Below are 236,955 nucleotides of genomic sequence, written 5' to 3' on the forward strand. Positions count from 1 at the left end.
CATTTTATTTTATTTTTAATGAAAAAACATTATTTAATTCTTAATTAATGGAAATTTCAGTTTTACTTTATTATTTTACCTTTACAATTATATAATACTTTGCTTTTTAAAGGCATTATTTTAGATTCAGAGGGTACATGTGCAGGTTTATTACATAGATATATTGCCTGATGCTGAGATTTGGGCTTCTAATGATCCCATCGCCCAAGTGCTGAACATAGTGCCAAACAGGTAATTTTTCAACCTTGCCACCTCCTTCCCTCCGCTATCTTGGAATCCCGTGTTTGTTGCTCTTATCTTTGTTTCCCGTGTACCCGGTGTTTAGCTCCCACTTACAAATGAGAACATCCTGTATTTAGTTTTCTGTTTCTGTGTTAATTGGCTTTGGATAATAGCCTCCATCTAAATCTGTGTTGGACATGATTTTGCTCTTTTGTATGGCTACATCTTCATTTTATAAGATGAAGAAAGGAAGACCTAGAAAATTTGTGTGACTTGCTCAATGATACACAAATGGTTTATGGTAGAGCCTCTGTTAGGTCCCATTCTCTTGACTTCCAGAACACTGCTGGCTGTATGAAAGACCCCAAGAAAGCTTTAATGCATAAAACATATTTTTGCCTTTCTTGGTTCCTAAAAACTTTTTTTCTAGGCGTTTGGATTCTGAGAACTTGATTTCTTTTCCTCTTGTTCTTTTTCTATTTGCATAGCAGCTAACTCTAATTTAAACTCTTTCAGCCCCAAAGTTATAGATAATGTATTATGTATCCACTGAGCCAGTTCAATTCTCAGACAATTCTCAGTGTCTGGAATGGATTCCGGAGTCTCCCAGCATTTGGCTATTTATAATAAGGAAGGGGAGGCCAGTCACAGTGGCTCACGCCTGTAATCCCAGCACTTTGGGAGGCCAAGGCAGGTGGCTCACGAGGTTAAGAGATTGAGACCATCCTGGCTAACATGGTGAAACCCCATCTCTACTAAAAATGCAAAATTTGGCCAGGTGTGGTGGCATGCACCTGTAGTGCCAGCTACTCGGGAGGCTGAGGCAGGAGAATCACTTGAACCTGGGAAGCAGAGGTTGCAGTGAGCCAAGACCGTGCCACTGCACTCCAGCCTGGGTGACAGAGCTAGACTCCTTCTCAAAAAAAAAAAAAAAAAGGAAGGAGAGTGGTATTATAGGCAATCCAAATTAATACATAATTTTTGAGTAATTTCAAACAAATTTAATTGTGGAAACTAATGGCCCTGTTAACACACAAATGGAATCATCCATCTTGGGCAAGGCATATATGCCAGAATGTACAGGACTTGCTTTCTATTGATGAAAAGACTCAAACTCTGTAAAATACCTGAAGAGATTTATTCTGAGCCAAATATGAGTGACCAGGGTCTGTGACAGCCTTCAGGAGACCCTGAGAACATGTGCCCCAGGTGGTCAGGGTGTAGCTTGGTTTTATATATTTTAGGAAGACATGAGACATACTTAAGACATATATTGGTTCAGTCCAGAAAGGCAGGGCAACTCAAAGAAGGGCAGAGGGCTTCCAGGTCATAGGTAGGTTAAAAATTTTCCTGACTGGCAATTGATTGAAAGAGTTATTATCAATAGAAAGGAGTGTTGCAGTTAGGATAAGAAGTTGTGGAGTCTAAAGTTTTGCCATGCAGATAAGCCTCCAGATAGCAGGCTTCAGAGAAAATAGATTGTAAATTTCTTAACAGACTTAAGATCTGTGTTGGTGTCAAATGCTGGTCGGCTTTTTCTGAATTTCAAAAGGAAAGAGGACATAATAAGGCATTTCCAAGCACCTTTTTCCTTCATGGCCAGAACCAGTCTTTCAGGTGCCATGGACAAGGAGGGAGTCCATTCAGATGGCCGGTGGGGGGGCCTTTGAATTTTATTTTTATTTTACATCTCAAAGGGAGATAACTTACATAGTTCCATCTACCATCATCTCTACAGCTTATAAGAGCAATGCTGATAAGAGTTGCAGAAGTTCTGGAGTATACTTCAGATAGGAATGGTCTAAGCAATAATGGAATATTCAGTACTGGAGGGAAGTACATGGTAGAATCAATAGACCTGCAATGAAAATGTTTCTAGAATGGACTTCATTGAGAAATGCCAAACAGTTGAGGCAGGAACCTAAAGGAATGAGCACTTGTAATCAGTTCTAAGAATATTATTAACAGGACTCTTCCTGTTAACATGGCTTATCACTACTCTCCATTATTTTTACACACACACACACACACACGCACACTTAGTTTATTTTCAACTCCATTTGATCTATATGTATCTTCTCTCTTCATTTTAGTAGCCTTCTGATCCTCACTGTTTTCAAAGAGATGAGGTAATTTACTGTTTTTATTTTAAATGTTCTACAACAATTTGGAAATTCTGCAAATTTGTTTGATTACAAAAGACTAAGCATTTACCTAATGCTTCAGTTTCAGTGTCTTCCTAGTTATTGTAATATCACTACAGAAAGCATTCTCAGCCTTTACTGAAGATGTTTTCTAAGATTATGTCAGTGTGTGGGAAATGAAAAGATATCGCAAAAGATATGGTACTCTTGTCTCAGCTGTTTTGAGAATCAATGTGGATCCATGCAGACTTGGATTGAGCTGTGGTAGATTACAGAAGTTCTCGAATGATTGTTTTCCTTACTTCTGAATGGGAAGAATATACATGGAAGAAGTTCTTCTTCCTTCCCTGTAGATCAGAAGTCCCCAACCCCAGGCAGTGGACCAGTGCCTGGCAGTGGCCTGTTAGGAACCCAACCGCATAGCAGGAGGTGAGGAGCCAGCAATTGAGCATTATTGGCTGAGCACCGTCTCACATCAGATCACTGGCTACATTAGAGTCTCATAGGAACAGGAGCCCTACTGTGAACTGTGCATGCAAGGGATATAGGTTGCGTGCTCCTTATGAGAATCTAATGCCCTAATGCCTGATGATCTGAGGTGGAACAGTTTTATCCCAAAACCAACCCCTTTCCCCAATCCACCTCTCCATCCATGGAGAGGTTGGGGATGGCTACTGTAGATGGCATATTTCCAGATTCTTTAGAGTCTTTGGCTTTTTAAGGATCATTTTAACCCTTAAATATTGTTTCCTTCGAATTGTTTTTTCTTAAAAAAGAGATCACAGAACTAGACACCTCTATGGATAAGTTTCATGCTAAAAAGCAGTTTTTCCTTATCTACAATCTTTTCTCCTTCAGACCATTGCCACTTCCTCTTCCTTGACTATCCCATTTCCCAGTTTTTCACCACTAGGTGTCGTAAGTATTCACACAAATGCCTCAAAGGTGTAAAAATAAGCTTTAAGATGTGCCCCTGAATATCTTGACTTTCCGTATAAAATCTTGTATTGCTCATGTTATTAGATCACATTGCCATGTGATTCCAACTCAGAATAGAGAGTGTAGAAAAAGTCATAAAATCAAGGAAAAACAAAATGAAAATCTTTGTGGTAAATCTGTAGCTTTGAACTCGCAGATTTTGTTCTTGTGAGATCATCTGCCCCCCAAAGCGTCTTTAGCCTTACTCCATGAGATTAATGGGCAGCTTTCTTTTTAGTAATGGGCTGCACAAGAGTGCCTTGAAGAATCCCTTTGGAATCATTGTATTGCTTTGTAACAGGGAAACATGTGAGACATCAGAACCCAGCGTTATTCTACTTATTTGTATTTCAGCTGAAAGGGCTGACACGTTAAAAACGTTATTTTCAAATCATGGATTTTTAGAGCTAGAGTTAGAAAGATCCTTAAAATGATCAATTCTAACCTTTCCATTTTTGTGAAGGAAATAATGCCTGGAGTGGTTTCTTCCTTGCCTAAGGTTGGTAGCAAAACTAGACCTTGGACACATATCTCCCTACTTCTAGGCATCTTGCATCTTCTCTGCACATGTTTCTATTGAGATAGACTCCTGTATTTACTTTGGAATAGATTCATGTATCTACTGTAGAATTTTAAGGAAAGTGTAGATCATAATATTCCCTAGACTATGCTTAATATTATAAGCAAAATCTTAGCTCAGTAAGCCTCCTCAGTGGTGAGCTAATGTTAAAAATATTAGGCTATTAGTTATTGGGACAATGATAAGAAACAATTTTTAACAGATTTTGCAGATTGCGTTTTAATTCAGATCGATGGGATAACTTCCTGTTTGCTTTTCTTTGTATTGAAAGTCAGTCAGATCCACACACATTTTCATTGAATTTTTTTTTTAAAGGAGTTGACCGTATTTGATGAAAAGATACAGTCAATTGATATTCTAAGTTAAAAAAATTATTATTATTATTGTTCTCACCATGATGTAAAGGAAGTTAGCTTACTCAGTTAGATGTGAAAGCAGTGCAAATATTGTATTTTTAAAGTAGCTATGTCATAAAATAATTAATTTTGTTTGTGTATACCCTTTATTTGTTGGGAGCAGCAACTGTCAAAAGGCCTGGGAGTCCCTGACCTCTGGTGCTCATCCAATTCCCAAAGGGAGGGTGGGATCATGCAGACCCTGTAAGGTCCTAATAAGGCTCTTTTCTTCATTTTGACTGAAGTTTCCTCAATAAATCCAGATGCAGAGAATGCCTTTTGAGTAAGAATTTTACCTAATTATAATCCTGGATAATTCCTTTGGTGAAATTTTCTTTCCCTTTAACATCCAAATCAGGCAATTTTCTTCACTCTGACTGAACTTTCCTTGATAAATCCAGGTGCAGAGAATGTCTTGTGTGTAAGAATTTTCTCCTAATTATAATACTGTAGAATTCCTTTGGCGAAGTTTTCTCTCCCTTTTGTTTTTTAAAGACAATTTAAAACATTTTTATTGCATTTTTTTCCTAGTTTTATTGAGGCATGATTGACAAAGGCTAAATTTTCTTATACAAATTTGAAACACTGAATTAAAAACTAACTCTTTGTTCATAACTATACCGTATGGAAATTATGTAAACTGGTGATTTCGAATGGTGTTTGAAATGTTACACCAAAAAAAGGCAAAGTTAAATAAGTTAGAGACATAAGGTTGTATGCTTAACACCTTTTCTTAGACATTCATAATACTGCTTAGCATATCATAGGCTGAAAAATCCTGAAATTAAGAAACTTAATCAACTGTGTTTAAACTAACATGTTCTGAGTATAGTTGATCAGAAACTTTTGTTGTAAAATACCAAGTAACATCTTGTGAAAAACAGGTTGAGAAATCGTGATTGCCAAAGTGACATAAGATACTTGCTGGATAAATCAACTACTGCATATCTTGCAATATGCAACCCTTCTATTTGATTTTTATTTTACTTATTGGCAGTATCTTAACAACATTCCTTTTGCCTCTATGACTACTTTCTGGACAACAGAAAGCTTCATAGTTGTAATATTAAAGATGCAAACTCTGCCAAGTTTATCCACAGAATGTTACAATTATCAATGTCCTGTCAACAGAGGAACTATTTAAAAATATTACCTTCAAGTGTGTTATAAAACAATCTTTTTACTTGATTTCCTCTAACTCACTTATTTTCTTTTACTTATTATAAAATTGTTCAATGTCATAGAGTCCAAGGCTATTTACTAAGCATCAAATATGCCTGGACTAAAAATACAGTGGTCATAGTTGCTGGAAGTTGATAGTATGGTTTGTTACCTGGTGGTAGCTGTAGCTAGTACATTCAAGATAAAATACTGACCCTTTACTATGCCATAAGAGGTTGAGTGTGTTTGTTTCTAAGGTTGCATGAAAGTGGTACATCTAGATTACCACTGGTAATGGAAAATCAAGATAAAACAAGGTAACCTGGGTAACTACTGGGTAAACAAGGTAACTACTGTCTCATAGTATTGTTACAAATTTGCCTTACGTCCTGGTACTTCAATAATTAGGAATTCTATAAATCTCATGGAGAATTATAATAATATTTTAATACTACTTTGGATCTAGCTACAGCTTCAGCAATTTGTTTCCCTGTGAGTACTTTCTATTTATATATCCCAAGAGAGATGATTCATTTTGACTACTTTGTCACCATCCCATTCAAAGAACTCTTAGTAGGCAGAGTTTTACACGAAGTGACTACAAAGGCCTAGACCACCTTCCAGTTCAGGTTAATTTGGAAGCTAGTGACTTTGAATCAACCCAATCCCTAACTCCATCAATTATGTGGAAGAGATACATATGTTATAAATACTAGCTAATATTCAAGAAAAATTACTTGTACTTTCTGTCCTAAAGATGATATAATGAATGTGGTAATGGGAACCTGGATTTTCATAGATGTTTTTTGGTCCAAGGCTTGTCAAGATCTGATTGCCACCTGCTCCTTCAACTGATTTCTGATTACCCTTCTCCTTCATTATTTAAAATATAGAAATGAAAATAAAGAAATTGGTATTCTCTAAATGTTTCATGCTTTTGTTTCCTTACATAATTTGTGCTTGCTCTTCTTTTCTACTAGACTGCCATCCTCTTCCTTTATCACCCAATTAAATTCTTCTCATATTTCTGGGTTTGATTCATGAAGTACCTTTCCTAGGTACTTTTATATCCATTCCTAGGCTCAAAGAAAATTTTAATGCCATGAAAAAAATTAAGGATGGATAGATTAAGAAGGCAGATAGAAGGCAGGACTAGCTTGCAATTCTCGCTCAGATGGACAGAGCAGCATGTGGTGACTCACATTGTGAACTTTTGCTCCAAGAACTACCACAGGAACGTACCAGGAAAGCTGAGAGAATCCACAGTTTCTTTGAAGGAACTGGATCACTGCTGCAGGCTCCCTGAGATGCTGAAAAACTGTGAGTCTGCTTGCTTTCTCAACAGGAAGGCTCATGGTCTGGCTGAAGTTCTCAGCCCTGGTTACTGGATGCCTGGAAATAGACTAGGTGCTGCTGTGGGGCATAGTGGGAGTGAGACCAGCCTTTAGGACAGTGGACTGTGTGGGAATGTGGTGAGTCCTGTGACTGCTGACTTTGTCCCACTTCCCTCATGACCTGTATGACTTAGCAAAGGCAGCCATAATCCCTCTAAGACTATCCCTCCATTGGCCTGGGAACCACACCCCTATCCCCCACAGCAGCTACAGCAAGACCCACCCAAGGAGATGCTGAGTTCAGACACGCCTATCCCTGCTCCCACTTCGTGGTCTTTCTTTACCTCCCTGGTAGCCAAAGACAAAAGTCATAATGTCTTGAGGGCTCTATGGCCCTGCCCACCATCTGAGAAACCTGAATACTTAACCAGGTGTCCCTAGGGCAAGTTTGCATCCTCCCTATAGGACCACAGCTGATGTGCTCGTGAAAGCACCACCTCCTGACGGGAGTCTAGTCAACACAAAACCAGCACACTAAACAAAAACACAACCAAGGACCCTCACAGAGTCCACTTCATTCTCCTGCTACCTCCACCAGAGCAGGTGTTGGTATGGATGGCTAAAAGACTTGAAGATGGATCACATGACAGGACTCTTCGCAGACACTCCCCAGTACCAGCCCAGAGCCTGGTAGCTCCACTGAGTGGCTAGACACAGAAGGGCAAAAGCAATCACTACAGTCTGGCTACCAGGAAGCCCCATTCCCAGGAGAAGGGGGAGAACACCACTTCAAGGGAGCAATCTGTGGGACAAAAGAATCTAAACAGCAGCCCCTGAATCCCAAATCTTCCCTCTGGCATAGTCTATCCAAATGAGAAGGAACCAGAAAGAATCCTGGAAATATGAAAAAACAACATTCCTTAAAACTCCCAAAAGATCATACCAACTCACTAGCAACAGATCCAAACGAAGATGAAATCTTTGAATTGCCAGATAAATGTTAGAAATAAATTTTTGGTGCTGAAAAAGAAATAGCACTTGAACATAAATTTTCTCTGCAAGTCAACTTACATCTATAGAACAGTGTGTCTTGCAGATGGAGCAATGGTGAGAGCATACCTGAACAATGGAGGGGAAGGGGGTCTTATCCCTGATGTAGGTAGCCCCTACTGCTATGTCATTCCCCTATTGGCTAGGGTTAGACCACACAGCCTAAGCTAGTTCTGATTGACTATTTTAAAGAGAGCAGGGGTATGAGCCAGAGTGGTGGGGTGAGGAGTTTTGGTGTGAAAGATGGTTATGAAACAGGTGACTAAAGGTGACTCAGGTCAGAGCAGGTGACCAGGATGAGTCAGGACTCTAAATATGTGGGTTAGGAGGAGATGTGCAAGGGGACCTGCAGTTTCGGGGAAAGGAATAAGTGCAGGTAACCAAGGGAACAGATGTGAACAACTGGTAGAACTGACAGGAAGCTTGTTTACTGAAACTAGGGGCAAAGAGATGAGGAGGACTAGGAAGTTAAAGTTTAAAATGGATAACAAAGAATAAGGGAGCTGAACATACTGACATACCGATTCTTTGAAGAGAAACTTGGATTAACATAAAGAATTAACACTGTATTAACATAACCAAAACAGCATGGTACTGGTATAAAAATAGGCACATATACCAACGGAACAGAATAGAGAACCCAGAAATAAAGCCAAATACTTAACAGTCAACTGATTTTAAACAAAGCAAACAAAAACATAATGTGGGGAAAGGACACCCTGTTCCACCAACGGTGTTGACACAATTAGAAAGCCACATGTAGGCCAGGTGCGGTGGCTCACCCCTGTAATCCCAGCACTTTGGGAGGCCGAGGTGGGCGGATCACAAGGTCAGGAGATCAAGACCATCCTGGCCAACGTGGTGAAACCTCATCGCTACTAAAAATACCAAAAAATTAGCTGGGCGTGGTGGTGCTCGCCTGTAGTCCCAGCCACTTGGGAAGCTGAGGCAGGAGGATTGCTTGAATCCAGAAGGCAGAGATTGCAGTGATCCAAGATTGCACCACTGCACTACTGCCTGGGCAACAGGCAAGACTCTGCCTCAAAAAAAAAAAAAGAAAGCTACATATAGAAAAGTGAAACTGGGTCCTCATCTCTTACCTTGTATAAAAATCAACTTATCAAAGATGTAAAAATCTAAGACCTGAAACCATAAAGATTCTAGAACATCAGAAAAGCCTTTTTAGACATTGGCTTAGGCAAAGACTTCATGACCAAGAACTCAAAAGCAAATACAACAACAGCAAAAATAGATGGGACTTAATGAAACTAAAAAGCTGTGCAGTAAAAGAGATAATCAGCAGAATTAACAGACAACCCACAGATCAGGAGAAAATCTTAACAGTCTATACATCCGACAAAGAACTAATTCCAGAATCTACGAAGAACTCAAACAAATCAGCAAAAAAAAAAAAAAAAAAAAAAAAAAAAAAAAAATTCCATCAAAATTAGGTCAAGGACATGAATATACAATTCTCAAAAGAAGATAAACAAAAGACCAACATGCATATGGAAAAATACTCATCATCACTGATTATTGGGGAAATGTAAATCGAAAGCATAATTAGATACCACCGCACTCCTGCAAGAATAGTCATAACCAAAAAAGAAAAACAGATATTGGCATGGATGCAGTGAAAAGGGAACACTTTTACACTGTTTGTGGGAATGTAAACTAGTACAACCACTATGGAAGACAGTGTGGTGATCCCTTAGAGAACTAAAAGTACATTCTACCATTTGATTCAGCAATCCCACTACTAGGTATCTACCCAGAGGAAAATAAATCATTATGAGAAAAATATGCTTGCATATAGATGTTTATAGCAGCACAACTTGCAGCTGCAAAAATATGGAACCAGCCCAAATGCTCATCAATCAACAAGTGGATAAAGAAAATGTATATATGTATATGCCATGGAATACTAAAAGGAATGAAATAATGGCATTTGCAGCAACCTCAATGGAATTGGAGAATACTATTTTAAATGAAATAACTCAGGAATGGAAAAAAAAACATTGTTTGTTCTCATTCATATGTGGGAGCTAAGCTGTGAGAATGCAAAGGCTTAAGAATGATGCACTGAACTTTGGGGATGTGGCGGAAAGGGTGGGGTGTGGCAAGGGATAAAAGACTACACATTGGTCACAGTGCACGGTGCTTGGGTGATGCATGCACCAAAATCTCAGAAATCACCACTAAATAATAATCACTACTATGCCATATATATACCATATATATGATAGATATGTGATATAGTGTATCTGTGCTGCTATAGTGTGTGTGTGTGTGTATATATGGTACACACTTTAGCAGCACAACTTGCAGCTGTAAAAATATGGAACCAGCCCAAATGCTCATCAATTTGCTGTTTAATTTTAAGTATAAAATATTTGAATGTTTGCATTTAAATCAGAAACAGAGAATCAGATATTGTATATGATATATATATATGATATAGTATATATAGTGTATATATAGAATATATAGTATATGGTGTATATAGTATATATTACATATAATATACTAATATAAAATATATATTATATATATATGCAACTAACATAAATCATTTTAAATCCACAGTTAAGCAAAGAAGAAAGTATGCATCATCTTCAAAATGCAAAAATGAAGCAGGGGCACAAATCCAGAGTTGAGCCTTTGCTGATACACACTGCTTGACTATATTCTAGTCTTTCTTATAAACTAACTATATTCCCTCCTTTGAGTAACATGAGAGGACGTTCAGATATTCTATAGGTTTTGAATGAGCATCTATTGCATACCAGGTGCTATTTTGTGTTATTTTATGTGTTCCTGTCACAATAACCCTAGGGAACAAAGTGCGGTGCCCAGGCAGGGGGAACAGGTGGATTGTAGATCTCTGAATCAAATTCATACACCACAAATGGCAATTCCTCAGTAGAACTGTGGACAGGAATAAAATATGTCCTAAAAATAAACTTTTTTTCCTTGGTTTCAGATAAAGAAAAAGATTGTGGAACTGAAAGCAAGTCTTTTTGCACAAAATCATGTTACTCTTCCTGTTGATGTCTTGAAAAAGAGCCTAATTTTTATTTCACAGAGAAAATAGTTAAACACAGTGGCTGGAGTTTGATCTGATGGATCACAGATTTCCTGGGGGACAGGAGTTCACAACCCCAGATGCCTTTATTTAATATCACTTCTTCCCCAGCATAATATAAGTAGGATAATGCCTGGGAAATTCTTCAGGGACCCAGGCTGTCCAAAATTTCATAGGTAACTGCAAATTTTGAAAATCTCAATGAAAATTGCTGTTTAATTTTAAGTATAAACTATTTGAATGTTTGCATTTAAATCAGAAATAGAAAATCAGATATTGCACTAGACCGCTAGCAGACCAAATTCCCAACAAGCCTGGAGGTTGCACACTGTCTAGCCATACATTTGGAGCCCTGGGCAGTGGGGCAATGTTTCTGGGTCACACAACTCCCACTTGGACCCTTGTGCCATCTGCTTTTCCTGGGCTGCTTCCCAGTAAGTGCCTCAACAGAAACATCGTCTGTGTCCTACAACCACTATTGGTTCCTTTTCCTTTCTTGACAGGTGTGAGAATGTCTCTATCCCTTCCAGAGTCCCATGGAGTCTTAGCTTTTTCTGCTCTTATAACAGAATACCACACACTGGGTAGTATTTTATAAATAAAAGAGATTTGTTTGGTTCATGGTTCTGGAGGTTGGAAAGTCGAAGATTGAGGGGCCACATATGGTGAGTGCCTTCTTGCTGTGTTATAACATGGCAGAAAGCATCACATGGTGACGAGAGAGTGCATGAGAGGGTGAGAGCGTGCAAGACAGAGAGAAAATGAGGCTGAACTTAGCTTTTTACCAGGATCCGATTCCCTTGATAACTAAGCAACTCCCACAATAACGGCATTAATTTATTTTGGAGGTTAAGAGCCTTCATGACCTAATCACCTCTTAAATAGCCCACCTATTAACACCATCACAATAGCAAGGAAGTTTGAACATGAGTTTTGGAGGGATATTCAAACCATAGCACATGGCTTCTGAGACCCATCTAGGACTTTTGAATAAAGAGGAAGTTGTCAGGATTATTTTACAAAGGAAGAAAAAAATGCAGATGTTGAGTTACATTCTGCTTGGTTCTAAATGAGCCCAGTAGCCTTTTCTGGGAGTTTTAAGTCAGTGATATTTAATACCTTGTATTATAAAAACAAAGGAATTATCTGAAAGAGTAGCAGGGAAAAGACAGAAGAAATGGGGGTGGGTGGCAAAGCACCTGCTGCAATACAAGAAATGGGCTTGGCATATCTGGGACCTAAGAAAGTGTCTTGGCTTCCTTGGCACCTCACTCAGGGTTGCTCTTCTAGAACTTCTCCCTCCTCAACAGGTCAGAGTCTGGAAATTCTGTCACTTCATTTGTCCCTCACGTGACTGATTCTCACTTACTTTTCCTTAATCTGGGGAAAAAATGGAAATTCTAAGAACCGGAATAAGGACTCGGGAGAAGGGCACTGACACACAGATTTTTTTGTTGTTCTATTTTTTTGTCCCACACAAGAGTCATGTTAGACAGTTTCTTCCTTGTCACTCTTTCCTCATAAGATGTTTTAATATCACAGGTATTCCATACATCTGTTTAAGTTCAATGGCCCAATAAACCACTGTAATATCTACATTTTTTATCACCCCCTTAGATATAATTTTTTTTCCCATGAGGGCATATTGCCCTACAAAGATTGCATGAATTAAGTGACTATCTCTGCTTTCAGTATGCCATTATTAACATGCAATAGTAAAGAGAACCCTCAATTTATAGTCACTCAATTGATAGAACACCCAATTTACAATCCTGTGGAGGATTAGAGAACCAACTTTATCCTGAACTCTGTTATTTTAGAGACATTATTCAATTTCCTTGAATGTCAATTTTCTTACATATAAAATAGGGTTAACCAACAAACAGAACAGAAGATATCTTATTTGCCTCCATCACAGAGTTGTCCTTGAGAGTGACTTGTCCTGAGATAAGTCACCTTATGAAGTCCCAGCTCACCACAAACGCCTCTAAACTCTTTCTTCACAAAACGAGAGTCTTTGTATTATTAACATAGAAATAACCTCAAGTGTTTGCACACTAGAAATAAGAATGTGGCAATGAGCTCTGCTGTTTCAGTTAAACAAACAACCCGATAAGATTCTTTAGTGGAGAGTTTGTCTAAGCATAAAGGAGAACTCACCCTTTATGGAGGAAAAGGTCACAAAGGAAAATCTTGGAATATCTTCTCCTGAGAAACTCTAAAAACAACATCAAGCATTGCTTGACCTCAGTGAATTATTTGCCGTCAAGACTGGATGATGTGATGGCAAATCATTTCTCTAACATTTAATTCATTGCTTTTCTATAAAGAACCTAATTATTAATAGATTATCCAAGACTTCCATGTAAACTTTGTCAACCTAAAGTAGGAAATTGACACAAAATTAATATAGAGAGTTTATTTGGGCCAGAGTTGAGAACTGCAGCCCAGGAAACTCAAGGAAGTGCTCTGGAGAAAAAAAGAGAGGCTTGAGTTTTTAAAGAAAAAAAGGATGAATCCAGAGGGGAGCAATTACAAAAGCTGTCTGCCAGAAATTCTCATTACTTTACAGAAATAACATTGACTAGTGATTGGCTATTCATTATTGAGCTATAAGGCGTCAATTATGGTTTCCAGCATGGGGCATTGTTAGGTTAATGTACAGCTGTGGATGGTGACACTGTGTTAAGAGTCCACATAGGAGGCAGCTTTGAAATGATTACTTAGCTCAAAAAGGGGCAGGACATGATCACATTTCAATGCCTCTCTGGACTTGATAATTTAAAGGAGCCACATTTTTCTCAGTTAATTTTCTTTTCTTTCTCAATTTTAATTTCTAATCCTAGCTTGTTAAGTCCAACATCTATATATTGGTTTTATAATTAAATTAAATACATTTATTTTTCAACCCTTCACAACTTCTAAAATACACAGTTAGTTGAAAAATAATAATACATCTAACATTTATTGAGCACATGGTATATGCCAGGACCTGGACTAGTGTTACAGTCATGGTTTTCCAGTCCCTATGGCAACCAGTAGCGTTAATATTATACACCCTGTCAGTCACCCATTGAACAACAATCATTTTATTTCCTCTCAGTTCTGTGGGTCAGCATTTGGTCTGAGCTTAGCTGGGCAGTTCTGCTGCTGCTCTGGGTTGGGGTTGCTCATGTGACCTCTGTTCATGATTGGGTTGGCTAAGGGCTGGTTGATCTGTTTTCTGCTCCACGTGGTCTCTCTTTCTCCAGGGCATCAGCCTGGGCTGGTTCTCTCAGCTGCAGCATTTCAAGAGGTCAAGCATAGAGGTGGCATTGTAACCAAATTCAGGTCCTGGCCACTTGTTGCCTGAAAACCAAAATCTTAAGGGACAAGCTTTGGTGAAAGGAAAGTTAGCTTTATTCGAGAAGCCTGCAACTCAGGGGAGGCAGTGAGCTAGCAGCGTTCAAAGACCAGCTCTCCAACTTGGGGAGATCGGGAGTTTTTAAGGAAAATTGGGGTTTTAAGGAAAATCCCTCTCGATCAGGGGTTTTTAAGGAAAACTGGGAGAATGATCATGAAAACATTCTTGCGAAATGTGCGCAGTCTCAGGTGAGCAGTTAATCACTATGTTCTTGGTCAATTTTTGTGGCCTTCTGAAGACGCTGTCAGACTGTTCTTATTTGGCCAGTCAGCCCAGTACCAGAGTTGCTGGTTTGCATATTTTCTTTTATCTCTGTTGAAGATTTTATTTTCCTGAGGTAGTTTTTAGTGAAATATTCAACAAGCTCAAGTAAAGCAATAATTATAATCAAGTAAGCAAGCTTGTATCTAACATGAAGCCAGTACTGTTATACAGCACAGCTTCCTGAGACCTAGACTCAGAAATCAGCATCACTTCCACAACATTCTACTGGTCAACACACATGGTGAGGCCAGCCCAGATTCAGGGAGTGTGGAAATAGATTCCACCTCTTCGTAGGAGGACCTGCCAAGAATTTGTGGCCATTTTAAAACTACTACCTACACTATCACAGATGAACAACCTGGGACTCAGGGATGATGTAAAATGTCCAAGATCTTGCAGCCAGCAAAGAAGTAGCAGGGTTGAGCTGTGACCTGAAGATATTTTTGATTCCGAAGTCTACACTGTTTTAACTGCATAGCATTGTGTTTGATTATACTCATCTGAATTTCTCAAAGCCCTTGTTAGGGGCTGAATTGTGTTCCAACTGTGCTTCCCCTTCCCCAGCCAAACTCATGTGTTGGAATCCGAACCCTCAGTACTTCAGAATGTGACTGTCTCTGGAGATAGGGCCTTTAAAGAGGTGATTAAGTGAAAACGAACCCATCAGGATGGGCTTTAATCCAGTTTGACCAGCATCCTTATAAGAAGAGGGAACTGGGACGCAGACAACGTGCAGAGGCAAGACCATGTGAAGACAGAGGGAGAAGATGGCCATCTACAAGCCAAGGAGGGAGGCTTCAGAAGAAACCAATCCTGCGGACACCTTGATCTTGGATTCCTAGGCTCCGCAATTATGAGAAAATAAATTTCAGTTGTTGCAGTCACCCAGTCTGGTCCTTTGTTTTGGTGAACACACACCAACCTGATTTTTCTTTTTTTTTTCATTAGAAGTGTCAAGACTGTGCTATTTATTATTTATTTTGAGAAATCTCCTAGTAATTTTGTTTTACATTCAATGTCTTCAACTTAGCACAATGAAGGGATAGAGTAAGGAAATAAAACTTGTACCAATTTTATACATGCAGTAACCCAAACAGAAGAAAAAATGCTTATTGCTGAAATTTAAATGAGCTCTTAGTTTTAGAGGTAAGTCAGACAATTATATTTGGGGTGTCAACGTGTCTTCCAAGTGTTGCTTGTATTGGATTATTTTACTATGGAGCAGTAAATCAGGCTAGCTCCAAAGGGAAGTGAAACTTTAGGCAATGCTTGGTTCTCTGACTTGACTCTGAGTTGAGGCTGGGTGGTGAGCCCATTCACAAATGGAAACTGCTGGGGGCAGGGCTGTCATAGGGCCTGAAGATTTGGTACAGTCATCTCACCTCTTGCAAGCTGTAAAGAGATGCACTATCTGCAAATTTGAACAGTAGGATGGGGAGTAGTTTCTAAAAAGAGCTTGATGCTATGGGATTTTTTACTTTGTAGAAGAAGTAATTGAACACAGTGAACATTAGAGTTGCACAGACCTGCTATGCTCTCTGTTCTATCACTTTAAAAGTTTTCTACCTTTGAAATTTTGGGCAAATTAATCCCTCTAGTTCTCGGTTGCCTCATCTTCAATAAGGAAAACATAATTCATAGAGGATTGTTGTGAGCATGAAATAATTTACCATGTATAGTCCACGACGTTAAGTAGATGCTTATCACACAGTAATTATGAGTAGAAGTAAATTCAGTACATTTTTACTTTCCATGGATAGCTTATGTTGCCATATGGAGCCAACCGTGATGTTATTGGTTCATTCATTTATTCAACAAATATTTGTGGTGCCACATCTGGTTGCTTTCTGCTATGCTACGTGCTGGGAATATGGGAATATAACAGACAGGGTGTGTGGTTTCAGCAAGTGTGAAGTCTAATTTCCTAACTGCTGGTCCTCAAGGTATACTCTGAGGACCAGGAGCATTGACATCACCAAAGAGCTTGTTAAAAAGGCAGAATCTCAGGTTCCGCCCCAGACCTACTGAATTTGATCTGCATTTTAGCAAGTTCCTCCAGGTGATTTGTGAGCACATTGATGTTTGAGAAGTGTTGCTCTACTGAACCTGAAATCGGTGACATTTTACTTGATTTGGCACCTAAAGGTTTCTTGAAATTAGCCAGGCATCATGGCGTGCACCTGTAGTCCCAGCTACTTGGGAGGCTGAGGCAGGAGAATTGCTTGAACCTGGGAAGCAGAGGTTGCAGTTTGCTGAGATCATGCCACTGCGTTCCAGCCTGGTGACAGAGAGAGACTCTGTCTAAAAAAAAAAAAAAAAAATAGTCTTGCCTTATAGAGAGTTTCAAATCTGAAACATAGAACTGAAAATGTAGAGATAATAAGTTAGAAAGAGTTTGGTTTTAAGCACCTCAATCTAGCAGAAGGAAATCAAGGAAGACCTATAGGCTAAAGAATTAAAGAGAAAAATTTAGAAAGGGCGTGCCTAGTCTCTCCTGTCCCCAGTTTGCTCAGTTGTGGAGGATACAGTGCAAACTTTGACATTACCAATCCTGTTTTATTCCCACCATTGCCAGACTTACTATATTTGTAGGATTATTGCTGAATGAAATATATAGTTAGAATACTTTTCATGCTGGACATAGGAGGAACGTTTGCTTATTGAATGTGCCCACCCTTAGGTCCTCTTAAAAGATTTTTTTCAATATGTGAATTAAGTCACAAGAAGAAGGCTCTCATATTTACCAAGAACACAAATCTGAGAGGGTGTGGCAGAGACAACTAGTTGTCCCCTAGTACCTGTTTTTGACCTCTTAATAATGAAATTATTCTTTTTAGCTGTACACATAGCTGCCTAGAATAGAGATTGCAATTTTCAGCTTCCTTTGTTTCTGGGTGTGGCCATGTAGCTAAGCTCTAACTCATAGTCTTGAGGAAGGTCACCTTCAATGGACTGCAGATGGCCTTGTTGGCTTTTTATGGCATCCTGTTGGCTGGAAAACGAAAGTGATAGCTGGAGCTCTGGCCTTCATCTTGGACTATGCGGTAGAAGAGGTGTTTAGGATGATGGAGCCTGGTCAAAGTGACCAGGGTAGCTGATGATAACAGTCGTCACTCTAGTCCTGAAGTGCCTTCCTGTGGTCTTTGTCCACATATGATAGAAATACATTTCTATTTTGTTTAAGTCATGGTATTTAAGTGTTGTATCAACCCTAATCCTAGCTAATCCATGCTTGCTTATACATTAAGTAATGAAATAAAGATTTAAAATTCTTGATGGGCTGAGATAACAGTCCAAACATTTGTGAAATAAAGTGAACCAAAATGTGGATATCAACATTTTTGTCAAAAATATTACCAAGTAGGCCGGGCATGGTGGCTCACGCCGCTAATCCTAGCACTTTGGGAGACTGAGGTGGGAGCCTGAGGTCAGGAGTTCAAGACCAGCCTGACCAACATAGTGAAACCCTGTCTCTATTAAAAATACAAAAAATTAGCTGGGCATGGTGGTGGGTGCCTGTAATCCCAGCTACTCTGGAGGTTGAGGGAGGAGAATCATTTGAACCCAGGAGGTGGAGGTGGCAGTGAGCTGAGATAGCACCACTGCACTCCAGCCTGGGCGACAGAGCAAGACTCCATCTCAAAAACAAAAACCAACAAAAGAAAAAAAAAGAAAAAGAAAAAAAAATTATCAAATGTGGAAATAAGGGAAACTGGCTAAATAGTATTTTATACATAGAAGATGTACGTGTTGGCGGGGGGTGGTGTCGGGAGGAAAGAGTTGGCAGACAACTTTCATATGGGTAAACAGTGTAATGAGGCTGTTTAAAACAAATACCATGTAAGCCTGAGTTAAATTTCATGAGAGAAGTGAAGACTTTCAGTTCTCTGCATTGGCACAGCACATCTGGAATAGTATGTTCCTTTCTGAGTTCCAGATTGTTCAGAAGGATAGTGACAAAATAGAGTGTCTGGAAAGCAAGCAAGATAGCTAAGGGTGTCATATCGTTTGGATATTTGTCCCCCTAAATCGCATATTGAAATTGAAATCCCCAGTATTGGAGGTGGGGTCTGCTGGGAGGGGTTTGGGTCATTCTCTCATGAATGGCTTGCTGCTATCCTCACAACAATGAGTGAGTTTTTGCAGGATCTGGCTGTTTAAAGTGTGTGGCACCTCCCTTGCCCTCTTGCTCCCACTCTTACCGTATGAGACGCCTGCTCTCCTTTTGCCTTTTGCCATGATGAAAAGCTCCCCGAGGCCCCCTAAAAGCTGAGCAGATGCCAATGCCATACTTCCCGTGCAGCCTGCAGAACTGTGAGCCAATTAAACCTCTTTTCTTTATAAATTACCCAGTCTCAGGTATTCCCTTAGAGCAATGCAAGAATGGCCTACTACAGGGTCTATAAAGCGTATCACAGTCAATGGAAGGTACTTTAAAGTCTTAACCTGGAGAGGGGATGATACATTGGAGACATAGTAGCTACCTTCAAATATTCAAAGTGTTGTCACAGGGAAGATGTAGTAATTGTTTTTTTTTGCCTTTCAGATGGCATACTGACGACCAAAGGTCCTAGAGACAAAATTCTGCTCTACGTAAGAAATAATTGTTCAATGTCTAAAGCTGTCTCAAATGAGAATGTGTGGCTTTGTTAAGTTTGATCATCCTCAAGTCATCACAAGTGCTCACCTGTATTTGGTGCATTCTATGGGGCAGCTGCTTTGATGTGTTACCTCATTTAATACTCAGAAACCATGAGGTAGACTGTTTTTATCTCTGTTTTACAAATTTGGAAGTTGAGGCTTGGAAGCATTGAGTAACCTTCTCAGCACCATCTGGCTGATGAAAGCCAGAGCCAGGCTTTGATTCTGCTTTGCTTCCCCATGTGGCCCACCCGTGACCATGGTTTGGTGCAGGCTGGATACAAGGGTTGGGGGGTCAGCTGGTGGGGCTATAAAACAGATTCCTCAATTAAGCCACATACAGTAAAGTCTTCATTTCTTTATTTTGAAAGCATTTCCTTAACTCTAGTAATAGTAATGAGACTGTGTGGAAAAGCAAGAAAAAACCCACCTGGCTTGTCTAGGACCTTGGAGGTAAAAAGGGAGAAGCATGAAACAAGCAGGGAATGGGTCAGAACACCTATGCGTGCATCTTGAATCTTCTCCTTCCTAACTGTATAGTTTGGAACCAGACATGTAGTCTGAGTGAACCTCGATTTCTTCATGAATAAAATCCACATAACTATACCCAACTTGAAGATTATTGTGTTAATAAAATATAGTGATTAGGTCAGGGTCTGTTACATGGAAGATGCCCAAAACTGGCAGTTAATTATCACTAACAACTGACTAAGGGATGAGCTGAGGCAGGTATTAGTTACAGGTTTTGATTGGAAAAATTCAGATACTGGAGTTCCTCCAGCATTTAAGGGAGAGATTGAAGCTCATGCAGATTGCATGATTTTTATAATGCCTTATATCAGTACTTGCCTGGAAATTTAGAACTTCATTCTTTTAGATGAAACATATATTATAGGGACTGGGAAATGAAAACCTCTATTTCCCAGGCTTACCCCAAATTAGAGTTCTGGATGTGATTTAGATTTTTGCCTATCAGATGCACTCATGCAAGACCTGAATTAGTGATAAAAAAAAATAAGGGAGGACAGAGATATAGAGGTAGTGACACGCAAGTGTTGGGAAAATATAATTAAAAACAAAATCTCTTGCTAACCCAGAAAACCTCTCCTCAAAGGTGGTTTTTATTATTTATTTATTTTTTGAGATGGAATCTCCCTCTGTAGCCCAGGCTGGAGTGCAATGGCACAATCTCGGCTCACTGCAACGTCCGCCTCCCTGGTCCCAGTTCCAGCAATTCTCCTACCTTAGCCTCCCAAGTAGCTGGGATTACAGGCACCAGCCACCATGCCCAGCTAATTTTTATATTTTTTTAGTAGAGACGGGGCTTCACCATGTTGGCCAGTCTGATCTTGAACTCCTAACCTTGCGATCTGCCGCCTCGGCCTCCCAAAGTGCTGGGATTACAGGTGTGAACCACTGCACCCAGCAGAAAATGGTTTTATTATTGAATAAGCATAAACCAGAATGCTATGTGCATTACTGGAAAACTGCTAAAGAAATTGCAAAGACAGAAAGACATCTCATCCTTTCATATCACCAAACAGATGCAACCTATTCCAGACATGTTCTCAAGATAAACAATAACTCGTGCTCAAGTAGAAGGACTTGCCAGCAACATTTATCACACAGAGTTGATCATCAATCCACCTGGGCGTTGGAGTAGCCACCTGTGTTTGCTCGTTGCCTTTACAGGAAGGAAAAATATACATTTTTTTCACATCTTTACGACATCTCAGTTTGCAACTTGGAGCCAAATGCCAGCTGAAGATAGGCTCCTACCCTCCTACAGACTGGGAGATAAAGGCACGTCTTCCTTGATGATTACATTTCAGAGACGATTTCCGGGTCCTTGAGAATTTGTTCCTGGATTATAAAATTCACAAGAGGCTTATTTAGCTTTTAAAAAGAGTCAAATACATTTCAAAGAGGCAAAAAAATTACAAGTTTTCTAAATGCCCTGAGGGAGAAAAGGAGAAGTTACTTCCCTTGTTCTTGCTCTTCAGCTTTTCCAGTGTGTTTGTATTCACTTAATTCACTGTACTAAATCCCTGTCTTCCTAAGTACCTGGAGTGATTTCTGGGCTCTACAACTGCACTGTGTCTAATACAAAATGGAATAAAAATGATTCGCCTAATGAACCATGACTTCCTTTTAGACAAAATTTCTTTGTTAGTATACGCAGAACCTGTTTAGAACTTGCTCCTCTAAATGATTTTGCTAGTGAAATAAATATTCTAACAGGCATAGATATTTTTTAACTTCTTTTTTTTTTCTTCTTCCTTTTTTTTTTTGAGAGGGAGTCTTGCTCTGCTGCCCAGGCTGGAGTGCAGTAGTATGATCTCGGCTCATTGCAACCTCCATCTTCTGGGTTCAAGTGATTCTCCTGCCTCAGTCTCCTGAGTAGCTGAGATTACAGGCACCTGCCACCACACCTGGCTAAGTTTTCTATTTTAGTAGGATGAGGTTTCACCATGTTGGTCAGGCTGGGCTCGAACTCCTGACCTCAAATGATCTGCCTGCCTTGACCTCCCAAAGTGCTGAGATTACAAGCATGAGTCACCATGCCTGGACCATTTTTAAACTTCTGATTGTTTTATGGATCAAATGAAATAGATGAGACTTAAGTGTATTTTTAATTAGTTGGAGAAACTGAAAAAGCAGATATCCTTGGCAGATATTTCTTTTTTTATTTTTATTTTTTCACTTAATAAAAGAAATGTAATTTTTAAGTAAGCTAGTTCAAAACATAATACAATTTAAAAAGAGAAGAGATGTGGTTTATCTGAGATGATTCCATCCCCAAATGTCAAGGAAAAATACTGTTTTATAAAGTCATATTCAATTCCTGTCATCCTCATAGGCAGATGCTGGTCCTCTCATCAAGAGGTGAAAACTAATTATCTTCCCCTTGGATCTATGCTGGTTTTGTTACTTTCATTAATCAGAATGTGGCAGAAGCGACTCTGTGCCAGTTCTGGTCTAGTCTTAGGAGACCTAAAAAAAACAAAAAAGTCTATCTTGTTGAAGAGGTAGACCACTTGGAAAGAGCCCCTGGTCTACCTCTCTGCCCCTATCAAAGAGACTATGATAGGAGTCATCCCCTAGCCATTCTAGCCACCCTGTGAGGGGTATGATATTGTTAGGTATTTGCAACTGCTGGTCATTCCCTGAGAAGCTGTTTACTGTCTCTCTTCCGAGATAACTGTTACTCATCCCTCAGGCCTCACCTCAACCATGATTAATGGTAATATTTCTCAGAGAAGACAAAAGATGTGATTATTTTTGCCCAGGTCATCTAGGGATCCTAGCCTGAAAGTGGGGTGGGAGAGATGGGAGATTGAAACCATTGTCCATATTTACACAGCACTTTTGCTCCCAAGTTTGTTGGACTTGCCATCTATTTGCTCTGGTTGCTGACTCTTCTTCTCCTAGGTAACTGTACAATTCCGGTCTTTCGACGCTCCCTTGACATGCCCATTCTCCACTGCCCATAGACTCCTATGATGTTTCTGAATTCCCTTAGACCATCCAGTTCCACAGAGTTCCCACAGCCAAGCATTTTTAAATTTAAGGGATATGAGTGCAATTTTGTTACATGGCTAGATTGTACAGTGGTGAAGTCTGGGCTTTTAGTGTGTCTGTCACCTGAATAATGTACATTGTACCCATAAAGTAATTTCTTATCACCCACCCTTCTTTCACCCTCCTACCTTTCTGAGGACCCAGTGTTTTTCATTCCACACTCAATGTCCATGTGTACACATTATTTAGCTCCCACTTATAAGTGAGAACATGTGGTATTGACTTTCTAAGTTGTTTCATTTAAAGTAATGGCCTCCAGTTCCATCCATGTTGCTGAAAAAGACATGATTTCATTCTTTTTAATGGCTAAATAGTATTTCATTGTGTATATATACCACATTTTCTTTATTCAATCATCCGTTCATGAACATTTAGGTTAATTTCATATCTTTGCTATTGTGAATAGTGCTGTGATAAACATATGAGTACAGGTATTTTTTTGATATAATAATCTGTTTTCCTTTGGGTAGATACCCAATAGTGGCATTGCTGAGTCGAATGGTAGTCCCATTTTTAGTTCTTTGAGAAATTTCCACGCTGTTTTCTCTAGGGGTTGTACTAATTTACATTTCCACTAATAGTATATCGGCATTCCCTATTCTCCATATCCGTGTGAACATCTGTTGTCTTTTGACTTTTTAGTAATAGCCATTCTGATATAAGATGATATCTCATCGTGGTTTCAATTTGCATTTCTCTGATGTGATTTTGAACATTTTTTTCATATGCGTGCTAGCCATTTGTATGTCTTCCTCTGAAAAATGTCTGTTCAAATCCCTTGCCTACTTTTTAATGAAGTTATTTGTTTTTGTTGTTGTTGCTGAGTTATTTGAGTTCCTTGTAAATTCTGGATATTAGTCCCCGGTTAGTTACATACTTTGCAAATACTTTCTCCCATTCTATAGGTTGTCTATTCACTCTGTTGATTATTTCTTTTACTGTACAGAAGCTTTTTAGTTTTAATTAAGTACCATTTGCTATTTTTGTTTTTGTTGCTTGTATTTTTAAGGTTTTAGTGATGAATTATTTCCTAGAACAACATCCAGAAGAATTTCCCCTAAGTGTTCTATTAGTATTTAATAGTTTCAGGTTTTACATTCAAGTCTTTCATCCATCTTGAGTTGATTTTTGTATATCATGAGAGAGAGGAGTCCAGTTTTGTTCTTTGGCATATGGCAGTCCAATTTTCCCAGCACCATTTATTGAAAAAGATGTCCTTTCCCCAGTGTATGTTTTTCAACCTTGTCAAAGATCAGTTGGCTGTAGATATATGAGAGCCAAACTTTAATAATTCTCTTTTCATTTACCATAATCATGTTCTTCTAAGGGACCACAGTCATTCAGTGGGAGAATATAAAAACCAAGCAAAACAAAGGCCTCACTCCCTTACCTTAGGAGATATGCATTCACCAGATATTTACTGAGCACTTACCATTTGCCAGTCATTGTGTTAAGCACTGAGGTTACAGAAGTGAACAAAACAGATGCTGAACAATTAGAACAGTGATGACTATTACAATAGAAGAAATACAGAGTTGAATAAACTATGGCTAAACTTTAGCAAATACATTTTAAGGAAAGATGAACTAATACACAGAGAACATATGATTTACAACTTAATGCTTGGTTTAGTAAATATTAATAGAAACAATTAATACTAATCAGTCTACATTAACATGAAGATGAAACAATGGCAAATCTTAAACTTTTATATATTTTCATCTCTAAATAGACATAAAATCCCATTAGCGGCAACAAAAGATAGGGCAGTGAGAGTGATCTATTGTGGGTATAGGCAATCAAAGGGTGTTTTTTTCTGAGAATTTAAAAGCAATAATAGAATAGGCAAGCTGGTCTTGCTTTTGATTACCACATGCAGACAATTTAAACCATGTTAGTGATAAAATATCCTTCCCTGTGAAAAAAGTCTTTCATTGGTCTAGATTCTAAACAATTATTTTGGTTACTATTGAATTTTAAGTAATATATAAGCTTCAAATTAGCATATTTTTTATTTTTTATAATTTATCCTTTCACAAACATTAAATTACATATAGGATTTATTTGAAGAACTCCTCAGTTACACACTTAGTCTCCTATACACATGAAGATTCAAATATGTGTTTTCATTTTGAGCAGAATGCTGAAATATTTTAAGTTTCTTTTGGTGCAGTTCATCTCTTCTATATTCTTGAGTCTAAATAATGAACAATGGTATGATTTGTGTGTGTGTGTGTGTATGTGTGACTAAAATCAAGGGAATGCAAACTGCACCTATAAAGAGACAACACTAAATCTCATCAGAACAGCAAGAATGTTAAAATAACTGATAATGCCAAGGGTTGATAAGGATGTAAACCACTGTTTGTGATTCACAGTATCTTTGGGAAAACTGTTCTGCATCTATAAAATTTGAACAAGTTCATGCTCAATGACCCGGCAATTACATTCCTAGGCAAACACCCAACAGAAAATTATATGCATACTAAAAGACATTCAAGAATGTTCAGCGCAATATCATTTGTTACAGCCTCTAACTGGAAACATTTCAAACTGTAAAGAATTGAATGAATAAACAAATTGTGGTGTATTCATACAATGGACTAACACACAATGAGGAAGACACCTCTATACTCAACAATCTGGATGAATCTCAAAAACATAGTGTTGAGTCATATAAGTCATATACAGAATATTACATGGTTTCTAATTTCATTCATAAAAAATTCAAAAACCAAAAGAAGAATTCTGTGGTGTTAGAATTTAGGGCAGTTCATATTTTTTGAAGATGGAGGGGATATGGCTTGGGAGGGACATGACATTGTTTTCTGATGTTTCTTACTTTTGGGGTATTTTGTTTATTGTTTTTTGTTTTGAGACAGGGTCTTGCTCTTTCTCCAAGGTTGCACTGCAGGGGCACAATCACAAATCACTGTAGCCTTGATCGGCCAGGCCCAGACTATTCTCCTGCCTCAGCCTCCTGAATAGCTGGAAATACAGGTGTGTACTACCATGCCCAGCTAATTTATGTATATATTTTTGTAGAGATGGGGCTTTGCTATGTTGCCCAGGCTGGTCTTGAACTCCTGGGCTCAAGTGATCTGCCCACCTCCACCTCCTAAGGTGCTGGGATTATAGGCATGAGCCACCACACCCAGCCTGGTGTTTCCTAGTGATGTTTAATTTCTTCACCTAGTTGATGTTTATATGGATGTGTTTGTTCCCTTTGTGGTAATCCAATGAAATCTGCTTTTTATGATTTGTATGCTTTTCTGAGTGTATAATTCAACAAAAATGTTTATTGGAAAAACAGCTAAAAACATTAAGGTATGAACAAAAGATATTACAGACTTTGTATTTTGGGGATATTATTGTACAATCTGGTATGAGTGGGCTCACAAGTTTAGTTGTACCACATATAGATAGAATTTTCTTTAAGAAACCTGAAATGGGCCAGGCGCAGTGGCTTGCATCTGTGATCCCAGCACTTTGGGAGGCTGAGTGGGGTGGATTACGAGGTCTGGAGTTCAGACCAGCTTGACCAACATGGTGAAACCCCATGTCTACTAAAATACAAAAAGAATTAGAGAGGTATGGTGGTGCACGACTGTAGTCCCAGCTACTCGGGAGGCTGAGGCAGGGGAGTCGCTTGAACCCAGAAGGCAAAGGTTGCAGTGAGCCAAGATTGTGCCACTTCACTCCAGCCTGGTGACAGGACGAGACTCCATCTCAAAAAAAAAAAAAAAAAAGAAAAAGAAAACCTGAAATGAAGAACCACACTTACAAAACAAGTAAACCAAGAGAAGTGTTATTTTAGTACTGTTTACATTTTAAAGGAATTCTTCTATTTCTTTGTGCATTAAAATATATTTTTTTCAATTATTTTATTCCAATACTCAGGAAAAAATAAATTATGTAATTTATTTATGTATTTATTTTTGAGACAAGGTCTCACTCCCGTTGCCCAGGCTGGAGTACAGTGGTGCAGTCATGGCTCACCTGACTTCCTTGACTTCCTGGGCTCAGGTGATTCTCTCACCTCAGCCTCCTGGGTAGCTTGGATTACAGGCATATGCTGGCTGGCTAATTTTTTGTATTTTTTTTTAGTAGAGGCTGGCCTCAAACTCCTGGGGGTCAAGAGATCTTGCTCTCCTCCATTTCCCAAAGTGTTAAGATTACACGCATAAGCCAACACACCTAACTTCTATTATGTGATTTTAAAAGGGAAATTAAGTATTTCACCTTCCATTTCACCTCTGTATCTTTTCCCTGCATATTATCTTATGAATGGCTATATCATCACCATCTTTGCTATCTTCATTATCCCATTGTATTTGCATCATGCTTAACAGCAACAAAGAGTTTCTCACTGATTGCACAACAAGTCTCAGAGGTAAAGGCGGCAGATATCAGTTTCACATTCTGCCTGGGCAAACAAACTCAAAGTGGCCAAGAGATTTTCCTAATATTCCACTGCTCATAGGAGGTGAAGCTGTGCCCTAATCCAGCAATCTGTCTTCAGTAGTTCTTGAATCTTTCAGATTATTTGGTTGCAAGCTACAGAAACCAACTCTGGTCATCCTAAGACAAGTAAAGAGAGAGAGAAAGAAAGAGAAATCGAGAAAGAAATCTAGAAAGAAGGAAAGAAAGAAAGAAAAGAAAGAAAAAGAAAGAAGAGAAACAGAGAGAAAGAGGAAGAACAAGAGAGAGGAAGGGGGGAAGCAGGGAGAGAAGTCAGAATATCTTGGACGCATACCAGGGGCTCAAGTATTAACAAGAGGCTGAAGCACATGTCTTGGAAAAGTGGCAGTTGCCAGGCAGCTGTAGAGACTTGGCATCAGAAATGATGTAGAAGCCATCTGGTCCTTGTGTTGCTGCTGGGACAACTTTGAAATCCAAAAATATGTTTTCCTTGCTCAGGATTCAAATTTCCAGGAAGGAAACCTGATGGACTGGGTTTTACTTTTGTGCCACTCCCTGGCTATACTAAAAAGCCAGGTAGGATTTGTGTCCCTTCTTTCCTGGGAGGAGGCAGTCAGGATTAGAGAATGTCTCAAAAGAGACATTATAGTGAAGGACTTCCCTCAAAGGAAAATTAGGGTGCTCATTGCAGTGAGTTGTTGGATGCCAGAGAGCTGAAAAACATGGCAAAACTCTTCTGTAATACTCATCCACGCATTGGAGAAAAGGCCAGATAGGTAATCACGATAGCAGCTGGAATCATGATCAATGTGAAAGTCTGAGATTCTGAAGACATTTAGGGTTGAACCAATCCGTTAGTTCCTGGTGCCTTTGCAGCCCTTGTGGTTGCATGGAACTGTGTGAGTGCCTTTGCAGCCCTTGTGGTTGCATGGAACTGTGTTACTTTAAAACAGACCCAACACTTGGTTTCCAGACTGAGTTGATTCTCAGCCTTAACTAATAAGACTCAAAATAAGACATGCCAATCATTCTAAAGACTCAACAATGTAGAAAAAAAAAACATGGAACAACAACAGCAACAGAAAAGCTAAAGGGCATCTAAGAGGACATAAAATAGCAATCATCAACACAATAGCAAGCAGAGAAGTGGAGGCTGCTGCCCACTGCAGCAGCTGGAATAGTTATGCAAACAAGTAGAATTTTAGGGGAGTGCATTAGTTACTAGGGCTGCTGCTTAAACAGATCTTTATTGTCTTGCAATTCTGGAGGCTGGAAGTCCAAGATCAAGGTGTCAGCAGGATTGGCACCTTCTGAGTGCTCTGAGGGAGAGTCTGCTCCATGCCTCTCTCTTGGCTTCTGGTGGTTTGCTGGCAGTCTTTGGTCTTCTTTGGCCTTTAGGTGCATCACCCCAATCTCTGCCTTCATGCTCACATGATGTCCTCTCTGCGAGTGTTTCTCTCTGTGTCCAGATTTCCCTTTTGTGTAAGTACACAAGCCATACTGGATTAAGGCCCAATCCTAATGACCTCATTTTAATTTGATTACCTTTAAAGACCCTATTAGCAGGTAAAGTCACATTCTAAGGTACTGGGGATTAGGCTTTAAACATATCTATTTGGAAGGGTCAAAAGTCATACTTTTTAGTTTCCCTTTTTCTGGGGACCAACAGACATGTTCAACACTGTGTCATATGTAGGAACAACTCAGTGTGTGAGAAGGTCAGTGAGTTTACGATGCTCAAATGGCAATGCCAAGGCTGCAGATATTATCACCTGAAGTCTGACCTTATTAACTCTGCTAAGTTCCTAGTTTCATGTTTACTACAAAGTATAGTCTTTTCCTAGGAAAGCGTTGACTGTGACATATGTTGTTTACACACTTGTTTTATTTAGGGGTTTAATTTCTTTCATTTCAATCTTAATTTTCCAAAACATATTGAGAATTTTGCTTTTATTAATAATTTTTGTACCCTTTAAATATGATATCGCTGGTAAAGAGGTATTACAGGTTTAGAATTTAATGAAAACATTGAACATTTATTAAACAATTATTATGTGCCAGGAGGATAATAAGATCTTTATATAGATTGTCTCATTTAATTCTCAAATGATTCTTATTTTACTAATGAGGAAGCTGAGGCTATGGAAGGTTTCCTGAATTTCTCAAGGTATCTTACAATGAGGGGAAAATTTGGACTCAGGCTGATTCTATAGTCTGGGTGTCACCACTATACATTATTGCTTAGGAAATAGTTTCCATAATTTGAGATAATGCAAAAATTTGAATTTTGATACCTCATAAACCAGCATCTTTTTTATTCATAACTAAAAACTATCTGAAATATTTGCTGTGTGGTAACAGCAATATTGTAATCAACTGTTCTGCGGTTCTTGAGCCCTCCGTGGGAGGAAGAGTGGAGGAGGAGTCAGGGGAAGAAGGAAGGAGGAGGGGCTGTACCAGGTCACATTTGAATGTTCTCAGCACACACAGGACTGCAGGGCTGCTCTCCTTCCCAGCTCCTCCCAGAAACAGACAGGTGGGACAGAAGAAATCCTCAGTATTGGAAGCTGACTGCTAAAAGCTGGCTAGAGAGAGCCAAGGCACTCAGAACTTGGGGGAGAGTTTAAATATTATGTTGGAGAAAGACTCTGTGGGTATCCTCACTTGACTAGAAGAAGGATTACTTTTTCCTTGGACCCAGGTCAGCACTCCTCTGGGTTATGTGATGCAAGACATTCATGCTAAGAGACGAATTTGTCTCCACCTGGCATGCACTGCGTGGCATACGATTTCTATTGAGTTAAAGGGGAAGACACAGCTGCTTCAAATCACAAAATTTCATCTTCTGTAGCTGGTAATAGATGAAAGAAACCTGCATTTTTTTTTTCTTTTCAATGGAGAGAGTTGGGAGAGGGGAGGCAGGATATATTAAATTTGGCGAGCTTTAGCTTCTGAGTGCCTCAGGCCTTACCCTGGAAATACTTCACATCAAGTATGCACAGGATTACAAGAAGAAATTAATGTTGCCATCAGTAACACTTTGTATTTGGACACTCTCTATGTCAAAAAGTGCCAGCTTCCAAGAGTTTTGGCTACTTTCTTAGTTTTCTTTGCAACCCAGCAAACGTTTTCCCTCCTCTTCTAAAGGGAAGGTAATTTGCTCTTTTTCTCTCCTTTTCCCTGGATGTTTGCAAACACTATGGCCTTTAGCAGGTTTTGGATAGACTTGAGAGCTATAAAACCAAATCCTTTGCAATCTTATAATCTTATCTGTTTCCTCTAGGAGTCTGCTGAGGTGTTCATAGCTTCCTGCCGTGTCAGATAGTAAAAGTGGTGTGATGATGACCAAGTTGTATGGTTAACAGAAGATCCTCAACACCAGGTACTGCCCAGCCAACAAGGCATAGGCTTGTCTCACGGCAGCAGAAAGTTTTTCCGTAGTCCAATAGCAAGGCCGAGAAATGGCCTGAAGCAAAATAAGCCAGTCCTGACTGCACTCCAGCTCTGCCTACCAAGTCAGGGCCCAGAGGTCCCAAACACTCCCTCATTGCTGACACCACAGAGCTGAGCTTCACAAAGCGCTCCCTGTAGGCTCTGCATTTAGACCTCCCACAACTACATATAAAACAGAGGGAGATTAATATGCCTTAGAAACTAAGCAAATAACTTAAGGGATAATATTTAAACATACTCCTATATCTAGATCTTGATCTTCCTTTATTCAATTTGATGGTAATGCAAATATAACAGCTTGAGATACTTTTAGTCCTGTGCAGTGTGTATACCAAAATAGCGTCTGGCTTCTCCAGATTTCAAGGCCTGAATCTTGTTTAGCTATCAATTCAATTAGCAGGAGTTTGCCAAATAACTTACATGTGGAGAGAGTGTGGGGAAAACCCTACAGCTACACTGATTAGGGAGGGCATTATATGGTTAAGTGTTCATAAACTAAAACCGTGTTTTCTTCTACTCAGGGGTCCCTTGGTGATCTTAAGCATGTCCAAAGAGAAAAGTTTCACCACACTGACAACAAGAGATAGCATGAGACTTAATGAGTATTTCTTCCGAATTGTCAACCTTACATTTTAAATTAGAGATGCCTCTATTCTATTAGGCTAACAGAAAAGTGTTATACATTTATGTTATGATATTCAAAAAGAAGCACTTTCAAGTTAGGAGGTGTTAGATATTTAGAGAATCACCAATTTTCCAGTAGATTCTTTTATTATCTTTACATGATGACTTTATTTCAAAAAAAAAAAAAAAAGGAAAAAGACAAGACTCCAGATATGTGAGTTACTTTTATGCTTACTTCTGAACTGAAACTGTTGAAATGATTGTCTTTGCTGTGAGTGCTACTAGGTAAGAAAATTTAACTTCATTGTTTCTTCATTTTTCTTTGCAAAAATGGTATTTAGACTCTTACATGCTAACTGGTTACTTCAGATCCATTCTGGAAACCAGTTAAATAGAAATAATCTCAAAAGATTAGACATTCAGACTGGGTGCAGTGACTCATGCCTGTAATCCCAGAACTTTGGGAGGCTAAGGTGGCCAGATCACCTGAGGTTGGGAGTTTGAGACCAGCCTGGCCAACATGGCGAAACCTTGTCTCTACTAAAAATGCAAAAATTACCCAGGTGTGGTGGTACACCCCTGTAATCCCAGCTACTTGGGAGGCTGAGGCAGGAGAATTGCTTGAGCCTGGGAGGTGGAGTTTGCAGTGAGCAGAGATCGTGCCACTGTCCTCCAGCCTAAGAAACAGAGTAAGACTCTTTCAAAAAAAAAAAAAAATTACACATTCAGAAAATGACATTTGCTGAACTCTGGAAAGTGAGAGTACTTTGAACAGCTACAAGGGTGGGCTCCTTTTACTGCTCCTCTTACTGCTCCTTTTCCTCCCTACTTGGTTTATATGCAAGTTGAGGAACTGTATTGCTCCACAAAGGGTGAAAAAAAAAAACAAACGCACAAGGAACTGTTGGGAGAGAAATGCTCAACAGTGAAGTATGAGTGGGTACATGTTAGTAATGTGGGGTTTGTTCTCTCTGCCCGGTCTCCTAACCCTCCCCTAACCCTTGCTCACTGGTAGAAGGCACTCTCTTTCTCTGTTTTTTAAATGTTTCCTTCTGCCGCCCGAAAAGGCTTCTCTCTTAATAGTTTACATGTCATCTCAAAAACAACTGTTTCTAAGTTCCCAGCATTTTGATCCTTTCATTCCCTAAGCAAAAGTTCCCAATAATTTTACTAGTTTTGGGACCCACTGCGTGGAGGTGTTAACTATTGGGAAACCCCCTGTAGAGTGCATATGAGTTCTTAAAGAGAAATCTCGCAGCTATAGCCTTTGGTACACATTACTTAACACCATTTGCCCTGGGCATGTTAGAGACAGGGATATTGATGTCAGATTGGGAAATACTGCACAGATGCAATAAAGACCAATGTACTTTCTCCAGGAGTCCCCTATTTCTAGACTACAGAGGATAATTCAGTGACTAATTAAAAGGCTGAAAAGACACCAAGGAAACAAACTTGAGGGACTTTTCAGAGAACAGTTCCTTAGAAGCTCCCAGAAGGCTAGCTACTAAATTATAAGGGTGTCATCAAAAATTTTGATCTCTGGCACTATATCTTTCAGAAATGCAGCTGCCTTAGCAGAGAGCTGCTGGGCACTTGGCAGCTTTTTTTTTTTTTTTTAATGTGCTGCCAAAGGTAAGAGTTTGCCTTTGCTAGTAATTATAAATTATAAACCAGCAGCCAAATGGGAGCAATTATGAAAAGTGACCAATGAGCCACTTTTTATAAAGTCATCAAAATAAGTGAGGAAAATTATTTTTCTAATGAATAAACAAGTTTAATCTTATATGTGTGCCATTAAGAAAGTCAGTGATGGAATACATGAAGAACAAATGAGTCAGGCAGCAAACCATAAGCACTCAATCACGTACAGTATGACTCAACTCCAGTGTTTCACTTCTTGGTTTAGGGAGATCAGGTTTCTTGAAGGAATTATAAAGGCCAGTTATATCAAAGGTAATATGCAAGGTCATTTAGGGGGACAATTGTATAGGAAGGGAGGTTGATATCATTATTATTTAGCATCTACTACATATCAAGCGCTATTTCTAGCACTTTGCATCTCTGATCTCAGATGCTCAATAACTCTATGAAGATGGTATAATTGTCCTCATATTTCAGATGCTCATTGCGAAGGTGAAGTAAATGTTACAACGTCTCACAGACAGTAAGTTGACTTCAGAGAGTCCCTTCTGAAGTCTGATCCCAGTTCCAAAGCCCATGCTCCTCTCTGTTGCCTCTCACCTAGGTGACCATCAAGGGTACCCAATAAAGAGAAAATGACATCCTAGTAGGGCTGCCCAACCAATCTGTAAATGAATGGAAGGAAAATGCTGGCTACAGCAGGAGTCCTTAAATATTTTAGACACATGTGCCTGTCGAAATCAAAATAAAAATATAGAGAATAATTTCTAAATTTAACATTTTGTTTGAGATACAAGAATGGCAATGAGGGGCATACATACAGATAAGGTGATCTTCAATATGTCTGAAGAACAAAGAGAAGGTTTGGAGTTTTATGAAAAAGAAATGTATTGTTTTTCTAGAAAGTTCTTTGGCACTAGTCAAGTTTTGGGGAGCTGGCAAGCTCTCAATGGTGAGTGATGGCAGTAGGTAAAACTAGTCTTAGAGTTGCAGCAGGTTTTCAGTAGCCACAAGATAAAACTGTTTTCAGGTTACAGCAGGCAATTTCAGCATCCAGGCTTGCAGAGAATTATATTCTGAGTGCTGATATGTTCCCTGAGTGCTTCTCTCCCTGGCTTCTTGACTGTTTTAGTTCAGTGTGACAAGAATGACCCAATTCACTTCACTTATTGGATATATAATTTGCAAATGTCTTTTCCTATTGCGTAGGCTGTCTTTTCACTTTAATGAAGGGAACTCTTCATGTAGAAGGTGACATGTGGGCTAGCTCTTGAAATGAATGGCAAAAATAGAATAAAGCTAAAAACTACTAAAATAAGAATATGCGTTATAATATGGATGATAAACAGATTGTGTAATTAGGGCTGTGGCTCAACTATCTGTGCTGTGTATATTTTTGTTTGCAGATCTAAGACAACTTTCTGTGTTTCAAATGTTACTGCTTAAGCTGCTCCCTAGAGGCAGATTAAAGAAGAGCAGCAATCTTTTCTTACTTCCTATATTGATCAATTCCCCTGATGAATGGTTTGCCAATTATCCATAAATACATTGGTAGATATTTAAGGATAAGCAGAATAGAAATTGTATTTTCTAGGACTTACTGAATAACATTCAGATAAGTCAATGTAATGTGGAAAATTTACAAAACTTGCTTTCCTCTGTAAAACTTGGAATGCATAGGCATAGAGTGTCATTTTCTGTCTTAAAAGTGAAAAGAAGACCATAAAGTTCTTCACAGAAACATAGACACACACAGACACATTGGCTAACACAGCAAAGACAAACTAGAACTCCTAGTGATTTCCCTGTGATTCCTAATAATTGTGTATGGCACAACACGAACTAAGATAATATATTAATGCCAAGTTAGGCAAGTAAGTTTTTGACACTGGAAGTGGACAGTGTCATTACTGTTTAAGATAAAAATGAAAAAATGCTGTAATTAGGGACTGCAAGGCAATACATGAGATATGGTTATCTGAAAGAGGAAATAAGAAAACATCTTGCTTCACTGTATGCCAGTGAACAAAGTGTGATTTATGCAGAATACACTAAGTTAGGAAGGTGCCTTCCATGTTCAAGAAGAAAAAACTAGGGGAAGAAAGGACATCCTGAAATATTCATGGAGGCTTCTCTTTTCTGCCAACCTGAGAGATAATGATAGGGGGTTATGAGGAAGAGAGCTTTTAAATTACTGTGGACTGTTTTTATTTTCCTCAAAATCCCTTAGGTGAACAAAGGAAATCAATATAAACAATGGAAATCTCTGAGACATTTAGGAAATGGAAAACAATGTCCAACAGTAAGACTTGGACAGATCCAAACTGATAGAGAAGTGGTGGAAAATTCCATCACCTTTGACTATTTACCCCCTCTGAAAATACAGCAGAACGTCTACTGTTAACATTGTCAGTAGGACACTGAATTGGAATGATTTTATCAGTCAAATACGTTAGTCAGATTTTTACTCCCCATATCCAGGAGAAGCAGTTTCTCACCAGTGTTTTATCGATATATAGAATCACCAGGAAGAGATATTTTCTGAGGTAGCCATGGAAAAGTCTTGATTAGGTCACTTATGGATATTTTGGTAGCTCCGGGTCATTAGGCTTAGCTACTAGGCTGTTCTGTATAAGGTCCTCAGAAGTTAGTAGGAATTAAAATAGAAAGTCAGACCTATAATGATCCGGAACAAGATTATATCCCCAGTTAAGACCACAGAATTGGTTTGTGGGTGACAGAGTTGAGCTGCTGGCTCTCAACCATGCAGATTAGGAACATACTAGAACTCTTTCTAGCTATTTTCAGGGCCCAGTTTTGGATGTGTCACACATGTCTTTACATAAACTTTTTATAAAATTTCATTTATATTTTGACTTGCCAATGATATTTGTTGAGATGAGGTTTCACTACATATTACAGAGTTCTAGAATATCAATGACTTAAATAAGGTAGAATTTTATTGCTTTATTGTAAAGTCCAGAGGTGGGCAAGGCAGTGTGGAGATAAAAGGACTGATCCATGGTGGGCCCAGGGACCCAGCCTTGTCTCACACTGCCAGGCTACCTTCACACACGTGTACCCTTGTATACATGGTATAGCCATAACATCTGTGTTCCAGGCAGAAGGAAGGAGGAAGAGAAGAAGAGACAGGTGTGTCCTAGCTCATTCATAAATAATATTGAAGAAGCTGCCAGAGGAAATTTCCACATACATCTCATTGGTCAGAGCATAATCATACAGCAAGGAAGACTGGGAAATGGAGATTTGATTTATAAAATTATTTACCCAGCTAAAAAATGGAGATTCAATTATTCTGAAATAAAGGGAGAAGAAATATCGGGAGACAGACTATAGTATTCACAATACCACAATTTAGAAAAGTATTAGACTGAATTTTGTAATGAAATTCTGCCTTTTAGTTACTCACACTTACCTGTTTTGAACTTCAGCACTGCCTTGTAGTTCTAATGTAACTGGTTTGATATTGATCAAGAAGTAACTAAAAGATGACTGAGATCTCTGGCTGTGGAAATGAGAATTACATGGAGGTACACTTAATGGAGTTTAATGAGGTGGTTTCCTTTTAATGTTACACTCTTTTTTTTTTTTTTTTTTTTTTTTTTTTTTTGAGACGGAGTTTCGCTCTCGTTACCCAGGCTGGAGTGCAATGGCGCGATCTCGGCTCACCGCAACCTCCGCCTCCCGGGTTCAGGCAATTCTCCTGCCTCAGCCTCCTGAGTAGCTGGGATTACAGGCACGCGCCACCATGCCCAGCTAATTTTTGTATTTTTAGTAGAGACGGGGTTTCACCATGTTGACCAGGATGGTCTCGATCTCTTGACCTAGTGATCCACCCGCCTCGGCCTCCCAAAGTGCTGGGATTACAGGCTTGAGCCACCGCGCCCGGCCTTAATGTTACACTCTTATTACAGAATACTTGTGTTCACTCCCTTTGTACTCATCCTGTGATTATCTACTTTAGTTATTTGAATTTTAACAAATTATCAAAAGTACTTAGCAAACATTCTTTTCAGGCTGATTCTTAGACTTTTTTTGTCTGTGTTTACATGAGAGTGTCCCCATATCACTGTGAACACTGTGGAGGCCCTCTGCTGCACCTTCTGAAGCGTGAACGTTTCTGCTTTGGCAAATGTAGAATTGAGTAAATAAACCTTGTCTCAATGGAGAGAGATGCTTTGGGTCATCAAAACTCATCAATGGTCTGGCCTAATTATGGATCATCAACAGGATATATGCTTCATGGCCAAAGAGATGGAAATAGATAATGCCATTTAAAATGTGGGAATATAATGATAGGAAGAATAGATTATGAAACATCATCAATGTTTAAGAGAAATCTTGCTTCAGATGCCACTTAAAGCAGGCCAGTAGGCTAAGGAAGAATGTAAGTAAATACATATGGTCCATTTAAACCACATAAACATTAGAAAGATATTTTAGTAGCAAAGTTAATCTTGAAAATGATCCATTCAAATCTTTTTATTTTATAGAAGAGGTTACTGCAATGCAGGAAAGTGAGCTAGGAACAGTTATAAAATTAGCCATAAATCTCTTGAGAAAATGATTTCTATTGTTGTCATTACTGAATAATAGTCAAGTATAGACACAAAGGTTACAAAGATTATTACAAAAAAGATTTTGTAAGATTCTCACAAAGAGTTGTTACTGTTAATAATTTTTCTCATAATCAATTATTTATATTAAGTTAAATCTTGGAATAAATCACTAATCTCCTAAAATGAGGGGAAGGAATTATCTCCTCACATAAAAATGATGTGATTTGGAGAGTAAAATTGACATTTAAATATCATGTCTTATTCCTGCAAGCAAAAGCCAGTTGATACTTAAATATATGTGTCTAACTGCTTAAATATAAATGCAAAGAACTCCACACACCTTGAACTTGGAAACACAGAAGTAGCTATGAAGACTCTGCTGCCCACTGGTTATCTGCTGCTGCTTGTTTACCAAGAGCAAATGTGAGTTTTCGTACATTAGATGTGAGAATTCACATCAAATCAGTTGAAAAAAATTATTTATTTCCTATACTCTCAGCTTTTTGCAGCTTGGTGAGCAAGAACTAAAATTATTTCTGTGAAATCTAAAGAGGAAACCCACTGATCTGGCTATCAGGGTGGATGCCAGGGCATTTATAAACTACCAATTATATGTCATATTTAGTCCTGCATGTTTCTCCATTCGCCTCTTCTTTTTAATGTATTCTTCCAAAAGCAGGTTTTGGAGATATTTCATCTGTCTCTGTTGATTAAGGAGCATTTATTTTTCATGCTTTGATTGGATAATGAAGAAAACAGTCACTATAATCTACTTAACAAGCAAGACCGTGGAAAACATAACCACGAAGCTAACAGAATTGCTGACCTTTTGTCATTTCTGCATCTCCCACAGAATGACCTTCTGCCTGAAAAGTTCATCCACAGAGTCAATACCATTTCCTGTCATCACTTTACATCCCTGATCAGCGTGCTAAGCAAAGAGCAGCTGTGACTCAGCCTGGTGCGCTGAAGAGATAGTTCCTGGTTCTTTTAAAGGGCACCTGTGTCCATTTTTCTACTGTGGATATCCATCTTCCCTTAACATTCCTAAATTAAAATTGAAGGCTTTAGGAAGAGTTATTACTGTTATTACTATAAAGTGATATTAAGAAATAATAGCCTTTAAAATATATTAACACATTCTTGACAAACATTACTGGGATGGGAGAACAAAGCAAACAGATATGAACAGAAGGGATTCTGTAGGATTTGTAGTTGGTCATTCATTCTCTTTCTCTTTCAGACCCTTTCTTTCTCCTCTTTCTTTCTTTTTTTTCCTTCTTTCGCTACTCTTCCCTTCCCTCCCCTTTGCTCCCATCTCCTTTACTCTCCTCTCCAATACTGGTTACTGAAAATGTGTCACTTAACGATTCTGTAATGTCAGCATATGCTCTGGCAACCGCTCAAATACTTGAAAGGATTAATATGAAGGAACAGGCTGGCAACTTGCTGAATTCATTTAAAAGGTAACAAATGCTATGGAATAAACAATTTTAAAAATGAGGGTCAGCTGGGTTTTTTTTTTTTTAAGTAACATTTCTTACTTAACTGAAGACTGGTATCAAGTGAACTAATCCTTCAATGCTGAAGGGCCAACTTCATGCTGTTTTGTCCAAAGAAATGTTGAGTTACTGGTTTTTGCAATAGTGGTGTGCACAGCCTATTTCACTCTATCTTGATATCCATTTTCACAAAACCGTCACAAGAACCCAGATATAATTCAAATCCAATCTGTTCATTACACACAGATTAAAATCAGTCATAAAACCAAATCTCTGGTTTTTGAATATGGAAAACAATTTTAATTGACAAGTAAATATGATCTTTACTGATCAGATACAACACATCCTTTTGGAATATGTGTACAATGTAAAATGGCTAAATTAGGCTAATTAACATACTCATTTTTTAAGGAGTGAGAATACTTAACATTTCTTGGCAGTTTTCAAGACTATAATATATTGGTATTAGCTATAGTCACCATGTTTTACAATAGATCTATTGAACTTATTCCTCCTATCTAACTGAAACTTTGTGTCCTTTGACCAACATCTCAACGGCTTCCTCCACTCCAGCTGCCTGGTTACTACCATTTTACTTCTTACTTGTATGAGTTCAACATTTTTAGGTTCCACATATAAGTGAGAACATGCAGTATTTTCCTGTACCTGGTTTATTTCACTTAACATAATATCTCCTAGATTTATCTGTGTTGTCAGAAATGACAACATTTTCTTTTTTCAGGGTTAAATAGTACTCTATTGTGAGTATATACTGTATTCTCTTTATCCATTCCTATGCTGATGGATACTTAGTTTGAGTTCATATCTCGGCTGTTGTGAATAATGCTATAATGAACAGAGGAGTGTAGCTATCTCTTGGACCTACTGATTTCATTTCCTTTGTACGTATACCCAGAAGTAGAATGCTGGATCATATGGTGGTTCTATTTTTAATTTTTTGAGAAATCTTTATACTATTTTCCATAATTGCAGTACTAATTGACATTCCCACTAACAACGTGCAAGAATTCCCTTTTCTCCACATCCTCATCAAAATTTATCTTTTGTCTTTTTGATAATAGTTATTCTAATAGGTGTGAGGTGATATCTCATTGTGGTTTTAATTTGCTTTCCCTGATGATTAGTGATATTGGGCATTTCTTTTTCATATGCCCGTTGGCCATTTGTGTGACTTCTTTTGAGAAATGTTTATTCAGATCTGTTGCCCATTTTAAAATCAGGTTATTTGTTTTCTAACTATTGAGTTGTTTGAGTTTCCTAGATATTTCAACCCTCGTCAGATGTATGGTTTGCAAATGTTTTCTCCCATTCCACAGGTTGTCTCTTTACTGTGTTGATTGTTTCCTTGACTGTATCCACTCACACAAATTAAAATCACAGTAGTGAAACCACATCTCTATTATTTGGATTTCGCGGGGGTACATTTCATTGTAAGCATTTTGGATCCAGAACTTTTCTGGTCACTTCGGGCAAAGCCCCCTAAGCTGCAGGATGCTTCTCCTCCAGGATTCCTGGGTTTCTGATCTCTGAACTACCTATGCTCTTCAGCTACTTTTCAAACAAAAATGAATACTTTGCTGACTCACTGACTTTACATACAAAAATATAAGAAACATAACATTCTTGGCAGATGGGTTCAATTTAATGTTCTCTAAGCTTGTTTTCCACTGTGACCCTGTTCTAACAGCTGTTTTTTTATCTTTATTATTTATTAATAGGGTTATGGAGCACCATAGATTTTTGAACTTCTCTCCTCTCTGGAGATTAAGTTATTGTCTGATAGGAAGATTATCAAATCATATTGATTGTTTCGGGTCTCAGAGACAACGTTTCTCCTGAGCTAACTTTCTTCCTCTTCCATTTGTCTGTTACCCAAGGGAGAGAATATAGCCCAGAGTGTCTTAGAGGTGAATTGCATGGAGCTTGCTGGCATTGATCAACAGAGGATTCTGACCTTTTCCTTTGTGGCAGTTTCCTGCTCAGATAAAGTTTTCATTGTTGTGGTTGTAATGACTTATTTTTTTCTCTTTACAAAGTAATAAATGCACATGGAAATACTTCAAGTAGTACAAAGTACATACAGTAAGTCTCCTTCCACCCACTGAGACCCAGTCCTCCAGCTCATCTCCCAAGAGGAGCATCCCTAAAGCTTCCCATTACAGAGAGATAAATTCCATTTCTTCATCCTGTAATTCAAAGCTCTCCATGATCTTTCTTCAGCCTCTTTCTCTCTTTCCCCTCCTGCTACTGGAGTAGGCACATACTGGCACGTACTCCTTACTCCCACCATACCTGCTATCCTGCTCCTGGTTAAGTCCTGGGTTTGCTCCTGTGTGTCCCTCCTGTAGGTCTTTGCTCTGCTGGTCCCCTCTGGCAGGGTGTCCTCCATTCTCCTTCCAAAGCCTGACCAGCTTCAAAACTCTGCTCAGATCTAACCTGCCTTGCAAGGTCTTCAGAATTTCCTTAGTCTGAAAGTGACTGTGCTCTTCCTTTCCATCTGGTCATGAAAGATGATTGCCGATTTTCTTGCATTCATCTGATGTATTTGTCTCCACTACTGAGCTGTAAGATCTGAAGGGGAAGGAGTGAAGAAACTTCAACTCTAGGCTCAGCTCAGCCATTAATAACTATGCACCCTAGAGAAAGCCACTAAGCTTCTCCGAGCCCAGTTTTCTCATCAGTCACAACAGTTTTGAAAACAGATAGCCAAACCTTAAAAGACTCAAGAAGAAAGCAGGGACTTGTGCTGCCTGTATGTTCATAGAGAGACATATTCTTTCTTTCATATGTAAATGAAAATATACATTTCAAGTAAATAGATTATTATGATCTCTAAGAAATACAAGCCTCATGGAAATATAAAGAATGTATTTGTTGAAGTATATGAGGTAAATACTGAGAATTATAAATCTGAGTGATTAATGCAGAAGCCCAAATTCCATGGAATGTTTAATTATGTACCAATACTCTCCATTCAAGTAAATAACTTGCAAGTTGATTGATTCACGGACTTTCATTGGTGGTTTTTGAAATTAAATAAAAACCTTTAAGCTTTCTTAAGGTGTTGTTTATAGCAGGTGTTATGTCTTATGCACTTTCAGGGAGGGATGATCAGGAGCTTGTGACCTTATTTGAACAGTTAAAGTACTCAGTACATAATCACCAAAATGTCCTTCTAGGAAAGAATTTCATTTAAATCTGGTTAAAGTAGACTTTAATATTCATAACAGACAGAATTATTGCCTAAATAAGTCTATCATGCAGAATGTTTTGGCAAGAATTAAATAAAGCCTAGGAGCTTAACATTACAATGGAAATGTTTCTTTCTAAAATGAGAAATAAAAACAAATAGTTTAACATTTCTTGTCATGCAAATAAGCTTATAAAATTCTCAGACTACAAATATTAAGGTACATTCACACAAAAGAAGGAAATAAAAAGAATCACAAGAGTTTTTTTGGGGGGGTTTAACTACAAAAATAATTGTGAAAATCTGGATGAAAGAAATAATGTTCTAGAAAAATATGATGTACTCATCCAGATGATAGAAAGTGTAGCGGCCGGGCGCGGTGGCTCAAGCCTGTAATCCCAGCACTTTGGGAGGCCGAGGCGGGTGGATCACGAGGTCAAGAGATCGAGACCATCCTGGTCAACATGGTGAAACCCCGTCTCTACTAATACAAAAAAAAAATTAGCTGGGCATGGTGGCGCGTGCCTGTAATCCCAGCTACTCAGGAGGCTGAGGCAGGAGAATTGCCTGAACCCAGGAGGCGGAGATTGCGGTGAGCCGAGATCGCACCATTGCGCTCCAGCCTGGGTATCAAGAGCGAAACTCCGTCTCAAAAAAAAAAAAAAAAAAGAAAGTGTTGGTAGATATTCTAAAAAGGAAATAGAATAAGTAAAAACTTTGCTTTTGTTTTTTCAAATGGTTTCCCTGGAGAATCCTGTAAAACATTTAGAGAACACATAATTCCAATGTTACTTAAATTGTTTCATATCATTAAAAAAAAAAAGAAAGAAAAGTCTCTAGGTGCATTTTATGAAGGAAGGATAACATTGATAACAAAGATCATACCAAAAGAAGAATATGGAGACTAATCTCATTTATCAATAAAGTACAGAAATCTGACAATACTAGTAAATGCTCAGTAGTTCTTAAAAGAATTGTAAGTAATTACATGGTAGGGTTTATTTTAGAAATGAAAGACAATACTCGATGGATCCAAAGAGTAAAAGCAACTGATCAGCATTAACAATGCTGAAAAGAGCACTGGGACAGCATCGTATTTTATGGGAAAGCTTAAGAAGCATTCTTAAGTTTCTTTTTTTTAATAGAGTGATGAGATGAAGTAGAGATAATAGTCATGTTCATTTGAAAAATAAACATACCGCATGCATACATCAACATAAATTGCTATTAATGAGTCAATATTTTAAATGTAAAAAATCAAACAGCAAAACCATGAGTAAATTCTTGTAAAGGAAGAATATCTTTTTAGACTCAGGCCATAAGCCATTTTAGAAAAGATTGTAAAATTCAAGTACATTAAAACAAGCCAAAACAAAAACTTCTGCATGGAGGTAAAAATATGATAAGCCAATTCAAAGGACAGACAAATGACAAACTGGGAAACATTATTTGTAACTCATATCACAAAGAAAAGGCTCACCTCCCTCTTACATAAGCATCTTCTTCAAATAAATATTAGGTTGGTGCAAAAGTATTTGCACTTTTTGCCATAGTTATAATGGCAAAAACTGCAATTATATATTTTTTCCACCAACCTAATATTTAAGTTTACTTTTGCACTAGCCTAAAAAAGGCTCATGGTTTTAATCCCAGCACTTTGGTAGGCCAAGGAGGTGGGCTGATTGCTTGAGCCCAGGAGTTCAAGACCAGCCTGGGCAATATGCTGAAACCCCATCTCACAAAAAAATACAAAAATTAGCTGGGCATGGTGGTGTGCACCTGTAATCTCACCTACTCAGGAGGCTGAGGTGAGAGTATCACTTGAACCCAGGAGGCAGAGCTTGCAGTGAGCCAAGATTGCACCTCTGCATTCCAGCCTAGGTAACAGAGCCAGACCTTGTCAATAAATAAATAAATAAATAAAATGTCTGTTAAACACATAGGAAAAAATAGGCAAAGAATATAACAGACAGTACAGCACAGGCAATACAAATGGTCTTTAGCTTTATAAGAGGTTACTCATCTGCACTTGTAAAAAGGGAAATGCTGATTCAAGTAATACCATGCTTGTGGTTTCAAAACATGGCCCTAGAATTATTTGACATTCTTTCCATTAGGAGGTGAAGTCTGTGTCTCTTTCCCTTGAATCTGAGTTCTGTAGCTTTGCAACCAAAAACATAGAGCAGGGATATTACTGGGCCAATTTGTGAGCCAAGACTTTAAGAAATACAGTTTTCACTTCCTCTATGTCTCTCTCTTAAAACCTAGCCACCAGGCTTTGAGGAAGCATAAATCTCTCAGGAGGGAGGCCCATGTGGACAGGACCAACAGCCAGTACTGACTTGCCATCCTGGAGGGAGGGCATCCAGCCTTAGTTGAGCTGCCGAGCTGGCACTGGATGGAGCTGTCCTCATCAAGCTTGGTGAAACTGAAGATTTGAAACTAGTTAAGTAAATGTTTTGTTTTAAGCCACTGTAAGCTGATTAAGGTGGCCTTTTAAAATATAGTGGTAGATAACCAGAGCAACTATTTTTACTATTTTCCACTTTTAGAATGGCAAAATCCAGAAATTTGACAACTAGATTGTCAAGGCTGTATGGAAACAGTTGGTTTTGTACATTGCTAGGAGATAGGGAGATGAGATGGATTGAGGCAGCCATGGAAGCAATCATTTTCTGTAGTTTTTTTTTTTTTTTTACTCTTTAGAATTTAGAACCACGTGAGTAAAATACCTCTTTCACACAGTCTACCTTGAAAAAAAAGTTAAAGTATATACCAATTAGCTATTTAGGAAATTTATATTTAACATGTGTATTAAATTATACAGTTTATAAGGTAATTTTACAAATATTGCCTCATTTTATTAATCATAAACAACTCTGTGAAGAATAAGTAAGGCAATTATTATAATTCTAAATTACAATTGCAGAAACCAAAACCCTGGTTTACTTGATGTCATCCATCAAGCAAATAGTAAGGCCTGATACCAATTATCTCACATGAGACAGTTTCATTTAATGGAAAGCAAACTATGATAGAAATGAGGAGATCCAGGTCCTATTTCCAACTTTCTCTTTATCTCTTTAATATTACTGGATAAGATACTCAACTTCTCTTGCACTCAATTTCATCACCCAGAGACTAGACATGAAAATACGTGTTGTTCTCACTTCTGAAGAGCATTATAGGGATAAAATAAAATAACAAATGTGAAGGTGTTTTGAAAAAGGAATTGCAAAGCTTTAAAATTATGAATTATAAAGGTAAAAGAGAGCATGGCTCTGCTTAAAGATAGCAGACTGAGAATACAAATTTACAGTTAAGAAGATAGAGTTAAGAATACTCACCAACATGAGATGTAAAGAAATTTTAAGGAAATAGGAAGTAGATGGAGTATGAAAACTGATTAAGTGGGAGAGAAGCAGGACTATGCAGCATAGACTAAGAAGAAACAGAGCCAAAGAGGTTGCTGATCAGCCCCACGGATCTCTGGACTGTCTCAGGATTTGGACTTACCATGTGCATTGCTACCACTCCAGCACAAAAGTAAAGGTATCAGCGCCCCCCAGATAAAGCCAATTCCATTCAGGCATTTAGGTGTCTCCAGTGAAATGATCATTAGCCACTTTTAGAAGTGCAGATGCTTGGAACTTTTATCCTTTCCCCAGAAGTTACTTGACTATGTGCTCCGGCAAAAAGAATGAGTGAATGAAGAAAGAGGAAGATATAGTGTATGGAAGAGTAAAATTAATTTACAAAATTAGTAAAGAAAAGTACAATGATGATGACTCTACAGTTGATCTAGAGAAACTGTCTGGAGATCAGAATGAAGCCAGAGTTAAGAAGATCTGGGATGGAGATCCCAAGGAAATCAAAGGGACCTAATAGATTTGATATTATTCCTAAAATGACTTAAGGAGATGATATAAACAAATAATGCAAAGAAATAAGAAAGCATTTTTGAACTAAAAAAACACAGGAAATAAAATGTAATCATGATATTCAACTGGATAGTGAACAACATTTACATAATTATAAAAACGTAAATAAATACTTTATTGATTTTTAACTTTTAGAATCATGCCATGTGAAAGCATCCAATGGTATGTTTATAGGATGGCATGTAAATGATATTAGCTTTGAAATGTTACAGTACTAATACACATGTCAGAGGCTAGAAGGTGGGATGGAGTAGTAACGGAGCTAGCATCCTTATTTCATAAAGTGGGGAGAACAACGATAAAGGTGAGCCACAATATCTAAAATTAAAATGTAATCAACAGAGAAGTACAAATATTGACATAGCTGCACTGGAGAAAAGTGAAAGCTGTTGTTAATGTATTAAATAATTTGTTACTAGAGAAAAACATCTGTAAATAATAAGAAAACTGGGAAATCTAGAACTAGCTGCATAAGATGATCATCTAGTAATAACAGCCATTTAAAGAAGTAACTACTAGAAGAAGCAAATAAGTAAAGGGATTGTCTGTGGAGATGGGAATGGAGACAGAAGAGATTCATCAAGAACCTTTACTTTCTTTTAAGTGTGAATATTTTGATATCTGATTGGATTTCTCAGTTACCAGAAGGATCATGTCTAGGAACGATATTTGAAATTTTACATTAGGAGGCTGACAGCTGTTCCTTTCTGAGGTATGGAGGTGAGGATTATTGACATAACCCCAGTTATGGAGCACTCCTCTCTGCAGGTGTAAAGTGCTATGTGTTGTCTGAAGAACACTGCATGTACTATCTTCCTCAGTACTAATCTAGTAAGTAGCTTAAATCACCACAAAATATTCTAGCTCTTCTATCTTCCTTTCCTCATTATCCTTCTCTCCATTTTCTTATTCCTTTGTCTCCTTTATAGCTCCCATTTACAAACTGGTTGTAGTTTTTGTTAAAGAGTTTTAAGTTGTTATGGAGAAAACAGTGGAGCAATTTATATTAAACCATACTTTTGGAATCTCTGGTCCTTGTTTGGACAAGAATATGTGGGGAAATCCAGGGGCTTCTTCAGAACAGCACAGCTCTTTTGGGTAAATCCTCTCCTCTGAAAGTGCCTTTCATAAAGTGATAGACACTCTGGAATGATGGAAGTGGAATAGAGACACTGGAGACCTGCATGCCTTCGTATGCCCATGTGGCTCCGTTTTGCTGGAACAATGGATGTCAGCCAGCATCTTCTATCTTAGTCTGTTTGGGCTGCCATAATAAAAATACTGTAGACTGTGAGACTTAACCAGCAGAAATGTATTCCTCACAGTCCTGGAGGTCAGGAAGTCCAAGGTCAAGGTGCTGGCAGATCCAGTGTCTGGTAAGGACACTCATCCTTCTTTGCAGATAAATGCCTTCTTGTACTTTCACATGATGGAGAGCAGAGGAAGAGAGGAAGCTCTCTCATTCATCTTATAAGTGCACTAATTCCATTTGTGAGGGCTCCATATTCACAAGCTGCCACAGGCCCTAACTCCAAATACCATTATATTGGGGGATTAGTCTTCAACATATGAATTTTAGTGAGGGACACCAATATTTAGTCCATAGCAGCTTGATATATTCTGAATGCCATTAAGTAAGAAAAAAGGAGACATAAATTTATTTTGCAGATCGGTATAGTGATTGTAATATGACCAACCATCCTAGCATTGAAAGTCTTGTGTCCTGAGAAACCCCTCAGTCTTAGAAGAATTGGAACACTTGGTCACCATATGGTTTGGTTAGGATGACTAGTAGGAAGCCACCTGCTCTGAATAAGATCCACCACTTAATAGCTATGTGAATTTGTCAAAATTATTTCATCTCACTTTTTCTCAATTACCTTATATAAAAATGAGAATAGTGTAAGTATCTAACTGGTAAGGTTATAATAATAAATGACTTAAGACATGTAAAGAACTCAAAATGTTGCCTAGCACATGTCAAATGCTAAATAAATCTTACCTTAATAACAAAAACAATAATGTTACTATTTTTAAGTGGAAAGATGTACTAAAGTAAACATAGTTGTGTAAGTGATATTATTTTATTTTGGAGGTTGATGATGTCAAATGGGACCCATGGATGCTTTAAGATGTCAGCTGAGTCAAAATCAAATATTTTTATGGTTAATTCTATAAACCCTGCAGAAAGAGCTGTCAGGAAAAGCTATACCCCTTATTTATCAATGCTGTAGACAAAGCTTGAATAAATAGATGCTATTAACAAAATCTGGTAAACAAAGCTATTTTCATATCTGATTTTAAAATATGAAGTCATATTCATATTGATGAAATTGAAATGAGTATCAGGTATTTACCATTGACAAAATAGGTCATAAAATGTGGAATATGGAGAAGTAGAGATGGGGGTTACTGAGTTGGAATTGCTCCAGTGCTTATTACTTTTATAATATCAGGAAATTCCTAGTCTTCCTGAAATTGAGGATTGCAAAAATATACAATGGATATCTGCTTCTTTTTGTTTGTTTCTTTGCTATCCAATTGTCATCTGAACATCCTTCCTGCTTTTTAGTAATCTCCCAGCAAGTGGCATGGGTCCCACTATGGAACTGAAGTGGCCAAATACTGCTTCCTCCAGCCTCGCTGTCTGTAGTTATGACAGTAGTCATGAAACCTTAGCAGAATCAAAATCACACAGAAAGCTTTTTAAAACATAGATTGTTGAGCCCTATCCCCAGGGGGTTTGAGAATTTGCGTTTAACAAACTCCCAGGTGATCTTGATGCTGCCAACTGGGGACTGTACCATAAGAACTACTGAACTAGAATGTAGGGGCATGATTTAGATCAATTAAAGAGATGAAGCTATCTGGGATTTGACATAATGATACAAACATAAGGTTAGCTGAGAAATTACCTATGGATAGAGCAAGAATAACAGGAATTCAACTGCAGCAACACCAAGTGTTCAACGATCGATATCAAAGCAGGTAGCTTTTAGATTCTTGCTGTCTATCCTTGCTTGATTTTTGACTGTTTCCTGGATACTAACTCCCTTACCTTCTGTCAGTCTATGAGCCACGCTATGTCCTTTTAGTAAATTACCTGTCTGGGTAAGTTCACCACTGTCAGTTTCTGTTGCATGCATCTAGGAACCCTGACTACAGGAGCAGTGCTATCAATGAGCAAGCTGGGACTTAAACTGTTGTCAGTCAGGGGTGTCAATAACTCAGTTTTGACAATAACTGAGTAAGTGACAGAGGAATGCTCTCAGCACTATATGAGCACAGAGGAGAGGATTTAATCTAAGTGATTGGCAATTGAGGGGTAGGAAGTGGGGGAAGAATATGTTTTAAGAAGGTGTTAAAGGCAGATAATAGCAGGATAAAATGAGAGCTGTAAGTAGGAATGAATTCATGGAGAACCTGTGTGCCTGGCAAGGGAATTTAGATGTTTATCTGCAGGTCCACATTTCCTAGACTCCTCTAATCACAGGAATCACTCTGGAGATTCTAGGGTAGGACTCCACACTCTAAATTTTTAATTAATCTTATGATTAAGAAGTCTTGAAAATACTGCCACAGATAACAAGAAGCACTCAGGCATCTTAAGTTTGGGAGAGCATATCTTCCTAGAATACTCTCTGACAGTATGATGAGGACAGAGTTGAGGGGTGAAAGAGGGGAAGCAGGCAGACCAACTAGGATGCTGCTCTAATTACCGGGGAAGAAATGGTGTGTGCCTCAGTAAGTGTAGTCATTGGAAGGAAAATGATTCAAAATGTATTATAAATAACAGAACTTGTTCATCAGGTAGTATTCAGCAGATGATGGGATTTAGGGTGAGGAAGAAGGGGAGGAATCTATAAGGATTACTACTCCCAGGACTTGGAACTTGAGTGATGGACAGACATGTGAATGTTCCTTTTCAAAAAGGCTGGAGGGAAAACTAAGGTGCAAGACAGAGCAGTGGGGAGAAGCAGGGTCCAGGAAAGTAGTATAATTTTTTCTGACGATAGTGTAGAGAAGCTTGAAATGGCTTATAGAAGGGGAAAATACTGAGATCCACAGCGCACTCTAAATATTGTTGCATAGACTTCTGCCAGAGAAGAAGAATTGAAATTATTATTTATTATTGTTCTATTCACATGATAGTTCCTTCTCAGGCTGGGATGTTTGTCTCACACATAAAAGCAATGCTACAGCAAGAGAGTACCACATTGTGTTTGCGTGTGAGTATGTGGTATATGTGTGTGTGTTGTGTATGTTTCGTGTGTGTGGTGTGGGATACATTTTCTAATGTGAGTTCACAGCACGAACCAGAGTTTCTGTATGTATCCTTTAACACAGTCTCAGACTATGGCATAAAGGGGCTCGGAGAGTCTGTCTTTTGTTGTAGCAATGCAGTCAGGAGAAGGAAGTGAGAGATGAGGTAGCTGAGAAAAACTCAGATAAGGGGAAGGAGATGCTGTTGTATGAGGCAACACAGAACAGTGGGGCTTATGTTGCTGAAAGCCCCGTGAAGTCACTGACCTGAACATGTGATCCCACCGCAAACTGAGTTCTCCGTATGTGACTCACTGCACGACACAGTGTGGGCTATTTGATTTCTGGTTTCCTGCCCCATTCAACAGGACCAATGAAGCAGATAGAGGTTTTATTGTAGTAAATAATAAATTAACGTAAAAAATGTTGCATGCATAATAAAATATTCTTGTTAAAAGGTGAATTGACAAATTTAACATTAAAAATAGTCTCCTCGTTGCATCAGAGTTTATACAGGAATTTCAGACCTCATTTCTAAACACTGTTTTCATTCATGTAGTTTCATTCGCGGCAGTAATTTGGTGCTGCGGCATGTTAATTATTTTTTCTCGAAAGTCTTTCTAGCTCAAGAGAGTCACAGTTCTTTCTAAAATTCAAACCAGAAATGTAAATAATTAATGCTAGTTTACTTAATCTTCCTATATCTTTAAAAGTGAAGAGACACAAGCATATCTTCATGGGATCATGTCCCCTTTGATCTTCACAGTCTTTCTTAGCAGATTTTTTTCCTTTAAACACAGAATAATTGTTACCAATATAGCTGAATGTGTTAAACACTAAAATATAAACACTGTACGTAGGGTTTATATTTAAACAAAACAACAAGCAAATGCTTGTTTAATGCTCATAAATTCCCTCTGAAGTTAGTACTATGATTATTCCAATATTACAAATGAGAGCACTGTGACATGGTGAATTTAAGCAACTGGGCCAAGGCCAAACAGTGACCAAGTCTTTTTTATTCCATTTTTACAATTATTTATTTATCTTTCCAACTTTTATTTAAGTTCACGGGGGTACATATGTGAGCTATTTCATGGGTAAATTGTGTGTTGCAAGGGTTTGGTATACAGATTATTTCATCACACAGGTAATAATCACAGTACCCAATAGGTAGTTTTTCAATCTTCACTCTCCTCCTACCTCCCGCCCACCACCCTTATGCAAGCACCAGTGTCTGCTGTTTCCTTCTTTGTGTCCATGTGTACTTAATGTTTAGCTTCCCACTTCTAAGTGAGAGCATTTGGTATTTGGTTTTCTGTTCTTGTGTTAATTCGTTTAGGATAACGGCCTCCAACTGCATCCATGTAGCTGCATAGCACACGACCTCATTCTATTTTACGGATGCATAGGATTGTATAGTGTATATGAATGACACTTTCTTTATCTACTCCACCACTGATGGACATTTAGATTGATTCCATGTCTTTGCTATTGTGAATAGTGCTGCTATGAACATATGCATGCATGTGTCTTTATGGTAGAATGATTTGTATTCCTTTGGGTATATACCCATTAATAGGATTGCTAGGTTGAATGGTAATTCTGTTTTGCGTTCTTTGAGAAATCCCCAAACTACTTTCCACAGTGGCTGAACTAATTTACATTCCCACCAGCAGCAGTGCATAAGCATCCACTTTTCTCCGCAATGGCACCAGCATCTGTTATTTTTTGAAATAATAGCCATTCTGATTGGTATGAGATGGTATCCTACTGTGGTCTTTGTTTTTCTCTAATAATTAGTGATATTAAGCATTTTTTCATATACTTGTTGGCTGTGTGTATGCCTTTCTTTTGAAAAGTGTTTGTTCATGTCTTTTGACCATTTTGTTATGGAGTTTTTTTTTCTTTGAGATAGAGTCTCGCCCTGTCACCCAGGCTGAAGTACAATGGCTCTGTCTTGGCTCACTGCAACCTCTGTCTCCCGGGTTCAAGTGATTCTCCTGCCTCAGCCTCCCAAGTAGCTGAGATTACAGGTACATGCCACCACACCGAGCTACTTTTTGCATTTTTAGTAGAGACGGGGTTTCACCATGTTGGCCAGGCTGGTCTCGAACTCATGACCTCATAATTTGCCCACCTCAGCCTCCCAAAATGCTGGAATTACAGGCATGAGCCACCATTAATGAAGTTTTTTGCTTGTTTATCTAACTTTCTCATAGATTCTGGGTATGAGACCTTTGTCAGATATATAATTTGCAAATATTTTCTCTCATTCTTTGTATTGTCTGTTTACTCTGTTGATAGTTTCTTTTGCTGTGCAGAAGCTCTTTAATGAGGTCCCATTTACCAATTTTTGTTTGCGTTGCAATTGCTTTTGGTGTCTTCGTCGTGAAATCTTTGCCAGGGCCTATGTCCAGAATGGTATTTCCTAGGTTTTCTTCTACGGTTTTTAGCGTTTCAGGATTTACATAAATCTTTAGTCAATCTTGAGCTGATTTTTGTATATGGCCTAAGGAAGGCATTCAGTTTCAATGTTCTGCATATGGCTAAGCCAGTTATTCCAGCAACATTTATTGATTAGGGAGTCCTTTCCCTATTGCTTGTTTTTGTCAACTTAGCAGTGACTAAGTCTTATAACTGGCTTTCAAATTCCTATCTGATCCTTTCTCAGAGATGGAAGGAGAAACAGTAATCTGAGAAGCTTTGCTTTTGTTTCCTTTTACCAGTTTTCTCTTGCTTAGCTCACACCAGCTCCCTGCGTTTATAAGCTTGCTGTTACATCAATGCATTTAAAGTAAATTTACTCCTTTCCATCCATTCACATATTTCTGGTGGGTTTTTTACCCCCCAAGTGAGAATTTGATCATGTTACACTCCTCTTTGAAAATATCCAGCAGCAACTTATTGCTTAAAGGATAGTTTAAACTCTGAAACATGGCATGATACTGATAAACATATTAAATGAGAAACATTTACAATAATTGTTCCATACCTTAGTTTTTATTAAAACACTCCTATGAAAAACGTAGGTGTCAAATAGTCTCCCTAAATTGTAAATTGATGATACAGAGCTGAATTACTTTCCAAAGGTATCTAGAAATTAGATGATGGAGCAAAGAACAAATTATATTTCATGGTCTCCTAGTTTACGGTATAACAATTTTAAAGAATCTTTTATCTTTATATCAGCTTTGACACATATAATAGGTAGTGTGACATATACTACACATTCTCACATGCATACTAATAACTTATCCTATTGCTGGTTCTTTACAAAGTGTCTCTTTTCTATACAACTCACGATATCATATTAGAATATGCTTGTGAGTGAGGGGTAATGTAGTATCAAGGATATGATGCTTGCAATAGTCAAACTGTGGAATCAACCGGAGTCCATCAACATATGTATAAGTAAAGAAATGTGGTATATATTCAAAATGGAGTACCATTCCTCCTTAAAAAAGTAGAAAATTCTGTCATTTGTGACAACATGAATGAACCTAGAGGATGTTACACTAAATGAAATAAGACAGGCACAGAAAGACAAATACTGCATGTTCTCAACTATATGTGGAATCCAAAATGATGGAACTCAGAAGCAGAGACTAGAATGATGTAGGGGGAGGTTGGTCAGAGGGTACAAAGTTGCAGTTGGGCGAATGATAATCATTTAAGGTGATGATATGCTAATTAGCTTGCTTTAGTCATCCCACACTGTATACATACATCATAATATCACTGTATAGCCCATAATTATATACAATTAGAATTTGTCCAAAACAAAAAAGGATATTAGTGCATGTTTTAAATATATATAGCTAGGAATTTAGGTCTAGGTTCTGATACTTATATGGCTGTGAGACTCCAAGACAAATTGCTGAACCCTCACCATCACTTTTCTCTTTTTCTTTTTCTTTTTTCGAAATAAGGTCTTACTCTGTCGTCATGCTGGAGCACAGTGGTGCAATCATGGCTCACTGAAGCCTCTGCCTTCCAGACTCAAGTGATCCTTCTACTTCAGCCTCATGACTAGCCAGGACTACTGGCATGTGCCAACATACCTGGCTAATATTTTTTTAAAAAATTGTATAGATGGGATCTCACTATGTTACCCAGTCTGGTCTCAGACTCTCCTGGGCTCAGGCTTTTCTACCATGTTGACCTTCCAAAGTGCTGGCATTACAAGCAGGAGCCACCATGCTCAGCTTTTGAACCTCTTTAAGTCCCAATTTCCTTATCTGTAAAATGGGAAGAATAAAATATAGATCTTAAGAGATTTTATGAGAATGGACTAAGATGTTTGTAAAGTGCTTAGCACTTTTAATACATAAAAATTATCTAAGAAATGCCCATTTTAAAATTGCTCTGCTCTAATTTATTTAGAAATTTCTTGTTTAGGGATTTAAGCTCTATTTTATTAACAAATTCCTTGCACCACAATCTCCTAATGTGTTGAAGATACCATTTTCCAGATAATGCATCTTTAAAGTGGTTAACTAGTCAGAGGGCACTGTCAGATATCTCTCATGCAATCTGACCTCCTCCAGATTTGGGCAAGCCTGAAAAGCAGGTATAGAGGACATAAAGCAAGTGATGTAGGCTCTCTATCACAGCATCCCAAACTGTTACTAAGTAGAAAGGCAGAACAGAATATGAGGGCAAATTGCTGCAGTTAGTGGTTTATTTTCTATGAGGCTTTTGAAAAAAAACATTCTCTTGTATTAGGACACCTTTTGGGGGTTAATAAATGTTATACAAGCATTCAAAACATTTTTGCAATTGCTTATGTACTTAGTGAAATATTGCCAATTCTAGGATTAATAAGAGCAGTACTCAAAGCTGCTAAAAGCCTCATCTTTGGCATCATCTGGAACCCATTCAAGTCTCTGCTCCTTCACGTACCAGCTTTATGTTCTTGAGTAACTTACTTGGCATCTCTGAATCTCTTTACACAGCTGTACAATGGGAATAATAATGGGACCTACTTCATAGATAGGTCAGTTAAGGATTAAATGAAACAATAGACATAAATGCTTAGTACAGTACTGAGCTCATCTTAAGGACTGAAACAATATCAACACTAATTTTTCTCATGTGAAATATTTAAGAGTTTCTTATTTTATTTCATTTGAAATATTCTTATTTTAATATCTAAGTTTATTCTCCCTTCCCTCTCCATACCACACACAGTTTTTCTCATCTCTGGCATTGAAAGAAATTGTGTCTACAGCAAAGAAACCTCAGCTGGGATAAAATGGAGTTGAAAGACAGAGGCCCTAGTGTTTGGGTTTCTTGGAAGAGCCTTAACTGGGACGTTGGTCAGGAAATGTTACCAACGCTATTTGTCATGCTAAGAGGAGATGTGACCAAATAGAAGGGACAATGGGGACCATGAAAGGAGAGTAAATAGGTTCTGGCTGGTTCTGAATTCTGGGATCTCATTAACAGTCATCAGGAGCAGACAAGCTGGTCGTGTTCTGGGGCCTTCCAATCTGTGCCAGAGAAAGGTTCTCAGAGAAAAGTGCCACTTAAACCTTTCTGTCATGACTGGGAGTGTCAGAAAGTTGTTTGGTATGACTCAAAGACTGATTATAGTTTGGCTTGAATAACCACCATCTGCCTGCATGATTTATCTCAGCCTTTTTAACAGTATGATTTTAGTCATAGCACTGGGATGTTTTCAGGTGCGATAAATGGTGAGAGTAAATTACCTCTTTAGATTAAGAAACATGTTATGAAGGTTAGCATTATCAAGCAGTTTATAATGTATTTTATTCTTAAGGGAATATTTTATGGAAATTTTAATTATCAATTACAATGAATCTGAAGTACCACCAAGAGTTGCTTCACTCCCTCATCTTTCTAAATTAATGAATGCTGTCCTCATTTTCAATAGAACTGAGTGGCTGCCTTTTCTTTGGCCTGCCAAACAATGCAATGGCAGACCAAACTAGTGCCTGGAAGAATTCACGTAGCTGCTTCAAAATTCAGTAACACTGCAGGACACTGGACAGAAAACTCATGATGTCTGGGACCATCAGGAAAGCTGTCAAAAAATGTAACAGAAGAGTATGGCCTAAACAGCAGCCTGTTTTTCTTAGCATGGTGCCTCTTCAACATCTCCTAATATATTCATCTTTTCCTTTCACTTATATCCCTCCAACTGCCTCAGAGAAACACACTTATGTATACATACATGTGCTTTAATATTCATACATCTAACATATTTATCCCTTCTTCAGCCATCCCCCTTTATAGAAAAAATAATAGAACAAGCTTTAGACATCAGATGACTATAATGTTAAGTTTTTCTAATGATTATATACCCATTACTTGATAATTACGCATTCATTAGTAGTTCAGGAAACTAGCAATTTCACATATAAGAAGTTAATTTCTCAGGTTGACAAAGATTATACAAGACACAGAGAATGCAAAGAAGCTAAATAAACACTTGTTGTTTCTTTATTGTTGTTGTTGGTTATAATTTCCTCTAAGCTATAGCACTATGAAGATGGAAATTTTGTCTGTTTTTTCCACCATTATATCATCAATATTTAATGTCCAGCGTATAGCAAGTGCTCAATAAACATTTGCAAAGTCAATCAACTTATTGAACACTTACTGTATGTCATGTAGTAAGTTCAGTTCTGAATAAGATGAAGCTTCAATATTGAATGTGTTTGCATGCTACAAAGTGCTATGGGAATACAGATGAGGAGCAGTGAACTCTCCTGATGAGGTGATAATAGAAGACACAGGAAATCATATAAAGAGGAATTGAATTTCAAGCTGGGCTCTGAACAGTAAGTAGGAGTTCAGCAGATAAAATAGGAGAGTGAGGAGAATATTCTGAAGAAAGAGAATAGGATTTTGAAAAGGGATGGAGGTTTGATAACCATAATGAAAAATGTGGCCAGAGTTTAGGCTATGTGTGAAGGTGTGAGGCAAACAGGGCTTGAAATGTAGCAGAGTTGGCATTTCATCCAGTAGAGGGAGCCATTTAGGATTACAGTATTGTCATATATTGCCATAGAACAGTAACTGAACTAAAAGTGCATAAATGCATGAGAGGTGGGAACCTGGAGCCAGGGCACCCTGTTTGGTAGGTATTGTAAAGATGCATGAGGGAGCAGGGGAGGTATGAATGAGAGACAGCAGACAGGATAGGATGGATGAGATAGTGGTGGGCAACAGGGTTGGGTAGAGCTAATAGGATTTAGCTACTGAACTAATTGAATGATGAAGGATAGGAGGGAGTTAACTCCATTGCTCTCTGGAGTGATGGTTTCTCTCTGCAGTGATGTGTATACTCAGATGACATTTATCAAGACAATAAATGGGAGAGTAGGAATATCTTTTGGGAAAATGGTGAGTTTGATTTGAAAGATGTTTATCGATGCTACCAGCTTTGATAGTTTTCTGGTGATGATCAGGAAGCCATTGGAATGTGGGTTAAGAGCTCAGAAGAAATGTTAATGCTAGAGACAGAGTCAAGAATGATTTGCTTCAAAAGGGATAGTGGAAGCCTTGGATGAGATCATCAAGGTAGAGCATGCCAGATAAAAGAACATGAAGACTAAAGCCTAAATCTTGGGAAATGTCTGTATTTGAGGGGGGATGGAGAAAGGAATAAAGAGGGTGGTAACACAAACCAAGGGAGGAAAATTGCACAATAGAGGGAAAATTAAGGGTGTCAAATGCTGAAGAAGACTGGTGACTCAGTAGAATGTGTTTGATATTTAAAATCCACTGGTGTCTTTGGAAAGTGTAATTAATTAATGACTGTGGAATTCAAATGACAGGGCCAGGGAGTTAAGAAGCAACTATGAGGAGAGGAATAAAAGCAGTGAGCTAAAATTTTACCTACTCCATGAAGATGTTAATAATGAAGGGAAAGGAAGACCCATCGGGAACTTGGTGAAGTAGCCATGTCTGGCAAGGTTTTTATTAAGACAGTGAGAAAAGAGGTCTAGGAAAAATAGTCATGGGAGAAGAAAGGATTGAAAATCACAGAGAGAAAACATTCCTCATGGACCAATCCAGAAAAATGAAAGAAGAAAATGGGGTCTTTTACTTGGGCTTTAAAATGATTAAATTCATTTTCTCACTATTGTCAGATGATGGAAATTGTGAGTTCTCTAAGGTCTAGAAATAAAGCTTTTCCAGGGAATATTCATTAGCTATACTTATTAAATAATTTTAAGGTATGTTATTAAGAATATTTATTTTTATTTATTTATTCGAGATGGGGGTCTCACTCTGTCACCCAGGCTGGAGTGCAGTGATGTAATCATAGCTTATTTTAATCTTGAACTCTTTGGCTTAAGTGATCCTCCCACGTCAGCCTCCCAAGTAGCTGGGACTACAGGTGTGTGCCACCATGCACAACTAATTTCTTTATTTTTTGCAGAGACAAGGTCTCATGATGTTGCCCAGGCTAGTTCTGAAGGAATATTTGTGAAGACTCACACCATTTTGAGGATTTTCTTTTTCAGGGCTGAAACTTCAGGTTACATGGGAATACAAAGTGAGTCTGGCCTGAACTGAGAAGTGGTCAGCCAGGACTCTGCCCTGCATATCAGCAGAATGGGCACCACTGCTTTGGCTGCCTTTCCTTACCCTTCAGCATAGCTATTCCATTAATTACATTAAGGAAAGCAATTATTTGTAATACAGTCTATTTAACTTGGATCTACATGAGAAGAAAGCTCATTCCTGCTTATAATGTGGTTGTAAAAACTTTACTCATGTGCAGTGGGCAATCTGTGGGCTGAAAGATTAAGAACCCTGAACACATTTCTTCTGGTTCTGTAGGCTGTGCTTAACATGGTAACCCTGCAGCATGAAGACTGCAATTGAACAGTTAGCCACTGAACCAGTAAACCACTCATCTAGCATGCAGGCAATGTTGAATCACAGGGTATTGGCCCTTCAGTCATTCTTCCTGGAAAAAGCAAGCAAATTTAAGTGGAGGACATTTGCATTTGATGAATGTGTTTGGTTGTAGAGGACTTGTGAGCTCAAGATGCTAATGGTTTTGGCAATACAGAGATAAGGAATGTGTTTAGACAGAATTATCTGGTGAGCTATTACATGACCTTCATATTGGATTAAGCTTTGTTTTTCAGAGCAACCACTGATTTCTCATGAAGCAGAGTATATTTCATGATTGTTCTCTAAATGGGCTCTTTATAAAAAGTAATGACTTTCAGTAATTAAAATATCTGATGAATATCAAAACCTTCAGGGCAGAACTTGAAAGAGAGGAGCCTAAAAAAGTACAAGTCTTTTTTCACTTCTAAGCCAAAGGGAAAGTTACAGATTTACAGAATGGAAACTTTGGCTGTTGGAACAAATTTGGTATTGCCTAAATTGCTAAGTGAAGAATATTCTGAAGGAGAAGAGGAAAGAAATAATGGTTTGCTAAGATATTTTCAATTTATTTAAAACAAAGGTGCTCAATATTTCTGAAAATAATCCAAGGAGCAAATCAATAGGATATAAAATCAACACTATAGGGTTTACAGGTATTCTTGTGTTTTTTCAGCATATATTCTATGAGGCTGGCCTCTAATTTCTGACTTTGTTAGACATGGCTTGTTAGCTACAGCAGTACAGGGCATGCTGGGGAAGAATTTTGTCCTAAAACTAGACTCTCATCTTTGGAGATGGACAGAGCTGTTTATCAAGAACCTAAGATCTAAGCTGAAAGACAAAACAGGGTATTAAAACACTAAGTCCTAGATATCTGCAGGCTGTGTCCTCTTGATCTTTTCGTCCCCAGCATATTGCATAATTCCCAGTATATGGAATTCACTCAAAATTATTTATTGACAAAATGAAGACCAAGTAATAATGATTCTACAGAAAAATACACTGTAATAATGGGGATCTCCAGGGATAGAAGTGTTCAGACATTCAGGAAATGGGAACTAGGGAAAAGTCTGTTAGGAAACAATGGGAGACAAACTTAGGTAGGGGTTCAGGGTCAGGATCCAAGTCCCAAGAGAACAGAACTAGGGCTAATCCTTGAGGTGCTGATAATGTAGGAAAGTTGCCAAAGCATTTCCAAACCTAAAGGATAAGACAGAATCTCATTTATCAAGCCTGCATGACTAAACCATTCATTTATTCATGTATTCATTCAACAATTTATCATTGAGTGTCTTCCCTGTGCCAGGTGCGCTACTAGATGCTGGAAATAAAGCAAAAAGAGACAAAGATTCCTGTTCTCATGTGGCTGATAGTAAGAGAGACAGAAAATAAAGGAAAAAAAGGTAAATAAAATACACAGTTTACTAGATGACATTAAATACTTTAAAGAAAAATAAAGCAAGAAAAGGAGGTAGTAAGCATTGGATGTTATCACTAAGGTGACATTTGAATAAAGCCAAAAAAAAGATAATGGAGTGCTCCCCAGAGATATCTTGGGGATAAGTAGCCTAGAAAAAGGAGGCAGAGGAAACAGCAGGTGCAAAGGCCCTGGGGCTCTGAGGCTGGAGTGGATCCGAAATTTTCCAGAAAGCAGGGAGCCTTGTGTAGCTTGTAGAGGAAAGGAGAGGAGCTGAATGCAGGAAGGTCCTGTAGGATGCTGTGGGATTGGACTAGAGGTGCTGAAATCTGGCCTCTCTACAATCAGAACTGTTTTTCAAGCTCAAGTTCAGGTGAAGCATACTGGGATGGGTTCAGTAAAAAGCACTTCTTGTGAGCGGTGATGAGGTTGAGAACCACATGGGGGCTATCAGCTAATCCTCAGGAGAAAAAAGTGCTCAGGAAGCAAAATGTGTCATCCGTACCCTCAGCTTCTTCTGGGGACCTTTTCCACTTCACTGTGCCCAATCCTTAGAGGAACATACTTATGTCCTATTTCCATAGAAACCACTTTTCAGTAGAAAGCTGAAGTATTAGTGTTTCTGGCTTAATATCAACCAAAGGTTATTTAAATTATAATTCTGGCAGACTACAAAGTCCTCAATATCAAAAGTAACATAATGATGGAATGTGAAACATTGAATGGACATGCTTGGGCATGGAACTAGTTATCTTTAGCTGGTTTTCCACTGGCAACTCCTTGTATGTGCAATAGCTGATGTTTAAACACAGCTCCCATTTTTATAGTTATTCTCTCTATATGTAGATGTATGTAGTTTATTAAACACAGAGTCAACTATGTGTGTTGAAGTAAAATTCCTAGTGTAATTTAGCCTTTAAGTAATATAATAAAACAAAAATAAATTCTGAATTTAAGAAATATAAGTGAGGCCAGGCAGAGTGGCTTATGCCTGTAATTTCAGCACTTTGGGAAGCTGAGATGGGTGATCACTTGAGGTCAGGAGGTTGAGACCAGCCTGACCAACATGATGATACCCCCTCTACTAAAGATACAAAAATTAGCCGGGTATGGTGGCACACATCTATAATCCCAGTTACTCAGGAGGCTGAGGCAGGAGAATTGCTTGAATCTGGGAGGCAGAGGTTGCAATGAGCTGAGATCATGCCACTACACTCCAGTCAGGGTGACAGAACCAGACTTTGTCTAAAAAAAAAAAAGAAAGAAAAGAAAAAAAAAAAAAAGAAATACAAGTATTCTTTTACATTCTAATTCTGTGTCATCTATTCCTCTCCATTATCCATTTATTAAACCAGTTGCCCAGCAATATCTGACCCCTACATAACTGCTAGGGAAAGGACAAAGAGAATTTACAGAAATAGAGACCCAGTAGAGACATTGAGGGACTAAATTCTATTTGCGTAAAATTACTGGGTTTGTTCATTTTTAATTATTTAAAAATGCTGAGAGGATGCTATTCCAGCAGGGATGGATACCTGGTTCGTCACATACATAAGTAGCAAGAAAGTGATAAAAAGAGTGCATGTTGTTCTATCCTTGTTTTCCCTTGGAAAACAGGACCTCTTGAGTTGAGGGGACTCAGAACTCTCCAGGAATTTCGTTCTATTCTACTTCATATTCATCTTAAGCCAAACTCATGCTCCCACGAGTGTAAAATCAGTTGTTCAGCCACTGCTTAGCACAGCTAGTTTATCAAACAGGGTATTGTGGAGTCTAAATAGAAACAAAAAGCTTTTTGATTTGGACAATTCTCTTGAGAGCTCATTGAATTTATTGTGATATTTTTCTTTATACAGAAAAGAACCAGATTAGTACCTGATAACAGATCAGCACATTTGTAAATGCTGAATGCTGAGTTGTAGGCAACGTGTGATTGAATGCAGAATTAGTAATTATTTTGCCTTATTGTGTTTGCTGTAAGGACAGGGAGGGGTGATGAGGTTCTGATCTCTTCTGTAGGGGCCTAGCAGAGCTGTCAGAGAGGCAGAGATGGGAAAAACCCTGAGGTGCACTCCCTACCCAAACAAGGCTGATTTTTAGCAGTTGCTGAGAGGCTGTGCATGACATGTGTCAGAGCTAAATGTGTACATTCAGAGCAGAAGGTGGAGGATGGAGGACACAGGTGCTCTGGCAGGTTAACCTGTACTTGAGCTGACAGGTGTCCCTATCACCCCTGGAGCAAGATTATAATTCCAGGATGGAGGGGAGGTAGTGGTGAAGATGAAGCCACACTTGGGGTGGAAGGGGTTGCTGTGGTGATTATTCAGGATGTAAGCATCAAGGCAATTATTTCCCTGAATTATCAGGTTGAAAATAAGAACAACTTAAGTGATAATGAGATAAGATCTAGTTCCTCAGAGGCAAGAGGAGATTTGTTTCCTTGGAAGTGAGTTGTACCAACCAGCTGTGTAAAGTGATACTTTTTGTTTGTTTGCCATAAAGACAAAACAAAACAAGACACACACACACACACACACACACAAACTCTTTATTGATGTATGATATATACACAAAAATGTGCATATGTCATAAGCATACAGCGTGAGGAATATTTACAAACTGAGACACCTGTGTAACCGGTACTTAGACCAAGAAACAATATTATCAGCCAGACAGCCCATAGTATCCATTAGTTTTACCTGCTTTGATATTTTATGTAAACAGCCTCATGCAGTATGTAATCTTTCACGCTTGGCACCTTTCACTCAATGTTATCTTTGTAGGATTTATTCATATTGTTGCATGTTATTATTATTTCTATAAAGTATTCCATTGTTATGATCATATCACCATTTTTATATCCATTCTACTCTTTATGGATATTTGGGTGGTTTCTAATCTTTAATTACTATAGTGTTTCCATGAGCACTCTAGTGTGCTCTTTTGGTGAATATGCGCACACATTTCTGTTGAGTATAAACCCAGAAGTGGAGATGCTAGCTCGTAAGGGATATGAGCTTCAGCTTTTGTGGATACCGCCAGTTTTCCAAAGTGTGATTGTACCAATTTTTGTCTGCCCCTAATATCTATATATTTTTTTGAGATGGAATCTCACTCTGTTGCCAGGTTGGAGTGCAGTGGCACAATCTCGGCTCACTGCAACCTCCACCTCCTAGGTTCAAGCAATTCTCCTGCCTCAGCCTCCCAAGTAGCTGGGACTACAGTCGCATGCCACTATGCCCAGCTGATTTTCGTGTTTTTTGTAGAGACACGGTTTCACCACGTTGGCCAGTATGGTCTTGATCTCCTGATCTCGTTATCTTCCCGCCTTGGTCTTTAATTTTTAAAGAGAAAAATATTGGCCAAAGGAGAGTAACAGGTAAAAAATAGTAATTAAATAACACAGTTTCAACAGATTCCATAAAAATTTGGCTTGTTATCTTCAAAAATACTTTTAAGCAAGGACAGACCATAGAAGCCTAATTCAGTTCAGGGCATTGGTATATCTCACCAGTCCAAATCAGTATGACAATTCATTTTCTACTTTGTAGTAAGTAAAAGGAAGAAGAGTACTTAATTTTTGTTTAAAAAGAAACAAATGCACAACCATGAAAAGAACTTCCCCCATATTTCTTTGTGGGAAAATCAAGTAACCCTTTGCTTCTCTGTCCCTCTTGGGCATAGGAAATATGCTTTTGGTGGCACTGGGCCATTTTACTTTATTGCTTATAAGGAAGAAAACCGAGATGGAAATTTTCTCAGGAATTCCGACTGCCCTTTTTATAACTAAAACATGGTTGTGGTCTACTTCTTCTCAAATATCTGTTACATATATCAGGTAAGTTCATTGCTTTAAGAACAGATTGACAAAGTCATTCAGAAAGGCTGACAATAAGAGGAAGAGCAAAGGCAACCTATATAAATGCAAACAAAAAGAAAGTAAGAATCATCCTTTTTTAGTGTTTGATTTTATCTTTTTAAAAATTTGTACACATTTCTGGGTACATGTGAAATTTCATTACATATATATAATGCATAGTGATGAAGTCAGAGTATTCAGGGTGTCCATTACCCAAGTACAATACATTTTTGTTTAGCAATAGTTACTCTATTCTTGTCAAACAATGAATTTATTCCTTTTATCTATTTGTATGTTTGTACACCCTTTAGCCTACTACTCTTCATCCTTCCTCCCTGCTATTCACCCTTCCTAGTCTCTGTTATCTACCTTTCCACTCTCTACCTCCACATGATCAAAATTTTTTAGCTCTGACGTGTAAGTGAGAACATGTGATATGTCTTTTTGTGCCTGGCTTATTTCACTTAAGATAATGACTTTCCATTCATGTTGCTTTAAATGACATGATTTTGTTCTTTTTTATGGCTGAATAAAATATTTCATTGTTTATATATACATTTTCTTTATCCAATCATCTATTAATGGATAGTTAGGTTGATTTCACAGCTTTGCTATTGTGAATAATTCTGCAATAAACATGTGAGTGCAGGTAGCCCTTTGAAACACTGATTTTGTAGATATGAGTAGTGAGATTGTTAGATCAAATGGTAATTCTACTCTCAGTTTTTTTAGATATCTTCATAATGTTAACTACAGTGGATGACTAGGTTACATTCCCACCAACAGTGTATAAGAGTTCCCTTTTCTGTGCATTCTCACCAAGACATGTTATTTTTTCTTTTTTGGTGTTTTTAATAATAGCCATTCTTACTGGGGTAAGACAGCATCCCATTATGGTTTTGATTTGCATATTTCTGATGACAAGTAATGTTGAGTATTTTTTAATACACCTGTTGGCTAATTATATGTCTTCTTTTGAGAAACATCTATTCATTTCCTTTGCCCACTTTTTAATAGGATTATTTTGTTGTTGCTGTTGTTGTTGAGGTGTTTGCAGTCCTTGTACATTCTATTAGTCCCTTTTTGGATGAATAGTTGGCAAATATTCTATTCCATTCAACAGGTTGTCTCTTTATGCTGTTGATTATTTCTTTTGTTGTGTGGAAACTTTTTAGTTTAATTAAGTCCTATTGCCTTTGTTGTGGTTGTTGGTGCCTGTGCTTTTGAGGGCTTAGCCATAAACTGCTTGCCTAGACCAATGTCCAGGAGAATTTTCCCCAAGTTTTGTTCTAGTATTTTTATATTTTCATGTCTTGTATTTAAGTCTTCAGCTCATTTTGAGTTTATTTTTCTATATGGTAAGAGATAGGGGTCCAGTTTCATTCTTTGGAATGTGGCTATCCAATTTTCCTATCATCATTTTTTGAAAAGGTGGTCCTTTTCCCAATGTAAGTTATTGTAGGTTTTGTCAAAAAGCAGCTGGTTATAAATAAGTAGATTTATTTCTGTATTCTGTATTCTGTTCTATTGGTTCATGTGTCCATTTTTATTCTAATACCATGCTGTTTTGTTACTACAACCTTGCAATACGTTTTGAAGTCAAGTAATGTGATGTCTCCTGCTTTGTTCTTTTTGTTCAGTATTGCTTTGGCTATTCAGGCTCTTTTTTGGTTCTATATGAATCTTATGATTGTTATTCTAATTCTGGGAAGAATTATGTTGGTATTTTGACAAACATTGCATTGAATCTGTAGATTGCTTTGTGCAATATGATCATTTTAATAATATTAATTCTCCATCCATAAGCATGGGATATTTTTCCATTGGTTTGTGTTTTTCCGATCAGTATTTTTAAGTTCTCCTTGTAGAGATCTTTCACCTCCTTGGTTAAATTCATTCCTAGGTATTTTTTTTTTTTTTGTAGGTATTGTAAATAGGATTTTCTTCTTGTTTTCTTTCTCAGCTAAATCATTATTGATATAAAAAGCACTACTGATTTCTGGCAGGTTGATTTTGTATCCTGCAATTTTACTGAATTTGTTTATCAATTCTAAGAGTTTTTTGGTAGAGTCTTTAGTTTGTTCTAAGTGTAATTTTATATCATCAGCAAAGTGGAACAATTTGACTACTTCTTTTCCAATTTGAATGTCCTTTATTTCTTTCTATTGCTTGATTGCTCTGGCTAGAACTTCCAATACTATGATGACTAGGAGTGGTAAAAGTGGGCATCCTCGACTTGTTTCAGTTCTTACAGGAAATGCTTTCAATTTTTTCTCATTCAGTACAATGTTGGCTATGGGTTTTCCATATATAGCTGTTACTAATTTGAGTTATGCTCCTTCCCTGCCTAGTTTGTTGAAGGTTTTTATTTTGAAATAATGTTTAATTTTATCAAATGCTTTTTTGCATCTATTGAGGTGATCATATGGTTTACATCCTTCTTCTGTTGAAGTAATGTATCATGTTTATTAATTTGCATATGTCGAATCATCCTTGCATCCCTGGTATAAGTCCCACTTGATTGTGGTATATTATGTTTTGGATGTGCTGTTGGATTAGGTTTGCTAGTATTTTGTAGAGGATTTTTACACATCAGACATATTGGCTTGTAGTTTTCTTTTTGAATTCCCTCTTCCTTGATTTTCTGGAATAGTTTCAAGAGGATTGATATGATTAGTTCTTCACACATTTGGTAGAACCTGACTATGAATTCATCCAGTTTGGGCTTTTCTTTGTTGGGAGATATTTTATTACTGATTCAACCTTACTACTCATTATTGGTCTGTTAGGTTTTCTATCCATTCCTGATAAAATCCTGGTAGACTGTATGTTTTCAGGAATTTATCCATTTCCTCTAGATTTTCCAGTTGGTCAGTGTATAGTTGTCCATAGCAGTCTCTGATAACTTGTATTTCTATGGTATCAGTTGTATTGTCTTCTTTTTTATTTCTGACTTTTTAACTTCGCTCTCCTCTCTTCTTTTCCTGGTTAAGCTATCTAGTGGTCTATCAATTTTGTTTATCTTTCTGAAGAACCAGTTTTTTCTTTCATTGTTCCTTTGTGTTGTTTGTAGTCTTTATTTCATTTAGTTCTGCCTTGATCTTTATTATTTGCTTTCTTCAGCTAAATTGGATTTCATTTGTTCTTGCTTTTCTAGTTCTTTGAGGTGAACTGTTAGATTGTTAATTTGTAATCTTTCTACTTTTTTGACGTAGGCATTTAATACTATAAATGACCTTCTTAGTATTACTTTTGCTGTATCCCACAGATTTTGGTATGATATTTCTCTTTTCATTTGTTTCAATAAATTTATTGATTTTTCATCTTTATTTCTTCATTGACCCAATGGTCAATGTTGTTTAATTTCTGTGTATTTGTATAGTTTCTGAAGTTCTTGGTATTAATTTTTAGTTTTATTTAATTATGGTCTGAGAAGATATTTGATATTGTTAGTTTTTGTTTTTTTTTTTCAGATGGAGTTTCGTTCTGTTGCCAGGCTGGAGTATAGTGGTGTGATCTTGGCTCATTGCAACCTCTGCCTCCTGAGTTCAAGTGATTCTCCTGCCTCAATCTCCTGAGTAAGTGGGACTACAGGCATGTACCATCAGGCCCAGCTAATTTTTGTATTTTTAGTAGACATGGGGTTTCACCATGTTGGCCAGGATGGTCTGGATCTCTTGACCTCATGATCTGCCTGCCTCGGCCTCCCAAAGTTCTGGGATTGCAGGCATAAGCCACTGCACCCAGCCTGTTGGGGCTTCTTTTGCAGCCTCACATGTGGTTAAGCCAGGGAAATGTTCTATATCCTGATGAAAAGAAAGTGTATACTGCAGTTGTTGGGTAGAATTTCTGTAAATGTCTGTTATGTTCATTTGGTCTAAAGTCCAGTTTAAATCCAATGTTTCTTTGTTGATTTTCTGTCTAGATCTGTCTAATGCTGAGGGTAGGATGTTGAAGTCCCCCTCTATTAGTGGTGTATTTACGTCTATTTCTGTCTTTAGATTCAGCAACATATGCTTTATAAATCTGAGTGCTCCAATGTTGGGTGCATATATATTTAGAATGGTTATGTCTTCTTGCTGGATTGATCCCTTTATCATTATATAATGACCTTTTTTGTCTAATTGTTTTTTATTTAGTTTTTTTGATTTTATGTAAGTATAGCTATTCCTTCTTGCTTTTGGTTTCCATTGGCATAGATTATCTTTTTCCATCCCTTTACTTTCGGTCTATATATGTCTTTACTGGTAAGTACATTTTTTGTAAGCAACCTATTGTATCATTTTAAAAAAATCCACTCAGCCATTCTATATCTTTTAAGCAGAGAATTTAATTCTTTACATTTAAAGTTATAATTGATACGTGAGGCTTTGTTATTATCACATTGTTAATTATTTTCTGGTTGTTATTTATATTCTCTATTATTTTCTTTTTCTCTTATTGTTAGTCTTTGTGATTTGGTAGATTTCTGTGGTGGTATCATTTGAATCCCTTGTCTTCCTTCTTTATGTGATTGCTTTACCAGTGAGTTTTATACTATCATGTGTCTTCATGATGGCAGATGTCATCCTTTCACTTCCAGGTTTAGAACCCTCATGAGCATTTCTTGTAGGCCAGTCTAGTGGTAATAAATTCCCTCAGTATTTTATTTCCCCTTCATTTAAGAATAATAATTTTTCTAGACACAGTATTCTTAGTTGATGGAGTTCTTTTTTTTCTCAGCACTTTGGCTTTATATATATATATATATATATAAAATCCCATTCTCTTCCGGCCTGCTAGGTTTCTGCTGAGAAATCCACATTAATCTGATAAGGTTTCTTTATATGTGACTAGACACTTTTGCTACTTTTAGGATTCACTCTTTATTTTTGACTTTATACAATCTGACTATAATGTACTGTGAAGAAGACCTTTTTGTGTTATATCTTCCTATCTTCCTGGCAATTGTTGAAACTCTTGTATCTGTATAGCTAAATCTCTTGCTAGACTTGGGAGTTTTCATCTATTATTTCATTAAATAAATATTCTAAACCGTTCATTCTCTTTTTCTCAGGGATACCAATACTTTGACTATTTGGTTGGTTTATGTTGTCCCTAGGGTCACAAGTTTGGCTCATTCTTTAGAATTTTTTTTCTTTATTTTTGTCTGACTGGATTATTTCAAAATACCTGTCTTAAGTTCTAAGATTCTTTATTCTGCCTGATCTAGTCTATTGTTGAAGCTTTCAAATGTATTTTATATTTCATTAAATGAATTCTCTAGTTCCGGGATTTCTGATTAGTTCTTTTACAAAATATCTATCTCTTTGATAAATTTCTCATTAACATCCTGAGTTGTTTTTTGGATTTCTTTGTATTGCTTTCCAGAATTCTCTTGTATCTCACTAAACTTCTTTAAAATCAGTATTTTGAATTCTTCAACTGGAATTTCATGAATTTCATTTTGATTGGGGTCTCTTTCTGGAGAATTATTATGTTCCCTTGATGGAATCATATTTACTTGCTTTTTCATGTTTCTATGTTTTTACATTGACACCTGCACATCTGGTGTAACAGTTGCTTCTTTTAATTTTTTGAAATTGCTTTTTTAGTAGAAGACATTTTCCTGAAGACATATCCATATTAACATATATACATATATTAGCATAGTTGGTGGATACCGTACTTTGGTTTTGATTTTGGGTGCCTGCAGTAGTGTGATATTCAGCTGTAAACAGCTTTAGTGATATTTGTGATTTCTTCTTTGGCTTAGGGTGTGGTTATGAGTGGAGGCTGTGGTGACATATTGCCGGGGACTAGAATGCCAGATTGGCTAGTCTTTGGACCCCGGTGATGGAATTAGTGGGCAGAGCATGCCTGTTTGGGAGCCCAAGATACAGTGGCACCAGTGTTAGTGGGCCTAGAAGGACAATTTTTGGGTTCCCATGTGGTTTGCTTAGATACTGGTAGTGGCAGCAGTGGACTAAGCACGTGGGTGTGTTCTTGGGTCCCTGAGCAGTAGGGGTGATGGCAATAGTTATGGTAGAGGAACCTACTGGAACCCAAGTGATCATGCTGGTGTTGGTAGTGGCTACAACAGATTGAGCTGGCCAGTCTTCTGGCTCAGTGGTGGTACATGTGGATGAGTTCCAGCTGTGGTGGTACAGTTAGGTTGGGCCAGCCTGACCTGAGGCCCCAGTAGGAGTAATCAGGTTCCAATGATGGTAGACTAGACTAAGATGGGTGATTCCCTGAATGGCATGCTCTAGTACTGAGGGGATGGAATTGGGCTGGCAGTCTGGCTTTCAGGCCCCTTGATAGTCCATTCAGGCACTGACTGTGATAGGGAGAAGTGGGGCTGCTGGCAGAATCCTCAGATACGGGGAGTGGTGGCTGCACTGCAGTTCTGCTACCAAGGAGGACAGTGTCCCTCTCAGCTGGAGCAGTGTGGGTAGGTAGCTATGGGGAGTATGGTTCATTGATATCTCGATCCCACAGCAGCCCACAGCAGCAGCAGTGGGATTTGTCCTTAAGGTACATGGCAATACCTGACCTCTCCTCTCCCTTTTTGGCTTGGCAGCAATAGTGGTAGTGTCAGCCTTGTCCCAGGGTAGGATTCAGATCTTCAGAGCCTAGATCCTCAGAATGGCACCAAGCTGCACCTGCTCTGGGCTTGGATGTTTGTGGGACTCTATTCTTCTCTGGAACAATGATCTCCATGAAATCTCTAGGCAGTTCTCTAGGTTAGTCTAGAGGCCCACATGAATTGAGGAGTTCTCTTGTAGCCTAGATTGTAAAACATTGGCAGGAGTGTGGAGCCCTGGGAGTTTCTCTCTTACCCTTTTCTCACATCTGGGAGCTTCTTCCTGCTCTCCCAGCTGGTCCTAGTCAAGCAAGCTGCCTTGCACCCCTCTCCTTACTTGCTTTTGGTACTTTCTGTCACTCTTTCGAATCCCAGTATTCACTCTTACATGATCTATTCAAAGCGTGGATATCTGCTTCCTGTTTTTGTTCCTTTCTGTGAAGGAGGTACATACTATCTGCAGCTAGTCAGTCATGTTGAACTAGTCTCCAAGGATTGTCATCTTAATAGCAGTCATATCTGAATTTAGAGCAAATGGATTAAATAAGGCAATGGAGATAATTTTATAGTGATAAACATTTTGACCTATAATAAAGAACATATATATGCCAATTAGCATAACATCACATAAATTGCAAGGTAAAAACTACCAGAACTGCAAGGAGAAACAGATTGAAACATAATAAGCTCTTCCAGGACATGATTGATCAAGTCATGAACAAATAAATAGGATATGAAAAACTCTAAGAGTTTGGGAGGCCAATGTGGGTGGATCACCTGAGGTCGGGAGTTCAAGATCAGCCTGGCCAACATTGTGAAACCCCATCTCTACTAAAAACATGAAAATTTGCTGGATGTGGTGGTGCACTCTTATAATCCCAGCTATTTGGGAAGCTGAGGCATGAGAATCACTTGAACCTGAGAGATGGAGGTTGCAATGAGCTGAGATCATGCCACTGCACTCCAGCCTGGGTGATAGAATGAAGACTTGTATTAAAAAAACAAAAAAAAAAGCAAAGAAAACCTATGAGGTAGGGATTTATCTCCATTTACTTATTTTTCTACAGGGAGAATAAACTGTAACAGTCTATCTTTGACTCGCTGATTTTCAATGCTTACTCTGTCATAAGTCAGGTTTCCATATGTATAGCTCTGTTTCCTGGCTCTCTGTTCTAAACTATATAAACATAAAAAGATATCCAACCTCATTATCCATAAAAATGCAAATTAAAGCTATTTCATATTCACCAAGTTGGCAAAATTAAGGAAGCAGATAATATTAGATTTTTACAGAGCTATGAAGCAACAGAGATGTTCACCTATTGCTGGTGAGAATGTATACTCCTAAATATTTAGAATAGTTGGGCATTCCCTAGTAGATTTGAACTCTCTGACCCAGTAATTCAATTTCTAGGCATGTTCCTCAGAGGAACTCTTCAACATGTATACAAGGAGGCACATACAAGAATGTTCACAGTGACATTGTTTGTAAACTAAAAACCTGGAAACAAAGCAAACACCTGTCACTGATAGCCCGAATATGTAACTTATATTGTATTCATGTAATGGAAGCTACTCAATGGTGAAACTGAATTAACTTCACTTATATGTACCAACATGGAGAAATCTCCAAAATATACCATGAGTGAAGTAAGAAGTCTCTGAACAATAGATAAAGCATAAAGTATGAATAATACATGATTTTAGAGACATATACAGAAGTAATAAAACTATAAAGAAAAGCAAGGGAAAGATTAATTCAAAAATTCAAGATGACGGTTTTATCTCCAGGATGGGTTGGGGTAAGGGGGAAGTTGTTGATTTCTCTTAGGGGTTTCTAAGCTGTATAGTGGGTACATTAAAAATTATTTATTCTTTAAACTGTACCTATAAAACCATATCATCTTTCATATATGTTATATGTTTTATAATAATATTTAAAAAGAAAATTACATAATACACTATGATAAATACTACCTAATAATTATTTCTTAAAAGGTATTATGAAAGAAGATTGAAATAATTAAATAACCAGTTGTTAAGAAAGAAAATCATGGTATGCAGTGGGCATGTTAAGTCAAAAAGCAGGGCAAAGGAAGTTAAATAGCTTTGTGGTCCAGGCCAGGACACTCAGTAGCCAAGTGATAAAATCAGGACAATGGACTGGACCGTCAGAGGACAAATGATCCCCTGGTAGTACTAACAGTACACTGGGAATTTTATTACTTAGTTTCTTGTGTGTATGCTTTTCATGAGGAGGAACACTTACCCTTTGAGTGTACTAATTATTAAATATCATTCCTTCTTTATTTCAACACAATTTAAAAAGAAGTTATAAGCCCTGTGTTTTCAGAGTCATTTGCATTGGTTAATTTTTGGTTGACTGCTTTATAGGTAACTGCTTTAGACTTTTCCATAAATTTCTCTAAATTATATCATAAAAATTAGTTGTTTCTTATATTTTCTAAAAACATTTACGTAAATCAAGCTGTGAAGAATCTTGTTTAATTTCTTTGACAGAAAGTGATTTCCTCAACATGTCTAAGTTTGGCTGTCTATTTTCAACTCTCAGTTTGCAGTAAGTAATTCAGTTGTTATCTATTCCTTGAGATTGCAGTAAACTTACTTTGATCTATACCAGAAAAATATTTAATTGAAAGAGTGTCTTTTCAAGTTAAAAAAGAAAAAGGAAATAAATCTCAATTGTCTCTCTCCCTTCAAAGACAAGTTAAATTGTAGTACTGAATTAGCTTTTTGCAAATAATCTGTATGCCTTAACACTATAAATGAAGAAATGTGTTTAATGATGCTCTTACTAGTCTACCATCAGCTTCTCTGGGATTCATTAATCCAGTGTTGGGAGGATGATGATATGATATAGCAGCTCTATTCCTCCCTCCTTTACTTTCCTGGCACTAATCTAAATCATTTGCCATCAGGCTGTAAATTTTACTTCACTTGTCTTCCACTGAGTTTCTGTGAAAATAGCCCAATTGCATTGGACTAAATTTATGGGCAATAAGACTTGCAATGATGCTGGAACCACCCTGGTGGTTCAGCCCCAGGCAGTTGTTGATTTCTCAATTTCATTCAGAAACGGCAAAAATGCCACCTGTATTCACTGCCAGCTTTTTAGAGCTCTTTTTCTTAATTCACTTAGTCATAGCCACTGAACTTTCTGAGAACTTTTTTGGGATACAATGGGTAGAGTAAACAAGGAATGGAACCAAGTTCACGTTCTTATTCTGAGAAAGCCCCTCCTCTATGGCAAGAATTCAAGTATGGTGGGTGGGGTGGGGAGGAGAAAGAAAGAAGCAAATTGTTCAAGGAGCTCTCTACAGTGTTGAAGGAAATTACTTCAGATATTGGCAGAAATCAAGAAATTTTTATCACATTGGGTCCACATAGATACTTCCTTTTCAGTGTAGGATTCAAGCCATTTGTTTTAAGGTAGAACAGCTAATTTACTTACCAAACCTCCAGCATCTATACTTAGCAAACTTGCAATAATCCTGGTGATATTGGCATCATCCAAGGTCTGTAAGGGAGGTTTGAGTGAATGAAATAATAGAGACGACTCTAAAAAACGACAGCTTTTCATTATGAATTATTTCATTTGATGCTGAAAATATGAATATGTGAGTTTAATCCTTGAGCTATTCACAAATATCCTATGTGAATAGCATTTGAAAAATAATTAGTAAATTTTTAGTAGAAGTCACATGATGCTGCAGGTAGAAATTCACTCAAAAGTAATATATGTCTCTAATCGTGTATTACTAGGAAGACTATCTCATGAACTGATATCATGGGAAAATATAAACTATGTCTGAAAAATAAATTCGTTTGATTTATAGCTCCTATTTAAAAAATCTGTAGGCAGGGTACAGTGGCTCACACCTGTAATCCCAGCACTTCAGGAGGTTGAGGCGAGTGGATCTCTTGAGCTAAGGAGTTCAAGACCAGCCTGGGCAACATGGTGAAACCCTATCTCTACAAAAAAATGTAGAAAAATTAGCCAGGCATTGTGGTATGTGCGTGTAGTCCCAGCTACTCTGGGAGGCTGAGATGGGAGGAACTCTTGAGCCTGGGAGGTCAAGGTTGCAGTGAGCCCAGTGATCATGCCAATGCACTCCAACATGGGTGACAGAGCGAGATCTTGTCTTATAAAAACAGACAAATAAATAAATAATTTAAAAATCTGTAAATGTCTAAAGAAAATCAAGCCATAGATATGTTAAAAATTAATGAAATTGATCCACTTTTCAAGAAACAGACTGTCAACTTCCAGGAAGAAATATTGGTCTCAATGTCTTATTCCTTAAAACTAATTTTTAAAACCTATTGAAATAATGAAGTAAAACTGATTTTAACTTGTACTCTATTAAGTAAAAAATTTTTAAAAAGCCAAAATTGACAAATGGGATCTAATTAAACCAAAGAGCTTTTGCATAGCAAAAGAAACTATCATCAGAGTGAACAGGCAACCTACAGAATGGGAGAAAATTTTTGCAATCTATCCATCTATCTGACAAAGGGCTAATATCCAGAATCTACAAGGAACTTCAACAAATTTACAAGAAAAAAACAAACAACCCCATCAAAAAGTGGGCAAAGGATATGGACAGACACTTTTCAAAAGAAGGTATTTATGTGGCCAACAAACATATGAAAAAAAGCTAACATCACTGGTCATTAGAGAAATTCAAGTCAAAATCACAATGAGATACCATCTCACACCAGTTAGAATGGTGATCGTTAAAAAGTCAGGGAACAACCGATGCTGAAGGGGATGTGGAGAAATAGGAACACTTTTACACTGTTGGTGGAAGTGTAAATTAGTTCAACCATTGTGGAAGACAGTGTGGTGATTCCTCAAGGATCTAAAACTAGAAATACTATTTGACCCAGTAATCCCATTACTGGGTATATACCTAAAGGATTATAAATCATTCTACTGTAAAGACACATGCTCACATGTTTATTGCTGCACTATTCACAATAGCAAAGACTTGGAACCAACCCAAAATCCTATTAATGACACATTGGATGAAGAAAATGTAGCACATATACCCCATGGAATACTATGTAGCCCTAAAAAGAATGACTTCATGTCCTTTGCAGGGACATGGGTGAAGCTAGAAACCGTCATTCTCAGCAAACTAACACAGGAACAGAAAACCAAACACCACATGTTCTCACTCATGAATGGAGCTGAACAATTAGAACATATGGGCACAGGGAGGGGAACATCACACAATGGAACCTGCTGAGGGGTGGGAGGTAAGGGGAGGGATAGCATTAAGAGAAATACCTAATGTAGATGAGGGGTTGATAGGTACAGCAAACCAACATGGCACATGTATACCTATGTTACAAACCTGTATGTTCTACACATGTATTCCAGAACTTAAGTATAAATTAAAAAATTTTTAAAAAGAGCAAGAATATTAGAAAAATATAAAAATAAAAAATGAAATTATTTATCAATTTACCTTAACAAAACCAATGTCACATTTACCATCACATGCAAACATATAGAATACCTTAAAGATTCCTGTTTTAAAGTGTTCTTAATTCTTTTTAAAATTAGTTTTCTTGACAGTTTATATACAGGGGGAGTATAAGATGTGAGGCACTTAGAAAATATTTACTGAGTGGTACTTACATTCTCTTCGTTAAATAAAATTACTGAAAACAGATGCAAATTTTATGAACTGATGGTCATTTTTCAAGCTTATTTAAACACATAAAAAGACTGAGTAATTTTAGAACTCCATGGGACCTTCTGCACAATTATTTCTAGTTCCTTCCCAAACTTCCCTTCTCTCTCAATAAATTATACTGTGCACATTCTTTTTTATTTTACTATTTTTAAACAATAACAAAAACTTTGGGAATGTGTTTTGACTCTGCAGCTGCAGAGGTAGTTATTGTTCTCATCCACTTGAAGTAAGGATGGATACTGAGAGTTCAATTGTGAGGATGATGACCACTTCTGGCAAGCAGCTTTAGAGAGACCTCTCTGGTTTGCGTGACACAGGGCATGTTTTCCTGACCCAAAGGGAAACAAGTCAAAGTTTTGTTATCTGACCTTTTGAAAAAATGGCCTGTAGTGGATGCAGAGAGTGACTGGAGCTAAAGAATGATTGTATATTGAAATAACTATGGACTGTTTGCTCAAAAGTCATAGAATAAAGATAGAGTAGTCATCAGATGGAAATAGAAAAACTGACTTGTGGTATTGCTATTAAAAAATAATTTTTTTAATTCAATGACTTCCTGTTGTTAATACAGAATCAGGTGACCAAAGGGAATCTTAAAAATACTTACTAGTGCATAGGAAGTGGAGGCTTCTTTTACACTTGGGAAGGCAACATGTTATCTTTTTTCCAGAAATGCTAGGAAAAGAAGAAGTGCCCCAAATGTCCCTCATGCTTTCTAGATTTATTCTTGGAACTGGCATGGAAATGGAAAAATCCAATCAATAGCTGTAAACACTTCCCTTTTTGAATTGTGATATTCCAGATAGAGTTGGCAGGAGCAAAAAAGCTCACCTCACACGGAGGGCTACTAAATGGATTTAAAAATACCAGAAATCCCGTCTTCCCTAAATACCTCTTCTACCAAATGTAAATCCCCTCATAGTATTAACAATGAATTAGATAGGTACAATGTCTCTATATAGCAGCTTTAAACTCTCAGTTTATTACAGAATACTTTCTAGGAGAAAGCAAGAGGACATCATAACTTGTAGGCAGGTCGTGGTAAAAGGATGATCACAATACTTGCTGGGGAAGGAGTGGTTCCAGAGGAAAGTGCAAGGGACACTTGAATACTACAAAAGTTGTTTTGCATAGTTCCTGTCCTTGATAGAACATTCATTTTCAGGTGCCTTCATTACTCTTTAGTGAGTGTAAATTTTGGGAATCTATATTACTCCCATCTTAGAGGGAGAGATGTCTTACCAACACTTGCTCCTGGGAAATACAGTCTGAGTGGAATAGTAAAGATATTATACAGCATTGTTTTATCTCCTCAAAAAAATTCCTAAGTTTGATGTTCCATTCAGATAAAAATTGGGCAAAAGCCAACTTCTTGGTTCTTCACTGCTTCCTTCAGGCCATGGAAAAGTTCCAGAAATGACAACTTTCTTCCTACATGTTATCAGGTATGCACTCCACCCTGATGTTCTGTTAAAATGGTTTAGTTGTTAGAAAAAAAAAAACCACACACACGCACACACACACGAAAAAATGAAGGATTTACTTGCAATCTCAATAGGCCCTAGCTATGTATCTAAAATGGAGCCAAGGCATAAAACTTTCTCTGGTGGAGTTAAAACAGTGGAGTCAGCTGCACAGGTGAGGTCCATAAAGACACTGAAATGGTCTTGAGACTTTAATGACTATAAGAATACATATGTGTGTGACCTTTCCATGGGAAAATGTCTGTTTTTCATCAGGTTCTCAAATAGAACCATGACCCAAGAAATGTTAAGAACCATCATAGATGTAAAGCTTTGGGAGAGTGACTCTGCTCTTAGGGAAATGACTGCAGAGAATGATTGGGTTCAATCATAGTAGGTTATATCTGTCTATGACTTATTTCTTCTAGGTTCTTTGTTTTTAGGTATATTGTTGATAGTATTTTCTTACAATCTTTTGTATTTCTGTGACATTAATCATAATATCACCTCTGTCCTCCAAACTTTTCCAAACTTTGACCATTACCCAGTTCCAAAGTCACTTCCACATTTTCAAATTTTATTATAGCAATACCCCACTCCTTGATAGCAATTTTCTGTCTTAGACTGGTTTGTGTTGCTATGACAGCATACCTGAGACTGGGTTATTTATAATGAAAACAGACATAGTTCACTTTTCTACAGGCTGTGAAATTCAAAGGTATGCTGCTGACTTTTGGTGAAGGCTTTGGTGCTGCATGATAACATGGCAAAAGTTCAAAGAGGGAGCAGGCATGTGCGAAAACAGGCAAAACACAAGAAATATCCTCACTTTATAACAACTCCATTTTCACATGAACTTTCCATTTTCACATGAACTAATCTAGTCTCACGAAAGTGAGGGCTGACTCTCTACCACAAGCAGAACACTAAGTTGTCCACAAAAACAGGGCCCCCGTGATCCAAAGGCCTCCCATTAGGCCCCACCTCTGAAGGGTTCTACATCTTAACATTGTCACACTAGGAATTAAGTTTCTAACATGAGTTTTGGTGGGAACATTTGAATATTAGCAGTTTCACTCTCTTCTGGCCTACAGTTTCTGATGAGAAATCTCTGTATTCTTATGGTGATTCCCTTGCATGTGGTGAGTCACTTTTTAGCATTTCACTCTCTCCTGGCCTACAGTTTCTGCAGAGAAATTTCTGTAATCTTATGGTGATACCCTTGCATGTGATGAGCCACTTTTCTCTTACTGCTTTCAGAATTCTCTGTCTTTGACTTTTGATAATTTGGTTATAAGGTAGCTTGGTGAAGATCTCTTTATGTTTTGTCTACTTGGAGTTCTTTGGGATTCATTGATCTGGATGTTCATTTCTCTCTCAAGATTTGATAGGTTTTCTATCATTATTTCATTAAATAAGCTTTCTGCCAATTTCTCTTTCTCTGGTCTTTCTGCCACTTCAACAATGTGTATATTGGTTTACTTGTTGGTGTCCTATAAGTCCTCTATGTTTTCTTTACTGTTTTTCATTCCTTTTCCTTTTTATTCCTCTGAGTAATTTCAAATGACCTGTCTTCAAGTTCGCCAATTCTTTTTTCTGCTTAATTAAATCTGTTGTTGAAGACTTCTCTGGAATTTTTCATTTCAGTTATTATGCTCTTCAGTTCAGAATTGTTTGGTTCATTTTTTATTGTTTCCATCTTTGTTGAATTTCTCATTTCTTCATGTATTGTTTTCCTGATTTTATTTAGTTATCTACCTGTTTTCTCTTGTAGCTTACTGAGCTTCTTTAAGGTTATTAGTTTGAAATCTTTGTCGGGAAGTTTATAGATCTTCATTTCCTTAGGGTCATTTACTGATTACTTATTTTGTTCCTGTAGAGATGTCAAGTTTTCCTGATTATCATTATCTTCATAGTATTGTATTAGTGTGCACACTTGAAGAAGTAGGTACTTATTTTAGTCTTTATAGATTGACTTTGACAGGGAGAGCCCTATAGATTGACTTTGACAGGGAGAGCCCTTCTGAGTGGGCCAGCTGCCAGGACCCATAGGTGGGCTTGCTGCAAGTGACCTTAATCTGGCTAATCTTGTTCCTGGGTCAGTGGGTAGTGGGCCTGGTACCTAGGGTTGTGGGGGAAGACTTTGGGTCATGAGGGCTAGCCTGGAGCATGGGTCCACCAGGAATGGTGTGGTACTGTTGTAGGCCTGAAGCCACAGGGGGCAGCTGTTGCCCAAGGTTCACTGGTGTGGTCCTGGTGCTTGGGAGCTACAGCAAAGTCAGGCACTCACTTAATTTTTCTTTCCCATATGGAAGATATTTTTTTTCCATGCTATGCAGAGTTTGGGGAGGGGTGAAATGGATAATGTGAAACTTACTTTCTACTGTCTTCAGTGTGTATTTTCTTATTTCTGTGTTCCATCCAGGTGCAGTAATCTTTCACCTGGGTTCCTTAGCTCTTGTGAAAGAATTTTCATATGTGCATGGTTATTCAAATTGATGTTTCTATGGCAGTGAGTATTGAAAATGACTATTTTCCCCTCTTGTTGATGTTACTCCAGTCATTTCTTCTTAAAAAATTAAAAGTATCATTAATGCAGAATAAATATTTTTTGTAATAGTATTTAATAAGTATTTCTTTAATAGAAAATATAAACATAGTTTTTCCCCAGTACTCTTATCAAAAACTTTAACATAATCTGAAATGCTTTTACTTTTAATATAAAATCTAAATAGTTCTTAAAGTATTTACATAGCAGCATAGTAAAGATACAAACCATCCTTAACTGGCAAGATAAAAGCTCTTTACCAGTAATTTTTCTTTTAAAGAAAATCCATTTCAGCCTATCAAAATATAAATAAGAAGCCAGTTTGACCAATATTATTGTTGAGTTTGTCTCTTAAATTGCATCTTATGCACAGAGTGAATAATGTGGTTGGATCACATACTTAATAAGGAATACACTATTAAAGAAGGAGTATTGATTGCATAGCTAACATGACATCAAAATAAAAAAAGTTAAAGGGTAGAATAAAATATGCCTCACCTATTACAAGGCAGCAGAAATGTTCTAAAGGTCTCCTAAGCTTTGCAAGATCTGATATGACCAGAGACAAATATTCCTACAAACTTATGGCTTCAAAATATATGAACAATTACTCATTTTTATGTAGTACTTAAAAATTTTTCCAGAGTGCTTTCAAACATATTTAATCCTTACAACAATCCTAAGAACTTTTGAGGAGAGGGTCTGTATCTTGTCCATGGTTTGAATTCAATAATTTTTTAATGGATAAATGAAAGAAAAGTAAAGTAACTTAGTCAAAACCACCAGTGTGTAAAGAAACTTAATTTAAATCTTGGTCTTATGATTTCAAATTCCTTATTTGGAAATTTTTTTTTTTTTTTTTTTTTTGAGACAGAGTCTTGCTCTGTCACCAGGCTGGAGCACAGTTGCGCAGTCTCGGCTCACTGCAACCTCCGCCTCCCAGGTTCAAGAGATTCTTCCGCCTCAGCCTCCAGAGTAGCTGGGACCACAGGCGTGTGCCAAATGCCCGGCTAATTTTTGTATTTTTAGCAGAGACGGGGTTTCACCATGTTGGCCAGGATGGTCTCGATCTCTTGACCTCATGATCCACCCGCCTCAGCCTCCCAAAGTGCTGGGATTACAGGCGTGAGCCACCACACCCAGCCCTTATTTGGAATTTTATAACTGTACCTTTTATTTTGTCTGTAGAGAAATAGTCAAATCGTTGAGGCATATGGTTTCAATTTTTCCTTGATTAAAGAAAAAGTTTTCAGGATTTACACCCTCTTTTATAATTTTTAAACAGTGAAGTCAGGTAGTCTGAAATCAAATGTTGGCTTTTTTCTATAAGGGGAAGATAGTAAATATTTCCAACTTTAGGTTATGTAGCCTCTGTTGCAACTCCTCAACTCTGTTGTTTTAGTGGAAAAACAATCATCTGTAACATGCAAATGGATGGGTATGGCCATGTTCCAATAAAAATTGATGAACACTAATATGCTGATTTCATATAATTTCCTTGTGGGTCACCAAATGTTATTCTCCTTTTGATTTTTAAAAATTACTCTAAAATATAAATGTATTCTTAGCTTGTGGGCCCAATAAAAATAGGCAGTTGGTTAAATTTGGTTCAGAAGTCTTAGTTTGAGAATTCTTGGTTTAAATAATGAAAGCAATAAAAAGAATTCACCCACTCTGTACAATTAATTAAAACATTCAGCTCAATCATATTTATATAGGTAAATTCATGTATCAATGAGAATAGTATCTATTTGAATTTTCTCAGAGGTTTCTCTTTAATGCTATTTGGTGGTAGGGCATTGTTTCATTTGGAGTGACTGAGTTAGAACAAGTGACAGGGAGATCATGGGTTGAGGAGAGAAATGTCAAAGCACACTCTATTTTTACAATTTGGTGACTTGAAATCAGTTCAGGATTGTGTCAGTATTGAATCTATCCAGGACTTCAGGAAAGGGAACGCTAAGACAAACAAAAGAAAAATATTCCTGCTTGAAAACACACAAAGCACATTATTTATTTTAGGACAAAATATTTTTTGTTTGAAAACTTACGTGTTTTTCCTGTCATATTTGCAATCAGAGACAAGAACAAATCTCAAATACTTACATATGCTCTGGGGAAAACAGACATAGAAAAACGAGGAATACATTCAATGAAAAACTTCAGAAGTGCTGCTAAGAGAAAGTTGAAGAAGTAGTAGAAGGAGACATTTCCAAAGTTAGAGGCAAGAAGATGAGGGTTAACTGATTCAGAAAGAGAGGAGCTGGCTACCTCCTTGGCTGTGTATTGCATTAGTATTGTTAGAAATGCTTATTAATATACTGAAGTGCCATCAGAGCATGAATATAAAATAATCTGCCATGTTTCATGAGAAATTGCATGAAAAATGGAACTTTAGAATAAGAATGTAATCTCTGCATTCATTCATACTCTTTCTGTGGTTGGAGATGAACTGATGAGAGAGTGAGAAAGGTAATGTCAGAATTATTTCATCATTGAAATGATTTTTCATTGATGACACCATATTTTTCTGACCATTTTAAATGTGTGTTTGTTCCCATTCACTCACTGAAACTCTCAAGAAACACAAGTTTCTCTCATTGGGAACTGAGATAAACGAGGATCTAAAGATCTCTTCTGAGAACTTAGTTTTCAATAATTTTCCTGGTTCTGGTAGGGACATAAGTTTGGATTAGATAACTTGTCATTGTGCTGCTAAGTAGATAAAGAATTTCTCTACACATGGACTGATAGGACCATGTTCCAGGGAATACCTTGTGAAACATCCTCATGAAAAATATTTTGTGTGAAAAACTAGCAGACATCCCTTGGAAACATTCTTTTGACCTCAGGGAAAGACTGCCGTTATTCCAATCCATATATAAGGGTGGGCTAAGCTATATCAAACGCTCCTCATTTGACCTCAAACTTTTGTTGTGGTTTTACTCAGTAGGAGGTAAGACATGAAAACATGGAGAGACACAAATTCTTTTGAAACATCCAGCAGAGTCTGGGATACTGCTTGCCAAGTACAAAGTTTATATTCTATTTTTGAATGTTTACTTGTTTCTTGCATATAAAGTCTCTACCATTCAGTGTTGAATGGGGGAAGTCACATAAATAGCTTATATTTCTATTCTGTCATTTTTAGATGCTCACTGCTGAAGAATGAATGAGGGTATATTTCCTGTGTGCATTGTAGTAGTTTCTGTTTCATCTTCCTTCTCCTTGACTAGAATATTAGACTATGACCTCCTGTTTTTGTCTTTTTGAGCACATCCTGTATTTTCTCAGATGAGTCTTTATGGGCCATTTGTCCACAAATTTTGACACAAATACAAGGAGAAAGATCTTATTAGCAGAGTGTCCTGTTTGATGCCAAAATGGATACACACTGGTCCACAGTGACACAAACACACTGGTTTGTGTCAGCTCTGTCTTTAATAGCTTTGAAACATTGGAGATTTCACCAAATAACTTTCAACTTGTTCATTGTAAAATGAAGTGAATTAAATTACATTTCTGTCAGGATCGGGTTGGTTTTGCTCACACACCTAAAATTTCAGTTGTATTAAAGAACAAAGGTTTTCACATGTCTACCGTGGGATTGGCAGACCCTTGGTCTGTATAATCACTTAGGGATTCAGGCTCACTACCTTGTCAAATGCTAAGCAAAGCAATCAATGCATCCTACCAGTATTCAGTTTCAAACCTCTTCATAAGACCTTGCGTTCGTTAAGTATCTTATATGCTTCCAATTTATCTCAAGTAAGGATTTACTGAAGGTTTTGACAGTGAAAAGCACAGACTGCCATCCTGTGGACCCCAACAAACAGTTTCCTTGCTAGCCACTGTTTTGTCCGTAAACCAATATCATATATTTTAGTTTGGTACAGCAGCCTATTTATAGATATTATTTTCTGTATCCATCAGGCTAGTATGGATTATGTTGTCATAGCCAATAACCTCCATGTAAATTAATGACTTAAAAAAACAAAGTATTTCTCACAGAGGATACATTCAATTAAGTATTGGTTGGGTGTTTACACATTTTAGTCCTTTAAGAATCCAAACTCAACAAAGTATAGCCACCATGCCAAATTAGTTGGTTGGTCTACCAAGGAGCAAAGAGAATCATAGAAGGCCTTGCACCAGCAACTAAATACACAGCATAAGAGCATCACATGTCCCTTCTACTCAATGGCAATAAAATGTTACATATCCCCAATAATGGGACTTGCTGTGTGCCCAGAAAGGGGGCAACTTGTAAAAAATTGATAAAAAGCACTGATGACTATCACAAGCTAGATAAATATTACATTCTTTTCTTTTCCCCTTCCTTCCTTCCTCCCTTTCTTTTCTTTCTTTCTTTCTTTCTTTCTTTCTTTCTTTCTTTCTTTCTTTCTTTCAGTCTTGCTCTGTCACTCAGGCTGGAGTGTACTGGCACAATCTCGGCTCACTGCCTCATAGGTTCAAGCAATTCTCCTGCCTCAGCTTCCCAAGTAGCTGAGATTGCAGGTACATGCCACCATACCCAGCTGTTGTGTGTGTGTGTTTTAGTAGAGACAGGGTTTCACCATGTTGGCCAGGCTGATCTCGAACTCCTGGCCTCAAGTGATCAGGCTGCCTCTGCCTCCCAAAGTGCTGAGACTGCAGATGTGAGCCACCATACCTGGGCTTACATTCCTTTCTGTGATAAAATGTCACGATGGTATTATTCTAACTATGGTTGGAAGAAATCTTTGGGTGACTATGCTAGGCCACAGAAAAATAAACATTACGCATGTATGATACAGTTAAACATTTTGTTAAAAAAAGAATCCCTGGATTTGTAAAGGCTGTGCAAATTTCAGTGTCTGTAAATGACTATCTAACCATCACCACAGTGGAAAGTATGTTAACTCTGTTTGCATTCAGCTCACACTTCCCTAGCTACTCCCTTTGTTCCATGGTTTCTCTAGGACAAATGCAGTCAATTCCAGTAAAGATTGAAGTCAGGATTGGAAAAGGGCATGACACTCTCAGCTGGTTCTTAGCCAGTGTGTTGGCTAGTGTTGACAGCAGTGAATTTGTTGACAGCCAATTTTTCACTTACCTCTACTTCCCAGCAATTTTAAGGGAATTGCCGAGGCAGCAGATATGAACAGAGGCATCATTCTTTGGTGATGATGCATGGTATTTTAAACACACTAATTGATGTGCAACCTGGAAACCAATGTAGCTTGACTCTGTGAAAGTTTATAAGCCTGCTTATTGATGCAAAAGATGGCTGGTACAAAGGGTAGCCTGGAGTACTCTCCAGTTCTTTTATCTCTTTTTCCTTAGCTCACAGGAAACAATAAAAAAGAAATGTCACATTCTGTGGTCAAATGTGCAAATGATTATAGATACAGTTATCAGACTACAAGTGAAAATATAAACATTGTTCTCCAACATGTGTCCGACAGTCTGCAGGCAGAATAACACAGATAATCCCTTTCAGCAGGACAAAGTACAGCCTCAGAGTTTGGGGAAAGGAATGACTGGGCTTTGATAGGAGAGTGATGAACATCCCTGTAGCCACTATCCCTTATTCTTTCTTGGGGTCTGCTCATTAAATCTAACAAATGTTGACTTTTATAATTAAATCTTGCAGAAGTTTAGTCTTCTAGACTAGAATTTCTAGAGTCATCTTTGACAGCCTGTCTGCAACCTTTCAGCTGTAGGATCTTGGGCAATTGACCTTGCTGTGCCTCAGTTTTCTCATACTCAAACACATTGCTACATACAAAGCACTTAGACCATAGAAAGGACCTAATCCATGTTAGATTGAGGGTTCAGAATGTATCAATTTCTAAGGAATACGATTATATCCAATATTATTTCTGAATTGTGACTAAAGAAAAGATTCTCAAAGTGATGAAATACAGATGTTCCTGAAACAGATAACATGTAAGCATTTCCCCTTCTCCTCCAGAGCTTTCTGCAAAGGTTCGATTTCAACAATTCTTGCTATACTTATGTGTTCTAAAAGTCAGAAAGGCTTGTTCACAAAGACTTAAGTTCAGAATTCTCTGCATCTTGGTGTCTTCTGAGACACGGAAGTTGTGTTTTAAATACTTGTCTCAATCTATTCTTTTCAACCCTCTTGGGGAAAAAAGACTTGTCCATTACTGAAAAGTTGCCTTCAACATGAACACAACTCCTCATAATAAAGCCCAAACTGACAGACAATGTTATCTTAGGCCACTTTCCAGCACTGATAAAGTCACTCCCTTATTAGATTGAAAATAGCTCTCATTCCAATTTCTATTCAGTTATTCTATACTCTAGAAATACCCATAGAATTCCAGGGAGAAGAGAAGGCTGGAAAGAAGAATTTGAAGTTAAAATCAAGTAAATCATTTTACTCAGAGTTTTGGAAAACAATGTATGTGAAAATTATATGTGAGCGTATCATGTGGGATGCAGATTTGGTAGCTATAATAAAAGGGGCATAAATAAGATGGAAGTTTGTTTTGCTCTCATATTCAAGCCTAAGTCGCATAGCAACCTGTCTCCATGAAGCCAGGAGGGGCCCCAGGTCCTTTCATCCAACTGTTCCTCTATTTGTAGGATATTGCCCTCATCTCTATTAGAGAAACTGGCTCACCACCAAGTTCACATTCCAGACAGCAGGAAAGGGTCAAAACTAAAAGGGAAGATACCATCTTCCTTTAATGAGGCAGCCCCTTTAGGTAACCTGAACTATTTTCACTCACATCCCATCTCAAGGTGGGTAAGTAATTATATACTGTTACACAGGAGCCACAAATGTCATCTTTATTGTTGATGGCCATGTAGCCAATTAAAAATCCAGTGTCATCAGTGGGAGAGAAAAGGGAAGAACAGTCATGAGAACACATAGCCTCTTACTCAGTAGGAGACAGGATGCTAGGTGATAGCCATATACAAATCTGATACCTGTAGTACTTTATAAATGGTCCCAGGCTTGTGGATGTCTGTGTACTATGAGTTGGGTAGACAAAAGCTATTCCTGATGTCCTGTGTACTTTTCATCTGAAAAACTGCCTAATATTTCTGTGCCTGAATCTGCCCAACTGCAAAGTGGGAGCAATCACATTAACCATAGGGGAAGGCTCAGGAGTATTTGTTGGCTTGATGAATCTTAAATCAGAGTTTTTGAATCAATGAAGCATTTTTAAAAACCAACTGAGTTAGTGTTATTCTAAAAGTAGTTGATTTTTTTTGTCATTGGTTGTATTCAATAGTTAAGAAGTGAGTGTTTTATTCTCCAACAACTTTATCCCTTAGAAGTGGCTGCATCTATCCTAAAGTCAGAGTTCAGATTCAAAAGGACCATTTATTAAATTCAGAAGATGTCCGTCAGGCTAAAATGGCCACATTGTATCATAGTTTGTATGTGGTAAGTAAAGAAAATTTTGATTAAAAAGTTGGATTTGGTTTAAAAAATGATAATAGGAGAGTCAGAAAATCTTTAAAGCCTTGACATTAGGACTACATATATAAGCAGCGTTGAAATGTCCCTTCATCCATTTGAAACATATTTGCTGGAACACCTACTGTGTTCTAGACTAGACGCTGGATATATAAGAATAACAAAGACAGACAAAAAGATTCCAGTCCTCAACATTTTGCATGCTACTGGGGGAGACGGGCGATAAGCAAGTAAACTAAACAGGTAATAAAAGATTGTGCTACAAGAATCACTTGAACCTGGGAAGCAGAGGTTGCAGTGACCCAAGATTGGAGCCACTGCACTCCAGCCTGGGTGACACAGCAAGACTCTGTCTCAAAACAAAAAATAAACAAATAAAAAAATAAAGATTATGCTAAATGATGGAAAATAATAAATTGTATATTCTGATAGTGAGTGACAGAGGCTTCTTCTTTAGACGATGTGGTCAGGGAAGTCCTCTCAGGACATTTAAGCAGAGACCAGGGGAGAAGCAGCAGACATAGAAAGAGAAGGGAGAAGGGAATTTTAGAGAACACAGTTCTGGGACAGAAAATATGTTGGCCTGTTCAGCATAAATGGCAAGGCTAGGAGGAACCAGCGTATTTATTTGCAGGACAGTTTGGGAAAGTCTTGTAGCTTAGAACTATCTATTACTTATGCCTCCTCGTGTTCACTATACCTTCTGTTTTAAAACACTTGTTAAATAATAAAAATCAAAAATATAAAAATACAAAGCACTGAAGTTTGATGGCCAAGTGGGAATATATACAAGCATAAGCCCTAGAATAAAGTATTTCAGAAATGTGTAGAGCAAACTACTGAAATGTAAAGAGCAAAAAATACTAGAACGTGATTAATTTTAACCTTATTTAGGAAATCCTGGATGTTGCCAGTCTTTAACTGAGTGATTCTAAAACAGATCTCACTTTAATTTTGAGGACACATTGTCTCTCCCACATTTAGCTGGGGATATGTTTACTTTATAATTGGAAGAATTATCCATTCCTAGTTCTGCTGGACTTAAGAAGGTTTGTTTTCTCCATCTTGAGTATAGGGCTCTTTTCCAATGTGAATCCCTGAGGAGTCGTGCGGTTCTATATCTGGAAATCCCATCATGTTGAGCACATTGCTGTGGCGTCAGCCCTTCCGTGTTTTCAGTGCATCCCCCTTATAACTCAGTTGCTTAAGATATGCCTTGGAATTGTTACCACCCATTTAGTGTGCTGACCCGATCCTGAAATATTGAGGAAAGCATTTTGAAAATTATATCAAGACGTTGGGCATTCTCAAATTGACTCAGTAACTTCCCAAATTGCCAAATCACCTTTCACCCTAATATTTTCAAAGGAAAGCCTGTGGAGTTGATAATAAAATTGGGTCTTTTTTTTTTTTTTCCAAAGATGTTCTTTTGCCCTTTTATGATGACCTGCCTTAGACTTACATACAGTTTGGAATAGAATGCCTGAGCTCAGAGGCTGTAGCCCACAGGTTGGCGTTTGACATTGTCATGCACACCATGTACAGCTCCCTGCGTGGTGGAATGTGTGATGTCAGAACGTGAAGTTCTGTGGCAGGATCCTGGCAATGGCTTTGGCAAAGAAATTCTTTTTAGGAAAACTTGCCTGTCTTTTCCTAATGAGGAAATACAAAAAAGCGCTGAAAGTTTCCTGTTGTAGAAGGGTAATAAGTAAACTGCGCAGAAGATTGAACCAATGCAGAAATCCATACAAAGCAAGGGTGACCTTTTTCCTGGGAGAAAATATTGCCAGGAAACATGGTGGTCATATAATATCTGATTGGTGCAAAATATGGACTAGGTGAGAATGGGCACCAGGAGTTTCCTAGAGGACTTAGGGTGGGGCTACAGCTTGACTGCTGAGTCTCCTGGCTGGTTCCTGCTGATGTGCTTGAACGGGTCGCTCTCAGGGAGAACACTGAGGCATGCATAGCTTGTTTTCCTCTCCTCCCTTGCTCATGACTATGTTTAGAGCTCCCAAGCAGGAAGAGCCTGAATGGCTCTAAGAAAATCTAAGAGATTTGTTTGTATATCCCTGCTGTCAGAGGATGGAGTCTTAGATAAGGAGACTACAAATGACGTAATTAATTTTCCATCAACTTTTCCCAAGGACTTCCAAATTTATTTTATGTCCTAAATTTATTCACCTTCACTGCCATTCTGTTTTCAGATCGTCTGTCCAATCATGGTACAGTAGCAAAAGCGCCAAACTTGGACTAAAAAAACTAGTTTTATATGATCTGATGCATGTCATTTTTATCATTCATGATATTTTAAGGGATAAAATGGGAATCATGAAACACATGCCTATGCTGTGAGCATCAAGTGGATACGATTATGAAAGCATTTTGTACATTGTAAAGGGTTAAACATTTGTTGGTTATTTGTTTTATTTTGGCTTGGGGGAAGAAAGTTTATTCTGGATTATTTATTAAATGATAGGGGAGATATAGAAGTGAAAATACCAAAAAAGATCAATGCCCAGTTTCTCTAATTGTTGGTAGGGCAGATTATATCTTTAGAAGGCTATCCTATATACTTTTATGTGCATATATCTCACCTGGAGGATTTTCTTAAAATGCAGATTTTGATTCAGTACATTTGGTGGAGTCTGAGGTTCTGTGTTTCTAAAAGCTCCCAGGTGAAGTCCGTAGAGCTGGTCTGTAGACTCCACATTGAGTTGCAATGGATGAAAGAGAATGAGGTAAAGGGAAGGGTAACACAGGTGAAAAGAGTAATGAAGACTGAGCTTTCCTGTCTGTTGTCCCTGTATCTTGATACCATACTGGTGAAATGACTGCATATAGGGTAACAGAATTGTTAAGTAATCTTCCTGCTGATACTGTATCTGGATATAGTTTGTTGTTCTTAAGTGAGTGTCATTCTTGGGGAGTAAATCTAGAGCAAGAGATAGTAGTAATTGTGGGCTTGGAATATGCCAGCCCTGCCCATGATTTGCTGTAAAAATGGTAGGAAACTAGAGAAATTCAGTTTGTAAAAGAAGTAGTCTGTATTCTGTCAACTGGGGAGTGATCTGACAGTGATAAAATCATTAGCCTCTATGACCTTAGCTGTATTTAAAGAGTATTCTCTTGGGACACCTAGTATAACATGTCTTGATTGGACATTGTAAACTAGGATTCTTATCTTTCACATTTAGAACCAAATGACTTCCTTCTGGCATTTTTACAGTGATTTGGTAGCCTGCCATGATATTATGCATTGTTCAGAATAATTTTCCATGTTACTGAGGTTCATTTCCCTGATTTATAGCTATTTGTATAAGTTGGCTCTCAAATGTCAAGAAGAAAATAACTTTTTAATAAATGACTCCAACAAAGAGGAGATGGTGAAATTCTTTACTGCTGTAATTCTATAAAGATATAGTGTTATGACATACAGCTCTTAGTGACTCAATTCTAATGGGCAATTGTTACACTTTATAGATACAGTAGTGCCTTGGCTTTTTGTTAGCTACCAAAATAACCACCTCTGAAAAGGTGCTGCTGTGATCTGTAATAAAGCTACACAGGCATAAAGTTTGTTGAGGCACCATTCTCTAAGATTTGCTGCTTACTGAGTCACTCCTCTTGGATTGCCAGCATCTTCATCAAAATAATCAATAGGGAACAGTTAGTAAAATATCTAGTTATAATAATAACTGATGAGATCCTTTAGTTCAATATTTTGAGCTCACTTTGTTGAGTGTATCTCAGCTACACAATGAGAATTCTACCCTCGTTTTATCTTTCCTTTATTATAGAGTTTTTAAAAGCATTACTATGGAGAATATAAGAAAACAAAAATACTCAACAGTTTGGTTCTATTATTAATTTCCTGCATCCTTTAAAAGGAACTCTTGAGGCTGTTGGCTGAGTGTAGCTGAGGTCTGTGCAGTGATGCAGTCTATAATCAAGTAGTTGTTGCTGGCATCCAAATCCATTTCACATTCAACCTTAACCATTATTTCTCTGGAATGATCCTATCTATGTACTGGGAATTTTAGCAGTTTATAATGAAGTCTCAGTTTCTCAGTTTCTAATTGCTCAAAAGTCTAATACTGAATCTTTACCAAGTATATTTCTCTAGTTTTAGTTTTCTGCACTCAACTTAAAAGAGTGCCCTCTGCCTTCAAAATGCACTGCAGAGTGTCTGCCAACAGTTGTTTACTAGCTGTGAATGGCTGTTCCTTTTCAATACTTCATCTAATTCCAGGTGCCACCGACTTTGCTACCACTCTAAATACGGTAAAAAGAATAACTTTCCAATTGAATATAAGTTGAAATAGGTCTTTTTAATTTGGTTATAATATAAAAGACCCTGGATAAACCCATTAAATCTCTCCTATGACTTACATATGAAGTGCTACTTTCATTTCAAGAGGAAATTATTGATTTCAATTAGTTCTCTTTTTACTAGAAGCCATCTGGTGTTAATTAAAAAATTTTTGAGATGTATGTGAAATAAGCAAATTAGACAACAAAAAGCTATGTTTTAAAAAATAAAACAATCTTTCCGATATATACAAAATTAATATTATTTTGGGGAAAATTCAAAATATAGGAAATTATTGTTTAAGTCCCTCCAAATTCCATCACCCCGAGATAAAAATGTTAAACATAGTTAACATTTTTTTGTGAGCATTCTCTAGAGATAATGTTTTTTTCATATTCTTGGGCAATTTATTCAGTCTTTCACTGTGAAAGCATAGTTTTCCTCTTTCATGAAATGGGAGTAAAAATGATACCTGTCACCTACAGTTGGAGATTTAATGAGTTAATGTGTATAAAATGTGTAACTTAGTACCTGGCAATAGTTAATAAAGATTTACTGGCAAGGATGGTGGGTCATGCCTGTAATCCCAACATATTGGGAGGCTGAAGTGGAAGAATCACTTGAGGTCAGGAATTTGAGACAAGACTAGGCAACATAAAGAGACCCTGTCTGTACAAAACATTAAAAAAATCTAGCTGGGCATGGTGATGCACACCTGTAGTGCTACCTATTTGGGAGGCTGAGGTGGGATGAGTGACAAAGTGAGACCCTGTTCTAAAAAATATATATTAGTATTATAATCACCCCATGTACATATTTATACCTAACAGGTTATAAGATAAAACTTCTAAAAATAATGTAAAACCACACATGCTACTTTTTACTCTTTCTTCACTTAATAATATGTTGAGGTCATGTTTCCATGTCAGTAAATATGGACCTATATTATTATTTTAAATTGCTGCATAATATTCCATTATACAAATACAATCAAAATTTTTAAAATTCTGGTATTTATTTGATTTCCCTAACTGGTACATATTTGCATGTTTTCTTATACTAAGTTCTTAAAAGAGAAACACTGGTCAAACAATGTAATTATCTTTGAAAGTTAGTGTTTTTGATATAGCAGCGTACAAAGCTTATTAAGAGGAGGAAGTGGAGCAATATGACAGAATAGATGGCTTCACCAATCATCCCCTCCACAAGGACATCAATTTAATAACTATCTACACAAACACACACACACACACACACACAGACACACATACACAAACCCTTCATAAGAACCAAAAAATCAGTTGAGCACACATATTGCCTGTTTTAACTTCGTATCACTGACAGAGGCACTGAAGAGGTAGGAAAATCCCCCAGCAATGGCAGTATGTGCAGAGAGAATCCGAGTGCTTGGGAGAGATAGCACAGCAACTGTGGAACATTGCATTGAACTCAGTGCTGCCTTGTTATAGCGGAAAGCAAAATGGATGGACTCAGCTGGCACCTGTATATAGAGCATTTAGCCGAGCCCTAACCAGAGGGAAATTGCCCAACCCAGCAATTGAAACTTGAGTTCCCACAAGCATTACTATTGTAGGCTAAAAGGCTTTGGGGCTCTAAATAAACTTGAAAAGCCATCTAGGTCAGAAGGACTGCAACTCCTAGGCAAGTCCTACTGCAGAACTGGGCTCAAAGCCAAAGGATATGTGAGGATATGTGACCTATTGAGACACCAGTTGTGGTGGGTAGGGGAGTGCTGGCACCATACCTCACCTAACCCTATGCAGCACAGCTTGCAGCTCCAAAAGGGATCCCTTCCTTCTGCTTGAGGAGAGGAGAGGGAAGAGTGGGGAGAACTTTGTGTTGCAAAAACAAAGATATGTGATCTTTCAGACAGAATTCAAAATAGCTGTTTTGAGGAAACTCAATTAAATTCAAGATAACACAGAAAAGGAATTCAGATTCTATCAGGTAAATGTAACAAAGACATTAAAAATAATTTAAGATACTCAAGCAGAAATTCTGGAGCTGAAAATTCAACTGACATACTGAAGAATGCACTAGGGTCTTTTAATAGCAGAACTGATCAAGCAGAAGAAAGAATTTGTGAGTTCGAACAGGCTATTTGAAAATACACAGGAGAAGAAACAAAAGAAAAAAAAAATAAAAACAATAAAGCATGCCTACAGGATCTTGGATATCAGCTCAGCCTCAGAAAGATAGGGCACCAATTAGAGTCATGAAACTCTCCTTCCAGGCCCTAGCTCCAAAATTACATTTCTAGACACACCTTGTGCCAGAGGCAACCTGCTGCTTTCAAGGGAAGGACCTAGTCCTGGCATGCTCATTACCTGCTAAGAAGAGGCCTTGGTCTCTGAATAGTCAGCAGTGATACCTAGGTAGTATGTTGTGGGTCTTGGGTGAGACTCAGACTCTCCGTCTGGCTGCAGGTGAGACTCAGCACATTCCCAGCTATGGAGGCTATGGGGAGACTCTTTCTTCTTGGGAAAAGCGGAGGGAAAAGTAAAGGGAACTTTGTCTTACACCTTATGTACCAGCTCAGCCACAGAGGGATAAAGAACTAAGTGGGTCCTTAAAGTCCTTGATTCTAAACTTTGTCTCTTAGCATTTATGGATCTCCCCTGGGCCAGAGGGAAGCCCACCATCCTGAAGAGTGAATCCCAGGCAGCATTTATCATAAGCTGACTGAAGAGACCTTAGGCCTTAAGGGAACACTGGTGGTAGTCTGGCAGTACTCCCTGGGGTCCTATAGTGGTAGAAGCCATGGGGCAAGGCTCCCTGCCTTTGGAAATGGAAGGAAACAGTAGGAAGCACTGTGTGTTTGTGGTGCGAATGCCAGCTCAGTCACTGTGCAATAGAACACTAAGCAAACTTCTAAGGCTTTTGACTCCAGTCCCTGGCTTCATCACACCTCTGGACCTGCCCAGGGACTAGTGGAACTCATTGTCCCAAAAGGAAGGTCACAGACCTGGCTGGTTTTACCACCTGCTAATTGTAGAGACCCAGGACCTTCAGCAAACTTAGGTGGTAGCAAGGGAGTGGTTACAGCAGCTCTTGGGTGAGACTCACTGCTGTGCTAGCTTCTGGTTTGACCCAGCACAGTCCTGTGGTAGTGGCCAAAGGGGAGCTTATGTTACACCACCTCCAGCTCCATCTAATCAGAGCAAAGACAAAAACTCTTTGTTTGAGAGAAATTAAGGGAAACGAACAAGAGTCTCTGCCTGGTAATCCAGAGAATTCTTTCAGATCCTGTTTAAGATGTCAAGATGCTATCTCTAGTCTGCAAGAACTACAGTGTTACTGGGTTTGGGGTACCCCTTAATGCAGGTACAATTTAGATCATGATTCCAAGTCCTTTCAAATATCTGGAAAACCATCTCAAGAAAGACAAGTAAAACAAGCCCAGACTGCAATGGCTACAATAAATACCTAAATCTTCAATGCCCACACAGACAAACATCCACAAGTATCAAGATCATCCAGAAAAACATGATCTCACATAATGAACTTAATAAGGCATTGGGGAACAATTCTGAAGAACCAGAGATATGTGACCTTTCAGACAGAGAATTCAAAGTAGCTATTTTGAGGAAACTCAACTAAATTCAAGGTAACATAGAGAAGGTATTCAGAATTCTGTCAGTTAAATTTAACAAAGAGGTTAAAATAATTATAAAGAATCAAACAGAAATTCTGGAGCTGAAAAATGCAACTGATATACTGAAGAATGCATTAGAGTCTTTAAACAGTAGAATTACTCAAGCAGAAGAAAGAATTATTTGTGAGATTGAAGACAGGCTGTTTGAAAATACACAGTCAGAAGAAACAAAAGAAAAAAGAATAAAAAAGCAATAAAGCATGGATCTAGAAAATAGCCTCAAAAGGGGCAAATTCAAGAGTTATTGGCCTTAAAGAGGAGGTAGAGAAAGAGATGGGGCAGAAAGTTTATTTAAAGTAATACTAACAGAGAACTGCCCAAACCTAGAGAAAGATATCAATATCCAACTATAAAAGAAGGTTATAGAACAAGCAGATTTAACTCATAGAAGACTACCTCAAGGTATTTAATAATCAAACTTACAAAGGTCAAGGATAAAGAAAGGATCCTAAATGCAGCAAGAGAAAATGAATAACATACAATGTGCCTGTGATACGTCTGGCAGCAGACTTTTCAGTTTACACCCTGGAATAGTATGTCTGGTGAAAATATCCTTCAAACATGAAGGAAAAACAAAAGACAAACAAACTTCAAGGATTTCATTAACATCAGACCTGTCATACTACAAATTCTAAAGGCAGTACTTTAATCAGAAAGAAAAAAATGTCAATGAGCAATAAGAAATCATCTGAAGGTACAAAACTCACTAGTAAAAGCAAGTATGCAGCGTGTAAACTAATCTTAAGTATGATGTGTAAATTACTGTTAAGTAGAGAGACTAAACAATGAACCAACTGAAAATAATAACTACAACAGCTTTGCAAGACATGGTACAATAAGATATAAATAGGAACAACAAAAGGTTAAAAAGTAGACAGGTGAAGTTAAGGTGTGGAGTTAGTTTTCTTTTTGTTTGCTTGTTTGTTTATGCAAACAGTACCCAAAAAACCAGGAATAGCTATAGTTATACCAGAAAAAATAGACTTTAAGACAAAAACTATAAGAAGGGATAAAGGTCACTATATAACAGTGAAGGGGGTAAATTTGGTAAGAGGATATAACAATTGTAAATGTATATGCACCTAACACTGGAACACCCAGATATTTAAAGAAAATAGTATTAGAATTAGAGAGAGAGGCCCCACTACAATAATAGCTGGAGACCTCAACACCTCACTTTCAGCATTAGATAGATCATCTAAAGAGAAAATTAACAAAGAAACATCAGACTTAATCTGCACTATAAACCAAATGGAACTAATGGATATTTACAGAACATTGCATCCAGTTGCATCCAATGACTGCAGAATACACATTCTTCCTCAGCAGATGGATCATTCTCAAGGATAGACCATATGTTAGGTCACAAAATAAGTCTCAAAACATTCAAAAAATGGAATTAATATCAAGCATCTTCTCTGGTCACAATGATTGAATAAAGCTAGAAATCAATAATGAGAAAATTTGAAACCTACATAAATACATGGAAATCAAACAATATACTCCTGAATGACCAGTGGGTCAATAAAGAAATTAAGAAGAAAATTGAAAATTTTATTGAAACAAATGAAAATGGAAATACAATGTACCAAAACCTATGGGATACAGCAAAAGCACTACTAAGAGAAGGGGTTATAGCTATAAGTGTATACATCAAAAAAGAAGAAAAACTTCAAATAAACAACCTAATAATGCATCCTAAAGAACTAGAAAAGCAAGAGCAAATCAAAACCATAATTAGTAGAAGAAAAGAAATAATAAAGATCAAAGCAGAAATAAATGAATTTGAAATGACTAAAACAATACAAAATGTCAATGAAACAAAAATTTGGTTTTTTGAAAAGTTAAACAAAATTGCCAAACCTTTAGTCAGGCCAACTAAGAAAAAATGATAGAAGACCCAAATAAATAAAATCGGAGATTAAAAAAAAAAGACATTACAGCTGATACTACAGAAATTCAAAGGATTATTAATGGCTACTCTAAGTAACTATGTGCCAATAAATTGGAAAACCTAGAAGAAATGGAGAACTTCTTAGGTACATACAACCTACCAAGGCTGAACCATAAAGAAATCCAAAACCTAAACAGACCGATAATAAGTTATGAGATAGAAGCCACAATAAAAAGACTTCCAGCCAGCAAAGATAAGTCTGGGCCTCAGTGGCTTCACTGCTGAATTCTATCAAACATTAAAAACAATTAAACAAAAAAAAGCAACTAATCCTACTCAAACCATTTTGACAATTAGAGGAGGAGGAGGAAATACTTTCAAATTAATTCTAAAAGTCCAATATTACCCTGATACCAAAGCCAGAAAAAGACATATCCAAAAACAAAAATAAAAAAGGCATAGGCCAATATTGCTAATGAATATTGATGCAAAAATCCTCAACAAAATACTAGCAAACAAAATTCAACAACACATTAAAAAGATCATTCATCATAAATGAGATTTATCCCTGAGATGAAAGAATAGTTCAACATAGGCAGAACAATCAATATGACACATCAACAGAATAAAGGGCATAAACTATATGATCATTTCAATTGATGCTGCAAAACATCTGATAACATTCAACATCCCTTCATAATAAAAACCCTGAAAAAAAAAACCTGGATATAGAAAGAACATACCTCAACATAATAAAACCCATATACAACAAACTCACAACTAGTATAATACTGAATGGGGAAAACCTGAAAGCCTCTCCTGTAAGATCTGGAATATGGCAAGGATGTCCATTGACACCACGGCTATTCAAACATAGTAATGGAGGTTTCATCTAGAGCAATCAGACAAGAGAAAGAAATAAAAAGCATCCAAATTGGAAAGGAGGAAGCCAAATTATCCTTGTTTGAAGATACTATAATCTTATATTTTGAAAAACCTAAAGTTCTCACCAGAAAACTATTAGAACTGAATAAACAAACTCAGTAAAGTTTCAGGATACAAGATCAACATACAAAAATTAGTGGCATTTTTGTATGCCAACTGGGAACAATCTGGAAAAGAAATCAAGAAAGTAATTCCACTTACAATAACTAGAAATAAAATATTTAGAAATTGACAAAAAAGTGAAAGACCTCTACAATAAAAACTATAAAACACTGATGTAAGAAATTGAAGAGAATATAAAAAATGGAAGGATACTATATTTTCAGGTATTGAAAGAATAAATATTGTTAAAACGTTCATACTACCCAAAGCAAGCTATAGGTTTAATGCAATCTCTATCCAAATACCAATACCAATGATATTCTTCACAGAAATAGAAAAAAAAAATTCTGAAATTTACATGGAATGATAAAAGAATTGGAATAGCCAAAGCCATCCTAAGCAAAAAGAACCAAACTGGAGGAATTACATTACCTGACTTAAAATTATAGTACAAAGCTATAGTAACAAAACAGCATGGTACATAAAAACAAACACATAGATTAGTGGATCAGAATAGAGAACCTAGAAATAAATCCATACATCTAGAATGAACTCCTTTTTGACAAACATCCCAAAAATATACATTGGGGAAAGCACAGTCTCTTTAAGAAATTATGCTAAGAAAACTGGATATACATATGCAGCAGAATGAAAGTAGACCCCTATCCCTCACCGCATACCATAAATCCAATAAAAATTTATTAAAGACTTAAATCTAAAACCTCAAACTATGAAACTAGTAAAATAAAACTTTGGGGAAGAGCTTGAGGACACTGGAGTGGGCAAAGACTTCTTGAGCAATATCGCGCAGGCATAGGCAACCAAAGCAAAAGTGGACAAATAAAATCACATCAAATTACAAAGCTTCTGCACAGCAGAAGACAAAATCAACAAAATGAAGATACAATCCACAGAATGTGGATGTTAATTATTTTAAACAATTACTGTATAGTAGAAATAATGTGTTTTTTCCCACTATATTTATTGGGATCAAGAAAGTGGGTGGAGGGGTATGGCAGATCCACCTGATAGCAATGATTTAAGTATGCCCCAAGAATGCAGATGCACCTGATCCATATTAACTGCATGCTTTTTACAAACGAGAGTGGTTCTCCTGTCAAGCCCACTGCCGCTGGACCATCTCTATGTCTCACTCACTGGCTCTGAGTCTCTTCTGTGGCCTCCTGGACATGGTGCTATCCCTGCTGAAGTCAATAGAGATTTCTCAGGACAATTGGTGAGCCAGGCAGGAGGTGGAGAAAACCCCAAGAGTACAGAGATAATGGGATAAGGGAAGGGGTAATCTCTGGGGGAAAATAGGGCTGGCTGTTCACTTTAACATGGGGCTTGATAGCCACTATCCCTGATGGATGGGGCTCACCATGTGAGTACAGGGACACTCTGAAAATACTGGAGTCTGGAAAAACTGTGGCAGGGGACAGATCTACCTGAGTGAAGGTCAGATGCCGAGTTGACTGGCCATTCCTGACTGCACTCCAAGCTGAGGCCGAGCTCACAGTGCAGGCAAGAGTTCATCAATTATAAGTTGAGCTTTGACAAGATAGAGGTGCCAGATTGGCACTGGAGACATTACTGTCCTTCCTGAGGGAATAGGATGGCAAAATGGAGACCCTGGCTTGTTGGGTAGCCTGTTTGAAGGGTCACCAACTCCCATGCCAACAAGATAGGGCTATGATGACTTAATCGTCGTGGGACTCTAAGTCCTGGGACCCAACAGAGAGCTCTACTGGGGAGGAGAATGAGGACTGGGAGGAGCCTGTAGAGGTTCCTGTCCTCTCTGCTCATCCATGGTCACTATTGGAATGGAGACAGCCTGGCCACACCCACAGGAAGTTAGACAAGCAAAACTTGCCCCATCCTAAAAGATTATACACTGCTGTGGAGCTGGTGGAGCTAAGAAATGGGTTCAGGAAGTGGAGGAGGGAGTTGATCATGGAGTGGCTTCTCCGTCTGTGGGACATGGAGGCAGAGGGTAGTGTACGCTCCAGATTTGAGATAAGTAAAATGGCATCTATTATAGACCACTCAGCCCTGAGGCAGCATCTCTGTAGTGCTGAAAATGAGGATCGGGCCATCCCCTTCCTCAGCTGGGTAGTTGTGGGTTACAAGGCAGCCTATCCAAGTGAGGAGGATGTCCTCACATCTCCTTTGCTATGGCAGACTTTGGAGGAATTGCAGTACATCCTCTGGGAATTAGTGGAGAAGCATGCTATGCTGAGCATTGGTGACGTCCCGACAATGAGCTTTTCACTGCTGGCATGAAAGAGCCATCTTATAGTCAACACCCAACCAATAGTATGGTGCATGGGTACCCAATATGAGCCCCTTGATAGGACAGCCAGTGTCTCAAGCAGCCCCAGTGGCCTCTGACTTAGGAGAGATGGAGAAACTCTGTGGGCAAAGGGTGCTTTTGCATCTGGTTGCAATACTTCTCTGCATACCTGGCCCCAGGGAAACTGCAGAAGAATGAAGTGAGAGGAATGTGAGGATCATTCAAAGGAATGCTAGGATGGAGTGTTTGGCAAATGCACCTGACAGTGATAGCTTCGCTTAAGCATATCCCAAGAATGCAGATGCACCCGATCTGTATAAACTGCATGCTTTTTACAAATGGGGGCAGTTCCCGCCCCTTAATGTAAGTCCTCAATAAACCCTATGTCTTGTTTGCTGGCTGTGGGTCTCTTCTTCAGCCTCTTAGACCTGGAGCCATCTCTGTTGAAGTTGATAGGGGTCCAGCGTGACAGCAGCATTAGTGTTCTTGTGGCATTGAGCCATAATTTTACTTTCTGGAGTAATGCCACAAATAGTGATAGCTCTAATTTAATATTTGATGGTATTGCCTTCTTCCTACTTTCTCCAGGGAGGAAAACCTTTCATCAGGATAGATTTACATTCCTTTCTATTCACCTGGGAGTTATTTCAGTTTCTACCTGAGAGTTATTTCAAATATTTTCCCTCATTTCTCACCCACTGCCATGCTGATGACCGGATCATTTTGGTTGAAAGGAGGCAAATGTGCTTTAATTTGGACATTTGCTGACTGTAGAATAGTCTAAAAGTGATCTCACATTTCTACCAGCTGAATCTGCAAAATGGATATAAATCAACAGGAAGGCTGTGTGGATTTCTGATGAACCCTACAGGAATTCTGGGATTCAATGAGCTATAAAGACAGTTCACAAAACACAGAGAATCAAAGGAGTTTTCTTCTGTGCTTTTCTGATGATTCCCTGTGTCCTCCACACCCAAATGTTTTTACACTCACGTGAACATTTCAAAAATCTAAAACCAACATGAATTCTATGCAAGATAAATACAGAGCATGCAATTGGAAATGGTCTCAGAACTGCTGTAATCTATTTTGTTCAGGCAGAAATAAATCTTAATCATACTACTATTTCATAGACTCATTCATTCATCTGTCTTTCATGATTTTTAAATAAGAAAATCCCTGGCTTTCCTGTGGAATTATTTTAGCTGCAATCTCTGGGCTATGCATGTGACTTACCAGAGAAACAGAGAAGCAGAGAGATTTCCTGTTTATACTTTAATATTCCAGGCCTAACTATTTCAAAAGGAAAGAAGGGGAAAATTAGACATGACAGCATACTATAATGACCTTTCATTGTTCCTCTTTGTCTGTGAAATTCCAAGGAAAGGAATTTACCTTGACTAACCTTTGGGAAATTTATCCATCTGTTTGTTTTCCAATTCAGCATGGATGGGTCCTCTGTGTACAGGATACCATGGCTAGAATTGGTGAACTGGTACTCATTCATGCATTTCTCTATTCAGCAAACATTTACAAAGACTCTTCTATAAATCAAACACTGTAGGCTGAAAATTTTTTAAATTTAAAAATTTATATTTTTTTAATCAAACTCTCATTCTAATATTAGAGGTTTAAATAAATTGTTATATTGCAGTGCTAGCAAAGTGAAGAGAATTATTAAATGCACCTCCTTCCATGCAGGTCAAAGATGTCAGAAATGGAATTTTTGTCTCTTGAAGAATGATGAGGGATCTGTGGGATGGGAAACAAGGTGGGGTATGAAAGGAAAATATATAAAATGCTTATCTCTGTTCACATAGAACTTCTGGAAGTGTTGGAAAGCAGACAACTATTAAACAGAAAAGTTCGCAAACAAAATAATTTCAGCATAAAATAGCCAATTATATTAGATACAACAGTATCAAATTTCTCTCCACCAAGAACTTCTGGAAGTGTTGGAAAGTAGACAGCTGTTAAACAGAAAAGTTCACAAACAAAATAATGTTAATTCAATGTCAAATAGTCAATTATATTAGATACAACAGTATCAAATCTATAACTAACTGGGATTTTGGAGATCATCCAGATTAGCCCCTCCTTTAAAGATGGAGAAGCTGGAGCTACGCAATGATGGAATGAGCTGCGTGAGGTCACCCAGCCAGTGAGAAGGGTGAGAGGGTAATAGAACTAGGGTCCAAATCTGTGATTTCAGATGCTGAATAAAACTTAAAGCATCTTACCTAATCTGTTTCCCTTTATTAGTTGGAACAAATCAAAGCTGTGTAATGTATTTAATTTTATTTACTCTATTTTTTTTTACAACCAATTCAGTAGCCCGATAAACAGAAAAGGCTCTCGATATAGTCGTTATTTGGAGCACTCATACAAGAAAGCCACTCAAAATAAAAATTCATGCTGAACGGTGGCTCACGCCTGTAATCCCAGCACTTTGGGAGGCCGAGGCGGGTGGATCACGAGGTCAAGAGATCGAGACCATCCTGGTCAACATGGTGAAACCCCGTCTCTACTAAAAATACAAAAAATTAGCTGGGCATGGTGGCGCGTGCCTGTAATCCTAGCTCCTCAGGAGGCTGAGGCAGGAGAATTGCCTGAACCTAGGAGGCGGAGGTTGCGGTGAGCCGAGATCGCGCCATTGCACTCCAGTCTGGGTAACAAGAGCGAAACTCCGTCTCAAAAAAAAAAAAAAAAAAAAAAAAAAAAAAAATCATGCTGAATATAAAAGTTTGTATTTATGTGTGCTTAGAAATACAGGCATAATAATAACAATATTTTATGTATGGATAACACCTTACATTTTACAAAGTGCTTTCACAAGCATCATATATATATATATATATATATATATATATATATATATATTTTTTTTTTTTTTTTTTTTTTTTTTTTTTTTTGAGACGGAGTTTCGCTCGTTACCCAGGCTGGAGCGCAATGGCGCGATCTCGGCTCACCGCAATCTCCGCCTCCTGGGTTCAGGCAATTCTCCTGCCTCAGCCTCCTGAGTAGCTGGGATTACAGGCACGCGCCACCATGCCCAGCTAATTTTTTGTATTAGTAGAGACGGGGTTTCACCATGTTGACCAGGATGGTCTCGATCTCTTGACCTCGTGATCCACCCGCCTCGGCCTCCCAAAGTGCTGGGATTACAGGCTTGAGCCACCGCGCCCGGCCTTATTTTTTTTTTTTTTGAGACGGAGTTTCGCTCTTGTTACCTAGGCTGAAGTGCAATGGCGCGATCTCGGCTCACCGCAACCTCCGCCTCCTGGGTTCAGGCAATTCTGCCTCATTCTTTTTTTTTTTTTTTAAGACGAGGTTTCACCGTGTTGGCCAGGCTGGTCTTGAACTCCTGACCTCAGGTGATCTGTCCACCTTGGCCTCCAAAGTGCTTGGATTACAGGCGTGAGCCACCACACCCGTCCACATCATATGTTTTTCTTCCATATCAACCGTGTGGCCCATTGTACAAATTAGGTCCATCATGGTCCATTGTACAAATTAGGAAATTGCAAGTTAGAGTTTGTAACTTAATGCCACCCAGGTAATGAGTGGCAAAGCCAGGGTTCAAATCTTTATTTTCCCACTATACTTTCAGTATTCTTGCTTCTCTAATATGTGGAATAAGCAATAAATGCCATGCACCTTCTCATGTCAGCCTTATATTTCGTTAATACTCGCTGTGACCTAGACTTTCCTGGAAACAAAGCAGTTTAGGTAGCTGTATCCCACCTTCAACAGCATACAATCTGAGGAAGATGAGACTGAAATAAATAAAATGAGGCATAATACAAGATAGATTTCAGTAAGTATCTAAATTCATGCTGGTTTTAAGGGTAAGTGTTCCCCAGTTGCCAAATTACATTAAGAAATAAAAGACTATTGGTGATTTATTTTGAAAATCTCCAAACTGTACTATCATCAATTTACACTATACTACTTATATTTATTTAATACAATTTATATGCATTAGTGATGCACTAATTAGCTGGAAAAAATATAATTACGGAAGATCAAGACTAATAGTACTATAATGCCAAATGCCATGTTGTGCAAAAAATTTATGTCCATCTTAAATTCCAACAAAGGAATCATATTATTTAGTTTTCTTAATGTATGAAAAACAGCCTTGTCACAGATGGAGTTTTCAAAACCCTTTCCTGGTAGAAGCATCAATCCTTTGGTGCTACTGAGAAATTCACTCTGTATCACCAGGCCAATTAAAACAGTTGCACAGCAGTTAGTTACAGGGCGGATCTTATGCTCCAAAAAGAGTGCCAAAATTCCAACCCAGATAACTGGGTCCTGAAAACTTTGCATTCCATCTTTGATGTTTTTAGGTAGATAGCAAAATGTGGGAAATGCCATTTAAATGATTAGTTCCATACTCATTTGTTTAATTTGACCTTTTAAAATTCTGCTGAAAAAGGATTTATATTTTGCAAAGGTGTATCATTATATTTATAGCTCTGTTTTCCTTGATCCACACTTTGCTATTTTTAAAGCTTCACTTTTCCATATGCTTTGTCATGAGTAATTGCCAATTGTGTTGCTTCCAGTGGAAATAACAAAGACATAAACAGTTGCTTCCTTAACAAAGCACTTGATTACATCTAAATTGCTTTTAAGGTAGTATTTTTACTATCTACTATTATTTAATATCACATTGGAAACCCTTGGTACTCCTGACTTTGATAACATTTCATTCCATTTTAATAAAGAGCAACACAATAGACTATTCGATTTCTAATTATGGAAGACTTTGGGACAGCGGTGCTTAAACTGGCCACACGTAATCACCTGGGAGGTTAAGAAAAACAGTGTCAAAGAAAGTAATTAGGAGGTTATTAGGCTGAGTACTTTGGGTTCCTACCTAAGCAAACCAAACACAATTTGGTGTAAACAGTAAAATGAAACTTAAGCTTATCCAATCAGAACTGCGAACTAGCATCTAACTGGAGAATCTACCAATCAGAAACCACAAAACCACACACTAACCTCTAACTAGAAATTTTATTAATAAGAAACTGCCAGTTAATCTCCAACTAGGGATGTTCTACTTTAACCAATTAAATATTTTCTATCTTAATTCTGGAATCACCTTATAAAAGTTTTGTCTGATTCCTACCAGATTAGAGCCCACACCACTTGTTGTTTGGGGCTGCCTGATTTTTGAATCACTGTTGGCTCAAATAAATGCTTTAAAATTTTTGTGTGCCTGAGTTTATCTTTTAACAATATTGGTGCCTGGGTCTCACCCATCACCCATGATTTGTAATTCAGTGGGTCTGGGGTGCAATCTTGGTATTTGTATGTTTACAAACTTCCAGGGAATTCTAATGTGCAGATAAGCTTACAGGGTTACAACTTGGACTAAAGAAAATCATCCTAAAAGCTAAGCAGAAGTGCCATTGTTATTATTATTATTATTATTATACTTTAAGTTCTGGGGTACATGTGCCCATCATACAGGATTGTTGCCATGCTGGTTTGCTGCATCCATCCCCTCGTCATCTACATTAGGTATTTCTCCTAATGTTATCCCTCCCCAATCTCCCCACCCACTGCTATACCTTCTCTAGCCCTCCATCCCTCAAGAGACCCCAGTGTGTGATGTTCCCCTCCCTGTGTCCATGTGTTCTCATTGATCAACACCCACTTATGAGTGAAAATATGCAGTGTTTGGTTCTCTGTTTTTGTGTCAGTTTGCTGAGAATGATGGTTTCCAGATTTATCCATGTCCCTACAAAGGACATGAACTCATCCTTTTTTATGGCTGCATAGTATTCCATGGTGTATACATGCCGCATTTTCCTTGTCCAGTCTATTATCAATGGGCATTTGGGTTGGTTCCAGGTATAAGTTAACTTATATTAAACTTGTAAGTTAAACTTAAACATAATAGGATTGCTAAATCTAATGGCAGAGCTACTTTTAGTTCTTTAAGGAATCTCCACACTGTTTTCCATAGTGGTTGTACTAGTTTACATTCCCACCAACAATGTAAAAGTATTCCCTTTTCACTGCAATCATGTCAACATCTATTATTTTTTGATTTTTTTGATTATGGTCATTCTTATGGAAGATCTAGGATTCAAGGGCTGCTGTTGTTGCAGGAATGAGGTGGTCACATTGTGGTTTTGTTTTGCATTTCCCTGATCATTAGTGATATTGAACATTTTTCCATATGCTTGTTAGCCATTTGTATATCTTCTTTTTAGGATTGTCTATTTATGTCCTTAGCTCACTTTTTGATTGGATTGTTTGTTTTCTTCTTGCTGATTTGTTTGAGTTATTTGTAGCTTCTGGACATTAGTTTTTTTGTCAGTTGTATAGATTGTGAAGATTTTCTTCCACTCTGTGGGTTGTCTGTTAACTCTGCTGATTACTTCTTTTTCAGTGCAGAGACTTTTTTGTTTCATTAAGTCTCATCTATTTATCTTTGTTTTTGTTGCATTTGCTTTTGAGTTCTTGGTCATAAAGTCTTTGCCTAAGAAAATGTCTAGAAGGGTTTTTCCAGTGTTATCTTCTAGAATCTTTTTGGTTTCAGGTCTTAGATTTTTAAGTCTTTTATCCATGTTAAGTTGATTTTTACATAAGGTGAGAGATGAGGATCCAGTTTCATTCTTTTACATATGACTTTCCAATTGTCTCAGCACCATTGGTTGAATAGGGTGTCCTTTCTTCACTTCATGTTTTTTGTTCACTTTGTTGAAAATCAGTTGGCTGTATTTGTTTTTATTTCTGGGTTCTCTATTCTGCTCCATTTACTATGTGCCTATTTTTATACCAGTACCATGTTGTTTTTGTGACTATTGCCTTATAACGTAGTTTGAAGTCAGGTAATGTGATGTCTCCAGATACATTCTTTTTGCTTAGTCTTGTTTTCCCTGTGTGGGCTCTTTTTTGGTTTCATATGAATTTTATGATTTTTTTTTCTAGTTCTGTGAAGAATGATGGTGGTATTTTGATGCAAATTGCATTGAATTTGTAGATTGCTTTTGTCAGTATTGTCATTTTCACAGTATTGATTATACCCATCCATGAGTATGGGATGTGTTTCCATTTGTTTGTGTTATCTATGATTTCTTTCAGCAGTGTTTTATAGTTTTCTTTGTGGAGGTCTTTCACGTCCTTGGTTAGGTATATTCCCCAGTGTTTTATTTATTTTGCAGCTATTGTTAAAGGGGTTGAGTTCTTGATTTGATTCTCAACTTGGTTGCGGTTGGTGTACAGCAAGGCTACTGACTTTTGTACTTTAGTTTTATATCCTGAAACTTTGCTGAATTAATCTAACAGTTCTATGATCGTTTTGGATGAGTCTTCAGGGTTTTCAAAGTATACAATCACATCATCAGCAAACAGTGACAGTTTGACTTCCTCTTTCCCGATTTGGATGCCCTTTATTTCTTTCTCTTGGCTTATTGATCTAGCTAGGACTTCCAGTACTATGCTGAATAGAAGTGGTAAAAGTGAGCATCTTTACCTTATTCCAGTTCTCAGGGAGAATGCTTTCAATGTTTCCCCATTCAGTATAATGTTGACCGTGGGTTTCTCGTAGATAGCTTTTATTACCTTAAGATATGTCCTTTGCATGCCAAATTTGCTGAGGGTTTTATGATAAAAGAATGCTGGATTTTGTCAAATGCTTTTTCTGGGTCTATTAAGATAATCAGGTAATTTTTGTTTTTAATTTTATGTGAGATGTCACATTTATTGACTTACATATGTTAAACTATCCCTGCATTCTTGATATGAAACCCACTTGATCATAGTGGATTAGCTTTTTTTTTTTTTTATTGCATTTTAGGTTTTGGGGTACATGTGGTGGATTAGCTTTTTGATGTGCTGTTGGATTTGGCTCCCTAGTATTTTGTTAAGGATTTTTGCATTAATATTCATCAGGGATATTGGTCTGTGACCAGGGCTGAAAACTTGCCCCAGACCACAAGCCACGCCATTGAGAAAGCCAGCTGACTCACAGTGTTTTGGCATCTCAGGGAGCCTGCAGTGGTGATTCAGTTCCCTCAAAGGGTCTGTGGATTCTCTCAGCTTTCCTGGTATGTTCCTGTGGTAGTTTTCGAAGCAAAAGTCTATCCACTGCTCTGTCCATCGGAGGAGGAGCTGCAAGCTAGTCCTGCCTCTAACTGTGTTTTTAACCACCATGTTATATTCAAAAAGAATTAGAGAAGGAAAATTTTATTCTGGTTCTATTTTTGAATATTACAGAACTCAAGTGCTATGGTCTGAATGTTTGTGTACTCCTAAATTTATATGCTGAAATCCTAACTCCCAAGTTGATGGTATTAAGAGATAGGACCTTTAGGAAGGTGATTAGGTAATGGGAGTAGAGCCCTCATGAATGGGACTAGGGTCCTTATAAAAGAAGTCAAAGAAATCTTATTTTCCCCTTCTATCAAGTGAGTATGCAGCCAGAACATACCATCTATGGACCAGGAAACCAGCCCTCAGTAGACACTGAATCTGCCACACCTTGATCTTGGACTTCCCAGTCTCCAGAACTATGAAAAACAGATTTCTGTTGTTTATTAGCTATTCAGTTTATTTTGTTTTGCTTTAACAGCAGCCCAAATTTACTAAAACATCAAGTTTGGTTCTATTTTTTCCTCTCTTATGGTTGTTTTAAAATCTTTTCCAAATCTAACAATTATACGGTTTGCTGAAATGATTATTTTGTCTTGCTTCCTATCAGTATAGTTTGACATTTTCTGTTATAAAAATAAAAAGCACTCATAATTTTTGTATAATAGAGAAATTATATTTATTGAGGAATACATTTTATAATGTATTATTATAAATGTCCAAAAATAGCTACACAGTTTTTAAACTCTTATGGGTTGGAGCCTGAGACAAAACAGCAATAACAACAAATAACAACAATAAACAGAAAACCACGTAACACAGACATTTCTAGGCTGAAAAAGAGAAGAAGTTGCTAAGTTTAGTTTTTTTTTTTAATCATGTTTAGAAATAAATTCCAACTTACAGAAAAAGTTGCAAGAATCATATTATTTCAAAGAAAACACATATACCCTTTAATCAGGTTACTCAGTTGTTAAATTTTACTTCATTTGCTTTATCAATTGCTCTTTCTCTCTCTCTGTATGTATATCAGATTACTCTATTGTTAAATTTTGCCTCATTTGCTTTATTATTTTCTCTCTTTATGTATATATGTGTGTACTATCATACACACAAATGCACACAAATATATGTTTCTGAATTTTTGAGAGAAGATTGCATACAGTATGGCCCATACCTCAAAATACTTTGTGTATTTTCCAAGAATAGGGATATTCTTTTGCTTAATCAAAGCATAATTCTTATCTGATTGACCATATATATTCCAATTTAGCAATTGAATATATATGGTCAATTGTTCTTTGGAGCATTTATGTTACCTCTAATATAGGATTGAGTCTAGTATCACTTAACTATATTTAGTTGTCAGGTGTTTTAGTATAATTTAATCTGAAACATTTCTACAACCCTTCGTCTTCTATGACATTGCTATTTTTAAAGAATTCAGTGAAAACACCCTGTATTTTTTTTTTTTCTGACAAAACACACTTCATTTGGAGTCTGCCTAATGTTTTCTTATGATTAGATTCAGATATGGATTTCTGGTCAGAATACTCCATAAGTGATGCTGTTTCCTTCTCAGTATGTCACATTTGAAGGCACATGTTGAACATTCACCCTTTATTGGTGAGGTTAATTTTGATAACCCAGTCAAGAGGTTGTCCTTTTTTTTCCATTGCATAGTCACTATTCTTTACCCAGAAACTAACAAGCAACCTGTGAGGAGATACTTTAAGCCCAGATTAGTATCCTAATATCCTGCTTCTAATCAAAATTTTCCCCTAGCTTTAGCATTCATTGATAATTCTTGCCTGAGCCATATTTACTGTGATGGTTGAGAAATGATGGTTTTCCAATTCCAGAACTCCTTCAACTCACATTGACCAGCTGGCCCATGACATTCTATTGTAAAGGAGAAACCTTATCATCTATCTATCTATCTATCTATCTATCTATCTATCTATCTATCTATCTATCTGTCTATCTGTTATCTATCTATCATCTACCTGTCATCTATTATATCAGTATGGATTCATGGATTTCTGCTTTTTTCCCATTGGTTTATAATTTATCATTTTTTTCAATTATTTTGCTCTCAAATTGGCTCAAGTTTGGCCAATGGGAGCCCCTTTCAAGCTGGCTCTATGTTTTGGAAATATACCTCTATTTTTTTTTTGAACATTACTTTTTAGCATAACAAGATATTTCAGGCTCATCTTTTTTCTACCTTGCCCTTGCTTTGGAATCAGCCATTTCTCCAAGTAGCCCTGGTTCCTTTTAGTGGCAAATTATTTTAGACATGAAGATCTGAGTATCAAGTATATTCATTTCTGCTGGGGTGTTTTTGTGTCTAAGTCCTTTTGGCAGATAGAACTAGAAAATATATGCATGTGTATACACATTCATACACACATAAATACATGTCTATTATCAAGTGCATGTATATGCAATTATAATACATATACACGTGCATATACATGATTTAGAAATTATGAATTTATATTGCTTCTATTCCATTCCCACTTGGTTCTTTCTTGCCTTCCCTCATTCAATATTTGTATGTTCCTTTTTCCACAGTGAACATCCTGACTCCCATCAACATCAACATGTTTTCTCATTTGTTCAATCATATAATACATCTGAAATAGTTTTATTATTACTTGGGCACAGTGCAATGGCCCCCATTCTTGCCTGTCGAATATTACTGCACCTATGCCTATATGACTAGTTATTTATTCAAAATAAAGGAACTCCTAAGTTTACAAAAAGTCTTGTACAAAAATGTTTGTAGCAGCTTTATTCATAGCAGCCAAAAATTAGAAATAGCATTATCTTAATAATAGAATGGAAAAACTGTGATATATTCATACAATGGAATAATACTTGGTAATAAAGAGAAACAAACTACAGCTGCATGCAACAATATGGAGGAATCTCAAAAACATTGTGCTGAATTTTTAAAAAGCAAACAAAAAAGAATACATGATGTATAATTCCGTTTACATGAAAAGGCAAAATGAATCTATGTGATAAAAACCAAACCACTACTTGCTTTTGGTAGGGGTGGAACAGAAGAGGACACTGATTGGGAAGAAGCAGAAGGAAACGTACTAGGATTAAGAAAATATTTTGTATCTTGATTGAGATGTAAGTTATATGGGTGCTTGCATTTGTCACAGTGGATTGAACTCTACCCTTAATATATGTGCATTTAACTATCTATAAATTATCCTTTAATTTAAAAAAGTTGGCTTGGAGTAGCGGCTATCCCTTTTAGCTGGGACTACAACTCTTTACTTCAAAATAGCTCATTTTCCTAGCTTGCCTGATTTCTGATGCTCCTTCCCCATAACTCTCCTGGCCCCTGTCAGCATTTGAGCTCGCTACCCTGATCAATACTTGATTTCCTTTTCCTGACATATAATATCCTTTTAATTTTCATTTCAAGTACACAAAGTACAACATAGGTTAGAATTTTATAGTTAATTAAATGACATCATCAACTGTTTGGGTCTGGTCAATATATATGCTTTAATGTAGTAATGACATGCATGCACATTAAAAATCTTTAAATAACATTGAATTTTAGATTAATTCTCAGTTTAGGCCTTTGCCTATCTGATATATAAAGACAAAAGCACAAAAGCAAAAACAAACGTTTGCAGCGTATTCAGGTTTTGCCAATGGAAGTAATTGATTTCCATTATTAAATGATCAAAAACCACTTCAGTGAGGAAACAATTTTTCAGACCTTCTCATAGATTCTGGTGCACACCACACCCTTCATTTTACATTCCTTAAAAAAGAGAGAGGTTAATTGAATATCTCAAATTCAAACCAGAGAACCAAACATTTGTAATAAAAATAGAAATTCAAAATAAACTCATAAGATTCATTAGAAATAATATCAGTATGTCAGTCTCCAGTAATTTAGAATTATTAATATTCAGAATTAACTCAGAATTGAAATAGAAGAAACAATTTAAAAGTTGGTCTGTTACTGTAAAGGAATTTTTGTAAGTGGCGAGTTTTTATGTATAATTCATTTGTGTTTGAATCTACTAAGACAGTGCTTTTCAAAACTGTCTACATATTTGTGTTATTTGGGGAACATTTAAACATAGTGATGGCTCCTCCTCCCCCAAGAGATTTACATTCAATTATCTGTTTGGGGCCCCCCATATTAGTATTTACTCCCCATGTAAACCTGTTGTGTAGCACGGGCTAAGAACTACCGTACTAAAGAAACTTTTGAAAGTACACAAATCTATTTACATTCAATGTGTGTGTTAATTAGTGAACATAAAGCCTTAACCCTAAAAAAAAAAACATCAAAGGTCACCACATGCAACCTTTGTCATTATTCTCATCTGCCAACAGAAGTCTCCAATGAGCTCAGCTTGCTTTATTGACATGGTTTATTCTAAGTTGCTATGCAAAATGATTGGATATCTGCAAATAGTCTACAAATGAGCCTTGCAGACTATATTTTGCTTGTAAAATTTAGACTCATTTTCTTCTGAGTCTAAACTAGTAAGATTTACCTAAACTTTCTTTAATTTTACTACCATTTTTAGGTATTTTTATTTCTAAAATAACAAATGGACTTTTTTATTTCTAAAATCATGGGTCAATACTTGAAGAAGAGCCTGTAATAGTTTAAATATCACTTAAACGTTAACTCTTACTTTATTCTTAATCATTTTTATCCATCTATATTCCAAAGAACAAAGAGTACTTTGAAAATAATATAATCAAGTTATTTATATAGCATTATTTCTGTATTTAGAAGTGAAAATACTCTTACCACTACCATTTTCCCATTCACCAGCTTTCTCTTTATGGTTGTCTCTTTGCCATCCCATCTCTGCACTTGATTCAGTGATCCTCTCTCCAGGGTTATGATGCTCTGCAAAGAACAGGTCATGCAATTGACTTGCCTGAGATTTGTTGATCAAAGCAGCAGTTCATTCAGTACTGAATCATTTTCATAATAGATGTCTCAGGTGGTACACTCCTTTTCATCAGAATAGAGTCTACCCTTTTAAACACTAGCAGGAATATTCCTCTTTCTCAAGCAGCCCACTGGGCCAACTTTGAAGAGAAACATTAAAGATTACCTTGGCCTTTCTATTGTCAGCTGTGGTTTCTTCAAATTCCTGGCCTAGCTTGAAGGAGATCTCTGTATTTTTAAAGGTACTTTCAGTTCGTATAGTTATAATATCTCCTTTCTTGCTGATGATCACACTGGGTTTGGCCAAATTTCCCAGTTTTCTGGTGGCTAACCCCACACCTGAAAATTAAGATAGTGTTAGAATTATGTTGCCCAAGACAGCATACCCGAAGAGACTGTGGTGGCCACATCTATGCTGGGTGGTGCCGCAGGTGTGTTGATGGCAGGTGGTATCACTTATTACTAGGGATCTCCTCCCATGTTTCACTCCCAATGGAAATACATGCCCAGAACCCAAACATTTTAGGTTTTGTTACTACAGAAGTAATGTCTGCAGATTTTTAAAAGTAAAAATTTCCAGCTGAAATAATGCATGTCATCCATTTTTATTATATCCAATCCTATTCCCCATTGAAAATTACTAATTATAGATTTGCATAAATCATTATAGAGATTTTAGTTTGTACATTCAAATACTATAGATATTTTTTAAAATGCGACTATAGCATATATATATTGTTCCATATTTTCTCTCAATACTATATTATAGATGTGGAGAAGTATTCCCCTCATATTTTTGATAGACTCTCACTTCTGAAATTTTGTAGCTTCTTTATCTAGCTGGTAGAAAAAAACTAACCATCTACCTTTGAGATCTATATTATTACAACTGATCATAGAGAAATAAAATAATTTTAAAACAAAACTTCTATATTTCAAAAATAAAATTAAACTCTTAAGTTTATTACTATTATCACTAAGACTATAAAATATATGGAAAAGGAAAAATGTCAAATAAAAAATATATGAAAGAAAACTAGTTTCCCAGGACGTCTCAATGCTTGGACATACTTTTTCCAGTTAAAAAGATCCCAAACTTTTATATACTAAATAAGAAGTTAAGCATTATAGCCAATAAACTATACCCTATATTCTTTCTTCGAATTCTGATTAATCTTTTGTTATTTTAGGACAATGTTTTTCAAGTTAAATCATAATCTCTGGGGCAATGCCTGAGAATTTATATTTACCAAATCCCAAAATATCCTTTTGCACACTAAAATTGGAAAACAATGAAATTAGAGAATCCTTCACTGAGACTTTCTCTTATTTGGCTTCTTCCTCCGTTGTAAAGTGAATTCTTTAAATCTAACACATCTCCCAGTATAAATTTATGCCCATAAGTTCTCATAGTGTTCCAGGCAACAATGACATTACTTTGTTCATTTTACCTAAAATAGAATATTTTATACAAGCTTTCTGAACAGCTAAGTAAAGCAGTAGACACTTTGACAAGTACAGCAACCTTAGGTCACTGGCATCACTCTTTGTTATGTTTATATAGTTCTGAAGATTCCCCAAAACTCTTCATATCTATTGTGTTATATTGATGGGACATACTCTAGAAATCATATAAAATAAAATTGTTGTAACTAATAACTAGGATTTTCATCTCCATTCACTCCTCCAACTCCAGGAACATCTGACGTTCATGAAATTGAGTTTGAATTCACTGCCACACCTCCAGTTCTTTTTCTCTCGGTAACTTCCCTAGGCTATGAACATAATATTTTAGGAAGTATTTTTGTTTTTCAAACTCTCTGTATCTACATGATTGTGTAATAAATAACAACCTAAAGGTAGAGAGAAAAACCTGTTAGTTTAGCTCAAAATTAAAATTTTAAATTGAGGTTTTCTAGGATCTGCAATATATTCGATTCCTTATTTTATGAACACCTAAGTTGCTATAAACCTAGCTCTCAGAAAAGCCAGAAAATGGATTGACCATGCTTTTAAGCTTTCTTTTCTTTGGGTCTGCAACCAAAATTTTGCATGTCAAAATAGTGCATTTCTTGGTATGAAATTGCCCTTGAAATCAGTGGGAGTTCCATGAATTTGAGTAGCTCTCTCATTTAAGTTAAAGTCTATAAAAATTACCACAAATAAAATGCAAATAAATTATCTGAATGACACAACAAAAGACTAATCCTAAAAGAAGATTGTACTGCAGGCTGTGCAAACTTCCCCAGTCTCCTGTTAAAGGTGTTAGATGAAAATGTCATGTAGTTTTCTTAAAAACGGACTTTTCAGCAGAACAACAAAGAACATTTCTTACCCAGAGCTTTCATGTAATCGTCAAAGTGCTCACTAGAGACAAGTTTCCAGGTGCCCAGGAATTTGTTGCTCATCGTGATGGGTGAGAGCTCAACACAGTTCTAAGTGGGATGCAGGAGATTCAGATAAGATGCTGAGGCCTCAGAAGATTCTTTTCAAGGAAGCCCAGAGCATGTGACTCTTAGAGAGACCCAATGGGGAGAGGCAGTGTCGGGACTAAGCAATGAATGGCTTTTCAATGACCAGCTGCCCACCCAATAGGATAAAAGAAAACCCCACATAATACTTCCTTTTGTCTCCAGAAAAATTTATAAAATGAATGAGATTACTATTTGAACCTTCAAAAATTTTTTCATCGATCTTACATTTATAAGAAGGCTTAGGCCCTTCATGCTTCGGAAGAGACTGCATGAATTATTGTCGTGAATGAATGTGTGTGTGTTTAGGCATGTCGGTCACTCTCAATCCTGAGTCTGCACAATTAAGAATTCTTATTGAAAGGGAAGAAAGAGAGGAAAATATCTGTAAGTGTTATGATAACAGTCTCAAATATGTTGTGGGAGAGAAATGGAAGGGAGCAGTGTGAGGAAGTATTCATAGGTAAGAAGGCTTGGCATAGTTCACATATCCCAGGCAGGCAGAGTAGGCAGACAAAGAGGTCAGTCTATTGCAGCAGAGCACAGAAATTGTATTCATGTGATGAAACAAGAAGTAGCACTATAACATGTTCTTTGACCACAGCAAAGATTTTCATCTAAAAGTACTTAAAGTCTGAACTAAGCAGGTTTCTGGCAACTATAACCACTTTGTGTTTAAGTCATTTAAAATGAATCTACAATTTTATAAAAAGAAGATTTTTTATAGGAAGAGTACTAATGTATATTGAGAGCTCACCACGGGCCAGACACTTTGCTAAGTGCTTAGTACAGGTGATCTCACTTAATTATATCACTAACTCCAAGAGTTAGGAACTATTATTATATCCATTTTACCAAAGAGAAAAACGAGCTTGGGAGACATTAGATAAATTGCTTCCAAAATTTGAATAAGGAGAGGACAGGTTTGAACCCAGCATTGTCGCCAGTGCCCGGGTTCTGAACCATGATCTTACCCTGCTTCTATTATATATCATACATGCTACATCCACAGAGGCCCTGGCCGGAGATCACCTGATGCTGATAGCACCACGATTGTCTAGCAACACTCATGCTCATTTCAAAAATCAAGAGAGGTAAAAATCAAGAGATCCAGCCTACTATATTATATCAAAACCCCAGTCTTTGACCAAGGGGAACAAATGTAAATCCACTGAGAACATAAGTGTTGCTCTTAAGAATCTCTAATTACTGCTATATCTTTTCCTAGCAGATTTTTTTTTTTAATTAACCTTAGCATTGATTCTGACTGTGAGACAACTGATATTACCAGGTTTTCACATTTAGTAAACAGGTTGGCACTGTTTATAAGAACAAAAATATGATGAATTTGCTCATTACAGTTAGAAGCGTCGGCAACGAGGACTGAGGAAACCCAGTCCCATAGTTCTTATGATCAGTAATTTTATTCTTCTAAACTTCTTTCTCCCTTCTCCCTCCCCTGTCTTCTCTTTCTTTTCTTTTTCATACACTCTGGAGACACAGAAAGAACAGACTTGGGAGATAACTGTCACTCATTCCTTCATTTGGTCTTTCCTTTAGTCAGTGGTAAAAGCAGGCAATTGTTTCCATGTTCAGTATGACCTAATCTTATTATGATACTAGGAACATGCCTGTAAGATGATTCTAAGATTCATTGTACATTATCTCACAAGCATAAATTCAGACAGTTATTCAACATATATTTCTTGAACTGTGATAGTGCTAGAGATAATATGATGAGTGAAATAGCAACAGTTCCTGCCCTCATGAGCCTTATACTCTAGTTAGTAAGACAGACATTAAATGAACAATCAAGACACCTGATATCCGATTATTATTTTTTTATCATTTGCAGATGGATACTGTGAAAATGCCATTAAGAGCCCACTGACTATTACTATCTAGGAAGACACCTTATGAAATTTCTTAGGCACCATTATGAGACTAATGATCTGATTTATCTTCAGAAGTCAGCCTCTAGAGCAATGGGTACCTTTCCCAGACAGTTATTTAGCATAAAGTGACAATGACACTTCAGAGCTGATAACCCCTTTTCATGTTTCAAATAAGTGTTTTTCTCTAAGTTTAACAATGTCAAGATTAAAATTGCTTTCTTAATACAAACCATTTCATGCAACTTTCTTGGCTACCAGTGGATATTTGGTCTTTTGGTTACTATGGTGACAATTGCATTTACGAAGCCCCAAAGGTAGTTAATAGTTTTTCTTTTTTGTTGAATGGCAATAAAGAGAGGAAAGAAGTAGTTTGTGATTCCTCCAAACAATTCAGCTAGCAGTGTTTGTTTGTTTTCTTTTGCTAGGATCTAACACACATGGCCTCTTTTCCAAAGGCTAGTCTAAGATTTCACATCATTATTGGTAATAGAACACCTGAGGACTGGAGTTACTCATTCACTAGGGAGTAAATAAAAGACATGATTTATGCATCTGAGTTTTTTCTCTGGTCACGATAACATTTTAAGTCATTAAGCCTGTTTTGCTACTCATTTGTATTTTCTTTAGAGAAAAGGTAATGCTAACACTTTCCAGATACAGGACATCCAAGTAGATTGTACTTCTGGTATTAGCACTAAGAGGTGTAGGAGACACTATTTAGGACTCAGCCATTTGCTCCACATTGCTATGGGAGAAAGGAATCCCTTAAAAATAATTCACTTCAAAACATTGTAAAAAATGTGTGTGTATGTGCCTAGCTTAATTTTATCAGGAGAAAATACAAACTCAAAAATTCAGGTGATTTTCTAATCATGTGGTATCCGGGTAGCCTACTTTGTGTTCTGCTTTGTTTATTTGATTGTGTCTTACAATTTTTTTAAACAATTAAGATGGTATGATGGCTTGAAAATGTAATTTACATATGAACTTTTTACATATATATATTTCAAACTAAGTAAATTTAAATCAGATAATTAATTAAATTCATGTTTAAACAGTGTTTTTTTTTAAATTCATGCCAATCCATTTCTCATTTCCTCAAATAACTGAAAACTAGATTTTTTAAAGTTAAATTCCAGCTTATTACATGCTCATGACAGGAGATAAACTGTAAAAATTAAATCTCTTAAATTTCACACTTATTCAGAGCAATATTAGCTACTGTAATACACTCCAGGATTTCAGTGGCTTATCTTGGAAGTTTATTTCTTGCTTGACATCCAGTACAGTATAAGGGCTCCTGGTCTATAGGTAGCTGTTCTCCATGAGGTGAACATGAGGCCTTGGATTCATTCATCTTGTGCCTATACCATGCTCTCAGGTTTCAAAATCCTCTTCTCCAAGCAGTCAGGCACAGATTTCCTTGACCCAGAAGTGGCACGTATCATTTCTACTTGGTTTCTAATGCAAAATTGTCATAAGGCCCCATGGAGACAGGGGAGGGACTGTGCAATGCAGTGCCTGGCTGGCAGACTCTTTCTAGCAACAATGCTATACTATGGAAGCATAACCCCAGGATTCTACTGGGTAATTAACCATCTCTGTCACAGTGGCGTTCAAATTGTGGTACATTGTGTTCTGACATTATTTCTTAAGAAGACAGAACGTGATAATGAATTTGGAAGTAAGTTCTCATTTAGCTTTATCACTTACTATAATACATAGATTTCATTTGGGTTGAAGTTTTATTATCTATAAAATATTGATTGTTTTGAGGATCAAGAAAGATAACTTTTGGGAAATTGTTTTGTAACTTACATATTGAAAGGTATTATTTTTAATAAGCATCTACTCATATTCAAACTCTGTTTTACAAAGTAAACTAGAATCCATAATCCCTGCTCATTTTTCTCAATGAGTTGCTCTAAGCTTTCTTCTGCTGAGACCCTCTTGATCTCTTTTTCTGCTCACTGTTTTAATGCACATACTCAACAATTACATTGTTCCTACTCTTTGCATTCTAATTTCCTTATAACCTCAGAAGGGGATCTAGGAAAAATGAGAAGACCTGAGAGATTTTCTGTGTCAGTCCTTTTTATAAGGTTTCATTTACCCTCAACACAACCCTGAGAAGTAAGTAAGTCTCTATTTTGCAAAGGAGAAAATTTAAGTGATTAAGCAACTCATACATGGTCATGTAGCTGCCAATGGCAGAGGCAGTATTCCAGTCCAGGTCTCACTGGTCCTCCAACCTCATTCCATTTCACTGCGTGCATCTGTGGGACAACAGGTGAGTTCCATTCTATCAGTGAGGCTGGTAGTTAGATGGTTGATTCCCACCTTCCTGGAAAAAGGACACAAAAGCGTGGATACCAAACTCCAAAATGAATAGATTATATTGTTGCCCTAAATGTTCAGGATAGAAATAATAAGAGCATATGTTTTGGGACTAGATTATGTCCTGATACTTCATCCTAATGTTTCATCTACTTTTGGTTACTATCTTTGAAATAGTCTGTTGTCTTTTTATAGCCAGTGAAGGAAAGCATGTCCATTATGTTTATTGCATTTTTGTGCAAAAGGCATGAAAATTAAATACTACTAAGAATGTTTAAAACAAATTGATTTTAATTTTAATAATAAATTATAATGATTTAGAATTATTATATATATTATTAATATATATTAATAATAATAAATAACATAATATAATATATAAATAACAATATGTTTATTATATTTGTATATAATATAATTAATATAATGATTGTTTCTATAGTATATATTAGTATAATCATTTAATTAAATTTTTAATTAATTTAATTATTTCTTTTAGTTAATTAATTTTAATTATTATTCAGTGATTTATTAATAGTGTTGGATAGCAAAGAAAATCTGGTGAACTATTCATTATTCATATATTAATGATGACACCAGTATGTTTGATCTTTGGATAATTAATACTTTCTCACAAACTTCAATGTGGATTTTACATACAATGATATAAATATTCAGAATAAAATAAGTTTTATATATAAAATAAATATATAATATATGAAATAAAATAAATAAAATAAATTTTATTCTGAATATTTATATGTGAGAATAAAAACTTCTCTCACTTATTTTATTTTAAACCTGCTTAGAAAGTGAACAAATAATGGCTTTACATTGAATAACTCACTATAATGAAAAGTCCCTCTGTTATCTTTCTTCTATAATAATACTAATACAACATAACAAATATCATGTTATCATTTACTTAGAAATAGATAATTTTTGAAGACAAGTCGGATGTACCAAGGGAGTGATTATGTGAAAGTTCTTAATAAAAATCAATGATTCTAAGTATACCTTTTAATATATTTTTAAGAGAAAATTTTCACATGATTTGACTGAAATTAAAAGGATTCGGCCGGGTGTGGTGGCTCACACCTGTAATCCAAGCACTTTGGAGGCCAAGGCAGGCAGATCACCTGAGGTCGGGAGTTCAAGACCAGCCTGACCAACATGGTGAAACCCCGTCTTAAAAAAAAAAGATTCTTGTTTCAAGATGACTCTGCTACATGAAATATAAAAGGGAATTTGTGAACACCATACCTAACTCTAATGTTTTCTAGTCCCTAAGACAGCGTCATATGCACAGTGATCACAGAGGAAGAACTTGTTGGAAGAATGAATGAATGATTTCCTCAGTAGTAGTATCTTTGGCTCCAACCACTAAAATACTCAACATGGGGATTTTGTTTCTCATTCAGCCTCATTGTACTTTGAGCTGTGACATATATGAAAAGAGAAATGTCTTAAAAATTAGGAACAGCATTATTCTTTTTTTTTTTTTTTTTTTTTGAGACGGAGTTTCGCTCTTGTTACCCAGGCTGGAGTGCAATGGCACGATCTCGGCTCACTGCAACCTCCGCCTCCTGGGTTCAGGCAATTCTCCTGCCTCAGCCTCCTGAGTAGCTGGGATTACAGGCACGCGCCACCATGCCCAGCTAATTTTTTGTATTAGTAGAGATGGGGTTTCACCATATTGACCAGGATGGTCTCGATCTGTTGACCTCGTGATCCACCCGCCTTGGCCTCCCAAAGTGCTGGGATTACAGGCTTGAGCCACCGTGCCCGGCCTATTCTTTTCTTAATCACGCCTGTGTAAAGTCAAAGATTTAAGTGAGTAGGTGCTTAGTGCTTTTTAGTGTAATTTCTTCTAAATTATGGTTGTGGAAAACTCTCTGGCCCCGCTCTGAGATGTCACTAAAGCAGCTGTCATTTCCAGCTCCCTTGGAGAGGCTAATCAAGGAGGCATTGGTCCATGTTCCCCTTTGTGCAAGACATCACTTCAGGGGCTGAACATCATCTTGACTTCTGGAGCACATGCATGGTTACGTTTTGTACACACTCAAGTCCTTAGGAAGGAGGAGGACGTGTTGTGCTGGGATGACCATCATTGCCCACATCCAGCAGCTGCATAGCCAGCACCAAGCCCATCACTGCTGGCCACAGCTGAAAGCTCAGAGGTCTTCAGGGTTTAATGTGACAACCCTAGCTTCTTTCCTTGGCCAGGAATTCAGTTCATGTCCCAACTCCATGTTGTAGTTCTTTAGTTTATTACCCTTCAATATCACCTTACTAAGGTGCCAGTAACCCCTAGTTTGCCTAGAGCAGTCCCAGGTTATGCCTACTCTCCAAGTGTAGTTGTTAATAGTGCCCCTTTTCACCTTTAATTTCTCATCCAGTTTGGATGACAAGTTACATGGACGTTCTACTCTAGTGAATATTAGACATGACTCTGAGGACTTACATTTGACCAAATACTATCTATGTTTCAATTTGAGACACAAAATGATTATTTAGAAAATCCTCACTCCTGCCCCCCACCGCTTTCTTTCTCCTTTTTCCACTGCTATAGGTATAAAATATTGAGTGATTTTTTTTTTTGCTTTGTCCTTTAATTTTACCTCCGTTAGTCTGTTTTACTCTAAACCCTGAGAGCATCAGCTTCTAGCAACAGCCTTTGGTGAAACTATTAAGGGACTTTGTGTAGCTCTAACAATTGTATTCTTACTAGGCATTTAGAAATTCAGGACTGGCATTTAATAAGATGTCATTCCGTAAAAGCTAAGTTGTAAACAGTTGTGACAGATGCATCAGCCTGATTAATTTAAATGGACTTATGGAGAAATGAGACGACTGTTTTAAATGCTCTCTTATAGCAACTCATCCATAGTGTATGACATCCAGTCTCTAGTGCTATCTGTCTATATCATCATCATTTAATCTATGTATCTGCTTTAAGTGGGGCCAGACTTCTGAAAACATAAAAACTCAGCAATGTTGCTTTTTAGAATCTGTGCTGCCTAGGAGGTCACCTGAATTTCCACATGGCTTTGATAGAATGCCTTAACCTAAACGGAGTGGGTCCTTCAGTGAGAACTCAAGGACTGTGGAAGTCAGGTGGGCAGAGGACAGAGGGGACTTTGGTGCTGTTACAATCACACCACAGGCAAGTAGCTTCTTGCCTCATCAATTCAGTGGTCTGTTCATAATTCTCATTATCAAATAGCTTCAAAACTGCACTTAATTTGATGCTTTTATTGAGCAAATTTATACTGAGGCATTTTTTAAAAGTCACTGGCCCTGAAGCATATCTTCTTCAAGTACTAGTTCCCTGTCGGTGAACAAGTTTTCACTGCTGTGGACTTTCTTCCCACCTTTTCATAGATTCTGGTGCTGACAACATTATTCATTTTACATTCCTAAAGGCAAAGAGGGATCTATTAGAGTTGGTAGATAACTGACTAAACGTGCCCTGCACCTTTCTCCTCAGACCAAACCCTTCATTCAGGATGCAAAAACAACTGAGTAACTTGAAAGGCATGTACCAGATAAGAACATATAGAGACTTCAATTTAGGAACATATAGAGACTTCAAAACTTACCACTACCATTTTTTCACCCACAATTTTCTTTTGATTTTTGTCTCTTTGCCGAGCCATTTTTGGACCTGAATCATTGAGCCATTCTCTAATGTTATGGTGCTCTATAAATGCGTGAAGAAATCAGTTAGAAGTAGCAATTCACTACCTTCTAATCTACATGAAATCAGTTATCCACTTTTTAATTTCTATTTTGAAATTCTTTTTTTAAAATCCTCACTTTGGTTGTCATGATTTAGTACTATCAAACTAGAAGAGGTCTCAAGAGATTATTGTTAGTGCTCTTTCCTAGGCAAACAATACATAAGCTATTTGTGTTTAATTTTTTCTTTTTACATGCTCTTTCATATCATGACAGATTATAAAAATGAAATGAAGGCCAGGCGCGGTGGCTCACACCTGTAATCCCAGCACTTTGGGAGGCCGAGGCAGGCGGATCACGAGGTTAAGAGATCGAGACCATCCTGGCCAACATGGTGAAACCCCGTCTCTACTAAAAAATACAAAAACTGTCTGGGCATGGTGGCACACACCTGTAATCCCAGCTACTCGGGAGGCTGAGGCAGGAGAGTTGCTTGAACCCAGGAGGCGGAGATTGCAGTGAGCTGAGACTGCACCACTGCACTACAGCCTGGTGACTGGCGACAGAGCAAGAAATTGTCTCAAAAAAAAAAAAAAAATGAAAACAATTTGAATTTTTTAGCCCTGTTGTTAACCATCAAAATAATTAGCAAAAGGATTAACTTTTGAGATATGAGAACATTAACAGAACAAGCCCAGACCGACTTAGTGATAAATCAGATTAGAGTAAACCATGCCTAACCACCTTCCAGCTTTCTCCTGATTGTTGCACGCCAGGAAGAGTTAGTTCTGACCTTTACTTTCTGGTTGTCTGCTGTGGTTTCATCAAATTCTTCCCCCAGCTTGAAGGAGACCTTAGTGTTCTGGAAAGAACTTTCCGTTCTTATGGTCATCGTTTTCCCATCAATACTAATACTTACTGTCAGCTTCACTAATCCTGCTACGTTCCGGGCTGCAAAATCCACTCCTATAAGACAGAGATAACCTTGGACCTTATTAAGACATTGTTCACAATCATTTTGGAAGTCAGTTTTCAAAGAATGCTTACTTCACTTATATTGAAATTTTGGATAATGTACAGTAACTTATTTTATGTTCTCTGTGATATCTGGGTTGAGCTAGATCCTCCCAATCATAAGGTATATCATGTAATTATATGTGACATTTTAAAAAGCTAAATTCACTCTCCGAGGCTATTACATTTCACCTAAAATGTAAATTTGTACGGTGCCTTTCAACAGATCAAATGCTTGCACTTCACTTTATGGAGTGCTGCAGCAACCGTGTGGTTGCGGGAGGAGTTTGGCTTAGAGTCTGGCCCTGTTGTTCTGGTTGGGAATTTCCCATTGTCATCTTGACTCCTGCAGTTGGTGGGCAGAAGAGCTGACTCCCTCTCTGTCTGGATATCAAACTCCATTTCACGTTCAGATTGTGGAACTGATACACCTCACTGCAGAGAAGCAGTGTTAGACATTTGCATCACAAAGAAGAGTGAAATGGTTAAAACACAGGCTCTAACTTGGCAACTTGCTAGATTGGGCATATTATTTACCCCTCCTAACCTTCCGATTTCTCCATAGTAAAGTGTGGATAACTGTATACTTACCTCGCAGATGTTTTAAAAGATTAAATGAAAGGATTTGGCTTGGTACTGGCACAAAGAAACTGCTCAGCTGTTATTCCCCCTTGCATTATGCCTAACCCAGCTCCCAATCAACACCAATGCTATTCTGGCCATAAGCTCCAAGTTTTTTATTTATCCCCTCCCACACCAATTTTAATTCAAAACAAGTGACTCTAAAAATCCATGAAGAGATAGAAAAACTTGTTTCTTATGACCCTCTGAGAAACTTAATACTGACTACATAAGAGGAACAAATATTACATTTATAAGCACATTGACTTATTATGGGGATAAGGAATTGCTATTTCATTGTCTAGAATGAGTAAACATAATTAATAATTGTAAGCATCCATTGAACATTTTAAGTAAGTTTAAAACAAAGTAAAGATAAGAAAGTCATTGGCTTTATATACAAGAACATCACTTTTTCCAATAATTTTTATTATATGGGGGCTTTAGGAGAAATTTTACATTGTTTTTACTCCTGCATCACTTCACTTAAAACAAAAATTTTACTTAAAACAATCATACCAAATAAATTCTGAGCAAATAAACTTTTTAATATGATAAGTTCCAGTTTATTTTTACTACTTAAAAAATAAGTCCATCTCGTATCTATTATTTACTGCTTAGTAAGTATACATAAAAATAGCAATTTCTTTCTCTTTTTTTGGTGAAGGTTATTTATTGGAAGTGCTCATTATTTAGGAGCATATGGAAGCAGTTGACCACATTGGAAATTCACCTGTAGTGGGACTGTTCTTTTTTATTATTATTAATTTACTTTAAATTCTGGGATACATGTGCAGAATGTGAAAGTTTGTTATGTAGGTATACCTGTGCCATGGTGGTTTTCTGCACCTATCAACCCATCATCTAGGTTTTAAGCCCTGTATGCATTAGGTGTTTGTTCTGATGCTCTCCCTCCCCTTGCCCCCACTCCTGACAGGCCCCAGTGTTTGATGTTCCCCTCCCTATGTCCATGTGTGCTCATTGTTCAACTCCCACTTACGAGTGAGAACATGTGGGGTTTGGTGTTCTGTTCTTGTGTTAGTTTGCTGAGTATGGTAGCTTCCAGCTTCATCCATGTCCCTGCAAAAGGACATGAACTCATTCTTTTTTATGGCTGCATAGTATTTCATAGTATATATGTGCCACATTTTCTTTATCCAGTCTATCATTGATGGGCATTTGGATTAGTTCCAAATCTTTGATAAAAATAGCAATTTCTTTCTAAGGAGTTATGCATATCATATTCATTAACATGTAAAGGATTTTTAGGCAAATTCATTTCTTGGCAATTGATACTTTCTCTTGTTTCATGCCACCTCCTCCCCCAAACTTTATTCTATTTGGTTGGCTTTTTCTTTTGGTTACCTTTCAATTTTGAAATAATTACAAAAATATTTCCAGAACAACACAGAAAACCCTTATATATACTCTTTGCCTGGATTCCACAATTGTCAACATTCTGGCACTTTTGTCCCCACCTCCCCCCTCTTCCTCCCTCCCTTTTTCTCTTTCTACATAAGAAGCAAGCTATTTGTTGCTGAATTATTGAGAGTAAGTTGAGAAATGTTACCTCACTCCTCTCCAAACAAGTATCTCTCCTAGACTGCCACAATACACCCATCAAAAACAGGAAATCAGCACTGATGATAATACTACTATCTAATCCATAGACCCTACTCAAACCTTACCAATTGTCCCAACAGTTTTTCCTTTTTATGCCAAAAAAAAGGGGGTGAAACCCAGCCTTTTTTGACCCAGAATCCTATCCATGACCATGCATCGCTTTCGGCCATCATGTCTTTTAGTCTCCTTCAATCAGGAACAGACCTTTCGTCTTTCCTCGTCTTTTAGTACTTGAGACCCTGGGAAAAAAATCATCACTGTTCTAAGCAAGAGTCTGAGTCATCTGCTGAAAACTGACAAGTAATTTTCACATGAAAACTGAGGTGAGTAATGCTTCAGTCTTTGAAAGGAGTATTTTTAAATCAGGAACTGTAGTTCTATGATGGCTATGGTGGGAATTAGGGAAGAGGGGATGGCCAGCTCGTTACTTAACCTGATCATCTGTTTCCAAAGAGGGAGTGACTGGCTTTTTGGATTATTCATATCTGCTTCAAGATATAGATAGACTCTATGACCATACTGTGTGTTTTTGAGAGGTATCCACTTAATTCTGCCTCTCTTCCTTTCAGAGTACAGTGTCCTCTATGCCTCTATGTATATATTGATAGAAACAATGTCAAAAAGTGGAAAATTATGTGAACTCCACAGAGATCCCAGGCAAGATAAATGGGATAAATTGGAGAGCTGTTACTTGAAGATTTTTCTTGGATGTATCTATCAACTTAGTTTTATGGTGAAAATACTGGAACATGAAATGGACTTATCTATCAAATTTATATTGAACTGGATCTTCTTACTCTGTGATTCCAAACCAATTAAAAAATAATAATTAGACTTGAAGACTACATTTTCAAAACTAACTCTTAATTCGCAAATATACATACGTAAACAGACTTTGTAAAGGATTAGCACAGAGGTACCAGTAGGGATGAGGAAGGTTCGAGAAGAGGGGAGTGGGAAAAAATGAATTCTGCCCAAGAAGAAGCAGAATGTAAAGTACAAAACAAACACACCCTGAGGCAAGAAAGAAGATGTAAATTGGTATGATGGGAGCAAGAAAAGTGAAGAGAACAGAGAAATGATAAAACTAGAGAGTTAGATAAAAAAAAAAAAAAAAGGCAAAAGTCAGGCATAAGACAACTTCTGCATGCCGTGCTAATGGGATTGGACCTTCTCTGCATAAAATGAGAGCCACTAAAAGGTTTTCATCAGTGAGTGTCCCAGTCAGATTTCCATTATGTAAACATTCATAAAGTCTACAGGGCTTGGGAGAGACCAGAGGTGATAGAGAATTTAAAGAAAATTTCTCTCTTTAATTTAAAGAAAAAATTATGGTAATATTGACAGTGGGAAGAAGAAAAGCAAACATATTAAAGAAGTTTGAAGTTAATCAACATATTAAAAAATAAAATAAATGCTGTAGAGTGAGGAAGGAGGATTATTCAAGAATAATTTTTAAATTTTTGAAATGAAAAATAAGATCGAACATTCTGACATTGCTGAGATGTGGAAAAGAGAGTGAGAAACAAGTTTAAGGGAGTGGGTGGAAGGAAGCACTCATGATAAGTTTGGGTTTAGGGGCCCAGACATCCACTTGTACACTTTCAACTCTTTTTTTAAACTATCCCTTCTCCTTTGGTTATATTATCACCTTTTTTTCGGTCTGAGAGTTATTGTGGTAAAATACACAAAATATTTACTATCTTAACCATTTTAAGTGTACATTTCAGTGGTGTTAAGTACATTCACATAGTTGTACAGCCATCACCACCATCCATCTCCGGAACTCTTTTCATCTTACAAAACTGAAACTCTGTGCCTGTTAAATAGTAACTTTTCATTCCCCTTTCCCACAGACCCTGGAAACCATGGTTCTATTAATACTTTCTATCTGTGATTTTGACTACTCTAGGTACCTCGTATAAGTGAAATAATATAATATTTGTCCTTTCATCATTGGCTAATTTTACTTAGTATGATGTCCTCATGATGTTGTAGCATGTCAGAATTTCCTTCTTTTTAAGACTGAGTCGGAGTTCATTGTGTCTGCATACTACATTTTGCTTCTCTATGGATTTGTCCATGGATGCTTTAGTTGCTTCCATGTTTCAGCTATTGTGAATAACCTGCTATAAACATGGGTATACAAATATCTCTTTGAGACCCTGCTTTCAATTTTGGGGGTATACATCCAGATGTAGAATTGCTGGATCACATGGTAGTTCTATTTTTAATTTTTTGAGGAACTGGCATACTGTTTTTTACAGTGACTGTACCATTTTACATTTCTACCAACAGTATTCAAGGGTTCCAATTTCTCTACATCCTTGCTAACACTTGTTATTTTCCATTTTTTAATAGTAGTTATTCTGATGGGTGTGAGAAGGTATCTCATTGTGGTTTTGATTTGCATTTCCCTAATAATTAGCAATTATGAATGGCAAAAACACAAACTATTTTTCCTCTGCTCTCATTCTGCAATAATCAACACTGAAAATTTCTGTGATCAAATAAGTGGGGATTTGTCCCCAACAACAAGCTAGTAATAAGTTCTACAGCAGACGCCAGCTGAATGGCCTCTAATTCAATTCAATTCTGACACAATCTCCCCGAAGATAAGATCAATCCCACAAGACTGCCCCCCAGCTTTAGACACCAGTAGCAAGTCCAGGCCACTGGAACTCCTGACCAACAAGCTTCAAGTTGGGGTTTCCATGACTGCCTCTTGGGATTTGATTAATTTACCAGAGCAACTCACAGAACTCAAGGAAACACTATGTGTACTGGTTTATCATAAAGGATAGTTCAAAGAATACAGATGAAGGGATGTATAGGGTGAGGTATAGGGTAAAGGATGAAGCCTCCCCAGGCACTCCACCCTCCAGAAACCTCCTGTGTTCAGCTACTGGAAGCTCTCTATAACCCATCTCTTCAGCCTTTATGAAGATGTCATTGGATAGTCATGATTGAAACAGACAACAACGTAGAAATGTAATTGGACCAAAAAAGTATGATTATAAGGCAAAAGACTGAGTGAGGAAACCCAGCAAGGCCTGCCTGTTTCATTCTTCTTGGTTCCCCTGCATGGATTTCCTTCCTCTGGGGTATAGAGCAGAAACCATTTCTTGTAATCCATGTTCTGGAGTCTCTGTCAGGCTTTACTATCAAGAAAATGCTGACCCCATAGAATGAATTAAAAAGGGTTTCTTTCTCATCAACATTTTGGAAAAATATGAGAAGAATGATGTTGTTCTTTCAATGTTTGGTAAAATTCACCTGTGAAGCCAAGAGATCCAGAGATTTTCTTTGTTGTGAAATTTTTTTATTATGATGACCTACAATCAGACAAGGTAAGCCAGAGAATTTTTTTATGGCCAACTGCAACACAGAATGTGGGGTAAGAGTAGAGTATATTTTTAGCTTTTATGACCTGCCTTGGGGAGAAAAACTCTTCCCAGACCAAACTGAGGGTTGAGCTGCTATTTCTCGTGGCCCAATAACAAGATGCAGAAGAAATGGGGAGGAAGAGAGTTTTTATTTCTGTAACCGGTTACAAGGAGAAGGCCTGGAAATTATCAAAATTACAAAGTTTTCCAGAGTTTCTATACCTTCTAAGCTAGATGTCTATGTGTAAGTGTGCATACATCTGAAGATGTAAGTGATTAACTTCTTTTAATCTATAGCTAAGATCTGAGTCCTGAAGACCTTCTTCTGGAGCCTCAATTTACTTAATCTAAAAGGGTCTGGGTGCTGGGTGATTACCCTTTTCTTGTCTCCTGCTAAATCATAAAGATTTGGGGAGTTTCTTTAGACCCCAATAAACTTGTTTATGGAGACCTGGGGAATTTCTTCAGACCCCCAATAAAACTTGTTAAATTCCAAAAGGGTCCTATTAAGAACTCATTTGTTATCTTGTCATGCTTCAAGGCCCAGGAAAAGCCTAAGCAAAACTCTTGGTGGGCTCTTTATTACACTCTAGACTTTGTATAAGGGCACTAGCTCTATCAGTTTTTAATGTTTAACCTAGTTACTCAATCAGTGCTGGGACAATTGTAATGGAGGCCTGCATTAGTGGCCTGTCCTTGTGGCTTGCCACAAAAGGAGCAGATGAAAGGAGGGCAGGAGAAGGTCAGAAAGAGAGAGACAGAGATTCTGTTTTCTGAGGTCTGCTTCTGAGGCCAGTATTATAAGAAAAGGCTGTCCTTCATGTTTATTGCTCTGACACTCTCCTGAAGCTGCTTCAGGGATCAAAGACAGAAGGCCGAATACCTTGCTACTTATGAAGTACCAAGGTTGTGGGAGTTCTGAGCCAAGAACCATGGACAAAAATCGATTTACATATATATCATATTGTTCATATAATCACAGGGATGTTGAGCATCTTTTCATGTGCTTATTGGACATTTATATTTCTTCTTCTTTTTTTTGTGGTTTCCATGGGGATTACATTTAATGCCCTAAAGTTATAACACTCTAATTTGAATTTATACCAATTTAACTTCAGTAACATAAAAAAAATTATTCTTCTTTACACTTCCATCCTATCTCATTCAATTATTCATGTCACAAAATTACAATTTTATACATTGTGTGTCCAAGCACAAAAACCATAGTTTTAAAAATGCATTACTCTTTGTGTAAAAAACAAAATGTAAAGTCACAAAACAAAGCTAAAATCATACTAGTTTTTAGACTAAAACTCTAAACATTTTTAATTTTAGACTAAAAATGTATTCATTTTTTAAATAATGTAGAAAATAAAAAGTGGAGTTACTGTTATTACTATAATACTAAATTTTAGAATTGCTCACATATTTACCTTTATTGAGATCTCTATTTTTTCATACAGCTTTGAGTTACTATTGAATGTCCTTTCATTTCAACCTGCAGAGCTTCCTTTAGCATTTGTAGGGCATCTTGTAGGGCAGGTCTAGGAGTAACAAACTCCTTCAGCTTTTGTTTTTCTGGGAAAGTCTTCATTGCACCTTCACTTTGAAAAATGGTTTTGCCTAATATAGGATTTTTTTTCCTTTTAGCATTTTGGATATATTATCAGCCTAATGCCTTCTGACCACCAAAGTTTCCAGCGAAAAATCTGCTGATAATCTTGTTAAGAATCCCTTGAATATAGTAAATTGCTTCTCTATTGCTGCTTTCAAGATTCTCTGTCTTTGGCTTTTTAAGTTTGATTAGAATGTATCTCAGTATGGGTCTCTTCAAGTTCATTCACCTGAAATTTGTTGAGCTCTTAGATGTTTATAGTCATGACTTTCACCAAATCTGGGAAGTTTTTGGCCATTATTTCTTATTCTCTCTGCCTCTTTCTCTCTCTTCTTCTGAGACTCTCTGAATGCATATGTTGGTCTGCTTGCTCAAGTCCCACAGGTTCCTTAGGCTCTGTTCATTTTTCTTCAGTTTTTAAATGTTCCTCAAATGCAATAATTGTCATTGCCCTGTCTTCAGTTGCACTGATTCTTTTTGCTGTCTGCTCAAATATGTCTTTGAATCCCAGTAGTGGATTTTTCATTTCTATTATTTTACTTTTCAGTTCTAGATTTTCCATTGGTTTCCTTTGGTTTTCTGTTTCTTTACTGATATTTCCATTTTGCCTATTCCTCATTTTTTTGAGTTTCTCTATATCATTCTTTAATTTTTGAGTGTGTTTAAGGAAGTCATTTTAAAGTCTTTGTCTAATAGGTTACCACCTGGTCTTAGGAACAGTTTCTGTTGGTATATTAATTTATTTTTTGAATGGGCCATACTTTCCCATTTCTTTGTATGTCTTGTGATTTTATTGTTGAAAACTGAATATTTGACTCTAATATTGTGATAATTCTGGTAATCAGATTCTTCCCTACCTGAGGAATTGCTAGTTTTTTTTTGTTTGTTTGTTTTATCTAATTTTTTATTGTTATAGGCTGTTTTGTTTAATTTTTTATTGTCATAGGCTATCTTCAGAGTTAGCTTTAGGAATAAACTTAAGGTCTTCTCAGGTTCTTTCTGAGCCTGTGACTTCCCTACATAGGCATACTGACATTTTAATTTTCCTTATATATGTGGTTGCTTTGAATGTCCTAGTCTTTAATGTCTGGATTCTAAAAGGAAGAAATAAAAAATAGGATGTGGGAAGTAGGGGAGGAGCTGACTTTTTAAATACACTGAAAGCTGCTCCAGCTCAAGAAGAAATGACTTACAACAATAACAGGTGTTGTATGTGTGTGTGTGTGTGTGTGTGTGCAACAATGACTGTTGGCCCATGTGTCTGCAGTTCTGTGATCAGAAGCAGCAATCATTAATCAAAACACAGATCCATAACATTTGGAAAACATGGTTCTTATTGTCCATCCTAGTTCCCGCAAGATGACTGCAAGCTGCTTCAGAAACATGTGCACAGCTGCCTTTGTGGGCATTGTGGGTGGGTTTGAGTATCTGCAACTGGGTTAAGAGCTGAAATTGACCAAAATTAACTGCAACTTATCATCCAAGACTTCTCTGAATATTGCAAGGGTTCAATAGATTTCAGAGTTTCAAAATAGATACATTAGACAGATTCTTCCTACCTATTTGTTGTCTAGGTAGGAAGACGTATTCCTGCTCATCCTATTCTATCTTCCAGAATTTTCTCATAATTGACTTTCTCACATTTTCTGAATCAAGTTATCACTGGACATTTATGGCTTCCAGACAGAATAACTCTTTTGAATTTCAGATTATTGTATCTATTTCTTATTCAGTTTTATGATGTTAAACTGTGCCTCAATTTCTTTTTCTGTAAACAGAAATCCAAATCCTCACATCTTATTTTGATGACAAATGATTTAAAGCTTGCAAAGTGCCTGGCACCATCATTAGTGCTTAATAAATATTGGTTTACCAAGAATTGTCCTAAAAAAATGTCTATATATCTTCTCTATTTAAGTTCCTGAAACCTCTAGTGAGCCCAAAGTGAGAGTCTAACCCTATGTTTTTATTAAAAAAAAAATTCTTGTGGCCAGGGAAATAGTCCATCTCTTCTGGCCTTTCCATATCATGGTGTTACAGGATAAGTATGCAGAAAGTGAAAACCTTTGAACTTATTTTTAAAGAAAGAATCACAAACAGAATTATATCAACTGAAACATGTACTTTGGCATATTTTGTCTTACAATAAAATGTAAGCATGTAACTTGTAAATTTCAGTCTATGTATAGGAAACCTCAGTAATCTGGAAAGGTGCTTCATAGCTTCTGTAAGAGGTGGGAAAAACATACAGACCACACATACACAGACATGTACATTCACACACACAGTACCTTGGAAAACTGATTATCGCTTTTGTATGTCTTATAAACTGAGATTCCTTGGAGATTTTATTTGAATCAAAAGTTCCATTGGTGAGAAAAATAAAAATTTGGAAACCACTATAATAAAATTTGAATCTACTCATATACAAGACTATCGTCACTTTTCTGAAATGAATATGATGGAATTATTGCACTGAATTCTGGAGAGATAGTCAAAATATTTTGAGAGAGAGAGAGAGAGCAAGAGAGATCACATACACATAATTTTTATTATTTATAGTATATTGTTATAACTGTTCTGTTTTATTATTAGTTATAGTGCCTAATTTAAAAATTAAATTTTATTGTAGGTATTTATGTATAGAAAAAAACATAGTATATATAGGATTCGGTACTATCTGTGCTTTCAGACATCCACTGGGGATCTTGAAATGTATCTCCTGTGGATAAGGGGGAACTACTGTATATACTCCTCTCTTGCAATGCTGTAAGACAGAGCAGGTATAAAACATGAACACTTGGGCCAACTGGCTATGAATAACTTCACTACATTTAAAACTACCTTAGGTCTCTGAGATAAACTTACTTAACTGTAGCTACGATAAAGGATTTAATATTCAGTAATGGCATTCAGATAACAAGTATGTACTTGTTACTTCCTACCTAGGAAAATTCTAGCTATCCATTTTTACCTCAAATTATTATGAAAGATCTTATCATCTATATCAGAACAAAGCAATAATGCAAATTTTCTATTTCCTTCACTCAATTATGACTAAGAAATTATCCAGCACAATGAACACATCATTACATCACCTTCTAAATCTAAAAAAATTTTATTTAACCAACATAACCATATTGAGTAAAATCAGCTTGGGAGAAAAGTAGTTGCTTGCTAAATTGTGGAAAACAACAATATCTTTTTGAACAATATATCCAACAGAATGTTGTAGAGTTCAATGCAAACTTCAGTCCAGGTCAATGCCCCTTGGCTTATGCTCTCTCGTAAACTCTGGTGGAAGTGACACCTTTCATGATGCATTCCTAGACACATAAAACAATTGATCAATCACTGGGATTAAACCATGGATTTATTTATTGTATCTCTCAATGTTGGGAATAAAGCAGTATTCATTCAAAAGATATTCATTTCTGGACTCCTATATATGTACCCACATATTGTCATAAGATAGATACAAAGACCCGGAAAATACAAGTTTCCCCCTCCAGGAGCCTTATAATCTGTATGGTGAGTGAGAAACATAAGCAAAGATAGGTAATACAATGTGGTGGTGGCACCACTGTAGACAGCCTTAGGATGCCTGGAAGCAGGCAGAGAATGCTTCTAGAAGGCAGCATGCCTGGGCTGAACTCAAAAGCAATGAAGGGCAATTGCCAGAGTGGAAGCATAGTTCCAATAAAATCTTCTTTTTGTTTTATATACTCAAAAGGAAAATCTGTTTCCTTAAGTGGAATAGTGATCATGAGATGACCTAGCAGTAAGATCCAGAATTAAGTAGCTGGAAGATACTCACCACCACCAGTTTATCGTCCTCTCGTTTTCTCTTTATGGTGGTTGATTTTCCATCCCATTTCTGCACATGTACCAGGACACCTCCATCTAAGGTTATGGTGCTCTGTAGGCATAAGAAAATGTAATTATAATTTGCATATGGAAGCAGAAAATAAAATTTAAAACACAATACCTTTGTTCAAAGGAATATTTTGAGGTTGTTAGTAATTCTAAGTGACAAGAATATATTGCAACAAGAAAATAAAAGAGTCTCAAAAACAATGTTACCACTTATAGATACGTTATGTCCAGAGTGTTATACAAGTTACATAATTGGAAAAAATACTGTGCAGGAATATAAAAAAGAAATTTACATTGAGATGGTAGTAGTATGGGTGATTTTTCTATTCCTTTCTTCCTTTTTTTTTTTTTGAGACGGAGTCTTGGTCTGCCACCCAGGCTGGAGTGCAGTGGTGTGATCTCAGCTCACTACAACCTCTGCCTCCAGGGTTAAAGCGATTCTCCTGCCTCAGCCTCCCGAGTAGCTGGGACTACAGGTGATCATCACCACATCTGGCTAATTTTTGTATTTTTAGTAGAGACGGGGTTTCACCATATTGGCCAGGCTGGTCTCGAACTTCTGACCTTGTGATCTACCTGACTTGGCCTCCCCAAGTACTGGAATTACAGGCATCAGCCACTGTGCCCGGCCTCTTTCTTCCATTTTTATAAATATTCTCTTACATTGTTATAGTATTTTAATTCACTTGAAATACTTTATGTATTGTATGACTCAAATAAATTATGTTAATAATATTTTTTTAATATGGAGACAGGCCAGGTGTGGTGGCTCACAACTGTAATTCTAGCACTTAGGGAGGCCAAGGCAGGAGGATTGCTTGAGGCCAGGAGTTCGAGACTAGTCTGGGCAACATAGTAAGACTCTGTCTCTACAAAAAAAAATAAAAAATTAGCTGGGCATGATGGCACACAGCTGTATTCCCAGCTACTCAGGAGGTGAAAATGGAGAAAAATTCACCAACTCTATATTTAAGGAAACACAGTTTAGATGTAGGAGTTCAGGGATCTTTGGCTTACGATAGAATGGTTTTCCTCCTTTTATTATAAAATGATTTCTTGGCTGGGTGCAATGGCTTACACCTGTAATCACAGCACTTTGGGTGACTGAGGTGGGCAGATCACCTGAGGCCAGGAGTTTGAGACTAGCCTGGCCAACATGGCAAAACTCCATCTTTACCAAAAATACAAAAATTAGCCAGGCATGGTGATGGGCGCCTGTAACCCCAGATGCTAGGTAGGCTGAGGCAGGAGAAGTGCTTGAACCCAGGGGGCGGAGGTTGCAGTGAGCTGAGATCACATCACTGCACTCCAGCCTGAGCAACAGAACAAGACTTCATCTCAAAAAAAGAGATTTCTTCTAAGCAGTGGCAATTTAGAAAACAGGCGTGTACTCTGTGCCAGTTCCTTATTTCTCACCTTGACTTTCCTGTCATCTGCGGTGACTTCGTCAAATTCCTGGCCCAGTTTGAAGGAAATCTCAGTATTTTTAAAGGTGCTTTCAGACTTAATGGTAATCACATCTCCATTCACACTGATGATCATGTTAGGTTTGGCCATGCCAGCCACTTTCCTGGTGGCAAAGCCCACTCCTACAGTTAGGAAAAGAAAAGATGTCAGGTTTACATTTTCTCTTAAGTCAGAGAATGTGTGTGTGTACACAGGTGCATATGTGTAAGAGAAAAAAGACACTAGTGAGTTTCTTAAAGGCCTAATTTAAACAGCTCCTGCAGATAATAAAATCAGGCTAATACTTAAAAAAATAAGCTAAAGCACAACCTCTGAGAAACAATAGGTGTAGGCCCTATTCTTTAAACTTCCCTTTCTCTGGTCTGGATGCAACATCTCAGGAGACTCATTGTTTATTTTCAACAAAAATATGTATAAATGTTAGGTCTTTGGGAAGATATATATTTAAAATGTTAGCCACTATTATTTTTCTCTCTTAAGAAAATACTTGAGGCCACTTGACCATTATATAGATACTCTACATTTAAAAAGGGACAAATAATTTTCAACAGAATTTTGGGGGTTAATGTAGAGTTATTTAGTTAAATGTTCATCTGTTTTGAGTGTACAAAAATCACATTTCATAGCATTTGTTGCCAAGTCTACTTTTCTGTGCTTCTTTCTCAAATTACTCCACCATGAAATGTAGATTTTGATGAATTTCATGGAAACAGAAAAGCCACCCATACTACTACAAAAGGAAAAATGTTTTCTACATTTATAACATTTTAGAATGGTGATATCATTCCTAGTAATTTTTAGGGGATATTTAAAAAGGCACTAGTCATCAAATTGTGAAAACTTTAACATTTAAGAAATCACTGTTTCTTAGTTTAGAATAGGTTAGAAGCCAATACTTTGATTTCCAATCACCTAAGTTATGAACTCTTCTTTCTTAAAAAGGAGAATATATTTTCTTGTGCAAGGTATGGAATGAATAATTTACATCCTAACATAGCAGTAACTTGCTGCTACTGTGTATGTCATGCAGAATCTATGACAGTCATAGATGTTTTGAATTTTTAAACATGTGCCTGTAAATCTAAGCTCTTTCTTTGACTAAAGGCAACCAAAGGCTAGAAATTTGGGAAAAACTGGGAGAGAAATATGGTGCTAAATAAGTAATGCTGAGGCTCTGACTTAGCTGTCTGTCTGAAAAACGGCCGCAGGTTTTTCTTCAAGTCCTGGCTCTGTTACAAAATATAACATTAAATGTATGAAGTGAGCCGGCTTCATGAATGGAGGCAAAACTGAGTATGATGCTGGAATGGCTGACCTTGGGAAAAATCATAGACTCCATTTGCTTGATTTTGCTTCTATTTGAGTGATGAAGACAATACCTGCCCATTCATCCTCAATTAGAGCAGCTGATTTCATGCAGGAGGTATTTAATTGACCTTAATTATCATCAGTCGTCTATAATTTAAAAATACAGTATTATTAGAAAATATAAATATTAAAAGCATAAAAATTTTTCTAAAAATAAATAGTTAAATGGCCCCAAATCCGGGCATTTCATATCAGTGCATATTAATTAGTTTATTGAATCTCTTTAGTTTATTCTAGAAACTTAGGTCTCTCTCATGCTAAAGTCACCAATTTTCCTATCATCTAAAAACAAAAAAAATTTATGGATAAGCAAAAAATATATATATATATATATATTCAAAACACTTAACACGCCTGTACAGTACTGTTACATTCTAAATCCTAAGAAAGTGATTGCAGAAAATTCCTCCCCAGTTTGTAACCCCAGTTCTGACTTTCATGGACTATCCTGTATGGGGTTGAGGGAGAAAGGCTTTCAAAGTAGAAGCTGCCTGAGTGAGAAGTTGCCTCTTTTGCTTTACCTCCATAGTTATCTGAGAGACATTCATCCAACAACCTGCTGACAATGATATTAGCATCTAAAAAATTAAAAACCTCTACTATCAAAAAAGAGCTATGTTACATATGTAACATTCTCTTTTTAAATTACTTGATAATTCTACAGCATCCTATGTCATTTCTAGTGAAAGGAAGTATTTAAGCCCTTTAAGAAACACATTTTCTGAAATTAAGATTTTTGTCTATCATAAAACAACCACATATTTTAATGGATTGACGCTGAGACAAGAGAATAATTGGCCAACATACAGTTACTGAAAAAGAGCCTTGCATTAAGGGAAACTGAGTGCTTTCAGTTTCAAATGAAAATTATTGCATATCATTTTTTTCCAAGTTATTACGTATTTTATATGCAAAAGGGGAAGAAAGAAAAACATGCAGAGAGCTATGTAAACCAAAGATACTCTAGTTATGCAATTAAAGTCAAATCTTTTTGTTTTTAAAGACCATAAACATTCCATTTAGACACTTTTTAAATATTGGTACACCTTTAGGAAGCATTAGTTGTAGCTTTGGTTCAGAATTTCTCTAGAAACAAATGATTATCACTTGCTATGTGTGGAGCCTCTCTATAGAAAGCAGCATTTTCATTTCTGGCCAGAGCTTCCAGACACTGATGTAAACACAGCTATAAACTCTTTTCCCCAAAAGAAAATGTTATAAATCCACTCATTCCCCAATGCATTTCCTTACCTACTTCTTTCATATAATCATCAAAATTTTCACTGGAGACAAGTTTCCAGGTACCTACAAAAGCATCACACATTTTGTGAGTTTTCTAGGATTATTCTTCAAGGTGAGAAGGAAGCTGCAGTTTTCAGGAGGGTGCTGTGACCCTCTTGAGTCCAGATAACTTCCTTTTAAAGATGCTCAGAACATGTGATCTTAGGAATGACCAATTGGGAATGATACCCAATCATTTCCTTCATTACCGGCCTCTGCATTTTTTTCTCTGAGTCATGTTTTTAATAGAAATTTCTCAACTTCGGTTCTCCCTGGCAAATAGTCATTGGACTTAGAGTACAAATTATTTTTAAACCACTAACAGGATATTTTAAACATTCCTGTTTTGATAGCTTAATGCTCATTGCATGAATTTTTCCCTATTATTTCTATACATACCTACCCCAGTGTAGAGAAGGGAAATTATTTTGAGATAAACTTTGACCTTCTTTGGGTTTTTTTTTTAATTTAAATTGCAGTTGTGTGGTTCTTTTGAATTGAGAAACATAAGAACTGCCTTGGAGATTCTTACATAATTGCAAAGGCTCTTTGGGACAGTACTGTCTCAGGAATTACCTGGCAATTAAAACAAAATAAATAATGGCATTTAAAACTACTCCAGATTTCTAATTTCAAATGTTTTATATGATTTTAAAAGTGCATTCAGTTCACCTACCAGGAATCTGGACTGTAGATTTTATTGAAATGATAATTTAACCTCATTCTTCCCATCTCCTAAATGAGAGCATAGCATTGATTTCCACAGAGCCTTTGAAAAATCAGCCACATTCTAAAATATTTTCCTCATACTGAGAAAATGCATTCAATTGCTGAACAGTATTATGAGTTCCAAATTTATTCAGATCAGAAATGGTGTTGTTGCAAACTACCAAAACCAATATCCTTCTTTTATACAGTGATCAATCTGTGAAATTAGTTTCCTAGAGTAATCCTGGTTTTCAATTCCCTTCACCCCATGCAAGAATGATGGAAGATGTTCACATGTGCTGCAAATTCCCATGAACATACCCAGATTTGGTGGCAAAAAAAGAAAATAGTGTATTTCAGAGTGATGCATCACTACACTGTGTACCCCACTGAACAGGACCTGCTGAGCGTATGATTGATTCACAAGCCTGTGTAACTATCCTGAGGGCTTCCCAAAAATGTTTGTGGCAGGAGATTCTGTAAACAACAGGATTTTCTGTAGGAAAGCAAGTCGCTATGAAAGCCTGATAAAGTTTGGCTTTGCATTTGTTAATGGCACAGTAATAACGCTCATCTACTCTGGACTGTTGCATAGATACATAGGCTTTGGCGATGTACCATCCAGGTAGGCTTGCTATTAGTGATCTGCCTGTTTCCCATTGAATAAGACCTTTCAGGTGGAAAGTAAATAAAAGTGACAAATCTTAATAGAGGGATGTTTTTGATAATGTTTTAAATTAATTTGCTTCAGACAGGTTTTTAAATGATTGAATTTGAATACATACTATATGTATTGTAACACTGCAATTTGGTTTTTAAAAAAAATTTATTTCTATAGGTTTAGGGCTACATGTGCATTTTTGTTACATAGGTATATTGAAAAGTGATAAAATCTGGACTTTTAGTGTAACCATCACTCAAATAATATATATTGTACCCAATAGTTAATTTCTTTTTTTTTTTAATATGGAGTTTCACTTTTGTTGCCCAGGATGGAGTGCAGTGATGCAATCTTGGCCCACTGTAACCTCTGCCTCCCGAGTTCAAGCGATTCTCTTGCCTCAGCCTCTCTAGTAGCTGGGATTACAGGTGCCCATCACCACGCCCAGCTAATTCTTTTCTTTGTATTTTTAGTATAGATTAATTCATTGTTAGATACACGTAATTACATATTCAATAAAATGCCTGAAGGAAACCCTTCTTAGATGGGTTAGTGAGAGTCCACCAGCATGCCTGTAAAACACAACAAAAAAAAACTTGAAGAATATTTGTGGGCCAGTAGCATCATCTTCTATATCACCATATGCTGTGTCTGATCATCGCTGGAGAGATGGTGTAGTTGAGATTTTCTAGAAACAACTACTGGCTCTTTTAATGAGTTCATATAAACAAAAATAGTAGTAATCTATAGTAAAGCACCTTGGTAACTTAAACAGCAATGAGAGATTTAAGATATGAGAAGGTAGTTGAGTCCACAGGAAGACATTTCATATGATCGCTTGTTAAGAGTAACAAGGCTTGGCAGAGTTTCTTACCTGAAGAAATATTGCCCTTAAAAGCAGCTCAATGTATATCCTAAACACATGGAACATGTTGTGGAATACTAATATTCTTACTCTGCAGAGGTCCACTAAGTTATGTCTTGTGTAGGGTAGAGAACTCTTTCTGGATGATAAGCTGTCCAGACATTGAATGCAGAGAATGGGATAATGGAATGAGGTAATGGAATGAGACAATGGGATAGCAGTGAAAGAAATTAAGAAAAGCTATAAGTGCCTTTTGTACAAAACATGCTGATATCAAGAAAACTATCGAAACAAAACACTTTTAAAATGGCTTTGTACATTACTTTGGTCCCAGGCTGGTAACTAGAATGGGAACATCGATTACAAAAGAGAGACACAACTCTTTCTGGATGTTAAGCTGCCCAGATGCAAATCTGCTCACAAGGCAAGAGTTAAGAGAGATGCGGGCTGAGCACGGGTAATGGAATGAGACAACGGGATGGCAGTGAAAGAAACTGAGAAACAATATAGAAAGTATATAGAATGCTCCTTCCCTTTTGGAGGGGCCTACTAACTCAGAAACAAGGTGCATAGGAGACGATTTGCCTTTGACCATGAAAAGAATTCCCACAGAGGTGACTATACTTTTATTCACATATACCCTAATACAGCATAGACATGCACACACCAGGTCAGAGTGTTTCCTTAGGGCTGTGGGAAGGGATCTTCAGTAACCAGAGATTTGCTTTTCTTTGGGGATGTGGATGCTGGAGACATGGCCCCAGACCCTCAGTGCTTAATAGCCCTGGCTCAGGCAGTCTGCCTTGCACTTTGCTCTCCTATGGACAGCTTCCATGGAATGCGTCCCTCTGACCTTTGCCTGTGTTTATTTCTTTTGGAGGAAATGAGAGTAATTTTTCTGACAATTTTTAAGTTGAAGAGGAAACATACCCACTCTCTGGATAATGAGGAGTAGGGACAAAGCCCTGATGAGGGCGAGTGTTTTCACAGCATGTATGTAATAGGTTAAGGAAAGGTTCATGCCAAGGCTCTCCTTTTATTTGAAACAAAGTTCCTTTCTTAATGCATTATTAGTATCAGTGTTTTGGGGTTTGTTAGAGTTTTAAAATGAAACTGTAATAGGAAAATCAAGCATATTTTATTTGGTTCTCTCTCTCCATGGACTAGTGGGAACATTTAAGATGAGAATTATTTTACATTTCCTACCCTGGGTTTAAGAGGCAGAGTAAAGGTAGCTCTGTACAAGTTTGTGTGTCATATACCACACAGTGAGCGGTCACTGACTCTTAACTCTAACTTCAAAATGGTGATAGTTTTGGAAAGAGTGAGTAAGCCATAGGCTATGGATCAGTTACAGGGTAGTGGCTAATTATAGACTTCGGTTGTGCCTCGAAGCCTATTGCCCAACACTTCACTTGCCCTCTTACTAATTAAAGGAACTCTTCATACATAGTGTAGTGGGTACAGGAAGGAACTAACAAAAGAGCTAGCAAAGTACATTCTGAATATAAAGTAGCATGCCCTACTTTGCCTTTATATAATAAAGCAGTCCTCATTATGAACTGACTATAGGCCAAAGAGAACAAATCCCTAGAAAATGTCCAAGGGGACAGACACACACACACACACACACACTCACACTCTCACACCCTCTCTCTCTCTCTTCATGTTTGTTTTCTTCTTTGTATTCATACAACATTAAGTTATTCCCCTTCTAATTCCCAGGTGCGAGCTCTTTGGGGATAGGGGATATGTCTTACGCATCCCTGTATCCCCAAGGCTTATGTCTGACATGTGGTAGTTCCGTCTAGTTCATTGTTGAAATAGGAGAAAATCAGTCAGGTTAATTTAAATCGCATTGAGGTATAAATGGTAGATGTAAGTATTTGCATTTAAATCCTGACTGACCCCCTCCCCAATGTTGTTTGTGACAGAGTCAAGGGAAAAATTTCAGGTGTGGCCCTCCAAAGATGTGATAGGATGTAAACTGCTATTTGTTTTTGTAAGAATTGTTTTCAGTCCACAAGGAAGGAACATACCCTGGCTCTTCCAAACTTCTGTTCATAACCTTGTTCTTGCCAATCTCAGTCCATTTACATTTTATCTGCTTTTTAAAATAGCATACATGTACTGTAATTTAAATTACACAAATAGAGCTAAATGCAAAGAAGACATTCAGCCATGTACTCACTAAATGCCTAGCAAGTGCCAGTCACTGTGCTTGATGCTCTGGTCCAAGAATAAATAAAACAAGTGGGAAAAGGCACATGAGGACCACTATGAGGTCAAAAAATTGTAAGTTCAAAAAAAAAAAAAACCCACACACACACACAGAGGATGCTACTGGAGTGAAATAGTACCTCATGCAGCCATGATCAGGGTGGACAGGATTAGCAATGACTTCCCAAAGGCCTGACATCCAAAATAAGGCTGAAGGATGGCTCAGAGTGTACAGGGTAAAGCAGGGTTCAAGAGGTACAGTTCTACATAGGAAGAAGAGTTTATGAGGCACTTGGAGTCTGGGAAAGTGAGGGAGCTCTGCCTCATGGCAAATGGAAAAATGCTGAGTGGCAAGAGCGTGTATGGGGCAGTAGAGAATTAGACGGTGTTTAGAGCAAGGAGGGGCTCACAAGCTAGGCTGAACATTGTGGACCTAGTTAAAGAGAAGTATGGAATAACTGAGGAATTTTAATGAGTTAGTAGCATGGCCAGATTTGAGTGTTTCCAAGACTATCTTGGCTGAAGAGTAGAAAATGGATTGGGGTGGGACTAGGAAATTGGTGGAGAGATTTGAAAATAAAGTTTACTAATAAATACTTATCCAGAAGTTACCACTGAACATTTTGGTATACATTCCCCAGACTTTTTGTATATATTCATATGCTATTTTCTAAATGGCATTACAGTCCACACTGCTTTAGAATTGACTTTTTCACTTAAAGAATATTCATAAAATGTATTTAAAATCTATTATATATCAAACAGTATTCTAGGTACTGAGAATACAACTACGTACTCTGACTTTGATTCTGTGTCCATAAGTATACTGGTACTATACCATTTTTTTTTTTGAGACAGAATTTTGCTCTTGTTTGCCCAGGCTGGAGTGCAATGGTATGGTCTTGGCTCACCACACCCTCCACCCCCCGGGTTCAAGTGATTCTCCTGCCTCAGCCTCCTGAATAGCTGGGATTACAGGCATGCACCACCATGCCCAGCTAATTTTTTTGTAATTTTTAGAGATAAGGTTTCTCCATGTTTGTTAGGCTGGTCTTGAACTCCTGACATCAGGTGATCTGCCTGCCTCAGCCTCCCAAAGTGCTGAGATTACAGGCATAAACCACTGCACCTGGACCCCCTACTATTTTTAATGGCTCAAAAGTATTCACTGATGGAATGTCTACCATATTGTATACCATATATAATCAATATTCTACAATAAAACATCTTGCTTGTTTCCAGGGTTTGGTTTTTTTTTTCTGTGATAGAGAAAACTGCACCCCAGTGACCATCACTATACAAATATCAAAACATATATTTCCAGTGATATCCTGAGGATACATTTTTGGAAATGAAAATTTGGGTCAAATAAATAGATATTTTAAGCCTTTAAAAGTGTACTGCCAACTTTCTCTCCAAAATGTTCGTACCGATTGCTGGTCTTCTTTCATGTGGCTATGTGTCCTAAAAAACATTCAGACCCTTTAGAATTCAAGAAATTTCAAAATATTTTAGGTAGAAGATATCTTAGACGTGTATAGTGAAATTAGTTTTTTATACGAAAATGGGCCGAGGTTAGACAAACAATAGTGACAGAGTTGTACTAGCAACTAGGTTTTCTTCTTCTTCTTTTTTTTTTTTTTTAGACAGGGTCTCACTCCAATTGCCTGCACTGATCTCAGGTCACTGCAGCCTTGACCTCCTGGGTTCAGGTGATTCTCCCACCTCAGCCTCCCTGAATAGCTGGTACTACAGGCACGTGCCACCGCGACTGGCTAATTTTTTGTATTTTTAGTAGATACAGGGTTTCATCATGTTGTCAAAGCTGATCTTGAACTCCTGGACTCAAGGTATCCAGGTTTTCTGAGACTATTACTCTTTTTGTTAATCTGTGCTCCTCCTTCCAGAAAGCCTGGAACTCTTAAATCACTAAGCAAAGCAGTTTTTAATCACATCGTAAACTTTTTATAAGAGTGTAACATGCAAATGAATTTAAGGAACATCAGATTTTAGTTTAATTTTTCTCAAGCACCATAATTCTTCTATGATCTCATAGCACTTTGACCATCAAAACCATATGTGGTTATGTTTCTGACCTCCAGACTGTGAGCTGCTTTTCTCTTTTTCTTTTCTTTTTTAATTGAGACAGAGTCTTGCTCTGTCGCCCAGGCTGGAATGCAATGGTACAATCTCAGCTCACTGCAACCTCTGCCTCCTGGGTTCAGGTGATTCTTGTGCCTCAGCCTCCTGATTAGCTGGGATTACAGGCACACACCACCACACCCTGCCTATTTTTGTATTTTTAGTGGAGACAGGGTTTCACCATGTTGGCCAGGCTGATCTTGAACTCCTGACCCCAGGTGATCCACCCTCCTTGGCCTCCCAAAGTGCTGGGATTACAGGCATGGGCCACCGGACCTGGCCTCAGACTGTGAGCTTCTTGAAGGAGAAACTGCACATTCAGAGCGTTTCTGGCAAACAGCAAGCAGAGTTTCTGGCTCATAGTAGACACTTGGGAAATAATGTTTGAGAGAGGAAAAAAATGGGGAAGAGAGGAGGAGAAAGAGAAAAATAAGGAGAAAAAAAAGTAAAGAGGAATGAGAGAGGAAGGGGAAAAGTGAGAGATAGCATATTGGGATGAAGACACAGGTACCCTAATGTTGCAGTCAAAGCGAGAACCATGTGCTAGAATTAAAACACCAGATAGCAGCAGATGCTACAATAGGCACTAACTGTGATGAAATGCTGATAAAGAAACAGAATAGGAGCAGTTCATCCAGGAACAATTTTGACTGCAAGGGAACACTGAGTATTCTTGGTGGGAGGCACTTTTGCCGTGAGATTTCCCCTAGTGAACTCTGATCGAGTAAGAAACCAAAAACGTCAGGCATCTGTGAAATACATTTGCAATCTGGGTGTTAACTTCCCGCTTGACGAAAATCCTCTCTCACTGGGTGAAATGTGTATTCCTGTGTTTATTCTGTGGCTTGCCAAGATTCTTCATATCTAGATGTTATTCCTTCGTGATGCTGATTCTATGCTATGAAGGGACTATCATTCTTTACAACTTTGTCGTTGTATTAAAGCTTATATTCAATGGACATGAATATAACTGACATTTTCTTGGTTGCCTTATAAACTGTGTTATAGAATAAAAAGATTATGAGCTCTGGCATTAAGACATGTTGAAATTTGATTGCCACTATTTACTAGCTTGCGACCTTTGGCAAGCTAGTTCATTTCAATGACACTTAGCGTTCTCATCTCTAAAATTCAAAAACTATGTTTTATGGCAATTGTTTAAATTATGAATCTTAAATGCCAAGTATTTTACATGTTGCCTGGCATATACTTGCATATGTTCCTTAACGTATACCTTACTCAGGTGGCAGCTCATATTAATAATAGTAGTAATGATAATAATATAGTCCTAGAAGACAAAATCACAAACTTGGGGTGTGAGTCCTGGGCTGGGAAGAATTAGAAAATATTCTCTGATGCAGAATTGCCTTTCTCAGCATGATTTTGGGTCTCAAAACTCTCAAAACACTGAGCTTTCTTTAGCAAGAATTCTGGAGTGAAAGTTTAGTTTTGAGAGCCATCTCAGCTATAGAAACTCATACAATTCAAAATGAGTTTTCTTGATATTCATGATTCAGAATAAGATTTTTTTTCTCAAGAGATAATACCATGCTAACACTCTTTTTTAAATAGTGTAAAATTTTCTCCTCCAAATGAGAATATTTTTAGTGTTTTAAAGATTATACTTGATATAAAAATTCAGACTATATAGAAGAGAAAGTAATTGTTCCATTCTTCAGTGATCATAAGGTTTAACAATTCCATGAAAATACTTTTTAGTCCTTTTCAATACACATACAAACATACACATGGAATACGACTTTTATGAAAGACACTGGATAATATCGTGAATCCCGAAAGTCTGAGACAGCTCTGTTAATTTAGAAAGTCTATTTTGCCAAGGTTGAGGATGTGTGCCCGTGACACAGCCTCAGAGGTCTTGAGGACATGTGCTCAAGGTAGTCAGCGCACAGCTTGGTTTTACACATTTTAGGGAGACATGAGACATCTATCAACATGCACAAGATGATCATTGGTTTGGTCTAGAAAGGTGGGACATCTCCGACAAATGCACAGGAAAACTCTAAGCAGGGAGAGGGTTTCCAGGTCATAGGTAGAAAGAGACAAATGATTACATTCTTTTGAGTTTCTGATTAGCCTCTCCAAAGGAGGCAGTCAGATATGCGTTTATCTCAGTGAGCAGAGGGGTGACTTTGAATAGAATGACAGGCAGCTTTGCCCCAGCAGTTCCCAACTTTACTTTCTCCTTTAGCTTAGTGATTTGGGGGACCCAAGATTTGTTTTTCTTTCACAATATCAAGACTATGTATGTATGCACTCTTCCATTACCTTCATCTTCACTTAGTAATACACCATGGTTGTCTTTTCACGTCAATGGATATAGATATGTCGCATTTTCAAAAAAATTGCTGCCAAGTATTCCATTTACATATGTGCCATATTTTAACCAACACTCTGGCTTATCATTATTATTAAAATGTTTAAAAATTAAAATTATTAAAAATTGTTTTAGTAAACATTCTTGTACATATATATTGTTGTCTAGTTGTATAAATATTTTTCTATAATTCATGCTAGAGGAAGAATTGATGAACCAATGGTTATATACATTTAAATGTTGACATATATTTAAAGTTTTAAGTGCCCTCCAAAGAGATCATGTTCTTTAAACTCCCTCCAATAGATGAACTATTTCCTCTCAGAGTAACTGGCTTAAAATGGGCTTTGCTTTCAATTGGACTTATCACTTAAAATAGCCAAAATGGGCACAAGCAAGTAGATTTTAAAAACACAAACTTGAGTACTAGACCAAGAGCCAGAAGCTTGCACAGGCCCTGCTTCACAGGAGTCAGTAGTCACTCGACACATATTTGGTGACAGACTGAGTATCTAGCTATCTATCATCAAGGACCCAGCTTGGGAGAGGGAAAAGAATTGAATGAGAAAATAAGTCACGTTACATGTAAACATTAGTATTCATGGTTGTCTGCTAAAAAGTAGAAGTGTGTGAGTGAATAATTTGAAGCAACTTCTCTTGAAAAGGCTTAAAGCAAATGATAGGACATTTTCAAATTTCAATCAGAGAGAGGTGAAGTATGCAACCTTCAATTGTTGCATATTTTCATCGGCTTCTGTAATAATGAGGCATATAAATTGCTGAGACTGTGTCTGGGTCATAACTACTTTCTCAAGACCACTCAAGACCTTACAGCAGGGCATGGTGGCTCACATCTGTAATCTCAGCTACTTGGGAGTCTGATCAGGAGGATCGCTTGGGCCCAGGAGTTCAAGACCAGCCTGGCCAACATAGCAAGACCCCGTCTCAAAAAACCCAAGAAACAAAAAACAAAACAAAACAAAAAAACCAGACCTTATGAAGTATGATGGAGAATTTGCATAGCTCTCAATGCAGATGATTTTTTTCTCATAGTAAATATAGGAAACAGGTTTAAAATATTACATTTATCTCTGAGGTAAAAATACATTGTGATTTTAATTCTGTTTTTATGCTGATTCTCTTAAGTGTATTTATTAGAGAGTCTCCTATATGTACTAAAGACTATGCTGTATGAACAGGTTTATCAGTCAGGGACCTAGGTCACCTAATCAAATGAAGAGCTAATCTGCGATAAATATACAACAATTAAAGGCACATTTAAATAGTACAGTACTTCCTTAAACGTGGAAATCAACAGAGAAAACCCAGCATAAAATCTGATTTAACCTTCAGGAAATTGTTGATTGTGTTTCCTAACATTATGATTTCCATGACAAAGAGTGTACCTTTGGAACTGTGTGTCCTTTTCATAACCCTCCCATGGTTCTGTGCATCATGAAGCTGCCTCTAGTCATCAGTGTTGCAGAGAGCAAGGAATTCAACCAAGAATAACTTGGTTTGCCTAAACAAAGTATCAGTCATTCTTCAGTGGTATATCAATGAATATAAATGCTTAAAAATTTCTTTAAAAATCTCTGTTGATAATTGCTACTAGTGTTAAATAACAATGAATGAAAATTCTAGGTAGCAGCAGTTTCATCTAATGCAAATAAAGAGAACCTCTTGATTATTTCTGAGTAGATTAACACTGCATGTTTGTATAAAGAATCATGCATTACTTTGACATGAATTGATTTTTTTTCAAGGATCTCTCTTATGTCCTTTTTTTCTAGGGAAATTATTTAATGTTTTTGGCAAAAAAATTGTGGAGGTTGTAAGTTTGTTTGTACATTGAAGCCTGTGCTTTTTCATATAATCATTGAAGTTTAACTCTACGTTTTTAATATTTGTGTTCCTGCTTCAAAATATTCCTTGGAATATACTTATATTCCTTAGTATTGTCTTAATTATTTATTTCTTAAATTCCAAAAGGAAGGAGTTCTGGCTTAGGAAAAACATCTAATTGGAAATGCTTTTTTCTTTGCCCTAACATGTCTGAGTTTTAGCGACTGTGTTTCTTTTCCTTTACTGGTTTAGCCAAAGGAAAGAATCAGAATCCTTTTATAAGATTATCAGGCAAGACTATGAGCTTAAATATTCCCAGTAATTCCAAAGTGAAATTTCCCTTTATCCAGGTCCCTCTGGGGTTCTGATTTCTGATTGCCCTGGAACTTGGAAGCAGTAATTCCAGCCCTTGCTCTTTTTCCTAGTTGTCTTGCCAAACTCTGCAAATGTAATTCTTACTTTCTCACAAATCAGACCAAGGGACATTGTCCTCACTTCTTTCTGGGTGGCTTTTTTTCCTCCTTACCCTATGACATACTTCTGAGTTCCTCTAAACTCCAGAACATGGACTATTTTAAATCAAGTCAATGACACACTCTCAGTTCCCTTTTCCATGTTTTTTACCTAAGAAAATGTATTGTCTTTATTTAAAAATAACCCTTACCACAGAAATAGTAATCCAGAGTATAACATAATTATTTCATAGCTGCAGAAATATCTGGAACATAAAACTTCAGTGAACATATCCTTTTAAAACTACTTTATTTATTTTAATTGTTATATACTTGTCTAATAATATGATTTGAAAGTGCAAATGAAAAAATGTAAATATGTAGAAGAAGGCGTATGATAATTTTATGCACAGTATGTAGGCTTTACCTTCTGCTGTTTTTAAGTTAATTTTTCCAAAATGTTATTTTTCCTTCATGAAGTATAAAGTGTATTGTTGTTTATAAATGTACTACTTTTTACTGTTCCCCTAGATTCCTTCAATTACTCAAATTTTATAATGACACCAAGAAAATAATTTTTAAAATCACAGAATTATGCTGCTGTTATTGACCTCCAGTGAATTTTCTTTATTTTGTGGATGAGAAAATAGGGTTCCAATATGTTATATGGTGTGTTCAGAGTCACACAGATACTGAGTTAGCCAGTTTCAAAACAGAGTTAACTTTTTATTTTCTTTTCCATACTGAAACTTCATTTTCTTAGTGTTTTTCTATTTTTTCTAAATTATAGTCCAATGTATACTTTGTTGGCAGTTGTAATATTCACCCTCTGTACTGGATATATTTAAGCATCTACTTAATTTTTCTCATTGTTGTTTCTTGGGCCTTCATCTATTTCCTCTGCCCAGGCCTCCACAGCAACCAAAACTGTAAATCATAAATAATATTGCATTCCTAAAAGAAACGTGGATATTAGCATCATCATCATCAAAGACTTTAAGAATGAAGAGATTGTGGTCTTTACCCTCTTCCTATTCTGTTTACCTGTCTAGCCCCTGAAAAAACTAAATAGATCATGGCAGATGGTGACAAAGTACCATCAACTTAACCTGATGAACTCCCTAATCTAAGCTGATGTGCCAGATGTTGTACCTTTACTAGAGTGCCAAGCACATTCGGAGACCCAGGTGAGCAGGCACTGTTGGGTGGGCCTCTTATGCACATAGCAGGATCTCTAGGACAAGGCACATTTGGGACTTGACCAGTAGTCTGATTAACAACATGAGGCCAGACACTGGGGTGAGACAGCAATTTCACCCTGGATCTATTACCTAAAATAGGCACCAGCTCCCCAAAACAAGAAGAAATCTCAATTACGAGGACCAGGACATTAATGCCTTGGAGCCTGGGCTGTAAGATCAGAGGGCGAGATGAGGCTGTCCCTGAGCAAGGACTCAGGCAGACTTGGACTTCCCCAGGACAGGGCTTGTTCCAGAAGTGGAAGCAAGGCTTAAATGCCTGAAAGGATGGAGTGGCCTCAACCATGGGAAGGGGGACACTGAGTGACCAGGGCATAAACAGGTCAAAATACCATGCACGGTCCTGTCCTCCTTCCACTGATTTAACTGTTAAGGTCCTTTTTTTTTCTGTGTATTTCTTCACACATGAATTTTATTTCAATATCTATCTTCTAATTTTCTTTGTGAGCCTCATTGTTGACAAAGCAATTTTTAGACAGAAAAAAAACCACGTAATTCTACTCAAACAGGTCATAGACGCCTTCATATGATGAATCATGGTGTAGGTTAAGGTTAAAGTTGAAAAGTCTCCCGAACAGTCATGGAAAGCATGTTGCAGGTGGAGGCATTTGTTCATGCTATTTGAATCAGCACAGAAGACAAAGCTGGAGATACACAAGAGGCCAAATGATAATTGGCCTGAAATCCTTTGCAGAGGAGTCTAGATTTGGTAGGGAAAAATTATTGTGTATGTTTGAAGAGTGTTAAGCCCTAGAGAAACAAAAATTAATTCTAGTAACAATATAAAAGTTGGAACTGAAATCAAATCGGGAAAAAGGAGGGATGCAAGCCGGGAAGACATTGCAGGCAAGGCTGGTGAGGAGCTGTTACAGCAGATAAGAAGGGCGAGGCGTGAACATCTGCCTGGTTCTGTGCCTTTAAACAGCAAGATACTGTCCCCGCAGTTGTCTTCTCCAGCCTCATTCTCTCTCTGGCACTGGTGTGTATAGACGCAAGTAGATGTGATGTTTGGAGGACTGCTTTGCAACTGGCCTTGGAGAGACAACAGCTGAGCCTCACAAACGTGTCGTGTTCTTTCTTTCTGTGCCCACCTTTTGCCAATCCCCAAATGGAGCAGCGTTCCCTAAAGTGAGGTACAGTGGCCACCTGTTTCAAAAGCACCTTGACAGCTCGTTAAAAATGCCTGTTTCTAGACACCACCCAGCAATTAGGATCTCTTGGAGTTGAACATGAAATCTGCACTTTTTACAGTCTCTCAAGGGGAGACTGAGGTGAAGAAGCCCTCCAAGAGGCCACTAGACAAGTCTTTCTGGAACCGAACTAATCATCTAACCAGCTAGGGGAACTTTTAAAAAATAGCCTTTGAGATTCCATCCCTTTAGAGATCTGAAGGCCTAGGGTCGAGTAGGGAATCCTGACACAGCAAGAGTGCACCTGGGGTTGTACGCTCAGTCAGATTTGGGAGCCATTGCCCAATGTAGTCATTCTGATAAATTACCCTTCTGCTGCTCGAATACATGAAATAATTAGTTCACAAACCTTTCCTGTGTAACTACAAAGGGATAGCTGAGTTGTAATTTTACTGAATTGACACAGAAAGATTTGGAAAAACAAAGAGGCTAAGATGAAAGGTCTTAGTAAGCTGTGAGAAGGTCCATCTCACAATTTATTGCTATTAGGAGGTGGCCTTGAGAAGGAAGAGCTACAGATGGCCACAGCACTTATTAACGTTGTGCACTGCAAGCTGTACATTATGTGGAACACCATCTGACATGGGACAGGGAATTCCCTTTGATCTAATCATTTGCATCAGGCTCTTTTCCAGCTCCTCTCTCATTTGCCTCAGAAGTCAAGAGGAGCTCCCTTTAACCATGTTATGCTTGTGTTTCCAGTTCAGAAAGCAAGAATCATCATCTTTTCATTGCTCACTTGCTAGGGAATGTGGAGTTAATTGAGCCTAAAAAGGGTCTAATACAATCATGGACCTGCTTGGGATGTGGGGGTAGGAGTTAGGGCAGAGGAAGAATTTTGGAAGAAGCTGCTTATACAGATGAGAGTTATCAATTCCCAAACCTGGCTCCACATCAACGACTTAGAGAGCATAAAACCACAGCAACAAAATAGGTTGCTCGGTCTTGCGTACAGTATTAGAACCTAATGACTGCAATACAGATTAAAATGAGATTAAGGAGTTGGGGTGGAAAATCCTACAGAAACAGAATATTATGCCAGTGAAAGTCTGTCCGGCCCCACTATTTATTTTTTTCTGGTTTAATGACTCCTCCACGATTGTGCCATTCAAGCTTTTTGCTCAATAAGAAACTCCGTTGAATGCATTGAAGGGAGATTTTACTGGTTTGTGAACGGGGATGTTGAAAGGACAGTCTTGAAAATTCTTTCAAATGAGTAATGGTAGCAACCCAACATTTTTGCTTTAATTCACCATGATGGGACAAATATGTAGGCTTCCAGCAAGAAACCTTTCAGAACTTGCAAATAGGAAAGAGGATGACCTCCCTCCTATGGTGAAATGTGAGCCTTCCCATAATTCCTCTTGTTCATACGCATTCATGGAAAGAGAATAGCAGAATACAACTGACCGATCTGTTCTACCTCCAATGAGAACAAGAGGAGAATGAACTTTGAAGGCCAGACCTGCCAGTAATAGGGCTGCTCTCCTATTTGGCTGGGAAAGTCCAGGAGGGTCTTTAAAAGATAAATGTCACTGCAATCTAGATGCACTTAGTTCAGAATTATTAGGGAAGGGCCAACTCCATCCAGAGAGTAGAAAAGACTTCCCTGAGAAAGTGTCACTTGAGCTAAATGTAGAAGGATGAATACATACAAGCTTGCCAGGTGGAGGAGGAGAGAAAGGTCATTGTAGGGGCCAGAAGGAAAAGAAGTGTAAGGAGGCTGGCCGAGAGGCAGGGTGAGTGCATGGGCAGAAATAAGAAAAAAACAACCTAGTGCTGAAAGTGTGCAGAAGGGTGGAGGTCAGGGAGTGAGGTGTCAGTCTCTGGGGACAGGCAATCTTATAGCCGTAGGTCATGCTAAGGAGTTTGTCCCTCAGCAAGAGAGAAGTCATCAAATCTTGCCAGTGAGAAAATTTTTTTAGGAATCTGGTTGAAGTGTTTTTTGTTTGTTTGTTTGATTTTTTGGGGGGGTTGGTTTGTTTCTTTCTTTGTTTTTGAGATCAATTCTTGCTCTGTCACCCAGGCTCAATTGCAGTGGAGCAATCTCAGCTCACTGTAACCTCTATGTCCCAGGTTCAAGCAATTCTCCTGCTTCAGCCTACTGAGTAGCTGGGACTACAGGCACCTGCCACCATGCCCTGCCAATTTTTGTGTATTTCTAGAGGGGTTTCACCATGTTGGCCAGGCTGGTCTCGAACTCCTGATCTCAGGTGATCCGCTCACCTGGGCCTCCCAAAGTGCTGGGAAGTGACTTACTGCACCTGGCCTGGTTAAAGTTTTAACAAGGTGATTTCTAGTTGCAGAGTGGTTTAGTTTAAGGAGCAACTGGCAATTGTGACTAGGAGACCAAATTAGAAGGATACTAAAATAACAAAATTATTTAAAAAAAAAAAAAGATTTGTGCAGTGTGCAGAATGTAGTGAATGAGATGCAATTATTGGTAATTGAAGAAAAGAATGAAGACGGGGAATTAGGATGGGGATGAAGCAGTCACCAGAAGCTAAAGCGAGTTAACACACAGAGAGGCTTCTTGACTTGCAATCCTGTGATTTTTTTCATACTCCATTCTCTTTATTACTACATCATAATTTGCTATCATTTGCTGTTTTTAGATAATGTATGTCTTCTTATCTCCTGCACCCACATGACCACCACTTCTCCCTTCTCTGAAATACCATTGCCCTAATCACATTCTAACTTGCAACGTTTGTAAACTAGTTTGAGATAGGATTTACTTGAATCCAGCTTTGGATGTAGCTGTCTATCTCTCTGCATAGGATCAAAAAAACAAAAAAACAAACAAAAAAAACAGAACATTTAAGTAGGGTGCTCAAGCCAAAAGCATTCTTCTGGGACTCAAATTTTTGCAGAACTTTTCAAATTCCTGGGCACTGATGGCAGGCCTCCATTTTTCAGCTGTGAAAGAAGTTTTGAAAACTAGGAAAATAGATAACAAATACCAGCAATGAAATAAATCAAATATTTGTCAACTTATCAGGATTATTCTTAACGTAGGAATATGACACAGGATGTTCCCTGGCTGTCTATAATATCAAAGCACCATCTCCCAAATGAGGTTCTTACATTGGTGACCATATGAGGGTCATGAAAACTGGAAATCCCAGGCCCCAATCCACCTACTGAGTCAGACTCCCTAGGGATTTAGCTCAAAAATCTACCTGTTTAAAAATCTCTGTAGGTGATTCCTATGCAGTAAAGTTATTTTTAAAAATCACTGGACTAAAGACTTAGTGACCTAATTTAACCTCTCCAGATATTTGTCCTTAAAATATATTTTTATCTGCAAACTGAGATAATAAAACCTAACCTCCTTGAAACCAAAAGGCTAGATCTGATGATCTCTTCCTGTACCTCAAAGTTCTAAAACCTGCCATTCAATTATTTATTTTTCTCATCAGCCACTACTGGCGATTCATTTCCATTTCTTTGTGTTTACACCATCCCCTTCACCCAAATTCCCTCATAAAATCTCTTCTCTCACATAGGATTCATCCCTTCTGTGAAATTGTCCTCAAGTGTTCCCACTCTTGAGGACAATTTTCTCTCTTCTCCAAATCTTGAAACAATTTTGGTCCCAGCACTCATTTGCCCAATGCAGCAATTGCTTTGTGGTGACAATCTTTGTTAAGTCCATGTTATGACTGCCACTGTGGAGAATAAGGACTGTCCTTGTTGATGACCGTGATGTTGACCAGTACTAAGTAAACTATGATTGCAAAACAATTTATTTTAATGTGCGTGGTCAATCATTGTAAAACACATCCTCTCACAAGCCTACTACGCACAGACTTCAAGCTTAGCTTCTGATAGATTTAAACTCGTAGGAATTTTCCTTTCATTAGCTAAATGCAGTTTAATCTCCAGTGTCTAGCTCTCTAGACTCTTTAATTTAAAAAAAAAAAAAGTATAAGCCAGGTGTAGTGGCTCATACCTGTAATCCAGCACTTTGGGAGGCTAAGGAGGGCAGATCACTTGAAGTCAGGAGTTCAAGACTAGCCTGGCCAACATGGCAAGACCCTATCTCTACTGAAAAAACAGCAACAAGAACAACAAAATTAGTCAGGTGTGGTGGTGCATGCCTGCAATCCCAGCTACTTGGGAGGCTGAGGCACAGGAATTGCTTGAACCCAGGAGGCAGTGGTTGCCGTGAGCTGAGATCAGGACACAGAACTCCAGCCTGGGAGAGAGATTGAGACTCTGTCTCAAAAGGAAAAAGAAAAGGAAGTATAAATTATTTCCTGGATACAAATAAATTTTAATTGAACTAGAAAAATACTAAGTTGAAATAACCAGTCTTTGCTTACTAGGGAAATAAATATGTTTGAAAGATATAATGTCAAGCATGAAAAGAAGGAGATAGCCGGCAAGATAGACCTTCTCAAGATGCCCTGAAAATAGATGAGAATGGAGTAGATTTTATTTTTGACATTGAAACAGGCAGCATTCAATTTAACCCCCAAACAACACCTCTATTTAAATCAGGGATATTCATTAAATTATATTGGGCATCTCTGGTCATGAGTTCCCTTGATATAGGATTGCAAGAAATAGCCCTTAGTCTTAACAAAGTTAGTATGAGAAGATGCTTAAATATTATCTAATTATCAGCTTTAATGTCTCTGGGGTATTTTTTTAATAAAGTAATCTGTTGTTCTCTTATTTTAAACTCAAACTCTTGAACTTTGATGCATTAAGGTTTGGAATTGGAAGAAAAGTAATCTCCTGAATAGATAATTACATAGAGAAGTCCACTGGAGAATTTGAGCAATGTGAAGCGGTCACGCAGATTGGAGGACCAGCATTTTCAGAGCGACCTGTGGTGTTTCTCTGGAAGTTCTCTATGCATTCAGGGAAAGCAAATGTGGCAGGCAGAAAGAAATCTCATAAATCTTTCTCAAGGATAATTGCTTTTCAGTGGTCCACCGTTACCTTAACTTGACCCTTTTCCATAATTGCTCAAATGGCTGAATATTGATTAAATTTGCAACTATGAATTATTATTTGATCCCATAATAGCTTTGGTTGATCAGTTACCTGATACTATTTGGGTGTTCTAGAATGTGCTCTGTAGGAAAGGAAAGCAGGAAAGGGTGGGGACTAGGGAACAAATAAGGAGCTACAAAAGCAAGTGATATGAAAAATATTCTATTGGCTACGATTTAACAAATAACTAGAAAACAATCAAAAGGTTAGATCCAACAGCATTGTTCTCCTAGGGAGATTACTAGAATTCACCATCATAAAAGTATTGTAACCAAAAGTGTGGTGATAGTTAATCCATCAAACAATAGCAAATATATTTAAAGACAATGAATCAATGCAGGGCAACATTATGACTTTCATGAGTACTTGCAATTTTTGCCTATATACATCCTTCCCACCATAATATCAATATTAAAATTATTTTTAAATAATTTTAAATATTTTAAATTTCTTTTCTCTGTTAGACAAAATTTAATAGATTTGTGTGGGCCCTAGAACATTGTATTTTTTGATATAAGAAAAAATTAAAACATTATTTGACCCTAAAAATTTTTTTCTTTTTGTTTTGAAAGAAAGTAAGATTTTCATGGATTCCTAAAAGTATCACTGGTTATGTGTTCTCACTGTTCAACACCCACTTATTAGTGAGAATATGTGGTGTTTAGTTTTCTGTTCCTGTGTTAGTTTGCTGACACAGGATGGTTTCCAGCTTCATCCATGTCCCTGCAAAGGACATAAACTCATCCTTTTTTATGGCTGCATAGTATTCCATGGTGTGTATATGTGCCACATTTTCTTTATCCAGTCTAACATCGATGGGCATTTGGGTTGGTTCCAAGTCTTTGCTATTGTGAACAGTGTAGCCACCATGGCACGTGTATAGCTATGTAACAAACCTGCACGTTCTGCACATGTACCCCAGAACTTAATATAATTTAAAAAAAAAAAGTATCTCCAGCTATGTGCACTGTGCTGCTGTGCCTAGTGGATAAGTTGGCTCTGCATCAATCCAGTGGAGACCATAATTTATTTGAAGTAAAACAAGTATTTTTCATTCTGAACTCTTATTTTGTCAGATGTTACCTGGTACCAAAACCCCCTCCAGGGTAGATGCTCAGTGGTGCAGCTAAAATCAAGAGAAATTTGGGATAATATCTTCTCTATAAACCTACTTCTCTTACAGGATTAATCTTTCTAACTGACAGAAAGTCCCAGATTTATTTTCTGACTTTCAAGTAATGACCTGAACTGGAAAATTATATTTACAGCACTAGACTAAGATTGTTTTCCAATGTTCTCTGACTCCACTAGCTTGTGTGATATTCTTGTGATATTTGACTAGCAATTATATTACTCACTGATCTTAGAGACCTGTTAACATTTTCAACGATTTAATCCTCACAACAACCTCATGAAGTGGGCATACTCATTATCCCAGTTTTACAGCAGGACAGACTAAGGCACAGAAATGTTTGGTAAATTGATCAAAGTGGCAAAGGTTATGGTATGGCACCAAAGTCTTTACACATAAGCCCAAGTTAAGTGTAGACCAAATCATTGAGTATTTCCACTGAGGGTTACATAATAATATGAGCATTCAATTATTCTTTCCCCTACTCTGAATACTTGCTAAACTCTACTAAATTCCTAATTATCATCTTGCTAACTTCAAAATACTATGCAATTCAAATAGCCTTTTGGAATAATCCTACCACCACCACCATGTGCCAGGCATCAAGAAAAAGGAGAAGGCGAGGAAGGGGAATAACAAAGATAAATTATGTTATCTGCTCATGCAATAAGACAAGAAAAGGAATAAAAGGTAGACAGATTGGGAAGGAAGAAATAAAACTGGTCTGTTTGCTGATGATATAATCATAAATGTAGAATATTTAAAGGAATTAACAAAAAAAACTTCTGGAACTAAAAAGTAACTATAGCAGGATACAAGGTTAATGCACAAAAGTCAATTGCTTTTCTATTTACCAACAATTAACAAGTAGAGTCTAAATTAGACACACAACATCATTTATATTACCACCCCTAAAAATGAGAGGGGGTCTATAAGGGAACTATAAAACTTCATTGAAAAAAATCAAGGGAAACTAAATAAAGAGATATTTCATGCTCATGATAAGAAGACTCAATATTGTAAAGATGTCAGTTCATCCCATATTGATTTATAGATTCAATGTAATTTCAATCAAAATCCCAGCGAGTAATTTTGTATATATTGACAACCTGATTCTGAAGTTTATATGGTGATACAAAAGACCCAGAATACCCAACACAATACTGAAAGAAAACAAGTTGCAAGACTGACATCAAGATATACTATAAAGTACAGTAATCAAGGTAGTGCAGTACTGGTGAAGGATGGGCAAATAGATCAATGGAACAGAATAGAAAGTTCAGAAATAGACCTGCATAAATATAGTCCACTGACCTTTGACAAAGGAACAAAGGCAACACAATAGAGCAAAGAGTCATTTCAACAAATGGTGCTGAAACAACTGGACATCTACATGCAAAAAAAGAAAAGAATCTAGATACGACCTCATACCCTTCACAAAAATTAAGTCAAAGTGGATTACAGACAAAAATGTAAAATGCAAAAAGTATAAAACTCCTAGAATAAAACACAGGAGAAAAATCTAGCTGATCTTTTGTATGATGATGACTTTTTAGCTATGACTTCAAAGGCACAATTCATGAAAGAAATAATTGATAAGCTGGACTTCATTAAAATCAAAAAGTGTCTGCTTTGCAGAAGACACTCTCTAGAGAATGAGAAGACAAACCATAGCCTTAGATAAAATTTTTGCAAACAGCATATCTGGTAAAACGCTGTTACTCAAAATGTATAAATAACTCTTAAACTCAACAATGGGAAGATGAAGGACTTGATTAAAAATAGGCAAAACACCTGAATAGATACCTTACAAAAGAAGATAAACAGATGATAAATAAGCATATGAAAAGATGCTCCACATCATATGTCATCAGAGAATTTCAAATAAAACGAGATACCACTGCAAGCCTACTAGAATGAACAACATTCAGAACACTAGCGACACCAAATGCTAGTACGGATGTGGATCAATAGGAATTCTTATGCATTGCTAGTGGTCACAAAATCGTATAGCCATTTTGGAAGACAGTTTGGCAGCTTACTTCAAAACTAAACATACTCTCTCTGTCATCACCATACCAAGCAATTGCACTCCTTGGTATTTACCCAAAAGAATTGAAAATGTATGTCCACACAGAAACCTGCACATAGATATTTTAGCAGCTTCATTAATAATTTTTCCCTAACTTGGAAGCAACCTAGATGCCTTTTAGTAGGTAAATGGATAACCTGTGGTACATTCAGACAATGAAATGTTATTCAGTGATGAAAAGAAATGTGTTATCCAGCTATGAAAAATCGTACAGAAAACTTAAATGCATTACTAAGTAAAAAAAAAAAAATCAATATGAAAAGGCTACATACTGCACAATTACAGCTACATACTTCACAATTGCAACTACATAATATCCTGGAACAAATGAAAAAGATCAGTGCTTTCCTAGAGTTAGGGGGAAGAGGAGAATGAGTAGACTGAGCACAGAGGATTTTTGGTGCAGTGAAACTATTTTGTATGATACTATAATGGTAGATAGTTGTCATTGTATGTTTTTCCAAACCCATATAATGTATAACACCAATAATGAACTCTAGCACAAACCAGGGAGTTTGGGTGATAATGATGTGTCAGTGTAGGTTGATCAGTTGTAACAACTGCATCTCTCTGATGGGGGATGTTGATAAAGGGAGAGGCTATGCATGTGTAGAGATGGGGTAGATGAGAAATCACTGTATCTTCAACTCAATTTTGCTGTGAACTTAAAGCTGCTTTAAAAATAAAGTTTATTTTAAAAGTAAATGAACAATTATTTAGAAAATTTACTACAGTTGAATCATGCTGCCCCATTAATACATAGAACACAGTTGCCAGTGGCAAATATCATCACTGCTTCTAAAGCATGAAAATGTTGATGTGTGGGTTGACTAACTGGTATGTTGATCCATGGGAGGCTGCACAGAAAACCCTGTGGCCAGAAGAAACACTGTCAATGGCATGTTTCTTCCTGAGTTCTGCCCATTTGTTCTAGGTGAGGGTTCTGTGTAATGTAATGCTCCTATCTCATAGTCCTATCAACATCCCTATGGCTTCTTTCACAAGCTGCCTTGCCTAGTGGCTCTCTCGAGGCCAAACGAAGCCTATAGTTTTGAAGAGTAAAAATCCCTTATTCACATTTGCTTTTGTTCCTCTGATAGACTAGACTGCCTTTGTTTTGTTCCATAGAGGTAATTTTATTAGCATTTTATTTGTGTATGTACTGTATTTTATGTGTGTATCTCCTGAATCTTAATTTGTGTATCTCCTGAATTTAAATATCAGCCAAATAGAAAACACAAGAACAACATGGAAAAAAAAATTATCTGAGGTATCAATTAAAGGTGCTTTTTATTCTTAAAAAAGATGGATTATCTGTGCTCATAGAGTTGACAAATATTGACTTATATTTGTTATGATAAATTTAGTTGTTTTATATTTGCATTTTCTTGTGTTTAGATTGTTAGTTTTTCATGAACAATGTGAAAGAATGCACAATATCTGTGGTAAACCACTGTATCTGCAGCAGTGGAAAATGTGTGCTAAATGCACACATTTAGCTCACAGAGCTCAGTCAGGTATTTGCATTTATGAGTAGCCTGAAGTCTTCACGGTTTTGTAGTGGGGCAGAAGAGAGAAAGTTCCCTGATGGTGGGAGTTACGTCAATAGCCTGCAGACCATGAAGCTACTTGCCCATAAGACCTTGCAAAACTTAAACTCATCCGGTGTTAGGTAACAATTGGGTCTAAAGTAGTCCTTTTCCTAGTAGTATTTGGAACTCTTGAAGATAGAAACATTTTGAAGAGCCAAAAGGGAAAATATGTCATTGGAGATCTCCTGATAGGAGAACTCAGAGGAGAAGGGGAATGAAGGACAGATTTCATGATACCTCTCGAATTATTCCTCTTTGACCTGTACTAGTTTCTCCTATATGCAAGGCTAATACTTAATACATGGTCCTTCTTGTCTCTAGAGTCAGTCTTTTTGAGAATAACCCACCACAATTTTACTCCCCTAATTTCTTAAAAGATATTTTCTTCATTCATACATTTCACCTTTGTGTCTAATAATTAGGGTCAGTATATATAAGATTTCATAGAATTTATGAGAATCTGAAAATGTATCTACACATAAAAGAACTCTAAAGTACACCAGTAAGTGAATAGATAAACAAATTATGGTATACTTATACAAAGAAATACTACACAGAAATATAAAGAAATGAAGGTTGATACATATAATCATGATGAGTTTAAAAAGCCAGAAAAAAGGGGAAAACAGTGTATGATTCCATTTACATGAAACTCTAGAAAATGAAAACTAATCTATAGTGAAAGGGAGGAGATCAGAGATTGCCTTCAGATGGGGCGGGTCAAATGACAGGGGGAGTGGCATGAGGTGGGACACCAAGGGGCAGGAGGAAACTTTTGGGAGTAATGCATATGCTCAGTATCTTAATCGTGGTGATTGTTTCACAGGTGTATGCATATATCACTATATATTGAAGTGTGTAATTTAAATATGTGCAGTTTGTTCTATGTCAAATATATCTCAATAAAGTTATTTAACAAAGAAACTGGTCAGCTTAAAATTTGACTGGACAATAGACATCTAGAAAAAAACAAGAGACAGAGAAATGAAAACTTAAACATTAAATGTATCAAAGCCTTCAGATAAATCTTTAGATAAATCTTTCTATACTAAATGATAGGGATAGTAGATAGAAATAAAGTGGTAGACCTAATATCTTTTGAGAATTGTTCAAATGCAGTCTGCTTGTAAAACGAGGTAGAGATAAACAAGGGCAGGAAAAGGCAAGAAAACCAATGCCTCTGACAATCCTGTAAGCCTCTGCCCACAAAGAATGTAAGTCTAAAAGACTGGGAAATCAGAGAGATGGAAAGATTTTAAAATTTACATAATAAAAGAAAATTGATCAGATATCAAAGCTCTGTTAGGAAAAAAACAATCAGTTTTAACGATGACCCCTTAAACTGTACTACACAGCACCACCTTGAGGAAAACAATCAAAATACTATTTCATGTTTAATAGAGCCTAATTGATTCACTGATTTATTCATTCAGTATTTATTAATACTTAGCATTTCTAGGTAACCTGATACTGTTCTGGATGCTTGGGACAACAACAAAGCATAAATGAAGCAACAACCCCAAATCCCTGCCCTCTTAGAGCTTAGTTGTCAAGAAAAGTATCTTAGTTTTTAAATAATTTATGGTTGTCTGTAAATTCATTTTACAAACATTTAAAAAATGTGGTAAGAATTTAGAGGAAGCCTTTTGTATCACAAACAAAAAATGCCATTGTGATTTTTCTTTTTAAATTAGTTTTCATAGAAAGGATTTGCATAAATCAGAGTTTATTTGTAACACTCCATAATTAATTTCAAGGTTTCTCAAAAAACAAAAACAAACAAAAGCAATGTAGTGATGCTGCCTTGTACTCCCTTATCCCATGTCCAAGATGAGGCACACGTAAGCCCAGCTGCCAGGAGTGCAGGCTTCATAAGGCTGACAGCTGTGCCCTCATCCTGGAATGATGAAACCCTCTTATCAGACAGCCATTGGGTCATGACTGCCCTCCCTCTGGGAATGTATTTAAACTTGGGCAAGGGAGCTCTTTTTAGCCAATAGCATTTCTCAGTCTTCATTTCTGTCTGTGCTTCAGCCTGGATTGATTCTACTGCTGCATTTTCAAGTTCACTAATCTTTTCTTCTCTAGTTTCTAATCTGTTCTTAATCCTATCCAGCAAATGTTCATATCAGATATTGTATTTTTTCATTTCTAGGACTTTTATCTTTCATTTATCTTTTCATTATGCTCAAGTTCATTAAATCCCTGAGCATTTGAGCATATTTATGTGTTTCAGTTTGTGTCTGCTAATTCCATCATCTCCGTCATTTCTGGGTCTGTTTCTATTAAGAGATTTTATTTCTGATTATAGATCTCATTTTCCTGCTTCTTGTCTTGTATAATAATTTTTGACTGGATGCATGGACATTATGACTGCAATATTATTGAGTGCTTGAATTTTGTTGTCTTCCTTCAAATAGCATTGGTCTTGGTGCTGGCAGGAATCTAAGTTACTTGCAGAGAAGCTTCTCCTTCCGATGCTTGTTTTTAAGCTTTGTTAAGGTGAGTCTAGTGTAGCCTGTACTCAAGGATAGTTCAGCCATAGTACCAAGATAATACCTTTCTGGGGTCTCTTCCGAATCCTCCAGTTGAATACTGACCATCTCCACTCTGGCCACAGATTCAACAACCCTCTGCCCTGTATAAGTACCAGGAATTGTTCCATTGACAGCCCTCTGGCCATTCTTTCCCTGACTCCATTGAAGTTTTACTCTATGCATGCACAGCTAAGGATTTTGCCAAAAATAAGGAAGACTCTCCATACAGATTTCTAGAGGTCTTTATTCTGCAGATTTTCTCTTCCTCTCCAGAATCTCTTCCTTTCAATATCTCCCCTCACGTCAGTGAGGCCACAGTGCTCTTCTTGTGACCCTACTCCCTGCATGGGGATATGCTCCAAGGCAGAAAGCTGGGAGGATGGTGGAGGTTCACCTCCAATGTTTCACTTTCCTAAGGTATTATGATCCTCCTACATTTCTTGTTCTCCAATATCTGAAAATAGCTGCTTCATATATTTTGTTCAGCATTCTAGCCACTTAAGAATGAGAGTAAACTGAATCTTTGTGATTGAATCATGGTTAGAATCCAGTCCCAACATTCCTCTTTATGTCATCTATGCATGCAGGGTACAAGTGTTAATACAAGTTCATTTCAGTAATGCATATCTTCCATTTTTATAACATTGTTCTTTAAGAAAATGTCTTTGAGGTTCTAATGTGTGAAGGTGGTGAAGAACAGAGCTTTTATTCCTTGTCAGTCCTGAAGTAGTGGGAAAAAAAGCAGGTGTTGGAATAGAGAATTGAAAAGGGATATGCCTATAACCCTCAGTGCCACAATATGCCAACTCTCTACATTTCTCTGTTTGTTTAGGATCTGGGAATCCTAGGTCAGTAACTGTCTAGGAGATAAGCCAACAACAATAACAAAAAACAAAACAAAACGAAAAAGAGTAGTATCACAAGGGAAGAAAGTAGCTAGAATCCAGACTCAAAATGATGCAGACTTGAACTGTTCTAAGTTAGCCAAATGTTTCCAAGTAGTGGCATTCCAGGACTTGATTATTTTGAAACACATTTTAGACTCCCCTCAAGAGAACAGATAAAGATTGCCAAGTATAAGATCTAGTATCTTGCATGTAAGAACTTCTGTGTTCCACATTAGATAAACTCGTGCTTGGTGTTCAAAGGTCACCACAACCACCACTACCAAAAATCAAGCAAACACTGAGTCCTAATACTTCACTGTAGGCATTGAAATAATATTTATAGAATTCTTGAGGCCAATTTATTTTTTATCCCTTCCTAGCCTTTAATATCTACTAGAGGTAAATAATTAGGAAGTTATCAAAATAGAGCAGATCATCCAGTCATGGAGGAGATTGCTACAAGTGCTTAGCTTTGGAGTGCATTTTTATAAGAAGAGTTGCTCTAGTTACAAACTCATTCAAATGAAATTTTTAAAGTGAATAGAAATAATCCTGGCTTTAGCCATAATCCTAGAAGTAATGCCAAAAGCCTTACTCTTTTTTTTCCCCAAAGCCCTTTGTCCAACTACAGTGTTCCTCAGTGATAGAGAGCAAAGCCTTTACAGTGAGACGGACTGCAATCCTGGAATTACCATAAACGTCATTATTTAACTTCTCTGAGACATAAATTTCTTAATTATGAAACAAGCATAGTTTTTACCTACTAAAGTGGGTTCTACTGAAAATTTTTAAAATAGCCTAAGTGACCTAGTACATTGTTTGACACATTGTAGGCATTTTATAGTGTCAGAAAGGTAAAAAAACACACATTAGAGAGATTTTAAAACAAGGAAATGTTGAAGCTGGTATTGGAGAACTAAAAAAATAACACAGAGGTAACATGGAGTAACAGCAGGACTCAGCTACTACCCATATGGCTGCAGCAGCAAAAGAAAGGGATGGCGTTTTAGAATGTAAAAGCTTGGAGGAGGTGTCCCAGGAAGCTGGGACTCAGACTTAGGAAAAGAGAGTAGGTGGCTGAGCTGGTGCTGGTACTCCTAAAGGCATATCGAGAGGCTGGGGCAATGACTGAGCTCATCTCGTTTGTCTTCTCTCGGGAATCACTGTTATTTTGTGTGATATCCTATGTCTTCAAGACCACTGTTTCATATGATTTGTCCATTTTTTGCTGTTTCAGGTGGAAGGATAAATCTGGCCCTTTTACTCCATCTTGGCCAGAAAGAGAAGTCTGTAACGCTTTCTAAGCAAGCAAGTTAGCCACTTTTTCAAGATGAGTTAAATAGGTTCTGTCTCGTGTTGTTTAGTTTTTCAGTGCACTTATAAAATCAGGCAATTGTTTTGGCAAAGTTTAGATATAATGCCCTTTAATGCCATGCAGCTTTCTGGGACTAAGACCAAAAACTTTTAAACCACTGTTAATTCTCTCCTGCTTTCAAATCCAATCCACCAATACATTCTGTAGCTCTAACTTAGAAAGTCTTACTATTTATTCTCCCAACTATCATCCCCACTGCAAGGCACCATCAGCACATGCCTAGAATATTGTTAGGATTTCCTAATTGAGTTACTTCTGAGTTTTTGAACCCAACATCCCTGATTCCCTTAAACTGTACGTCGGATTACATCACACCTCCCCTAAATACTTGCCAGTGGCTCCCGTTTCTCTCAGAGTAAAAGTCAAAGTTCTTGCAATGGCCAATGACACACACCATAATCTGTCTCTACTGTTATCTCTCTGCATTCATCTCATGCTACTCTCGCCCTTGTGTCTACTCCTGCCACACTTACTGTCTTGTTTTTCTTCGATCACAGCATGCTGCTACCCTCAGGGGCTTTATACAGTCTCTTCCCTCTGCCTAGAATGCCCTTTCCTGAGTTATATGCCTGGCTCATTTCCTAACTGCCTTCATAGTTTTACTCAAGTGTCATATTTTCTGCTCCCATCAGCATGACCTCAACAATCTCTCTCTGGGCTGCTAGCAGCAGTAGGTTACAGTTGCTGCAGTTAATTTCAGTTCACAGTTTTTTATCATCTCTGAGCTAACCTCATGGCACTGCCTTAGAGAAACCAGCACAAACCATCTGGAGCCCTCTCCCTCTTCTTATAGATCTCAGACCCAACCCCACAGGCTCCCTTCAGTACTACAGGAGCAGTGCCACCGCTGAGTCTAAATTTCAGCTCTTTCTGGTCGCAGTGGCTTGTGCCTGTAATCCCAGCACTTTGGGAGGCTGAGGTGGGAGGATCGCTTGAAAGCCAGGTAATCAAGAATAGCCTGGGCAACATAGAGAGACCCTGTCTACACACACACACACACACACACACACACACACACACACACACATTCTTGGGTGTCACCTGCTTCCTGAAGTTGCTACTCTTGTGAAATCTTAGTGTTCTTTTAATGCCACATAAATTTTTTATACCTGTTAACAAATCTCCACATTAAATTCTCTCTGTTACTACATAAAATAACTAGTTTGGTTTCTAAGTCCTGACTGAACCCAGAGGGATATAGAAATTAGTACAAGAAGTTTTTAAAGATAACATCTGAGTCCATTTTCTGTTGCTTATAACAAAATACTGAAACTGGGTAATTTATAAGGAAAATGGATTTTTTTGTTTTCCATTTCTTTTAATTGATAAATCATAACTGTACATATTTATGGGGTACACGTAATATTTTGATCCATGCATGTAATGTGTAATGATCAAATCAAGGTATTTAGGATATTCATCACCTCAAATACTTATCACGTCTTTGTATTGAGAACATTCAAAATCTTCTCTTCTAGCTATTTTGAAATTACACAATAAATGATTGTTAACTATTGTCACTCTACTGTGCTATCAAACACTAGAAGTTATTTCTTCTATCTAACTGTATTTTTATACCAATTAACCAACCTCTCTTCATTACCCCCACCCCCTTCCCAGCCTCTAGTAACTATCATTCTACTCTCTACCTCCATGAGACAAACGTTTTTGGCTCCCACATATAAGTGAGAACATGTGATATTTGTCTTTCTGTGCCTGGCTTATTTCAGCCTATATAATGACCTTCAGTTCCATCCATGTTGCTACAAATGACCAGATTTTTTTTTATAAGGCTGAATAGTATTCCATTGTGCATCTATACCACATTTTCTTTATCCATTCATCCACTGATGGATATTTAGGCTGATTTCAAATCTTGACTATTTTGAATAGTGCTGCAATAAACGTGGGCATGCAGATATCTTTTGGATATATTGAGTTCTTTTTTATTGAATATATACCCAGCAGTGAGATTGCTGAAATATATAGATCTATTTTTAGATCTAATATTTTAGGAAACTTCATATTATTTGTCACTATTGCAGTACTAATTTCCATTCCCACCAGCAGTGCACTAGCATTCCCCCTTCTCTGCATCCTCACCAGCACCTGTTTTTTTTTCTCTTTTATATAATATACATTTTAACAGGGATAAAATGATATCTCATTGTGGTTTTGATTTGCATTCCATAATAACTAGTGATGCTGAGCATTTTTGCATGTGACTATTGGCTATTTGTATGTCTTCTTTTGAGAGATGTCTATTCAGATTATTTGACCATTTTTAATCAGATTATTTGCTTTCTTGCTGTTGAGCTGTTTGAATTCCATAGATGTGGTGTTTATTAATCCTTGATGGATGAACAGTTTGCAAATATTTTCTCCTATTCTGTGGCTTGTCTTTTCACTCTGTTGATTGGTTCCTTTGCTATGCAGAAGGTTTTTGGCTTGATGTGATTTTATTTGTCTATTTTTGTATTTGTTGCCTGTGCTTTTGCAGTTTACCCAAAAAATCTTTGCCCAGGCCAACACATTTCTCCAATGCTTTCTTCTAGTAGTTGTATAGTATCAGATCTTATATTTAAGGCTTTAATTCATTTTGATTTGATTTTTGTATTTGGTGAAAGAAAAGGGTCTAGTTTTTGTTTTCTACATATGGATATACAGTTTTCTCAGCACCATTTATTGAAAATACTATCATTTCCCCACTGAATATTCTTGATGCCATTATCAAAAGTCACTTGGCTGTCAATAGTGGATTTATTTCTGGGTTCTCCATTCTGTTCCATTGGTTGACGTGTCTGTTTTTGAGTTACTATAATGTACTTGTCAAATAGTGTGATCACTCAAGATTGCTTTGGCTATTCAGGGTTTTCTGTGGTTCTTACAGTTATGGAAGCTGGGAAGTCCAAGGTTATGGGATCACATATGGCAAGAGCCTTCTTGCTGGTGGGTACTCTCTGCAGAGTTCTGAGGCAGTGCAGGGCAACACATTGTGAGGGGATTAAGCATGCTAATTCAGGTCTCTCATATTCCTGCAAAGTCACCATAATTCACTGATTCATTAATTCATTGATCCATGAATGGACTAATCTATTCATGAGGGCAGAACCCTTATGACCTAATCGCCTCTTAAATGCTCCACCTATCAATACTGCCACATTGGGGATTAAGTTTTAACATGAATGTTAGTGGGGACAAACTTTCAAACCAGAGCGGATGAGATTTATGGTTTAAGTTGGTTGCGTCCTTGGTCTTCAAAGTAGGCATGAGCTCCTTCCTAACAGAAAATGAAGTGGTGACGGCATCACAGTTAGCCTAATTATCTGTAGTACAATCTGTACAATCCTAATTATCTGTGGTACAATCTGTAGCCACAATCAATCTGTATTGATTGTGAAGTATGTATCCTGATGGCTGTAGCACTTGTCTATTAAGGCAAGAATGGGGTGGAATGACTTCTTTTGAATGCTGTAGAGCTCTTACCCAAAGAAAATGACAAACTCATATCATTATACTCTCAGTTTAAGTCATGTTCAGAGAACTAGAAAGCATCTGCAGGAGCCTAAAATTAATATTTTTATAATGGCATAGCTGACTTTGCTGACAATGAGATATAAAATTTAGTTGTGTGGGGTAGAATTACAAGGTAAGTTGAATTCACGTCTTCACTAAGTTTCTCACTTGAAAACTAGGGCATTCATTGGGAAAGGGTGAAATAATGACACTTGTAATGGGGACATCTGGGTGATCATAGATGAAGCTGAAAATTTGGAGCTCTAGGATCCCTCTGAGCCTCTCTTGACAGTAGAAGCCAACCGCCTTTCAGTGTCTGAAAAGACTAACCTTTCTTGCTTAATGGCCTTATCTGGAGCAGTTGCCTTGTGAGAAAGTGCCTTTCTCCCTAGGACTCACTGCAACCATACATGGTTGCCACTACACCCAAAATTAGATAAGATCTCCCCATGTTCTAGGAGGACAAGGGTGAGGTCTGACTCAGGAGGAAATGAATTATACTCTAAAAGAATTTAAAGATGCTCATTTATATTGACAGAGACCTGGGTAATATGCATTGGAATGGATTCTAAGGATAGTAAACCAAGGAGAACAAACTATAACACTTAATCAGTCCAACTTTATTCCTATGATTTCATTTGCCAGAGATTCTTGATTTAAGTGTTACTTTGTGCAGCTGGCAATTTATTCTAACAATTTGTCTCTAACAATTTACTTGGTTAGTTGACACTTGGGCTCAACAGCGAACTGATATTTAATGAGACTGAGATTCTAGAATTTCCTTGGTCTGACATAGAGAAGGAATCCAAAATCTTAAGGAAATTCGAATTTGGGAATAGTTTATCATATGCTAGGCCCAGAAGATACTTCCTTCATAATGATTTTCTCGATTCCTGGAGATGCATTCTGGCGTGCTTCTCCAGAAATCAAGACCTAGTTTTGAAGTCTGGCCCTGGGATTGATGAGCTGAGGAACTTTAAGGAAACCATTTAACCTATCTGAGTTTTTGTTTATACTTTTACAAATATCTCGCAGAGAAAATGAGGTTATGCATAGGAAGTTTAAACATAGTGCCCAGCATTTAGTAAGACTCAACAAACAGGCATTATCATTGTTATTTATTTCATTTTCCATCCCAGGTTGTCAATTGACTTTTTCAAATAAAACATTATTTCCCAAACTTACAGACAGGAAATATTCAACATTAACTCTACTGTTTAAATAAACCTAAACATCTTCTCTTTCTTTAGTGTTTTTAAAAATTTCTGTTCTAGCTATATTTTGGCTACATCTGAATCAAATAATATGATTTTGTTTAAAACCCCAAACTTTTCCCAGCTTAAAAAGAACAGGCTATGCCTCACTAGGACTAACTCCATATTTCTTAAATATCTTGACTGATGATCTCTGACTTGAACTGAAGTAATGCAAACTGCACTGAGGCTGTGGCTCAGGAAGACAGATGTCATGACAAGGAATGGTAGGAGTCCATTCATGCTGATATGTCTGTGACCTATTGTTAGTTGTCTTGCATCCTGGGCAAGGCAATTATTAACCAAGAAAGTGGTTTTAGGTCTTTCTCTCCAAGTAGAAACATCTGTTTTATGGCCAGGTGTGTAGCTCATGCCTGTAATCCCAGCACTTTGGGAGGCTGAGGTGGGTGGATCACCTGAGGTCAGGAGTTACAGACCAGCCTGGTCAATGTGGCAAAACCTCGTCTCTACTAAAAATACAAAAATAGCCAGGTGTGGTGGTGCATGCCTGTAATCCCAGCTACTCAGAGGACTGAGGCAGGAGAATCGCTTGAACCTGGGAGGTGGAAGTTGCAGTGAGCTGAGATTGTACCACTGCACTCCAGCCTGGACAACAGAGCAAGATTCTGTCTCAAAAAAACAAAAAACAAAAAAACAAAAAAACAAAAAAAGGAAAAGAAATATTTATTTTATAATCTGTTGCTTACACATTCCTGGAGATTAGTGCACCCATGTGATATTTTTCCAATATATCACTTCTCTGTGGAGTTGATCAAGGGCAGCAAACATGACTTAATTCTCCTTCTATCCCCAGCTCTCATGCAGTGCCTGGTGCACAGTAGATGTGCGGCAAATCCTGAATTACAACATCACTTTGGAGCAGTGGTGTGTCTTGCTTGATTTGGTTTATTTAGGTCAGTTTCCCAACCATTCCTGAGAGATACACACTTCCATCAACCACAGTGAATGGCTTTCTACTTTAATGATTCTCAACTGCATAAAGGAAATGAGAAGACTGGGCATGGTGCTCACCTCTCCCAGAAATCTGCAGTTGCTGTTGTTGTATTTTTTGTGGGTTGTTTTTTCAGTTGAGTACTCAAACATCCCTAGATTTTATCAGATTGTTGACAAATGAAATTATATTAACATCTATATCCAATGTCATGCCCTTGCTCATGAAAAACTTTAGCCCTTGCAAAGTCCATCCTCCTTCCAGCCCCTGGCCCCCAGGTGTTCCCGAGAGTCATCAGGGATATCTTTCCTGTGTTCTCCTGGTATCTGCTAACTCCTGCATTGGTTCTTATTGCCTACAAGATTGTCTCCATAACCACAACAGGCAAGACACCCAGGAGCACTGGTGAAATGTGAAATCCAGGAGCACTGTTTTTCAAAGTTCCCCTAGCTACTAACCCTGGAGGTGTCAGAGCAGTGCTGGGCTCCTTTCCGACAGGGAGACTGCTTCTCTCCTGTCTTTGCAGCAAGCTGTTACCTGGGCCTGCCTCGAATCCTCTCTCTGTTCAGTCCAAGTAGCTTGGGCTACAGATATCTTTCTATGCCTTCCATTGTACTTTTTGTCATTTCAGTACACCAAAAAATAAACAAGCACTTCCCCCACATCTACCAGAAGACTGAGATCCCCCATATATCAGTTCAGACAAATAAACAATGACAGGTCTCAGGTTCAAACAGTAAAACTCTGTGTCCTCATCTGGACTTAGCTGGCATCCTGCCACACATTTTAAGACAAATGGAAGTTTGTTATTCATTAGTAACATGATCTCAATGTGTATATGTGTATGTTGGTGTTCCCTGGAGTAGCATGGGAACTTGTTTTTAATACAATTCTGGGTATAAAATGAGATGAGAAAAGTCAGGGGAAAAAAATAAGGAATCAAATCCTTGCAATGTTCCTTGAGTATCATCTAAAGCAGAGAAGCTCTCTTAAATGTAAATAAATCAGGATGAAAATGGAAACATGTATTTAGCAGAACTAGATATAACTTTTCCAACACTAATTTACGATCAAAACTAAATGTTAAGTCCCTTCCCTAGGACCTGCCGGGCACAAAGCAACGTGTAAGGGCTGGGCCTGGACAGCTGTGTTTATGCCACAGAACTTCTGTGCCCAGGTCTCTCTCTTTCTCTGTCCAAAGGTGATTCAGAAAAAGCCAATTTGTTGGCTGCTTGAAGATCATTTTCATTCTTGAGAATAAGAATGGGTATAATGTAGTATTACACTTGGTTCATAATTGTACACCATGTGTACTTAACTCTTTCTACTTAACTGTTCCAATCTAATTTCCCTTTGTTATGGTTGTAAGTTTAATAACCAGGCAACATGGATTCTGGTTCTAATTCTTCCTGAAACCATCTGAGTGATAGCAAAGTGTACAATTAACTGACTTGGGCCTGTTTCCCCCATCCACATAATAAGGTGTTCAGTCCACACAGTTTCTAAAATCTCTCCTAAGCAAAATAGTGCATGAGATTTTGTGCTAGTAAAACAGAATATTCTCTAAGGTGACTTTCAGTGATGTTGGTAGTAGATATGGTGTTCTCTGTCATACCAGTTTGGTATTACATTAGAATGTCAATTACTGCCTTAGTTCTAGACGTGTTTCTTATCTTTTCATATATAGCTGAGGTGTACCTGTGAGGTGTGCTGTATCCTATTTATTAAAAAATATTATTTTCCCAATAAAGTGAAGATTATGTTGAATTTAGAGGGTGGACATAAAATGTATAATAAGAAAAAATCAACATGAAGTGCCTCTCTGAAAATATTATCCCAGCCTTGCATTGAACAGGATATATCAACCTGGATTCTCATGCCCACCAATGCCAACGTACTACAGATACAGGCATGTTCAACTTGGCAAGCAAAACTGTTGATGCTTCTGCAAAGAAAGACTCTCTCATATTAACAGTCATAATATTTTACTTTGGACTTGTATTTAAACAACCTCAGTAGTTTGGAGGACAGCCTGAGAAAGCCTTAAGAATTTGACACTGAGTTTGAAGATATTTTCTCATATATTCGTGTGCAGATAACATTGTTCACGGTGCTTTCCTATAAGACAAAAGAAAGATGAGGTATTTCAGTATAGTTGGGGAAACTGACATCTACTATCCATACATACATTCCTTAATAATATTGAAAGATATATATATATAGACTATAGATAGGACCTATCTGTTAGCTGGTTTTGCCATGTTCTATATAACCTATATATGGGAAATCACATATATGTGGTATGTATAGGGTATATATCATGTTCATGTATTTATAAAGCAAGGTATACAATTTGGAATTTGAAGTTTTTATTTAAATATTTTAAATGCCAACATTGATACATTTTTGCTATTTTACATACTCTACATTTTCTAAATAATAATACTAGCTTACATTGATGTAGTATTTTATGGTTTTCAGGGCACTAATATACACATGATGATATTTAATTCTCTCAGAAAACCTTTGGCAAAGACATTGTCTACATCTTAAAGGCAAGGAATCTGAATTTGAAGAGATTAAATGAATTGTCCAAAGTCATATAAGTACTGAATGGCAGGGGTGGAAATCCACATCCTTGGATTCTGAGTGTAGTGTTCTTCCTAATGAACTATAAAACCTTTCTGTTTATTGGCTAATATCATAAACAGCAATAAAATCAATTATCCTTAGTCTTCCCCTTGTGACTTTATCAGGAATAACATGTATTCTTCATTGTACAAAGAAAAATCATTGTATTAAGAAATGAGGTTAGATTTTTGTAACCTACACACATATCTTGCATATTCCCTTAGAACTATTTTATATTATGTAGAACATTATCTTTTTATTCATTTTGGTGTAAGTAAGGGTTTGGGAGGAGGAAAATTATGAACACATATCCCTCTACTCTGGAGAAGTGGGGAAGATGACTTGGGAGACCATCTGAAAGGGAGCAGGATGGATTCTATAAAATACAGATTTTTCAATGAAAACAACCTGACTTCTAATCCCAGTACCACCACATTTTTCTAGTTGTATATCCTTAGGTAAGTCAACATCTGAATCTCAGTTTCCTCACTGTTAAATGGGATAATAAGCCTTACCTTACAGGATTATTGTGGAAATTGGAGAAATAATATATGAAAACATAGGAACATGGTAGTGACATGTGTTAACTCATTCGTACACCAAAAAAAAAAAAAAAATCAGTTTCTTATCCCTGGTTTAGAATTCCTTTTCATGTTTTTGTTTGGTGTTGAGATGGAAAAACAATGAGAAGTTCATCCTGGCATGGAGAAGAGGATTGGCAACAACCCTCAATCCCTGCTGAAACCTTCATTGTACAAATACATGCTTGCTTTGATTTACCTGTGCATCAAAGACTTAGGCTACATAATATTTCATTCTCTTTAGTTTTTTAGTTCCTCAATTCATACACATTTTATATAATGCTTATGATTATACATTTATCTCATGATTTTTTTCTCCTTCTTATAAACTATGAGAAAGAGAAAAATGGCATTCATTTTCATTGTTTTAGAAGAAGTCATTTGAGTGATTTTACAGTAGTTGTTGCAGAAGGTAGGAAGATAGAGAAGACCAGCTCACTCACCACCACCATTTTTCCATCCACCAGCTTTCTTGTTATGGTGGTTTCTTCGCCATCCCAGTCCTGAACTTGAATCAGGGACTCATTATCTAAAGTTACTTTATTCTGAAAAAACAAAAACAAAAACAAAAACAAAAAAACTAAATTCAGATCAGATTGTTTTATTTCAACACTAAAATTTTATCAGGTGCCAAATTCTTTTTAGTTGTTGTAATACTCTCAGGTAGTTTTAGAATGGTGTTGACAATCCCATTTATTTTAAGATTTTGTCAGCAGTAAATTTGTTGGCTAATTCTGCTGAAGAAAAATGGTTTTACAAGAGTAAAACTGTAATAACGTTATATTGAAGAAATGTTCTTTTTTTTTTTTTTCGAGACGAAGTTTCTCTCTTGTTGCCCAGGCTGGAGTGCAGTGGTGGAGTGCAGTGGCGTGATCTCGGCTCACTGCAACCTCCTACTTCCTGGTTCAAGCAATTCTCTTGCCTCAGTCTCCAGAGTAGCTGAATTACAGGAATGCGCCACCACGCCCAACTAGTTTTTGTAGTTTTAGTAGAAATGGGGTTTCACCATGTTTGCCAAGATGATCTCAATCTCCTGACCTTGTGATCCGCCCACCTCTGCCTCCCAAAGTGCTGGTATTATAGGCATGAACCACCACGCCCAGCTGTGAAATGTTCTTTTTATCTTTGTGTAAGCATAGTATTATCTTTTTGCATAAAGAGTTACAAATACATTTTAACTTTCAAAATAAATGTGAAACTCCAGCCTGGGCAACATACTGAGACCCCAATCTCTACAAAAAATAAATTAGCCAGGTGTGGTGGCATATGCCTGTAGTCCCAGCTACTCTGAGGAGGCTGAGGTGAGAGAATCACCTGAGCCCAGGGGGTTGAAACTGCAGTGAGCCAAGATTGAACCACCGCACTCCAGCTTGGGTAACAGAGACCCTGTCTCAATAATAATAATAATAATAATAATAATGATACATGTGAAACTAATTCAAACTCTCATTATATGAACTTACTTAAAGAAGGCCTCTTTCCTCTTGTTACCCCAATAATATTTTCCATTGTGTTGTTGTTGTTGTTGTTGGAGATAGGGTCTCACTCTGTCATCCAGGCTGGAATGCAGTGGTGCAATCATGGCTCACTGCAGCTTCAACTTCCTGTGCTCCAACAATCCTCCCACCTTAGCCTCCTGAGTAGCTGGAACTATAGGCACGTGCCACCACAGTGGCTAATTGCTGTATTTTGTGTAGAAGCGGGGTCCTGCTGTGTTGCTCATGCTGGTCTCAGGCTCCTTCCTGGTATCAAGCACTCCCACTGCTTTGGCCTTCCAAAGTGCTCGTATTACAGGCATGAGCCACTGCACCCAACCTAGCTTTTTTATTCTAGTAGATTTTTAAGAATTTCGCATAGAAATCCATATTAAGCATTTAAGTCAAAAATTTTCTTCCATTTTATATGGTACAAGAACTTAAACTCTCAGATTCATTTAGTAACTATTACCATGGCATGACAGTTCCTTTTATCAGGATATTACCCTCCATATAGTTTAACAATTCTCTATTGAGCTCATTTATTCAAATAACAAATATATATTGAATGACTGTTTTGACCAAGCACTGGGTTCTGTGAAACAGACAGGAAATCCTGTTTTGGATGAGCTTACATTTTGGTGTAGGGAAAAAGACTGTAAACAATAAGTATAGAAGTAAATTACATATTACAAATAAATAATATATTCCTGAGATATGTGCCCCTGGGATATGAATGAAAACTCTGTGTAGCACTTTCAGGGTGAGGCAATAAAAAGCCCAGTGTCTCTATGTCTACCTTAGTGTTGGGGAAGACCACAATTTCCGCAGGTAAAGATACGGGGTAGTTGAACCTCTTTTAACCTGGATCCCTGAGAGATTAGGAGGAGCAGATTTCCTGTTTACTCCACTACACACACATGAACTTCCCCACGCCACCTGACACTATGGATGTACTGTAAGTTAGAAATAAATCCCCATTGTGTTAAGTCACCGCAGGCTTGTGTTCATCGTTATGGTGGCATAACCTTATCTATACCAGCTAATACGAGGTTTATTCACTGTAATTCTATGTGTGAAAACCTGCTACAAAGTGGAGAGGGAAACGTTTGTTTCTGAGAGGACCAAACAGTAATCTAGGGAAATGATTCTCAAAATGTGGTCTGCTAAGCATGTACATCAGATTGATTAAAAATGCAATTTTCAGGTGCCTACCCCAGACATCAGAGCCTCTGAGGATGGCAGTGAGCAGGAGGCATTTTTCACAAGCATCCCAGAAGATTTGTATCTTCACATGTGACCTCCTTAGACCTATGTTTCAGACAAAAGTTTCTCATAAGGACTTTAAATATGTTTGCTAGAATTGCTTACTTACCTAGGATGATTTCTGACTAATATTCCTTTGAAACATGTCTGAAAGTCTGTCGTAGGCCTCACCTTTGTTTTGTGGCCAGCTGGTGTGATTTCCTCAAACTCTTCTCCTAGTTGAAAGGAGATCTCATTATTTTTAAAGATGCTTTTGGTTTTTATTGTGATGACATCTCCATCTGTACTGATGGTCACAGTGGGTTTTGCTAAACAGCCCAGTTTCCTGCTGGCTTTTCCTATACCTGAAAACCAGATAAAAGGAATGTTATCTTTTCACATAAAGAATTACAAATATATTACATTACAATACAATACTTAAATCTGTTGTTGACGCCAAAAACTCAACATTATCTGTATAATTCTTTGCTAACTAGGAGTTTGCCATTTGAACAGATTTAATGCTGCATGAGTTCACGTATCCCAAGCAAGCAGCTCCATCATTACATGTTAAAATAGACTATTTTTGCAGAAAAAAAAACTGTCTTTAGTTTTTGTTTAGTGATTATCATTTTTTACTAGTCCAGTAGTTATTAATCTTGTCAATTTTTGGACCCCTTTGAAAATCTCATTAAAGCTATAAACCATCTCCTTATTTAAAAATTATATGCACTCACATACAAACAAAATACTTTGGTATGGATTTTTCCAGATACTTAGCTCTTCATATATATTCTTACATGTATACATATATGGGTTTGTTTCCTCAATGATGTATGTTTTCATTATGGTAAAATATTCATAACATAAATTTACCATTTTAAGTTACAATTCAGTGGTATTGAGTACATCACAATGTTGTACAACCATCATCATTATTTATAGGATTTTAAAAAATATAAATGTTGGCTGGGCGCTGCGGCTCATGCCTGTAATCCCAACACTTTGGGAGGCCAAGGTGGGTGGATCACCTGAGGTCAGGAGTTCGAGACCAGCCTGACCAACATGGAGAAACCCCATCTCTATTAAAATGCAAAATTAGCCGGATGTGGTGGCACATGGCTATAATCCCAGCTACTCTCCTGCTGAGGCAGGAGAATCGCTTGAACCCAGGAAGCGGAGATTGTGGTGAGCTGAGATCATGCCATTGCACTTCAGCCTGGGCAACAGGAGCAAAACTCTGTCTCAAAAAACAAAAAAGTTATATCTATTGTTTTTCAACTTGCTTTTTCCCTTATCTATATGTCTCGAAAATTTTCCATGTCACTACATATAGATATGTACTTTATCATAGTATATAATATTCCACAATGTGTATAGACCAGAATTTATTTTGTCTGTCTCTCTTTTGATGAGCAATTCATTTGTTTCTATTTTTGTAATTACAAATAATTATGCAGTGAACATCCTTGTATACATAGCTCTGTGCGGCACACATAGGAGTATTTTCAGTAGAAACAGCATTACATATACTGCAATACCTAAGTTAAAATTCTAAGGGAAGGTACACTGGGAAAAGTCCTATAATGTAGTTCATGGAATTCATATCATAAAACATGATCACAGGATGTGACAAATTGGATAATGGTTCCTAAGGATATTCACGTCCTAATCCCTGGGACCTATGAATGTTACCTTTACATGTTAGCGGACTTTGCAGATATGGTTAATTTAAGGATCTTGAGATGGGGAGTTTATCCTGGATTATCAGAGCAGACCTCAAACATAATCACAAATTTCCTTTTAAGAGGGAGGAAGAGGGATGCTATACCACAGAAGAAGACAGAGCAGTGTGAAAATGGGAGCAAATTTTCCAGGAGTGTGTAGAGTTATTTAAAAAAAAAAAAAAAAAAGGGAGCAAAGTTTGGAGCATTGCCACCACATACTAAGGAATGCCAGCAGCCAGTAGAAGCTGAAAAATAAGATCTATTCTGAAGTCTATTCTGAAGATCCCTAAAGCTTAGAGCAAATGTTTACAAAATAATCATTTAAAAAAATAGCTGTGGTTTTTTTGTTTTAAAACATTTATTAAAATCACTTGCTGTTTAGTGTAAGGTACATGCCTGCTTTGTTTATGTAAATTCATGGTAATTTATATGAGAGATTATTGTCAACTCCAATGTAGTTTTGCATAGAACTGTATCTTGGTACTGAATCAATATTTTTTTTCTATGTGAAAAATTAGTGAGTCCAAGATTAATATTATTTTATACAGAGAAAGTTCTGTGCTATCAAAATGGCCATTTTTATTGGATATGATATGCAAGTAAACATAGCTCACCCAGTTCCTTCATATAGTCTTCAAAATTTTCACAAGAAATGGACTTCCATGTTCCTTGGAGCTGGTCAACCATTCTGTCTGAGTTAAGTTGATCTCAAAGAAAAGTAATTTCCTGTGAATGTATATGTTGGTGTTCCCTGGAGTAGCATGGGAACTTGTTTTTAATACAATTCTGGGTATAGAATGAGATGAGAAAAGTCAGGGGAAAAAAATAAGGAATCAAATCCTTGCAATGTTCCTTGAGTATCATCTAAAGCAGAGAAGCTCTCTTAAATGTAAATAAATCAGGATGAAAATGGAAACATGTATTTAGCAGAACTAGATACAACTTTTCCAACACTAATTTACGATCAAAACTAAATGTTAAGTCCCTTCCCTAGGACCTGCCGGGCACAAAGCAACGTGTAAGGGCTGGGCCTGGACAGCTGTGTTTATGCCACAGAACTTCTGCGCCCAGGTCTCTCTCTTTCTCTGTCCAAAGGTGATTCAGAAAAAGCCAATTTGTTGGCTGTTTGAAGATCATTCTCATTCTTGATAGTTTGAACTAAAAACCAGAGAGACTTCATAGATGGTACTTGACATTTGAAATAAATAGTCAAGTTTCGTAAAAGCTAGAACAACCATTTTAAGTCATGTGCATAATGAATAAGAGAATGGGACAGGGAAAAAAAGGAAAGAGATCATGTCACACACATGCGCACACACACACACACAGCCCTGTTACTGACCCTTTTCCAGGTGCCAGTCCAACTTCCCAAAACCTTAGAGAGCTGTCATTGCCACGAGAACACCAAATATCTTCTAAGTCCTCTTTAATTTAGGCTAGTTTCTGTTTCTCTCAACGTTGACTGTAACATCTCAGTGTCCACGGATATCTGTAAGTCCGAACAGGAGCCAAGGAATATAACAGCAAATGCATCAGCTGGAGAAGAAGAGACTCCAAATGCTAAGTAAAGGACAAACATGCCCTTATACATTCCATCAGCCCCTGAGGACATCATTATTAATGCTGGCAGAGCTTGATGTCCATAGGCTGACATAAAGTTATTAAGAAAAACTGAAGTTATAAAATTATTTTAAGATAGGAATGGGGACATAGCATCTTATAACAATTTCCATTAAAATGTCAAATTTCCAAATTCTAACATCAAGGCCAATAGTCTTACTGATAATTACTCAACTAACATTTATGAAGCAACTAGCATTATATGCCTAATATGAGGCTAAAAATTTTGTCTACACTATTGATTTAATGTTCCAGTTATGGTTGGTAAAGATACCATAGTTCGGCTGTGCATGGTGGCTCACTCCTGTAATCCCAGCACTTTGGGAGGCCAGGGTGGGTGGATCATGAGGTCAAGAGTTCGAGACCAGCCTGGCCAACATGGTGAAACCCCATCTCTACTAAAAATACAAAAAATCGGGCATGGTGGCATGCACCTGTAGTCCCAGCTACTCGGGAGGCTGAGGCAGGAGAATCACTTGAACCCAGGACGTGGAGGTTGCAGTGAGCTGAGATTGCACCACCACACTTCACTGCACTCCAGCCTGGGAGACAGAGCGAGACTGTCTCAAAAAACAAAACAAAACATAGTTCATTGGTTGGTTTTCCTTTCCTGAGTAATTTGTGCAAATATGCTCATTCAACTTAATAGGCATGAGGCTGAAGCCAGGAAATGACCCAACACTGAGGGTAATCTGGGTACTAAAATTAGGCACTGAAGGCACTAAAATTCCCAGGATTTTTCAAGAACATGTGGAATGTGCTGCCATTTTTGTTGGATGCACATTGATCCCCTCCCACAAGGAAAATCATGATTGAAGATCACCTCCTTGAAAAAGATGCCATATTGGGAGCAGTGTTTTTCCCTGTTGCTGGCAGATTAGACTTGCAGAGACATTAGTACCGAGGTGTGAGACAGAGCCCATGCACGGCTTCTATCTCTGCACTGCAGTTCCTCTGCTCATGTGTCCATCACATCAGCTCAGAGCCTGCCTACTGTCAGCTGGCTTAGTCATTTTGTCTACTTGCTTGGTCAGTGATTGAACAACCTTCTGTGATTGATGCTTTCTGGTGTTCATTCATATGAGAGCCAAAAATCTTCACATATTATGTCCACTTCTACAGGTTCACACACATTCCTTTCCACCAAACATTCTCGTCTGCAATTTTTCAGTCCTTCTCCTCCAGGTCCCTGACCAGCTGTTCAGACAATTCACCTCCATCCATGAGTAGACATATAGTCCCATCCCAAGCCACTGTGTCCTCCACATGAAATAGGGAACAGGTGCATGACTCTGAGTTTTGTCCATTGACATGATTTTCCTTACCATTTCCCCAAGTGCCCCACCCACCACCCCAAGTGTAATGAAACCACTGCCCATTTTTAACTTGCGTCCATACCCTAAGCTGACCAGTACATTAAACATGCTCAGGCTTTTTCTCCTCCTTTAGCTGGTCACATGGGACCCACATACTGTCAGGGGCATGATCTGAAGGAGGGGTGCTGATACTGTGGTGGTGGGTGACATGGGGACCTGCACCACCTGCTCATGCAGTTACCTTATGGCTTCTGGTCTTGTTTAGGCTTGATCCCAGATGCACAGTTTGATCTCTGTGGACTGCTGCTGGACATGCCTGACTTGATGACTCTGTGGGTCTGACAGAACCCGGCTCATAAGGGGCAGTTCCAGTTACACTGTTACTTGGTATCCTGTAGTCAAGAATTCTGTCTCTATGGCGCCTCAGTAACACATGAGGCACTCTTCTTTAATAGGTGTATAAGTCTCTGTTACAGATGGCATGATCTTTCCCCACAACCCCAGACATTGGTGCTATGATGCACACATACACACACACTCTCTCACACACACACACCATACACATTATACTGCATATTTTCCTCTCACCAACACCTCCAGCATCGTAGAGTTTACCAATCACATGACCCAAGCCTCAGGGAAGTTCATATCATAGCCCTTCTTTCCTGCAGAACCTTTCCTGCTTTAAGCTCCACTCAAAGCGGGGAGTCTTTCATGCCATTCAGTATACAGGCTGCAGCACATGCATAAATGTGCAATATGTTGCCACCGTAAGCCAAAGAGTCCCACAAGAATTTTGGTAGGAGAGACAAAATGCAGCAATTTGTCTTTTGGAAAAGATAACCTTACATGCCCTTGGCCAAGCTGGACCCCTAAAAACTTTACAAGAGTAGAAGTTGCCTCAATCACCACCGACTTTAACTCCCATATTCTGTGTTGAATGTGTCATACCAAGGCCTCTAGTGTACTAGCCACTTCTTGTTCATCCTGACTGATAACGTGGCATTGTGCCAGATGTCCAGACGGCCCAGATGTCCTCTGATTATATTATGATAAAGAGTATGAGTTAACATAGCCACAGGACAAAATCAATGGCTCATGTCTGTAATCCCAGTACTTTGGGAGGCCAGAGCAGGTGGATCACCTGAGGTCAGGAATTTGAGACCATCCTGGCCAACATGGCAAAACCCTGTCTCTACTAATAATTACAAAAATTAGGCCAGGCTCACATCTGTAATCCCAGCACTTTGGGAGGCTGAGGTGGGTGGATCATGAGGTCAGGAGTTCAAGACCAGCCTGGCCAAGATGGTGAAACCCCATCTCTACTAAAAATAGAAAAATCAGCTAGGCATGATGGTGGGTGCCTGTAATCCTAGCTATTTGGGATACTGAGATAGAGAACTGCTTGAATCTGGGAGGTGGAGATTGCACTAACCCGAGATCATGCCACTGCACTCCAGCCTGGACAAGAGTGAGACTCCAACTCAAAAAAAAAAAGTGTAAACATATATCATTGTCTGTTCCATGTAAATGCAAATCGTTTCTGATCTTTCCTAATTGAGGTAGGAAAGAATGCCAAATATGGTCTGACTGAACACCACGTACCTGACACTGTATTAATCTCCACTATCCAAGATAACACATCAAGTACAGTAGCCACCATTGGAGTTATTAGTTGATTTTTCCCTAGGCTAGAACTACTCTAAGATGCATCTGGATTTTGCAGTGATTAGACTCATGAATTAAATGGTGCTATGATATGAACCACCACCTTCTGCAGTCTTAAAATCCTTTTGACTAGCCCCAATTTATGCTTTTTCTCACTCCTCCCCTGCCACCAAATACAATATTTTTTATTCACCATCTTATCTAGGGCTGGAGAAAGGATAGCAGTGAAGAAGATGGGAGTGTGAGGGTGCAGTTTCAGAAGCTTCCATTTTGCCTTCCCCGTTATAGTAATTCCTGTTTGGTTAGAATGAGAAAGGTGGTGCTTACTCCAGCAACCAAGGATGTCAGTCCCAATTACACATTCAGGGCCTAAGGAAATGACTACTGGAGGAATCCACAGACCTACCGGACCCACTGAGACCTAGACTTTGACCGAAGTTCTGTTTATTACCTAGCTGCTGTATGCCTTCACTCTAACATGATGATTTGGAACTCTGAATCAACATTAATTCAGACCCAAGGCTATAAGAATACCTGGGTAGTCCTCTTTTCTCATTGCATATTTTTTCAAGTAAATGATAACAGATCTCTTTGGAGGAAAATGAGGAAAATTAACGGTTTATGATATTTCAGGGTTCTTCCTTCTGTGGGCTTGTCACCTATTGAGCCAATGGTTTCTGGGTCTGAAAATTGTCTCATATCTGGAATCTGGGCAATGGATCATGACTTTCTACTGGGGTGACCAGCCTTAGTCTGCTGCCCATCCATTCTTGCCTTCTTTTGAAGGTATATATGAAGCAGCACCCTTGTTGGCTATCCATCTATTTTGCCTCTATGGATTCAATGTTATTTTAATAATCTCCATAACCCCTTTCAGGTCAAACACCCTTAGCCATGCCTTCAACCTTGCCCCATTTTATGGTAAAGTACAATCAATCCCCTGGTTTCTGGCAGTAAAGTGCTGCCATCTGGCCCAGATTGTTTCAAATTCTCTTCATCCCCATTGCTACCAATGAGCTGAACTCTGACAATCCAATGAGAGCAGCCACTAAAACTCTTAGTGATGCTGTGGCCCCTCTCACCAGTGCAACCTTGATAGTCTGGTAAATATGAAAAAATCTTCTGGATTCTCTTATGGAATGTACTTAGCTGACTGCTCTTCTGACATATATACACACACAGGTGCACACACATACTTTTTCTTTCTATAGAAAAGTATTGTGACTATATTTATCCATAACAGAAGTACAGATCTCATAACTTTCCTACAAAGTAAGAGAGGAAAGCCCCGCCACCTGAGATCTTCTAGCCTTTTGGGATATTAAACTTGAGTTATTTCAGCAAAGCAATTTGAAATGTATTGGAGCTGGATGAGACAGAGTGGGTGCTCTGCAGACATTGGCATGCAAGGAGAACTCAGGACTTACTCATTTACGACTAGTTCAATAAACACTTGAATGCCTACTAAAGGAAAGATCCCTAGGATAGGTCTTTCCCACTGCTGAGCATATAATGGGAATTGAAAGAGACATCCAAAATGTCTCCAACTCTGTGAAAAAGAATATGAAACTACACTAAATTCCTTAGTGTTTCCATGTGGATATCTAGCTATATAGTAGATAGCTGGAGAACAAGTTGATATTTTAGATCAGGGATTGGCAAACTATAACTCATATACTAAATCTAGCTGCCACGTGTAGATAAAGTTTTATTAGAACACAACCACACTTATTTCTTTACATATTATCTATGGTTGCTTTTGTATTACAATAGTGAGGTTGAGTAGTTATGACAAATATCATATGGCCATCAAAGCCTGAAATATTTATTATCTGGCTCTTTACAGAAAAAATATTTGTCAACCCCTGTTTTAGAGTCTCAAGCGTGAATTTTTAAAACTGGGGATTATAACTTAAAAACTACTATAAGCTTTCTTTTCTTGGGATAGAAGAATGGTGGATACCATTTTTCATTTAAAAGATTTTTCATCAAAAGACATTTTTATAATTATGTCATGAATATTGCCAACAGAAAAATTAAAATAAGGAGCCACGCTCTGGCATTTTATAAAAGTAAGACAAGATGGTTATCAGTCAAATATACACAGAATATTTTTAAAATTACTTGAGTGCTGTAAGGCAGAAAAATGCAAGAATCAAAAATTAATTGTGTAGGGAAATTGAGGAAATAAACCTAGTTTAGAAAGCTGTCCTGCTATCTGCTTTTTCCTGAGTCTAAACTCGAGTGATTAATGAGCCTGTTAGATTATAAAGTTTCTTCAGAAATAGCCCTCACTATCTGTAAAATTCTTATACTTGTTTCATCACCTTAGGGATGTTAAGCCTTCAAGTTTTCCATGCGGTTCTAATGCACTTGGATTAAAACCATGCTGTAAGGAAAAAAATTATAGTGACTTTTTAAAGTAAAATTTATTGAAAATAAAGAAAGTTCACTAGAAAAACTTAAGTACTGTGGCAAACAAAAAATAGCTACCTAAATATCTGCATGATTCTCTTCTTATATTGGGCGGGCTTTGTAGGAAGGGCATTAAGGGAACTGGGTCATCTCTTAGTATTTTCTGACTAAGAACATCAGGAAACTTGGCCATTCATGAGGCTCAGGGTGTTTCTGCCTTGGTGCTACAACTCAAATGCACAACTGGAGGTGGGCAGCAGACAGGAAGCTGAACTGAATGGCTGGGACAGGGCACATGGTCTTCCAAGAAAGGAGTAACATGGCACTGCTCCATGCCAACGTTCTTCACACACTTAACCAACATTTTTTAATAGGGTTGGGAATTGTGTTAGACCATGTTTGTGTTGCTATAAAGGAATACTTGAGACTGGTAACTTATAAAGAAAAGAGGTTTCATTGGCTCATGGTTCTGCAGACTGTACAGGAAGTGTGGTACCAGAATCTGCTTCTGGTGAGGGCCTCAGGGAGCTTACAATCATGGCAGAAGGCAAATGGGGAGCTGGTATATCACATGGCAAGAGCTAGAGCAAGAGACAGATGGGGAGATGCCACACTCTTTTAAACAACCAGATCTTGTGTGAACTCTGAGCAAGAACTTACTCATTATTATAAGGGCAGCACCAAGCCATTCATGAAGGATCTGCCCCCATCATCTAAACACCTCCCACCAGCGACCACCTCCAACACTGGGGATTATTACATCCCAACATGAGATTTGGAGGATGTAAGCACCCAAAATATATCTGAAATTGTAGTGGGTTGAACTGTGTCCCCCACAAAAGAGATGTTCAACCCTTAACCCCAGTACTGTACTTGTGAATGTGATCTTCTTTAGAAATGGGATCTTTGCAGATGTTAATTAAAGATCTCAGGATGAGATTGTATTGGATTTAGGCAAACTCTAAATTCAATAACATATGTTCTTATAAGAGAAGGGAGAGGGAGATTTAAGACACAAGGAGACAAAGGAAAAGGTCACATGAAGATAGAAATTGAAGAGCTGCCGTAAGCCTAGGGACACCATGGATTACCAGCAGCCACCAGAGGCTTGAAGGGAGGCATGGAAAAGATTTTCCCCAGAGCCTTCTAGAAGCTGCCACACCTTAGTTTCTACCGCTGGCCTCCAAATCTGCAGGAGAACACATTTCTGTTGTTTTAAGCCTCTAAGTTTGTGGCAATTTTTTGTAGCAGCCACGGGAAAGTAATACAGAGAAAAACTTCATTTTAAAGAATCTTAGGGGTCTTTATGTTTCATTTTAATTTTTATTACTTTTTAATTTTTTTATTGTTTTTGAGATGGAGTCTCACCCTGTCACCAAAGTGCAGTGGTGCAATATCGGTTTACTGCAACCTCTACTTCCTGGGCTCAAGAGATTCTCAAACCTCAGCCTCCTGAGTAGCTGGGATTACAGGTGTACACCACCACACCCAGCTAATTTTTGTATTTTTGATAGAGATATAGTTTTGCCATGTTCATCAGGCTGGTCTTGAACTCCTGACCTCAAGTGATCCACCCACCTCGCCTCTCAAAGTGCTGAGACTACAGGTGTGAGCCACCGCACCTGGCCACCTTTATGTTTTAAATAAAGAGTTTATTTTATTATGTAAAATACCATTTAAACTTAGTTGAAATTGTCTGTTACACATAATTGTTTTTTGTCAGTTAAAAGTATGATGAAAAATGATTCTCATCATATTCAGCAAGGATAAAGATAATTTTTATAAGTAATAGTAATTATTATAATGGAATAAAAGGCTGAATAATAATCTCTAATATTATATAATAAAATTATATACATTAAATTTTTTTCTGAAGTTCATGTAAGAAAAACATTTTCCTTACTTCTTTAGTTTTATTTTTTATCTCTCCCTCCGGCATTACCCCCTCCTACCAATTTTCTTTTGGAATCTTTGTAATCATACAACTTCTTTTCCATCAATATTGAAGGATTTAAGTTTAGACAATAAAATAAATTAGTTGATGCTGGTAAACAGTGCTATGGTATGCCTTACTCTGTTTTAGAATTTCAGCAGACTGTTCACTGAAGACTGGTCTTGGGGTTGAGTGCTGACTTGCTGATGCTGTCTGCTTCTGAGCAATCATGTGACTCAGACAAATCGAAATAATAGAGAGACTTCCTGGAGGGATGAATAAAGACAGCAAGGTCAGACCCAGGCAGCCTGAAGGCCTGTGATTCAGACCCTGCTGGGTTCCCAGGCTCTCCCATCCTTTGCTTCCTACAGCTGGAGCTGCTGGGACCCCAGCTGCTGCCTGAGCACTTGCCCCCAGGCCCTTGGCCAATTACACTTTAATCAGATTATTGCAGGGTAGCAGTAACCTCGTGGTTCTCAAGCCTGACTTGCATTTGTAAAAATGCCAACTCCTATGAGCCGGCATAGGTCAGAATTGCCAAGGACAAAGCCTGGGAATGTATATTTCTAAAATTATTCCCAGGCAATTCTGACTCAAGTCTAAGGCTCAGCAATTAAGAACAAATTTTAAAGCTGTGGTTCTCAAAGTGTGGCCTTTGGGCTAGGCAGCATTACCATCCCATAGAACTTTTTAGAAATGCACATTCTTGGGCCCAATCCCAGGCCTGATGAATCAGAAACTCTGAAAAAAGAGCCTAGTTTTAATAAGACCTCCAAGTGACTCTGAGGCATGCTCAAATTTGAGAATCACAGTTAGACTCACATCCAAAGAACAGAGTATGAAAAGGGAAAAATAATGACTTTAGTCACCTGGCAAATATCACATTAACCACGGGATCAAGTTTAATATCCCCAGTGTATAGTTATGCTGACATCACGTACCCTCTGCTAGGATGCAATGAGAAGGCATTTCACTTCTGTGGTCTTCCTAAACACCCATAACCCAAATTTAATCTTCATGTAATCTCAGATATATGAGGAGAAAATTGAGGGACATTCTGCAAAATACTCTTCAAACTGTCAAGGTCATGAGTAATAACAAACACCTGGGAAACTGTCACAGATTTGAGGGAACTAAGGAAACATGATCAACGAAATGTGGGGTCCCGAACTGGATCCTGGAACAGAAAGAAACGTTCGTAGAACAAATGGAGAAATCCAAATAAAGTCTGTAATTTAGTTGCTAGTATTGTAGCTTTGTTCTCTTAGTGGTTTTGACAAATACACATTAGATGTTAACATTAGGGGAAGCAGGATAAAGGGTGTATAGGAGCTCTGTACTGTATTTGCAACTTCTCTGTAAACCTAAAATTATTTTAGCCTTTCAAAACAAATCAACAAATATAAAAACACACACAAAGTGTGTTTCACAGATCTGCAGTATCTGCCTCACCTGGAAGCTCGTTATTCTTGCAGATGATCAGAACCACCTCCAGATTTACTGAATCAAAATCTGGATTTTTCAAAAGATTTCTTTGGTGCATTAAATATACAATAAAACTTGAGAAGTCCTGCTGTTTACCATCAGCCTGGTAATTAACATTAGCTCAATCTTGTCTGGACCTAAAATATGTATCGATTTTGATTATTGAGCATCTGTGTACTTTTGAGACCCGCTCCCACACTCAGTTTGCAAACTAACTCTGACTGCTAAGCTTCTGAGCAATTCCCTTGGCCTCAGTCCTTGCATGGTAACACCCCTCTTAAGGCTCAGACCATATCTTGTGTTTGTGAGACATTTTCTTTTTTAACCGAGTGGAGTTTTACCTTTGATCCCTAACTCTGTGCCTGTGGACTTGCTACCTGCCACAGATTTCCCTCTTGCTGACAGTTGACCTGCCTGGTATTTTAAGTACTGCCTTCTAGAAGTCTCCATGTGTCTCCCATGCTGACTAGCACTGGGATTTCCATCTGTTGTCACTATAACCTCAGATGTACTTTACTTGCCAGATCCAACCAGGCCTTGGAAGTATCCAGAGATAGGACAGCATGTAGAAAATATTTCCCAATCAACAGCTCTACAAATAGGACAAGACTTCCAGGAGTCCCAATGTTTACCAAAAAAAAGAAGAAGAAAAAGAAAATCTTTCAATAGGATTGGAGCTCAGAGGCAATGGCTAGGAGCCACTAGAGGCCTGGGAATAAAACTAGAAAGGCAAACAATTTCCTCTAGGGCCAGACTTTCTTCATTTTGTGTCAGTGGAGTCTCAGACAAGAACGTACTGACTCTGTAAAGACAATTTGCTAATGGAGTGTTAAAATCCCAGCTAGAATGGAGAAAAGGGAAACCTCCCAGGAGCTGTTGGCCTTGATCTTCTTCTCCTGGGGAAAGGGAATGAAGTGAAATGCTGATAGTGAAAGCTCAGGAGAACTTACTCTTAAAAATCAAGAGAACTTACTCCTTAAAAATGTTTCTGGCTCAGTCTGTCATAAGGGAGCCTGAGGGTTCTTGCTTTATATAAGATAACACTGGGCACTCACCTTGGGGCATCTTGGCAACTATCATCTTTGGGAAACACTGTCTGAAAGGACCATGGCACAGGGATTTTTCAGGGAACAGGAAGACCAGCACTCAAATGACTTGGGAGCAATTGAGGCAACCCTACAATAACCCGAAAGCTAGAACCAACTTGGTGAGAGGACATAGGGAGAAGCTTATGAGATTCCACATCTCTCTGAGTCATGAATGAACTCTGGATGGGGCAGGATATTCCCAGAAGTAGAGTTGCATGGATAACCAACATGCAACTCTCCAGAAGTGCAGAGTGTACTCAAGTTGCAGTGATCTGCAAACAAGCCTTTGGGTCACTAATCCATACTTACACATGCACCCATTTCTAACTTTTATATGTCTGATTTCTAATCTCCTCTTTTGAAAAGATCTAATCTCGTTGCTGATGAACTGAGAAAAGATTTTCCCACATTTTGAGCAGAATAGAGATGAGATTAATACCTTTCACAACATGGGTGATTAAAACAGTTGTAAAATTTGGTGAGTCAGGAGAGCTGGCAGGGGTGGGGAGTGATGAGGACAAAGGCTACCTGAGAGCATTGACCCCTTGCTGCTTTGGAAAAGGCAACCTGTGCTCTAAGAGCTGACTTCAGTGAAAACCGTAGGAAGAAAGTCCACTATTCTATCAAAAGTCTTATTAAATATTCTGATATAATCTCCCATTTAGGAACTTTAAGCTTAACATTTTGACACTTTGGAGTCTAAAAACTACAATGAAATATCCAGTAGTAAAAGACATTGTCATTGAAGGTAGAACACTTCCTTCTCTGGCTTTGTGATCATACATGTGCTTATGAAACTAATTAGCTTCAGGCTAGGCAGTATGTGAGTAATTTATTCCTCCCATATTAACATCAACTGTGAAATCTAAACTGAATGATGACATTCCAGAAACAATTGCATATGATAATTCTTCAGCAGGTTTGGGCAATGTAGAGCAGCCATCATAAGAGACTATGTCATCTCACGCTATTTTAATGATTATGGCTCCACTGGAAGGGAACACAGGGTGGAAAACTGGTTTAGTGCCTGGGCTCTGGTTCAAGCCAAAGTGAAAATGATGAGCAAGCACTGTTTTAAAATTAATTTAGGAGATTACTGGTAACAGATGAGAAATTATGTTTCAGAGATGCCTAAAACCAACCCTGACAATTCTGAAAACAAGTGAGATGTCCTCTTTAATCTACAGGTATGTAAAAGTATGTATACCCTCATCACAAATATGAAAAATTGAATAACAAAATGACTGGATGAAGTGCACTCAGTGGTTAATGGTGATGGTCTTAGATGGTGAGGTTATGGGTATGTTGTTTTTCTTTCCATTTTTCAATAATTTCAATGTATCTAAAATTGTTCTATAGAGGAATAAATTCTGTCTTAAAAAAATGTTCAACAAAGACTTGTGATGCTGACAGAACTGCTACCAGTTCATATCAGAAATTATTATAAAGTTCCCTCCCAATGGTACCAGGCAGAAAATGGGGCATCCAAAAGCAGTTTTATAGGAGAGAGAGAGAGAGAGCGAGAGAGAGAGAGAGATGAGTGTATTTTGAATAACCTACGGGATAGTACATTTACAGTGTCTAATAGAAAGTTAGTTAAATAGATCTAGAACACAGGAAATAAAGACCTGGATCACAAAAATATGTGGTGGTCTGAAATAGGTAGGTTAATTCTAGGTTACAGTGTAAAGTAAGAGGAGCAAGTACAGAGCTACGGGGAAAACTAACACATAAGGAGGCATGAGAATAACAAATGAGGGCAACTGAAAAGGGAAGAGTTTATTAGATTCCTAGGACTGTTGTAACAAATTACCATTAACTAGGTGGCTTATGACAACAGAAATGTGTTCTCTGGGAGTTCTGGAGGGTACTCTAGACGTTCCGGAGGGTAGAAGTCTGAAAACAAGATGTTGGCTAGGACATGCTCCCTCTGAATTTTTTAGTGGAAAATTTATCCTTGCCTCTTCCAGCTTCTGGTGGTTCCAGGTTCCCTTGCATGTGGCTGCATCATTTTAATCTCTGTCTCCATCTTAACATTGCTTTCTCCTCTTTTATTTCTTATAAGGAAACTTGTCATTGGATGTAGGGCTTAAATCACACTCCTAGGTTCCTCCCATTAGAATGTGGACATACGTTTTGAGGGTGACCATTCAACCTATTACAGAGGGAGAGTGACCAATTGTGAGAACTATAAGGAACAAGGTCTCTTAATATCTTTGCAGGGGTCAGGCAATGAGAATTTCTGCAGTTAAAAAGAAAAAAAAAGCCTGCCTAATTTTGAGTAACAGACCTTTCTCCAAATGAACTTGGCACTCTCTTCTCTCAACATAAATACAAAGATGAAAAAGACCCTATCCCTGCCCTCATGGAGTCCAGTGGGAGAGAGAAGTATGTAATCAAAGTAACTGCAATGCATTGTTCAACTGCTAAAATAGAAAAGTATCTTAAGTATAATGGAAGCCCAGTGAGAGGTAAAAGTAATTTTCTGCAGGATCAAAGAAGAGTTTGCTGAGTATAAACTCTGATTTAAAAATGATATTGTGTAATTCCAGAAGAGGTTTTATGGCCAATGGCTCAGAGGTCAGGAAGTACTTAAAGAGTGTTTAGGAAACTGAGAAGTTGGGTAACTGTTTTCTTTTTTTCTTTTCTTTTCTTTTTTTGAGACAGAGTTTCAATCTTGTTTCCCAGGCTGGAGTGCAATGGTGCAGTCTTGGCTGACTGCAACCTCTGCCTCCCAGGTTCAAGTGATTCTCCTGCCTTAGCCTCCCAAGTAGCTGGGATTACAGGTGCCCACCAGCACACCTGGCTAGAGGTTGGGTAACTCTTGGGCATAAGTGAACAAGAGATTGTGGCAGAGACTGGGACTGTCAGCAGAACATAAAGGTTCTCCATTCTAATCTAGATCTAGAAAACTAAAGGGAGTCACTGGAAAGCAAGGGGATTCTTTCAAATAGAGAGGGACACGATTGGATTTCTGTTTCAGAAAGATTACACTATGTGGACGATTGATTAAAATGACAACTAGAGTCTGAGAGACGAATCAGCGTAAATTAGCGCAGCATTTTTAAAATGAATTCATTAAAAATTAGTCCAATGAAAGAGCTGGAACTAGTCCAGCTTTTTGAAAAGATTCGTGGTCAAATACGTTGGAAATGGATGAAAGCTATAAAAAATTCTGCAGTTTTGTTTTCTATTTCAATAAGGGCCTGCTTAACTTTATGTACTTTTCTCCAAGTGCATTCAACACTCACCCCTCACAATGTAAAAAGACGACCCCCATTATTTCTCTTTTCTTTTTGAACTGTTAGAAAGTTGTTTCTAATCGCTTTGAAAACTGGTCTTCTATTTTCCAAGATTCCAATTAGTGTTTTAAATAGTTTTTGGACTTACATAAAAGACTATAGGGATCTTGTAATCCCAATCCAGAGACTCATTCAGGCTCCCTCATTCTTTCTACGTGTTCCTTATCTCTAGCTTCAAGCTCATGGGCTGAATCAATCCACTTGGAAATCTTCTCTAGAAAGAAAGTTGTAGGTCCATTCTCTACCTGAATGCAGCCCACTCTCATCCCTGGAGTTATTCCTTTAGTCTGGATACACAGTGAGTAAGATATCAAGATCTCACAATTTAGTGGAAGATTGAAATGTCATGAGTAACCTAGGGTTCTTGCTTTGCACCTCCATCAATTAATGACTTCAACATACGCTGTCCCCTGTAAAAAGTTACTGTACTTAGTGGGGGTATGTGTAGATAATTTATTGGAATGGCAATGGTTCTTAGAAGTAGGCTAATCCTTTTACTTATGTCTCTGATATCAAGCCAGTCAAACATGGTCTGCTTTCTGCCAATCAATTTCAAAAAAGAGATGAAAACCTGAAATTGTTGTTTATGACAGTAGTTTTTATTTTCTTTACAAAACTAATACAGTAAATGTGGCAATGGAGTTTAGTTTCTTCACATTATAGGAATCTTAACTATTGCATTATAAATTTCAAAATATAATTTAATGTTTAATATATATAGTAGCCCTACATACAGATTTTCCTGTGTCATTTTTTTCATCCAAGCAAACTTCTGTGAGAAAATGTCAACCGGTAAACCTTTCACATTTTGTTTCGATGTTTTCACTGTTACTGAATCAAGTTAGCCCAACACAGAGAGCCGTCTGTCTTCACACGCTCACCTCAAGCCACAGAACACCCAGGTTTCTTTTGAAGCTAGGCCCTGGGAGTACAGCATTTTTCCTCAGGCTGTTATTACTTGCTCAAGCAGGTTCCTAAGAGTTCTTTGCAAAAACTCACTTGCTCCTTTTATGTTTATTTTCTGAGTAACATGAGGAAGAAGGAAAGGAAAAAAGTCAGAAGTTCCCATGCTTACAGTGAGAGAGAAGAACAAAAGAAGTTGAACAGCTAGTGACAATTTAGAAATAAAAGTAGCCCTTCACCAACTCACAGAGTCCTGACACATAAACCAGGTTTAATTCAACATTGTGTACATCAAAGTGCATTTCACCAAACTACGTGTGTTTGTGTGTACACAGGCGCACCACAGGCAAATGTGGTGTGTTTGTGTGTACACAGGCACACCACAGGCAAATGTGGAGTTCACACATACACACCACAGGCAAATGAAGGGACAATTCAAAAGTGTGCTCCTCTCTTCGTTCCCCTATTTAGTCCTAGCATTACACAATGAACTCTAAGGTCTCTGAGAGTCCATGAAAATCAAGCATGTTTTTGCAAGTAAGGTTTGGGACCAAATGAGTTCATTTGATCACATTCCAGTTTCTTAATTACTATGCCTTCATTGAGAAATTTCACATAAACTATAACTGCTTTTCTTTTTAGCGGGTACTGACAGAAATATAGCATAAATAATTGCAGCATATCCTGTGATTAATATTTACTGTTTTATCTCTGCTCCAGAGTGGGACAATGGAATCCACAAGGCCAACAATTAAAATGAGACATTATCATGTTTTAGTCCCAGATAATGTATCTATCATTTAATTTTTCATAACTAATTCAATACACATTTCACATGTATGTAAGGTTTTGTGCTCACAGAATTCTTTGCCAGTGTCAGAAATAAGGTGAGGACACGAACTTCTGAAGGAGAAGGAGTTCACTTTTGATGAGCATCTGCTATGTGACAAATAACTAGTCATCTCGTTTATTCTTCAAAACCATCATTACTGGTATAAGTATTGTTATTCCCATTTTATAAATATGATGAACTAAGGCTTAGAGAAGTCAAAGAACTTGTACAGAATTCATATAGACAAGAAAATGGTCAAATATTTGACCCATTCTACCAAATATTTGACCCACTACACATCTGGCACTGCCCTGGGTACCCAGGATGCACCATGATACCCAAAGGACAAAAATTCTTTTCTCTCATCTCTTTTCACAGTAACTGTGATTCTCAGTCCTGGTTGAGAATACACTGGAATCACCTAAAGAACTAAAACATGCCAGTGGCCAATGTCTACCCTGGTAATTAAATCAGAATCTCTAGAAATGAAACCTGAGCATAAGGATTTTTAAAAACCCACCAAATGATTCTAAAGTGAATCCAGGATAAAGAATGTTTTTATGTATTAGGTTATGCAGTATACCAGGTCACTACTCTCAAAACACACTGTACAGAAATGCATACAAATAGAATACAGTTAGCAAACTATTTTAAGGGGATGTGAAAGGAAATTTAAAGTTGTGTGAGATATATTCAAAGTGTTGGAGTTTACAAAAGGAAAAATTACTTTTGGATTGGGATGAGATCATGCAAGTATAACTTTTTAAATAAAGGGAATGTCGGGGGGCCACTTGAATGTAGGATATACTGTTGACTACAGAAATGTTTCTCAAACTTTTCTATCTATCAGAATCATTTATTAAACTTGGTAAAATGCAGATACCCAGGCCCTGTGTTACTCCCACAAGGTTGGGCCTGTCTATTCTTTGCTAACTCTAATAATTACCACACTGCAGTCTGGTAATCATCAGGAGAGAATTTTGAAGACATTCTTGGCAGATAAGAAAGTGGTTTTTACTGGGGGACAAAGAAAGGCTAGAGTGTGTATGGTGTGTATGGTGTGGGGGTGGGGTTGAAAATGTTAAGGAAATAATAGAAATAGAAGATGTGATAATTAATTTTATGTGTCAATGTAGCTGGGCCACAGTGCCTAGATATTTGGTCAAATATTATTCTGACTGTTTCTGTGAAAATAGTTTTTGGATGAGATTAACACTTAAACAGACTTTGAGTAAAGCAGATTACCCTCCACAATGAGGATGAGCCTCATAGAATTAGTTGAAGATCTTAATAGAACAAACACTGACCTCTCCCAAGCAAGAAGGAATTGTCAGCAAACTGCCTTTAGGATTCGGACTATAACCCTTTCCTGGGTCTCCACTGCCAGCTTAACCTGAAGATTTTGAACTTGCACCTCCATGATTATGTGAGCCAGTTAATCTCTCTCTTTCCCCTTTACACAGACAATCACAGACACACAGACACACAGACACATGCACACGCACATGCACACCCTGGTTGGTTCTGTTTCTCTGGAAATCCCTAATGGAGAAGGAGAAATTAGAAAAATGACAGCATATATTGACAGAAGGCCTTGATGGACATAGTAAAGAGCTTGGTCTTCATGTGATTGGAACTCTGGAAGTTTTCAGGTAAACCAGGGGAGCCTTCAGAGTACAGATGTTGCCTTTGGCACTTACAGAAAGAGCAAACACTGGTATATAGCGTGAGTCAATCCCAGTTGTGCTTTTCTTTTTAAAACTGGCAACACAGAAAGAGAAGCAGCTATGTAGAATATGTAATTTACTAGAACAGGATTGAAATATTTGTTAAACTGTGAGTTTTCTTCATTGTTATGGCAAAGAACTACTAATATATTCACAGGGATAAAGTGCAATCGAAGTGAAATAGGGTACTAAAGAATGAGGCTGTAGATTTCAAATCGTTGACACAGGTCCCAACCTCATGATCTGCTGTCATTTTGTGAGATGTTAAATCTGTACTTTTTGATGCAGTAACCATGAAAAAATGCCTAGTGTTTTAAAAAATAAATCAGGTTAGACTTCAAATAATTTAAACAAAGAACACTAGAAATTTATAACCTACATTTCTAACTTTATTTTCAAAAATGTTTGCTCACATACAACTTGTGTTCTGAAATAGTGCCACTAGAAAGACAGGAAAAGCTGCTGAACATGAATTTGTTTTAAAAAAGTGTTGTTGAAATAATCTATGCTTATTATACTGTGTTATAGCTATGTAGTTAAGCAAATTTTCTCGGTTCTAGACCTGTAAAGAGTTTCTTCTTAATTTGTCTAAAATCTGTCCATTTTCTTTCCAGTATTCTATACTAGGCTGTGTTGAGATGCTACTTCATTCATTCATATACCCACTTATCTTATTCAGCATTTATTAAAGAAATGGGTATTGAGTACCTACCCTAAATCCCACATAGCGGCAGCTATTGGGAATACAGTATTGATCAAGACAAAAGATACAAAGTTGTTCTCATTATGGTCTTATAATATTTTTAAATGATGTCTCAAAATGAAATGGTAAATAAGGAGAAATATTCCAAATGATACCAACCCAGTGACCTGATGAAACTGCATTGGCTTTGCAAAGATGTTGAGGTTTTCTTTGTTGGTGCCTGATTTTGAGAAACTTCATGGAGCAGAACTTTCAAGAGTTGAGATTCTAATAGACATAAAATTCTTTTCCAGGAGACATGCAATGTGAAGTAGTGTAAAGCTTTCCTCCTTCCTCACTTCCTCAACCTCTCCTCTCTTTCATTTAATTAGTATGTTTGAATCTCTGCTAAGAACAAGGTTGGGTAAGGGTCTGGTGGGTGAAAACACAGTCTCTCCACTCCTAGAGCTTATTGTAAAGTAGAAGAATAAGGAAGGAATTTTTTTAAAGTCATGCAAATCAATGTAAACTCTATTAAAAGTATGATATTGAAGGGTACATATAGAAATGACAGATGGAGCTCGCTTAGTCTGGAGATTCAGAAAAATTACCAAACATAGGTACCTTTATTTCTATTTACAGAAAATTATCAAGTTCTACTCATGCAATTGCTCAGTTCACTTAGTCTCAATCAATGTCAGGAATGACATGATTCTTTTGTCTGAAATGCTTTAAAAAAGGTCTGCTATTAAATATCCTAGAAAAGGTTACTTTTCTTATTTGTATGGCCAGACGACTCTATTAAATAATTGTGAGGATGGTTAATTTTCCTTCCTAGTGGGTAAGCAGTATCTGAGTTGAGAATGGATTCCCCCATAGGGCAAAAATAGATACAACCAGAGCACTTTCTGCTATAATAACATAAAATCTCCCTTCTGGATGCAGAAATCCAAGCAACTGCTATTTAATCATTACATATATTTGTCTTATGGGCTACAGAAATGGTTCTTTTTAGGATAACCCGGAAAACTGAAATACTGACTCCTGAGGTTCATTTCTAGACATGTTGATAGGTTTGATTTAACTGTGTTTTAGAAACTCTCTAAGTAATTCTAATGTGAAGCTCTGATTTAAAACCATCAGGCAACAGTGATCTCAAACCTCAGGTCACTGTTATTCTAAATGTGACCTATATTCTCTGATGTATGGAACAGTCTTGCCTATCATTCTCAAAGTTTGGCACTCTACAAGTGTTTTGACTCCAGGAAGAAAGGTCCCAGCACTCTCAGAATAAGAAGCATTCTATGCCAATTACATGTTATTGATCATCACTGGTTAATACATTTCAGAGATGAAAAACTTGTTTTATAAAAAATCTTGAGGCAGGGAATGTTTAGAATACAATATGAAAAACTATGTGTGGGTTTGAAATGTATCTAAAGACTGAACCTCATGACATAAAGTATAGCGGGGATGTATATTGAAGTATATTTAGAGCAACAGACATTTAAATCAAAACAAAAATGTGCAGTTACAGTAACTATAACGTTTGAACTGGAATGCTGAGAAAAATTTCTATCCAAATTCAACCAGACTTAAACTATAGTAATGATACTTAAGGCTACACAGTGATGTGTGTGTGTCATGCTGGACCCCTAGTGGTTTCAATAGGGATGGGACTATGTTAGAATGGCCTAATAGTTCTGGATGTCTGCTGCTTCACATGTTCATCTCATTCATTCATTCATTCATTCATTCATGTATTAATCATTCATTCATGTAATAAATTTTTAAGGGTCTAGTCTGGGTCCCATACTGTGCTAGCTCCTAGGATGTGGCAGAGAACAAGGCAAACCAGGTCCCTATACTACAATGCTTTGGACCACAATGCTTTGGACCATCTGATTTGGACCACAGACAAGCAGACAAGCAACAGCAGGAATCTGTGACTAACTGAAGCAGAGGTCTGACATGGGGGTGTGAAGGAAGCTCAACACAGGGGCAATTCACCAAACTATGGGTTGCAGAAAAGGCTTCCCTGAGAAAGTGACATTTAAGCAGTAACTTGAAGAATGAATAGGAACAGTAAGAAAAAGAAGAAAGTGGGGAAGCCGATTCCAAGCAGAAAGAACAACAATTACAAATGCACAGGGTGTGAGAAAGAGAACAAAGTCCTTTAGTGCAGTTAGAAGTTCAGTATAATAGGAGCAGGTAGTGCCAAAGTGGTAAGTGTTACAACAGGAAACCAGAAAGGAAGAAGGGTCAGGTCACAAATGCTTAAAAGAGATTAACACTCAGGCTACTGTATGGCAAGTGAGTTGGAGATGAGATGAAGAGACTTGTTAGACTGTCAGAGGAAATAACAGTGCTTGGAAGTAGGGTAATGACAGTGAGGTAAAGAACACTGGATACATTCGTGAGAAATTTAAAAAGAATTAGGGGCACCAATGCTTCATTTAAATTCCACAGAGGATAGTAGATTTCTTTTTGGCTTATTGTGTTCACTGACAAATCTCAAATGCTTTGAGCAGGGCCTGGCACACAGTAGAAGATGATGAATATTTGAGGAATTGATTAGATATAGTAGGCAACTTACAAGAATGGAGTAAGAATATTATCCAGGTTGTGGGCTTGGGGAAACTGGTAAGCTAGTGGAATATTTCATGTTATCATGGTGGAGATGGCTATGTAAGGTATGCAGAGGAAAAACAGAAGAGGAGCTAAGATGCACCTGAGGAACACTGACATTTAAGTGACCGAGAGATGAAGGGATTTCTCTCTTTTTCCAGAAACCTATTTCCCACCTTCTTCAGTATAAGCCACTAGACCTCTCTCTTCCAGAAGCTCTTATTTTATTAACCTTGACTCAAGCAGAGAGAACATTAATATCTATAATTTCTCAAAATCCCTTGATGTTCTAAAATTTATGGCTAGTGATCACTTCTTCATTTTCTACCTTAAATCTTGTTTTCAACCTAACAAACATTTTGGTGTAAGGCACAGTGCCATTGAACCAATTTATACTATATTTTCACTTGATATGGTAAAGTCATAGTCATCCAATTTAATTGTAGTTATTATCATTTTTTTCTGCAGAGCAGAATTATCAGATTCAGAAAGGGAAGAGCCTAGAGAAAGCATCTAGTCATGTTTTTGTTTTACACAGGGAATCTGTATGTACGCAAGATTATTTAGCAGCAAAATGGAGATTCAAACACAGATTTTCTAGCTTGCAGTTCAGGCTTTTCCCACTATGCCACCCTGTGTCTCATACTTTCATAAATTCTAGTTTCTGTGCTTATTTAGGTTAAAACCCCTTGAAGGCAAAGACCACATTACTTTTGTACTGTTTCTTCATCCTCCATATACCTAGTACAGTGCTCAGATATACGAAGGGGCAAGGAGCCCTGGAGCTGATGTTCTGGATGCTACCCTTAAAAATGATTGTACAATTTCCTTGCAACATAGCAAGGGTTTCTTTCACTCGTGTAATGTTGGTGTCAAAGATGCAGGCACACAGAAAATCTAAGTACTTCCTCAAGGTGTCACATTCCTTCAGCTCCAGTTAGGAAGACTTCTTAACTAACCTATCCTGTAGGCTAAATCCAACCCCTTCCACTTGCAACCACACAGTGTATCAAAATTAAGTATTATTTTAAAAATCGGTAACACATGCATATAATGCCGGTTTATGATGCAGCTATCATGAGGGTGTCATTCTATTTGCTCACTTGTGCAAGACACCTAAATTTATCAAAGACATAAAAGATAATGGCAAGAAAGTGTTGGGATATACAAACATTACTGTCTGTATTTTCAGACTGGATATTAAAATAAGAATAGAAGCCACATTGGAAGGCCTCTATAGGCAAGGCTCTGTACTAGATGCCTTGCATACATAAATTTATTTCAATCCCCTCAAAAACTGTGAGGTGCAGAAACCAAGAATCAGAGATTGTGGGGGATTTTCCTAAGGATACAGTCTCTAAATGGCAGAGTCAGGATTTGAACTCAGATCTCTCTGATTCCAAACCCATTCCCCTCTCATTATGATACATTGAAATACTCGAAATTCAGCCTTCTGTTGATCTCTCAATAATAGTAAAGAATATTATTATTTTTTTCTACAGGAGCCACATTCTACTTGTGTAGAGGCTGCGACAGTAACCAGCTCATCCTGCCCTACTCACGTTACCGCATCTTCAGGGATTGACTACCATCAGCCAAGTCACTAGCTGAGGCAAAGAACCAGAACCCACCTTGAACTATGATCTAAGACAGGGTGTTCAATCTTTTGGCTTCCCTGGGCCACAGTGAAAGAAGAATTGTCTTGGGCTGCACATAAAATATACTAAAACTAATGATAACTGATGCACTTAAAAAATCGCAAACACACAAATCTCATAAGGCTTTAAGAAAGTTTATGAATTCGTGTTGGGCCGCATTCAAAGCCATCCTAGGTTGCATATGGCTCCCAGGCCACCAGTTGAATAATCTTGATCTGCGATAAAGTGGTTCTGGCCCTCAGGCTAAATTTCTCTCATTAGTGTTGGAATGAGGTCACGGCACACACTTTCATGTTTTCTTCCTACAAATTACTTGGATGAGAAATTTCCCTCTCAAAATACTAAAAAACTGAAGAGGAAAACAGCTACTTCACCCTTAATTCTGATCAAAAAGGGAAATTTGTGAACTAAAAGGCAGTCACATGTTCCTTGGGAAAGAAACAACCATATGATCTTCATTTAATTAGACAGATAATAAAACTACACATTAGTTAGTCAAAATATATTTACTTATCCTCTGTTCTGTGCCAGACATTGTTCTAGGAGCAGGAGAGGACAAGACAAAGGCCTACAGCCTCAGATTGCTGATATTTCTATGTACAGAGAAAAATAGACAAACATTAGGAATTCAATGTTTATCCTAGAGTTTAGAAAATCTGACTTTAATTATTTTTAGAAATTTTTAAAACCCAAAGTCCTAATACAAGACAAATGGTTCCGATTTTTCTTTGTGCTTTTTAAAAAATTTACAGTAAGATATTTTGAAAATGGTAACCTGGTTTTAAAGTGAAAATGTATTCAGTGACTAATGAAACTTCCATGGGAACGGTGGAAAGAATACCGTCACAAAGGATAGTTGCCATTTTTTGATTGTTACTTAAAGTCTTGGATATGTTAGAAAATGTATTGCAATTTTAAAATCAGATTCTTTGTTACTTTGTATCACTTTGATTAAGGCAACACCCTATTCCATAGAGAAAATATAGCTACTCTGTTCATCTCCACTTGGAATAAATTTTAAACTGCATTTTTAATAAAAATTTTAAAGAAGAGAACATGGAACAAAATTTAAAGTATTCAGGAAAATAATTTTATTTCTAGAGACACTAGAGAAGAAAGTTAACTCGAGTGACCAAAGACTCCAGATGTTCTAGTTTTTTTTTTTTTTTCTTTTTAGAGATTAGATAAATTTAGTATGTGGAAAATTGCTAGAATGAATTCTTGAATATAGTTTGTGAGCATGTAGGAAATGAAATGGTGATTTTTAGGGGATCATTGGTATCTTAATAACAAACTATGCTTTTTTAGTGAATAGAACAAAATTTGCCACAAATATAGTGTCTTGATATTTATAAGTCATTTTCCAAAATCTTTCACAATATCTATATAAACAAGATTTTTTAAATTGTATGTATAACACTATAGTTAGCAAGTTTTATTCCTGGTTCCACAATAACACTGATCAGTGGTTGGACGGAAAGCCAGCAGGATGCTTTGTGTCTGTCCTGTTCAACATTTCTACAAGTGATTTGGTGAAGATACAGAAGGCATGTTATTGAATGTGCAGATGCACAAAGTTTAGGTTTGAAAAGAAAAGTTATATTAAAAATATCAATCATTGACTGGAACAATTGGAAAGGACATACTTGTCTGGCTACAGGGACAGAAAACTCATTACCATGGTGACCTTTTCAATGGGTTTGGTAGGGCCAGAATCCAGAACTCATTAAGTGCCTCTTTTTATAGCATAATAGCAATTCATTAATTATTTTCACTGTCTAGAAAGGACTAGACTAGAAAAATAATAATTATTGTCATTGTCTAGAAAGGACTAACTTTAATGGTAAAAGATAGGCTTTTTGTCATCATTTTCTTCAAATGAATAAAAATATAAAAATTAAAGTAGGAAAATATCCCATAGAAATAATGTAATTCAGCTTTTTTCTTTAAATAAAAAATATTTTATAACATCCTACGTATGTGGCTAATCAAGCCTTTGTTCTTGTTTTGTTTGTATAGTGCTGGAACAGTGCCTGGAACTTAACCACTCAAAAAGTATTTGTTGATTGAATGATTTTATGGAAGGGAAGTGCACACCTTTCTTTTTCTTTTTTTCTTTTCTTTTCTTTTTTTTTGAGATGGAATCTCCATCTGTCACCCAGGCTGAAGTGCAGTGGCATGATCTCACCTCACTGCAACCTCCACCTCCCAGGTTCGAGTCATGCTTCTGCCTCAGCCTCCTGAGTAGCTGGGATTACAAGTGTACACCACCACTCCTGGCTAATTTTTGTAATTTTAGTAGAGTCAGGGTTTCACCACGTTGGCCAGGCTAGTCTCAAACACATGACCTCAGGTGATCCACCCGCCTCTGCCTCCCAAAGTGCTGGGATTACAGGGGTGAGCCACTGCACCAGGCTAAGCTGACACCTTACTTAAGTACCACATTTCATTTCTAGAAGCTACTAATTTCTGAATTAGTCTTCCTTATTCTGAGTAAAACCCATTTTTCTATAACTCTCTAGTTATAAGACACAATTATGCTCTCTGATATGAACAAGGTAAATCTAGCTTTCTTCCAAATGTTTTAAGACAGCTGACATTTTCCCTTCAAGTATTTGCTATTTTTTCCAGGTGGAAGTTAACTAACTCCTGAACCTTCTTCATACAACATGGCTTTTTATCCTTTAATCATTCTTTTCATTTTCCTCTGAATGTGTGTTAAATTTTCAAGGATTTTCTTAAAATGTGGTGCCCTGAACTGAAAAGCTCTTGAGATGAAAGTTGAACACGATAGCACATTATTGTAAGATATTAGCTGTCATAGACAGCTATATAAGTAGTAATTATTTCAGTCTGAAATCAATTAAAACCTTTAAGTGTTTTCTTAAACTACAAGGAACTCCAAGCCAACGTCTGAGTTAAACATGTTAACTTTTTTCAAAGGCAAAATTATACTTTAGTTTTTTTTTCCTATAATGAGTCTTTTATTTTCTTATTTTCTTAGCAGAAAGATAAAAATGAAGCATTTATTATCAGAAAATGCTTTTTGTTTTGTAAAATCATTTAAATTTGGTTTTAAAATCTCATACAGGACTAATCAGATAACACTAGTTTTTCTGTGTTCAGTCCTGAGCTTTCAAAGCAACACCCGGCACTCATGGCCTTGGCCCTCCCTGGGCAGGAAGCCTGTGGAGGCCCGAGGTCAGCATGGGCACTTGGTGAGGGAAGCGCAGGAGTCCAGCTAGGGTAGAGGCCTCTGGAGCACAGAAGAGCCAGATTGCCCAAGTTTCCTTCTAGGCCAAACAGACACAAAGATTGCATGAGTATTATTGGCCAGTAGGGAACCTTGCTTCTTTACTGTGTGCTCTGAAAGGAGGAAGAATGCTAGGATTTTTCCCTGGAAGGGAGAAAAGAGTAAACAAGGAAGCACATCAGGACACATTCCTCCCAGTCCTCCTCACATACTGAGTCTGGAATGAATATAAGTCAGAAGGAATCTCTTCCATATGGACCTAAGAGGGTGCATAGCAATTAGAATAAGAATTCTGTTTGTTCATCCTCAGGCAACAGAATTTGAGCAATTTGCAGGTCTAGGAAATATAACAGTAGACGTGAGGAAGACCCAGTCTGCACTCGCAGGAGCCCCCTCTTCCACTTTTCCTGCACCACAGTGAGCCTGCCCTGCCTGCCCACTTTCCCTTCCGGGCTGCTGCAGGCCCTGAGCCTGTTCCACGTGAAGGCAGTCATGGCCAAACAAAGCCCGTCTGCCCTCAGCAATCACACAGCTGAGACACTCTTGGCATTTAAGAGCATAGAAGTTGGATGAGGGCTCAGCAGTGACTCATGCCTGCAATCCCAGCACTTTGGGAGACTGAGGCAGGTGGATCACGAGGGCAGGAGTTTGAGACCAGCCTGACCAACATGGTGAAACCCCATCTCTACTAAAAATACAAAAATTAGCCAGGTGTGGTGGTGCACACCTGTAATCTCAGCTACTAAGGAGACTGAGGCAGGAGAATCACTTTAACTCGGGAGGCAGAGGTTGCAGTGAGCCAAGATCACACCACTACACTCCAGCCTGGGTGAAAGGGTGAGACTCCAACTCAAAAAAAAAAGAAGTTGGATGAGTACTTTCAGGGGAAGGACAGAAGGACCTACCAACCTACTAGTGATATCTAAGGGGAATCTTTCTAAGGTACTGATAATTCCACTCCACCTCCAAACTTTCACACTACACTCAGCCAAACACAAACTTGATCTGAGAAGACTCTTTCTCCTTAGAAGAGAGGCTAGCTACCACATCTTGTTCTCTGAGCATTCCCCTTTGGAGTTGTATCTCAAATTTCATCCATTTCAAGCCACTTATCAATGTATTCCTTTAAACACCTAACAGCTCTCTCCCTGAGAGGAATTCCAGTGATAAAATTTTCTCCATTCCAAAGAGGAACACAACTTTGCAGGTCTAGACCACGCATGCAGTTTGCTTCAAAGTAGCATTTCCAATGATGTTTTATGCCCCCCAGAGTTGTTAGGATGTAAACAGCTTTTCTGAGGCAAATAAAACAAGGATCTTGAAGAGTGGTACTTTTGGAAATACCCTGCTGGCCAACTGATCAAATATGGGATTGTCCAAGGCTAGATCTTATGTTCTTTTCTTTTAGGGGTCTAGGCTCCACTTCCTTTTCTAGGCCAGGATGATCGGGCAGTGGTCCAAATGGAGCCAACAGTGACATGATAGAAATGAGCTCTTTCCTTACCTGCCTTGCCATGTAACTTTTGTCCCTTGCCATGAGTCTAGCTTTCTGCAACTATAATAAATCTGGAATGGCAGATCCTTGATCTACACTTTTCTGAGACCTCAAAGGATGAGTCGTCCCCAGGAATATTGGCTAACTCTTTGCAAAAATTTCAGTGTCCAATGCTCCGTTTCTAAGAGTTCAAGAAAGATCTGGGTGAGTGTTGCAACACTACTGGTCTCTAGACTGGGGAGAGATTCAAGCTACTGGATATAATAAGAGGCTATAATTTGTCTGCAGGATGAAGTGATCAACCTCTAGAGTCTAGTTCAGGAGGAAGCAATTTAATTTCTGAACTACTGAACCATAATTCACAAGCAGAAAGGATTTCCACATAGTTCAAACCATTCATTGTAGGAATGTAATGTTCAAATATCACTATATGGAAAAATAATATGTTCTGTTTATTTATTTATTCTTTCTGTTTATTTATTCTTTCTTTCTTTATTATTTATTTATTTATTCTGTTCTATTTATTTATTCTTTCCATCCTCATCCCCAGCCAAGCCACAATCTTTTATTCTGAATTCATTTTGAGAAAAAAATATTAAAAATATTTTCCCAACAAAATAGTTCCTCACCATTCCCTCAGATATATTTACATATGGCTGTTGCAATGGTCTCCAGGTACAATGAGACAAAGACTTACAATAAAGAATGCCAACTGAAGGAAATGAACAAGTAACTGACCAGGCATCATTGCGCTCCACTGCCCTCCCCCTTGGCAGATAATCACTCCTATTCTCTATTTTCCTCATACCTTTTGATGCTAAGGTGACAAGATTTGGAGAGACTTACCCTACCACCAAACTCAAGAGAAGATGCTGGAACAAAGCTCTAAACTTACAAATTGGAGGAAAAATTAAATGCAACACCATCTTTAAATTATAATCAAGGCATTCCTCATCTTATTTTCCTTTCTTTTTTTTCCCTACTTTTTGCAAACAAATAGCCTTGTTTTACTTGCCTCAGAAAAAGTTATTTTGCATTCTAAATACTGGATAGGCTATCCCCAGCCAGACAAAACACATTAGTGGATTGTATTCAGCCAGAGGAACGCTTTGCAAGTCTAGACCATACGTGCAAATTCCTTCAGATTTTTAAAAATCTTATCTCTTTCTTCCAAGTTCCTCAAGAACTCTGTAGAAGACCCTGAGTTAGGTTTCATTCACATCATTATCTCATTTAATCTCCTCAGCAACAAGTAAGAGAGATAGTATCTCCATTTCACAGAAACAGACTACAGAGAGCTTGAGTTCCCCCAAGAGCACACAAGCTGGTAGGTGGCAGAGCTAGGCAAGCCTGCTGTGACTTTAAAGTCCATGCACTTAATCCTTAGGGCTGTGCTGCTTCTAGGTAGTAAATGAGGAAAGCAAAAGCAAGCTCCTTGTTGAACTAACATTTGGCTGCTGTATCTTCAGGGTGCTACTGTGGCCTGAGGAGCCACGATGCTGTGGGGCAAAGGAGGGAGGGTGACCTGGACACTCTTCCTTCTCATCCCACTCTATGTTTGCATCACACGTCTTTTCTGAGAATCTCTCATTCTCTTTTCCCAGCCTCTAGAAGCAACAGGATTTGGCGGAAAACTGGCAGAATTTTTTCTTCCTGTTCTAGTCTGTTTTTGGTCATTGTGAGTGTTTAGGTAAGTCCTAATTGTTCTCAGTTTCAAATCTCTAAAACAGAGTAATTATCTCCTATTCTTTCTGAAACAATAAAATGATCACAGTGTATGAAAGTACTTCATAAATGGGAAAATAATCTATGTAATAAATTAGTTCAAGCTTAAATTTGAAAAGTTGAGAACCAACTAGCAAAAATTCAAGTGGCATAAACTGATTTTTTTCTCTTCAAGTATTGTACCAAAGGTTCTGAAATGCATTGATGATATGGGAGATGGAGTAAAATGGTCAAATAGAAGCCTGCACCCATTGTTCTCCCTGCAGAAACACTAAATCGAACAACTATCCATACATAAAGCACTTTCATAAGAAGCAAAAATCAGGTGAGTGATCACAGTACTTGGTTTTAACTTCACTGAGATTTAACATCACTGAGAGAGGCACTGAAGAGGGGAGGAAAGACAGTCTTGAATCACCAATGGCACAGTGATGGCCTCTGTGTGCATGGGGGAGGGAGGGCACAGTGATCGTGGAACTTTGCATTAAAATGCAGTGCTGCCCTGTCAAAGCAGAAAGCAACACTGGAAGAACTCAGCTGGTGCCCACAGAGGGAGAACTGAGGCCAGCCCCAGCCAGAGGTGAATTATGCATCCCAGTGTTTAGAACCTGAGTTCCAGCTAGCCCCATCACTGTGGGCCAAAGTGCTCTGGGCTCCTAAATAAACTTAGAGGCCAGTCTAGGTCACAAGGACTACAAGTCCCAGGAAAGTCCTGGTGCAGTGCTGGTTGGAGCAGGTGAACTTAGGGTGCAGGTGACCTAGTGAGATACTAGTCAGGGCATCCAGAGGAGCGCTTGTGTCATGCCTCTTCCAATGCCAGGCAGTACAGCTCCCCCAGTCCCAGAAGAGATTCTTTCCATTTGAGGAGGGAGAGGGAAGAATAAAGAAAACTTTATCTTGCAACTTGGATACCAGCTCAGCCACAGTAGGATAGGGCAGCAGGCAAAGTTCTGAGGCTCCTATCCCAGGTACTAGCTCCCAGATACACCTTGGGCTAGAAGGGAACCTGCTGCCTTAAAGGGAAGGACCCATTTCTGGCAGGATTCATCACCTGCTGGCTAAAGAGCCCTGAATAATCAGCAGTGGTACCCAGGCGGTATCACCGTGGTCCTTCAGTGAGACTCAGAAATGTGCTGGCTTCAGGGGTGACTCCAGTCTTTTCTCACCTTGGGTGGCTATGGGAGGGGCCCCTTCTGCTTGAGAAAAAAAGAGGAAAAAGTAAAGGGACTTTGTCTTGCAGCTTACCTACCAGCTTGGCCACAGTAGGGTAGAGGACCAAGTGTGATCTTGGGGTTCCCAATTCTAGGCCGTGGCTCTTGGATGACATTTCTGGACCTGCCCTGGGCCAGTCAGGAGCTCACTGGCCTGAAGGGAGACGTCAGAGTTCCACCTCTGCCATTTACCACAGCCTGACTGAAGAGCCCTTGGGCCTTGAATGAACATCGGTGGTAGCCAGGCAGTACTCACTGTAGGCCTGGGGCAGTGGTGGCCACTAGGAGAGACTCCCTTGCTTGTAGAAAGGGAAAGAGTGAGAATAACTTCATCTTGTGGCTTGAATGCCAGCTTAGCTGCAGTAGAATAGAGCACCAGGTAGATTCCTAAGGTGTCTGACTCTAGGCCCTGGCTTCTGAATGGTATCTCTGGACCTGCACAGGATCCAGGGAACTTACTTACCTGAGGAGAGGATACCAGCCTGGTTGGCTTCACAACCTCTGATCTTAGAGCCCTCAGGCCTTGAGCCTTGAGCAAGTGTAAGTGATAGCCAGGCAGTGATTACAGCAGGACTTCGGTGAGACCCAGTGCTGTGCAAGCTTCAGGTCAGACCCGGCAGAGGCCCAGTGAGGGTGGCCACAGCAGTGCTTGTGTTACCCCTCCCCCAGTTCCAGGCAGCTCAGCACACAGTGAGATACTTTGTTTGAGAGAAATTAAGGAGAGAAGACCAGTCTCTGCCTGCTAATCCAGAGAATTCTTCTATAGCTTATCCAAGACCACCAAGGTGGTACCTCTATGAGTCTGCAATAGCCACAGCATGACTGGGCCTGTGATGCCCCTAATGCAGATACCACTACAGTGACCAAACACTTAGATCACAGCACCCAAGTCTCTTCGAATACCTAAAAAGCCTTCCCAAGAAGGATGGGTACAAACAAGTCCAGACTGCAAAGATTATAATAAATATCTAATTCTCCAATGCCCAGACACTGATAAGCACCCACAAACATCAAGACCATCCAGGAAAATAAGAGCTCACCAAATGAACTAAATAAAGCACCAGTAGCCACTCCTGGAAAGACAGAGATATATAATCTTTCAGACAAATAAGTAGTAATTTTGAGGAAACAATGAAATTCAAGATAACACAGAGAAAAAATTCATAATCTTATCAGATAAATTTAACAAGGAAATTGAAATCATTAAAAAGAATCAAGCAGAAATTCTGAAGTTGAAAAATGTGACTGACATATTGAAGAATGCATGAGAGCCTTTTAGCAGAACTGATAAAGCAGAAGAATTAGTGATCTTGAAGACAGGCTATTTGAAAATAAACATTCAGCAGAGAAATAAGGAAGAAGAATAAAAAAGAAGAAACACACCCACAAGATCTATAAAATATCCTCAAAATGGTAAATCTAAGAGTTATTGGCCTATACGACACCAAGCAGATTTAGCCCAGATCTATCTCAAGACATTTGATAATCAGACTCCAAAAGATCCAGGATAAATAAAGGATCTTAAAAGTGGCAAGAGAAAAGAAACAAATAACATACAATGGAACTCCAATACATCTAGAAGACTTCTCAGTGGAAACCTTACAACGCCAGGAGAGAGTGGCATGAAATATATAAGTGCTGAAAGAAAAAAAACAAAAACTTTTATCCTAAAATAGTACATCCAGCAAAAATATCCTTTAAACATGAAGGAGAAATAAAGACTTAGCCAAACAAACAAAGGCTAAGGGAATTCATCAGCCACACCTGTTCTATAAGAAATGCTGAGGGGAGTTCTTTAATCTGAAAGAAAAGGAAGTTAATGAGCAATAAGAAATCACCTGAAGGTACAAAACTCACTGGTAATAGAAAGTACAAAGAAAAACACAGAATATTATAAAATATTGTAATTGTGATGTGTAAACTCCTCATACCTTGAGATGAAAAACTGAAAGATGAACCAAGAAAAAAACTACAACATCATTTCAAGATATAGACAATACAATAAGATAAAAATAAAAGAAACAATAAATTCAAAAGTACAAAGGCAAATGTAAAATGTAGTTTGTATCAGTTTTCTCTTCACTTGTTAGTTTGTTTATGCAATCAGTGCTAAGTCGTCATCAGTTTAAAATAATGGGTTATAAGATGTTATTTTCAAGCCTAATGGTAACTTCAAAGCAAAAAATGTAACAACAGATGCACAAAAAATAAAAAGCAAGAAATTAAAACATACAACCATAGAAAATCACCTTCACCAAAAGGAAGACAGAAAGAAAAAAGAAAAGAAAAGACAAAACTGCAAAATAACCAGGAAACAAATAACAAACTGGCACGAGTAAGACTTTACTTATGAATAATAACATTGAATGTAAATGGACTAAGCTCTCCAATCAAAAGAAATAGACTGGCTGGGTGGATTTAAAAACAGGATCCAATTATCTATTGCCTTCAAGAGACACATTTCACCCATAATGACACAGAGTGAAAATAAAGAGATGTAAAAAAATTTTTCATACCAATGGAAACCAAAAAAGCAGGAAAAGCTATAATCATATCACACAAAATATGTTTCAGGAAAAAACTACAACAAGAGACAAAAAAGATCACTGTATAATGATGAAGGGGCCAATTCAGCAAGAAGATATAACATTTTAAATATATATGCACCCAACACTGGAACACCCAGATATATAGAGCAGTTATTTTTGAGTTAAAGAGAGAAATAGACTCCAATATAGTAATAGCTGGAGAATTCAATAACTCATATTCAGCATTAGACAGAGCATCCAGACAGAAAAATCAGGAAAGAAACACTGAACTTAATCTGCACTGTAGACCAAATGCACCTAATAGATATTTACAGAACTTTTCATCCAATGGCTGCAGAATACACATTATTCCTCAGCACGTGGATCATTCTCAGGAATAAACCATAAGTTAGATCATAAAACAAGTCTTTAAAATTTCAAAAAAAATGGAAAGTATATAAAATTTCTTCTCTGACCACAATGGAATAACAAGAGGAATTTGGGGAACTATACAAACATATAGAAATTAAACAATATGTTTTGAATGACCAGTAGGTCAATGTGAAGAAATTAAGAAGAAAATTAAAAAATTTCTTGAAACAAATGATAATGAAAGGACGACATACCAAAACCTTTGGGATACAGAAAAAGCATTACTAAGAGGAAAATTTATCAGTATAAGCACCCGCATCAAAAAAACAAGAAAAACTTCCAATATACAACCTGATTATGCATCTTAAAGAAGTAGAAAAGCAAGAGCAAACCAAATCCAAAATTAGTAGAAGAAAAGAATTAATAAAGATCAGAGCAGTAATAAATGATACTGAAACGAAGAATACAAAAGATCAATAAAAAGAAAAGTTGGTTTTTTGAAAAGATTAATAAAATCAACAAACCTTTAGTCAGACTAAGAAAAAATCGAAGAAGACCCAATAAATAAAATCAGAGATGAAATAGGAGACATTACAACTGATGCCACAAAAACTCAAAGGATCATTAATGGCTACTATAAGCAACTATATGCCAATAAATTGGAAAATCTAGAGGAAATGAATAATTTCGTAGACACATACAGCCTACCAAGAGTGAACCATAAGGAAATCCAAAACCTGAACAGACCAGTAACAGGTAACAAGATAGAAGCCATAATAAAAAGTCTTCCAGCAAAAAATACCATCAGTGGCCTCATGGCTTCACTGTGGATTCTACCAAATGTTTAAAGAAGAACTGCTACCAATCCTACTCAAACTATTCCAAAAATAGAGGAGAAAGGAATACTTTCAAACTCATTCTACAAGGCCAGTATTATCCTTATACTAAAATCACACAAAGATATACCAAAAAAAGAAAAATGCGGGTCAATATATCTGATGAGCATTCATGCAAAAGTCCTCAACAAAATACTATTGAACGAAATTTAACAATACATTAAAAAATCATCATAACCAAGTGAGATTTATCCTAGGGATACAAGAATGGCTCAACATATGCAAATCAATGTGGCACAGCCTATAAACAGAAAGAAGGACAAAAACCATATAATCATTTCAACTGATGCTAAGAAAAGTGATTTAATCAAATTCAAAACCCCTTTATGACAAAAAAAAAAAAACCTCAAAAAGCCATGTATAGAAAATATCTCAACGCACTAAAAGCCATATAAGACAGACCCACAGCTAGTATCATACTGAATGAAAAATAACTGAAAGGTTTTACTCTAAGATCTGGAAAGTGACAAAGAAGTGAAGAAAAAAGAACTCTTGTACACTGTTGGTGGGAATGTAAATTAGTACAGCCACTATGGAGAACAATATGGAGGTTCTTCAAAAAAGCTAAAAATAGAACTACCGTATGATGCAGCAACCCCACTGCTAGGTAAATGCCCAAAAGAGAGGAAATCAGTATATCAGAGATATCTGCCCTCCCATGTTTATTGCAGTTCTACCCACAATTGCCAGTTTGGAAGAAATCTAAGTGTCTGTCAGTGCATAAATGGATAAAGAACGTGGTATATATACACAATGGAATACTATTCAGCCATAAAAAAGAATAAGATCCGTCATTTGTAGCAACATGGATGGAAGTGGAGTGCATTATGTTAAGTGAAATAAGCCAGGCACAGAGGACAAATTTTGCATTTTCTCACTTATTCTTGGGAGCTAAAATTTAAAGCAGCTGAACTCATGGAGATTGAAAGTAGTTTGATGTTTTCCAAAAACTAGGAAGGGAGGTGGTGGATGGGTGGGGGAGTGGGGATGGTTATGGGTACAAAAATATAGTCAGATAGGATGAATAAGATCTAGTATTTGATAGCACAACAGGGTGACTACGGTAAACAATAATTTATTGTAAATTTCCGAATAATGAAAAGAATTGGATTGTTCATAACACAAAAAAATGATAAATGTTTCATGTGATGGAAATCCCATTAGCCCAGATGTGATAATTATATACTGTACACCTGAATCAAAATCTCATGTACCCCATAAATATATGCACCTGATATATATCCACAAAAAAATTTTCAAAAAGTATTGGTGTTTAAAATGTTAATTTAATCAAGAGAGGTTTTTCTTAGAAACCAAGATCATTGTCAAACTGGTTTTTTTACATTGTGGTTTACTGTATGGTTCTGTATTGTAGCCAGATTAAACAGTGATGAGGTTCAGTGGAAACACCCAGCCTTTCAACACTGTAGCTACAAGAGGTGGCATCTAGAAGAAACATTGATTCTGCACTGTTCTTAAGGGAGCAGGTGACTTAGCAATTCCGTCTTCATTTCTTCTGTGGTTTGAGTTAAGCACATCAAAATAAAAAGAACAAACCGAAGAGACTGGAAACAGAGTATGTGCTCACTCCAAGATTGAGTAAGCAGTTTTAAACTCTGACAGCCCACTCAGAGGGCCCAATTTATTCCAAAAAGCTTTGGGAATGAAATAGGTTCTTCACCCTTGTTTTTAAACCAGCAGCCTCTTAGTTAGTCATAAAAACATTCCCTCCAGGTAATAACTATCATTTTCTTTAATATTATTGTTATGGGCTCTTTGGGGTGTTGCTTTTCTGGCCAGAAACCTGTGGCCGGTGGTGCCTTTGCTCAAGTTTTGCTCAGGCCCACTCAGCCTGGCAGCCTGCACTCAGTTCATGCTACTGGCCTGAATCCCAAGCTTCTAAGGTAGACTAGTGTCAGGCATGGAGCTGCAAGGAGCATGAGGTCTGGCCACAGCACAGTCAGGCACGCCAGCTGCCGCCATGGGGTGAGCAGCTCCAGGTGCCGGCATTGGTGCCAGCTTTCTGCAAGGCTGAAGCTGGACCAGGTGCATTGCAAGCAACTTCCCCAGCTGGCACTGGGGAATGTGGTGGCACCCAGAAGCCTGGAGATGCCAGGACCCACAGGGACCCAAAGAGGGAATCACAGCCCTGGCTCAGGGAGCTCCCAGGTCTGGGCTCCCAAAAGGGCCGCTGCTCTTCTCTCCTTCTCTTTGCTTACAACGTGGTAAGCAAGGGGCATGTTTCAGCCCTGTTTGTGTTATAGCAGCTCTTTTAGCCTTACCATTCAGCAGCTTCCAAGTTCTTGTTCTGCAACCAAGAAGAATGAGGCATGCAGACAAGTGAAGGGTGAACAAGACAAAGAGGGGCTTTATGGAGTAATAGAACAGTTCAGAGAAGCCTGCAGTGGGCCAGCTCCTCTTCATAGCCAGGGTGTCCCAACAAGTGTTCAGCTCCTAGCAGAGAGGGCAGCTCCTCTCTGCAGGCAGGTCGTCCCAAGTTTTCAGTTCTCAGCAGAGAGGGTACCTCCTCTCTGCACCTGGTTGTCCCATCGTCTGCAGCTCTTGGCAGAGAGGAGGCCCTAGAGTGGGTGGCTCCTCTCTGCAGGCAGGTTGTCTCATCGTCTGCAGCTCTCAGCAGAGAGGGTAGTTCCAAAGTCCATTGTACCATTCTTATGCCTTTGCATCCTCATAGCTTAGCTCCCACGTAGCAGTGAGAACATACAATGTTTGGTTTTCCATTCCTGAGTTACTTCACTTACAGTAATAGTCTCCAATCTCATCCAGGTCACTGCAAATGCTGCTAATTCATTCCTTTTATGGCTGAGTAGTATTTCATCATATATACTATAGTTTCCTTACCCACTCATCGATTAATGGGCATTTGAGTTGATTCCACGATTTGGCAATTGTAAATTGGGCTGCTATAAACATGTGTGTGCAAGTATCTTGTTTAAACAATGATTTTTTTCTCTAGGTAGATATCCAGTAATGGGACTCTTGAGTCAAATGGCAGTTCTACTTTTAGTTCTTTAAGGGATCTCCACACTGTTTTCCATAGTGGCTGTACTAGTTTACATTCCCACCAGCAATGTAGAAGTGTTTCATGATCACCACATTCATGCCAACATCTACTGGTTTTTTTTATTTTTTTATTATGGTCATTCTTGCAGGAGTGAGGTGGTATCGCATTGTGGTATTAATTTGCATTTCCCTGATCATTAGTGATGTTGAGCATTTTTTCATATGTTTGTTGACCATTTGTATATCTTCTTTTGAGGATTGTCTATTCATGTCCTTAGCCCACTTTTTGATGGGATTGTTTTTTTCTCACTGATTTGAGTTCATTGTAGAATCTGAATATTATTTGCCAAATGTATAGATTGTGAACATTTTCTCCCACTCCGTGAGTTGTCTGTTTACTGCTGACTGTTTCTTTTGCCCAACAAAAGCTCCTTGGGTTCTTGATGAACCCAAAAGCAAATGCAATAAAAACAAAGATAAATAGTTGAAATCCTTGCCTAAGCCAATGTCTAGAGTGTTTCTCCAATGTTATCTTCTAGAATTTTCAGAGTTCAGGTCTTAGATTTAAGTCCTTAATCCATCTTGAATTGATTTTTGTATAAGGTGAGAGATGAGGATTCAGTTTCACTCTCCTACATGTGTCTAGCCAATTATCCCAGCACCATTTGTTGCAAAGGATGTCCTTTTCCCACTTTATGTTTTTGTTTGCTTTGCCAAAGATTAGTTGCCTGTAAGCGTTTGGGTTTATTTCTGGGTTCTCTATTCTGTTCCATTGGTCCATGTGCCTTTATTTATTTATTTATTTACTTATTTATTTGAGACAGAGTCTCACCCTGTCACCAGGCTGGAGTGCAATGGCGCCATCTTGGATCACTGCAACTTCCACCTCCCCGGTTCAAGTGATTCTCCTACCTCAGCCTCCCGAGTGGCTGGGATTATAGACACGCGCCACTATGCTCAGCTAATCTTTTGTATCTTTAATAGAGGCGGGGTTTCACGATGTTGGACAGACTGGTCTCGAACTCCTGATCTCGTGATCCATCTGCCTCAGCCTCCTAAAGTGCTGGGATTACAGGTGTGAGCCACTACGCCTGGCCTGATTTTTCAAAATTTTTATTTCTGTTTTAAAGTTCCCAGCCCTTTCCATCTTTCAGAAAATTTATTAAATTCTCTAATTCTTTTACAGCCCACCTTCCTGTCTACCCACATTACCATCATTTTATTGAGTTATCAGAAGGTAGAGACAAATGTTTCTGTTTATTCCCCATTTGAACAAAAACTATGCCACGGTTTTTTGCTGCTGGATATCTTAGGCAGTGCTTGAAGAACTTTTTCTGCAAAGTGACTGAGAGTAAATATTATAGGCTCAGCAGGCCATATGCTACCTATGACAACTACTCAAGTCTGTCACTGAATAGCAAAAGCAGCCATGGGGAGTACCTAAATGAATAGGCATGACTTCTGTATATAAAACCTTGCATATGAACAGCAGGCTAGGTTTTTCCTGTCAGCCATAGTTTGTTGAGCCATGATTTTAAGACACGAAGAACTTGCTTGATAATGGCCATTTGACTTATATGCTTTCTAAAAAAATAATAAATAATAATAATCAATTCCCATGAGTCTACGTAGAAGAGGGCAGAAGCAAGGGAGTCCCAGAGACTGGTACACTGATATATTGCATCTGACACCTAACTTACCTATTAACTGCTCATTGATTTACTTTGCCTGAGTATTATTGTTGAAACCAGTGTTCTCTACCAGGGGTCTCCAACCCCCAGGCTGTGAACCATTACTTGTCCACAGGTCTGCAGCCTGTTAGGAAGGGAGCCACACAGCAGGAGGTAAGCAGCAAGCCAGCAAGCATTACTGCCTGAGCTCCTCCTCCTGTCAGATCAGTGACAGCATTAGATTCTTAGATTCTCATGACAGTCTGAGCCCTACTGTGAACTGCACATGTGAGGAATTTAGGTTGCATGCTCCTTATCAGAATCTAACTAATTCCTGATGAAACCACTACTCTCCCGACCCCCATCCATGGAAAAATTGTCTTTCACAAAATTGGTTTCTGGTGCCAAAAAGGTTGGGGACTGCTCTATATAGCTAATCAGAAGCATTTATTTAAAAACAAAAACATCTTAACTGATAGGAAAGCACATGTATTTGCAAAATAAAATGATGGTAAACTACTCCATATATCATATCCTAAATCAATTATACTCTAATTATGAGAAACCCTCTTAGCCAATCCTCTGCCAATTCAACATTAAAGACCCTGAATTCCCAAACTGTAAACTACTAGTTATACTTAATTCTTTCCTTCTCATATTTTAATTTTACACTTAAGTATTTTATGCAGTTAACATGGCTTAACTATTCAAAGCAAGACACTGAAAATGTTTAGATGGGTCCGCACAACCCCATAAACAGATAAACTTGGCCTTGGCCTTTCTATTATCTGTTAGTAAGATTACACATGGAAGCATCCCCGCCCCAGTGAAAATGCCATCTAGACCACTAGGATCAAAAGGACCAGGTATCAAGCACACATGAATGCAGCTCAAAACACTTTGCTGAACCACACCCCAATGAGAAACAGTAGAGATAAATCTTCAGTAATAAATGAAAGTTTAACTAAGCTATACTGATATCTAGGTTTGGTCAATTTTGTGCCAGCCACTGCAGCCTTAAGATTAACCCAACCTAATAGAACTCGGAGTAAAGAGTGTTTAAGATCTGCCTTCAACTAATATTTGGAGACTGTCTTGGCAAAAAATACATAGCTGTAAGACTAATGCCTTTCCTCTTAATTTCTAGCCTTTACTTATGATTTGACTTGAATGATGTAACAATAGTGATAAAATCCCAAATCAGAAGCATAAAAAATCCCATTTCCAATGCCACATTTATAAGACTAGCACTCAGAGGGGGGCCTTGACATTTGTTTCCCAATGAATAATTCATATAAAATATTCATGTATGTTTCTCCAAATTTAATTTGTAATATATAATATTTTCACACAACTAAAAATGCATGCATATAGTAAAATGTCTTCTCCCACTCTAGTTCTCAATCAAGTATTTTTTCTTACAGGAAATCAAAATTTTGAGGGCCTTGAGTATATTTCCAGAGGTGTTCTATGTTATATATAACACACACAGACACACACATATTATACTATGTGTACTGTTCTGCACCTTAATTTTTCCACTTAACAATATATCTTAGACAATATATATTGGACATTACTCCATAAATACATAAATTGTTTCCTTTTTTCTCTCTTTGAGATGGAGTCTCGCACTGTCACCTAGGATGGAGTGCAGTGGCGCAATCTTGGCTCACTGCAACCTCCACCTCCTGGGTTCAAGTGATTCTCCTGCCTCAGCCTCCCAAATAGCTGGGACTACAGGTGCGTACCACCACACACGGCTCATTTTTTGTATCTTCAGTAGAGATGTGGTTTCACCATGTTAGTCAAGGTGGTCTCTATCTCCTGACCTCGTGATCTGCCCATCTCAGCCTCCCAAAGTGCTTTACAGCATGAGCCACCACACCAAGCCTCCTTTTCTTTCTTTTTTTTTTTTTTTTTTTAACAGAATAGCCATTTAACATTCCGTTAAATAGATATGCTGTTAATATAGCCCAGGGTATGTTCCAGTAACAAACAATCCCCAAATCTCAGTGGCTTAAAACCACAAAGTTTTATTTTTGGCTCATGCTATATGTTTATCATGAGTTGACCAGGAGTTCTATTCCATGTCTACATCAGTAAGCCATCCAGGCAAATGCAGCAAGCTTTATCTAGTCATTTTAGCAGTAGGAAAGAGAATTTTAGCGAGACTCATACTAAAATTAAATGATTCCATTTAAAAATGGCAGAACTTATTTCTGTTTATGGCATTGGACAAAAGGGTTAGAAGGCCATATACCACCTGAATAGAACGAGGAATTGCTGAAAATATTTAGGCATCTCTACTAACCAGAGGGTCTATCTTACCTTTAAAAACAGTTTTCTACTGATGATCCTTTAACTGTTTTCAATTATTTGCTACTATAAATAAATACTATCAAAAATGTGCACATGTAATTTTGCACATGTGCATGTGTCTATAGGATATATTCCTGGAAGTAGAATTTTGCATGCATCTTTACAAGTCTACCTGTGGCACACAGCACACCAAGAATTTAGTTTCTCTGCTTGACATACACTGAACATAGATTATTAAAATTACGTATTTATTTTTGATGTGGGATATGAAAGCAAAAAGTATTTCAGTGGAGGTATTTTCTTCAAAGATCTTTGGGATATGTTTTATAATTTTGATTTGACTAAATGTATTGGATAAAGAATATCATGTTTCTTGGCCTTTAGCTGCTTTAATATATTTAGTTATTATATGTATCTTCTAGAAATCTTCCAACAGCTGGGTGCAGTGGCTCATGTCTGTAATCCCAGCACTTAGGGAGGCCAAGGCGAGCAGATCACTTGAGGTCAGGAGTTCCAGACCAGCCTGTCCAACAGGGCAAAACCTCGCCTTTACTAAAAATATAAAAAATTAGCTGGGCATGGTGGTACGTGCCTGTAATTCCAGCTACTCAGGAGACTGAGGTAGGAGAATTGCTTGAACTCGGGAGGTGGAGGTTGCAGTGAGCCAAGATTGCACCACTGTACTCCAGCCTGGGCGACAAAGTGAAAAGATAAAATGAAAAAGAAGTCTTCTAGGGACACAACTGATTATAGCTATATTCTCTGAGCTGGAATAGGAAACAAGAATAGCTACAATATTTTATGTTTAAATCTTATTCCCAATATTCTTACGATTACTTTTAAATTTCAGTTAAGTCAGAATCACAGTCCTGGATGTTGCACTAAGGCTAGGATTAGAAGATAGAATCCTCTAATTATTTGTTTTTACTAGATTTCCCAATAGACCCATGGAAGGTTGATTGTGGTATATTAAAATATGATTCTATGACTACATTAGTTTGGGAAGCATCAGGTTAAACATCAGTGAACTTTTCAACCACAGGACTTTTCACAGCCTCATTTAATGTAAGTTCAGAAACTAAATTTCCAACGTAAGAATATACCAGATGGTTCCTCAGATTTATTTCACCATAGGGCTTATGTTTTATGAGCTTCTGTCTAGAGAGCCTAATTCTCAAAAGAGTATATTTAGAGAAATATTGGTTTATAGTACTAAAACCATAACTTGACAAGCAGCAATTGAGCATGAATTATATTTTAGCCCTATATATTCCTTCTGTGATTACAGAAAAGTAGGCCAAAGTCCTTGTTTCAAGTGGTCTGCAAGCTTATGGGAAATAATAACACAAAAAATATAAGTCACTTCTATGTATACAGAATATAAATGAGAATTTGCCTGAGACAAATGAATTATTTAATTTTCAATAGATTCTGACATAGTCATTCAAGTTTCTGTTTTGGTGTCCATTCTCCGTTTCATTTGTAAGGAAGTAAATTACTTAGCAAGAGAGAAAAATTTTTTTTTTTGCCAGTCTAAAGTGTTCCTCCATTAAACTCTAAGGAAACAAATTTTATCTCAATTGATTCATGGCTTTAATTTTACTGTTTCCATGTCCTTCTCACAGCAGTGAATAATCTAACTGCCTGACTAAAGAGGAGGTATCTTATGGTTAAAACAACTGAAGACCCATTACCAAAATAAGGAAAAAGAGACAATCGCTATAAAAGAGTTTCAAATTAAAATATGTAAGTGTTTTGGACATTTTTATTTTTTAATTTTCTCAACAATGTCATAAATGTTTAGATTGACAAACATGATCTGAGAAAAATCATCACATAAAAATCCCCTTGGCAAATGTCATTTTGATGCAATTAATTCTTGATTACTCTTTGGCACTTGCTAAGCTTCTTTTAGTGAAAAAAGTATACTCTTGCTGGCATGTTACTGGTGTAATGTCCTCAAACATGTTAATATTATTCATGATTTTCTTCTTAAGTACATTTTGACTGAATTATCTTGAGTTAGGATATTTTAAAAAATGACTTTGATAAATAAATGTTTTGAAGGGATGTTTCTTGAGATGCTTCTTTGATGATGTAAAGTCAAAGGTTTAACCATATTTCTTTCAGCAATGATCAGAAAATGGCTTTTTGTTCTTAAAAATACGTAAAAATGTCTATTTTATTTGCATTTATTCTCTTTCTTTTTTACCTAATGAAACAAAAAAAGTAACAGTGGGTTCTTATGAGCTATTTTATGAAGGAAATTTGAGTTCTTTTCTGAGAAAAAACTGATATGTACACATACTGGTTTAAAATTTGTGAAAAACAATGTATACACCTACTTTCCACCTGGTACTTGCCAGAAAGAGAAAAGCCTGACAATTGTCCCTACATTGTTGCATTTTACCTGACTGGTCAACAGCTGTCGGCTCCTGTAGAGTCCCATCAATCACCTCAACAAATATACACCTGCCAAGCCACCTCTTAAATGCATCTGTCCAAGTCCCTAGTGATAATAAAGTTAGAATAAAAGACTTAACTTGTTTGTAACTTTTTAGATTCTAGTTACAAACATGTGTAATTTATTAAAGATTTTTAAAATCTTATTTTGGTACCACTCTATTGGCCTAGTTTATTGCTATTTGAAATAGAACCTAATATAATTATATGCCTTTAGATGATCTCTACTTTACTTCTGTAAGTTTTACTCTAAGCCGTAACATCTTTGCTTTGAATATATTGTCAACAAAATGAGTTCATTAAATAAAACTCTTCTATTAATTAAAAAGGTCATTGGTCTGCTCAAGTAACTGCTTTATCATTCTCTACACAGGATAAATATTTAATATGTTGGTTAAAATACAGACTTAAACACACAAAAGTAAAGAAAAACTAGCATCTAGTCTTCTTTAGTTGTTTTAAGACACATTCCATGGACAAAGCATGTACTTTCTACATGAGAATCCAGATTTTCGTCACAATCCCCTTGGAGTTTTTCATTGTCCCCCCAAAAGCAAAGTTCTTTCAATGTCTCTCAGCTGCACCCAATTTCTCCTTGAAACAGGTCTTTCTGCCCATATTTTTGTTCATCCAGAAAGGGAAGCTATGGTGAGGCAAGAGCCTTCAGTAAAATATACAACAGAATAATTTATAAATATAATAAATTCAGTTTTATTCTTCCTATTATGTAAGACTTGGAATAGACTGAGAACTTTTTCCTGCTTCGCTAACATTTTTTATCCAAGCTGTTTTATCCTGGAGGTTTCTCTTACTCTCAGGAGAGAAATAGTAGGACTTTGCTTTTGACTGCATGGCCTAAAAGCATGGCCTAGAGGTGGATGTGTTTGTCTCAGGCCCTCCTGGGCCACATTGCCCAAGTCACACAGGCTTCTGTATTATGTATTTAGATCAGATGTGTGAAAATATATTTGAATAAAAGAAGTTCATAAATACGCATTGAAAAAAAAAAAGCATGGCCTGGAGCAAGTCTCTAAGACAAGGGCAAGAGAAATCAATAGGATTGGGAAAGGATTGAGGAGGGGCTGATATTCAAGAGTGGTAGAACCCCCAGAGTCTGTTGCTATGTAGAAATGCTAAACTCTAATCGAAGTGCCAACAAGAATGCAATGAAAGCTGGAAAGAAGGCAGAGCCCACTCTTTAAGGCTCTTATTTATGCCTTTGCTCAGCTCATTGGGGTCAACGCTACTCGATCACAAGGCTTGGAAAGTGAGGACTTTGACTTTGACCATAAATGTCTTTTCCCTAATATTCTTACCTGTGGAAACATTCTGCTGCTCCAAAAGTCTGATTTGACCCTCAGGAAGGGGAAGGAGTTCCCTACCACCTACTAAGACTGAATTTCTTAGCATCCTGGGTGAAATAAAGCTCAGAACCAGATTTAACTTTATTTTGAACAAATAAAAGAATGTAACATTTCTACTTCCCTAAACAGATACAATGACAAAAAGGTCTTCTCAATGACACATTATAGTCAAGTTTTTGAATGTCAAAGAGAATTCTAAAAACAGCAAGAGAAAAGCATCTAGTCACTTATAAAAGAACACCCATCGGATTAACAGTGGGTTTCCAAGCAGAAACTTTACAGGACTGGAGAGAATTAGATAATATATCCAAAATACAGAAAGAATAAGAGTTAGCCACAGATTCCATACCCAGCAAAGTTATTTTTTATAAATAAAGGAGAAATAAAATCTTTTTTAAACAAGCAAAAGCTGAGAGAATTTATCACAGTTAAACTGACTACAAGAAATGCTTATGGGGTCCTACACCTAGAAATGAAACAGCAAATCAACCATCATGAAAACACACAAAAATATAAAAACAACTGGTAAAGCAAACACACAACCAAGGAAGAGGGAAAGCTCAAATATTACCAATACAGAAAACCACCAAACTACACTAATAAACAAGAAGAGAGAAAGAAATAAAAAATAAGTGAAACAACCGTAAATTAATTAATAAAATGAAGAAATGAGCACCAACATATCAATAATAACCTTGAATGTTAACAGATTAAATATCCACTTAAAAGAAATAAATTGGCTACCTGGATTTTTTTAGTGACCCAACCATAAGCTACCTACAAGAAACTCATCTCACATGTAAAGACACATGTGGACTAAAAGGAAACAGATTGAAAAAGATACTCTATTGAACAGAAACCACAAGCAAGCAGAAATAGCTATAATTTTATCAAATAAAATAGACTTTAAGTCAAAAATAGTAAAAAGAGACAAAGAAAGTCATGATATAATGATAAAGATATCAATTCAGCAAGAGATTGCAACAATTCTAAACATAAATGCACCATGCACTGAGGATCCAGATATATATACCAAATATTACTAGATTTAAAGGCGTAGAGAGACTGTAATACAGTAATAGTTGGGCACTGCGATACCCCATTCTCAGAATAAAACAGATTATCTAGAAAGAAACTTAACAAAGAAATACTGGATTTAAACTGAACATTAGATCAAATTAACCTAAAAGACATTGACAGAACATTTTATTCAGCAATTACAGACCACATACTCTTGTCAGCACATGGAATATTCTGCAAGATAGACCACGTTAGGATATAAAACAAGTCTCAGCAAATTTTTAAAAATCAAAATTATATCAAGTACCTTCTCAGACCACAATGTATTAAACTAGAAATCCTTAAAAAGAGAAACATTGAAACTATACAAATATATGAAAATTAAACAACAGACTCCTGAAAGACCACTGGGTCAAGGAAGAAATTAATGAAGAAATCAAAAATCTTGAATCAAACGAAAATCAGAACACAACGAATCAAAACCTAGGAGATACAACAAAAGCAGTGCTAAGAGGGAAGTTTATAATAGCAATAAGCATCCACATCAAAAAAGTAGAAATATTTAAAATAGACAATCTAACAATGCACCTCAAGGAACTAGAAAAGCAAGAAGAAATCAAACTCAAAATTCATAGAAGGAAAGAAATAACAAAGATCAGAGCAGAACGGAACAAAATAGAGACAAAGGATCAACAAAACACAAAGTTTGTTATTTAAAAAGATAAATGAAATTGATAAAATATTTGTTAGACCAATTAAAAAAAAGTCCAAATAAACATAATCAAAAGTGAAAAAGGAGACATTACAACTGATATCACGAAAATACAAAAGATCATCAGAGATTACTATGAACAACTACACACTAAAAAACTGGAAAGCCTGGAGGAAATGAATAAATTCCTGGACATATACAACCTACCACGATTGTGTCAGGAAGAAATAGAAAACTTGAACGGACCAATAACAAGTAATAAGATCAAGGTAATAGGCTGAGTGCAGTGGCTCATGCCTGTAATCCCAGGACTTTGGGAGGCCAAGGCAGGTAGATCATAAGGTCAAGAGATTGAGACCATCCTGGCCAACATGGTAAAATCCTGTCTCTACTAAAAATACAAAAAAAAAAAAAAAAAAAAAAATTACCTGGGTGTAGTGGCACACACCTCTAGTCCCAGCTACTTGAGAGGCTGAGGCAGGAGAATCACTTGAACCTGGGAGGCGGAGGTTGCAGTGAGCCGAGATTGCGCCACTGCACTCCATGTACTCTAGCCTGACAACTGGGTGAAGCAAACAAAACAAAACAAAACAAAACAAACAAACAAAACAAAAAACAGATTAAGGTAATAATAAAAAGTCTCCCAACAAAGAAACAGCCAGGAATTGAGTGCTTCACAGCTGAATTCCACCAAATATTTAAAGAAAAACTAACACCAATTTTCCTCAAACTTTTCCAAAATTGAAGAGAAAGGAACTCATTCTATGAGGCCAGCATAACCCTGACACCAAAAGCAGACAAGGACACGACAAAAACAGAAAACCTGCAGGACAATGCCACTGATGAATGCGGATGCAAACATTCTCCACGAAATATTATCAAGCTGTGTCCAACAGCCCATCAAAAAAATAATACACCATAATCAAGTGGATTTATTCCAGGGATACAAAAGTGGTTCAACTACACAAGTCAGTCAGTGTGATACATCATATCAATAGGCTGAAGGACAAAAACCATATAATCGTCTCAACGGACAAAGAAAAAGCATTTGATAAAATTCAATATCCCAGGGAGTGGCATCAGTAAGTTGGCTGACTAGAGAAGCCTAGAATTCTTCCCCCAACAAGAAAGGACCAAGTCAATGAATAAACAGCTAAGATTTGACTGGACTGCCAAAGGGATGGTGTTAGAGTGCAGGAGATGAATGGAGATGCACTTGTGCTGATTGGAAGTCTCAAAGAGCAGCACGTAGGCAGCCTCTGCAGCTCTATCTTCCCCAACTAGATCAGACTGGCCTGGACTCAGAAGGGACTTCCCATTGTAGGTAAAAGGTAAGTAAGCAAAAGGTTCTTACCAGCCACCATTGCCACTGCAGATACCTACAGTTTTTACAACAGGTAAAGTCCACAGTTCTCACAATTTCTGAGCCCAATTTGAGGAGTTGCTGGGAATTCACACAGCTGCATTGCTTTAGATTAGGAACACAACGTGTGACCTCCCACTCCTGACCAATCCCCTGTGAGCCAAGCTGTTACAGATATCTCTTTGATATATTGATTTCCTTTCTTTGGGATATAGACTCAGAAGCGGAATTGCTGGATCGTATGGTGGTTTTATTTTTAGTGTTTCTGAGGAACCTCCGTACTGTTCTTCATAGTGGATATTCTAATTTACATTCCTACCCACAGTGTACAAGGGTTCCTCTTTCTCCATTTCTTCACCAGCACTTATTATATAATAATCTTTTTGATGAAGGCCATTATAACTGGTGTGCGATGACATCTATTGTGGTTTTGATTTACGTTTCTCTGATGGTTAGTGGTGTTGAGCACCTTTTCGTATACCTGTTGGCCGTCTGTTTGTCTTGTTTTGAGAAATATCTATTCAGATCTTTTGGTTATAAATCCCTTGTCAGATAAATAGCAAATATTTTCTTCCATTCTGTGAATTGTCTCTTCACTTTGTTGATTGTTTCAGAAGCTTTTCAGCTTGATGTTATACCATTTGTCAGTTTTACGTTTTGTTTCCTGTGTTTTTGAGGTCATACCCCCAAAAATCTGCCAAGACCAAAGTCTTGGAGCATACCCTCAATCTTTTTTTCTAGTTGTTTCATAGATTCAAGTCTTAGATGCAAGTCTTTAATGCATTGTGATTTGTCTTGTTTTGTGTATAGTGAGAGATAGGGTTCTGGGTTTATTCTTCTGCATATAGTTATCCAGTTCTACCAGCACTGTTTATTAAAATGACTGTCCTTTCCCTATTGTATGTTCTTAGCATCTTCATTGAAAATGAGTTGGCTGTAAATATCTGGGTTTATATCTGAATTCTCTATTCTATTCTATTGGTGTGTGTCTGTTTTTATGCCAGTCTCATGCTCATTTGGTTAATATAGCTTTATGTTAACATTTGAAGTCAGGTAGTGTGATGCTTTCAGCTTTGTTCTTTTTGCTCAAAATTGCTTTACCTATTGAGAGTCTTTTGTGGTTCCATATGCATTTTAGGATTTTTTATCTAGTTATGTGAAGAATATCATTGACATTTTTACAGGAATGTCAATGAATCTGTATAAATTGCTTTGAGTGTTATATTCACAACATTGATTCTTCTAATCCATGAGCATGGAAAAACTTCCCATTTTTTGTGTGTTCTCTTCAACTTCTGCCATCACTGTTTTATTGTTTGTTTGTTTCCACTTCTTTGATTAAATTGATTCCTATGTATTTTAAGTTCTTTTTTTTCTTTCCGACTTTTAGGGTCAATGAATACATGTGCAGGTTTGTTACATGGGTAAATTACATGTTGTGAGTGTTTGGTGTACAAATACTTTTGTCACCCAGATAATCAGCATAATACTTAATAAACAGTTTTCCATTTCTCACCCACTTCTTACCCTCCACCCTCAAGTATGCCCCAGTGTCTATTGCTCCCTTCTTTGTATCTATGTGTACTCAATGTTTAGCTCCCATTTATAAGTGAGAACATGTGGTATTTGGTTCTCTGTTCCTGTGTATTTGGTTTTCTGTTTCTGTGTTAATTCACTTACAATAATGGCCTCCAGCTCCATCCATTTTGCTGCAAAGGACATGATCCCCTTCTTTTTTATAGCTGTGTAGTACTCTATGATGTATATGTACCACATTTTCTTTATTTATCCCACTGTTGATGGGCATCTAGGTTAATTCCAGGTCTTTGTTATTATGAATAGTACTTCAGTGAACATATGCATGCATGTGTCTTTATGACAGAACAATTTATATTCCCTTAGGTATATACCAAGTTTTGATATTGCTGAGTCAAATAGCAGTTCTATTTTAAGTTCTTTGAGAAATCTTCAGGCTGCTTTCCACAATGGCTGAACTAATTTACATTCCAACCAGCAGTGTACACGTGTTCCCTTTTCTCCACAATCTCACAAGAATCTGTTATTCTCCACTTTTTTATAAAGTCATTCTAATTGGCGTGAGATAGTGTCTCACTGTGGTCGTGATTTGCATTTCCCTAGTGATTAGTGATAGTGAACCCTTTTTTCTCTGCTTGTTGCCCACCTGTATGTCTTCTTTTCAAAAGTGTCTGTTCATGTCTTTTGCTCACTTTTTAATGGGGTTGTTTGGTTTTTGGTTGTTGATTTGTTTGCATGCAAACATTTTTTCCTATTCTTGATTGTGTGTTTACTCTGTTGATAGCTTCTTTCAATGTGTAGATGCTTTTTAATTTAATTAAGTTCCACTTACCAATTTTTGTTTTTGTTGTAATTGCTTTTGGAGTCCTTGTCATGAAGTCTTTGGCAGGGCTGATGTCCAGAATAGTATTTCCTAGGTTTTCTTCTTGGATTTTTATAGTTTTGGGTTTGACATTTAAGTCTTTACTCTCTTGAGTTAATTTCTGTATATAGTGAAAAGCAAGGGTCCAGTTTCAATCCTCTGTATATGGCTAGCCAGTTATCACAGCACCATTTATTGAATAGGGTGTCCTTTCCCCACTGCTTGTTATTGTGGGTTTTGTCAAAGATTAGATGGTTGTAAGTGTGAAGCTTTATTTCTTTGTTCTCACTTGTTTCATTGGTCTGTGTCTGTTTTTAAACAAGTACTATGCTGTTTTAGTAACTGTAGCCTTGTAGTATAGTTTGAAATTGGGTACTGTGATGCTCCTAGCTTTGTTCTTTTCCTTTAGGATTCATTTGGCTATTCAGACTCTGTTTTAGTTCCAAATGAATTTAGTAATTTTTTTGAATTTTCTGAAAAATGCCATTGATAGTTTGATAGAAATAGAATTGAATCTGTAAATAGCTTTGGGCAGTATGGCCATTTTGACAATATTGATTCTTCTTATCCAGGAGCATGGAAGTTTTTCCATTTGTTTGTGTTATCTCTAATTTCTCGGAACAGCGTTTTGTAATTCTCATTGTACAAATATTTCACTTCCCTGGTTAGCTGTGTTTGTGGAAATTTCATTCTTTTCTTTTTTTTTTTTTTTTGGCTATTTTGAAGCCACAAAAGCATTAGTAGCATTTCTATACACCAATAATGTCCAAACTGGGAGCCAAGAGAACTTGATTTGGTCTCAGCTTAGACATTATTGGTGTATAGAAATGCTACTAATTTTTGCACGTTAATTTTGTATCCTGAAACTTTGCTGAAGTTGTTTACCAGATCTAGGAGCCTGTAATAGTCAGGGTTCTCTAGAGGGACAGAACTAATAGGATAGATGTATACATAAATAAAGGGGAGTTTATTAAGGAGTATTGACTTACACAATTACAAGGTGAAGTCCCACAATAGGTCGTCTTTAAGCTGAGGAGTAAGGAAGCCAGTTTGAGTCCCAAAACTTCAAAAGTAGGGAAGCTGACAGTGCAGCCTTCAGTCAGTGTTTGAAGGTTCAAGAGTCCAAAAGCTGAAGAACTTGCAGTGTGATGTTCAAAATCAAGAAGCATCCAACATGAGAGAAAGATGTAGACTGGAAGACTAAGCCAGTCCAGTTTTTCCATGTTCCTCTGCCTGCTTTTATCCTAGCCTCTCTGGTAGCTGATTAGATGATGCCCACCCAGTTTGAGGGTGTGTCTGCCTCTCCCAGTCCACTGACTCAAATGTTAATCTCCTTTGGTAACACCCTCAGAGACACACCCAGGAACAATACTTTGCATCCTTCAGTCCAATCAAATTGACACCCAATATTAACCATCACAGAGCCTTTGGGCAGAGACTGGGATTTTCTAGGTATAGAATCATATTGTCTGTGAAAAGAAATAGTTTGACTTCCTCCTTTTCTATTTGGATGTCTGGTATTTCTTTCTCTTGACTGATTGCTCTGGCTAGGATTTCTGGTATTTTATATTCTTTGTAGCTATTACAAATGGGATTGTTTACGTGATTTCTTTTTCAGATTGTTCACTGTTGGTATATATAAATGCTACTAATTTTTGTATATTAATTTTGTATACTGCAACTTTACAGAATTATTAGTTCTAGCCATTTTTTTTTTTTTGGTGAAGTCATTATGTCTTTCTAAGGATAAGATAACGCTGCCTGTGAATAAGGCTAATTTGACTTTTCCTTTATAGTTTGGATGCCCCTTTATGACTTTCTCTTGCCTAATTGCTCTGGCCAGGACTTCCAGTATTATGTTGAATAAAACTGGGGAAAGTAGGCATTACAGTATTATTTCAAATCTTACAGGAAAGGCCTTAAATGTTTCCCCACTCAGTACAATAACAGACCCTTTAAAAGAGAAAGGATTTGGGATATAGGTATGCTGCAAACACCACAGGAAGGAAAGCAAAGAGATGACAGCATCAGAGAAAAGCCATATGAATATCCCAGCTGGGGGTTGGCAGCAGATGTGTCCAAACTTAGAAGTGAATCAGGAGAACTTCAAAGGCTAAAACCTACTTCAACAGGGCATGTTGGAGCCACAGCCCATCCCTAAGCACAGCACTCCAGATCAGCAACTATGGATGACCAAGCAGGTGATTGCCACATCGCTCAGGTTGCATAAGTAGGGATATATTCATGCATTTCAAGATGCTGAAGGAACCAGCAACTAGAAGAGGGAAAAGGGAAAGCTCCATAAAGAGCAAATCATGCCTCCTTCTCAAAGGAGAACGACTGGGGCTGGATAGTTGGATCTTGCCAATGCTGGAGTCATGGGGAAAATCTTCAAATTAAATTTTGTGAGTTAATTTTTAAAAATGAACAGAAATGAATCCTTTAAAATGAAACAAACCCTGGCAGAGTTGCTCATGCCTGTAATTCCAGCACTTTGGGATACCAAAGATGAAGGATTGCTTGAGCCTAGTACTAGCCTGGGCAACATAGTGAGACCCAGTCTCCACAAAAAATAAAAAAAATTACCCTTCTCCTCTCTGAAACAATCTCTCTAGTTGGCAAAAACACAGGGGATCCATTATCTTCATGTCCCAGAAACCACAAACAGCCCTGACCCTCCCTCTGACCCCACTCCTAACCTGGCAGTTCCTGAGATAGCAGGTCACCCCATCCTGAAAGGACATCATAGAAGGCGTCAAGAAGACTCTCAGCCACTTTCCTGTGTTGGCCACAGGCTCTGGCCGTGCCCTGGTCCAGCTGCAGCCGCTGACAGGTAAGTCTGTCACCTCGGCCTAAGTGGGTGGATTACAATGTCAGGAGTTCAAGACTAACCTGGCCAAGA

The 236,955-nt window shown here is 37.6% G+C and overlaps 3 protein-coding genes and 1 long non-coding RNA gene across 5 annotated transcripts; 1 reads left to right on the plus strand and 3 right to left on the minus strand.

The window, feature by feature from the left end:
• Positions 1–29,813: 29,813 nt before the first annotated feature.
• LOC110568230 (uncharacterized) lies at positions 29,814–208,027 on the plus strand. The gene is made up of 3 exons (XR_002478521.2): positions 29,814–29,962; positions 30,545–30,643; positions 206,085–208,027. It is a non-coding gene; the product is annotated as an uncharacterized LOC110568230 (long non-coding RNA).
• Positions 113,225–117,138, minus strand: LOC105709867 (myelin P2 protein). Its single transcript, XM_012442018.3, has 4 exons — positions 117,002–117,138; positions 114,833–115,005; positions 114,520–114,621; positions 113,225–113,508 (listed from the first exon to the last, which is right to left on the minus strand). Exons 1-4 carry the CDS (start codon positions 117,072–117,074, stop codon positions 113,458–113,460), a joined length of 399 nt encoding a protein of 132 aa, XP_012297441.1. The 5' UTR covers positions 117,075–117,138; the 3' UTR covers positions 113,225–113,457.
• FABP4 (fatty acid binding protein 4) lies at positions 124,609–141,437 on the minus strand. Of its 2 annotated transcripts, none has more exons than XM_064384304.1 (4): positions 141,272–141,437; positions 125,844–126,016; positions 124,972–125,072; positions 124,609–124,788 (listed from the first exon to the last, which is right to left on the minus strand). In XM_064384304.1, the coding sequence occupies exons 1-3, from the start codon at positions 141,342–141,344 to the stop codon at positions 124,974–124,976; spliced, it is 345 nt and encodes a 114-aa protein (XP_064240374.1). In that variant the 5' UTR covers positions 141,345–141,437; the 3' UTR covers positions 124,609–124,788; positions 124,972–124,973. The 2 variants fall into 2 exon arrangements, with proteins under 2 accessions (XP_064240374.1, XP_012297440.1); XM_012442017.3 differs by lacking the exons at positions 124,609–124,788; positions 124,972–125,072; positions 125,844–126,016 and adding exons at positions 136,404–136,635; positions 137,127–137,228; positions 138,602–138,774 and having other exon boundaries at positions 141,272–141,414.
• On the minus strand, positions 177,295–184,808 carry FABP12 (fatty acid binding protein 12). The gene is made up of 5 exons (XM_012442016.1): positions 184,326–184,808; positions 183,598–183,769; positions 181,449–181,621; positions 178,980–179,081; positions 177,295–177,442 (listed from the first exon to the last, which is right to left on the minus strand). The coding sequence occupies exons 2-5, from the start codon at positions 183,668–183,670 to the stop codon at positions 177,368–177,370; spliced, it is 423 nt and encodes a 140-aa protein (XP_012297439.1). The 5' UTR covers positions 183,671–183,769; positions 184,326–184,808; the 3' UTR covers positions 177,295–177,367.
• Positions 208,028–236,955: the final 28,928 nt, after the last annotated feature.

The sequence above is a fragment of the Aotus nancymaae genome, unplaced genomic scaffold (assembly GCF_030222135.1).
Source record: "Aotus nancymaae isolate 86718 unplaced genomic scaffold, 86718_ANA_hifiasm-v0.15.2.pri h1tg000036l, whole genome shotgun sequence".
Classification (NCBI taxonomy): Eukaryota; Metazoa; Chordata; class Mammalia; order Primates; family Aotidae; genus Aotus; species Aotus nancymaae.

What these genes read in the sequence shown, in the direction of transcription:
- LOC105709867 (XM_012442018.3), bottom strand. Translation starts at nt 117,074, where the DNA reads ATGAGCAACAAATTCCTGGGCACCTGGAAACTTGTCTCTAGTGAGCAC. An exon ending in CGATTACATGAAAGCTCTGG is followed by an intron (nt 115,006 to 117,001) that starts GTAAGAAATGTT and finishes CTTAATTTTCAG; the next exon opens with GTGTGGGGTTAGCCACCAGA. An exon ending in TGAATGGGAAAATGGTAGTG is followed by an intron (nt 113,509 to 114,519) that starts GTAAGAGTATTT and finishes CTCTTTTTTAAG; the next exon opens with GAATGTAAAATGAAGGGTGT.
- FABP4 (XM_012442017.3), bottom strand. Translation starts at nt 141,344, where the DNA reads ATGTGTGATGCTTTTGTAGGTACCTGGAAACTTGTCTCCAGTGAAAAT. An exon ending in TGATTATATGAAAGAAGTAG is followed by an intron (nt 138,775 to 141,271) that starts GTAAGGAAATGC and finishes TCCTAACTGTAG; the next exon opens with GAGTGGGCTTTGCCACCAGG. An exon ending in AGGACGATAAACTGGTGGTG is followed by an intron (nt 136,636 to 137,126) that starts GTGAGTATCTTC and finishes TTATGTGTCTAG; the next exon opens with GAATGCATCATGAAAGGTGT.
- FABP12 (XM_012442016.1), bottom strand. Translation starts at nt 183,670, where the DNA reads ATGGTTGACCAGCTCCAAGGAACATGGAAGTCCATTTCTTGTGAAAAT. An exon ending in AGACTATATGAAGGAACTGG is followed by an intron (nt 181,622 to 183,597) that starts GTGAGCTATGTT and finishes TCTGGTTTTCAG; the next exon opens with GTATAGGAAAAGCCAGCAGG. An exon ending in TGGATGGAAAAATGGTGGTG is followed by an intron (nt 177,443 to 178,979) that starts GTGAGTGAGCTG and finishes TTTGTCTTATAG; the next exon opens with GAAAGCACCGTGAACAATGT.